General features: G+C 40.2%; 1 pseudogene across 1 annotated transcript; it reads left to right on the top strand.

Annotated features, from left to right (window-relative positions):
- Nucleotides 1-53,488: 53,488 nt before the first annotated feature.
- On the top strand, nt 53,489-183,197 carry LOC149227953 (uncharacterized; annotated as a pseudogene). The gene is made up of 3 exons (XR_016248337.1): nt 53,489-53,620; nt 112,316-112,451; nt 182,975-183,197. The product of XR_016248337.1 is annotated as an uncharacterized LOC149227953 (transcript).
- Nucleotides 183,198-280,826: the final 97,629 nt, after the last annotated feature.

The following is a 280,826-nucleotide window of genomic DNA, read 5'->3' as shown; positions in this document are numbered from 1 at the left end:
TAGTTTTTTCTTCATTTTATTGTATATGACATTATGACATGATGAGATACATTATCATATTTTTTGTTGATATTTTGAGGCTGAGTTGGGACTCAGGAGTCAGGACTTACTATTCAGGACATGATTCAATGTTATGTGCGATTTTAGCGCTAGAAATGATATTAAACATTTTATATATTAGTTTTTTAATCATATTTATGTGTCAATGTATTTATTTTATGTTGTAGATGGTTTAGATATTAAAAAAATTGAAAAAAATGAAAAAAATGAATATTTTTGTACCAAACGATTATTTCCCGATTTTTTTCCGATAATTTCCCGATAATTCCGATTTTTTCCGATTTTTTCCCTGCGCCGATTTAATCCCGATAATGATTAATGCAACATTGCTATTTGGGGTCCATTCCCCTGTCCTAGTATTGATATGCTATTCAAAGTTCATGGTAATGTTAAATTCTTAATCTTCATTTTCATCCTTTTACTTAAATTTTTAACATTACCATGAAATGACTCAGGATGTTTGAGAGTGGTTCTGGCCTCATTGGATTTCATATGGAGAAAGTATAATTTTAGATTTCATTCAAAATCCAGCAGACTTATCAGTTTTTCAGGATTTCAGGATTGGAGGATTGCAATGTTTCCATTGAATTTTGTCATGTATTAGGGTATGGAACTCGTATTTAATTAAGAACACCAATCCCTCTATGTACCTTGATGTTAGTGACATTGGTTATCGAACTCCTCTGGGATTCGCTCCCAAACCAGGAGATTCTGAAAATGTCGCTCCCGCTCCTGTTTTCACTCTTGCTCCCCACTTTCGCTCCCCCTCCCAAGTAACACTGAGCCAGATGATGTTGGCAACTCTAGCAGTAGCCAGTAGTACTGGTCACGGACTTTTGTTGTAGAGGCCATTTATAGCCTCTTTGGTTATGTGTTTTTGTTTTGATCTCTATATCATCATCGCGTATGTATTGGACAATGCACTGGGTGCCATTTTGATATAATGGATATATTCATGAGCCTACTTTGATCATATGTTGTCTACTATCTATATTCTAATGCTGTGTGTTTGGAAACATGAATGGAAATCTTAAAATTATGTGTTTTTATAAAAAATAAATATTTAATGTATTTTTTACAACGACCGAGTCATTGAAATCGAGCCGACCGAGTCGATACTGAGTCGGAGTTGACCCTCGGCCGAGTCAAAGTTTTAAAACATTGGTCCGAATAGAGTTAATTGTAGACCGAATTTTAACAATGACAATTTGAAGTCTGAGTTTAGAATCCAAATTTATGATGGGTCGAGTTCTCTATGTGGCAAGATCGAACATCCAAGTTTGGTTTATAGTTTTGAGCACTACTTAGTCCAAGGTCTATAACACATGTTTGAGGGCTGTGGAAGGGATCCAAAGGCTGAGCTTATGGAGAAGAAATGTAAACTCTATTATTTGAAATGTGACCAATAGTCTGAGCCAAATCAGAGTATGTAATTGATCCGTTCTGCAGTTCATCATCTTTGTAAATATGAAAAACTTCTTGGTGATCCGATATTCTGTGGCTTTGAAAGATGCTCTTTTGAAGGAGCTTGTTATGAGAAATAGCTTGAAATTTTGATCTTACTAGCCTGTTGCATCAAACTCTTCACTGTGATCAAGGTTCAGAATTGACACTCGAGCCTCTGTGATCAAGTTGGAACAACTCAAACTACATCTTTGAAATGTTGTTATACTTCATCCTTCCTAAACAGATTCTGTAATGATGTTCCATGTACATGATTACAATTATGGTTCCTACATAAGCAGGGCCGAGTCCCTGTGATAGACCAAAAGTCTGTTTGTTATACCTCAACGACTACAAATCATTAAGACATTCATACCATCCTCAGCCAAGATATAATGACTCTTGTGACAAGTATGACCAAAGACAGAAAGTTGAGATACATCCTGTATATATATCAAAAGGAAAGTTGGGAGACTCGACTTGAAGGAGTCAAGGATACATGAAAATTTTGTATGCCCTAAGAAAATGCCAAGCCCTACTTCAAGTTGAAGGCTAAACTTGGTGAGGACATCTTATTTGATATATTGCTAAATGGGATCTGGACATGTGTATCTAGAGCTTGGAAGGCTAAATGCTCTGACCAGATCCAAAGTTTTTGATATTGGAATATCTAGGGTTTGTGAAACCTTAGCAAAAGGGGTTTTGAAAGAAAACCCTATGGATTGTTAACCCTAGCAAAGGTTGGATAAAAAACAAGGCATAGGGTTTGTAGACAAAACCCTAGGATTGCATGTTTTCGCTGAAGAAAAAACCCTAGAAGGTATAACATCATGCTGAGGATGAGGATGATGAAGTTGTAAGAAGAATGCAAGAGGTCTAAGATCAAGAGGGAGCCAATATTTTTCTCAAAAGATAAGTATTTTATATCTCTCTTGTTTGATTACTACCACTGTTATTATTATTAGTTAGCCTTTTGTCTTTGAATTCTTTGCTTGGCTGTAATTGTTTCTCCATGGCCTCTTAGTGAGGATTGCAAGTACATAGAAGAAGCTGACAAGTCTTTGACAATAGTTAGAAGAAGTGGAAGAACGAAGCAAAGCAAGAAGACTTTCCAGAATTGCTACTTGAAGGATATTGTACTAGATGAGCTCCAAGTTCAGAGGGAGCAGACAATTTAAAGTATACCTTGATTGTCAAGATCTAGCATGCAACAAATGGCAGCGTGGAAGCAATATTTGAGAAGGTTCTCCCAGTAAGAGGGAGTGGATCATGTCAAAACGTTTGCCTCAGTTGCCTCAAATTTTTAAAGAGCATGAAGAAGCCTCATGATCAAAGATGATCATATGTAATTTGTCTGTGATAGAGGGAGCAACTGTGAAGAAAGTATTGTCTTTAGAAGGGAGCAGTAAATCTCGAATATATATCCACTGATGAACAAATAGACAATATGCCGATGAAGCCTCTTTCTAAAAAGAAGTTTGAGATGCCTCTTTGATTAAGAGGAAGTGATGATTATATCATGGATATGGTTTCTCCTTGTGTCTTGTACTTTGACTTGAATTAGGGAGGTTATCCTTGTGTCAAGTACATTGACTAGAATTAGGGAGAATGGTTTGAAAGATTGGATAGCATCATGGATTGACATTCTTCCTGTGTCATGTACTTTGACTTGATTAGGGAGGTTATCCCTGTGTCAAGTACATAGGTATGATTAGGAAGAATGGTCCAGTGGACTGACATTCTTCCTGTGTCATTGTATAGTGACCTGATTAGGGCTATAGTCCCTGTGTCACTTTGACTTGATTAGGAAGAATGGTCCTGTGGATAGACATTTTCTCGTGTCATTGTATAGTGACCTGATTAGGGCTATAGTCCCTGTATCACTTTGACTTGTATAGGAAAATCGTTTGGAAAAGGACAATCATTCTCTCTGTGTCATTGCATAGTGGCCTGATTAGGGAGGTTATCCCTATGTCACTTTGACTTAATCAAAGAGAATGGTCCTATAGGCTGTAGCCTCCTAGCATCATGCTCGGATCTCTTTCTAGAGTGAGCTCATTTTTCCATATGTTAGGGGTACTGATTGGGTTATGGTAGTGTGATTGATGCTGGTCATGATTTTGATGATGATGCTTATCCTAATCTTGATGATCCTTTCTTATAGAAGTCTTCAACTTGAGAATGTCCTGATAGTCATTATGAATACCTCCCTGGTTAAGAGGGAGTGTTGAAGTTTGTTAAATTGGAAACTAGGGCCGAACTCCATGTGGGTCAACTTATTTATGGCAGCTGATATTTTTATTGGATCCCTCTCATTGAGAGGTGTAGGATTGATCTAAAGATCATCCGATTCCGATAAGTATTTATGGAGATATGAATTTATTTTGATTATGTAATTATTATCAAGTCGACCAGCTCTTACGTAGGCTCAAGAAGCCCAAATGTCATGTTTATTCAACCTATACGTTTTAGTATAAATATAAGAGGATTTGATGTCATTTAGACACACTCTTAAGGTGATCTCCTCTCCACGTCTTGGGTTTTTGGAGAAGGCGAATCACTAAGTATACACTGGCCTAGAAGGATAGCCTACCTGAGAATGATGCCCTAATCCTACGTCAGGTAAAGAAGACATCTATCTGCTGGAAAATGATTCGTTGTTCATCTCTATACAGGAAATCTGACACATGATGAAACCCTAGCACAACAAGGAGACCTTACACAGTTAATACATGGAGATTCTATCAATGGATACATGTTGTTATGAATAACGCAATCATGGCAATGCATATATACGTTGTTATGAATTAACGCAGCTATGACAATGCATATATATGTTGTTATGAATAACGCAGCTATGGCAATGGATACACGTTGTATGGAACGCAGTGATATAGACAGTCATGGGACACAATGATGTATGGAACGCAGTCATCATACATTGTATGGAACGCAATCATATAGACACAGTGATATATACACGCAGGTGGAAACATATATGCTGTCATACGCAACAATTGTATGTGGTTGATAGAATTGCACAGTATTCATGGATATATATACACGCATGTTGAAACATGTAAACTGTCATACGCAACAACTTCATGATAAAGGGTCTATACGCACCTTGAAGAATCACACACACTGTTCATACGCTGTCATGGTAACAACATGATACACTGGTTCATGGAGAAATCCTATACATTGTAATAGAGACCAGTAAACGCTGTAATGGAAAACTGTTAACACATGGAGACCTGTTAACGCAGAAATAAGGATAGGTTAAGAAGTCTGCCGAATAGGATCTATAGCCTAGCTGCTTTGCTAGGCTACAAGCCATAGCAAGCAGCTAAGGCTGATATCAACAGAAGAAAATTGTTGCAGCATGATGAAGCAACGAGAAGGCAGAGGCAGTAGCATGATGGGCAGCACTATGAGATCATGTGCATGGGCAGTACAATGATACATGGAGCAGAGGTAGCAGCATGATGATAATGCACATTAGTTTGAGCAGCATTACGATGGATAAGATCATGGACATGGGCAGCATGATGATAATCATGATTAGTGCAGCATGGTGTAGCATGTAATGGTGCGGCTAGAGGACTAGATGCAACACGATGATAGGTGAAGGAGTCACCTTGGAGAATTAGTTGAAGCAGAATGTCTTCAACTGATCTCATCGTTATAGGAGATGATCTATGCTCAGATCTAGATAAGTCAAAGTGTTGACTTCTGTTGTAAATGTACTATCTCTCTCTCTCTCTTTCTCTGCTGAACTTTGAAGAACATAAAAGAAGAATTGATCAAGGGTTTCCCCACATTGTGGGGTTTGTCCCTGGCTAGCGCCACATCTTGTGTCCTCTTGTCTTGGCTTGTCTTCTGCGATTTATATTCATGTTCTATCTGCAGTTTACTTTAATGCTGATGTGATTGCTAAATGTGAAAATTTAAATAAATTGTTCTAGCATAGAACATACCTAAAATTAACATGGTATCAGAGCTGAGGTGAAGACAATGCCCAAGCAAGAGTGAAAGAGAAATCACCAAAGACAGTTGGGACAGGACAAAAGGATCAATGGGTTCCTCATCCCTCTTCTAATTCACCAAGGGTGAAGTCGAAGCAGAGTATATTATCAGAATGGCACACCGGAAGTTTCTGATCATCACATCATTAGGAAGTTCGGATCTAAGGGTAGAAGGAAGGGCGGATGCCTTGGTTGCAAGAAGTTTGGCCATTATGCGAAGGAGTGTCTAAATGGCAGAGACACATCTCTTGATGAAGATGACAATCATTCCAGGGACATCTTCAATGATCAAAGGAATGACAGGTATTATAGGTCATCAACGAAATGGTTGACTCTTCAAAGAAAGCAAGGAACCCCAAGTATGAAAAATCAAATGTTGTTTCTGATAAGATAAAGAAGCGTTATCTTGTATTGGCCCTCTCCTTCAGATTCTTTGGGAATCTGGCTTATTGATTGTAGTGCTTCAAGGCACTTCATCGGATAGATAGGTATAGAGATGGAAACATTTGTGGGATTATACTTGGAGCCGATGCCACCTATCTCAGAAGGGGTGTAGGGAATGTTATCCCTCAATTGAATGAGGGTAACTCAATTCATTTACAAAATCTCTTTTATGTACCTGATCGCAAGAAGAACTTGGTGTCCATTTCACCAATGGAAGTCAAAGATTTCAGGGTGGCACTCATCGATGGAAAGGTACGTGTTTGAAAATAGAATTTTCAAAGATGTTTTTGAGTTCAGAGTTGTATCAAGTTGCAGGAAGTCCATTGGGGACCATGTCCATTGACACATAGCATCGAAGATCTGTGAGTTAGATGGTGGCAGGGATGCCTGAATTCAAAAGGAACATGAAAGTACATGTCTGAAATGTACCGAAGGAAAATCTTACAAGGGGACCATGTAGCAGGTCCACAGGTTTGGAACAATCAGTGGAGTTTGAGATTCTTGAACGGGAATCTCATGTATACAGGTGGAAGAAAGCCCTCTATGGCTTGAAGCAAAACACCCCGTGTGTAGTATGAGAGGATTGATAGCTGTTTGATGAAGTTGAGATTCACTAGGAGTGAAATCGATCCAAACCATTCGAAGGTTGTGGATGACAGACCTCTCATATCGGCACCTATGTCTGACAGGTGCAGACCCTCTCATTTGTAGAAGATAGAGGGAGTTGGATTCTGGATGTGGAATGATAAACTACAAGCCTGTGACTACCTCGAGGATCGTTAGTTATATGGTAGTGATGTTAGACTAGATTTGGGAATGCCTCTGAGTTTCATAAACTCATTCGCGTTGATGTTCTTGGTGAACCTCTGTCTAGACATATGTTTTGCAGTTAGCATGGTGAGCTCATATTTGGTTGAGCCTCTTTGGATTGGTGCCAAGAATCTTCTGAGATATCTTCAGGGCACAATCTCTCATGGATTGAGATACACTGCTGGAAAGATGAAATTGCATTATTATTCGAATGCTGAATGGGCGGGTAGTGTGGAGGATCACTAGAGCATTTTTCAGTGTTGGTTCTCTTTGGATTCTGCTTCGATGCAGGAAGCAGAAGTCGATTGCTATAAGCACTGTCAAGACCGAATACATGGCTATGAGTATGATCTCGTATGAAGTTGCATGGTTGTGGAAGCTCTTAAGTGAGTTGTTTTTCTCTGTAACAACCAGAGGTGGGATTTGATTATTGAGGAATCTCGTGTTTGATGATTGCTCCAGCAGACAGACATCAGATACTGCCTTATCTGGGATATGGAAAGTCGATGAGCGAGGAGGCTCCATCGCATCGAGACTGATGTACAGGTCGCAGACATTTTGTCAAAGCCCTAGGGAAAGATCAAATTTGTGATTTTCCCAAACAACTTGAAGTCGTCGAGAGACCCTTGTAAAAGGGTCCTGCATGTTGCATACATTGAACTTTGGGAGCTCTGGGGGGCTTGCAGTTCTTATGGGAGCAACATACGACCATAGGGTGACTCACCCTCCCCTGGTGGTGCACATGTGGACAAGATGATTCACTCTCTTGTGGGACAGGATGATTTGCTCTCCTGTGGATAGGATGATTCGCTCTCCTGTGGACAAGATGATTCGCTCTCTTGTGTAGCAGGATGATTAGTTCTCCTGTGAGGTCTGGATGATCTGTTCTCCATGACAAATTGTAGTAGGATGATTAGTTCTCCTGTGAGGATGGGATTGATTAAGTTCTCTTGTCGACGCATCCTACCCATGCAGTTAGGGACTCATGGGAAGTACCTCTCATCTGATCAATGAGCATGGAAATGAAGTTAGGGAGCATAGTAGTACCGATGGATGCATCACTGTATCTACGTACTCCCTACGCTAGGATGACCTTCATTGATCTGGGATCAATGATACTAGTCTGGGACCAGTGGTAGGAGTTGTACCTACTATGACGCTGACTTCGGGTCGATTAAGACTGGTTTGGGACCAGTGGTACAGACTCTGAGACTGACTTCATGTCAGTGCAAGACTGGTCTGGGACCAGGGAGAGTGGTACATACTATGACGTTGACTTCGGGTTGGTTGAGACTGGTTTGGGACCAGTGGTACACTCTCTGAGACTGCAATACTAGTCTGGGACTAGTGGTAGGAGTTGTACCTACTATGACACTGACTTCGGGTCGGTTGAGACTGGTCTGGGACCAGTGGTACAGACTCTCAGACTGACTTCGTGTCAGTGCAGGACTTGTTTGGGACCAGGGAGAGTGGTACATACTATGACACTGACTTTGGGTTGGTTGAGACTGGTCTGGGACCAGTGGTACACTCTCTGAAACTGCGATACTGGTCTAGGACCAGTGGTAGGAGTGGTACTCACTATGACGCTGACTTTGGGTCGGTTGAGACTGGTCTGGGACTAGTGATACGCACTTTGAGACTGACTTCGGGTTAGTGGAGAATGGTATGAGATATTCTTGATCAATTCTTCTTCTTCATAGTTCAGCGGAGTAGAGTAGAGCTAGCAGAGCTAGTAGAGCTGAGCAAAGCATAGCAGAGCCAATAGAGCCAGCAGAGCCAGCAGAGTTGAGTAGAGCTAGCAGAGCAGAGTAGAGCCAACAGAGTTGAGCAGAGCTGAGTAGAGCTGAGCAGAGCTAGCAGAGCCGAGCAAAGCTGAGCAGAGCAGAGCAAAGCCAGCAAAGCTGAGTAGGGCTAGGCAGAGCAGTACATGCCACGGATGGCAGAGATAGTACAGTCGGACATATGGATCAGTGGATGGAGTTCTCCCTAGTTGAGAGGGAGTGTTAAATTGGCAACTAGGGCCAAACTCCATGTGGGTCAGCTTATTTATGGCAGCTGATATTTTTATTGGATCCCTCTCATTGATAGGTGTAGCATTGATCATCTGATTCCGATAAGTATTTATGGAGATATGAATTTATTTTGATTATGTAATTATTATTAAGCCGACCCACTCTTACGTAGGCTCAAGAAGCCCAAACGTCATGTCTATTAATCCTATACGTTTTAGTATAAATATAAGAGGATTTGATGTCATTTAGACACACTCTTAAGGTGATCTCCTCTCCACGTCTTGGGTTTTTGGAGAAGGAGAATCACTAAGTATAAGTTGGCCTAGAAGGATAGCCTAGCTGAAAATGATGCCCTAATCCTACGTCAGGTAAAGAAGACATCTATCTGCTAGAAAATGATTCGTTGTTCATCTCTATACAGGAAATATGATACATGATGAAACCCTAGCACAACAAGGAGGCCTTACGCAGTTAATACATGGAGATTCTATCAATGGATACACGCTGTTATGAATAACGCAATCATGGCAATGCATATATACGCTGTTATGAATTAACACAGCTATGACAATGCATATATATGCTGTTATGAATTACGCAGCTATGGCAATGGATACACGCTGTATGGAACGTAGTCATATAGACACAGTCATATATACATGCAAGTGGAAACATATACGCTGTCATACGCAGCAAATGTATGTGGTTGACAGAATTGCGCAATATTCATGGATATATATACATGCAGGTTGAAACATATAAACTGTCATACGCAGCAACTTGATGATAAAGGGTCTATACGCACCTTGAAGAATCACACTGTAACGCAGAAAGAAGGATAGGTTAAGAACAACATGATACACTGTTCATATGCTGTCATGGTAACAACATGATACACTGGTTCATGGAGAAACCCTATACACTATAATAGAGACCTGTAAACGTTGTAATGGAAAACTGTTAACACATGGAGACCTGTTAACGCAGAAAGAAGGATAGGTTAAGAAGTCTGCCGAATAGGATCTATAGCCTAGCTGCTTTGCTAGGCTACAAGCCATAGCAAGCAGCTAAGGCTGATATCAACAGAAGCAAATTGTTGCAGCATGATGAAGCAACGAGAAGGCAGAGGCAGTAGCATGATGGGCAGCACTATGAGATCATGTGCATGGGCAGCACAATGATACATGGAGCAGAGGCAGCAGCATGATGGGTAGCACTATGAGATCATGTGCATGGGCAGCACAATGATACATGGAGCAGAGGCAGCAGCATGATGATAATGCACATTAGTTTGAGCAGCATTACGATGGATAAGATCATGGACATGGACAACATGATGATAATCATGATTAGTGTAGCATGGTGCAGCATGCAGTGGTGCAGCTAGAGGACCAGATGCAGCACGATGATAGGTGAAGGAGTCACCTTGGAGAATCAGTTGAAGCAGAATGTCTTCAACTGATCTCATCGTTATAGGAGATGATCTATGCTCAGATCTAGATAAGTCAAAGTGTTGACTTCTGTTGTAAATGTACTATCTCTCTCTCTCTTTCTCTGCTGAACTTTGAAGAACATAAAAGAAGAATTGATCAAGGGTTCCCCACATTGTGGGGTTTGTCCCTGGCTAGCGCCACATCTTGTGTCCTCTTGTCTTGGCTTGTCTTCTGCGATTTATATTCATGTTCTATCTGCAGTTTACTTTAATGCTGATGTGATTGCTAAATGTGAAAATTTAAATAAATTGCTCTAGCATAGAACATACCTAAAATTAAAAAAGTTGTAACTAGGTCCGCTCTTCGTAATTTGTCTTTAAAGAAATAAAAAATAATTTATTTTATCATGTCCCATTTGGACATTTAAAAGAAAGAAAATTGAATTTTAAAATATATTTTTAGTGTCTCCAAGTTGACCAAGTTGGCCCACCCAAGGGATGTGTCCCTTCGTATGCGGAAACAACTATATATTGGCATCTTTCCTTCCCCATTTGGCAACCAATTCGGGTTCTTCTGTGGAAAGTAAATTTAGACATTTGAGGCAACTCGTGTGCAACATTAGAGGTAAATTTTTGATTCAAATTGTGTACAATATTTGAAGCATTTCTGAGCCAGGTCGAAGTTCAAGTTTGAAACTCCTATACAAAGTTCTAAGGCTTTTTTTTTTCCTTCTTTTCTGGTGGATAATGAAGTTTTGAAGGACAAGCATTATGACACCTTGAGAGGACTGACTTGGCACTTGGTATCTAGTTTACTGATTAGTTCATTTATGACTTGGATTTCTCTTGTTGACTAAAGATTCTATTAGAAAGGATTTATGGGTTTTCCCCTTGTGGGTTTTGCCTTGGCCTCTGGCCTAATTTTTGGTGTTCTTTGTTTTTTGTGCATTGTATTTGTATAATTGCTTGATGACCTAGTGAATTAAGTAAAATGTATAATGGAAAACTTAAATATACTGTCACAAGTAATTATCATGTTAATAAATTCGCTCTTGCAATCGAATTTCAACAAATGAAAGCTGAATTTTGTTGAGATTGAGGCTGAGTTTCTGTGGAAAGTGTGTGCCCTAGAAGGGCTTTGTTCTAGCTGAGTTCAGGAGGGAAGGACTACCAAAGTCTGAGGTAAGTCCGAGCGCTCGTAATGGTTTGGACAAGTCAAGATTAAGCATCTAACTCTCTGTGTAAGGGATGGTATTAGTTCTATGCATAGGGAGGGAGGGCCGAACCATGAAGGAGGCCTATTGTTCCTCAATGCGGTCTATTAAGGAGGGCTGCAAGGTATCTATAACAACACAGGGGTTCTGTGTCCTAGTTCAGCCCTAAATTAGGTCGAAATTATCCTCATACTTGGACAGTGGAGTAGTGTGTCACCTTGTGTAAAGAGAGGGGGTAGTGGGATGTTGAAGGGATGATATATTAAGGAGATTGAGTGTTGAGGTGTATGCGTGGAAGTTTGTCCAACAAAGAATTCTTGGATAGCATGTTTCAGGGCTGCATTGAACAATAAAACTCAAGGCAGATTTATTGGGTGTTGCAGGCCTTGTTTTGGAGGCTATATACAGTGGTATAGGAAGAGGTAACTAATTGTGAGTTGCTCGTATATTAGAGCTTATATACAGTGACCTTGACATAGCATAGTCATTGTGAGAAGGCAGATTTGTGAAGCCGATTGTGCAAGTGTTTTGGAGCAGGAGAACCCTTGTGAGCAACTGATGTGAAAAGGTGTTGAAGTAGCAATGTTCTCTGTGAGTAGAGGTGGCAAAGGACTTGCCATGTGTTCAAGAAAGTTGACTGAAAGGGTTGTGGTCAAACACTTCTTCAACAAGTAAGTCAAGTTTGTTCTTGTTCTTGTCCAAATTGAGGGTTGAACGTTGTTGACCTCGAGCCCTAATTTTCCTTGTATCAGTGCTAATTGTAAGGGCCATGATCCCTAGTAAGGGATCCCTATGATTGTTGTATTAAAGTTGTAATATAAACAAGTTTTGGGTCTGCAAATTCTTGTGTACTTTATTGGTTCATTGCTGTTACATTTCCACTATGAAAAGTGCCTAGAGTTGTGTGTATTTCAAAGTGTTTGTGATCATGTTTTAGACATAAACTTGATTATGAAGTCCTAGGAAAAATCAACACTTGTTCTCTCACTAGGGGGGTGAATTTTTTACCCTAATCCAGTGGGACCTCCTTTGAGGCCTTAGGTTTATAGGAGGGACACTAATTGGGAAACTTGGTTTGAAGTGGTGTGTCCATAACCATTCCATACTTAACACTTTTCATCATTCCCCTGATTTCAAATCCATCCTTCGGGTTTGTTGTCATTAGTTCATTGGGATTGGCACCCTATATACTCATCCTTCATTCCAAGCCGGAAACTTTTCCCCAGAGGTTGATGCAATTGCTGCCGCCTGAATCCACACCTGGGATATCGTGGAGAAAATCTTCAAATCCACTTGGTGTGATCTTGGGGAGCAAGTTTCGAGTTGAGCAACTACCATCAAATCTCAACTAGGCTAACTCCTAGCAAAGCCAAGTGGGGTGGACCCTATGAAACAAAATAAACTAAGGCTTGATTAATCTAAGTTAAGAAAGTTCTAGGAGTTAATTACAATTTACAACCACCATCAACAAAGATAAGTCACAACATATACTTCCAGGCATGTAAATGATAACCATAAGCATCACATTCATTGATAAACCATAGATATCATGATGTTAAGCAAAAGCTTGACAAGTAAAGATATGAAACAACAAACCAATGCCAAAAATGTGCTCAAGAGATGCTCAATTGAAGTACTTAAAATTGTAAATGTTGAAAGTAAAGTACTTGAAATAAAAGTGCCTTGAAATATAAATGTGCTTAAACTTAAAATGGAAGTGCCCAAACCACCAATTGACTTGAAAGTGAAGTTGAAATGCCCAAACCACCAATTGACTTGAAAGTGAAGTGCACAAAAGATACTACAAGATAAAGTGTCATGGAGCGTGTCTTGGTTCATTTTTATTAGTAATAGATTGTCAGTTGAGGTTAAGTTATTTCAAGGTGGGTGTGTGTGACATGCAAGTGTGATTGCAAAATTAGAACAAGTTACAAATGAGCTTCCCCTTCAGGCCTTATGCTCGAAGGGGCACCAATCTCAGAATATGAAGTCTTAGAAGGGGAAGGGTCCCTATTTAGACTACGTCAGCCAACAAACTATTGAGGCTTGCTGGAGGTTGATTACTCCTTGCAAAGGAAATATAATGATGCAAAAATAAGTCAAATCTGAAGCAAATATAAAATAAATGTAACAATGGAAATAGAGCTTCAAATGAAATAAGAGACTAAACTATATTGCATATGCGAATTGAATTAAAGAAAAGAGGCTTGCTCAAATGAAAGGAAAATGCTACTCTAAATTGCAATTAGAACAAGTTAATGAAGATAACTTGAAACTATATTAGATTGCATGAAATAAAAGGGAAAACTAGGCTAAATGCAAAATGTTATTACCTACTCTAAGTTAGTTTTAGATCCACTGGAAGAAAAGCAAATCACACAAGAGACAGCCACACATAACAATCCCCAAATGGGGAGAGGGATTCTTAGGGGAAAATCCCCTAACTCCCAAGAAGGAATATAATATTTTGTTAGATCCCTTATCAACCAAGGGATGGAGAGAAATCAAAAGAATGGTTACAACGAATCCCTTGTGAAATAAGGGATTGAACAGGAGCTTGAGAAAGTTACAATAAATCCCTCCCTCGGTAAGTCAAAAGGGGTAGTAAGGCCTCTTTACGAGGTTAGAAGAACAAGTATTGTTGGATTTTTACAAGGAATGGTTTCAGGGTAGCCTTTAAATGCTCCAATTCCTCCAAGTTGGGCAAAATCCACAAGCACTCCCTCTTGTGAATGTCAAGGTCTGTAAAAAATCAGCAGTTAAGGAAGTTGGAAAGTGGCAAAAAGGGGTTTGAAACAATTTGAAATCACTTGCATAAGCTAGGCGAAAATTCTAAGCAAGAAAAGCTAGTTTCCTATGATAATCAACCAAGGGAAAAACCAAGAAAACTTGGTTTTTCCTTATTCAATATACCGCTGTTAGAACAATAGTAGTTTAGCAGCTTTATATGCTTGATATTCAATGAAGAGCACAAGTGAAAATGAACAAGAAATATTTGAGATTTAAATGAAGGAAAGAAGGAGAGTCTTGGAGCTTCTTAAAGCCCTCTCAGTATCCTGTTTTGCAGATTCCTGGACAGCCCTTTGGAGATGCTTGGTGTGAAAATTTCTGAATCTAACACATCAAAAACCCCTACTACAATATTTGGTTTACTATCTCCTACTTGTTCTTTACATTAACAAGTTATTTAATAACATAAACATCGAAGTAAACACAATTGCAACCTTCACAAATATACAGATCAATAATTGAAATCAACTGAGACAACACAAGGGACACTGTTATTTTTGTACAATCGTCCCCGGAAAAACCCAATGTGGGAAAACCGGTGCATCATATATGAGGGTTTTATTATTGAGCATATTTTTGAATACAACTAGGGTGCCAGAAATGGTTCACCCTTCAGAGAATATCCTCAACAGTGGTACCTCTATTCGGAGACAGATATTCCGGCAAATTAGCAATCGGATGAACAATCCTTCAGTGACTCCAGCTGTTGCTTGTGCTGGACAGTGAAACCTGTGCTAAGTACTTCTCTAGAATTGCGTCACCCTCTTTGGAACTGCGTTACCCTCTCCTGACTGATCTGCTCTCAGTCTGCCCCACAGAACCTCCTCAACACAGCTTCTTTAGCCTAGCGTGAGCCTCTATAGCCCTCTGCGCTGTCCGCATCAGCCTCTGCGGCTTTCTGCATCAACCTCTCCGTCCTCTGCGTCTGCCTCTACGGCTTTTGCATCCTCCGCGCTGACCTCCTTAGCCTCTGCATCAACCCTCCTAGGCTCTACGCTGCCTCTTTTGGCACTTTGCTGCTTCTCTGATATGTGTTCTTCAGCCTTGCATCGAAATCCCTTGTTGAACTGCCCTCACTGCAACTGATCTCTAACTCGATTTCCTCAGGAAACCCAGCCCCAGAAAATCGAATTCTTGATCTCTCTTGGTGTATCTCGAATTGACCCTCAAGCCTCCTCTTATACTTTTTTCTGTTGACAATTCAACATACGAGATTAAGCCCCTAATCAATGGCTAAGATTAGATCTGGCTTGATCCTCGTCACTTAAAACTTTCTCACCCATTTTATATTAATACACATTAATGTTTTTATTTTCCTAAGTTTAGACTAAGGAACCCATTAAAAATATTAATTATTTTAATATCTCTTCATCCGTGTGGAGTTTCTCCAAACGATTTCTCGGTCTTGGAGATCTCATGTGCCTTAGCCTCTCCACCAATTTTCATGGCTAGAGCACATCCGATGCTACCAAAAATCAACACTCCCTCTTATCGAGGAATGTGCTCTAGTAATGCTTCACCATAGAAACATCACACTGATCCTCCGCATCGATACCTGTGCTAATACTTGGCCTGTTGCCTCACATCCACTGCACTATTGGCCATGACACTGCCACTGCCATTGCCTCTGCCTTCACAAATATACAAATCTTCCCTCTACCTTGGTTCAGTCTCCTTAGACACTGTTCTGTACTGACATAACTAACGTCCTACCAGCTCCTCAAATCACAATCTGCACAGCTCCCTTAGCCCTGACAACTGAAGAATCTGAGCTCTTCAAGCTCTACGTCATCATAGTGTAGGCTAAATATGCTCCTCCCAACCAACTGTGTCAATCCTTCCTGGCCGAGAAGGATGACGTGGCTCTGTGTGAGCCTGTTCTGCCCCCCTTTGCGTCTGCGTTGGCCCTTCTCCTGACTCAGAATGATGACGTGGGCTCTGCGTGAGCCTCTGCATCACCCTCTTTGCACTGCATCACTCCTCCTCTTGCCTCTTCAGCTCTGGAGTAGCGCTGTCTCTCAGGACAAGTTCTTTTTTGTTGCAAATTCTCAGATTTCTTCAGCTGGTGTCTTTAGTCCTCTTTGATCTGCAATCGCTCTGATACCATTTGAAAATTTTTGAATCTAACACATTAGAAACCCCTACTGCAGTATCTGGTTTACTATCTCCTATTTGTTCTTTACATTAACAAGTTATTTAATAGCGTAAACATCGAAGTAAACACAATTGCAGAGTTCACAAATATACAGCTCAACGATTGAAATCAACTTAGACAACACAAGGGACACCGTTATTTTTGGACAATCGTCCCCGAAAAAACCCAATGCGGGAAAACCGGTGCAGCATATATGAGGGTTTTATTATTAAGTAGATTTATGAATACAACTAGAGTGCCAGAAATGGCTCACCCTTTTAGAGAATATCCTTGGAAGTGGTACCTCTATTTGGAGACAGATATTTCGGCAAATCAGCAAACGGATGAACAATCCCACCGTGACTCTGACTGTTCCTTGTGCTGGACAGCGAAAGCTGCTCCAAGCACTCCTCTAGAAGTGCGTCACCCCCTCTCGAACTGCGTCACCCTCTCTTGGATGATTTGCTCTCAGTCTGCCCCACAGAACCTCCTCAGCGCAACTTCTTCAGCCCAGCGTCAGTGTCTACAACCCTCTGCGTTGTCTGCATCAGCCTCTGCGTCCTTTGCGTCTGACTCTACGACTTCTGTGTCCTCTGCGCTGGCCTCCTTAGCCTCTGCGTCAGCGCTCCTAGGCTCTACACTGCCTCTTCCAGCACTTTGTTGCCTCTTTGATATGTATTCTTTAGCCTTGGATCAAAATCCCTTGCTGAACTACTCCTCACTGCAACTGATCTCTAACTCGATTTCCTCAACAAACCCAGCCCTAGAAAATCGAATCCTTGATCTCTCTTGGTGTATCTCCAACTAACCCTCAAGCCTCCTCTTATGATTTTTCTGTTGACAATTCAACGACCGAGATTAAGTCCCTAATCAACGGCTAAGATTAGATCTGGCTTGATCATCGTCACTTAGAACTTTCTCACTCATTTTATATTAATACACATTAATATTTTTATTTTCCTAGGTTTAGACTTAGGAAGCCATTAAAAATATTAATTATTTTACTATCTATTCATCCGGGTGGAATTTCTCCAAATAATTTATGGGTCTTGGAGATGTCATGTGCCTTAGCCTCTCCACCAATTTTCATGGTTAGAGCACATCCGATGCTACCAAAAATCAACACTTGGATTGGTGAAAAAAGTGCTCCTTAGTGCCTTGAAGGTGGTTGATCCAGCCGAGGATATGGCCAACTTCAAGCTGGGAGATACCCTGTATAACATTATAAATCTTGCCCACACACCACTAGTAACATAGGTGTGACTTTACAAAAGGAAGAAGTTGAAGATGCTATTCGCAAGTACATGTAGTAACTAAATTATTTTGCAAAACCAGCAAGAGAAATATTAAGTACTTAGTACTTACTATCTTCTCCTTAGACAACACTGTCCCTTTAAATACCTATACTTACAAGATTTAAGGCAATTAAAACATGCACAAACACAGGGTTACCTCCATAATAATCAAGCCAAGAACACCATCGAGTGACCTCCAAAATCTTTTTATTTATGAAGAAAATATGACAGTACAAAATGGCAGAGTATCCCCAAGCTCAAGTCTTCCAACGCTCAACCAATGAGAGCTAGGGGTTTATTTATAGAAATTTGGTAGACAATCCCAAGAAAGAACTGAGCAACACATGGCCAAGAGGAGGAGATCACAAGGCAAGTCAGATCCTCCAAGTGTATGGATTGTTGTGCATGCATTTTGTAGGTGGCTGAGCGTGGATCTTCTTGCTGGCAGCATATTCTTCCTTGAGGACCAGTGCATGGGATGTTGAAAAATGCAGCTAGTGTCGGTCTTCATAATTGTACTTGAGTCATGATGTAATGTATTTATCAAAAGAAAGATAAAGAAATTTTATTATTAAAGAAAATGAGTTATTAAAACATGGGTTTCATGCTTGAGTCAATTGTTTTAAAGTCAAAGCCTCCATTGAAGGCTTCTAGGGTTTATGTCAAGTGTCCTTGTCCATGTCATAATGTAAAGAACCCTTCTTGGGATTTATTTGTCAAGAAAGAATTTATTTTCATGTAAATTAGGCCTTCTCCACCAAGTCGGCCTAAACAGAGGGCAAAAACTACTATATAAAGGCAATAACTCTACCTCATTTGGAGCAATCACTCACCAAGTTTGATATGCAATTGTTGGGGTAGTAAAAAGTGTGAAATTTAAGGAAGAAGGTGAAATAGGATGGTGAAGGAGAAGGAGGTTCATCTCAAGCAAAAGAAGTCAAAAATCTCTCTCTCTCTCTCTCACGTGTGACGTTGCTAAGCTGCTGGAAGGGTTGAAACTTCTATTCTATTGCTGGGCCGAAATTTTGCTGCTGGGGGTCAAAATTTTGAAGCTAGGAAGTCGAATTTCTAGATTGTTGTTGGGTTGAAGCTTTTGGACAAGAAGAGACTTTTAAACGTTGTTGAATCATTTTGGAAGTTTAGTGTCCAAAGCAAAGTTTAAGTTTCTAAATTCTACTAGAGTTTAACAACTGCAATTTAAACAAGAATTTAGCAATTTAATTCACAGATAGCTACCTGGTTTCCGAGTTTGAGGTCAATTCCAAGTTGTTGCAGCACCAAACTTGCTCCTGTTACCAAAACGACCAACACCTCCCTGCCAAACTGGGCACAATCTCGTTACCTAGCTCCAAAGTACTTCAAAATGGAAGCACTCTGGCCTCCGTGCCCAAAACTTCAAGAACAATTAAGGCCCACTCTTCCTCTTTGTCCTCTCTGTCTATGGATTCCTTGAATTTTCCTTCGCTATCTACGAAATATTCCCAAAACTGCCCCCCTTTCGAATTCGTCCATTGATAGCCTTATATTCCTGAGGTTCCTTCCTTCCTCGGCAACCTCTCCATTGCCTCTTGACACGGCAACATCATGGTTGGAGGTTGTTGCCTTCATTTATCGACAGGTCATAGAGTATAGCACATGTGTATATATATATAGTCCCTTTTGTATATACTATAATTTCTCTTTAGTTGTATATAATATGTTTCATATATACCATTCCTTTTAATTTGAATATATGTTTGATATATTATATTGAATTATGTTAATAATAAGAGAAATTAAGTATTCAATTTATAAACATTTAATTTATTCAAAATTAATAAAGAGATATTTACTATATATACATTTGGACTGTTATGTTTAGGGTAAGATTTCCCTTATTAATTGTTAGGATTTCAATCCAGTATTTTAAAAATTAATTCGTTTATCATTTCTTTAGATATCTTTTATAACCAATTAGTAAGTTTACTAATGCAATGCATGCGATGCATGCATATGTAGCTATCATATGCATGCTAATACTCGTTTTTTGCCCATAGTTTGTGGTGGGGTTGTTACAGGAAGTTTGACTTGGTGGAGGAGGAAGGCCTATTGGTCTAAGGTCTTGGTCCATCTCATTTTGAATTACTGAAGGAAGAGTTCTTTGACTGGGTTTTTCCCTATATAGGGGTTTTAGCCCTGGTTGAGTGCCTACATTTGGTGTCCTTGATCTTTGTGTTTTGGTTTTGGTAATTTCTTGATGAACAAAGATAAAAGAGAACATAAGAAAGTTAATAAGAATATAAAGACATCACAAGTAATTATCAACATAAAGAAAATCTTTCTGCCTTTTCAATTTTCTAACATGGTATCAGGGCTAAGGCGAAAGAAGGAAGAAAAAGATAGCCTGAAGATCTAGTGAAAGGAGAATAAGGAGTTTCAAGTTTAGGTCACAAGGAGCAAAATATATCAATATGACAAATTCAATGAAGGGAGAGAACAAGCTAGAAGGAGCCTCTAACTACAGGGCCTGAAAAAAGAGGATAGATCTTATTCTCGAAAAGAACAAAGTTTTGAATCTTGTTCAAGGAAAAATCAAGAAGCCTACAGATGAATCAAGTGAAGCAGAGAAAGCAAAGTTCAGAGAAACAAAAATATTGGCTATGAACCTAATAGTGGATGGAGTAAAGGACAACCTCATCCCATACATATCCAACATAGATTCCGCTCAAGAAATGTATGAGGCTCTTTCCAAATTATTCACAATCAAGAACATTGGTCAAATAGCAAGTCTCAAGAATGAATTAAGGACTATTAAGATGACAAAATACAACACTATATCATCCTATTTTATAAGGATATCTAGAATCAGAGATGAACTCCAAGCAATAGATGAAGTTGTCCTAGAAAAGGAGCTCGTAATTACTGCTCTTCTAAGACTACCAAAATCTTTGAGTGCCTTTGCATCAGGACTTAATAGTTGGAAGGATACTCCAACATTTGAACAAATGTGGAATGCATGTAGTCAAGAAGAAGCTCAAGTATCGTTAGTAAACAACAAGGAGGGATGAAGAGGAAAACATCTCTATTGCCTATTCTGCTCATCACAGGAAGAAGGGAACCTTCAAGAAGTTCAACGGACCAAAGAAGAAGGTTGACCTATCCAAGATCGAATTTTAGAATTGTCACAAGATGGGTCACTACAAAAATCAATGTCCAAAGATTCCAAGGAATAAAAAGAGAGATAGGGATTAAGCAAATTTTACTGATGAAGCTCCACCGAAGAAGAACAAGATTGAAGAATCACAAGTCAAGGACTTATACTACTAAGTCCTCTCTCTCACATATCCCTTGGTCTTCTATTTTAAGTTTTGAATTTTTTTCCTTTATGTTTTGATTTCTAGAGTTTGTAGGTCTAACATGTCTTGTTAGAACATTTTTGAATTTTTGATAAGGTTGTAGGTATCCCTCAAAAGGATTGGGTTAAGAGGGAGCCTCCACCATTTTACCAAAAGATAAGTATCCTATTCTTATTTTCATGTTTGGTTTCCTCCTCACATCAAGACTTGTTTGTATCGTATACTAATAACCTGTGTTGCACGAGTACCCGCACCCGGGGGTGGGGTTCTCAAACCCGTCCCGGGTTCCCGCACCCAAGTACCGGATTCGGGTACGGGTTCTTCCCAAACGAACCCAGAAGAACCGGGTTCTTCAAAAAAAAAAATTTGGGTTCTTTTCCTTTAACGGGTTCTTAGGTTCTTCGGGTTCTTCGTGTGCTTGGGTTCTTGGGTTCTTCGGGTTGGGTTCTTTGGGTTCTTCATAAAAAAACTATATTAAAAATTTAATTTTCAAATAATTTTTTTTTATTGAAATTTAAAAAATGATATGCCATAAACGAATGATATGCCATAGAATATAGAATATATGCCATAAACGAATGATATCATTTTTGGAGTCATTGATGGTCATTGGTCTGGATTGTCCTTCAGAGATGGTTGTAAGGTCTTCTGAATGTTTCTCAAGGAAATTTTCTGCCATCATTTCCAAAGATTACAGTTTCCAAAGACTGTCTTTGTTCACATGCCTTAGCATTGCTCTGTGGGCATGACGTGCTGCTCAAGGGTAATGAATCATTGTAGAAATTTATCAATAGTGATAAGTTTTTCAAAACTTATGAGCAACACAGTATTCTGAAATCATATATGATTATGATATCTCAATATTATAAAAGGAACATTATGGGTGTACAATCCCACAAGCAGAATATCATATCATATTGGCTGTAGCTTTGTGGAAATATTTAATAAGGTGATGACCATAGTTGGAAAAAAAAGGGTAGCTGTTTGCACATTCATGAGTCCCTTCCTACCGCAGGAGACTCTTATGATCAGTCTCTCCATTAGTCTTATGCTCTAAATTTATAAAAACAATTTCAAAACTTATGCCCAAGGTTTGTTAGAGTCTCAATATAAATTATGAATCTCCTGTATTTGTGGATTTTCAATGCCTTTAATATTATATGGCATCGAAACCAGAACTGGAAAAGAGACCTCTTACTCTGTAATTTGGCTTGTAGATTCTTGTAAATCAATTTGGAATGAATTTATGAAACATTCATTCCCGAGCCAAATAAGTTAATAACCATCAAATTATAAACTGTAAATTCACACATACAGGTTCAGACATTTTCGGTCAAATAGAAAGTAGGATTGAGACCAGCCATAAGCTGTAATCAGCTGATGCTGTTAAATGGCGAAGGGCTATTTTGGAAAATGGCTAAATTAAGTATCAAAATCTGCCAATTTCTCACAGCATTCTGATAACATCATGTTAAGATTAAAACTAGGAAAATATGCCTAAAAGAATAAGCGTGTTTTGTGGAAGGGTAAGGCTGCCACTGTTTTAACTTTTTGGGATTGCTTTACCATAGAGCACACCATGCATGGCGCAGGTGGATGATTAGACATCAAGAAAAGTCTAGACCACTATCAGGTTGAGAAGAATATCCTATGAAAAAATTGTGTTTTTATATGGGAGAGACTAAACATGTTTAAATGATTATCATTAAAGTTTTCTTGTTTAAAGTTGAAAAAATATACAAATTCAAATTTAATATATATTAATAATTATAGATTTATAATTTATAAAATATAATTATTAAAATTTAATATTATTATATTACCCGACGAACCCACGCACCCTGTTTCCAAAAATGCCGTCCCCGTCCCCGTCCCCGTCCCCGCACCCACGTTTCCTGGCAACATAGCTAATAACCTTTCTCTTTATATTTTCCTTGGTTAGGAAAGCTTATTGAATTCTCAAAGGTTATGGAGACGAATTCAAAGGATAAACTTGAAGAATGGAGGAAGTTATGATGCAAAGCAAGCTCTTCAAGAAGTAATGTTCTACAAGGTTTGTTAAGGAACAACTCAAAGGTATGCCTTAGACTATAAATCTTTTTATAAAGTTATCTTCATATAAAAGGTACGATTATTCTTATTGTGAAATTTTCTTTACATTACTGACATCGTTATATCTAGGGTTTTGAATCTCAAAGATTCTTGTTAGCGTGATTAATCATTAGATTGAATCTATCGTCATGATATTATTTGATCATTCTTGTGTAACCCTAACCTTTAGGGTTCACTACAAAACCCTAGCCTCCTGTTGCTAAGGGTATGTCAATATTATGAAACCCTAATCTACTTAGGGTTTTTGATGAAATCTAGAAATTCTATTCTTTTGATGTTTAGGGTTTTGGTATTGTTATGATAAAAACCCCAACCCTTTAGGGTTTGTTGTTAATGTCTAAGCCCTATATCTTTAGGGTTTATAAGCCAAAATCCTTGTGATAGTTGTAGTAAGAGCCTAGGAATGAAATCATAGGTGTATGTTCGTCTGTCTAGCTTGGTCAAAATTGTTGTATATCTAACTTTAATGTATTGATGTTTGTGTCCTGGGTTTACCTAGCAGATATTATTGTGATATGCTAGTGCATGATTATGAAATCCTACTCATGTATATGTGAGTATGCTTATTGATACTCATGTTTTAGTTTGTGAATTCTAGGGTTTGTAACAAAACCCTAGTAGAAATTGATATTCTATGACTTGATGATATTATTGATATGTTTTAGTTTTGATGACGAAAATCTAGGGTTTGGAACAAACCCTAGTAGAGTTTGTCATATAATATACAATTGAAACTGTGATTGGATTATTATTTGATTTGTTATCTAAGGCCTTGTATCTCAAAATGGAATCTAGGTTATATAACAAAACCCTAGTAAGAAGTTGAAGTTTAGTATGCAAATAGGTGTGTCTCTTATCAATTATGAATCTAACTAGGTTTAAGTATTTGATGTCTAATGTTGAATGCTTTAATGCTTCCATTATAAGAATTTGACATAACCTCATGTATTTGGTTGTACTTGCTATTAAAGTTTTGCAGGTACTTAATCTTCAAGATGTTGGAGAATATTCATAATTGAAAAATAATAATGAGCATGATAAAGGAAGCTATAAGGATATGATAATCAAGATGACCTTGATGGATTCATGAAAGGTTGAAGCTTCTTCGATCTTATAGAAGAAGAAAATTGTTGATCTCGCTATGTTAAGAGGGAGCATGGTTAGAAGAAAAGAGAACATCTCCCCAATTGAGAGGGAGGGCATATGATGATAGTCATGATGGATACCTTGTAGAAGAAATCAGAGAATGAATAGATCTGCAATGTATTGAGGATGTCTTGGTGTTGCTGAAGAAATGAAAGAAGAAAAGCTTCCGAATATTTGAATATGAATAACTAAGTGACATCAAGATGATTGAGAACCTCGAAGGTTTGTATTTGTTGGGCATTGGATAAACCAATGCTCCCCGTGTGTTTCGTGACATGGACTAACCACCTCTCGTGGATCCTTATATCTGGCGATGCGATCGTTGGCTAACACCTGCGGGTTTTGGTCTAATGACAATCGTGATTCCCGACAAGTGGTATCATAGCGTAGGTCACAAGTTCAATACACACCCAGCGCGCGTTGGGGGAGAGATTGTTGGACATTGGATAAACCAATGCTCCCTGTGTGTTTTGTGACATGGAATAACCCCCTCTTGTGGATCCTTATCTCCGGCGATGCGGTCGTTAACTAACACCTGTGGGTTTTTGTCTAATGGCAATCATGATTCCCAACAGTATTTACTTGTATATGTATATTTGAAAGTTTATTGTTGATTGGGGTTTGTGTTTGAATGGGTAAATCTCTCCATAAAGAATGATGAACACTTGGGAAGCATGCTTGGACAAATGGATATATCTAGTTTATTAGGGATAGATGAAGCATGTAATGGCAAATGCTTGGGAGGACATTTGGTCGGTCTTTGCAGAGGATCATAGTGGTATCCATCACATGTCCAAACAACTCACTGAAGAGCTTCCTCAACCAGACAACTTCACAGGAGGCCATGCTAGAAGCTATGTATTCGGCCTTGATGGTGCTCAAGGCAACCAATTTCTGCTTCCTTCTCATCCAAGATATCGAGGCAGAACCCAAAAAAAAACAACATCCAAAACTGCTTTTTGCAATCCACCACACTGCCAACCCAATCAACATCAGAATAACCATGCAGCCTCACATTTCCAACTGTGTATCTCAGTCCATGAGTGATTGTGCCCTGAAGATATCTCTGAAGATTCTTGGCACCAATCCAATGTATATGATGAGCCTCAACCATATATTCGCTCAGCGTGTTAACTGCAAAACATATGTTCGAACAGGAGTTCACCAAGAACATCAGTGCTCTTATGAGTTGATGATACTCAGAAGCATTCCCCAATTCAGGTCCAGCATCACTACCACATAACTTCTTAAAGTTAAGTTCCATCGGAGTAGTCATAGGCTTACAGTCCACCATCCCAAATCTTTCCAATATCTTCACAACATATTTTCCTTGAGAGAGGAGAATTTCACCTGGCTTTTGCCAGACCTCCAATCCTAGGAAATAGTGCATTGGTCCTAGGTCCTTCATCTCAAATTCAGAAGCCAACTCTCTCTTACATTTGTGAATGAGAGGGTTTGCACTTGTCAGAAAGAGATCATCCACATAACGTACCAGAATGAGAGGTGTTGTCGCGCAAACTGGCACGACAACGCTCAGACCGGGGGCTGTCACTCTGATCCTCGGTCTCTCCGTTTAAGCCTGTCTCCCACGGCTAAGGGGGGTAGACCCTGAGGAAAGATGAAGGCCAACTGCCAGACAGTTGGGCCAGGAGACGAAAAGCACTAAAATGACTTGACGAATTGAGCAGACCAGTGCCTTAAAAGATCTAAATGACTACTAGCTAGATGATCGAAGAACATGAACCACGACCAGCAATCATCAGGAAAAGAGAGCAATGCTTTAAATATTTGGTAAAACCACAACGCTCTTCAAATAACGATATCCAGCAAACTAAAAGAAATAAATTGCTTCAAACAACAGAGAAACCAGATATCAATTTCGTGCTCAGATCTCAGCGTGAAAGATACAGCATGAATAAAAAGACTGAAACTGGCAAAATAAATTTTCCAAATTTTTTTTTTAAAAAAAAAAAAAAAAAAAAAAAAAATCAAATCCTAAAAAATTAAAATCTCTAAAATCTAATTCCTAAAAAATTTAAAATCTAAATTTAAAAGGTAATCAAAATAAAAAATATATTTTTATATTTTTATATTTTTTATTTTTTTATGTCAAAAAAAATCCCTAAAAAAAAAAAACAAATCTAAAAGAAATACTATCTAAAACTAAACTATATAAAACTATGCCTAAAAAATATAAATGAATCCCTTTTTTGTTTTATTTTTTAGATTTTTATTATATAAAAAAAAAAAGAACAAAAATAAACCCAAACTTTTACACCTAACCTAAACTATGTGAAACCGAAAAGAATACAAAACTACGCCTGCGCCATTAAAATCACATCGAATTCATTTTTTAGTTTTTTTGTTTGAAGATTTATAAATGTAAATAGTAAATGACGGGTGAGCTGTGGCAGACGTAACCCTACGTTTGCTGGAGAATTAATCGAATGCCGCAGAGGAAAATGCAGAGGGCTCGAAGGCATACACCAGGCAAAACGCAGTGGAAGGTAACCCCTGCTGCCGGCGGATAACCAGAACCCCAGGCGGATACACACGACGGGATTAATGAGAGCCACGCATAACAAACAGCAAGAAAAAAAAAAAAAACGAAAACGACCAAATGAGGCTCAAAATCAAAACGCGAGACGACTTTGTGACAGGGCTCGGAGGCAGAACGAGGGCTTTCGGGCTGGAAACAGACAACGCTGCTACGTTCCCCTGGAAAATGTGACAGAAGAGAATAAATGAAAGTCGAAATGCTGAACGTGTGCCTCTTTTTATATGCGAGAATACAAAACCTTGACGGCAGGAAGACTTACGCTGAAAGAAAACGAAGCAATAAAATTATGAATCGACCGAATGTGTGAGCCTCGGCCTCAAAAGACACGAAAGTGACCTCTTGCTACAGGTTTTGCAAACTTATGAAGGGCGTGAACGCGGGTATGAATGAAAGCTGAGCAGAAATGCGGCCACGCGAAATCAGTAACCAGCCCAAGCTCTGAAAGGAATCACGGCAAAGAAAAAAAACAAAAGAAACAACACGTAACCCTGCTCTGCTGCCAAAGACTGAACGTAAATGAAAAGATCAAGCAAAGGCTTTCGAATGAGAGATTTAGCCCTATCTCTGAGAGGAGAAATCGATGCGTAAATGAGAGAAACCGACGGTTTTATGGAACAAAATCGATTTAAGCTTGCCTGGATTGATGAAAATACTCAATGCGTTTCACCAGAAATCAAATCACAAGTTACTCAAATCTAAAACCTGCATTGTGTATACATTCACGCTTCCCTTTTGTTTCAAAACTTTCTCTGTCGTTTTCAGTGTTGTGCTTGCAGTTTTAAAAGGACAGCAGGGGTTTTGTAAATACCTGGGATGACTTGAAGCATGCAGAACGCACCTTTTCAAGCTTGACTCTCACTTTGGCACAATGTGTTTTCAGCAGCAATCGGAAATAACACGCTTAACCCACGACCTGGTCACTAAAATTGAACTGCAACATCACCTGATGACAGATACCCTGCAGGAAAAGAACTCTGGCAGATATCCACAAAATTTTACAGTAAACCCTTCAAAATTTACCCAAAGTCAAAATTTTAAAGCTCTAGAACAGCCAGATTTAACCATGATAGCAGTAACATTTTCAAGATATTAAACATTTGAACTTTACTGTGAGAATAAAGAAAATCCCTCATGTAAAACAGGAAATAAACTCTAAAAGATTAACCCAGGGCACCAACAGCTGGGCTCTGCACAGAACAGCTTGTGGGAGTCGGCTGGTTCAGCCCAGAACTTCCCCAAACGCCCACAAATAATCTTCACCTAAAAGTTCCCTGCACACCTCAAGCAAGCATCAGCAAAAAAGGGCAAGAAATGCTGCTAGATTTCAAGAGAAAATGGAGATACCTGCCATTTTCCAGAAACCCTACAACATTCAGACCCAAACACGTGAGCAAGATACCTGTACTCACAATGCTCTAAAAAAAATCAGCTATTTTAACTGTTGAAAACTGAAATATGCAGAAATTCAAACACCTCACAGCAATTCCAGAGAGTAACACCAGCCAGTTTGAACCCCAAAGTCTTTTTATTAATCAGAAATCAGTTTACAAGAGAGCTTTCAGTACAGACTCACAGATCAGATAAACCTCTAAAATGACCCCCTAAGACCCTATAAGAAGGAAATGATCCCAACGGCTAGTTTTGGGTGATCCATGTAGAACTGATCTCGACCGTTGATGAAGATCAAGACATCTCTTGATCTCATCCGTCGATTTTATTTAAAAAAAGATATTTTGCATGTGTTCACAAAAATATTATTATTTTATTATTTAGGGTTTTTGCTTTGTTTTATGAATTTATTATTATTATTATTATTATTATTATTATTTTTTTTTTTAAATTTATTTTAATATTTCATTTATTTTCTAAATGGATCATTTGAACCAAACCGTTGGAAACATCCTCTAGGACCTAGGACCTAGGACTCACGAGGGGATTTAAACATTTCTCAACCCTCAAGACACATTACATCATGACTTTTACAATTTACATCTTAAGGGGACGAACCCACTTTAACATAGACCCTCATAGACCACCCAGATCTGCGACACAACTATAATCTAGCAGATTAACACGCTAGGATTCTCCTAAAGTCCTAATAACGAAATGCATCCCGGCTTTGGGGTTGGGTTTGAAGGAAAACTCTGCCGATCCATGGATCAGTGAGACTAAAAACCTCCCGGGACGCAGATCGTCATTAGCAAATTAGGTCCACCTAGGCAACTTTACATACATGACTCTGATCTGCTTAGATTATTTACAAATTCAAACATGCAGACTGGGTTTACAACAGGAAAGATCAAGGTGTCGATGACTGTAGGCTGGCACGGACATGTTGCTCAGGATCTACCCTTCTCTGCCAACAGAAAGGAGGTGTACTGCATGGGTAGTTGACCAGTAGTGGTCAACATCTGGCTCTACTTGGGGACACGTTGCTACACTGGGAGGAATGTGAGAATCCAGAATCTGCATCCATACAACACACAAATAAAAATAAGTAGCGCCCATTCCCAAATCATCATATGCATTAAGTACAGGAAAGATAAAAGCTCTTCATTTATTGACTAACTAGTAACGTGAAAAGTAGATCTAATCCTAAAAACAGAAATGAAATGCTGAAAAGACAAGGAGTAGGGATAGAAATACAATACAAAAGATGCCCCATGGCATCAGATATCATCTCTGAAGAACAGCTTGAGCATTTGGCCGTTCGCTGGTAGATGAAGTGGCTCACCATCCAATCTGCTCAAGTGGAATGAGTTTGGTCCAGCTATGTCTCTAATGATGTACGGTCCCAACCACAAGCTGTCAAACTTTTTATGCTTTCCTGGTTTTTCATTTTTGCGATCCCAAAGTAAAACCATATCTCCAACCTGCAAAGATCTAGATCTAGAGCATTTATCAAAGCTTTTCTTAATATTAGATTGATTTTTGCATATAGTTTCAAAAGCTGTCCGACGAGTCTCATCTAATTCCACAATCTGATCTATCCTATTCTGGACAACATCTTTATCAGTGGAAAAATTTTGGAGAAGCTGATAGGCTGGCAATTTTAGGTGCACAGGTAAGGTAACATCCAAGCCATAAACCAATTCAAAGGGAGATTTACCAGTAGATTTCTTCTTAGTAATTCTGTCTGCCCACAAAGCATACTTGATTTTGCTGTCCCAAGACTTCTTGTTATCTCCTACTATTTTCTTGATAATAGTTATGAGGTTTTTATTACTTGATTCCGCCAAACCATTACCCTGAGGATAGTAATTCGACGAATGAGATAAGACAATGCCATATTTGAAACAGAAAGATGTAAACTCTGAAGAACTAAAAGCCTTGGCATTGTCCGTAGTGATTTTAGCGGGGACACCAAATCTAGTAATGATGTTATTCTCAATGAAATCCATAATCACCTTTTCAGTGGCATTCTTAGCAGGAATGGCTTCTACCCATTTAGTGAAGTAGTCAGTAGCAGTCAAAATCCAAGAGTAGCCATTGCTAGAATTTTCATGGAACTTCCCTATGAAGTCCAGACCCCAATGCTGAAAAGGTGCCTCTACAATAACAGGTTGTAGAGGAAGGGCAGCAAGCTTCTGTTTCCCAGTGAACAGTTGACAGGCTTGACACGTTCTAACATACTTGTGCACATCAGAAAAAATCGAAGGCCAATAATAACCAGCTCTCAGGATTTTGTGGGCAGTAGTTCTAGCGGCATAATGACCACCACAAAATCCTGAATGAAATTCGGAGATTAATCTTTTGGACTCAACATCATCAACACACCTAAGCACTATGCCCTCTGGATTTCTCCATCCAAGGCCATCCTTCATAAGGCAGTACTTGGTGGCTTTTAGTCTAAGAGCCCTTCTCTTATGAGCGACTAAGTGATTAGGACATGCAAGATTTGTTAAGTAGTAGACTATGTCCTTATACCATTCATGCTCAGCTAACCTTCTTAATTCTGGTGAAGAAAGATCGTCAAGGCAGAACAAACCAAGAGTCTTTTCATTACTTTCAGCTAACATTTGAGCTAAACCTTGGCCTTTGATCAGCTTAGTGGGTCTAATTTCTAAATCATACTCCTGTATCTTAGTAACCCACCTAGCACGAGTCCCTAAGCAATCAGTTTGAGTTAATATGTCCTTAACAGCAGAATGTGGGACGAAAGCAATGATCTTAGAATAACCCACATAAGTTTTAAAATGCTTGAGAGACTTGACCAGGGCATAGGCCTGCTTCTCCATGGTATTGTACTTCAACTCAGAGTTTTGAAGTGCTCTACTCATGAAAGCAATAGGCTGCTCGTGACCCTCTCTATTCTTTTGAAGCAAAACACCGGCGATGGTATCTTCAGAAGCGAAAGAAAAAATCATGAAATCCTTGGAGTAATCAGGACTAACAAGGACAGGAGCCTTCGCGATAGCAGACTTGATTTCTTGGAAAGCCCTTTTGCCCTCTTCTTGCCAGACAAATTTCACATCCTTCTTCAGAAGACTTTGAATGGGCTTGGCTATTTCCACATAATTCGGGATAAATCTTCTGATAAAATTTATCTTTCCAAGGAAAGACTGAAGGGACTTGAGGTTATGCGGGAGAGGGATCTTTTGAATTGCTTCAACACGTTCAGGATCGACCTTGACTCCTTCCTTAGAAATGATATGACCCAGAAGTTTCCCTTCAGTTACCCCAAAGACAGATTTAGCCGGATTCAAAGAGATTCCATATTCTCTGCATCTATCGAAAACTTTCCTAAGATGATCTATATGGGTGATACCATCTTTAGAGAAAACAGTAAGATCATCTTGGTATATTTCGATAATTTTCCCGATTAACCCTTTGAAGGCATAGTCCATGGCCCTCTGGAAAGTAGCTCCAGCGTTTGTTAACCCAAATGGCATTCTGATGTATTCAAAAGTGCCCCACGGTGTTGTGAACGTGGTCTTGTGTCGATCTTCCCTTTTAACCCAAACTTGATTATACCCAGAAAAACCATCTAGCAATGACATCATTCCAGACCCAGTTACTCTTTGCAACAAAGTTTCCATTTTTGGCAAAGGGTAATTATCCTTTTTGCATGCTAGATTAAGGTTTCTAAAATCGACACAAAGTCTTATTGTACCATTCTTCTTCCTGACAATCACCAAATTCGAACACCATGTCGAATGCCTAGTTTGAGCGATGATTCCTGCTGCAAGCATCTTCGCAAGCTCTTTTTGGACCAGGGGGGCTAACTTAGGATTAATCTGCCTAAGTTTCTGCCGAAAAGGTTTAGCATTTTCGTCTTTTAAGGGAATAGTATGCTCCATAATATCTTCCCTATAGCCCTTCAACTCATCATAGGAAAAAGCCAAAACATCTCGATATTCACGAAGTAAATTTATTAACCTTTTCCTTTCCTCCAGACTAGTACCTTTACCGATTTTAACCATCTTCGGATTTTCGGAAGTACCAATATTAACTTCAAGGTACTCGCCTGGGTCCAACTTGTCTTCTTCTCTCAGCTTCGTGGCATCATGCCGATCAAAATGTTGCTCTAAGGCAACTACATTTCTGGGAGTAGGGTTTATGATATGTCCATGATCTAAAGAGCCATCCTCGCCAGAAACTATCCGAAAATCCTCAAACTCATCCAAATGATTGAGAAAACGAATGACTTGTTTTTCATCATTAAAAACCTGCCAATGCTCTGAGTTGTCTGGAACAGATGGTCTGAATATTACTTCCATTTTAATTTTATCGTTGATTAACTCGTCAGACAACTGGAAAGTGGTAGCAGCTACGGCAAGCTCATCTGCCGAACTATTTAGCTCTCTAGGAATTGCTTCCAGGTTAAGGGCATCGAAGTGCTCCATAGTATCCCACACAGCATTTCGATAGTTTCTTAATCTCTGATTTCTACACGTGAATTTGTTCTTAAGCTGCATGATAACCAAATCGGAATCCCCCTTTATGCTAAGCAACTTAATCTTCAGAGCTTTGGCCAATTCAAGGCCCAACAATATGGCTTCATACTCAGCGACATTGTTGGTTGCTTCAAATTCTAGACGATAGGCAAACTTGAATACGTGACCAAGGGGAGACTTAAGCACAATTCCAGCACCCTTACCATGACTAGAGAAAGCACCATCGAAATACATATACCAGACTTCATCTTTAAGACTTCTGACCTTTTCGTCGGGAGGAGCTATGAAGTTAGACAGGATAGCATAGTTCCCGATGTCAGATTGCTCTCTAATTATTTCGTTATGAGGCTTTTTAGGATTTTCAACATGAAATTTCCTCTCAGGCTCTCTATTTAGTCTAACGAAACCGTCACCGCCGGGAGAAGGAATCATAGCATATGACCAATTCATCTGAATGCTTCCCCCTAGATCAGAGGCCCACTTTCTAGATAACAGCATGCCCCAAGCATCAGGTACATCAACAACAACAATATCCATAACCACCATGATGTCTGGGTAGACCGAAAGATGAACTTGCAAATCCTTGATTAAACCATGTACTTCGATCTTCTTAGAATCCATGGCGCATATATTATAGTAGGGTCTGGAAACTCTTAAGTTGAGCTGTTCCATAACCCTTTTAGTCATAACACAAGCAGATGCACCTGAATCCAACATGCAGTTATTCAATTTATAACCATTGACTAACAAGGTGATAAAGAAAGGTTGATGATCCTTGTTATCAGCATCTACGCTTTGCAGATAAATAGGAGCATCCTGATAGTCAACCTCACGAATCTTCTGTTGAGAAGCGTTGACTTGAGGACCCTGAATTGCTTTTAGTAACTTGTCTCTTTGGGAAGGGATCTTAACAATCTCAGATACGGGAACCCAGATTTTAGCATTATTAAACCAACTCCCTAAATCGACATCTATTCCAGAGTGTATACCAGGGTTTAAAGTTCGAGGAGGAATTTGATTCCCGCTCTGATCTTTATCCCTTCTCTGGTATGTTAAACCCTTATCTCTCGCAATTTCCAGAATTTTCTCAGGAGAGGGTTTTTCACCATATAACCTGGCTAAAATGTCATCTTCGTTTTCAAGGTTATTTATACTAAAAGCAGATTTAGGATTCACAATATCATAGCTTCTCTCCTTAACCTCTATCCAATCATTCATGGGCAAAGGAAACTTGCTCCCTACCACGTTTATTTGCTCACCTGTCCCAAACATTCCATTGTCGAAAAGTCTTCTGATAATGGGACAAGAGGATTCTTCGTGAAAATCAGCACAGGCACGACAGTAAGGAGGAGCATCATCCACCAAATTGGTAAGCGGATTAGGGGGCCTCTGCTCACTGGATTGACCTTTTCTTTGCCAGTTACTATTTCTGTTATTATTATTTCGAGTTTGAAAATTTTGCGATTGCGCTCTTTCCATTTGAATCAACCTATTCTGCAAAGTGTTTATCTCCTTGTTATGATTGATTTCCATGGTTTCGATTTTTTGAAGCAACTTGAGAACAAGGTCATTTTCAGGCTCTTGCACTGCTTTTCCCTTAGGTTCCTTCAGTTTTGTAGCAGCCCTGTCATAACCTGGGATTTCAGACTTCCCCGAAGCTGCCTTGTCCTTTTCAAGTTCTATAGCTAAGGCTTGGCAATCTCGATAATCACCAAGTTTAGCACGCCTTAACTCATAAGATGGTTCAGGACCAAAGGCATCGATATAAAAATCTTGGAGAGTTTTATCTGAAGGTTTATAGTCTTGAGGTAATTCTCTAATAATACCATTAAACCTTCTATTAAATTCTTCAACAGTTTCGTCTTCTCTCTTTTTCATCAGAGTAAGAGCTCTTACAAGATGTCTTCCCTCTCTCTTATCTCCAAATTTTTCTCTAAACGAATTTATGATTGATTGTAAAGAGTCAAAAGAATTAGGAGGTTTTTCTGTAAACCAGTCATGAGCATCACCTCCTAGAGTCAAGATGAAAAGAGTCATCCTGACATCTTCATGGTCAAAATCAGGAGATCTAGCATACTTAGCCATCCATATGTTGAAATCTCGCAAATGGGAATTAACAGTAATGGCATTATCTCCATGAAAGCTAGGCAATTTGTCTATCCCAACAGATGGAATATCATTGGGGGCTCCAGGAATGTGAGAAAAATCACAAGGGGCAAACAGACTCATGGTGTTGCGCCTAACTTGACCCCTAAAGAGCAGATGAACGTCAGAAAGGGCTTCTTGTCCAAGACTTGTAAGGAGTGCACGAGAAGCGAGTTTGTGTGATCGCACCCTGTAAACCTTTTCAGGATCCGGAGTGGGGTTGCACAGACTGCCCGGATGTCTTCTAGTGTACACTCTTGCAGATAATATGGGAAGTGGAGTCGCCACTTGAACAAGAAGCTAAGCACGGAAAAGCTTGAAAAACAAGGACCAAGGACAGAAAAACTCTATCCCCGGCAACGGCGCCAAAAAATGTTGTCGCGCAAACTGGCACGACAACGCTCAGACCGGGGGCTGTCACTCTGATCCCCGGTCTCTCCGTTTAAGCCTGTCTCCCACGGCTAAGGGGGGTAGACCCTGAGGAAAGATGAAGGCCAACTGCCAGACAGTTGGGCCAGGAGACGAAAAGCACTAAAATGACTTGACGAATTGAGCAGACCAGTGCCTTAAAAGATCTAAATGATTACTAGCTAGATGATCGAAGAACATGAACCACGACCAGCAATCATCAGGAAAAGAGAGCAATGCTTTAAATATTTAGTAAAACCACAACGCTCTTCAAATAACGATATCCAGCAAACTAAAAGAAATAAATTGCTTCAAACAACAGAGAAACCAGATATCAATTTCGTGTTCAGATCTCAGCGTGAAAGATACAGCATGAATAAAAAGACTGAAACTGGCAAAATAAATTTTCCAAATATTTTTTTTTTTTTTTTTTTTTTTTTTTAATTTATTTTAATATTTCATTTATTTTCTAAATGGATCATTTGAACCAAACCGTTGGAAACATCCTCTAGGACCTAGGACCTAGGACTCACGAGGGGATTTAAACATTTCTCAACCCTCAAGACACATTACATCATGACTTTTACAATTTACATCTTAAGGGGACGAACCCACTTTAACATAGACCCTCATAGACCACCCAGATCTGCGACACAACTATAATCTAGCAGATTAACACGCTAGGATTCTCCTAAAGTCCTAATAACGAAATGCATCCCGGCTTTGGGGTTGGGTTTGAAGGAAAACTCTGCCGATCCATGGATCAGTGAGACTAAAAACCTCCCGGGACGCAGATCGTCATTAGCAAATTAGGTCCACCTAGGCAACTTTACATACATGACTCTGATCTGCTTAGATTATTTACAAATTCAAACATGCAGACTGGGTTTACAACAGGAAAGATCAAGGTGTCGATGACTGTAGGCTGGCACGGACATGTTGCTCAGGATCTACCCTTCTCTGCCAACAGAAAGGAGGTGTACTGCATGGGTAGTTGACCAGTAGTGGTCAACAAGAGGTATATCATTTTCAACCTTAAAGTAAAGGTTCGGATCGGCTTCACTTCTAGTCAATCCCAGCTTCATCAGATAACTATCGATCCTCTCATACCAAGCCTGAGTTGCTTGCTTCAATCCATAGAGAGCTTTCTTCAACCTGCATACATGAGATTCTCGATCATGAACCTCAAACCCCTCGGGTTGTTCCACATAAACTTCCTCTTTGATTGAACCATGCAAGAAAGCGGTCTTGACATCCATCTGATGTAGGTTCCATCCTTGCAAGGCAGCAAGGGCTATGATTGAGCGGATGGTGGTGTATCAGGCAACAGGTGCAAATATCTCATCATAATCTACACCTTCTTTTTGAGAGAAGCCTCGAACAACAAAGCGAGCCTTGAACTTTACTACACTTCTATCAGCACCATGCTTGATTTCGTAGAGCCACTTAGAGGTGACAACCAATTTTCCCTGAGGTCTAGGGACCACATCCCAGACATCATTAATCATAATTGTCTCGTATTCTTCATTCATATCATCCTTCCATACTTGATGCTTCATGGCTTCTTCGAATGATGAAGGCCCATTTTGAAGAATGATAGTGCTCATGGCGGTCAAATATCCTTGATACCTGTTCGGCTTCTTGCTTTCACGGAAAGTCCCCACTGGTGCAATGTGTATCTTGGCATTTTGGGGACTCTCCCTAAGCCATGAGGGTCTCCTTTTGGAGGAGGAGGGCCCCTAAGGAGGAGGATCAATAGGATCCATAGGTTCATCAACATCAGGCATCGTTTTGTCTTCTTTTGCACCCTGATTTTCGGTGTCAGCTTCTTTGCCCTTCCTTAGGATAGGAAGGTGGTTGATATTCCTGAGGGCCATATCTTCATCGAAGGTGACATCATGACTTATCTCAACTTCCTTTTGACCAGCGACATAAATTCTATATCCCTTAGAATTTTCACTATAGCCCAGAAAGATTCCTTTCTTCCTAGATGCACCCAATTTGCTTCTTTTCTCTTTCAGCACATGAAAATATACGGGACTTCCAAAAATTCTAAAATGAGAGACATCGGGTTTCTTACCAGTGAACATTTCTTCGGGAGTCTTGGAGTCCAATGCTTGATGAGGGCATCGGTTTTGAACATACACGATGGTATTTGCAGCTTCAGCCCATAGGAACTTTGGAAGGCCTTGATCATGAAGCATGGCACGAACTACTTCTACAATAGAGCGATTCTTCCTTTTAGCCACACCATTTTGCTCATGAGTGTATGGCATTGTAGTCTCCCTCTTAATGCTAGTTGCTCTGCAATAATCTTGGAATTCATTGTATTCGTACTCGGTCCCATTATCAGTCCTCAATATCTTGATTTTCTTCTCGGATTGGTTTTTGATCAAGGCTTTGAAGTGTCAGAACTAGGTGAACACTTCATCCTTCTTCTTCAAGAAGTAGCTCCAGGTCTTGCGAGAATAATCATCCATAGAGGTGAGAGAAGTATCCTCCCAAAGAGTTTATTGGCATCATACCAGATATGTCGGAGTGGATTAATTGCAATATCTCTGTGGTCTTGCTATTACTTGAGGGGAATGGTCCCCTTGTAAGTTTTCCTTCGGCACATCTCAGACATACACCTTCATGCTCCACTTTGAACTCGGGCATACCTGTCACCATCTGTCTCACATCGGGTATGGCCTTATAATGAAGATGGGCAAACCTTCGATGCCATAGTTCAGATTGTAGAGATGTGTCGCAAGACATGGCTCCTAATGGACTTCCTCCAACTTGATACAAAGTGTCAACCCTAAACTCAAGAGAAAGCATTTTTAAAATTTATTTTCCAAACATGTACCTTTCCATCAATGAATGCCACCTTGAATTTTTTGTTCTCCATGGTTGAAATGGACACCAGGTTCTTCTTGAGATCAAGTATATATAATACTTCTTGCAAATGAATAGTGTTACCTTGATTCAATTGAAGGGTAACATTCCCTACTCCCTTCACGGGATAGGTGGCATCGTATCCAAGGACGATCTCCAAGTTTGTCTCCTTTTCTATCAGATTAGAGAGGGCTTCCTTGTATCCAGTGAAGTGCCTTGAGGCACCCCTATCAATCAACCAATTGTTGGAAATAATATTGAGAGGGGGGGTGAATCAGTATTATCAAATCAAACACTATTTCATTTCCATACTCAGATTCATATATGCTACTTCAGTTAAGGGAACCTGCGTGTACACGCAACTGTCTAATGCAACCAGCGTATATCCAGTAAACTTATGATTTGGTTAATCCGTTAAATGTTGATCTTTAGTTAGTGCATCAGAACTTTATTAACCATATGAACAGTAAACAGGTGCAGTAAAACATAACAGATCATCACACACAAGAAGCACACATGAACACCATGATGTAAGGTGGAAACCCAATGCGGTTGAAAACCACCTGCTGCAATTCGTCTCTATCTTCTTTTAATAAGAAACTTCTTTTTACAATATTTCTATACTGGTGCAGCCTTATACCAGTATGCAGGCTTCTACCTGCAGAAGGTTACAACCTCCTCTCGTTCTCCAACTTCTCCTGGAAGGGAGCTACAACTCCCTTAGCTCTTGTACTAGCTGATGTACTAGTATGTAGGTGCTGGCCTACTGAATTCTCCAACCTTCACTTGTTTTCCAACTACTACTGAAAGGAGCTACAACCCCCTTTGCTCTTGTACTAGCTGATGTACTAGTACGTAGGTGTTGACCTACAAAAGGCTACAACCTTCTCTTTCATCCTCCAGGTACCACATTTCATAAATTTTCAGACTGGATACTCCTGAAGCACAACACCATAATCTGAAGGCCACATTTCATTCAATTTTCATACTGGACCCATCAATATCATTGAAGCACTCAATCAATCAACACTAGCATCATCAATCTCTGAATCACCCAATATTGAATCACTGAAACCCTGTCAACAAATTGCAATCACCAGAACATAGAGCAGAACACAAAACTCTGCAACAATGTTCAGATCTAACTGTATCATAAAAAATCATGCATCAGAGTGCATACGCTACTTGGAAGAGCCGAACCAGCGTGTATACGCAACTTCACCAAAGCGAACTAGCGTATATGTCATTAATTACTTACTTATGTCTTCGCTGCACTTCCTGACTTCAGACATAACCAGATCATTACATATACAAGGATAATATGTGTGTCAACAACCAGATCTAGTCCATCAGATCACATAAAGGTAAGTTATTATGATCCAGATCCATTATTAGATCTCATCCATCAATACTGAAGCTAAACACAATCAATCAATTTGAATATGCAGAATACTAACACCAAAACTTAGAACTTTGCATCAACAACCAGAACCACCTGTAACTTCAAACTTCATAGTTCATATGGTATACGCTACTTAGATGTATCTAACCTGCGTATGTACGCGCTTTTATCATAGTCAACCAGCGTATACATCTGTAAATATTCATTCATCATTTGCAGCTATTCCAAAACTTGAGTTATACCTAGATCATAATATTTACAGAACATTACATGCGTCAGAATACAGATCTAGAATAAGCGTGATCAAACCGTATAGAGATGATTCATTCCAAGCCATTAGATCCAGATCTATCCTTAGATCTTGTTCTCCATCAACCGCTAAGATTTCTCCTTAGCTCAGATCAAGCAAAGCATTATAAGCCCATAACCTGCATACTAGATCTCATACTTCATCAGATATTCAAGACTTTCTTCCTACCCTTGCCTAATGATCTTCTCCTCCTTTTATAGTCTTAGGCCTTACTCAATACCGTGGTCCAAAACCCCTTAGAACCTATGTTGCAGGAAACGTGGGGCAGAAGGGCGTTTCCGTACGGAACGGGTATGAAACGCTGAAACGCGTTTGGTACGGCCCTGAAACGCGTTTCAGGCCGTACTACCATGTTTCACGAAACTGAAACGTGGCCAGTACGGCCTGAAATGCATTTCAGGGCCGTACGACCCACGTTTCAGCATTTACTTGTGTTTTATTTTTTTATTTTATTTTTTATTTGTTTTCTAATCTATTCTTATGTTAGCCTAGTGACTTCTAGTTGCTTCCAAATGCCTGTCTAAAGTTATAAAAGTGAACTTTTGCCCTAGTGTTGATATGCAGTTCATGGTAATGTTAAATTCTTAAAGTAAAAGTGATATTCTCCTTTATTTTTCATTTTCATCCTTTTACTTAAATTTTTAACATTACCATGAAATGACTCAGGATGTTTGAGAGTGGTTTCGCCCTCATTGGATTTCATATGGAGAAAGTAGAATTTTAAATCTCACTCAAAATCCAGCAAACTTATCTGTTTTTCAGGATTTCAGGATTGGGGGGATTGCAATGTTTCCATTTGATTTTATCATGTACTAGGGTATGGAACTTGTATTTAATCAAAAGAACCAAGCCCTCTATGCAGGGGAGACTCCCAATAATCAAGAGAATGTAGGGTACTAGGGTATGAAACTTGTATTTAATCAAGAGCATTAAGGTCGTTCGACTATGTAGGAGGAGACTCCCAATCAAGCACGAGACAAGAAATTAGAAATTTCTCGTGGCTGATTTTGGATATTTCTATTTTCATTATGTGATTATTCATGAGTAAATGTGATGCAAATTTAGATACTTATAGTTTATGCATTGACAATTGACAGTTTTATCATAATGTAATAAATTAGAATGTATCATATATGCTTTATGATTGCACATATTTCTTAAATGTCCTAATATATATATATTCGCGTTTCCCCGTTTCCAAAATTTGGGGAGGTCGCGTTTTGTATCGCTTCCCGTTTCGGAAACTCGTACCCGTTTCCCCGTTTCGTGCAACCTTGCTTAGAACCAAAACCTTGGACCAAATACTTGGGATCAACATGTCGGACAAAATACCTTGGACCAATACCATGGATCACAATACCATGGTCCAAATACCACGGACCAAAACTCAATGTACGCGCCTTCCCTTGCATGAAAGTGCGTGTATACGTATATACACCTTTTGGTCAGCTAACCCATGTGTATACGCGACTTTATCAAGGGGAACCTGCGTGTATCCCCTTTTCTTCATTCTGTAAGACTGAACCGTGATCTATAATCTTAGTAAGTTGCCACAAGGACAACACCTATATCATAATGCCAACAATCTCCCCCTTTGGACTTGATGGCAAAACTAGCTTGCCATACTGAGAACTGTCATCTGATTCCTTTGAGCTGCCTTGCATCCCATGTATTCTGTCACATCTGATATCTCTTTTGTAGATTCATCTAGTTATATATATACGTGAGATGTTCTGCTCAGTGTGGAAAAAGTCCTGAAAAAATTGGGATTTATTCTTAAAATTGCGATTTTTTCAACAAACGGATTAAATTGGCCGATTTTTTGGCGATTTTTTCATAAACGAAAAAATCGCGATTTTATCGAAATACTCTCGATTAAATCGCGAGTCGATCGAAAAAATCAGCGTGAAATTTTTTTGGCTGATAAAAAGCCGCAAAGGGTTATTTGGCCTGTGTGTTTGTGGCTGCTGTGGAGAACCGAGAGAACGAGGGTTTGCAAGCGTGGCGAGGAGCCGGCGTAAATTCAAATTGTGAGCCGGATTGAGAGCATTTGCCAAGGTTGACCATTGAACAATCTGCCGTTGAATAACTGTTCCAGTTCAACATTGCCGGTAGATCCAATGTTAAATCCTTTCCTGTTTAATATATATTGCTTTTCATTTCCCTATAAATATTAAAAAGAAAAGTCCTGTTGCCTGCATGAATTGGTTCTATTGCTACACACGTTAAACTTTTAAAGGATTTTGGTGGTTGATTTCTCAATTTTGTGGGTTTGAAAATTTTCGTTGGAAACTTAACAAGTTAACAGTTTATTAACCAGTGGAAAACCATTCCAAGTGAAAGGGAATTGAATCATTCATCGTATCATAGGATCAACAGTTACAATGAAGGTCTATTTACTATTTACGACAACAAAAGCATGAATTTGATGAGTAAAATACTAAAATTCAACCACAAAAATATCAACTGCTGTAGAAAAGGACGGTGAAATAGTTGAATCAAACCATTGAATATATGCTATATCTCGAGTCCTCATTAGTAATTACTAATTACCATATCCACACATCCAATATTTTTGAAATTTCTTAACAAGATGTGGAAATGACAAGGGCTGAAAATTGAAATCACAGTGACAGTACCACTTTCATGCATTCTTGCCATTCAAAGAAAATGCGAAAACAGTGATCAAGGCATTTTCATGGACAATAACAATAAAGTTATAAACTTCATCAATTGTGAAAGATTCATGGAATCCAAATGGGGCTATTCCAAAATCTGGGAACATGTTGAATCCAAACGTTGGGATGAAGTTGAATTCATCAAAAGGAAACTTGCTGATGCCTGTTACATGGTAGCTTTCCTCACTTGCACTATGCTAATTTTTTAACAGATTCATGCCCATGGAGTCACATTCATGCCTATGAAATTTGAATCTGTTAGTGGGCAGTGTAGAGTAGAACAGTTGCATAAAGGGCATCAAATGAAAATCACTGTGACTGGTCACTGAACGACATTTAATATTTCCATAAATATTAATGTATCACCAGAGGATAACAAATTCATACCTGATAGTTCTTTTGCTTGTTCATCTTCATTCTGAAGTGATTCTGATTCACATATTCCCCAATCGATTCTCCCACTATCATAGTTCTTCTGAGATGTCTTCTTCTTCTTAGGCGCTTTCTTCTTAAGCTTCTTTCCCATTGTTCTACGGATCTCCTTCAAGCGATCAAGCTTCTAGCAAAGGACCTGCTCTGATACCAACTGTTGGAAATAATACTAAGGGGGGGGGTGAATCAGTATTATCAAATCAAACAATTTTTCATTTCCATACTCAGATTCATATATGCTACTTCAGTTAAGGGAACCTGCGTGTACAAGCAACCGTGTCTAATGCAACCAACGTATATCCAGTAAACTTACGATTCAGTTAATCCATTAAATGTTGATCTTTAGTTAGTGCATTAGAACTTTATTAACCATATGAACAGTAAACAGGTGCAGTAAAACAGAATAGATCATCACACACAAGAAGCACACATGAACACCATGATGTAAGGTGGAAACCCAATGTGGGTGAAAACCACCTGCTACAATTCGTCTCTATCTTCTTTTAATAAGAAACTTCTTTTTACAATATTTCTTTACTGGTGCAACCTTATACCAGTATGCAGGCTTCTACCTGCAGAAGGATACAACCTCCTCTCGTTCTCCAGCTTCTCTTGGAAGGGAGCTACAACCCCCTTAGCTCTTGTACTAGCTGATGTACTAGTACGTAGGTGCCGGCCTACTGAATTCTCCAACCTTCACTTGTTTTCCATCTACTATTGAAAGGAGCTACAATCCCCTTTGTTCTTGTACTAGCTGATGTACTAGTACGCAGGTGCTGACCTATAGAAGGCTACAACCTTCTCTTTCTTCCTCCAGGTACCATGTTTCATAAATTTTTAGACTGGATACTCCTGAAGCACAACACTATAATCTGAAGGCCACATTTCATCCAATTTTCATACTGGACCCATCAATATCATTAAAGCACACAATCAATCAACACTAGCATCATCAATCTCTGAATCACCCAATACTGAATCACTGAAACCCTGTCAACAAACTGCAATCACCAGAACACAGAGAAGAACACAAAACTCTGCAACAATGTTCAGATCTAACTGTATCATCAAAAATCATGCATCAGAGTGCATACGCTACTTGGAAGAGCCGAACCAGCGTGTATACGCAACTTCACCAAAGTGAACCAGCGTATATGTCATTAATTACTTACTTATGTCTTCGCTGCACTTCCTGACTTCAGACATAACCAGATCATTACATATACAAGGATAATATGTGTGTTAACAACCAGATCTAGTCCATTAGATCACATAAAGATAAGTCATTATGATCCAGATCCATTATTAGATCTCATCCATCAACACTGAAGCTAAACACAATCAATCAATCTGAATATGCAGAATACTGACACCAGAACTCAGAACTTTGCATCAACAACCAGAACCACCTGTAACTTCAAACTTCATAGTTCATATGGTATACGCTACTTAGATGTATCTAACCTGCTTATGTACGTGCTTTTATCATAGTCAACCAGTGTATACATCTGTAAAACTAAATATTCATTCATGATTTGCAGCTATTCCAAAACTTGAGTTATACCCAAATCAGAATATTTATAGAACATTACATGCGTCAGTATACAGATCTAGAATAAGCGTGATCAAACCGTAAAGAGATGATTCATTCCAAGCCATTAGATCCCGATCTATCCTTAGATCTTGTTCTCCATCAATCGCTGAGATTCCTCCTTAGCTCAGATCAAGCAAAGCATTATGAGCCCATAACTTGCATACTAGATCCCATACTTCATTAGATATTCAAGACTTTCTCCGTACCCTTGCCTAATGATCTTCTCCTCCTTTTATAGTCTTAGGCCTTACTCAATACCGTGGTCCAAAACCACTTAGAACCAAAACCTTGGACCAAATACCTGGGATCAACACGTCGGACAAGATACTTTGGACCAATACCATGGATCACAATACCATGGTCCAAATACCATGGACCAAAACCCAATGTACGCGCCTTCCCTTGCATGAAAGTGCGTGTATATGTATACGCACCTTTTGGTTGGCTAACCCACATGTATATGCGACTTTATCAAGAGGAACTTGCGTATATCCCTTTTTCTTCATTCTGTAAGACTAAACTGTGATCTATCATCTTAGTAAGTTGCCATCAAGGACAACACCTATATCATAATGCCAACAATCTCCCCCTTTGGACTTGATGGCAAAGCTAGCTTGCCATACTGAGAACTGTCATCTGATTCCTTTGAGCTGCCTTGCATCCCATGTATTCTGTCACATCTAACATCTCTTCTATAGATTCATCTAGTTATATATATAAGTGAGATGTTCTACTACAAGTGGGTTGCCATCAAGTACAACACATGCATCATAATGCCAACACCAATTTCCCAAAGTGTCCGGAGGAGAGGCAATGGAGAGATCCAATATAAGATAGTACTCTTTTTGCGCATTGTTAACAACATTTGATTCTTCATACCTGGAGTTCCTTGATTTCTTGGAGGGTCGACCATTTCCTTGATGTCCCACATTCCTTTTTCCTTTGCCATTGGACATACCATTCCTTTGATCGTTGTTGTTGAAGTTGCCCCTGGAATGATTGTGATCATCATCATGCGATGTGTCCCTTCTATTTAGATACTCCCTTGCATAGTGACCAAAATTTTGCAAATAAAGAACCTGCCCTTCCTTCCTCCCTTAGATCCAGGCTTTCCATGGAAATGACCTTTAGACCCTGCATTATTTCTCCTTTTGGCATGAGCAGAGAATGCAGTGGGGTTGCTTCTATTAGAAGGTATTTCTTGCTCCATCATTCTTGTTTCTTCTTGAATGCATCTTGACATCAATTCTTCAAACCTTGGAATTTGATCATTGTTGAGGACAGTGGTTCTAAATACATACCACTTAGGTGGGAGTCCTCCAAGGGTGGTGAGAGTAAGTTTCTTGTCAGGAATGACTTCTCCAATCGAGAGTAGATCACTCTTGATATTAGTAATCCTCAAGAAATAGGATTAAATATCCTCGTCCTTGCCCTTCTTAATATCCTTCAACTTATTCTTGAGAAATAGAATTTGATTAGCATTACTAACCTTGAACATGTCGAGCAACTTGTCGTAGATCTCCTTGGAGGTCTTCAATTCAAAGATGTAGGCCACCAGATGCTTGTCAGTGGAATCCTTGATAATCTTGTTTTCTTTGACTTCAAAGTTCAGCCCTATTGTACTTGGTCGTGACAGTAGCCGGTGCATTTGAAGGAGGTTTAGGGATTTTACCCTGCACATAGTCTATCACTTATTTTTCTTCCAAGGTCAAATCAAGAGACATCTTCCATCCATGATAGTCAGATTTATCATGGAGCTTGTCTTCAGCCGAGAAATAGGATGAGGAACCCATTGAACCTTTTGTCCTTGTTCAACTGTCTTTGGTGAATTCTTTTTCACTCTTGCTTGGGCTTTGTCTTCACCTCAGCTCTGTTACCATGTTAATTTTAGGCAACAATGGTTTGTTTTATGCTTTAGAGCAATTTTACTTCAATTTCTTTATTAGCCCAGTATCAATATTCAGATTAGCAATCACATCAACATGTTAGTAAAATGTAGATAGAACATAAACATAAAGAGTAGAAGACAAGCCAAGACAAGAGGACACAAGATGTGGCACCAACCAGGGACAAACCCCAATGTGGGGAAACCCTTGATCAAATCTTCTTTTAGTCTTCAATAGGTCAACAAAGAGAGATATTACAATTTACAAATCTGATAATTTATAACAGCAGCAAAAGAGCCCTAACCAGAAAAGTCAACACTGGTCAACAGGGTAGATTTGACCCTTAGCAAATTTGTCAACTTCAATTAACTTCAACCTCCAAACAACAAGATAAAACAACCCCAAAATAGTGAAATTTAGCCCAGTCAAAGTCTGGTCAAACAACCCACCTATAGTCAGCCCTAGCTGCAGTCAATGCTGGTCAAGAGTCAATGTTTAGCCTCGATTTTTGTGCCCAGAAATGTAGCCTACCCAAACAGAGATAACCCTCACAAAAACGCAGTCAAAGGAGGTCAACGCATGTTGGTCAACGCTTGGTCAAACTGTCCAGAAATTCGGTCTCCTGAAATTTCAACCTCCTGAAATTTCGCTCTCCTGAAATTTCGGCCTCCTGAAATTTTGCTCTCTTGAAATTTCGGACGTGTGGAGAGAGAGAGGCCCAGAAATCCGTACCCAATCAATGAGGAGAGAGAGAGAAGTGTGAAGATGAGTGTGTCCAAATGAGGCTAAGTCACCTTCTATTTATATGCAACGTTGAGGATGAATAGACGTGACTCTTGGGCTTCTGAGCCTACATAAGTTTGGTGGCCAACCTTGACAACTTGACCATAATCAAAATAAATTCATAACTTCATTTGTACATGTCAGAATCAGATGATCTTTAGATCAATCCTAGACCTCTCATATCATCTATCATAAATAAGATGACCCAGGTGGAGTTTGGCCCTAGTTGCCAATTTTAACATACTTCAACGCATCAACACAAAGACTCTTGTTGATTTGTTCACAACTCCGTTTGCGAACAACTCTCAATTGCCCACTGCTACTCTTCAGCTCCTTTGGGACTTCTTCCCTCTAATGCCTTCATGCGTTACTCCAATGAAGACAAAGTTCAGGCTGGAGGGCTGCCACCTATCATTGCAATATGTCCTTCTCCATCAATGATCTTGGGCTGATGTAATATGCTCCCTTAACCTCCTTCCTCTGTCCTTGAAGAATCAATCCCGAGCTTACAGTTTTCACCCTTCCTTCTAGCTATCAATGCCCTTCTTGGAAACTGATGTAGGGCTACTTTGAGAACCTACTTGTTGCCCTCCAACAACCTCAAGATGCCCAATACCAATATGTCCAAATTGGACCTATCCTCTATCAACAAATCAACCTCAAGCACATCATAAACATACCTCAAGTCTGATGTATCTCTACCATAGGTCTGCGGTCTAGTTAGGGCACAATAACAGTCCACGTCAGCCCTTCCAATCTGCCACACAAGTCTCTCTATAGCTCCGACCTTCCTCCCATAGCTTCTTACTCCCACACGGTACTATTTTAGGTGGAATCCAACCTTGGTTTAGGCCTTACAACCCCCTCCAACCTGAGGTACAGGGCTTGGCCCTTCTCCTAAACAATGTATAGGTTTGCGACTCCCTTGTAAATAGACCAAGCAATGCTTCGACCTCCTGCAATGGAACAGAAACCTGTAACCTACAAAACAAAGGAATATGCCACTCAAAGCAACACCAAAACAACCCAGATTTTACCCAAAACAATTCCGCCCCTGCTCCTAGTTTCTGTAGCCCTCATAGTCACAAAAGATGCCCAAACTAGCCTCCTCCTTCGCTGAGGTCTACCTTGATTAGCGACCCAAAACAAATGTGTTATCTTGTGATTTGACGCTTCTTGGATGTGTCTACTAGCCTATTTATATGCATCTTCTGAACTTGTTACCCACCACTTATGGATGACACCCATAGGAGAGTTTTCTCCTACATTGTCTTCAGCTGGCAGCCTGTGGCCCCTTGCAGCCAACATATAGCTCGATGTGCCACTATCTCCGCTACCCGAGCCTACCATTATGCACCCTTGCCCATCTGTCATGATCGTATGTTTGAAGGTGGGCCTTCCAACTCTAAAGGTATGGCTTTGATTATGTAATTGGGTATTTTTTCTTACTTATTATGGACACTTATGGGAATGGATTAGTGGGTGGATTCAGTGGAAAGAATGGGCTTGTTCTATACTCTTGTCCCCTCGTCCAACTTGGTGATTAACCTTGTATCCTAGTCCCATGGGAACTCCTCTATTGGCTATTAGCTTTAGGAGTGGAATTACATGGGAAACCATGATTTTGGTTGCGTGGTTTCGCTTCCCAACATCACATACATAACTCCCTTATTCTCATTATAACCCCTTTTCACATATTTCCCATCCGGGTCCACATTTTTCCATTGGATCCACAAGGATTTAGCGTCCCCGTCCCCTTGTCCACACTTTGGGTCGGACCTGGAACATTGCCCCAGAGGTTGATGCAACTAAAAAGAAAGTTAAAAGCATAATTTGGCCACTTACAACAGGACATGTACCATAAAATGCAGAAGATGGCTAGGACAAAAAAATAGCATGTGGGCAAAAGCCAAACATGAACCCTACCCCTTATCATGGCCATCATCCTACTTCCTAGAGCCCCTATGTGAGCCCCTTGCATCATTAAGAAACCCATGATTGTCCCAACCCCTGGTGGGCGATGAACTGCCCAACCTTAAGGGGGTATTCACTGCTATATCATTCACATCATGTTCTCATTCCTTGGAGCCCCGAACAGTTATGAAAAAGAAAAATCAATAAAAGGAAAAAGGCATATGAAAAAAGGTTGAAAATCAAAGGTCGATGTAACTCATATACCACGATTGCTCCCTCCTACATTCATATACCCAAGTGTGGGCTTCCCCTCTTATGGCTACTCTTGTACCATGGCATGTGGTTTGGAGCCTTCCCCTGATGCCCCACTCCATTCCATCATTATGTCATATGCCACCTCCACTTGCTGGGTGTACCATGGACATGTCACCCCCTTTAGAGGCTGAAACCACCTAATAGGGTCCTTGGTTAACCTCCTTATTGAGTTTGGAGACACCTGTAAATGCTAAAGCTCACTATCGAAGGGCATGCCTCTATGAAGTGTCCATTTGGTTCCATGGTTTGTAAGCTCTTTTACTCAATTACTCTAATGGTTTGTTGCACTGGAAGGTGAGGGGATACATTGGATCTTATACAAGATTGCAGGTGGATCTCCATTTGGGGTTTGGTCTCCCTATACGGGGTCCACACTCTCTAGAGGGTTATATTGGCACTTGTAGGGTGAGCGTTGAGAGCCATAGGCCTCCACCATAGCAGAGAGTAGATTACCACTTCATGAATCCCTCAACACCATTGATTGCTTGTGTTACACCTTTTGGATGAGGATGATGCACTTGTACCACCATGCCCAACTGGCTTCACATTTGCACCACACACTTGGCAGATTTTCCAGGGCCCAGATGAGGATGTGTCTCACCATGGGAGACAGAGGGATGGGTTATGTCATCATTCTCGATCGTATACAGGGATATCGATCCACTTGGAGACTCATGAGGATGTCATTGTGCCCCCACACCGACTTGGGGAGACCACATTTGATTTGCTTGGATATCAAGGGGCCACCCCCTTGATCACTATGTTTGGAGCCTATTCTCTCACCTTGGCATATTTGGACTCCACTATGCCTCTTCAATGGCCCAACGACTCAATGGATCTATTATTTTGCTCTCTTGAGAGGCTTATATTTGTATTATGGAGCTATCTTGGTGGGCTTGTCACCAAGTCATGTTACTATTGTACATTATTTTATTATTTGGGGCTTAATTAGGCCATTTAGGCTATTCGAACTCCCTTGTGGATTGTATAAATAGATGAGAGGCTCATTCATTCCTCTCATCATCACTTGGATTGGATTAGTATCTCTTGAGATTTTCGCACTTGCTTTCTGGGACAAAATTTGGAGTTTCTTGATGCACTATGATGTTTGGATTTTCGCTATTGTCTTTGGAGCTTCTTTCTATGCGAAGATGATGAATGGATATACTCTTGTCTCTCTTGTAAGTGAAATTTAATGCTATTTTGTCTTTCTTACTTGTCTAATGCATGGAAATTTTATCATTGTTCTTGTATGGGCCCTAAATAATGTGAAATTCTTCTTAAGTCTTGAATAATTGATATATTGCATGCGTTGCTCATAGAGAGAGAGAGAGCGAATGTTCCTAGAGGCACCCTAGAAGGTTAACAAGCCTTGAAACTTCGTCTCCTTTGCAAATCGAAGTATAAATCCATAAATGATCTAGTTGCTACAATTGGAAGGGCTAGCAAAAGTCATATAGGGATCCTGAGCATATGAAAATTCTCGATCTAGGTGTATCTTGATTCCATTACGCCCAAGAAGCAAGGCATTGATCCTTGCATCCCTTTGGTGGTCAAAATAACCTTTCTTTTCTTTCTCTTTTCTAACTCTAGACCTAACCCTAGAAGGCCTCCTAGGGCATCACAGGGAATTATTTGCAGCCATATAAAACCCTTGAAAATCGGTCTAGAATTGCACTGGGGTCTTCTTGAGAGTTCCTCCAATTTTGAGCTCAATTCGACAGTGGAATCCCAAGATATTGCAAGCCCTTCTCCCTAGGTTCCTTTGGGTTAGTGTCTTCATTTGGATCAATGCACTTAAATTCCAAGAGAAAATTTCTCCTTTGATCCTATTCTTCTCCCTAACTTGGTCAAGTCCATCTATTGTTGATCAACACCACACCCTTGACCTAGTTTGGGTCCACTTGGGTTCTTTGTGGTCCCACAATTTGTGACTCAAATTCCGCAAGGATTATATATAAACCATTTCTCCTTTAGGATTCTTAGGTCTAGGATACCTCTTGTTAGGAGATATTCTCCAAACCTAGGTCTAGGTATCCCCTTAGCCTTTCTTAGAGAGCTAATCACCTTGCTTCCAAAGCAAGTAAGCTAATTATCTAAGCCTCTCTTGTGAATAGGCTTTAGGAATCACTCCACATTCTATCATTTATCTATCTCTCCTCGTGATTCCTCTCATATCGGGATTCTTCCCATTGGTGAAAGTCCATAAAGAGCAAGGAGCTTTATTTGAGGTGATAGTGGGCTCTTGTTCCATTGTTGCCCCTTGACCTAGTAGTTCCTCTATAGGATCCCCTCCTAGGACCCTTGCTAGTTTGAGCGGTAAAAAGGCTCCAACGACCTATCCTTTAGGGCTCAAACTAACCCAACAAACTTGACTTTTCTTGTGAAAACCCAACCAACACATAAATAAATTCATATCTCCCAAACTACATGGCATCTCTTGGTCCTTCAAGTGTCCCCTTGCTCCTCTTAACCCTTCTTCCTCCAAGTGCCAAGTGTCAAACTATCCTTGTGGTTTCACACCCATAAGCTTGGGTGCAAAGGCCACACCTTGGGTTCTAAGCCCACAAAGCCATTTGTGGAGTTCATTCCACCAAAACCCTAAACCATAGGGCTTGGAGTACCTCCCAAGCTACCAATTTCAACATCAAGGATCTTTGGCCCAAAATGCTTTTGATCCAAATGTGGTTCTTTGGGAGGTATAATGGTCTTGGCCTTGCCAGTGGGCTTGGGAAAAGGGAATGGTTCTATGTCTTCAATATGCTCATGCATGTGTAACTCTCTTTACAAAATTGATGATTTCCCATCCATAGTGGCTATTGTAGCATATGATAGATCCATTTGTAATTGGCCACCTATAGAGGCCCAACATTTCTTGGAAAAGAGCATACCCCAAGCATGTGATGCATCAATTACTACAATATCCATTAACATCAATATATCATACCCCAAGCATGTGACACATCAATTACTACAATATCCATTAACATCAATATATCATTATTAGCGATCAATGACACTTTAACTTCTTTCATCAAACCATTCACAAGGATAGGCTTTTAGTCAAAGCCACACACATTCCTATATGGTCTAGTGATCTGCATTTCCAATTGATTCATAACTCTTAAAGGCATTACTTTTGCCGAGGCACCAAAGTCAAGCATACAATTGTGTAGATCAGATTGTTCACCGCTAGAGACATTAAGAAAGGTGAATGCCCTCCATTTCTTTGGTCATTATACATGTTCTGAAGTATCATAGGAGGATCTTCAGACTCTTTTTCAAGGTTGAGTGCTTTTTTGACTTGACACACACACACACACACACACAACACCAGATGTAACTTTGAAGTAGATTGATATAATACATATCTCTCTTTCCATCTCACTTGTCTCTTTACTTGTTTTCCATATTTTAGTTTAACAAAAAGGTGTTTAACTATTTCTATTTTTTCCAACATTAAAATTCCTCCATGGGATCCAACTTTCTGCTTTTGTATTTTGCGAGTTAGTGGTTTTTTATTTGTATGAAATTGTTTTCCAATAATATACAGTAGTCGATATTTTTTTGGATATGCTGAGTTAAGATTTCTAATGAATGACTTATCAAGATCTTTCATATTGATATCTGAAACTTTGCTATGTTTGTTGTGATATTGTTTGTCATTTTTTATCAAGGATGATGTTATTTTAACTTATCGCTAGTTCATTGTTGCTATGGTTGCTATGATATATCTGAAAAAGGGCATGAGATTTACATTTATAACATCAACATGATTAGCAGGATTATTTTAGGCAGTGATGGTTACTTTATGTTGTGGTTGTAGCTCTTTTATTTTTTCTTTGTTCAATTATGTTAGTAGCAATATGGAATCTTCTTCATCTTTAGACTTACTTACCTATCAAGCCAAGGATTAATTTTAAGCAGCAATGGTTACTTTATGTTGTGGTTGTATCTCTTTTCTTTTTTGTTTGTTCAATTATGTAAGTAGCCACATGAAATCTTCTTCATCTTCAGACTGACTTACCTATGAAGCCATTCAGGCCTGATCGTTATGTGCCACTTTTTGGCGATTTCTCATATGATCCTTCAAAGTGGAGGGAAAGTGTGCCAATTTTTGAGCAATTGAAGGCATTTCAAGATATTATTCAAGAAGGAAAGGTACTTTATTTTCATGTGTATGAATAATAATATATGTTGATGATGTTAAATAAAATGTACTTGGAATGCTAGGTTTCCAAGGTGTGCTTATAAGATTGTTAGATTGTTTGTATCTGATAGACTTGTATTAGATTTGGTGTTTATTTAGCACCTTTGTCTACATTTGCAACAAAGCCCAAACTGCAATGTCACTGTTCTATTTATTGAGCCTTCATTCTTGGTAAACGTGAATAATTATTATTTTTCTCATTTCTCAGTTTATCATTTTGTTCATTTATGTAGCTAAATTGCTATATGTCACAAGGATGCTTTTGTAAAAGCAATGCCAATCCTCTACTTTGAACATTGAAATATTGCACCAAACTTGTTCCTTGTTCAAGTGTAGTATCTTTTTTATTGACTGTACTGTACTTGTAATCGCTCTAGGCAAGTTCAGCTGCATCTTCTTTATTAACTGTACCTTACATGTAAGTGCTCTAGGCAAGTTCAGCGGCATTATGTGACAACTGGAATTAGACTTGGAGGACCAATGTGAATTGCAACAGATAAAAAATCAGGTAATTTTATGAATATCCAATGAATGGAAACAAAAGTAGGTCAATAGAACTAAAAGAGCACATCTAGTGGAGATACATAATAGAAGTGCGTAAGAAACTCTTGTAGCTATGCTATCAACAAGAGGGAAAGAACTAAGAACATGGCTAAAAGACTAGCTCAAAGAAAGAAAGTGATAGAGAAACAAAATGAATACGTAAGTGAAGTCTCATCAAGAACATGTCAAAATGTGTTGGAGTTAGATTCTGAGGCTAAAAGAGAAGGGAGGGAAGAAGTCTCCTCATTTTAGTCATCAATCACCATGAAGGGGCTGATACACTATCTGAAAATGTCATTTGGAGAGTACCTATTGTTGAGGGGGCAACTTTGCTATCCTAAGAGGTATCTTTGGGGAGATGCAGATCAAGAAGGCCCTTCACTCTTAATAATATAGGTTGGGGGGATGAAGCTCCAAATAGATGAATGGTTGCTCGATGGAGCCCGAAGAGTAGCACTCTATGTAGAGGGAGTTTGTCTTCGACTCGAGACACTCCTAGAATTGCTATGCCTATCAGTCTGGTGAACTCTATCTTGGAGTTTGGAATGAGAGCTCTTCATAAGTGTCTTGGAAGTAGGTCGACCTATTGGGGACATTATGTGTTGAAAAGAGTCTTAGCGATGTGATAACTAAAGAAGCTAGAACCTTTGTTTATCACTTACCACCTTGCACTAACTAGAAGGAGGAGGTGCGCCTCATGGAAGGCTCTAGATGGGGAGGACCACAGAATGATAGTATACATGAGAATATCTTTGTTGATTTTTCCTCAACACTTCAGAATCGGGTCTATGTTTAAAACATGATCACAAACACATTAAAATGCTACAACACAAGCACTTTGCACAACAAAAAATGTACAACAGTGAATCAATGTAGTACACAAGAAATTTTTGCGAACCCAAAATTTGTTATATCAGAACTTTAATACAACAAACATAGGGCTCCCGTACCAAGGATCATGGCCCTTACAATTAGCCTTGATGCAAGGAAACAACTAGGGCTTGATGTCAACAATGTATGACAATCAGTCTACCCTTAAACAAGAAACACTTGACTTGCTGAAGGAGATCTCACACTAGCCCTTTCAGTCCATGTACCATGAACACCTGGCATGTCCATTTCCACCTCTACTGCTGCTCACAAGTACTTCTGCTGCTCTAGAATTGTTTGGATCTTCAACTAACCAATTTGCCTCTATCAATGGCACCTCTGCTCCAATGACACTGAACATAGGCCACACAAGTCTGCCCTATAGCAACCCTCTTGCTGCTCCAAGAATGCCTGCTCTTAGGGTCTTCTATCAGCTGCCCTCACACCAATGAATCCCTTCCTGAGTTCACTGAATTTAGGGATTACATGAACTTATCTCACAACATCCATCTTGCTCAACCAAGATTACAGTACTTAGGGCTTACCTGGCAGCCCTTACAACTATGACTCAACACCTCATGAGTTATTTTACTTGGGGCATATCAGACCAACCCACACACAGTCCCTTAACACACTATACGAAGACTGATCTAGTGTTGGATAAATTTGTCATTGATGTCAGTGACCCTAACATTGTTGAAGAAGCGCTAAGTATTGTTGAAGACCTTGCACTATTGAAACCCTAGCAATATATGAATCCCTGTCAATATGATGTGAAGCCCTAGATGTTTGATGACTACATGATGCCCCAGCCCTAGAATTGGTGATGTCTATATAATTTTTTGTTGAAGCAAGCCCTAATGGCTGAAGATGCCCTAATCCTAACGGATGAAGAACATATGTGAAGGAGTCATTATGTTGACTATTCACCATGAACTTGAGGAGCTCAACTTGGTCTCCTATTTGTCAATAACAATGGAAAAAGTTTTCTGTTGTATAGCTCCTATTGTATGTACCTTTCTAGCATGTCCAATATTTGCATATAACGCTGCTTCTCTAGTAATGAAAATCATTAATTCTATATCCCACTCTGGAAGACTTAAATGGAACCACTTCCGTGCCATGTTAATGAAACCACTTCTGTGCCAAATTCAGTTTGTGAGACTGAGCAATGAAAGAATATCCTCCAGCATTTCGTTGAATACATTAATGAAAGGACAAGCAATGCACAAGAAGACATCATTCAAGGGATTACAAGAGATTACAAGTTGGCTCAAGCAACAACAAATTTTTAAATACAAAAATGTATTTTTTGTGGCCTAAGAAGTCAACTCAAATACTCATGTCGGCTCCTTGACCAAAGGTCGTGTCTCTCCACAACATACTCAAACAAGTATAAATACCAAACCAAACTCCTTCAATTGATCACCAATTTGGTCAAGTACAGAAAGAAAGAATATGGATTTGAAGTGAAGACAAAAAGAAGAAGAGCAAGAGATTTAGTGTTGATTTGGGGTAGCATCGGATGTGCTCTAGCCACGAAATTTGGTGGAGAGGCTAAGGCACATGAGATCTCCAATACCCAGAAAGGGTTTAGGCAGATTCTAAACAATTTGGGAGATATTAAAATAATTAATATTTATAATGGAGTCCCTAAGTCTAAACTTAGTGAAATTAAAATATTAATGTGAATTAATATAAAACTGTGTTAGAATGGTCCAAAAGTCATGGATCAAGTCAGATCTAATCTTAGCCATTGATTAGGGACTTAATCTCGGCCGTTGATTTGTCAACGAGAAAAATACAAGGGGAGGCTTGAGGGTCACTTGGAGAACACACCAAGAGATCAAGATTTCGACTTTTTGGGGCTGGGTTTGCTAAGAAAGTTGAGAGAGTGATCTGGAGTTGCAGCTGAGGGGTAGTGAATACAGTAACAGAGAGGTAGAGATAATGTCGAGAGGATCAGCGCAGCAGCCGGGAAAGCTGACGCAGAGGGCAGAAGCCAAAACTGCCGGAACAACCAGGAAAGTTGATGCAGAGGGCAAAAGCCGGAACTGCCGGGAATAGCCGGAATTGTTGGGAACTGTCGGAACAGCCAGAAAAGTTGATGCAGAGGGCAGAAGCCGGAACTGCTGAAACAACCAAGAACGCTGATGTAGAGGGCAGAAGCTGGAACAACCGAGAACAGCCGGAACTGCCGAGAACTGTCGAAATAGTTGGGAATGCTGACGCAGAGGGCAGAAGCTAGAACTGCTGGGATCAGTCAGAACTGTCGAGAACTGCCGGAACTGTCGGGAAAGTTGGCGCAGAGGGCAGAATCCGGAACTACTGGAACTGCTGGGAAAGCTGACGTAGAGGGCAGAAGAGGCTGACGCTAGGGTTTTTCGTGGGGCAGATTGGAGCTAAGGAGCTGCCAGAGTGTTTATCCGGGGTTTCAGCTGTAACATCTGTCTCAGATTGAGAGGTGCTACTGCTGAGATTTTCTCTGTTGGGTGAGCCGGATTTGGCACCCAGATTGTATTCTGAAACTGCTTAATAAATCAAACCCTTAGATAACTGCACCGATTTTCTCGTATTGGGTTTTTACGGGGACATCAGTTTAAAAATAACAATGTCATTTGTGTGCTTGTTTCTGTTTCTTTCAGTTGATGATTTGTAATGTGTTGAGCATGTACTTGTGTTTATTTTCAGTATTTACTTTGTAAATAACTTGTTAATTAATCAATACAAGTAGGAAGGAATAAATCATAAAGTACATGAAGGGTTTCTAACAGTTAGACTTAGAAATTCCAATATGGTATCAGAGGGTGGTTGCAGATCATAGGAGAACTGAGGACATCAGTAGAGCAAAACAACAATAGCAGAAAATCTTTGTCCCGAGTGACAAAAGCTGTTCCTAGTAGCAAAGCAGTAAGGGATGGGTGACGCAGTGCATGCGTCATCAAGTTTGAGCCAAGAAGAGGCTGCGTAGAGGCGGAGGGAGGCAAAGACTAGCTCACGCAGAGGCCAGGAGGGCTGACGCAGTTGGTTGAGGAAGCTAGTTTTCCGGTGTCGGGATTACGCAGAGCCTAGGAGCTCTCACCTTTGGGCTGTTGGGGTTTAGGAGGTTGTGGGTAAGTTGCAGAGTGTTGCTGGTGGGGTACTGTTGTCAGAACAATACCTAACAGGGCAAGGCCAAGGAGGAGGGAGTTGCTACCGAGGGTTTCTAGTCGAGAAATCCGGATCAGTGGTGCGACTGCACATACGATCAGAGTGGGGGGCATCTCGACATGGGCAGAAGGATTTCCAGGAGGGAAATTAGGACTCAGAGGGAGTCTAGAAGAGAACTTCCAGACAGGAAGTAGAGAGACTCAGCAGGAGTCGAACTAAGAACTTCCAGACGGGAAGTAGAGAGACTCAGCAAGAGTCGAACCGAGAACTTCCAGACAGGAAGTAGAGAGACTCAGCAGGAGTCGAACCGAAAACTTCCAGACGGGAAGTGGAGAGACTCAGCAGGAGTCGAACCGAGAACTTCCAGGCGGGAAGTAGAGAGACTCGGAGGAGTCGACAGAGGAGACAGATGATGACTGTGCCATGAGTGCTCACATGCCACTTGAGCGAAAGTGGGGAGACATCGAGCTGTAGTCAATAGGACTACAAAAGATGAGGGGCAGGATCCTCGAGGTACCCAACCTCTTGGATTATATCTGGTTACGGGAGCCCCAAAGAGGAGTAGCAGTACTGGCGAATGTCGGTAGAGACGGATGAGGATGGAGCAGCAGAGAGAGCTACAGTGCAGGATTCCCATGACAACGTGAGGCTAGCAGGCTGCAACAGTGCGCGAGGCACGGGAGTGTTGCACCAGTGCAAGATGGCACAAAGAGGTATGCAACAATGCGAGATGCAGGGAGTTGTTGCAGCAGCGCAGAGTTTAGAGAGGGAGCACTTGTCAGCGATAGAGGAAGCTTCAGCATCAGGAGTGTCTCTAGCCTAACAAAAATGTCAGAGTTGGGAGATCAGTTACTTACTTCTCAGTAACTGAGTTGCAGTGCAGTAGTTAGTAGTGGCAGTGCTATGGCAAGCACGATGCGGCATGATGAGAGGGGATGTAGTGCAGATGCAACAGTGGCAGTGGTAGGGCCATGGGCAACAACACGAATGTAGAGGAAGTTGTCGTACATACTATAGATGCAGCAGTGGTAGTGGCAGAGCCATGGGTGGTAGTACGAGATGCAGCAGTACAGATGATGGGCAGCAGGCCTAGCATCAGGGACCGATGCCGGATGATCAAAGTAATACTCAGTAAGGAGTATTGCTAGAGCACAGTCCTCGCTAAGAGGGAGTGTTGATTTGGGGTAGCATCGGATGTGCTCTAGCCACAAAATTTGGTGGAGAGGCTAAGGCACATGAGATCTCCAATACCCAGAAAGGGTTTGGGCAGATTCTAAACAGTTAGGAAATTAAAATACTAATGTGAATTAATATAAAACTGTATTAGAATAGTGCAAAGGTCATGGATCAAGCCGGATCTAATCTTAACAGTTGATTAGGGACTTAATCTCCGCCGTTGATTTGTCAACGAGAAAAGTATAAGAGGAGGCTTGAGGGTCACTTGGAGAACACACCAAGAGATCAAGATTTCGACTTTCTAGGGTTGGGTTTGCTGAGAAAGTTGAGAGAGTGATCTAGAGTTGCAGTTGAGGGGCAGTGAATACAGAAGCAGAGAGGCAGAGATAGTGTCGGGAGGATCAGCGCAGCAACTGGGAAAGCTGACGTAGAGGGCAGAAGCCAGAACTGCCGGAACAACCGGGAAAGATGATGCAGAGGGCAGAAGCCGGAACTGCCGAAACAGCCAGGAAAGCTGACGCAGAGGGTAGAAGCCGAAACAGCCAGGAAAGCTTACGTAGAGGGCAGAAGCTGGAACTCCCGGAACAACCAGGAAAGCTGATGTAGTGGGCAGAAGCCGGAACTGCCAGGAACAGTCGGAACTGCCGGGAACAACCGGAACTGTCGAGAACTGTCGAAACTGCCGGGAAAGCTAATGCAGAGGGTAAAAGTCGGAACTGCCAAGAAATCTGACACAGAGGGTAGAAGAGGCTGACGCTGGGGTTTTTCGTGGGGCAGATTGGAGCTGAGGAGCTATCAGAGTGTTTATGCAAGGTTTCAACCGTAACATCTGTCTCAGATTGAGAGGTGCTACTGCCGAAATTTTTCTCAGTTGGGTGAGCTAGATTTGGCACCCAAATTGTATTTTGAAACTGCTTCTTAAATCAAACCCTCAGATAGCTGCACCGATTTTCCCGGATTGGGTTTTTCCGGGGACATTAGTCCAAAAATAACAGTGTCATTTGTGTGCTTGTTTCTGTTTCCTTCAGTTGATGATCTGTAATGTGTTGAGCATGTACTTGTGTTTATTTTCAGTGTTTACTTTGTAAACAACTTGTTAATTAATCAGAACAAGTAGGAAGGAATAAATTAGAAAGTACATGAAGGGTTTCTAACAGTTAGACTTAGAAATTCCAACATTAAGAGAAGCTTGAAGAATTTTTTTGTGGTCACATTCTGAGATTTCAGCCTAGGGTTACTGTTATACTTATGTGGAGTCTTTACAACAAAATATTTCTCTGTGGATTTTTTGTGTTACTGTGGAGTAGTTATGTGAAATTTCGTGGAGCAATTTTTGTGTCTTAGCCTCTTATCAAGGACAGACCTTGACCTTGGAAGGAACTAAAACTGTAGCTTATATACTCTGACTTTCAGACCTGTAGCTTACCTACTGCATTCGGACCTTTGAGATGCATGAAAAAGTTCGGACCTGTGACATTTAAACCTCGGATCTGTGGCTTATTAACTATGCACTTGGATCTGTCTAAGTTTGCAATTTTGGCACTGTAGAAGTCTGTAACATTAAGGTCTATTACAGATCTCTGTAATTTCGACCCGTGGTCAGATTTCGGGCATCTATGACTTGGGCCTGTGACCAAATTTCGGCCATGTGTGGCTCAGCTAAAACAAACCTCACTCTACAAAACTCGGTCCTAAAATCAGTCATAAAGGTTTGTTCCTGTGACCCTTTTGAAGAGGATTCCTACTGGAGAAGAAAGTTTGGACATTTGGTTTTGTCACTGTTGAAGAAGATCGAAATTCTATGACTAGATCCTGTGGAAGAAGGATCAAAGGTGTGTAGTATTCTCTATAATAGAAGCCAATGTATCTCTGTAGTATGCCTCTGTGGTTATCGTAAATTGTAGATCTCAGATCCTCTACAGAATTTTGGTGCATTTGAAGCAACAGACCAAGGCCACTACAGGAGTTGACCTTGGCCTACTAGGACAAAGCAATCTTTGACTTGCATAGGAGTATATCTTGACCTATTGAATAGACCTTGGTTTGTAGAGCAACAAACTTTGACCTTGAAGAGTCTTGATTGATGCCATCATTGAAGTGTCTGTTGAAGAGCTGATTGTATCAAGAATAGGCCTAGAAACTTGTAGCGGACCCTGAATCAGCCTTGGAGCAAATCTAGAAGCAGTCATTGAAACATTGTTTGGAGCATTTTGGTAAAGTGTTGATTGAAGACTTATTGGAGTTGACCGGACCTTGAAGCCCTGATGAAATAGCTTCAAAGAAGACTGTTTGGGTGACATGAAGAGTCTTGGAGACACCTACTAGAGTTGCTGGTGTTGACTTTCATCTTTGGAGCTGAACTGAAGAATTGTTGAAGATCCCTTGCAACAACCATTGAAGATTTGTGATCTTGTTGAAGCAGTCCCCAGAGCATTGTTGAAGCCTATTGAAGACATTTGTTGAAGGATCATTGAAGACTCTGTCATTCCCTTGGTTAAAGACAACATTTATTACATCTTATATCAAAATTTACATAGAAAATCCGGTCCCGCGGGAAATTTTTAACAATTAAAAATTGACACTTAGACTTGTTGTCGCACAAAGTGTCTAGGGACCGCGACAATGCTCAGAGTAACGGCTGTCACTCTAATCATTACTCACTCCATTTAGACTCTCTCCTAGGCAAGTCAAGGGGGGTAGTCCCTAAGGTGAATGGATGAGGGTAGTCTGGGGAACACGGGCTCTAGGAGATTTTAATGATGAGCAACTTGATGAATTTAAAGCAAGTGTCTGTCAATTAAGATAGATGGATTAAAATAAGACAACTACAAGATACAAATGACTACAAACCAGTGCCTTTAATATCTGCATTAACCATAAACTAAATAAAACAAGTTATCCAAAACAATTTTCCAATATGTGACGAATGGTGACAATCAGGAATGATCAATGTAAATGCCCAAAACTGTATTATGCAAGAGATTCTAGATTTAATGATTTTCGTTAGGAATTCAGAACTTTTAATCACCAAATAACGCCAAGGAAATTTAAATTTGCATTTCAATTATTCCTTAGGCAATTTGCTTTAATGTGAAAAATAAAGAAGTAAAACAAATCAGCGGGTTAATAAATTGAATTTTTAATGGGCCACAGGCCACATTAAAAATTTTTGATGTTTAAGTACAAATCCATTAATTTATTGCATTCTTAATTCTCATGGCACCAAGAATTTAAAATTTTTAGATTTTTTAAATGTTTTTAGATTTTTTTAATCTTTAGGATTTTTTAGAATTTTTATGATTTTCTGAATGGATTTTTTTTTTTTTAAATGAAAACAAAACTAAAAAAAAATTAAAATCATAAATCAAAAATAAAAAGTGAAAAAAAAATCAAATAAAAAAATAAAAACGTTAAGATAAAAGGTGGAATAATAATTAAAAAAAGGAAAGAAATGAATCTAAGTAAAGCTAAAAAAAAAGAAATCGAATTATATAAACATAAGAAAAAAACTAACCGAAAACCTTAATGAAACATAAAAATAAAAATAAAATCAAACCCAAATCGTGAAAAGTTAAAGCCTAAACTAAAATTAAAAAAAATCGAAATGTTAAACTAGCTCATACAAAAAAATATCGAATGTTCCTTGCTATGCGTGTGTGCAGGTGTGGAGCTCGATGGGAGGGCGTGTTATTGGGAAATCTAGTGTCCACTCGAATCTGCTAGTCCCACTAAGACTGGTAACTATCTTAGAAACAAACAAACTAAAACTAATTTCGTTTTCCTTTATGAGAAGTAGATGAGAGTGGAATGAAGGACACCAACCTCAGTCTTGCGCTTGGTTCCTTGCTCGGTTCCTCTCCCTTCTGACAGATCCTTGCTGCTTCTCCTTTGTCTACCCAGCTTCAAAGAGCACCTGTGGAATCAAAGCAGCATAATACTATCGAAGAATAGAGATCTACAATCATAAACAATATAGGACCAGATGTATATTGACCACACAAATGCATATATCATCAAACATACAAGAATGTGGAGGAAAACTTGAATAGATTTATTAATAATCAAGAATAGCAAAGAGGATTACAACCAATTGTTTTGAGTCTTGACCCAGCGTCACCCTCCAGCATGAAAGCCCTTCTTTCACCTCATGAAAAGCTTAGATCACCCAACACTATGATATTCCAACAAGAAACCAACAACACTTCCTTACAAGATACAAAATTCCAGCCTCTGGATCTCTGGGATGAGGGATCCATATATAGATGATTGCAGGGGGTGAGTCAGCTTCTGGGATTTTGATTAGTGTCCTCTCTCTGATAGTTCTTGATTCCACTTGGAGATTGATGATCTCTTACTCATCCCTGGGTGAATTTAGAGAGGCAAGTGTCACAGGAGAAGTTTCTGGAAGATTCCATGATCATCCACCTCGCAAAATGCCTCTGCCATTTGTCCACTCTCGCCCATCGCACCCCATAGAAGGGCTTTTCAGTATGCATCGCACCTCCCATGTGCATTAGGTGGGATGCATCGCACTTTGACCATGGAGCAGGTGAGATGGTCCAGTTTTGACCAGTTCTGAGCAGTTTTTTATGGGGAACTTCTGGGAGATGATGTAATCAGCTGACCTTGTTATTTTAGGGTATGGAACAACACTTTTAGGGACTTAGGAGCCCTTGGTTTATGGACATGTCTGATTGGGATTGCAGTGCCCAAAAATGTCTATAACAGTTGCCCCCTAAAGCATGAGGTTGTTAATCTTTTGATGTCGGGTGAAATGCTTTATCACGAGGATCTGAAGTTTTTTCGAGCTGGAAGGCGACCTGTAATAAGATACAATACAATACATTATCTTCATAATATTTTTCATGATCTAGCTGAGGCGGGCATTCCCATGCTCAACTTTATAAATTCGTTTTCATGTACATAAGACAGACAACCGTCTGTGCAGGAGACTGATGATTCTAATAGAGTCATCATCCTTTGATTTGGATGATCATCTGTGCAGCAGCAATGTACATTTGATGTCTTTATTTTCCTGAATATATCACAGCCCGGATGGATGAAACTAGATCCGGGGTCTTCAAACTTGTTCAATCTTCACTCGGAGTACAAGTCGATCCATGTGAAAGATGTTCTAGAATCGAACATGGAAAGACATCGCCTGATTACCAACCAATGATGTAAGCTGTTAACAGGCACGAGAGGAATGACCGATAATGATGATGACCCTCAAGGTTCTACAGTACAATTTGCGTGGTGTGAATAAGGGACTTGGCGTCGAACACCACGCAAAATCTTTCGGTCGAAGGCCATTGATGTAAACCTATCGCCGGAAGTGAGAAACTTGCCATTGAGGCATGCAAGCTTCAAAGTACTGAAGGGGTTGTTCCTAAGTCGACTTCTTGGATAATGAGTTGATGTCGACAAGAAGCGACTCGCTGTAGGAGGGCCTTAATGAATCCCACATCTACGACACGGAACAGAGTAAATGATTTTGGAGGTGAAAACGATCTGATGATACAGGGTTCAGGGTGGCGGTCATGAAAGAATGGAGCGTGAATGTATTGCAGCGGATGAGACACAGGTGAATTCTCTGAGCGACTTCTCTTGAACATACCGGTGACACTGACATGATGGATTGGTAGCGTTAACCCCAAATGTGGATGGTGTGATGGACCAATGGTGATATGACCAGTGAATGGAACAACCCAACCCGACTCGGATGCGGAGTGAAAGTGTCATGTTCAAGAGCGACTTGCTACCAATAAAGTTTCTTCAAGTTTTCTTCCCAATTTTTCCCCAGTCATTGCTGACCAGTACCTCTTTATTTTTGTCAAGCTTGAGGAGGATAACGTATGCTTGTTCTATAATTTGCCCTTCGGGCAAACCCGTTGCTATATTTTAACGAGCCTAGCGACAGTGAAACTCGTTCTTGTATGTATGGACAAGTTTGTCGCTATTCGGTTTTAACGAGTTTAACCAAAGATAACTCGGTCCTTTTCAATTTTAGAGAGTCTGAAAGGGACGTAAAGGCAACTTCAATAATCCTTTTTCGTCATATAATCCCTTAAGTCCGAAAAAGTATAAAATAATACAAAAGGAATGAATTTTCAGTAATTTTAACGAGCTGAACAAGACAAGCGCTCGATCTTTTTGTGTAATAATCCCTCACGTCCAAAAAGATTAAAATCTAGAGGAGGGATAGCACTTTCGGTAATTGGAGAGGCCAATTGCTCGGCAATCTTTTCATATTTTACGAGTCAGTTGAAAAGAGCTTAAAGGAGACTCGTTTTTTAAGGAACGAGTGATAATTTCGGGTAGCAACTGATTCCAGGTAAGGTTTGGAATTTTCCAGTCACGACAGTGTCACAAGGATGGCTAACAGGATCATTTTTCGCAGTTGTTCCTCAAAAGGGGTAAACAATCAAATGGAGGTGAATGATCGGCTAAAACAGAGTGGAGGTGATGAAGAGAACACGACCAAGGCTCAAAAGCTGATGATAATGCATTCACAATGGTTATTTACCGGAAATTGGTTCATTTTTTAATGAGCTTAAACTCTGGGGGAACGTTTGCTCATTGCTTATGTTTAATTTTTAACGAGCTTGAACTCCACATAAAAACTGCTCGTGCCAGTCGTATAATAAGGATGTCTCATCTAAGATGCCATTTTTTATGGAGCTTGCACCTTACAAAGCTTTGCCCCGGATCCTTTCTTTATGCAAGTTAGGAACGACCAATCCTACGAGTTTAAAGGGTTGAGAAACTACAAACTAAGAAAATAAATGGTCGCTCTTCGCTTGTATGCCAAAAGGTTTGCATGCCCCTAGGTATAGCGAAAAATTCCCAGGTTACCATATGAAAGCTCTCCATCCGCGTTGCAGACAAAATGCTTCCTTGGCGATGTCTACCGAAATAGACAAAGGTGAGTGGCACAGTTGCCTCCACTCACATAACTTTGACGAGGGAATCTTATTCCAGTCTAATCCCATTTTCCTAAACGGACGGGTGTGTCAGAATAGTCATATATCCTCCGCAGAAACCTACCCTATACCCAAGGTTTTCCTGCCGAAACAGACCAGGGTGCATGCCCCCTGGGTTTCAGTCATGTCCTCCTGAATCACTCGCGCTCATCAGGGGGACGGACTGGAGATTGATGAGACTTTCCTTGTGTGAAAAGACCATCTAGGGATGGTATTTGACTATTTGCTATGTGTGAGCCAGGGAACGAAAGCTGGTCTACGAGCTTGACCACTCGTCCTTCATGCGGAAAACACATTACTCTAAAGAGTGAGGAGAAAATGGCTCCCATGCAATAAATATAGTCACGCCCAAGGAGTAGATTATAATCCAGAGGTCCTTGGACTACCATTACGTTCATGTGAACGGTTTTCCTTCTCAAGGTTATCGGCACATTGGGAAGGATCCCTAATGGTCGACTGGTTCCTTTGTTGAAGCCTGTCAGATTTCTCATCTCAGGCAGAAGCAATGGCGAGCCAAGCGCTTCCCAAGCAATTGAGGAAAGGATACTCACAGAAGCCCCTTCATCTATGATGGTACCGACCATGATCATTTTGTAAGCTTGTACAATGATTCGGAATGGTACATTGGCCGGTACCCGGGGTCTGCCTAGTAGATTCCAATCGAAAGAAACGACTAGGTTGCTTGGAGGTGGGACCGAATAGACGGCTGGATATGACTCTGACGAACTTCCTTCCTGCGGTAAAGGAACGGGTAGACTGCCCCCATGTTCATCGGAGTCTGTGTTTACGAAAAGAATTTGGATGGTGTCGTTCTCATTCTCTTCGGTGATTGTGTCATCTGAAGATGGACCTTCCGAAGACAAGACCGGGTTGACTGCCGCCTCAACCTTTTGACTTTCGTCTGGTATGGGTTCGGCGGGTTTATCTTCAATGATAGATGCTTCGACCGAACACAATGGCGTGTCAGTCGGATTTTCAACCAGTGATGGACTTGGCAAGAGTTTCTTATATCCAGGAGGAAGCCGTAACGGTGAAACCGGATGGTCATCCAAAACTCTTTTAGCTTCGTCCAGGAAGGGACAACGGTGGAGGGCATGATTGCCTTCACACAGTCTACAAGGAAATTTACATTTTCCTTTTTGTCCAGGTGCTTCGCTTTCACTAGTTGATGGTGTACTTTCAACATGGTCCTCAGAGGTTGATGACACTGGGTTGTGCAAACGAGGAGACCAGTCCCTTAAGATTTGAGGGATGCAGGGACAATCTCGGTGGTAGTGGTCTCCTTTGCAAATGACACATGGCGATTTAGGCCTGGACGATGCAGTGTGTGGATTTTCGCTAGATGATGCATGGTTGCCCCCTTTCGCCTTTGGCTCCTTCTTCTTCTTCTCCTTCTTCTTCTTAGTTACTTGGTTTTGGGCCTTACCGGCTTTATCAAGCGAAGAGGAAGGAGGAGAGGGAGAACCGAATGAAGTAGAAGGTTGGGGGGTAACTTTAGTATCATCTAGTTGCTGACTCGATTGTTCAGGAATCGCGGTATTCTGAACGACAGAGGTCGAGAAGAGCCATACGGGCAAGCCAATCGTCAATCTTGGAAGCGACAATGTGGCCATGTGAGGTGCACCAACATCTCCCCAAGAGGAGAAAGGACTAGGATTTCCTCCAAGGGGAACTCCTTGGTTGGTGGACTCCATTTTTCTCAACCTAAGACCAACGCGGGAATGGTGATATTATTCCGATTAAAATAAATTTTAGACGCTTTGACACAACTTGTTTTTTCAATTTTTAAGAGTCGAGAAAAAACAAAAGATGACTCTAGTCGCCTTCGATTTTTAATGAGCCTGAAGTGACAAGTGCTCAGATGGACCTTTTCCTTTAAGGAGTCTGAAAAGGAACGAAAGAGACTACTCTGGAAATCTAGATAGAGGGATTACCAAACCAATCGCAAAATTGCAGAATACTTTTTACGGTACGGCAGTCAATCTTCCCGAATGCTGTGTTCAGTGCATTTCGATCGATAGGGCGGTAGACACGGCTTCCTATGGATAAAGGATATAGCCTATTGTGGTCTCCCAATATATACTCGACGGTACGTGGGAGCACAAGTCCGTACTGGCACTTATCGTCTCAAAGAGGAGGAATCACCCAATCAACAGTGAAAGCGACAATTACCAGGTTTTACGACGTCGAAATACGTCTCTAGCCTAGACTTCTAGATGTTGTGCGTTAGGTTCCAAAGCGTTTTTAGGTTCATTAAATTTATTTTACAGTTGATCTTTCTTAAGAAATTTGCCTTTCAGGTTCACCGCGTGATGTAGATGTACAATTCCTAAAATGCAATCTAAGATGATAAACAATCGTTTAATCTTCTTTTGCAATGAAAATCCTAGCTACTAAAGAAAGAGAGACGGTATTCTTTCAACATAGAGCAGAGAGCACACACTAGATGCACTGTCCTAAATCAAACCAACAAGCAGTCTAAATGCAAATGCACATGCATGTATTTGTTTTCAGCTTTCTTAATGTGTGAATGACAAGAAGAATGCTAAGTACAAATCTGAATTATCTTTTCAAAGCGACAGTACTAACAAATTTCTCTTCAAAAACGAAAGGAAGATAATGACGACACTTTACTATTTTGAATTGAAAACTGCTTTCGACACTTGAAAAACTACTAATTCAAATCAAATACAAGAGTAACTGTATAATCGACCATCAAGAACAATAGAATTCTTTTCTTTGACTGAAAACGACACTTGCGACACTTTCAAATCAAAAGATGACAGTTCGACTATGCTACTACTTTGTAAAAGAGAACTGAAAATGGCGGAAAATACATAAAAACATTCACAATTCTTTGCACAATGGAGGCGGAATGATGGAAAGGAAGGGGGTTTCCACAGTGGTATACTGATCACAGACAGCAAAACTCCAGAATAGAGCTGAAAAGAGTGAAGAAAAACCAAAACCTGGAGGCAAAATTAGCCTTTTCTGATCATCGCACTTGTAACACAGGGAAACAGGGATGCATCCCACCTACTGCACATGGGAAATTGTTAAGTTATGGTATGTTCTATGCTTATAACAGTTTACTTCTTTTTCTTATTATATTCCACCGATTAGCAATCACATGTACATAAAGTAAAGTGCAGATAGAACATTAAACGATCGACAGAAAACAAGCCAAGACAAGAGACACAAGATGTGGCGACTAGCCAGGGACAAACCCCACAATGTGTGGGGAAACCCTTTGATCAAATCTTCTTTTATCTTTAATAATTCAGCAGAGAGAAATAGTACAATGAATCTGATTCATATCAGCAGTAGCAAACCGTAGATCAGTAGCATCAACATTAGCAGCTTCATTATCAAACTAGGGCAGACGATATCTCACAAACCGACCGTCGGATTGACTTCATTCCACCACCAAAAGTTTCGGCTTCCAGAGGAGGTTCAGATGAACCTACAACGCAGTTCAGATGAGGAGATCTTCTAGGCCAAGCAAGTCAATCTTTACTTCTGCAGTTGCAGCGTCAGTTTCAGCAGTTTCCGGCTTCAAACTAGGGCAGTTGATATCTTGCAAACCGTTCATTGGATTGACTTCATTCCACCACCAAAAGTTGCGGCTTTCAGAGGAGGTTCAGATGAACCTACAATGCAGTTCCAAAGAGGAGATCTTCAAGGCCACGCAAGTCAATCTTTACTTCTGCAGTTGCAGCTTCAAATTCAACAGCTTCCGGCTTCACATGTGTGAGAGAGAGAGACCCATTTCAGCGTAGTAGAGAAGAGACTCATATCTGCTCAGTATAGAGAGAGAGATGTGATGAGATGAGTGAGTCCAAATGAGGAAAAGTCCTCTTATATTTATACACAACGTTGGTGGGTGAATAGATGCGACTGTTGGGCTTCTGAGCCTACATGAGTTGTAGGTCGGCTTGATAATAATTCCATAATCAAAATAAATTCATATCTCCATGAATACTTATCGGAATTGGATGATATTTATATCAATCCTACACCTCTCGACGAGAGGAATCTAATAAAAATATTATTAGCCATGAATAAGATGACCCACATGAAGTTTTGCCCTGGTTGCCAATTTTAACACTCCCTCTCAACCATGGAGAACTTCATCTGCAATCTGTCTATCGGTCGTTACTATTCATCCATCAAATGCACTGCCTTGTACAGCTTGACCCTTGCCCTGCTCTGCTCTATTTTGCCTGTTCTGCTTTGTCTTGTTCTGCCCTGCACTGATCTGTACTGTTTTGTTCTGTTCTGCTCTGCTCTTGCATTGTTCTGTTCTACTCTGCTTTTGTCCGAATTATGAAGAAGAAGAAATGATCGAGGATGTATCATACTGACTCAAAGTCAGTCTCAGAGTATGTACCACTGGTCCCAGACCAGTCTCAACCAACCCATAGTCAGCGTCATAGTGAGTACAACTCCAATGGTCCCAGACCAATATCATCCTCCACTGACTCAAAGTCAGTTTCAGAGTATGTACCACTGATCCCAGACCAGTCTCAACCGACCCGAAGTCAGCGTCATAGTATGGTACAACTCCTACCACTGGTCCCAGACCAGTATCATTGATCCCAGATCAATGGAGGTCATCCTAGCGTAGGGAGTACGGTAGTTACAACGATGCGTCCATCGGTACTACTATGGTCCCTAACTTCATTTCCCTGCTCATTGATCATATGAGAGGTACTTCCCATGAGTCCCAGACTGCATGGGTAGGATGCCTCGACAGGAGAACTAATCAATCCTGTCCTCACAGGAGAACACATCAACCCTGCTACAATTGCCATGGAGAACACATCAATCCAGGCTGCCATGGAGAACACATCAATCCAGGCCTCACAGGAGAACTAATCATCCTACTACATAGGAGAGCGAATCATCCTGTTCCACAAGAGAGTGAATCATCTTGTCCCACAAGAGAGCGAATCATCTTGTTCCAGTGTGCACCACCAGGGGAGGGTGAGTTACCCTGTGGTCATATGTTGCTCCAGTAGGAACCGCAAGCCCTTAGAGCTCCAAGAGCTCAATGTATGCAACATGCAGGGCCCTTGTATAAGGGTTTCTTGCCGACTCCAAGTCGTTTGGGAAAATCATAGATTAGATCTTTCCTCGGGGCTTTGACAAGGTGTATCAACCTGTACATCATCTTAATGTGATGGAGCTTCCTTGCTCATCGACTACCATATCCCAGATGATGTCTATTTGCTGGAGCAATTGACGAATACGGGATTCCTCAATAATCGAATCCCACCTCTGGTTGTTACAGAGAATCACAGTGGTATCCAATGTAAATCCAAACAGCTCACTGAAGAGCTTTTCAAACTAGACTGCCTCACATGAGGTTATGCTAGCAACAATATATCCTGCTTCGGCGGTGCTCAAAGCCACCGACTTCTGCTTCCTGCTCATCCAGGATATCGAAGCAGATCCCAAGGAGAAACAACACTCGGAAGTGCTCTTACGGTCCTCCACATTGCCTGCCCAGTCAGCATCTGTGTATCCAAATAGTCTCACATCTCTGGCAATGTATCTTAACCCATAAGTGATAGTGCCACGAAGATATCTCAGCAGATTCTTGGCACCAATCCAGTGTATGTGGTGGGATTCAACCATATGCTCGCTCAACGTGTTGACTGCAAAGCATATATCTGGATGGGAGTTCACTAAGAACATGAATGCTCTGACGAGTTGCCGATACTCGGTAGCATTTCGTAAAACAGGTCCAGCAGCACTACCGCTTAACTTCTTGAAGTCAAGCTCCATCGGAGTAGTTACAGGCTTGCAGTCCACCATTCCGAATCTTTCCAATATCTTCACCACATATTTTCCTTGAGATAGGAAAATTTCTCCTGGCTTTTGCCACACTTCAAGCCCTAGGAAGTAGTGCATCAGTCCTAGGTCTTTCATTTCAAATTCAAAGGCCAGCTCCCTCTTACATTTGTGAATGACAGGGTTTGCACTTGTTAGAAAGAGGTCATCCACATACAACACCAGTATGAGAGGCTTGTCATCTTCAACCTTAAAGTAAAGGTTAGGATCGGCTTCACTCCTAGTGAATCCCAACTTCATCAAGTAGCTATCGATCCTCTCATACCATGCTCGGGGTGCTTGCTTCAGTCCATAGAGAGCTTTCTTCAACCTGCATACATGAGATTTTCGATCATAAATCTCAAATCCTTCAAGTTGCTCCACGTAGACCTTTTCTTTGATTGAGCCATGCAAGAACGCAATCTTGACATCCATCTGATGTAGGTTCCATCCTTGTGAAGCGGCAAGGGCTATGATCGAGCGGATGGTCGTATATCTGGCAACAGGTGCAAATATCTCATCATAGTCTATACCTTCCTTTTGGGAGAAACCTTGAGCAACAAAACGAGCCTTATACTTTTCCGTGCTTCCATCTGCTGCATGCTTTATCTTGTAAAGCCATTTGGAAGTAACAACAGTCTTGTCCTGGGGTCTGGGAACTACTTCCCAAACATCATTCTTTATGATAGACTCATATTCTTCGGTCATAGCATCCTTCCATACTTGATGCTTGACGGCATCTGAGAATGACGAAGGCTCATTTTGTATGATCGTGCTCATGATGGTCAGGTATCCTTGATACCTATTAGGTTTCTTACTTTCACGAAAGGTTCCTCGGGGTGCAGCATGTCCTTCAGCATCATCAAGTAACCCCTTAAGCCATGAAGGCCTCTTCCTAGAAGAGGAAGGTTCATATGGAGGAGGATCAATCGGATCCACAGGTTCTTCTACATCAGGCATTGATTCATCATCCTTTTCTTTCGGTTCCCTACTGTTGGCTTCTTGAGAGCTCCTCACAGTCAGAAGATTGTTCACCTTGCTGAGAGCCATATCTTCGTCAAAGGTGACATCATGACTAATTATGACTTCCATTTGACCGGCTACATAGATTCTATAGCCTTTAGTATTTTCACCATAGCCCACGAAAATTCCCTTCTTTCCAGATGCTCCTAATTTATCTCTTTTCTCTTTCGGCACATGAAAGTATACAAGGCTTCCAAAAATTTTAAAATGAGAAACATCAGGTTTCTTACCGGTGAATTTTTCTTCAGGAGTCTTGGAACCCAATGCTTGATGAGGGCATCGATTTTGTACATATACGGCAGTGTTTGCAGCTTCAGCCCATAGAAACTTAGGAAGACTTTGATCATGTAGCATGGCCCGGACAACTTCCATAATTGTGCGGTTCTTCCTTTCTGCCACACCATTTTGTTCAGGAGTATATGGTGTAGTAGTCTCCCTCTTGATGCCAGCCTCTTTACAAAAATCATAGAACTCATTAGATTCATATTCAGTCCCATTGTCAGTTCTTAAGATCTTGATCTTCTTTTCGGTTTGATTCTCAATTAGGGCTTTGAAGTGTCGGAACCAAGGGAACACTTCATCCTTCTTTTTCAAGAAGTATATCCAGGTCTTTCGAAAATGGTCATCTGTAAAAGTAAGATAATATGAGTATCCTCCCAAGGAGTTCACAGGCATCATACCTGATATGTCTGAGTGAACTGGTTGTAATATATCGGAGGTCTTGCTTTGACTTGAAGGGAATGGTCCCCTTTTGAGCTTTCCTTCGGCACATCCCGGACAAACACCTTCTTTCTCTACTTGGAATTCAGGCATCCCTGTTACCATCTGTCTTACATCGGGTAGAGCTTTGTAATGAAGGTGGGCAAACCTCCGATGCCAAAGTTCGGACTAAAGAGTTGTGTCACAAGACATGACACCTAGCGGACTTCCATCGACCTGATATAATGAATCAACACTAAACCCAAGAGTAAAGGCATCTTTAACATTATATACATACCTTGCCATTGCTGAAGGTTACCTTGTAGCCTTTGTCTTCCATTGCCAAGATGGACACCAGGTTCCTTTTGAGGTCAGGTGCATTTAATACATCCTGGACTTTCTAGCCTTCTTGAATGGTTGTCCTCTTCCTCGATCTCCAGCTCTCCTCTTACCTTTGCTGTTGAATTTGTCATTCCTTTGATTTGCCATCAAAGGGATTTTGATCATCGTCCCAGTGTGAGTCCTTTCTTCTCTTTGCATGAGAAGAAAAGGCAGCAGGGGGACCTTTAGGCATGAGCATTTCTTGCACTTCTTCCCTTGTTTCTTCTTGAATGCATCTAGCCATTAATTCCTCGAAACTAGGAATTCCATTATTGTTCAAAAGAGTAGTCCCGAACACATACCATTCAGATGGTAATCCTCCGAGAGTTGTGAGTGCCATTTCTCTGTCAGTAATGGTTTCCCCAATAGATAGGAGATCGTTCTTGATCTCGGTGATTCTTAAGAAGTATGCTTGCATACTTTCATCTTTACCCTTCTTGATTTCCCTCAACTTATTTATAAGAAACAAAGCTTGATTTGCATCATTAACTTTAAATACACTCACCAGTCTGTCGTAGATTTCCTTGGAGGTGTCTAGATCAGAGATGTAGGCCACCAAGTGCTTGTCGATAGAGTCCCGGATGATCTTCTTTGTTTTGACTTCTTCATTTTTCCATTTGTTCCAGGCAGCAACAGATGCATTTGATGAAGGCTCAACAATATTACCTCTTACATGGTCCAACACTCCTTGATCTTCAAGGGTTAGATCGATAGACATCTTCCATCCGTGATAGTCAGCTTTCTCACGGAGCTTGTCTTCGGCAAGAAAGCATGTTGAGGACCCCATAGTTCTTTTAGGATAGCCTTGCCAATCTTCTCTTCAATGATTGCTCTTGCTCTTGCTCGGGCTTTGTCTTCACCTCAGCTCTGATACCATGTTAAGTTATGGTATGTTCTATGCTTATAACAGTTTACTTCTTTTTCTTATTATATTCCACCGATTAGCAATCACATGTACATAAAGTAAAGTGCAGATAGAACATTAAACGATCGACAGAAAACAAGCCAAGACAAGAGACACAAGATGTGGCGACTAGCCAGGGACAAACCCCACAATGTGTGGGGAAACCCTTTGATCAAATCTTCTTTTATCTTCAATAATTCAGCAGAGAGAAATAGTACAATAAATCTGATTCATATTAGCAGTAGCAAACCGTAGATCAGTAGCATCAGCATTAGCGGCTTCATTATCAAACTAGGGCAGACGATATCTCACAAATCCACCGTCGGATTGACTTCATTCCACCACCAAAAGTTTCGGCTTCCAGAGGAGGTTCAGATGAACCTACAACGCAGTTCAGATGAGGAGATCTTCTAGGCCACGCAAGTCAATCTTTACTTCTGCAGTTGCAGCGTCAGTTTCAGCAGTTTCCGGCTTCAAACTAGGGCAGTCGATATCTTGCAAATCGTTCATCGGATTGACTTCATTCCACCACCAAAAGTTGCGGCTTTCAGAGGAGGTTCAGATGAACCTACAACGTAGTTCCAAAGAGGAGATATTCAAGGCCACGCAAGTCAATCTTTACTTCTGCAGTTGCAGCTTCAAATTCAACAGCTTCCGGCTTCACATGTGTGAGAGAGAGAGACCCATTTCAGCGTAGTAGAGAAGAGACTCATATCTGCGCAGTAGAGAGAGAGAGATGTGATGAGATGAGTGAGTCCAAATGAGGAAAAGTCCTCTTATATTTATACACAACATTGGTGGGTGAATAGATGCGATTGTTGGGCTTCTGAGCCTACATGAGTTGTAGGTCGGCTTGATAATAATTCCATAATCAAAATAAATTCATATCTCCATGAATACTTATCGGAATTGACTGATATTTATATCAATCCTACACCTCTCGACGAGAGGAATCTAATAAAAATATTATTAGCCATGAATACGATGACCCGCATGAAGTTTTGCCCTGGTTGCCAATTTTAACAGAAGTGCGATGCATCCAGATTTCCTTGAAGAGAGGGTGCGATGATACCAGGATGAGACTTTACTTGGCTCTTGGTCACAGTTTGCAGCTCAGTTCAGGGATTTAGGCCGAGCAAATGATGTACAGTAAATAGAAATCACAGGGGTTGATCTAATGAGGTTACTAGAGCCACCACTAGGGCAATTAGAAGGTTTGCAAATCAATTGTTCAGTTTATAAACAAAACCTGGAGATAGACTGAAGCAGCATTGATCTACTTTGCACTTGCATAGCAAATGCAGTTCGAAGGCTAGCTGGCTTGACTTCAGGCTCCATCTGTAAGTTTATAAAACAAACAAATATAGACAAACAAACAATCTATTCGCTCCCCAGCGGAGTCGCCATTTTGTTATCGGGAAATCTAGTGTCCACTCGGATCTGCTAGTCCCACTAAGACTGGTAGCTATCTTAGAAACAAACAAACTAAAACTACTTTCGTTTTCCTTTATGATAAGTGGATGAGACTGGAATGAAGGACACCAACCTCAGTCTTGCGCTTGGTTCCTTGCTCGGTTCCTCTCCCTTCTGACAGATCCTTGCCGCTTCTCCTTTGTCTACCCAGCTTCAAAGAGCACCTGTGGAATCAAAGCAGCATAATACTATCGAAGAATAGAGATCTACAATCATAAACAATATAGGACCAGATGTATATTGACCACACAAATGCATATATCATCAAACATACAAGAATGTGGAGGAAAACTTGAATAGCTTTATTAATAATTAAGAATATCAAAGAGGATTACAACCAATTGTTCTAACCCAGCATCACCCTCCAGCATGAAATCCCTTCTTTCACCTCATGAAAAGCTTAGATCACCCAACACTATGATATTCCAACAAGAAACCAACAACACTTCCTTACAAGATACAAAATTCCAGCCTCTGGATCTTTGGGATGAGGGATCCATATATAGATGATTGCAGGGGGGTGAATCAGCTTCTGGTATTCTGATTAGTGTCCTCTCTCTGATAATTCTTGATTCCACTTGGAGATTGATGATCTCTTACTCATCCCTGGGCGAATTCAGAGAGGCAAGTGTCACAGGAGAAGTTTCTAGAAGATTCCATGATCATCCACCTCGCAAAATGCCTCTGCCATTTGTCCACTCTCGCCCATTGCACCCCATAGAAGGGATTTTCACTAAGTTGCACGAAACGGGGAAACGGAAACGAGTTTCCGAAACGGGAAACGAAACGAAACGTGACCTCCCCAAATTTTGGAAACGGGGAAACGCTTAAAAATATTTAAAAATGATTATTATATATATGTGCAATCATAAAACATTAATGATACATTTACATTATATGATTATAATTCATTACATTTAAACATTAAGATTAAATTTACATCACATTTACTCATGAGTCATGAATGATCACATAATGAAAATAAAAATATAGGAAAATCCAAAATCAGCCTTTATTTATATTAGTATATGAGGCTGCAAGTACAATAAAGACTATAAGGCTGCAAGAACTATAGAGACAAGTCACAAAAGACTAATCCTCATTATAACAATCCTCATCAAAAATAGAAGCAGCACAATGCTCAACAGTGGATGGTAGTGCTGAAGAAGATGATGCACCAATTCCACTTCCAGATTCGCCCTCAATATTCAGGGCAGCAAGAGAGAGATCGAAATCAGGATTTTCTGCATCCACATCCCATTCTTTAGAAGGACCACTGTTTTATTCTGGACCCCTACGAGATGCAAGGCGAAGGTTGGAGTGCACATAAACAAGATCCTCTGCTTTCTGTGAGCCCAACCTATTGTGCTTCACAGAATGAATAAAACCATAAGTGCTCCAATTCCTTTCTGCTGATGAAGAGCTTGCCACTTGTGAAAGAATACGAATGGCAAGGTTTTTCAAATGTACACCATTTGCTTCATGACAAATCCACCACCTAACTGGATTCATGGTGCTTCTCTCCTCCAAAGCTGATATATCTGCATAATCATCTATTCCTGCAGCAAAACTGGCAAATTCCTCCTTTACCTCCCTATGTAGATGAGAAGGAAACATTCTCATGAGGGCTTTTTTCACCCCAGTAGCCACCTCTCTATCCTTATGGGGTGCCTTCCTCTTGCCATTGCTTTTAGCAATAAGCTCCTCATCATAAAATTTGGGGTTCAAAGCATGTGCTAAAGTGTGCAATGGTGTATTGAAATTGTTCCACCTATCAACAATGATTTTCTTGATCAAACCAGCAAAATGATCATCAACAAACAAAAGTTGTGGAGACTCCTGCGAAATGATTTCCATAGTTTTCTCAACCATGGAATCCATGCCATCATATACCTCTCCCAAGAAAGGTTGGTCAGTGTCAGCACTCCGGAGAAGCTCAAATGCAGGGGTTGTGAACTTTAGCAAGAAATCTACCTTGCTCCACCAATCCTCATCAAGGCAGAATCTACGCACCATAGATCCCTGCTCTGAATCTGCTTGTCTCCACTCAATCCAAAGTTGACTCACCACCATAGAAACTAATGTATGCTTAACCTCAACAAGGCGACGCAACATCACGAAGTTTGAGGCATATCTTGTCTCAGCAACTTTTAACAACTCCAATTTGGAGTACTCTCGAAATATGGCCTGAGACTGGTGGTGGTTGGTGATGAATTTGATAATCTCCCTTGCTTCCCCTGTGAGTTCCTTTGTCCAGGAAACTTTGTTGTCAATCTCCTCTAAGATCAGATTCAGATTATGGACAATGCATGGTGTCCAAAAGATGTGGTCATACCTCCCCTCAATAATTAAACCTGCAGCTTTACAAACCGGTGCATTATCCGTGATAACTTGCACCACCTTGTTAGGCCCTATTTGTTTAATAGCTTTTATAATAACATCAACAATGTACTGTGCATCTTTCACCTCTCCTGAGCAGTCTTCTGCCTTGATAAACATTGCTCCTTTGGGGCAAGTGGCAATGATATTTATCAATGGTCTGCGCCTCATATCTGTCCAACCATCTGAGACTATGGTAACCCCAGAGCTACTCCAGGAAGAACGAATTGGAGCTAAAATGTCCTCCACAAGGTCCTTCTCATTTTTGAGAAGCTGGGTTCTGACTTTCTCATAGTTGTGCCCCTTGTACCCTTGAGGAGCTTTGTTAACTGCCCTTATCATATCTTGCCAGTAAGGAGAGCGAACAACATTGAATGGGATACCACATGCATAAATGCACCTAGCCACTCTGGAATCAGTTTCTTCTCTTGCTTGCACATTCACCAATCTAGCAATTTTGCTATCCTGAACTGAAGGGGATGCCCCTGGGCCTCTGGTATTTTTGGGTGCTGGTTGTTCATGTTGTTGAGTGTGACCAGCTCTCCTCTTTCTTGCTTCAACTACAATCCTTGGCTCAATGTTAGATGGAGCTTGAGTAAGCTCATCATGCCTTCTCTTAGTACCATACGCCTCATCTTGCTCTCCTTGATATGCCTTCCTTGCCAACGGATCTGATGTTTTTGTGCAACCTGAAATCCCCTGTCCTCCCCCATGCAATAGATGCGCCTTCACTCTTGGGTAGGAGCCCTTGTACATATTATTGCAAAGATTGCATCGCCATTCCCATGAGCCACCACCTCCACATCTTTGAAGCTTCGTCACATGCCTCCAAAGAGGATAATATTCAGCCCTTGGGTTGGCCCTAGGGCTTGAACTTGCAGCTGCACTTTGGCTGGAAGCCATTGCTGCAAAAATAAATTAAAAAAACAAATCTGTAAATAAAAAAGTTAAATAATAAAAACGTTTTTCATATTTTTGGCTGTATAAACCCTAGAAAAATTGAAGAAATAGTAAGAAAAAACTAAGAAATGAATGTGGCTTACCCAAATTAATTTTCTGTGGCTGAAACTACCCTAAAATGCCAGAAAAGAGGAGAAATATGGCTGTAGCTGAGCCAAATCTGCTGCAAAAATAAATTTAAAAAACAAATCTATAAATAAAAAACGTTTTTCATATTTTTGGCTGCCTAAACCCTAGAAAAATTGAAGAAATAGTAAGAAGAAACTAAAAAAATGAATGTGGCTTACCCAAATTAATTTTCTGTGGCTGAAACTACCCCGAAATGCCAGAAAAGAGAAGAGAAATATGGCTGTAGCTGAGCCAAATCTGCTGCTACTGAAATCTCCTGCTGAAATCTCTTTCTCTTGCTGCTGAAATCTCTTTCTCCTGCTGCTGAAATCTACTTTGCTCACTGCTCAAAACACCCTAGCTGAAACAACTGCCAGTCTCCAAGAGAAACGACTTGCTGAATAGTGTGATGAGAGAATGAGACAAACTGCTCTTTTATAACTTTAGAATAGGCTTCTAGAATTTACCGGAAACCTAAAAAAAATTTAAAAACAAATAAAAAAAATAAAATTAAAAAACAACACATTACAACTGGGAAACGTGGCTTGTACGGCCTGGAAACGCGTTTCCGGCCGTACTGCCACGTTTCCGTTTCGGGAAACGTGGCAGTACGGCCGGAAACGCGTTTCCAGGCCGTACCGTACGCGTTTCCCAGTTTCGTTTCCGTTTCCTGCCTGAAACGACCCCTCCCCCCACGTTTCCTGCAACTTAGGATTTTCAGTATGCATCGCACCTCTCGTGTGCATTAGGTGGGATGCATCGCACTTTGACCATGGAGCAGGTGAGATGGTCCAGTTTTGACCAGTTCTGAGTAGTTTTTCATGGAGAACTTCTGGGAGATGATGTAATCAGCTGATCTTGTTCTTTTAGGGTATGGAACAACACTTTTAGGGACTTAGGAGCCCTTGGTTTATGGACATGTCTGATTGGGATTGCAGTGCCCAAAAATGTCTATAACAGGGCGATGAATAGCAAAATGGATGGCGGAGAGGTAATGAGCAGCGAGGGATACGAAGGTAGGTTGCATGGAAGGGAGAAAGGGATGTGGGCTGATGGTGAGGAAGGGAACCGAGCGAAGGGTGTGCGAGCTCTGTTCGACAGATTTGCTGCAGGTTGGAAAGGCAGCGTGGATGGACAATGAAGCTCCTCGACAGCTAGGGTGTTTGATGAACAAGCAACAAGAAGTATGATGATGCAGCGACAGAGGGGTTAATGGAATCGCAACAATGGAGTGATCACGCAAGGAGAAATGTTGGCTCGAGGGTTTGATGCAGCGAGAATGCTAGAGTTGCAGGCTTGTTTGTCATGCAGGTCGATGGCAAGGAGCTAGACGGAGAGGAGGGTGAGTTGGAGGATACAGGCTGCGAACAGAAAGCGTGGACAACAGATCGAAGGGAAAAAGGAGGGTGTGAGCAGATTGAGGGTTTGGTGAGGGAGAAGCGAGTAATGGACTGCGCAGAAGGAGATGAGATATGGGGAAATCGCAGGCAGAGAGATATGGCAGTGAGGGCTGTAAAAAAAAATTCAAAATTTGCATAGTAAACCCTAAAATCGAGCAGCAAATCAATCTGCAAAAATTGTGGCCCAGAACCTCTTTAAATCCACCAGAACCTCTTTAAAAATTTTCTAGAAATCTCAATTTAAAATTTTGAATCCACTTGCTTTAGATTTAACCCTAAAACCCTCACGAAATTTCCAGATCAAAAATAAAAAATTTAAATTTAAATCCTCGGACTCAAAATATGGATATAATCGCTGCAAAAATGATGTTGATGAACCTCAGAGATCCCAATCTTACCCTCCAGGGCCTAGATCTGGACTCTACACAAATTTCTTCTTCAGATCTTTAGCTGCACGACAACAAGAAAACACCCAAACAATATATATAATAATAAAAAATAAAAACTAGAAAACCCAAGTCAGAAAACTGAAAATAATTACAGATCTATGCACATGAATGAAAAATCTACCAGATCTAGGGAGTGTGAGTCCAACTCCGCTCCCAAATATGATAATCTAAGGCTCTTAACAACCAGATTCATCAATTTTGCACATAAAAAATTTTAATTTTTAAATTTTAAAGGAGGTGCTAAGCTCAAAACCCGTCATATATCACTAGTAAAAAATATCTTATGATAAGCCCGGGATCAAATTAAGCTGGGCTCTTCAGAAAACATGGATCGGGAGTTGGCTAGTCCAATTGAAAACTTCCCGAAAGCCCGATGATCTAAAAAATCAAGATTCTCTTGCAAAACTCAATCCAGCCATGAAAATAGAGCGAGAAAATGATAATAAAATTTAGATAAATAAAGATACATGCTATGACATTCAAAATTTAAATTATTACTTAAACCCCAACGACTGAGCAAGATACCTGTACTCAAATCATTCTTCAGAAGCTATCATCAATGGCTAATTTTTTTTTTTTTTTTACACATGAAAAATGACGCATCTTACAGTATTTCCATGAAGAGTAACACTAGCGAAAATTAACCCCAAAGTCTTTCTTTATTATTCGGAAAAAATATACAAGAGCTTTTCTCTTAGCACACGATTCAAAGGTTGGATCATTCAACTGACAAATGATTTCCTATTTAAAGATAAATTCTCCAACGGCTAGTTCGAGTGATTTTTGTCAAAGCAATCTTGACCGTTGATGAGGATCAAAATTTCTTTTAATTTCATTTGTAACGACCCATTAATAAAATCTTAAACTTTAAAACTTTATAATATATATATATATATATTAAATTTTATAAAGTATTTAATTAGACCTTATAAAATGAATTTATAAAAATATCACTTAAACTTTATAGCTTATATAATATAAATGTTACAAAATATGTTATTTAAACTTTATAACTTTTATAATGAAAATTTATAAAAGATATCACTTAAATTTTATAACGTATATACAACAAATATTATAAAACCATAAAGGGAAATGGTAAGCGTAAATCCCAGCTGTCCTAAAAGATCTATATATCTACCACAGTCCATTAATAAAGGGGATCCTACCTACTGAATACTTATTACAGAGCGCCGGGGACAGTAAGAAATATCGGAGAGCCATCAATGCGTGGGAGGCGGTGGCTGCAAGTGGGAGGGCGGCCACCGCCAGGCCAGTGAATAAATAGCAGAGGCCTGAACCGGGAGAAGGGGGGAAAAAAAACCAGAGAAGCATAGATTCATCAGCAGGAAACCAGGAGAAGGGACTTATCAGTGGAAGAGCTTTAAGTGATCTGAGTTCTGGGCACGGAGGGACAGAGAGCCTCTGTGGAGAGCTTTCTGGATTGAGCAACCAGGTTGCTCTGTCTGGTTGGGTGGTATTGGCCATCTCGAAATTGGGTCAAAACAGCCACGGCATCACCAGCAGCGGGATCGCCAGTTCAGTAGCAGAATCGGAAATCAGCTAGCAGTTCAGGTATGTGCAGATTACAGTTTTATGCATTATTGTTTTCCAAATTTTATGAGTATTTATATGTTTGCTGTAATTCGAAACATGGGTACTACACATGGTATCGGAGCGCATTTTCAAACCCTGGGATCTTACAGGCCCTAGAAGTAACTAATACTTTGTAGCCGTAAATTCTCTTAAGTTTTCATTAACAGTGAGCTTTAGCTGGACAAAATAGTAAGCGAATTCAAGTGATTTTGCAATAGCAATCTCAAGATCTGTCCATACAAGTCCTTTAAGTCAATTATGGTCTACTGCAGAGAAGGAAGAAGCTAATCAAGTCGCGGATTATGGGGCCAAGAATCTTTAGATGGTGCCCAGTGGCTTCAGGAATTTAGAAGGAAACCTATTCTTGTTACTTCTTCGAACAGTAATCAATTAGCCTCCACCATCCACCAGATCCTCCGCGCATTCCACCTCATCCTTCTGTCCGCTTACAGCATCTGTTACTAAATAACAATCGCAGCCCCTTATAAGGACAGGCGCTCAGATAATAATAACAATTACAATAATAATAATCCAATCTCTGTCCTTTTAGATCACGGTTCGAATTGCAGCACTCTGAATGACCACGACATGCCAAACCGGAACAACGCTTTCTTTCAAACAACGAGAGCGCAAAACCCCTCCGGGGATTCGACAACGAATTCGTGGCCCAGGTTTCGAAGCGAACGACGGCACAAAAAAAAATAAAAATAAAAATTGATGCATTTAAAGATAGGGCAACAAATCAAATAACGGAAACCACCACTGGTTCTCTGATTGACTGGAGTCGCAAGGATATCGTCGCAAAGCTTGCGATCTCAAAACCCTCCCTCACTGTGTCGAAATAATACAGTATTGGTATACCCGCGGAATATATATCACCATTCTGGTATTAATCTTCGGCGGTCTCGATTTACGGTGACCTGCCCTCCTGTGGTTACGACAAACCACCTGACGTTTAGGTTCGTGGCATTATAATAGTGGGGAGGTGGCAAACAAATAGCCATATGGTTTTCATGCGGTTCAACACATCCCTCCTCGCTCAACCCTATGCATGAAATATCGATGTGGCTTCACGCCTGTGGATATCTAGATGTAGGCTTATTTTATTTTCAATTGGATTGTCAATTTATAAATTGCAATGATCTGTTCAGTTGTGGTTTTCGATTATTAGCCATTTTAATTGGCTTTCGGTTTGGTATCGGAAATATGGTTACAAAAGTCCTGTTGCTATGTATCCTTGAATAGTTGAGTTGATCATATGATGCTATTGTTCTAGCTGTCGCTAAATTTTGCATTTATATTGAAACAAGAGAGTCAGATAGAACTTAAATGAAGATGTCTGTTGTTTACAACATACGTCTTGATTGAAGATATATTAAGCATTCCTAATTACTGCGGTGACTAGTCATCTGTTGATTTTTCTGGAATCTGTCCCAGTCATTGTTACAGGACTTGGTGAGTACTTGAAATGTTCACTTACTCTACCCGGCTTTCTCTGAAATGAACTGAATACACGTACTTGGTTACTATCTTTTAAGCTGTGCGCTATTTCGAAATTCTTTTTGTCTTGGTGTTGGTTTATGTGGACACCTAATATATCTAATGGACAAAGGATTCTCCCACAGTTGTCTTAGCCATCTTATCTACAGATTACGTCTGACAACATGGAAATGTTGAAAATTGAATCCATTCGAGGCGAGGGTTTTGGATAAGTTTTTAGACAACCTGCCTTGATATCAGTTGTAGATAGAGATTCGAAGCCCTATACTTATTGTCCTCTTATTTGTAAATTTTTTTTATTATAGCATGATGCTTTGTTGTTATTATTTGGGGACCTTTGGAACATTTGTTGATTCCCTTATTTTAAATCTAGAATTAGCGGCAGAAACAGTTGCCAACTTTCAATTCAAGCTAGATCGGTTATTCATGGTCAACTTGTCTCAAGCTGTTTTCTGGAATCTTTATTTCAGGCTTAATGCCCTCTTTTAATGCTAAAAACGCTTAAATATCAGGGTATTTACTTTTTATTTTTTTATTATTTGGATTGCAGACTTTAAAAATATCTCAATATCTTAAAAAGCAATAAAGCTCCAGTAGTTGTTTAACTTCACTACTATCTATATATTTTAAAATATACCTCTTACATAGAAAACGTACTAATTAAACAATGCTATAAACCAAAATGTTAAAAGTATATGACCAAAACTTATTGATAATAATCCATTCTTAAAATGGTTGATAATATGCTAGTATTAATCAGTGGTAAATGGCCGTCCTCAAGCAGGAGGGAGGCAACGATAAGAATAAAGACAATAACAACGGTAAAATAAATACTAATGGTATTCAGCATTTCATTTGATAGCTGGTTCTAAAGCACCAACAGCAGATTTCTCCAGTGGTATTTGTAAAAAATATACAGTACATTAAGATTCAAGACTGAGATTTTTCAAAATGTGTGGATGCCAACTCAGGCCAATTTTGGCCAAAATAGTCTTTGAAAAACTAAATTTCATCTCTAAGCCTGCTTTTAGCCAATTTAAATTTAGAGGAATCTTAAAATAGACGGTTATTATTCTGGATGAATGCCATATACTTAATTAATTTAAGTTTTGCAATTAATTTGAGTATGCATAATGGTAGCCATTAATGTAAGCATGCATCAGTAATATTTTATTCTCAGAAAAGATAAAAAAAAACTATATGTGGTTCATGCTTTTAATCCATGGCCAGCTCATATCACACATTAGGTGTTCAATATTTAATATATCAACTGTTGTGAAATAATATATATTTTAATGTGCTATAATAGTGCCTCAAATTCCTCTGTCCCAGAGCAACTGTAGTGTTGATCTGTGCAAACATTAAAATCAGTGCTCATCTGTATAAAGGGTTTGACATTCTGCCCATATGTTTTTGTCATGGCAGGAAACCAATAAGTTAGCACACTTCCATCACCTGAAGGAAGAACTACTTTTGAGTTGATTACTTCTGACTTTTGGAATTTCAAATTAGCTAATACATGCTCCAATCAGTGGAGGCACCAATATGTTTGAACCAATGGCAAACTGCTTGCAATTTATTGCCAAAGTTGTCAATGCTGGTAAACATACAAGTCAAAGATTTAATCCATATCCTTGTAATATATTCGGGGTATGGATACATATGACCCCCTTAAATGTAATAGTCAGGTTGAGGTATGACAGTTATGTTACCGATGTACATTGTAAACGAAAAAGCTAACATTTTCGTTTTGGGGATGTTATTAGGTAAATAAACTTTAGATGTCTTACCTTAGGGGCTAATAACCATACACTTCTGCATTATTCATTTTTAGAATACCCTGCATTAGGACAAGGAGGTCGCGAGACCACCCTCCTTGACCTCGGTACCAGTAAGATCCGCCTAGCGGGTAAAAATAGCAAAACTATACCCGTTTATAAATGTGAAGTTGCAAAGAAAATTGTGATAAAATTCGGATATCCGCCTCATTTTTATTTATATAGAATATTATTTTTTCAGGGACCATTACTATGGTAAGGACGTATGAGCGACGACGACGTGATCAGGCAGCATCATCACCATTAATGCCGCCACCGTCGCCATCGCCATCCCCATCACCCTCGTCACCACCAAGGCAGCCGTCAACATCAAACGCCCCAACGCCAGAGTTGACTGTGATAATGAACTCTTTGGAGGCCTTATTGGAGACATTAAAGGAATCAGCTAAGGCTAAAAACAAAGAGGAATTTTAGCATGTAGCCACCAGTTCAGCGGAACCACATAATTTGGAGCCCAGAGGATCGAGAGAAGACATCTCTAGAGAGCTTCAGAAAATTAGACTCCCAGAATTTTCGGGAGGTCGAGCTGGTGAACGCGCTGAGGCATGTTTGGAAGGGATGAACCGGTGCTTTAGGTTAAGAGAATATTCGCCTTCAGCAAAAACAAAAATTGCCGTGTTTCAACTAAAGGAAAGTGCCTTGATTTGGTGGGGAAACCTGGAAAAGCAGCTACACCTTACATCAGATAACGTTCCTTGGGATCTGTTTGAGGAGAGGTTCCGCGCGAAGTATTTACCTCCATACTTTCAACAACAGCAAGCCAGAGCCTTTCATACACTAATCCAGGGAAGTAAAACGGTGGAAGAGTACGAAATAAGGTTTATGGAGCTGGTAAAATACATTCCCTACTTAGACTCTGATGAACGTCAAGTTGAACGCTTCATATTTGGGTTAAACCCTCGCATCAGAGCCTTGGTAAGTATGTGGAAACCATCATCCGTAGCCGAGGCAGTCGAATGTAGCCGTTATGCAGAAGAGCACCTTGGAATCAAAAAGGATATGGGGCCAGCAGGGCCTTTTCAATCAGGGTTTCCAGGGAAGGCTCCCCGGAACGTTTTCAGAGGAGGTAGCTCGAGGCCACCTTACGGTAGCAGGTTTACCCCAAGTGTGGGGACAAGAGTTCCCATGGCAGTAAACACTATAGCCGCAGAATCGTCCAACACCAGACCTTGGGCATCGCGAGGGACTACCGGCAGAGGAAGGAGCGCGAGAGGAATCAACATGGGAGGACGCGGCTCGTTCTCTAGAAATTCACACCTTGACTCAAGAGGATCAGCGCAGCTCAATTGTTGGGGGTGCGGGGGGCCGCATTTCCAGCGTAACTGCCCAGAAGCGTCATCGGATATATTGCAAAGGACTGGGAAGGAGCCGGTATCAGCCAACCGAAGTAATCATAGAATTCATGCAGTAGTCAACCACGACCAAGCAGCCCATCAATCCACTGTAGTGGAATCTTCAGGTATTATCAATGGTGTAAAACTCAAAATCTTATTTGATACTGGTGCCACAGATAGTTTCATTTCGTCATATGCATTAAACAAATGTGGGTTGGCAGCTCGTAGACAAAATGATTTCCACCAAGTGGAAATGGCCTCAGGAGAACTCCAAACCGTGGGCTTGAGTGTGGATCAATGCAAAATTGACCTAGGGGTCTGTTCGACTAAACTAAGAGTCTATGTCACAGCCTTAGGGACGTATGACCTTATCATCGGTATGGATTGGCTGGAAGCTCACCAAGCTTGGGTGGACTGTTATGGAAAAAGGATTTTAGGCGTAAATGATGAAGGAGAAGTAATCCAAATTCAAGGAATCAAGAGGGAAGTTTCCTTACGCTACATTTCGGCAATGCAAGTGAAGCGTTGTTTAAGAAAGGGTTGTCAGGCTTATGCAATTCACGAAGTAAGCCAGGAAAAGGGGCCATCCTTAGAACAATATCCGGTGTTAGCCGAGTTCCCGGATGTATTTCCAAAGGAACTGCCTGGATTACCCCCGGTAAGAGAATTGGATCTCACTATTGAATTAAAGCCAGGTACCCAACCGATCTCAAAAACACCTTATAGAATGACAGCTCCAGAACTTCAGGAATTGCAAATCCAGTTGAAGGAACTACTCGATATAGGGCTTATCCGGCCCAGTACCTCACCTTGGGGCGCTCCGGTAATTTTTGTGAAGAAGAAAGATGGATCCTTAAGATTATGCATAGACTATCGAGACTTAAATCGAGCTACAGTAAAGAATCAATACCCTATGCCGCGAATCGATGATCTTTTCGATCAAATGAAAGGAGCTGCCGTCTTTTCAAAAATTGACCTTCGATCAGGGTATCATCAGCTAAGGATTTCTGAAAATGATATCTCTAAGACTGCATTCCGGACACGTTTTGGGCATTATGAATTTACTGTGGTACCATTTGGGTTAACAAATGCGCCAGCCGTATTTATGAATCTTATGAACAGTGTTTTCCGTCAGTATCTTGATAAATTTGTACAAGTCTTTTTAGATGATATTCTCATCTATTCCAAGAATGAAGAAGAGCATAAAGAGCATTTACGGCTAGTATTGTCCTGCCTTAGAGAACGTCAGTTATATGGAAAACTGTCCAAGTGTTCTTTCTTTCAGGAAAAGATTCATTATTTGGGTCACATCATATCAGGTGAAGGGATTTCAGTAGATCCTGAGAAGGTAAAGGCGATCATGGAATGGCCAATACCGAAAAATGCACATGAGATACGAAGCTTTATGGGCTTAGCTGGTTATTACCGGAGATTTGTGGAGGGATTCTCCAAAATCGCAAAGCCAATCACAACCCTCCAGCGTAAAGGTGTTAAGTATGAGTGGACCGAGGAATGTAATAATGCATTCTCTGAACTCAAAAGACTACTCACCAGTGCACCAATCCTAAGAGTCCCTGATATGGGCAAAGACTTTACGGTATGTACTGATGCATCCAAGCAAGGGCTGGGTGCAGTATTGATGCAGGATAAGGGAGTGATAGCTTATGCTTCCAGAAAGCTAAAGCCTCATGAAGAACTCTATGCTACTCACGATTTAGAGTTGGCCGTTGTAATGCTAGCTTTAAAGATCTGGAGACACTATTTGGTGGGACGAAATTTTACACTTAAAAGCAACCATCAAAGTCTACAATATTTGTTCACCCAAAGAGACTTAAATGCCAGGGAAAGGCGATGGAGTGAATTCCTAAGTGAATATGACTTCGGAATATCATATATTAAGGGAAAGGAAAATGTGGTAGCCGATGCCTTAAGCAGGAGACCCCGGATATTTTCTCTCATACCCATTAAAGTGGACTTAAGACAGCGAGTACTGGATCGTCTTATAAAAGACAGCTGGTATTTAAAAGTGAAGGCGAGTCTTGAAGGAATTAAGGCAAAAGACTCAAAATTTGCGGGCTATGAATTAGAAAACGATGGGATCCTGCGATTCCATGGAAGGATGTACATCCCTGATGATAAAGATCTTCGAGATACCATCCTTAAGGAAGCTCACAAAGCAGTATATTGTGCTCATCCTGGAGTAGGGAAAATGTATGCAGATACCAAGAAACTCTTCTTTTGGGCAGGCATGAAGTGTGATATCACTCAATTTGTTGCAAAATGTATGGAATGTCAGCAAGTAAAGGCAGATCATTGTCACCCAGCGGGCCTCTTACAACCCCACGACATACCTATGTCTAAATGGGAGACCATCTCTATGGATTTCATCACTGGACTACCTCTTACTTCTCAAAGACACAATGCCATTCTGGTAGTGGTGGATAAATTAACAAAAAGCGCCCATTTTATTCCGGTAAGAGATACTTATGATGTTGCTGACGTGGCTCGAGTATTCATAAATGAAATTATCAGATTTCATGGAGTACCTAAGAAGATTATATCCGATAGAGATTCGCGATTCACTTCCAGATTCTGGACGTGCATGCAGACAGCCTTAGGTACTCAGCTAAATTTAAGCACTGCTTACCATCCTGAGACTGATGGGCAAACTGAAAGAGTAAATCAAGTACTTGAAGACATGTTGCGAATGTATGTAATGGATCAGCAATCACACTGGGAAAAGTATTTACCCTTGGTTGAATTCGCATACAACAACAGTTACCACAGTTCAATTGGGATGCCTCCATTTGAAGCTTTATATGGCAGACCTTGCAGAACACCGTTAAGTTGGGACAGGTTAGAAGATCGAGTGATAATAGGACCAGAATTAATCCATGAAATGGAAGTGCAGGTCAGACAGATTAGACATCGATTAAAGGAAGCACAAGATAGACAAAAGAGTCATGCTGATGCTCACCGAACTGATAGGAGGTATGAAGTAGGGGACCAGGTCTTCGTCCGCATCAAACCAAATAAAAGTACTATTCGATTCGGAAAAGGGACAAAGCTGTCACCCCGATTTATAGGACCGTTTAAAGTCATGGAAAGAGTTGGACCTGTTGCCTATCGTCTTGCCCTGCCACCTCACCTGCATAGAATTCATAATGTATTTCATGTTTCTGTGTTAAGACATTATGTCGCTGATCTATCTCATAACATCCAGTGGGAAGAATTGCAGGTATCGGACGAGGTAGTCATCACGGTCGAACCGTTACGTATACTGGAACGTAGAGTTCGACAGTTGAGGAACCGTCTGGTGGACCAAGTTAAGGTCCAATGGGACAAGTATAGTCCTGGATCAGCAACTTGGGAAAATACAGAGGACATATGTCAGAGATACCCTAATTTATGTCCATTTTGAAGAACTTTACAATATGTTTTGTATATATTTACTTCACTACAGTCAGAGACTCAGAAACATTTTGAATGATTAGTGATAAACATGAAACTTTGTGGCATAATATATGTTTAAATTCCTGCTGGTACATGGATACCAAAATAATATGTGTTTAATTCCTGCTGGTACATGGATACCAAAACAATATATGTGATTATTTTACTAAATTATAAATGTTGAAGTAAAGTTAAGGCCGTTAAATGATTTTACTTCTGGTAGAAATTGAAACAATATAAATCTGTTTTATTTTTATGCATGTCAAAGATGAGCAACTGAAATAGAAGACAGGAAGTGAATACATCCTAAAGAAAAGTCAGAATACATGCATAGAAAATGACAAAATTCTGTTATGCTGTAGTATCATATGTAGATAATACATAAGTTATTTCGAATATGCTGATGCACATTTTACAAATGCTGGGTAAGTGTAAGATTGCAGATAAACTATGATTGCAGATAATTGATCCAATTTTCGAGATGACCACGTGATGACAGAACCTCAGATCAGTTAAAGCTCAAAGTGATTCTATGATAAGGTGATTAGCCCAAATTTTACTGGGAAGGGTGGAGGTGTTACCCACCGTTTATACTTCGAACCCTGGAGTCATGGGAGGACTGTGCGAGTCACGCTCCCCTAGACGTGTGATGATGACTGCCGGATGCCTACTGAGAATCAGGTCGGTATAACCGACGCTGTCACCTTAGAGTTATGAATGGTTAGGTCAGTGAAACTGACGCCACGGCATACTCCAGTAGAGGACGGATAGGATGGGAGCGGAAGAGATTAGGAAGGATAGGATGATTTTGATTAGCTTGGGGACCTGGATAGAAAAGGTCATGTCCATTAAAACCTTGACCCTAAAACGCTAACTTCGGGACGAAGTTTTCAGAAGGGGGGATGTATGTAACGACCCATTAATAAAATCTTAAACTTTAAAACTTTATAATATATATATATATATTAAATTTTATAAAGTATTTAATTAGACCTTATAAAATGAATTTATAAAAAATATCACTTAAACTTTATAGCTTATATAATATAAATGTTACAAAATATGTTATTTAAACTTTATAACTTTTATAATGAAAATTTATAAAGGATATCACTTAAATTTTATAACGTATATACAACAAATATTATAAAACCATAAAGGGAAATGGTAAGCGTAAATCCCAGCTGTCCTAAAAGATCTATATATCTACCACAGTCCATTAATAAAGGGGATCCTACCTACTGAATACTTATTACAGAGCGCCGGGGACAGTAAGAAATATCGGAGAGCCATCAATGCGTGAGAGGTGGTGGCTGCAAGTGGGAGGGCGGCCACCGCCAGGCCAGTGAATAAATAGCAGAGGCCTGAACCGGGAGATGGGGGGAAAAAAAAACCAGAGAAGCATAGATTCATCAGCAGGAAACCAGGAGAAGGGACTTATCAGTGGAAGAGCTTTAAGTGATCTGAGTTCTGGGCACGGAGGGACAGAGAGCCTCTATGGAGAGCTTTCTGGATTGAGCAACCAGGTTGCTCTGTCTGGTTGGGTGGTATTGGCCATCTCGAAATTGGGTCAAAACAGCCACAGCATCACCAGCAGCGGGATCGCCAGTTCAGTAGCAGAATCGGAAATCAGCTAGCAGTTCAGGTATGTGCAGATTACAGTTTTATGCATTATTGTTTTCCAAATTTAATGAGTATTTATATGTTGCTGTAATTCGAAACATGGGTACTACATCATTCGTCGAAATTTTAAATTCTTGAGGAAATTCGAAATTTTCAATTAAATGCATTTTAATTAACTCAAAAATAGAATTTTTGGGTTAATTTTCTAAAAAATATGACTTTGATATAACCCCCAAGGACCAAAGGCTTAAAATTTAGCAAAATAATTAATTTACCTTAGTCCCAGGACCTTTTAAAATTTGGTTTTTAAGGACCCATGAATTTTGTCTTTAGAGAATTTAAATTTACCTAGGAACTAGAGTTAATTAAATTTCTGGCTTAGTATTTTAATTAATTTTTTGCCAGAAAATATAATTAATTAACCTATGAGGGGATAATTTATTTTTCCAACCCTCAAGACACTTTACATCATAACTTTCATATCTTTTACATCTCAAGGGGGAAAATCCATTTGTAAAAGACCCTCACAGATTACCCATTTCTGCGACACAAATATAATCCAGCATACCAAGCAATTTGTAATAAAATAACTTAACCAAATAGTTATGATTATTCCAAAATTACTTTTACATAGACTCGATTTAGAACACTAGGACTCCCCTAAGATCTTAGCGACAAAATACATTCTGGCTTTGGGGTAACACTGAAGGAAAACTCTGTCGACCATTCGAGAATGGATTGGTGAGACAAAAAACCTCCCAAAATGTAGATCGTCACCAGAAAAGTAGGTTTATCTAGGGAATTACATACATGACACAGATTTGCTGAGGTTATTTACATCATATATATGCAGAATGGGTTTACATTATAACATGATCCTCAGGCTAATGATGATAGTTGAACGGCATAGATACATTGATCAGGCACTACCCTTTTTGCGAAAAAAAGGGGGTGTACTACTATGGGTCATTGACACGTAGTGGTCAACATCTTGCGCTACTTGTGGACACATTGTTGCACTGGAGGAATGTGAGAATCCAGAATCTGCATCCATGCAACACACAACATAACATAAGTAGCGTCCATCCAAAAATCATCATATAACGTTAAGCACAGGAAAGATATAAGCTCTTCATTTATTAACTATCCTAATAACATGAAAAACACAAATCTAACTACAAAATGAAATACTGAAATAATAGGGTATAAGGTTAGAAATACAATACAAAGATGCCCCATGGCATTAGATGTGTTCAATATAGTGCATACTGAGCATTTGCCTGCTTTCAGGCAAATTTGTCGGCTGTTTCTTAGATGTGCCATGTCCAATCCTACACACAGTAGGACTTTTTTCTAGCCAAAAATCAAGCTGCTCGCGGCCATTCTCTTTCTCTTGCGCTTTTTCTTTGTGGGAGGCTGTGTCACTGATGATGTGGAACATTCTTCTTCAAAACTCTCAGATGAAGTATGTAAGATATACACGGCATGTCTTTCTTCATTCTCTATCTGATTCTTATTAATTTCTGTTTTATCGCGGTCACCTTCAATTAACCACTTTTCAATGGAACAAACGACCTCTTCATAATAAGATGGAGCTTCCTGCAGCAGACAAGGAGGCTTCTGATCTGTTGACATTTCCTTGTTTCTTTCATCCTCTGACCGTTGTTGAAATTTCTGTACCTATATTGTTATGGCATCCATCTGGTTAGAGTGTTCAACCTTCATAGCACTGACTTTGTTGGCATGGTTTTCCTCCATGGTCAATAACTTATTCTGAAAACATATATGACCAACTTCCATTTCTTTTATTACTTTGTCATTATTTGTTTTTATGGTCATCAAACAATTTTGCATAGAGCTCATTTCTCTATCATGATTAGCTTTCATGGTTTCCATTTCCTTAGCATGTTGGCTTTGCATGTCGGTCCTCATAGCCTCCATATTTTGAGCACACTTTTCTACTACGGTGGCTACGTGATCGGAGTTTTAAGTTTTCATGATTTCCATTTCCTTATCACGTTTTTCCAGCTGGGTGTATAAAGTTCTCATATCCTTGGCGTAATCAGCTATAAATTTTTCTTGATTAAGCTCCATATTTTTTACTAGCTGTGTTTGACTGAACTGCATGTCTTTAACCAACTGCTTTAGTTCTTTCTAGAAGATGCTTATCATTTTCCCTTTCATTGTCGACATTGATTTGACAACTTGTTCCTGTTTTTCCACTATCATCGATTCACCTTGCAACGGTACAAGTGGATGGCACATTCTCATATGGAGAATTGTCTTGAAATTTTTTGTTGACAGTTGGATCCTTTACAGGATCACTTTCATCCTGTTGCATAGTATTAGGGGCACAAGGCGAGCCAACTTGATCACCATATCTATCTTTAAAAGCATTGATGATGTCTTGTAAAGAAGCGAAAGAATCTTCATGACAATTATAAAACCAATTCAACGCATCACCCTCTAAAGAAAAGGCAAATAAACACATCTTGACATCTTCATGTTTATATTGGGAAGAACTACAATATCTGATTATCGTATGAGTAACCCTGGATAGATGCTTTCTAGCAATGGCTGAATCACCACTTGAGAACAAAGGTAATTTATGAATGGCATTTTTCTGCATATCATGGAGAAAATGATCAAAATGACACGGGGTTAAACAAATCATCCATGATGACTTAGACCAAATGGATGCTAGAGAGAGACCCCTGTTCAAGAAAATCAAGAGATCCACAATAAGTGAGCTTCTAGTAGAAATTCTTGTAAGAAATGGAAGAAGTGGAGTCGCCACTTGAACATGAATCTAGTTCTAGGATCCAAAAGGGAAAAACAATTGGATATAAGCGAGGGCTTATTGTCTGAGAAATAATGGATGAATAAGTGGAGTCTCCCCCCAAACAAGAAACAAACCGAAATGTCTAGGTGCTAAAAGTGCAGATGAAACGAGTAATGAGATGACGAAGGATAAGGAGATGAAAAGATCAAATGATGCCAGGAAATGTTGTGCTAATGGGATAAGAAATGATGAAAGATTAGATGATTAGAAAAATGTTGTAAGAACCAAGGACCAATAAAGTGGTCAGCTCTTCGACACCAAAAAATGTTGGCGTTGCCGGCTAAAATGAGTGATAAAAAGATGAAAGATGAATGTCGTAAAGCCAAGGCCCAATAAGCTGGTCCCCGACAACGATGCCAAAAAATGTTGGCGTTGCTGGATAAAATGAATGATAGAAAGATGAAAGATGAATGTCATAGAGCCAAGGCCCAATAAATTGGTCCCTGTCAACGCCGCCAAAAAATGTGGTGCCACTTGACGGGATAATGAAAGGCGGAAAATATGAGATGATTAAAACAATGTCGAGGAAACCAAGGACATAAAAACTTTATCTCCGGCAACAATGCCAAAAAATGTTGTCACACAAAGTGTCTAGGCACCGCGACAATGCTCAGAGTAAGGGTTGTCACTCTAATCCTTACTCACTCCGTTTAGATACTCTCCTAAGCAAGTCAAGGGGGGTAGTCGCTAAGGTGAATGGATAATTTTAATGATGAACAACTTGATGAATTTAAAGAAAGTCTCAGTCAATTAAGATAGATGGATTAAAATAAGACACAATTACAAGATACAAATGACTACAGACCAATGCCTTTAATATCTGCGTTAACCATAGACTAAATAAAACAAGTTATCTAGAACAATTTTTCAATATGTGATGAATGGTGACCATGAGGAATGATCAATGTAAACGCCAAAAACTGTATTATGCAAGAGATGCCAGATTTAATGATTTTCGTTAGGAATTCAGAACTTTTAATCACCAAATGACACCAAGGAAATTTAAAATTGGATTTCAATTATTCCTTCGGCAATTTGTTTTAATGTGAAAAATAAATAAGTAAAACAAATCAAGTTACATGCTACATTAAAATTTTTTAATGTTTAAGCACAAACCCCTTAATTTATTTCATTCTTAATTCTCATGGCACCAAGAATTTACAATTTTTAGATTCTTTTAAATGTTTTTAGTTTTTTTTTTTTTTTTTTTCTTTTAATGATTTTTTAGAATTTTTATGATTTTCTAAATGATTTTTTTAAAAATGAAAACAAAACTAAAAAAAAAATTAAAATCATAAATAAAAAATAAAAAAGTGAAAAAAATAAAATCAAATAAAAAAATTAAAAAATAAAAAAGTCAAGATAAAAGATGGAATAATAATAAAAAAAGGAAAGAAATGAATCTAAGTAAAGCTTAAAAAAAAGAAATCAAATTATATAAACAAAAGAAAAAAAAAACCGAAAACGTTAATGAAACATAAAAATAAAAATAAAATCGAACCCAAATCATGAAAAGTTAAAGCCTAAACTAAAATAAAAAAAATTGAAATGTTAAAATAACTCATACAAAAAAAATATTGAATGTTCCTTGCTATGTGTGTGTGCAGGTGTGGAGCTTGACGGGAGGGCGATGAATAACATAACGGATGACAAAGAGGTAATGAGCAGTGAGGGGATACGAAGGCAGGTTGCGTGGAAGGGAGAAAGGGATGTGGGCAGACAGAGAGGGCTGACGGTGATGAAGGAACCGCGCGAAGGGTCAGCGAGGTCTGTTCGACGGATCTGCTGCAGGGTGGAAAGGCAGCATGGATGGACAATGAGGCTGCTCGACGGCTGGGGTGTTTGATGAACGAGCAACAAGAATTATGATGATGCAACAATGGAGGGATTAATGGAACCGCAACAATGGAGTGATCATGTAGGGAGAAATGCTGGCCCAAGGGTTTGATGCAGTGGGAATGCTAGAGCTACGGGCTTGTTTGTCATGCAAGTCGATGGCAAGGAGCTGGACGGAGAGGAGGGCGAGCTGGAGGATACACGCTGTGAACAGAAAGCGTGGACAACAGATCGAAGGGGAAAAGGAGGGTGTGAGCAGATTGAGGGTTTGGTGAGGGAGAAGCGAGTAATGGACTGTGCAAAAGGAGAGGAGATATGGGGAAATCGTAGGCAGAGAGATATGGCAACGAGGGTTGTAATTTTTTTCTTCGAAATTTGCACAGTAAACCCTAAAACCAGGCAGCAAATCAATCTGCAAAAATGGTGGCCCAAAACCTCTTTAAATCCATCAGAAGCTCTTTAAAATTTTTCAGAAATCTTAATTTAAAATTTTGAATCCACTTGCTTTAGATTTAACCCTGAAACCCTCACAAAATTTCCAAATGAAAAATAAAAAATTTAAATTTAAATCCTTGGACTACAAAAAATCTGGATATAATCCCTGCAAAAATGATGTTGATGAACCCTAGAGATCCAAATCTTACCCTCCAGGGCCTAGATCTAGTCCCTACACAGATTTCTTCTTCAAATCTGTAGCTGCACGACAACAAGAAAACTACGCTATATACAATGATAAAAACTAAAACCCAGAAAACCAAGTTAGAAAACCGAAAATAATTATAGATATATGCACATGAATGACATATCTATCAAATCTAGGGAGTGTGAGTCCAACTCCGCTCCCAGATCTGATAATCTAAGGCTCTTAACAGCCAGATTCATCAATTTCGCACGTAAAAAATTTAAATTTTTAAAGTTTAAAGGAGGTGCTAAGCTCAAAACCCTTCATGCATCACTAGTAAAAAATATCTTATGATAAGCCTGGGATCAAATTAAGTTGGGCTCTTCAGAAAACATGGATCAGGAGTTGGCTGGTCCAATTGAAACCTTCCCCGAACACCCAATGATCTAAAAAATCAAGATTTTCCTGCAAAACTCAATCCAACCATCAAAATAGAGCAAGAAAATGATAATAAAATTCAGATAAATAGAGATACTTGTAGATCACTATTACATTCAAAATTTAAATTATCACTTAAACCCCAGCGACTTAGAAAAATAACTTTACTCAAATCACTTTTCAGAAGTTATCATCAATGGCTAAAAAAAAATTTTACACATGAAAAACAACACATCTTACAGTGTTTCTATGAAGAGTAACACCGGCGAAAATTAACTCCAAAGTCTTTCTTTATTATCCGAAAAAAATATACATGAGCTTTTCGCTAAGCACACGACTCAAAGGTCAGATCATTCGACTGACAAATGATTTTCTATTTAAAGATAAATCCTCCAACAGCTAGTTCGAGTGATCCTTGTCAAAGCAATCTCGACCGTTGATGAGGATCAAAATTTCTTTTAATCTCATCCATCGAAATTTTAAATTCTTGAGGAAATTCGAAATTTTCAATTAATGCATTTTAAGTAACTCAAAAATAAAAATTTTGGGTTAATTTCCTAAAAAATTTGACTTCGACGTTAGCCCCAGGGACCAAAGGCTTAAAATTTAGTAAAATAATTAATTTACTTTAGTCCCGAGACCTTTTAAAATTTGATTTTTAAGGTCCCATGAATTTTGCCTTTGGAGAATTTAAATTTATCGAGGACTTAGAATTAATTAAATTTCTGGCTTAGGATTGTAATTAATTTTTGGCCAGAAAATATAATTAATTAACCTGTGAGGGGATAATTTATTTTTCCAACCCTCAAGGCACTTTACGTCATAATTTTCATATTTTTACATCTCAAAGGGGAAACCCATTTGTAAAAGACCCTCACAAAATACCCATTTCTGCGACACAAATATAATCTAGCAGACTAAGCAATTTGTAATAAAATAACTTAACCAAATAGTTAGGATTATTCCCAAATTACTTTTACATAGACTCGATCTAGAACACTAGGACTCCCCTAAGATCCTAGCGACAAAATACATTTCGGCGTTGGGGTAAGACTGAAGGAAAACTCTGTCGATCATCCAAGAATGGATCTGTGAGACAAAAAACCTTCTAGTGTCACCAGAAAAGTAGGTTTACCTAGGCAATTACATACATGACACAGATCCGCTGAGATTATTTACATCATATACATGCAGAATGGGTTTACATTATGTATATTTGTGGTAGCACCGGATGTGCTCCAGCCACGAAATTTGGTGGAGAGGTTGGGGCACATGAGATCTCCAATACCCAGAAAGGGTTTGGGTAGATTCTAAACATATCAGGAGATATTAAAATAAATAATATTTTTAATGGAGTCCCTAAGTCTAAACTTATGGAAAATAAAATATTAATGTGTATTAATATGAATCTGTGTTAGAATGGTCTAGGAGACATGGATCAAGCCAAATTTAATCTTAGCCGTTGATTGGAGACTTAATCTCGGCCGTTGAGATGTCAACAGGAAAAGTATAAGAGGAGGCTTGAGGGTCACTTGGAGAGCACACTAGATGATCAGTCATTCTATTCTCTACAGCGAGCTTTGCTAAGAGAAATAGAATCAGTGATCGAGAGAGCAGCTGAGGGGCATTGAGTATAGAAAAACAGAGAAGGCAGAGATTGTGCCGGGAGAGCAGCGCAACAACCAAGGAGGGTGACGCAGAGCCAGCAAGGGTTCACGCAGAGGTAGCCAAGTGTTGCGCAGAGCACCAGAGGGGTCAGCGCAGTTGATGCAGAGGCTCCCAGAGCTGATGCGGGGCCTCCTGGGGCTGACGCAGGCCTAGAAAGGTTGATGCAGGGCCATCGTGAGACAGAGAGGGGTTGACGAAATCCAGTTTGGGTAGACGTTGGGGTTGCAGAGCAGTGTTGTGCTGAGGAGCTGTCGGAAGGTTTTCTGGGGTTTCAGTCATGACATTTCTCTCAAACTGTGAGGTATAGCTGCTAAGAAATTTGTCTGTTGGGTAGGCCAGTTTCGACACCCAGATTGTACTTTGATATTGCTTAATAGGAAAACCCTCAGATAGCTGCACCCGTTTTCCCGCATTGGGTTTTTCCAGGGATATTGGTCCAAAAATAATGGTGTCATGTGTTGTGTTTGTTCTTGTTTCTTTTAGTTGCTGATCTGTAATATGTTGAGCATGCACTGGTGTTTATTTTCAGTATTTACTTTGTAAATAACTTGTTAAAGAAAAAATAACAAGTAGGTAGGAATAAATCAGAAAAAGTGCATGAAGGGTTTCTAAACTAAGTAAACTTAGAAACTTCAACACTTTATAACATGATTCTCAGGCTGATGATGATAGTTGAATGGCACAGACACATCGATCAGGGGCTATCCCTTTTGCAAAAAAAGAGGGTGTATTGCTATGGGTCGTTGACATGTAGTGGTCAATAAGACTCAACCAAATTCCGTGAAACTTTAGAGATGATCTGGTATGGTAATATACATTAACTCTAGACTTTAGGATTCAACTATGATTCTACCATCAAGCCGCACTCTAGGTTTGGGTATATCTGAGAGAAAAACTTAACTAATTATAAGTGTTAAAAAACACAAATAATTAGCCAAGGGAAAAAAAATCTCCCTAAAGTGAACTCACTTGTTAGAAAAGTCCTAAGCTACCTAGGCCTTGTTGTTGCATAGAGTGTCTAAGGATGGCGACAACGCTCAGACTGGGCGCTGTCACCCTGATCCCTAATCTCTCTGCTTAAGCCGTCTCCCTATAGCAAGCTAAGGGGGATAGACCCGATGGGACAGAAGAGAACCAACTGTGAATCAGCGGGTTCGGGGGACACAACGAAGAAAATCAAATACTTGATTAAGGCTTAGCGAGACTTAGAATTTGATTAAATTTTAAATGATTACAACCAGTGCCTTATGGAGCTAATGATCTTACTAAAATGAAAACCAAGTAATTGATTAGCTGCTGCTGCCTATGAAACAAAGATATAAAAAACTCATTAACAATCGCTTGTAAATATTTGCAAGATGTCTAACATGTAACAAGCATTAAATAATCTAAGTAATGACAAAAGATAGATGCAAGAGATTCAACAGATGCACAATGCCTTAACAATGTTCCAACAATTAAATTTTTAAAGTTTAAATATTTGAAACAATCACGAAATTTAAATGCTTACTAATTTCAATCCTAGAAATAAAATATTTATGCTTGAGAGCCCAAATCTAGGAAAAATTCACCACTTTCAATAGTTAATTTTCAAATATAAGAGTTCAAGCACATTTAACTATGACGAATACCACAAAAATTCTCCTTTAGATTTCTTACTTTAGCACAAAAGAAGCTTTAAACCCACAAATTTAGAAAATCCTTTTCTCAATATGCTAAGCAAGACGAAAGATTTTCAATTTTAAAATATGATCAAAGATATCCAATTCGCTCAAAAATTTAAATGTTTTTGGACTTTTTTGAAATTATATATATATATCTATATATATTTAATTAAAAATCAAAATGAAACAAATAAATCTAACCTTTTTTAATTTTTTATTATTTTAGATTTATTTTAAAATCAAAATCAAAATAGAACAAAACTAAAATTAAATATGTCCAAAGCTAAAACCAAAGCCTAACTCAAAAATCAAACAAGATAAATAAAATAAATCCAACTCTAAACCTAAAACCTAATCGTATCAAATATATGACAATGAAGAAAGAAGAAAATCGAAAAGCTTTGGGTTTTTATTGTGCAGGCTTGGATGTTCGATGGCAGAAGGAGGAGCAGGTGAGATGAAATGGCTGTAGTGTAAGGCAGTGGGTTTGGTTGTAGGTTGAGGGGATGCAAGTAGCCGCAGTGACGAGGAAGCAACGTGTAGAAATAGGGAGCGAGCTTTGCATGGGTAGGGATGCGTAGCAGCGAGGATAGGAAGGGAAACGTAACGTGAGGAAATAGAGACTGCAGGTTGGACGTGGAGGAGGCAGCGTGAAGGAGTTTGAAGCAGAAGGGTATGGAGGGCTGTGTGGAGGAGTGAGGGTGAGCCACAGGAGCTGGGTAGCGAATGGTGGCAGGATGGTCAGTGAGCAGCGTGAAGAGGGTTCGACGGAAGGGAGGAGATTGCGTGGATGAGCAAACTGCGGATATGAGCTGCGTGAGGAATATGCAGGAGAAGAGAGGAGCTGAACATAACTGTGGCAGCGTTGATGAAAGGATGGAGCTAGGATATGCGTGGTTAAGGGTTTCTGAGGATTGAATGCAACAAAAGGAGAATATGATGGATGGGCAGGATTTGTTTGCAGGTTGAGGGATACGTAGAGGAATGGGCAGCAGGTGAAAGTTTGATGGACATAGAATGAGATATAGCTGCTCGGTCGGAGCAGCAAAAGCTTTGACGGAATGAGCAATGCGTTTGCAGCGTTTGAGGATGAGGCTGCGTGGGTATTTCTAGCAGAGATCACTGAGGATGATGTATGGCAGCGATGGGATGCAATGGGACGATAGATGCCTGTGATAACAGTTTTTGAAGGCAGAGATGAGAGATGGCTGCGTGGAGGAGCTTTACACAGACTGCTTGAAAAAATTTTGAAAATTCTTCCTGCAACAAAAATGAATCCTCGAGCAGCAGAACTGTACACCTGCAAAAAAAATTGGTTCTGAGGCCAGATCTTACCCTCCAGGGCCTAGATCTGGCTTCAAAATTGAACCTTGCCTTCAGATCTGGAACCTGCAATGGCAAAACAAAATGCCCAGAAAATTCAGATCTAATGGAGATACCTGCCATTAAATTCAGAAATTAAACTATCATTCAAACCCTAGTGATCAAACAAGATACCTGTGTTTAAATCACTCTTTAATAAGCTAACATCAAAGGCTGAAAGTGAATCTATGCAAGATAATAAATCATCTTACAACTTTTTCCTGAAGAGTAACACCAGCAGAGATTAACCCCAAAGTCTTTCTTTATTTGCACATAAAAAAAACGATTGCAAGAGAGCTTTCACTTAGCACACGACTCCAAGATCGAATGATCTCAACTGACCACTGACCTCCTATTTAAAGAAAAATTTCCCAACGGCTAGTTCGAGTGATCCTTGTCAAAGCAATCTCGATCGTTGATGAGGATCAAAAAATCTTTTAATCTCATCCGTTGAAATTAAAATAATGAGGAAATTCGAAATTATCATTTAAATGCATTTTAATTAATTTCCTCAAAATTTTGATTTTGACTTAACCCTAGGGACCAAGGGCATAAAATTTAGCAAAATAATCATTTAACCTTAGTCCCTGGACCTCTTAAAATTTAATTTTTTTTAAAGGACCCTTGAATTTAGCCTTTGGAAAATTTAAAATTACCTAGGACCTAGGACTTAGGACTTATGAGGGGATAAATTATTTTTCTAACCCTCAAGACATTTTACATCATGATTTTTACATTTTTACATCTCAAGGGGGAAAACCCATTTGACATAGACCCTCATAGACTACCCAGTTCTACAATACAAACATAATCTAGCAGATCAAGCAATTTGTAATAAAATAACCTAACCAAATAGTTAGGATTATTACCAAATCACTTTTACATAGACTCGATTTAACATACTAGGACTCCCCTAAGATTCTAATGACAAAATCCCTTCCGGCTTTGGGGTAAGGCTGAAGGAAAACTCTGTCGATCATGGATCGGTGAGACAAAAAACCTTCTGGAATGTAGATCATCACTAGAAAATTAGGCTTACCTAGGCAATTACATGCATGACACAGATCTGCTAAGATTATTTACAATTTACACATGCAGACTGGGTTTACAAAATAACATGATTAGGCTGATGATGATAGTCGGACGACACAGACACATTGATCAAGCGCTATCCCTTTTGCAAAAAAAGGGGGTGTACTGCTATGGGTTGTTGACACGTAGTGGTCAATAGGCCTTTTACATGACTCTTTATCATCATACTAGAATCATTTTTACAATGTCCTCGTAGAGCTACAGAATTTGAACAACAGACTGATGAAGAGAAGAATATGAATTCTGGAGTTCTTGCATGATCTGATGGTGTTGGAATGCTTCAAGTGTAGCTTGTTCACGAAGTCTTTGACAAATCTTCAAGTACAACTTTGGTGGTCAACATGGCCAAAGTCCACTAGAGGATCATATTGACACTCCCAAGGGAAGTGTTGAGAGCCATGGGCACCTTTAGCGTTGTCAGTAGTCTACGCATTGCCGCATACTATTCGCGAGATGATGCACTTGGATCAGTGTGCATTGGCTGGCTTAGCATATTATGGCAACTGATCCAAGGCCCAGAGGAGGTTTGTCTCACCCCTTGAGACATGGAGGGCAAGCACCATCGTCCGATCCCTCAATATTGGAGCATTACAGGCATTTGTATTATTTGGAGACCCATAAGACTAGTTCTTATGCCCCAAACCCAATTTGAGCCCCACAGGATGACTTGCATGGAAACTAAAGGGCCATCCTGTCATTCGAGATTTATAGAGCCCTCTCTCACATTTTGGCACAAAAAGGACTCAACATGGCCCTCCAATGGCCCTACACCAGCATGACGTCATCAATTTGGCTAGCATTTGTGTGGGCAATTCATAATTTATGAAAGCTACTTGGTCGGCTTGTGACCAAGACTTGCATTTTGCACTTTTTCTATAATGTTAGGGGCCCTTAGGCTAATAATTTGACTTACTGAGACACATAAATAAAACTAAGTCTCATTTGTATTGGATCATCATCACACTTGGGATTTTCGGCCTCTTTGGCTAATTCACACTCTTTCTTTGGAGAGGTTGTGGAGTATCTTAGGTGCACTTTGATGTTTAGAGTTGATTTTCAATCTTCTCTTGGAGCTGCTTCTTCAATAGGGATGGATATATTGCATGATTATCTTGTAAGTTCTCATGTTTATGGAATCTTTCTTCGAAAATGTCTAATGTATGTAATTGCTACAACTAAAGTAAATGCTCATGTGCCCTAATTTTGTTGAAGAAATTTTTGGAAGCTATTTGGTTGCTTCTTGCATATATTTTTCATGGTATAACATGCAATGCATGTTCCTAGTGTTGAAATGCTATTTTTCTTCATGAAACTCCATATTCTAATAGTAGGTAATTGTTGAAGGTTGTTAGCTAGGGCATCAACTTTTAACCTCCTTGAAGACAAATTTGGCCAAACCAAAGCATCTAGGACTCCATTAGCCTAAGGGAGAAGGCATTGGATCAAGCTATTTGGTGATTACGCTCTCCTTTCTCCATAATTTCTCCTCTTAAAATTTTGATCCCCTCTTCTTGGATACCTAGAGTAGGGCATAGAAACGAAATTCATTAGAGAGGGAGTTGGTGGATTCCAAGAGCATAGTCCTTGAGCAAAGGGTCTTATCTATGAGACCTCAAAGTTTGGGAATCATCTGTTGAGTTTTCATCGATAAAAACTCTGGCCTTGGGTGTGCCCTTGAAGGGAAACCTTAGCTTGTATTCCTTTGACTTGGGGACTTCTTTGAGGTTTGTATGCGCTTAGTATTTGTTGGAATAAATTACATGAAGTCATTTCCTCGCCTCGCCTTTATCTCGGGAGTACCTTTAGCCACACCAATTCATAAAAGCCTAGGTCTTGTGCGACTTCTTTTTAGGTCTCATAAAGGGAGTGAAAGCCCTTTGAGTTGCTATATTATCATATAGAGCTTACCTTGAGAGGTCCTATCCCATCACTTAGTACCATTAACCCTAGAACATTATCAAAGGTAATCATATATCTTACTGGGACTCCTCCCATCGGTGAATGTCCGTAAAGAGTAGGGGACACTGGTAGTGGTGATAGTGGGCCATTGTCCTGTTGTTATCACCTAGTTTGGCTCATTGTCCTATAGGTTTCCTTTCCTTAGGGCCTACTAGATTGTGTGGTAACAAGTCCATTCAAGGACACCATGAAGTTGATGAGTGGATGGCTTATTGCATCTGCCCCTCCATAAAAAACAATACTAACCCCAGATGTTGGCCATGCTGATTTAATAGGCTCAAGCATTTTATCCACCTCTTTCTTTGCCTTAACCAACAATGTGGTTCTAAGCTTCTCTGAACTAGGAGGCACATACCCCAATGGAGCCCCTTGAGCTAGAGCTCGACACATCTCAATAAATAAAGGTGATCGTGCAACATTAAATGATATGAAGTTGAGATAGAAAAAAAAGGCAATGGTAAGATCAATCTCTTCTCGCCTCTCTTGTTGAAATATCTTGTCCATTGGACCAAGTGCCCTCCTTTTTGTTGCTTGACCTGCACCCCCACTAGAACTCCCAAATGGATAATTGCTTTTCCTCAAGAATGCAAGGGGATCCTCATTCTTGTTTTTCTTAGATGTTGCAGCCACCATTGCCACACCAACATTGGCCTCTCTTTCTAGTTCTTTCCTCTAGATGCACTCACTCCTACACAATGTAGAAAAAGTCAATTCGGGATTAATTCGGCAAGGGTCCAAAAGTTGAAAAACTCGTCAAAGTCGAGAGTTTTTTCAAAAAGTCGGCAAAAAGTCATCAAAATTAAAAAAACACAAATTTATTCATTTTATTTTTATTTGTTTAACATCTAGAGTATCCACAACATCAAATAAATGCATTTCCACATAAAGATGTAAAGAAAGTTAATATATAATCTGTATATGAAGTCTAGTGCTACATCACATATCAAAATAGTGAATCAACTCCTGAATTTTGAGTCCCGTCTGAGTCTCAACTCTCAAGAGTCAAAATATCAACAAAAAATATAATAAATGTATATCATGAGTCATCTAAAAGTCATCAAGTAATCAATCATTGAGATCCTCTTCCCCTTTTAATTTTTGTTTCCGCTAATTGTATTAAGAAATAAGTCATGCATTTATTCAGCAGATTGTATTCTGCTTGGGTAATAAGGTGTCAGGTGGTAGGTCTGATGAAAATTAACAGTGAATATCACATTAGATGTGAAAATCAACGCTTGGTGACTCCAAGCTGCTTATTTTCTAAGAAAACAGTAGATGTCAGATTATTAACCTAGCCTTGGCATCTATTATTCAAAAACTCTTGGAGGTAAAATCAACTTCTGATACATAACCTTTCCCCACATTTACAGGGAGTTCACTTCTAAAGAAGATTCCCTTTCAAAACGTGCTCTCATTGCAGGAAGGATCTTTGTTGTCACAAGATTTCACAGGTACTTTGTTCTTGTCTCAAAAATGGGTTCTTTTTTGAGGCATTGGTTTTGTTTTTTTGGGACAGGTTTTTTCTGTTTGATCTTCATGACCTCCTCTTTGTTGTTTCTTTTGGAAGCATTCAACAACTGTAACAATGTTTTTGATGGTGTGTGGGGTTCTTTGTACGGAAGACTGTTGTATGCTTGTCCTTTTGGTACTTTTGTAATCTTTTGAAGGGGCAGTGGCTATTAGAGTCTGTATCACTGAAAGTCTGGAGGCTTAGCCAATGTATACTTTGCTATCTAACTAGAAATATGAAGTATAAAGATTTGTTTTTGCTTGGAAAACAAAAACATATCTTAACCTCAAAACTAACATATTACAAATGAGATTGCTATGCTTGCAAGAAGTATGACAAACAATACAATGCAATAACTTGAAAATGCATGGATGGAAGCTTCAATTTACAATTTTTTCACCTTTCTGGCCTCTTTAATCACGACCTGGGAAGGGAGGCTGACTTTTTGGGTCGACTCCTGATTAAATCGGGAGTATAACAAAAAAATCGTGATTTTTTCCTTTGTGAAAAAGTCGCCAAAAAATCAGGGGATTAAATCGTTTAGTTCAAAAAATCGTGTTTTTAGGATTAAATCGCGATTTTTTGCAGACTTTTTCCACACTGCTCCCACACATGTTCCAATTCCACAAGATGTGCCCTTTCACACAGAAATAGGTGATCTTGAATTGGTGGTTGCAAAAGTTTCATGTCCAAACGACATTGCTGCCTCCCTTTAAGTTGCTTCTTGGCCCTTGATGTCTTCTAGCATACTTCCACAAGGGATATTTCAGTTCTTGAGTCTGCTATCTTGCTAAAATGATGTTTCTATCAACTTTTGAAGCTACCGTTGCAACCCCACTTCCAATAGATGGAATATTGGCAGACCCTGATGAAATTGAAAGAGGGGGGCATTCCTCCCCTTATTTTACCCCTTAACTGCTACCCTTGGTTGAGCCATGATTGATGTGAATATAAAGAAAAACGGACTACTGTAAGGCTGTGCATGTAAACAAAACCAGAATGCCAGAGTGTTGTAGCAAAACTAAAGAAAATGGAAGTGAAATTCACTTACCGACACCTTGAATCTCCTCCAAAACACATCTTCCTCCTTTGTTGGTTGCTCAAACACTCCTATAGCTCCAAAACAACAAATAACAATGAGGGAAATCAACCCAAAACCAACTTTTAGTTGCGTGTGGGTTGCTTTTCGATGGACACATGTCACAAAATCAAGACATGATTTTGGCACGTGCCCGACATGAGTCAAACTCTTGTTGGGTGCTTGTCATCATCGTGTTGTGCCCGACACGAAGGATTCAAGACACAGAAAGGAGGGGGTGTGTCATGTGACTTAGCTTATCTTTATTCTCCTAAGGTTTCACTTGTGTTTTAGCACTGTACTTAAAGTGCAGATGGGGAGGTAACACTGATCTCAGATTTTATCCAAAAGAAATCCATAAGGACATAGGGAATTTGTAATATTCCTAATGTTAATTAACAACAAATACCAAGCAATGAACTAGGAAGAACAAAATGAATCTCGACCATGAACAAAAATTAAACACATAATGAAACCATTAAATTAATCTGAGCCATTTTATTAAATTTCCGGGAAAGAGTACATATAATGAGCTGAAATGTTAGAACCTAGGCTTTCTAGGCATGTTGAGCAAAACCCAGGAAGGATAGCTTGAACCCAAGTGTGGAAGTGTCCCTGGAGTGATCTGTGCACTACCTAGAAACAATCTATTGTTGGTTGGAAAGCTGATCTCAATGTCGAATACTCCTCGAAATGCTCTGAAATTTTAGTGACAAACTTCTCTCACCAAATCCACAAAAACCTAGAAATGGTTTGTGCAGAAGCCAGATGATGAAGAAGCCCCCCAAAAGGGTGCAAATGGCTCTTGGGCTCGCTGTATGCCCGACTGGAATTCTTCCTTGTATATTTCTTAGAAAATTATGAAACTTTAGCTATGCCTCTCCTCCAAATACCCACAAAAACCCAGAAAAATATTGGGTTGATCCCAGTGGAGCCGAAGCCCCAAATAGTATGAACTGTTTGCTCACATGGTTGTGCGCTCTACAGGAAAATCTCTACTATGCTGTACCCAAATCCTTTGTTGAAGTGCCATGGAAATCCCACACAAAATCCCCTCTAGAAACTACCTTTTTCTCCAGTCCAATCTCCTCCAGAAACTAGCCTCCCTTTGTCCTTGCGTAAGCTTTCACTAGTGAGCTTTGCACACCTTTAGAAATAAGGAATTTGGCCACAAAAATAATGCTAATCTCCAGCCCTGCTAATCCACTGCAAAGTCACCTGCATCAAAAGAGCATACCACCTGCAAAACCCACAATAATTGATCCTCCAATGTGTAAATCAAACTGCTTCTGCGCCCAAGGATTGCGCAAAACTGGGTGAACATCTGCAATAAGCTTCGTGGAAATCCTGAATTGGACTCCCCAAATTCCTCACTAGGGAGACACTCGAATTTCTTCGAAATGATGGTGGAATTCTGCTTGGACTTCCTGGTGCTAAACAACACACTAGCCCTTGTGCTAAACAACTCCAGGAGAAGATGAAATGTGAAGTGTAATAGTCAAAGATGATCAACAAAATGAATCCATGCTCCTTTTATATTTTCTCTACGTCTTTTTAGACTCCTTTTAGTATTATTTGATTGGTGGGGGCTATTTTCTACTTGGTGACTTTTGCCGTCATTTTAATAAAATAATAATTTGCCTCCCCTTGCCAATAAAATAATGTTTTGCCACCATCCTTCAATAAAATATTATTTTTCCGCCATTCTTCAATAAAATACTATTTTGCCGCCATTCCCCAATAAAATATTATTTTGCCGCACTTTCTAATCAAAATAATATTTGCCCCCTTTATACCAAAATTGTGCAAACCCCTTAGCAATTTTTTTTGCACTCACCAAATGGGGAATATTACAGAATTCCTCATTTTTCTTCTCTAGAGGACCTCCAATTGCTTTGTGAGAAGAATTTACATATGCGGCAGGGGGAGGGGGGGTAAGGTTGTTTTTCTGAGCTTCTTTTTGAGAAGGCTTTAGAGTGAGTTTTCCTTTGCCACATTTTTGAGGATTTGTTTGTTTTGTGAGTTGTGCCATGTGGAGCTATTCACTTGGTGGATTTAGAAGTGTTTCTTGAATCTTCTTTTTTCTCCATATTGAACAATCTCTCATTTTTCCTCTAATTTCTGCGAAACCTAATGGCTTCTTCCAGTTCACATGAAATGAGTGTTGTGAATTTGGGATGATTCATGAAGTCTTGTCCATGAACTTTGATACACTTATGATTCTCTCTCTCTGTGTACATATAAATATATGGACATATGCACACACAGACATTTCTATATATGTATATGCATGAATTTATAATACTCCAGCTTCCTTGTTTCTCAAAATTTCTAATTTCTAAAATCTATACCTGTTTTGTATACCATACTGTTTCCTATGTCAGGCAACTTAGCTTAAAAGCCTAGTTCAATACACTTTGATGGAGACATACATAAGTGTAAATATTTTCTATGAATTTTGGTAATATTCCTTTTATTATTTCAGGTATGAAGGGCATATGTGGTTTATTCTAATATCATGGGACCTGTTGGTAGGCTTTAGGAGTTCAACTAGTTACTCCTCTAATATAACCTGTTTCTGGTTTCTTGATCTAAAGAATCTGAGCTTGTGCTTCTGTCTTCTTGTTAGGGCCCTACAAATGTGAAACATCTATCTAATATAATCAACAATCTCCATGGAAAGAAAGAAAAGATGCATGGACTGATCTAAACTGTTTTGAATGTACAGACTTTAGACATTGGATCAGTATGACTTTCTATTTTTTTATCTCAGTTAGCATTTCTTGTCCCGTATAATGCAGGTGTGATTACAAAAATTAATTTTAAAGAGTCCATTTCAATTAAAGATTTTCTTGTAGCACTTGACATTGATGGACAGATTTTGCGTTAACCTTTTAGGTACGGTATATAGGTGTTTCTAATGAAACATCTTATGGAGTTATGGAGTTTGTTAACGCTGCAAAACTGGAAGGCTTACCAAAGATCATCAGTATTCAAAACAGTTACAGTTTGCTAGTACGGTGTCATTTTGAAGGTCAGTAATTACAGAGTTGGTTAAATTGTTTTTCATTCTCTTAACCTAAAAAATAGTAAATTGATTATTTAGAATGAGAACTCTTACGTGAAATAATTGCTTGAATTGCCATTCATTATTGATCGATTATTGTTGGTGCCCTAGATTGACATTGAAGACAAGCATATTGATATGAGTTAACGAGCATAGGCATATTGATAAAGTCAATTATTGACTTGATAGACATAGGCATATCAACAAAATCATTTATTGACTTAGCCTTGCCAATATTTACAAGCTTGGGACTCTCATCTGTACTATCATTGACTTCAATATAACCATTGTGAACACTAGAGAGTGTTTCCCTTCAGTTGTACCTCATTTTCTTCACAAGATATGTTCCAGCATATGAGAAGATCTTGTACCTATCTTGACTATGTTAGAGCTATATTGCAGGAAAGTTGGCCCCCCCTGCTTATCAGCTGCGTTTCAGTTTGAATGAAATGCATTTCAGATGTCAGAATGTGTTTTATACAAACTGAAATGCATCTCAGTGTCTGTACAATGCATTTACAAATGAAATGTCTGATTTCTCCTTGATTTAATTGTTGGGACCTATATTTTTGGTTTTATTGCCTAATCAGAGGTCAATTAATGAGACATCTAGAAATCTCTAAGACTGGAAAATTTTCTTTAAAAAGTGTTTCACTCTCAGTATGCAACTTTGCACCAATGTAATCAGAACTGGACCAGTCATTGAACCGATAGAACCCCTGGACTGGGAACTGGTCAGAACCGAACGAAAACTAGTAAAAAAACCAGTCAACCAAAAACACATGAAATATTCACATTTTAAAGAAAACAATATATATTCATGTACGTCCATATGAATCCAAACCATTTATATACAAATAAGAAAAAGTTCTCATGTATATAGCATGTAAGGGTGCACATAACCAAAATAGTACTGAGTGCAATACATATCTAAACTGAAAATGCATCAACAAACAAGCTCTAGATGGCCTCTAGTATCCAAAAAAAATCATGCTACAACAAAGGCCTACATATTATCAAAATCATTGCCTATATTGGGATCTTTGCCATCAATATCACCCTCTAAGCATTAAAATAAGATAGAAAAAACGTAGCATGTCAAGTCAAGATTTTGTTTAAGTGATGGGTACTTTTTTAGTAGGCTTATGACAATAGAGTTCGACACCCAATGCCACTAACATCAAGGTACATAGAAGGGTTGGTGCTCTTGATTAAATACTAATTCCATACTCTCCTACATGACAAAATCCAGTGGAACTGGAGCAACCACCCCCCACCCATCCTGAAATCCTGGAAAATTGTTAAGTCTGCTAGATTTTGAGCGAGATCTAAAATTCTACTTTTTGTTGAAATTTGGGGCAGCTATGGGATGAATTTCCCATGAGAAACCTATCTACCCCAAAAGAAGCCCATGTTGCCCCAAAGATGAATTCAAATTGGACAAAAGAAATATTATTATTATTATTGATGTGTTTGGCACTCCTATTATCATTTGAGGTGACAAATTTACTTGGGCTAATAATCATCAAGGCAATTGTGGTAAATATATTTAAAAGAATTTTTATTAATTTATAGTGGGCTAAATGGTGAAGATATCAAGCTGGCTCTACTAATTGAAGGGTCACATTGGCACTTAAAGAAACCCCTTGACTCCTATATTGATTAATATAAATAAACGACCTTGGAGCTCATTCATACACACAAGTTCACCAAATCTCTGATCTGAGGTAACCACAAGTATTGAGAGCCTAGCCAAAATGAAGAAGAGGTCTATGCTTTGTGATTGGTTCATGCCGAGTTAACTAGAAGAGATGGTCAAATGTAGGAGCAACATTCCAGGTAAGCTCGTGCTTTGTATTGTGTTGAATCTCTCTATGATAGCATTGCCTCTGTTTCTGAGCTATAGTAGGAGGGCCGAGCCCTAGTTTGAAGTTGGAATAGGGTCACATAATGCTAGAACAACCCAAACTTAGAAGGCCAAAGATAAACTATTTCTTAGCTAAATTTATATGACAAGTTCTGTGCAGTTTTTTTGGAGTGTTTTTTCTATTAGAAACTGTTAGTTTTTGGTTATAATGGTAGCAATAGACAAATGTTCTAGTCTCAGATAGTGCTAAGAGGTTAAGGAACACAAAATTTCCAATACCCAGAAATGGTTTCGTGAGATATGGCTCTGAAACACCTTAATTAAATTAATTAGCCAATAATTAAATTATTTCCTAAGTTTAACTTAGGAAAGTTGGTTAATTAAAGTTAATTAATTAAGGATGTTCAAGATTTCTCTAGAGACTTCTATTGATGAAGTCTAATTGATCTTAGTCATTGATGGATATTTAATCTTGGCCATTGAAGTCTCAATGAGAGATTATAAGAGCAACTCAAAGGGATGGAGAGAGACACAGTTGTGAGAGCATCAATCATCTAGGCAGATCAAGCTACCTAGTTCACAACTTCAGTGAGGGTGCAGTTCGAGCCAAAGGGAGAGCATCAGAGAGAGGGAGTAGCATAAATTCAGAGAGAAGGAGTTTAGAGAATTTCCTAGCAGTTTTTCCAGTGCCGGAGAGGCAGGAAATGGGAGGGCGACTTCTTCTGCAGAGACAGTTGTCCAAGTAGTGTGAGTTAGCCAGTCCAACAGAGCAAGTTGCCAGAAAGGGTCCGTTTTAGTTGCTGGAGGTCAGATCCGAGTCTGGAAGGCAGAAAAATATTTTTCTAGAAGAAGAGGGAGGCTAGACACCTAGTTCAAGGCAGATTTGGGGTTGTGCATATTGCCCAGAGCTATTAGTGTGAATTCTAGTAAAGTGCCAGTAGTGCGAATTCTAGTAAACTGCGAGTTTGCTAGTGTGGGGTTCGAGCAAGCCAGAGGAGGCTAGATTGATTGCAGAGGGAGAAAATATTCTCCATATTATTTTTCTAATATATGCCCAACGATTGCCAATTAGGCATCTAGATGATTGTACTCTCAAAATTTGCTACATAATAATAAAATAAACCCAAATCTGCTGCACTAGTTTTCCCTTCAGGGTCTTTCTGGGGACTTTTTAGTCCAAAATATTTGTGTCAATTTTTATGTGTGTGCATCTATTTCTCAGTTCTCGAGTTTTACTTCTGCAGTGTATTTTTTATTGGGAAGAATTGCGGTGTGATTTATTCGTTATTTGTCATAAACAAAAAATGTGAATCAATTAGAAGAATAAACTCCATTTGCTGCAATTTAAGGAAATTTCTCATGGTTTCAGAGCATTGTTGATCAAATCGGAGGCTTAGAGGCGAAATATCAATAGATAATGCAGTTCCAAAGGGAGATCTGAAGCAAAGAGTTCAGATTTGCGCAGGCCAGGCCATGGGTGCAAATTGTAGAGGCAGAGGGTTCAATTTCCATATCCAGTCAGGACAAAAATTTGAATAGCCTCAAAAGTAGAGTTTGTAGGTAGTTTGGTTGTCGGAAAGAGCTTCCGAAAAGTAGACCAGTTGATTCACAGAGTAGATCTCGGTGCAAAAGATTTGCAACAAGGGTTGCAGTCACAGATCTGTGCAGGGCAGGAAGAGAAAAGCACACAAGGGGATTTCGAGAATTTCTCAGAGGGTTTCCAGTCCTAGCTTCAGGGAGGAGATTCGCGATTTCTAGGGGCAGTAGACCGTAGCGGTTTTTTTAGTCAGTTGGTGCAAGCTTTAGGAGCAGCAGATCGTGTACCGGATTCTGGAGAAGGACTTCTAGAAGGTTGAGCGAGTTGCCTAGTTGAGGTGTAGCAAACAGTGCGAGTGCCAGAGAAGGACTTCCGGAGGAAAGTAGGAGTAGATCTGCGTATTCCTAAGGGAGTGCGAGTAGCAGAAGGAAGGCCGAGTAGGGAAGAGAAGGAGATTTCCAGATCTAGTCTCCAGTTTATTTGAGTTCCACAGAGATGGCCATAACAAGTCTCAGGGATCAAGGCAGAGTTGACAAAGCTTTGAACTTTGGCGTCTGGAAGGCTAGAATGCAGTTCTTATTGGATGAGAATGGTTTGAAGGAGTTTGTGACAAATTTCATGGCAGAGCGGACAGATCCATAATAGCTGGCTACCTTCAAGAAAGAGATGGCCAAAGCTAAGAGAATGGTCCTGGATGGTGTTCGGGATCATGTCGTTGTACATATTGCATAAAAGAATACGACAAAGGACATGTGGTATGCCTTCAAAAAGCTGTACTAGGATCTGTTAAGGAATCGCAAAATGGTTCTCAAGAAGAAGCTTAGGACTACTAGGATGCGAAAGGGTGAAGGCGTTACTTCTTATCTCACTAGACTTCAAAATGTCCGAGATGAATTCGCAACTATTGGAGAGAAACCATTTGATGATGAGCTGGTGTGTACAACTCTAAATGGGTTTTCCAAAGAGTGTCGTACTTTCGTCCAAGTTATTTATGGGGGAGATACACTATTAGGTTGGGATTGCTTATGGAGTGACTTCACTCAGGAGGAACTGAGACTCAACCTCGCAGAAGGTACTACCAGTGGCAATAACAAAGAACTGAAAGTGGAGAAGGAGGAAGAGGAGAACATGGTCCTTTTAATTAAAGGGAAGGCAAAGAAGGGTCTCAGTCAGGGACATAACTCAAGGGGAGGCAAGAAGAAAAAAAAGGACCTTCCAAAAGACAAATGTTTTTGATGTGGTGAATTTGGTCACTATGTCACCTAGTGTCTCAAGTGAAAGAAGGACAAGAAGGGGCAGGAGCAGATGGTAGCTTCAACATAGATAGATGAGTTGATCTCCACGTTGGAGGAGTTTGCATTGATAGTAACTCTACCTCCATATGGAAGAGGAGCATGATGCTTCTAGGTTGCAGGATCAGGCAGGATCTATGGGAAGAACGATATTCTTCACATGGATCAATTCTTTTACTACGGGAGCCCATAGTACAGAGTAGCAAGATCAATGTTAGCAGGATGCAGTCAGATAGACAGTAGTAGAGCTAGTAGCAGTCAGTACTCAAGAGACATTTGCAGAACTAGTTATCGTGACATAAGCAATGCGAATTTGCTATTTGTAGAGAGAAAGGCGTAGTTCCAGCCAAAGAGGTTTCTAGTTTTCTGGAGGGGGAAAGGAGGTCGAGTTAATTCCGACAAATGAAGCCGAGGGAGGCACAACGAATTGGCCAGTATCAGAGCGCAAGTCACGGTTATAGCCAAACACAGTTAGCCAATCCATGTTGCAGAGGCTACAAATTGTGTACCAATGCCGAGAGGTGATCTGAAGGAAGAGCGAGTAGCTTCAGTAAGAAGCAGGAGGCAAAGTTACTACTAGAAAGGACTTTTGGAGACAAGATTGAATCTCCCGCAGCAGAACTATGTAGTCTTGTTCGACATGCAGTCAGGAGTGTGAGTTGCAGAGGAGAGGCTTTGCTGGAAGGAGGAGATATTTCCTAGTTCTGTTTCAGAGGAAGATCAAATGAGATTAGACTCACTATTGTAGTAGTTGCAATAGTAGTGCAGGAATAACAACAGAGCAGTAGCAGCAACACTGTGAGGTGGATCAAAGTATGCACAGTGGGTTGTTGGACAGTGAGAGCTAGTTGTATCACAAATGTCAGACACCAGCAGCGTGATCAGTCCAGCTACAGATTGTAGAGGAGAGAGATGATGTGGAGAGAACACCTTCCTCGTTAAGAGAGAGTGTTAGTTTTTGGTTATGATGGTAGCATTAGACATATGTTCTAGTCTCAGATGGTGCTAAGAGGCTAAGGAACACAGGATCTCCAATACCTAGAAATGGTTTCGCGAGATATGGCTTTGAAACACCTTAATTAAATTAATTAGATAATAATTAAATTATTTCCTAAGTTTAACTTATGAAAGTTGGTTAATTAAAGTTAATTAATTAAGGATGTTTGAGATTGCTCTAGAGACTTCTATTGATGAAGTCTAATTGATCTTAGCTATTGATGGAGATTTAATTTTGGTTGTTGAAGTCTGAACGAGAGATTATAAGAGCAAATTGAAGGGATGGAGAGAGACACAGTTATGAGAGCATCAATCTTCTAGGCAAATCGATCTACCTAGTTCACAACTTCAGTGAGGGCATAGTTCGAGCCAGAGGGAGAGCATCGGAGAGAGGGAGCAGCAAAAATTCAAAGAGCAAGATTCTGGAAAATTTCCCAAAAGTTTTTCCAGTGCTGGAGAGGTAGGAAAAGGGAGGTCTGTAAATTTTCTCATGTTCTATGCTTAACGCAGTCACTTTTCCAATTCTTCTTTAATTAGCAATCTATTATCCAATAAATTCAATCTTCCAGTAATAATATAAGTAATTGTAGATTGAACAGTAAATTAAATTCACAATAGAAGATATCTAAGAGCAATAACAAGAGACACAAGATTTGGTCAAAGACTAGGGAAAAGCCCCACAAGGGGGAAACCCTTTCAAAATTCTTCTCCTATTAGATTGTCATCAAATGTTAAATAGAGAGATACAATGTTCCAATTCATCAATAAAGAGTGAAAGTCAAATTTTTAACTTATCTAGCAATCCACTAACCAATATCCTAAGATGTTCCCAAAAGTCAAATTTGGTCAACAAGTCAAATCTGCAAATTTTTTGAATGTCAACAACAATAAATGATGCCCTAACCAATCCAAAAGTCAACGGTTGAAGGTCCTCCAAATGAGCTCGATCAACAGTCAAGCAACTCAGCCTTCTTTGTTGGTTCAAACTCAGTCAAAACAGTCCTCAAAAGTTTGGGCAAAGGAGCAAGAAGACTTGTGGTCAAACCCATGGTCAAACCCATGGTCAAACTTCAGTCAAAGGTCTGCGGTAAACTCAAGTCAAATTGCCTAGAAAAGTTCGGTCGTTTGTCCAACAAATTCGACCTCTAGGAATTGAAATTTTCCAAATCAAAGCAAGTCAAAACATCATGTCAAAGTTGGTCAATGGCTTGGTCAAACTATCCCAATGAGAAAGTCAATGAAAAAATATTAAACTGACTCCTTTCCTTCGCATGTGTGCTCTCGGACCTTCAATTGCAAACCTATACGGACCAATCAAGAGAAGAGAGAGAAGATGCGATGATGCTCCGAAGTGATGTGACATGAGGTCTACTTATATGAGACTTAGGAGGTCCTATTAACTTGCCTAAGCTGACTTGTACTTTTGTGCACATGTGGGTTTCACCTTAAAATTTAAAATTTTCCTTGACCAAATTAAATTTTTCCAAGGGCTAGGAGGGGTCTTTCTTGACAAGGAAGGTTGTCCAAAGGAGGGAATTTGTCCCTAAGCTGCCAAATGAACACGACCACCTTCTTCTGCAGAGACAGTCGTCCAAGTAGTGTGAGTTAGCCAGTCCAGCAGATCAAGTTGCCAGAAAGGGTTCGTTCCAGAGGTTAGATCTGAGTCTGGAAGGTAGAGCGAAAATTTTCCAGAGGCAGAGGGAGGTTAGACGACCAAGTTTGAGGCAAATCCAGGGTTGTGCGTATTGCCCAAAGCCAACAATGCGAATTCTAGTAGAGTGCGAGTTTTCCAGTGTGGGGTTCGAGCAAGCCAGAGGAGGTCAGTTTGATTGCAGAGGGAGAAAATCTTCTCCATATTATTTTGTCGGTATATTTGTTGGAGGATTGCCAGTTAGGCATCCAGATTATTGTACTCTCAAAATTTGCTGCATAATAATAAAAAAAACCCTCATCTGCCGCACCGGTTTTCCCTTCGGGGTTTTTTTAGGCACTTTTCAATCCAAAATTATTGTGTCAATTTTTATGTGTGTGCATCTATTTCTCAGCTCCTAAGTTTTACTTCCGTAACATATTTTTATTGTGAAGAATTGAGGTGTGATTTATTCATTATTTTTTGTAAACAAATAAACTTCTAATTAGTTAGAAGAATAAACTTCAGTTGTTGCAATTAAAGAAAATTTCACAGAAACAAGGCTGAAATTTCTGAGTAGGCTACAGGAGGGTTGAGCCCAATGTTGTGAAAATTGCGATCGGGATTAAATTGGCGCGGGGAACGAATCGGAAAAATCGGGAAAAAATCGGAAAAAATCGGGAAAAAATCGTTTGGTACAAAAATATTCATTTTTTTTCATTTTTTTTTCAATTTTTTTAATATCTAAACCATCTACAACATAAAATAAATACATTGACACATAAATATGATAAAAAACTAATATATAAGATGTTTAATATCATTTCTAGCGCTAAAAGCACACATAACATTGAATCATGTCCTGAATAGCAAGTCCTGACTCCTGAGTCCCAACTCAGCCTCAAAATATCAACAAAAAATATGATAATGTATCTCATCATGTCATAATGTCATATACAATAAAATAAAAGTCTAATCGTATTGATTTCCTCTGCCCCTCTTGCGAGAAAATGCCACAACTTTCCCTTTCCCTCTAGATGTAGATGCTGGTGCCCATGCTGGTGGAAATGGCAGTGGAGTCTGATGTGCTCTAGAAGCTGAAGAACTAGAAGTAGGAGCTATAGGAGGTAGACCACGTCCTCTACTGGTGGCAGTGGTAGCCCGGGCAGGCGGTGTCACCTCCTCCTCCTGTTCCTCCTCCTCCTCCTCCTCCTCCACCTGCTCCTCCTCCTGCTCCTGCTCCTCCTCCCCCTCCACTACATCCTGCACTAACCAATCATCAGCAGAATCCATGAGAGGCCTCTCGGCCTCAACCCTCCATGCAGCAGTGGTGTCAATCCCATCCAATGAGATGGCATCCACATCAGGTGTCCTCTCAAGTTGCCTCACCCACAATCGAAGATTGTAGTAGACGTAGACCATGTCATTAAGTCGCTAGGACTCCAACCTATACAAATATCATGAAATAATAATTAATAATTATAAAAAAAATATTGTTTAATGAATTCAAAAATTTATTTGGAAATTTGCAATATTTTAAATGTTTAAGTGTTAACCTATTGCGCTTCTTGTTGTGTATTTTTTCAAATACTCCAGTTGCACTCACATCCTGAGGAGTTGCATGTTTGGCTAAGGATGCGAATGGCAAGCTTTTGCAGAAGGGGTACCCTAGCACCATACATTTTCCACCATGCATCTACAACAAAATTACAAATAAAATTTTAAATAAACATAAGAAAAAAATGGAATTTGAAGAGACAATGAAATTTGAAACAAAGTTACAAACTAAAAAATACCTGGCATTTTAATCATCCTATCAGTGATAGCCATCTCAAAGCCAAATGTGCCACCTACCATCTTATATGTCTCAATTTGTTTAGAGATCTCTATTCGTTGTTCTAGAGATCGCACCATCTTCTGGACACAGGATAAGAATCCATCCATGATCTCAGCATCAAAATCAAACCCACATGCATAAGAAAATGCAGGGTTCAGGAAAAGCCCAACTGCATGAATGGGACGATGGAGTGTGTTGTTGCATCGCTCATCAATCACTCCCCATAGAAGTTGTTTCTGAAACCCATCATCTCCCTTATCATCATAGTAGGCCCGAATGGCTTCTTTGGCCCTGTCCATGGCTTCATACAAATAGCCCATTGCGGGCTTCTTACCATCAACCAACCGAAGAACCTTTACCAAAGGTTCAGTAACGGCGCACACCTCCTGCACTCCCGCCCAGAAGTCTTCCTGGTATGAAACTAGTCTACATACAGCCTCTCCTTCTGGTTTGCGGCTCATTGACAAAGCATGCCACTCCTTTGAAAAAAACATTCTCTTCACATCCCACATAGAATTCAAGAGGGATTGAAGATATATGAAACTCGTGGCAAACGTGTAATGGCGGGGCACACCAACTCTTTGTTGTTGGTGAATCTTCTCATCAAGCTAAGCACAGATGTATGATTATATATAAATTTTGTAATGCTTTTTGATGAGTCAACAATATCTTTGACAAAGGGAATTTTCCCTATGTCCTCTAACATCAAATCAATACAATGGGCAGCACAAGGTGTCCAAAATAAAGTAGGATGCCTCTCCATAAGCATTCTACCAGCAGCAACAAAATTTGCAGCATTGTCTGTTATGACTTGGACAACATGTTGTTCACCCACCTCCAAAATAAACACATCCAACAAATCACATAAAGTTCTTGCTTTGATTTGTGCAGATGCATCAACAGATTTGATAAACATAGTCCTCTTGGGACAACTAACCAAGAAGTTTATAAGGGTTCTCCCCTTTTGGTCAGTCCAACCATCTGACATAACAATGCATCCTGTTTGTGCCCATGATGCCCTAAAATCCTCCAATCTTTGGGTGCAGTCACACTTTTCATTTTGAAGAGTCCGGCCTCTGAAATCATGACAAGAAGGGATTTTGTACCCTGGGCCAACACTGGCAATAGCATCAAAAACAGGTTGGAAAAATGGATTATTCCTTACAATGCTGAAAGGAATATCACTCCAGAGGAGAAATTTTGCCATCAACCTGTCAGCTTGTTCTTTATCAGTTCTTTTTAGCATTGAACCGATATATGGCTGTGAACCAGGTGTGGTTCGAGGAACAAAAAATGATGATGCAGCTACTGGATTGACTGATGCTGCAGTAGAACGAGTGCCTCTTGGCCCACTTCCTTTAGCTGACCTTTTTAATTGCCTTTTGAGTTCTTCTTTGGCCTCTCTAGTTTGCTCTAATTCTTTCAATGCTCTCATGGCTTTTTGGATAAGTTCAACATTTGTATTTATACAGGGCCCCACATCATGTCCAGGGATTTGTGCAAGGTGAAACTTCAACCTGTACACCCCCCTGTACATCTCCTTTCCACACAACTTGCAACTCAAGTTTTGTCTATCATTCGGAGCACGAGGTATAGCATATTCCCAGAAAGGATCCAATTTCCTTGGCATGTTTGTTTTTGAACTTTGAAGTTGCAAACTTGAAGTCTTGAATGGTGTTTTGGTGTAGTTGTGAACCTATGGGAAAATAACTTAATAAGGATTAGGATTACAATTTAGCATTTACAAAATTACAAGTTACAAATTTACAAATTACAATTTAGTATTTTAATTTTTAATTTTTACATTGATGATTGAATGAAAATTCAAGTTACCCATAACCCAACCTAAAACAACCATTCCAAAGTTCAAAGTTTCAAACACAAATTACCCAACCATTCCAAACCCAAGTTACCCAACCAAATGGCAAAAACAATGAAAAATTAAAAAACATAAACAATGTTTAAAAAAAATGAAAACAAAAAAAAAATTGGTTCCCATAGTCATACCAAGTTACCCAACCCAAAACAATGAAGAAATACAAAAAATTCTTTAAAAACAATGAAAACAAAAGAAAAATGGTGCCCATACCAAGTTTCCCAACCAAAAACAATGAAAAACATACAAAAACAATGTTTTTAAACAATGAAAACAAAAAAAAATTAATCCTCATACTGTTTCTATGGAGAAATCGGTGGTCTCCTCTTGATTTTCTCCTCTAAGCACTTAGATTTGGCTGAAAACCCTCTTCAGCTTGGTCTGAAATCGGTGGTATCCTCTTGATTTTCTCCTCTAAGCACTTAGATTTGGCTGAAAACCCTCTTCAGCTTGGTCTCCAATAGCTCCTCCTCCCTCCGCGCGCGACTGTGCAAATGAGCGCATTAAAACCCAAAAAAATGTTATAAAAACCCGTTGCCGCGACCTCCCACGATTTTTTCGTTTTTATCGTGATTTTTTCAGAAAAAATTGGCAAAAAGAAATTACCGCGATTTTTTCATATAAAAATCATGATTTGATCGGCAAAAAATAAAAATTGCGATTTTTTCATTAAATCGCGATTTTCACAATGCTGGTTGAGCCCTAATCAAGTTCAGATATGAGGTCACATAATCTTAAGATTTAGGGCCAAGAATCCTTATAGAATAGCGTAGAATTTAGGTCTCAATGAAGATGGATTAGCGCAACAATTAAACGTACTTGAGGCTGTGTTGGAGTAGATCCTTAGCATTACAGGTTGCCCTAACTAGAGGACCGAATACCTCTATGTTGTGCTCATAACCAAGGTAACTTAGGAACGCATCTTGGGCGTCCTATAAGGTATTCAATTTCTCATTCTATATTGATGAATACTAAAAGGTAGTGGATTAGTTTGGTCAAACTTATTTGGTAGTGCTCTTATAACTGTGATGTATGGTAGTGCTCCTATGATATATGATAGAATTTGTATGACAATGATTTATGATAATGCTCCGATGATGAGTGATGCATGACAATGTCCAGTATCCTTATGACAATAGTGTCCCTATGATAGTAAAGTATGTGACCTTGATGTATGGCATATGGCAATAACCTTGATATAGCAGTGACCTTGATGTATGGGATATGGTAATGACCTTGATATATGGCATATGACAATGACCTTAATATGGCAGTGACCTTGATGTATGGCATATGACAGTGACCTTAATATAGCAATGACCTTGATGTATGGTTTATAACAGTGACCTTGATATGGCAGTGATCTGGATGTATGGCATATGACAGTGACCTTGATGTATATGGCAGTGCACTTGTAACAAATATGTGTGGCAATTTTCTTATGGCAATGTCCTTATGACAGTGTCCTTGCATGGAAAAACCTCTATGATAACGACAATGATGTATACTTTGCTCTTATGATAGTGTGATATGGAGTACCTCTTTAATATGCTTGTTTGCTACTGGGTTAGCCCTATGAGGCCTAATGTGATTGATGATGAAAGACATGTCTCTTTCTTACTGTTCTTTGTATCTCAGTTGAGCATTGATGAATATCTACTAGAAGAAGAAGAATTGAATTATGGGTTTCCCCCTTGTGGGGTTTTTGCCCTGGTCTTTGACCAAAATCCAGATGTCTCTATTGTGTATGCCTTTCTTCTATTGTTCCTTACTTTTCCGCTTCATTGTTGATGCTATTGTTCTCTTTACATAATTGCTAATGATGATATGATGTTATGGGGTGAATGTAATGTGAAAATGTTGAAGAAGATTAAAATTGCAATTATCCATAGTAGAGAACAGTGTCACCTTAAAATTAACACTTTCTCCATATGAAATCCAATGAGGTCAGAACTACTCTCAAACATCTTGAGTCAATTCATGTAATGCTAAAAATTCAAGTAAAATAATGAAAATGAAAGATAAAGGAAAATGTCACTTTTATTTTAAGTATTTCACATTACCATGAATTGCATAACATTAGTAGGGAAATATGGTCAAGTACTAGGTTTTGCTTGTCATAAATCATTTTTTTGGAAAAAAATTGTGTTCAAAGTGTCCTTGGCAACATTGTACAAAACCGACCGATTCTGTACCGAACCGGTTTTTCCCTCCAATAGGCCGGACTGATGGTTCGATCCAATTCTGATAACATTGGTTTGCACCAAATGTTGTTAATTAATGGTAATGTTAAATTCTTAAAGTAAAAGAAATGTCACTTTTACTTAAATTTCTAAGATCACCATTAATTGTTTCAGGATGTTTAAGAGTGTTTCCAACCACATTTGTCTTCATATGGAGAAAGTAAAATTTGCATATCCTATTCAAAATTTAGTAGACATTAGAGGAAATTTCAGCCTAAAAGCGCCCATGAAAGTTTCATGTAATTTCCATGTCATAATATGTAAACCAATCAAAATCCTCTAAATTTAAAAAGTGGTACATATCCTAAATAATTTTAAATTGGTTAATTTGGGTATCCGTGAATTATTTTATTATTAATTTGGGTATCAGTGAAATATTTTATTATTAACTTGTGTATTCATGAAATATTTTATTAATGTTATTTATTTACCTTACTCATATGAATTAGAATATCGAAAAAGTTATTAGTCCAATGCAAATCTTGATATTATTGAAAAAATATAAATTAAAAATGCATGCCCATTTGTCATTAATAACCATGCCCAAAAAACACCAAAAAAATAGTTAAATATAAAATATAAATATAGACAATTATAGTTAAATATAAAACAGTTAAATAATTAAAAAGTAGTTAAATATATATTATAAAATATAAAATAGTTAAAAATAAAATATAGTTATAGTTAATATAAATGTAACAACCCATCTAATTGACCCATTAATAAAAATGTTAAACTTTATAATATATGAAGATATTTATATATATACATTAACCTTTATGACATATAGTTAGACTTTACAATTATAATTTAAAAAGATATATATATATCATTAAATGATTATAACATATTTTGAAATGTTATAAGTATATATATAACATTAAATATTTATAACATATATTTGATAAAATGATCATTTAATATTTATAAAATATATTAAATAAAGGTTATAAGAAATATCAGTAAAGTCATACCATGTATTAAAGGAAGGTCACGAATATATATAAGAAAGTTATGAACTTATGCAAAATAGCGTGCCAGCATGGATATCGATCAACTATATATATATCACATATAATATCTAAACTCATAAAGACTACCCATCTACTGAAAATTTATTGCAAGAAATATCGCAGAGAGACTTCAATGCTGAGAGGCGGTGGCTGCAAGTGGGAGGGCGGCCACCGCCAGGCGAGGGGGATATATAGCAGAAGCCTGACCCGGGAGGAGGGGGGAGAAAGCAGAGAAGGAAAGACTCATTAGCAGGAAACCCGGAGAAGAGATTTTACAGTAGAAGAGCTTTGACTGATCTGAGATCTGGGCACGGAGGGACAGAGAGCCTCGGTGGAGAGCTTCTCTGGATTGAGCAACCAGTTGCTCTGTCTGGTCGGGTGGAATTGGCCGTCTCGAAATTGAATCAAATCAGCCAGCAGTTCAGGATTACCAGTTCTGCAGTGGAATCGGGAGTCTTCCAGCAGCTCAGGTAGGTACAGATTATAATTTATGCATTACTGTTTTCAAATTCATATAAGAGTTTATCTGGTTACTGTAAATTCATAATTAGGGCACTACACATGGTATCAGAGCCCGGTTCAAACCCTTTCGACCTCATAGGCCCTTGTAGTTCTCAAACCCTTGTAATTTTCTGTTGAAATGCTACGTGAAAACTTTAGGTAACCCTCATCTCGGTAAAAATAAATTTATGCAGGTCAACATAAACTTCTGCCTGCGGTTAGCGGGTTCGGCCCTCTAAAAAAAAATATACGGTTAATTGTTTTGCTGCTGTAGCATTAGGTCCCAAAACTGTTAAATGCAATTTTAATATAAATGTCAGTATTAAGCCCTGGCTTGGTGAAAAAAAACCACGTAAAGTTTAGTTGCAGGTGGAGAGCTGGAGCGCCGGTTCCACTATAGTACTTATGCATGCATTAAATCGGGCAGAGATACGCTCTAATTTCGTCGCGTAAACCTAAAATTCGACGGGTCAAAACCCCGCCCAACTCTTCCGGCCCTTTATATGGTTATTATCTGTTTAAAAAAAAAAAAAAAATCGCATACGCATCATACCCTTCGCTCCTGTGCAATGCAGAGATTTCTATGTACCGATACGCCACATACCCGCGTCGGCTTTTTGGGCGTGAATATATGTGCATATAAAATTTAATTTTTTTTTTTATTTTTACGGGATAATAGTGTTCAGGGTTTATATTAAGAAGAATGCAGTGCGGGCGGATAAATACTGGGGGATTATAATAATTGCATAACGCCAACTCTTCCAAAATAGCTCGTAATTCCAATAAGAAATTATTCTGAAAAAAATTATAATCTTAAATTTGCCAAATCGTGTTGTGTAACTTCCTTAAAAGACAAGAAATTATAGGAATAAAAAAGTAAAAAAAAAAACAGCAGCATGTTTTAGCAATCCAAACATATTTTTATGGGTGATTTCTAGCGTTAAAGGCATCAGTAAATCTAGAATTAATAGAACGTGTACTTTTAGAAACTTTAGGAATAGAACAAAACTAATACAATCCAAATGTAAGATAGATTTTACAAGCAAAATGATTTTCCAAGTCAAAACCCATCCAGACCACCAAGAAGTCAAGGTTTACATGGCGGAAACTCAAATGAAACCTACAAAAACTCATATTTATCCTACAGAATCCTCCTAGATCTAACCTAGAAAAATTACAAGTCAAGATAGCCAAGATACCAAGTCTCTGCATAACAACCAGTTCATTGAAGTGACACTCTAATGCCATCTGCTGCTCATAGTCTACTCTGTTCTTTAAAGGTCAATATTTATCAGTGTGCAACAGTATTACCGCAAGTCATTGTCTTTAAATGATCACCGAGTCAATTTTATTAGATGAGTCCATAGAATCTGTTTGTATTGTCGATTGTCAATGAAATATCATCAGGCTTTTACTAGATCACAGCTGGATTCAACATGTTCACTTTATCAGACTAGATTAACTCAATCAATATGTTGTCAACAATTATGTTCCCAAACCAGACTTATTGCCATAACCAGATTATTGGTCAAGGTTATTGTCAAATCTGCATTTAAGTCACCGGGTTACAATTTTATTCACTTATGTTTACGCTCAGCTTCTCATATCATGACAGCAGGCTACAAAATTTGAACTTCTCGTGCTACCGCAAACAAAGGTCACCTTCAATTATGCCTTTGAGTGTGACTGTGTATGGATAGTATCAAAATCCTTGTCTTGCAGAACAAAATTGTCAATACATCACACCCTGAATTCAGAACTCCACTCACCTGAGTGCGTATACTTCTTAATTTTGTTGTAGGTTCTCTGCCAAAAGGAAAGCAGACCCTTGCTTGCCTTAAATACCACAAGGCTGAAGCCAAAACATAATATCCACAGAAGCTTTAGATCCGCAAGGGAGAAATATTTTCACAAGTATTTATGTGTGTCCACTGTAGGCAAAGCTTCTCCTTTTCGCTGGACAAAATCCATAGATAATTGAGCCACAGGGATGTAGGTTCTTTGATGTCCTTCATTGGTCCTTGAAACAATTATATTAAGAACTGCAAGCTGGAACTGATGAAGGCTGTCCGCGGAGATATGATTAATTTAGGCCGCAAACTGTTGCATCAACCTCTGTTTACTGCAGATGGCCGAAGAATAGAATCAATTGTGTTTAGTGCATATAGCTGAAGAATAAAATGTATAGCTGTGAGGTCACAATCATGCCGAGATTGTGACTGTGTAATGCTAAGAGTGCCATATACTTGAATAAATTAAGTTTAACAATTAAATTGAGTATGCATAATGGTAGCCATTAAAAAAACTACATGTTATAATAGTGGCCCATGTTTTAATCCATAGCCAGCTCATATCACTCATTAGGCGTTTAATATTAAAAATATCAAACTGTTGGGAAATAATATATATTGTAAATATGCTATAAAAGTGCCTCAAATTCCTCTGCCCAGAGCAACTGTAGTGTTGGTCTGTGCAGGCATTAAAATCAGTGCTCACCTGTATAAGGGTGTGACATTCTGCCCTTAGGTTTTTGTCATGGCAGGAAACCATAAATTGGCACACTTCCATCACCCGAAGGAAGAATTACTTCTGGGTTGATTACTTCTGACTTTTGGAAATTCAATTAGCTAATTCATGCGCCAATCAGTGGAGGCACCAGCATGTTAGAACCTATAGCAAACTGCTTGCAATTTATTACCAAGTTGTTAATGCTGGTAATCATACAAGCTAAAGATTTAATCCATACCCTTGTAATTTATTCGGGGTATGGATACAGATGACCCCCTTAAATGTTATAGTCAGGTTGAGGTATGACAGTTATGTTACCGATGTACATTGTAAACGAAAAGCTAACGTTTTCGTTCTGGGGATGTTATTAGGTAAATAAACTTTGGATGTCTTACCTTAGGGGCTAATAACCATACACTTCTGCATTATTCATTTTTAGAAAACCCTGCATTAGGACAAGGAGGTCGCGTGGCCACCCTCCTTGACCTCGGTACCAGTAAGATCTGCCTAGCGGGTAAAATAGCAAAACTATACCCGTTTGAAATGTGAAGTTGCAAGGAAAGTGGTGTGTTAAAATTCGGTTATCCGCCTCATTTTTTTATATATATATACATTTTATTTTTGTACAGGGACCATTACGATGGTAAAGACGTATGAGCGACGACGACGTGACCAGGCAGCATCATCACCATTAATGCCGCCACCGTCACCATCGCCATCCCCCTCACCCTCGTCACCACCAAGGCAGCCGTCAACATCAAACGCTCAAGCGCCAGAGTTGGCTGTGATAATGAACTCTTTGGAGGCCTTGTTGGAAACATTAAAGGAATCAACTAAGGCTAAAAACAAAGAGGAATCTCAGCATGTAGCCACCAGTTCAGCGGAACCACATAATTCGGAGCCCAGAGGATCGAGAGAAGACATCTCTAGAGAGCTTCAGAAAATTAGACTCCCAGAATTTTCGGGAGGTCGAGCTGGTGAACGCGCTGAGGCATGGCTGGAAGGGATGAACCGGTGCTTTAGGTTAAGAGAATATTCGCCTTCAGCAAAGACAAAAATTGCCGTGTTTCAACTAAAGGAAAGTGCCCTGATTTGGTGGGGAAACCTGGAAAAGCAGCTACACCTTACATCAGACAACGTTCCTTGGGATCTGTTCGAGGAAAGGTTCCGCGCGAAGTATTTACCTCCATATTTTCAACAGCAGCAAGCCAGAGCCTTTCATACACTAATTCAGGGAAGTAAAACGGTGGAAGAGTACGAAATAAGGTTTATGGAGCTGGTAAAATACATTCCCTACTTAGACTCTGATGAACGTCAAGCTGAACGTTTCATATTTGGGTTAAACCCTCGCATCAGAGCCTTGGTAAGTATGTGGAAACCATCTTCGGTAGCCGAGGCAGTCGAATGTAGCCGTTATGCAGAAGAACACCTTGGAATCAAAAAGGATACAGGGCCAGCAGGGCCTTTACAATCTGGACTTCCAGGGAAGGCTCCCCGGAACTTTTTCAGAGGAGGTAGCTCGAGGCCACCTTACGGTAACAGGTTTACCCCAAGTATAGGGACAAGAGTTCCCATGGCTGTAAACACTATAGCTGCGGAATCATCCAGCACCAGACCTTGGGCATCGCGAGGGACTACCAGCAGAGGAAGGGGTGCGAGAGGAACCAACATGGGAGGACGCGGCTCGTTCTCTAGGAACTCTCACCTTAATTCAAGAGGATCAGTGCAGCTCAATTGTTGGGGATGTGGGGGGCCGCATTTCCAGCGTAACTGCCCAGAAGCGTCATCGGACATATTGCAAAGCACTGGGAGGGAGCCGATATCAGCCAAGCGAAGTAATCATAGAATTCATGCAGTAGTCAACCACGACCAAGCAGCGCATCAATCCACTGTAGTGGAATCTTCAGGTATTATCAATGGTGTAAAACTCAAAATCTTATTTGATACTGGTGCCACAGATAGTTTCATTTCGTCATATGCATTAAACAAATGTGGGCTGGCAGCTCGTAGACAAAATGATTTCCACCAAGTGGAAATGGCCTCAGGAGAACTCCAAACCGTGGGCTTGAGTGTGGATCAATGCAAAATTGACCTAGGGGTCTGTTCGACTAAACTAAAAGTGTACGTTACCGCCCTAGGGACGTATGATCTTATCATAGGTATGGATTGGCTGGAAGCTCACCAAGCGTGGGTAGATTGTTATGGAAAAAGGATTTTGGGCTTAAATGATGAGGGAGAAGTAATCCAAATTCAAGGAATCAAGAGAGAAATTTCCTTACGCTACATTTCGGCAATGCAGGTGAAGCGTTGTTTAAGAAAGGGTTGTCAGGCTTATGCAATTCACGAAGTAAGCCAGGAAAAGGGACCGTCCTTAGAACAATATCCGGTGTTAGCCGAGTTCCCGGATGTATTTCCAAAGGAACTACCAGGATTACCCCCGGTAAGAGAAGTGGATCTCACTATTGAATTAAAGCCAGGTACCCAGCCGATTTCTAAAATGCCTTATAGAATGACAGCTCCAGAACTTCAGGAATTGCAAATCCAGTTGAAGGAACTACTCGATATAGGGCTTATTCGGCCCAGTACCTCACCTTGGGGCGCTCCTGTAATTTTTGTGAAGAAGAAAGATGGATCCTTAAGATTATGCATAGACTATCGGGACTTGAATCAAGCTACAGTAAAGAATCAATACCCTATGCCGCGAATCGATGACCTTTTCGATCAAATGAAAGGAGCTTCTGTCTTTTCAAAAATTGATCTTCGATCAGGGTATCATCAGCTAAGGATTTCTGAAAATGATATCTCTAAAACAGCATTCCGGACACGTTTTGGGCACTATGAATTTACTGTGGTACCATTTGGGTTAACAAATGCGCCAGCCGTATTCATGAATCTTATGAACAGTGTTTTCCGTCAGTATCTTGATAAATTTGTACAAGTCTTTTTAGATGATATTCTCATCTATTCCAAGAATGAAGAAGAGCATAAGGAGCATTTGCGGTTAGTGTTGTCCTGCCTTAGAGAACGTCAGTTATACGGAAAACTGTCCAAGTGTTCCTTCTTTCAGGAAAAGATTCATTATTTGGGTCACATCATATCAGGTGAAGGAATCTCAGTAGATCCTGAGAAGGTAAAAGCGATCATGGATTGGCCAATACCGAGAAATGCACATGAGATACAAAGCTTTATGGGCTTAGCAGGTTATTACCGGAGATTTGTGGAAGGATTCTCCAAAATCGCGAAGCCAATCACAACCCTCCAGCGTAAAGGTGTTAAGTATGAGTGGACCGAGGAATGTAATAATGCATTCTCTGAACTCAAAAGACTACTCACCAGCGCACCAATCCTAAGAGTCCCTGATATGGGCAAAGACTTTACAGTATGTACTGATGCATCCAAGCAAGGGCTGGGTGCAGTATTGATGCAGGATAGGGGAGTGATAGCTTATGCTTCCAGAAAGCTAAAACCTCATGAAGAACTCTATGCTACTCACGATCTAGAATTGGCCGCTGTAATGCTAGCTTTAAAGATCTGGAGACACTATTTGGTGGGACGAAAGTTCACACTTAAAAGCGACCATCAAAGTCTACAATATTTGTTCACCCAAAGAGACTTAAATGCCAGGCAAAGGCGATGGAGTGAATTCCTAAGTGAGTATGACTTCGGAATATCATATATTAAGGGAAAGGAAAATGTGGTAGCCGATGCCTTAAGCAGGAGACCCCGGATATTTTCTCTCATACCCATTAAGGTGGACTTAAGACAGCGAGTGCTGGATCGCCTTATAAAAGACAGCTGGTATTTAAAAGTGAGGGCAAGTCTTGAGGGGATTAAGGCAAAAGAATCTAAGTTCGAGGGTTATGAATTAGAAAGCGATGGGATTTTGCGATTCCATGGAAGGATGTACATTCCTGATGATAAAGATCTTCGAGAGACCATCCTCAGGGAAGCTCACAAAGCCGTATATTGTGCTCATCCTGGAGTAGGGAAAATGTATGCGGATACCAAGAAACTCTTCTTTTGGGCAGGCATGAAGCGTGATATCGCTCAATTTGTTGCAAAATGTATGGAATGTCAGCAAGTAAAGGCAGATCATTGTCACCCAGCGGGTCTCTTACAACCCCACGACATACCTATGTCCAAATGGGAGACCATCTCTATGGATTTTATCACTGGACTACCTCTTACTTCTCAGAGACACAATGCCATTCTGGTAGTGGTGGATAAATTAACAAAAAGCGCCCATTTTATTCCGATAAAAGATACTTATGATGTTGCTGACGTGGCTCGAGTATTCATAAACGAAATTATCAGATATCATGGAGTACCTAAGAAGATTATATCCGATAGAGATTCGCGATTCACTTCCAGATTCTGGACGTGCATGCAGACAGCCTTAGGTACTCAGCTAAATTTAAGCACTGCCTACCACCCTGAGACTGATGGGCAAACTGAAAGAGTAAATCAAGTACTTGAAGACATGTTGCGAATGTATGTAATGGATCAGCAATCACTCTAGGAAAAGTATTTACCCTTGGTTGAATTCGCATACAACAACAGTTACCACAGTTCAATTGGGATGCCTCCATTTGAAGCTTTATATGGCAGACCGTGCAGAACACCGTTAAGTTGGGACAGGTTAGAAGATCGAGTGATAATAGGACCAGAATTAATCCATGAAATGGAAGCGCAGGTCAGGCAGATTAGACAGCGATTAAAGGAAGCACAGGATAGACAAAAGAGTTATGCTGATGCTCACCGATCTGATAGGAGGTATGAAGTAGGGGACCAGGTCTTCGTCCGCATCAAGCCAAATAAAAGTACTATTCGATTCGGAAAAGGGACAAAGCTGTCACCCCGATTTATAGGACCGTTTAAAGTCATGGAAAGAGTTGGACCTGTGGCCTATCGTCTTGCCCTGCCATCCCACCTGCATAGAATTCATAATGTATTTCATGTTTCTGTATTAAGACATTATGTAGCTGATCTATCTCATAACATCCAGTGGAAAGAATTGCAGGTTTCGGACGAGGGAGTCATAACGGTCGAACCGTCACGTATTCTGGAACGTAGAGTTCGACAGTTGAGGAACCGCCTGGTGGACCAAGTTAAGGTCCAGTGGGACAAGTATAGTCCTGGATCAGCGACTTGGGAGGATACAGAGGACATATGTCAGAGATACCCTAGCTTATGTCCATTTTGAAGAACTTTACACTATGTTTAGTATATATATTTACTTCACCTCTGTCAGAGAACCAAAAACATTTGAATGATTAGTGATAAACATGAAACTTTGCGGCATAATATATGTTAAATTCCTGCTGGTACGTGGATACCAAAATAATATGTGTTTAATTCCTACTGGTACATGGATACCAAAACAATATATGTGATTATATTACTCAATTATAAATGTTGAAGTAAAGATTAAGACTGTCAAGTGAATTTACTTCTGGTAGAAATTGAACAATATAAATCTATTTTATTTTATGCATGACAAAACGAGCAACTGAAATAAAAGACAGGAAGTGAATACACCCTATAGAAAAGTCAGAATACATGCATGAGAAAATAAACAAAATTCTGTTATATGTAGATAATACATAAGTTATTTCGAATATGCTGATGCACATCTTACAAATGCTGGGTAAGTATAAGATTGCAGGTAAAACTGCAGATAAACTACGATTGCAGATAATTGATCCAATTTTCGAGATGACCACGTGATGACAGAACTCAGATCAGTTAAAGCTCAAAGTGATTCTATGATAGGGTAGTAGCCCTGATACTACTGGAGGGGTGGAGGTGTTACCCACCGTTTATCCTCCGAAACCTGGAGTCATGGGAGGACTGTGCGAGTCACGCTCCCCTAGACGTGTGATGATGACTGCCGGATGCCTACTGGGAATCAGGTCGGTATAGCCGACGCTGTTACCTTCGTGTTATGAATGGTTAGGTCAGTAAGATTGACGCCATGGCATACTCTAGTAGAGGTCGGATAGGATGGGAGCAGAAGAGATTAGGAAGGATAGGATGAGTTTGAATAGCTTGGGGACCTGGATAGAAAGGTCGTGTCCATTAAATCCTTGAACCTAAAAGCTCTAACTTCGGGACGAAGTTTTCAGAAGGGGGAATGTATGTAACAACCCATCTAATTGACCCATTAATAAAAATGTTAAACTTTATAATATATGAAGATATTTATATATATACATTAACCTTTATGACATATAGTTAGACTTTACAATTATAATTTAAAAAGATATATATATATCATTAAATGATTATAACATATTTTGAAATGTTATAAGTATATATATAACATTAAATATTTATAACATATATTTGATAAAATGATCATTTAATATTTATAAAATATATTAAATAAAGGTTATAAGAAATATCAGTAAAGTCATACCATGTATTAAAAGAAGGTCACGAATATATATAAGAAAGTTATGAACTTATGCAAAATAGCGTGCCAGCATGGATATCGATCAACTATATATATATCACATATAATATCTAAACTCATAAAGACTACCCATCTACTGAAAATTTATTGCAAGAAATATCGCAGAGAGACTTCAATGTTGAGAGGCGGTGGCTGCAAGTGGGAGGGCGGCCACCGCCAGGCGAGGGGGATATATAGCAGAAGCCTGACCCGGGAGGAGGGGGGAGAAAGCAGAGAAGGAAAGACTCATTAGCAGGAAACCCGGAGAAGAGATTTTACAGTAGAAAAGCTTTGACTGATCTGAGATCTGGGCACGGAGGGACAGAGAGCCTCGGTGGAGAGTTTCTCTGGATTGAGCAACCAGTTGCTCTGTCTGGTCGGGTGGAATTGGCCGTCTCGAAATTGAATCAAATCAGCCAGCAGTTCAGGATTACCAGTTCTGCAGTGGAATCGGGAGTCTTCCAGCAGCTCAGGTAGGTACAGATTATAATTTATGCATTACTGTTTTCAAATTCATATAAGAGTTTATCTGGTTACTGTAAATTCATAATTAGGGCACTACAATAAAATAGTTAAATAGTTAAAAAATATATTCCAAAAAGGACAAATTACCAGATTTTGGCCAAAAATATCAAATATATAGTTAAATATAAATAGTTAAATATAATTAAATAGTTAAAAAAAATTAAATATAAAATAGTTAAAAAACATATTCCAAAAAAGACAAATTATCAGATTTCATCCAAAAATATAGAATATATAATTAAATATAAAATAGTTAAAAAACATATTCTAAAAAGGACAAATTACCGGATTTTGGCCAAGAAAAATATTTCAGGTGAAATTGTGGCTTCAGCAAACAACGTCGTTTAAAAAAACCAAAAAAAATAGTTAAATATAAAAAATGAAAATAGAAAGTTAATTTAAATAAAAAATATATAAAGACAATAATATTAAAAAATTGTCTACATGGCATTTTTTTATTAATTCCTTGGTTTTTCCTAAGGCCAATTTTACGCTGAAATTGCCTCTAATGCTTAACAATTTTCAAGATTCCAGGACCATTTTCATTAGATTCTATCATGTATGAAGGTATGGAATTATTCGTTACTCAAGAGCACCAAGCCCTTTATGTACCTCGTTGTTAGTGATATTGCTTGTTGGACTCCTCTATCATGGCCTTAATAAAAAATTACCCTTCATTCAAACAAAAATCATTGATCATGCATGGTAGGCTTTTCGTAGCATATTTTAAAGCTTGGATTCAGTGGTTTCAACAAAATTGGGTGGTGTTGACTAATGTCCATAGAGAATTGAGGTTGAGGCAAAGGGTGATACTAATGATGAGGATCCCAATATAAGTGATGGTGGAACATTGCTTGTCTTTTAGATGTTCTTTCTCATTTATTCATAATGATTTGTTTCCAGTTTTCAATATAATGTTCTATATGTGTGTGTGTGTGTGTGTGTGTATATTACACATTTCCCCCTTTCCAAAATTTTTGGGGGTCATCTTTCTAGTATGTTTCCATTTTAGAAATGCATACTTGTTTCCCCTTATCATGCAACTTAGTGTTAGAGCCTAGACTATTGTGATTAGATGTGCCATCGTGTCGTTTAAAAAAAACCAAAAAAAATAGTTAAATATAAAATATATATAGATAGTTAAATATAAAAAATGAAAATAGAAAGCTAAATTTAAATATAAAATATATATAAACAATTATTTTAATAAAAGTGCCATATATTGAGGGATTTCTAAAAAATTAGAAATAATGTATTATAATTTTTATTAAATCTTGTGCTAATAAATATTGTGGAACAAAGATAAAAATAAAATAATATTAAAAAAATTGTCTACATGGCATTTTTTTATTAATTTCTTGGTTTTTCTTGAGGCCAATTTTATGTTGAAATTTCCTCTAATGCTTAACAATTTTCAGAATTCCAGAATCATTTTCATTAGATTCTATCATGTATGAAGGTCTGGAATTGGTAGTTAATCAAGAGCACCAAGCCCTTTATGTACCTCGATGTTAGTGATATTGCTTGTTGAACTCCTCTGTCATGGCCTTAATAAAAATTTACCCTTCATTCAAACCAAAATCATTGATCATGCATGCTGGGCTTTTCATAGCATATTTTTAAGCTTGGATTCAGTAGTTTCAACAAAATTGGGTGGTGTTGACTAATGTCCGTAGAGAATTGAGGTTGAGGCAAAGGGTGATACTAACGATGAGGATCCCAATATAAGTGATGGTGGAACATTGCTTTTCATTTAAAGGTTCTTTCTCATTTATTCTTAATGATTTCATTCCAATTTTCAATATAATGTTCTATATATATGTGTGTGTGTATATTACACATTTCCCCCTTTCCAAATTTCTTGGGGGTCATTTAAAGGTTCTTTCTCATTTATTCATAATGATTTCTTTTCAATTTTCAATATAATGTTCTATATATATGTGTATATATTACACATTTCCCCCTTTCCAAATTTTTTGGGGGTCATCTTTATAGTGTGTTTCCATTTTAGAAATGCATACTTGTTTCCCCTTATCATGCAACTTAGTGTTAGAGCCTATACTGTTGTGATTAGATGTGCCATTGTGATGATTCTTATCACTGTATCATGATCAACTAAAAGTGTGACCATTGTATCTTATGTATGGTACTGGAACATTCTTAGTGATCTATGTAAAGTGTTTTTTTTGGTTAACCTAGGTGTTTGCTCTAGAGTCTAGACCCTTTGTTCTTTGTCATAGCCCATCGTCTTAGTCCTCGTTTCAAGATTTTCCTTTCCATTATGGATGATATTAATCATCTCATGAAGGTGGGTATAAGGGAGTCTTGTAATGGATCTTACTAGGGCACATGACATGGCGAATACCTAGGTTTGTTTGCTTACCCTTAGGTAAAAGTATTGCTCATGTATTTGAAATGTTGTTATGCCTAGAGGCACACTTATTTTATGCCTAATCATGGATCTCTTTATGTATTTGCCACAAGTTGGCCCAACTGATCATCTTCTTCATGTTACCCCTCATATTGCATGAGAGGTAAAATTGTGTTTTTCATCGCATGATAGGGTTTTTGTAGGTTGGTTTGATGATTCTAGCCTTCCAAAGGTTGGAATGTTCGTAGAAGTTGTCTCACTTGTGAATCAAGCTTTTCATGGACCAATTTTATGGTGGTGACTTAGTTATGTTCTAATCAATTTCAGTTTGTGTTGCATGGTTAGTTTGTTGAAATTTAGTAGTGGGCAAGTGCTTCTACATAGACTAGGTGTGAAGCATGCAATGTCGATGTTTTTGCAGCATCGGGCAAACATTTTTCCATGGGGTCATGCTAATTTGACTAGGGGAGAATGACACATTCACCCATGGGGCCATGTTGATTTGGCTAGGGAACATTGGCCCACGATGTTGACATTTCTTACTCCAGAAAGGAGCGATCTATTTTTTATAGAGTGAGTTTGATTTGTTTATCTAATGGGGTTCTTACCCATTAGTGGAATAAGCAATTCTAGTCCAATGTTGAGTTTTAATGTAGGCTTCACAAGTGAAGGGATTTCTTGTGATAAGGTGACCCTTTATGGGTCTCCACTCAACATTAAAGCTCTATATAAATAGCCAAGCATGTGAGGAAACAAATAATCGACATAGCAAGCTCATTCAATCCTTTCCAGTGGAGGAGAAATTTAGCCAACGAGAAATATGTTCATCTTAATCTTTTTTCATCATTCCATCTCTCTCTTGGAGGCTGCATGTGTGATTGAGCTTGACCAACTTTGACTAGTAGCTTGACCAACCACACATGTGAAAGAAGTTGACGAAGTTGACCATAGGTTTGACCACAAAGTTGACCATAGTATGTACAACTGCATGTGTGAGTTGACTACAGGGCCACACATGCAAGTTGATTGTAGAGTTGATCGACTTGACCATAGGACTGAGTTTGATTGTAGGGTTGAGTTTGACTATATGGTTGAGTTTGACCACAAGTTGAGTTTGACTATAAGCCATTGACCAACGTTGACTTCTATTTTTTGGACTAGTTTGACTAGAGTTGGCCAACACCTGTTTGACCAGATTTGATTAGTATTTTGACTTGTAAAGTTGGCTCAAATTTCTAGAGAAATTTCTGATTTGTAAACCTTGTTGGAAAGATGATTTCTCTTTAGGAAAAGATTGCTAGGTTTTCTCTCAAGGTTGGGTTTCCCAGGGTAGAAATATTGTGCATACTGTGCATGGTTGTATTTCTATGATCTTTATTGTTTCCGCTGCATTTACAGTTGAGATTTTTGGTGTGTAATTATTCAATGATATTAGTGGCATGAGAATATTGTTTGAAAATCATAGGAAGTAATTATCACATCATAAAATTGTATTCTACTGCACTTGCCATAGAATTTCAACATGCAGGAGTCGAGGAAACTTGCTTAATTAACTTAAGTTTTTTATATTTTCCTAACTCAGGGAAAGTATGTTAATTATAGTTAGCTAATTAATGCTGGCTATTGAGCTAGGAAAGTCTAAGGAAATATAAGTTAATTACTTTACTGAATTAGATTTAGTATTAACTATTGATCTCAAGTGAGGTGAGATCTAATCTCAATTGTCAATCACTTTGGAGATTAGGGTTATTAGGGGTTTAGGTCAATAAAAAATTATAAAGGAAGCTTAAGGAGAGAAGAAGACACAGTCTTGAGAAAATCATTTCTTAGTGTGTGAGACACAGTAACTGTGAAAACACAGGGTAAGGAAAAGAGGAAAAGGAGCAGCAATAAAAGAAAAGACGAGGCTAGCAGTTGGAGATAGATCTAGCCTTATCTTTTAGTGGAGACCGAGTGAATTTTCAAGTAGCAAAATTGCAAAGGTAGAGGAAACAAGTAGGGCACAACTTGAGGATTGTATAGTTTATATGATTGAGTCCAGGGTTGTGGGGGAGTGCCCCCCTGTTGAATCCGCTCTCGGAGCGCGCTACGGGTGGGAGCGTGCTCCCAAAATTCGTTCCTTGCCTATTAAGGAGCTATTGAAGATTGGAAACAATTTTTTTCGAGTGGGGTAGTCTAATGTTCAAGCCTATGGCCTTAGCATTGACATTCTCCTTTATCTTTCATTTATATCCTTTTACTTAAATTTTTAACATTACCATGAAATGACTCAGGATGTTTGAGAGTGGTTTCGACCTCAATGGATTTCATATGGAGAAAGTAGAATATTAGATCTCACTCAAAATCCAACAGACTTGTCACTTTTTCAGGATTTCAAGATTGTGGGGTATTGCAATGTTTCTATTGGATTTTGTCATGTACTAGGGTACGAAACTTGTATCTAATCAAGAGCACCAAGCCCTCTTTGCGGGGGAGACTCCCAATAATCAAGAGCACCTATGGTACTAGGGTATGGAACTTGTACTTAATCAAGAGCGCCAAGGTTGTTCAATTATGCAGGAGGAGACTCCCAATAAAGCACAAGACATGAAATTAGAAATTTCTCATAGCAAGAGGGTCAATCAATAGATAATATATTTACTTGTCTTTTCTAGTTTCTAGTACTTTTTATAACTATTAACTCTTTCATATTTATTATGGTATTTTTTGTAAACAATATATGACAATTTAAGTTTGAAGTTTGAAGTTGGCATTTATAACTCATTGGTAATGAATTATGAATATGATGCTTCGTGAAAGTTTAAAGTTGAAACATTTCGTTTCATTTTAGATAGTCTTTGTTATCATTTGGTTACTTGGTAATGGTAATGATTACAAGTACAAGTTACAACTTTAGTGATCAATGATGATAAATGTTATATATTGAATTTTGAAAGCTTGAAACTTTAAGATTGATGAATCATGAGACTCAATATGTTGTATGTTACTAACTTGTGGACGTGGTTGATGAAGATTATAACTTCTAGATGATTGATGTTATATGGCTCAATCCATGTTTTTATGTTTTTTATATCTAATTCATCATTCTACATGCTTTTATTGACATATATGCATCAAAATATATAAAATTTATATATTATAAAAAAATTCGTTCCCGAACTGGGAGCTTTTGACATTGTCGCTCCCCGCTCCCGCTCCTTGCTTTCGCTCCTGTTCCCAAGTAACCTTAACTGTGTCCATCTTTTACCCAAAATTCGTACAACAATGTGCAGGTGAGATTTTCTGTAGTTTCAGTTTTCTTTTTTTTGCTGGGGACTGAGTTCAATCAAGGTTAATTGATGTAAATTACTAAATTCCATAGTTTAATTGCTGTAAATTCCATATTTTCTTTGTGGGCCTTATTACCCACCAAAATGTGGGTAACTCATAGGAGAAAGTTTTTCTCCTCTATGGACAACCAGCTAGCCAACACCCCTATATGATCAACACAAAATTACGCCAAGATCCTCCACTTCTTGCTCTTGTCAGACTTCTCTCCCATCTGGCATTTTCTTGAAGGAAGGTGGGTCAACCAATGGAAGGTACTTTAACTATTTTTGTGTTGAAGAATCTAATATGGTAGCTATTTAAAAAATTCTCGTTATCCTCAATAATTGCTTGTGAACTTTAGTTGTCTATTTATTATTCTTTATTAGATCCTTTCGTCAAACAATTATCAAGAGCATAAACAATGAAGACAATAGACACAAGAAGTAGGCTCCAAGCTAGGGAAGAACTCCTCCAAGGGAAAAACCCAGAAATAATCTCTTCTCTTCTTGATCAAATGAGAAATCCAATACCCAAAGACCAAAGTCAAGACCTCCTCCAACCAGCAAGTCAACTCTCCACAAACTCCTTCTTCAAACAAGCTCTAGTCAACAATGTCAACGAAAGTCAAACTTCAAGATCCTTGGTCAAAGTAGAGCCCTCTATTTCAGACCTGCAGTTCGGACCTACAATTTTCAGCCTCCTAGTAGCTGCAAAAACCCTAAATTTTGAGTGTGTGAGAGAATCCAAGCTCAAAATCAATTTTCTTCTTTTTCTTTGACTTCTTCTCGTTTCCTTGACCTTCGCCTTTGCTTCCTTGTCCTTCATTATTGTTTCTTCTTCTTCCTTGTTTTAGATTGAACTTGTGTGCTAATGAGGTCAAAGCTCCTTCTATATATATGCTTTTCATGAGGTGAAATAGCCTCTTCCAGGCTGACTTCTCACAGTTAAGGCCGACTTGGTCTTGGAGGTCTTTTTGACTTCCTAGACACAAAAATAAATTCTTTTTCATGTTACAACTTGCCCAAATGGGTCTTATACAAATGATATTGACACTCTTGACTCATGGCAAATATTCTCATCACATGACAATCCCTAGAAGCATGAAGAACATGCTTAACCTATTGACCAATCAAAAGAAGCATGAAACCCATGCTTGAAAATAATAATTTGTCTTTCTTCTTTTTCTTGTTACATAAGATATACATTATGACATGAGTACAATAACAATTATGAAGACTGAAACTAGTTACATTTTCCATCACTCCCTCTTAACTAGGGAGTTATTCATAATTATACAACCGGTACAAGGATTCTCTCAAACTAAAGAGTTCTCATAAGAAGAATTGGATTGATAAGCCATATTTAAAGCATCAACATTATAACCAACATTGTCAACATAGTAAGGCATTGACTAACAAGCTCTATCTATATAAAAGTATAATGTTGGAAGGCTTTACATGAGACACTGCACTACCTCTTAAGGCACATACCCCATCCGGATATTCACTAGGTATGTCCTTTTAGGGCTATTCTTATCTTGGATTCTCAATCCTCAAAGAATATTGGTCCTCTTCGACCACTCTTGTCTTGGATACCTGTCATATCCTCCAAGAGTGTTAGTCTACTTCCTATCTTGGATTCTTGATCCTCAAGGAATATCAATCACAGATGCTTATTCAATCCTCCATTCTCCCTCTAGTGCCTTCACTAAGGCTTATGACTGTTAGTTCTGGTCTAGTGCATGACACATAGAGAATATGATGTCTAACGTCACTCCCTCTCAACCATAGAGGAAATCCTCATTCCCTCTTCATTAGGGAATAGATTCTTGCTCCTTTTTAAACATTCAAGGAGACTTTTTACTCCCTCTCAAACATAGAGGAGATGCCTAACTTCCTCTTATTTGGGAAGTCATAACCACAAGTCATAACCACAAGTCATAACCACAAGCTCTTTAGCTTGTCTTCATAACTAATCAACTACTAGTTCTTCATGGAGATCTTCAAGTAGTAGTTGCATGGCTCCTCCTTTCTTTTGCACCTCATCATATTGAGCTTCTACCTTCCTTGATGTTATGCAACCACCTCTTACTTTAATCTTGTGATAAGGTCCAGGCCATCAACCTTTTATATCACTTTCCCTCTAGCCATTATCAACAAAGGCATTATATTGAGCCTATCAAAGTATAGTTAATCATAGCTTCCTCTAAACATGAAATTGATCTTCATTGTTATACAAATATCAAGGTATCTTCCTATACTGGTACCTTTCAATTCCAAGGTGATGATGTAAACATCTTTGTTGGAATTTCTAAGTCTAACTGTTAGAAATCTTTCATGTACTTTCTGATTTATTTCTGCCTACTTGTTTTGTTTAATTAACAAGTTTTTACCAGGTAAATACTGAAAATAAATACAAGTACATGCTCAACACATTACAGTTCATCAACTGAAGGAAAAGTAAGAACACAAGTGACACCGTTGTTTTTGGACCAATGTCCCTAGAAAAACCCAATGCGAGAAAACCAGTGTAGCTATCTGAGGTTTTATTATTAAGCAGTTTCAGAATACAATCTGGGTGCCAAACCGGCTCATCCAACAGAGAATGATCTTGGCAGTGGTACCTCTCAGTCGGAAACAGATATTCCGGCTAAAACCCCAGATGAACAATCCCACAGCTCTCAGCTCCAATCTGCCCTATGAATTCTCCAGCGTCTGCTCTAGGGATTGTGTCAGCCTCTCTGGCCCAGCGTCAGCCCAACTAGCCCTGCGTCAGCCTCTAGAGGCTCTTCGTCAGCCTCTGGAGCCTCTGCATCACCCACACTGGCTCTCCTCAGGCACTGCATAGCTCCTGGCTGCCTCTGTGTGGCTTCTGGCTGCCTCTGGGTGGCTTCTGGCTGGCTCTGCTTCCCTCTCTCCCGGCTTCTGCGTTGATGCTCCTGGTACTATTTTTGCCTCTCTACTTCTGTATTCATTGCCCCTCGGATGCAACTTTGATCACTCCTTTGATTTCCTCAGCAAGCCCTGCCCCAGAAAATCGAATTCTTGGTCAACTCGGTGTGTTCTCCAAGTGATCCTCAAGCCTCCTCTTATACTTTTCTTGTTGACAATTCAACGGCCAAGATTAAGTCCCTAATCAACGGCTAAGATTAACTCTGGCTTGATCCATGACTTTTGGACCCTTCTAACACAATTTTATATTAATTCACATTAATATTTTTTCCCTAAGTTTAGACTTAGGGCCTCTATTAAGAATATTAATTATTTTAATATCTCCCAAACTGTTTAGAATCTGCTCAAACCATTTCTGGGTATTGGAGATCTCATGTGCTTTAGCCTCTCCACCAATTTTCATGGCTAGAGCACATCCGATGCTACCCCAAATCAACACTCCATCTTAGTGAGGACTGTGCTCTAGTAATACTCCTTACTAAGCATCGCATTGATCATCCGACATCAGTCCTGATGCTGATGCTAGGCCTACTGCCCAACTTCACTGTTGCATCATGTACTGCTACCCATGGCCCTGCCACTACCACTGCTGCATCCGTATGACAACCCCTCTCATCATGTTGCATCGTGCTGCCCATAGCACTGCCACTGCTAACTGCTGCACTGCAACTCATTTACTGAGAAGTAACTGATCTCCTAACTCTGACATATCTATCAGGCTAAAGATACCCTCGATGCTGAAACTCCCTTTGACGCTGACAAGTGCCCCTTCTTTGACCTCTGTGCTGTTGTAACAATTCCATGAATTTCGCGCTGCTGCCTCAAACTGTCCTGGGAATCCTGCACTGTAGCTCCCTCTGTCCCTCCATCCACATCTGTCTTTACTGACATCCGCCAGTATCACTACTCCTCTTCGGGGCTCCTGTAGCAAGGTATGATCCAAGAGGCTAGGTACCTCGAGGATCCTGCCCCTCATCGCAAATAGTCCATCTGGCTACAGCTCGATGTCTCCCCACTTCCTCTCAAGTGGCGTGTGAGCATTCATGGCACAATCATCATCTGTCTCCACTTCCTTCTCCGCCCTTGTTGGCGCAGAAGGAAGTGGAGACAGATGATGATTGTGCCATGAGTGCATAGTGACCCAGTTCCCCACATAGTGACCCAGTTTCCCACAGTGGAAGCATTTGACCTTGGAGAGGTCCTCCTTCCGATTCTCATGCTTTCCTCAGATGCTAGGGCAACATCCTCCTCTTCCTCCTCCTTGATTCTGACCCCCTTGCCATTGCTTCCCGCCTTGGTTAGCCTTGTGATCTCTTCTTGGCGAAGAGCCGCCCACAGTTCCTCCCAATTTGGAAGGGTCGATCTGCCTAGTATGCTCTGGACAAACACCTCCAAGTTTTCTGAAACTGCGTTCAGCGCTGTCCTCACCATCAATTCTTGATCTAGTGTGGCCCCTATGGAAGTCAGCTGATCCCGGATCTCCTTCAATTGTCCGAGGAAGGTGTCGATCTATTCCCCCTTCTGCATTTGGTATGACTGCAGCTGATTTTCTAGTAGCATCTTCCTCTACACGGAAGTATGCTGATACAATTTTGTCAAGGCCTCCCACATCACATTTGTCGTTTCCTTTTCGGCAATATGTCCTTGACCTTGTCAAGGATGATTCTCTTGGCCCTTGCCATTGCCTCGTACTTATCATTCTCAACCAGGTTAATTGGGATCTCTATCGTCTTCAAGGCGAAGTGCTTGAAATGATTTTTGTCTAGAACAGACAAGATTCTAGCCTTCCAGACTACGAAGTTTGAGGCTTTGTCCAGTCTATCCTGGTCTCTTACCCCGTTCACTGCCATTTCGTTGCTCCTCTACTTCCCTTCTAGAAGTTCTTAGCGTCACTCCCTCTGAGCCTCGATTTCCCTCCTAGAAACCCCTCTGCTAATGTTGAGATGCCCCCACTCCAATCATTAGTGCAACTGCATCACTGATCCGGATTTCTTGGCTAGAAATCCTTGGCAGTAGCTCCCTCCTCCTTGGTCTTGCCCTGTTAGGTACTGTTCTAACCACAGTATCCCACCAACTTCACTCTACAACTTACCCACAACCTCATATGCCTCAACAAATTGAAGGTTAGAGTTTCTAGGTTCTGCGCAATCCTGGCACCAGCAAAATCCGCACCTCCTGGCCACGGGCGTCAATCCTTCCTGACTGAGAAAGATGACCAGGCACTGCGTAGGTCAGGTCTGCTCCCTTTTGCCACTGCGCTGGTCCTGCTCCCGACTCAAACTTGATGATGCAAGCACTGCATCACCCCTTCCTTGCTGCTTCTTCGCTAGGAACAACCACTGTCACTCAGGACAACTATTTCTGTTGCTGCTACTCTGCTCGGCTGATACCCTCAGTTCTCTTGTGATCTGCAACCATGCTCTGATACCATGTTGGAATTTCTATGTCTAATTGTTAGAAATCCTTCATGTACTTTCTGATTTATTTCTGCCTACTTGTTTTGTTTAATTAACAAGTTATTTACTAGGTAAATACTGAAATTAAATACAAGTACATGCTCAACACATTACAGATCATCAACTGAAGGAAAAACAAGCACACAAGTGACACCGTTGTTTTTGGACCAATGTCCGTGGAAAAACCCAAAGTGGGAAAACTAGTGCAGCTATCTGAGGGTTTTATTATTAAGCAATTTCAGAATACAATCTGGGTGCCAAACCGGCTCACCCAACAAAGAATGATCTCGACAGTAGTACCTCTTAGTCAGAGACAAATATTTCGCCTAAAATCCTGGATGAACAATCCCACAACGCTCAGCTCTAATCTGCCCCACGAATTCTCCAGCGTCTACCTCTAGGGACTGCGTTAGCCTCTTTGGCCCAATGTCAGCCCAACTAGCCCAGTGTTAGCCTCTAAAGCCTCTGCGTCACCCACGCCGACTCTCCTTAGGCACTGCGCAGCTCTTGGCTGCCTGTGCGTGGCTTCTCGCTGCCTTTGTGTGGCTTTTAGCTGGCTCTGCGTCCCTCTTTCCCGTCTTCTGTGCTGAAGTTCCTGGTACTATCTCTGTCTCTCTGCTTCTGTATTCACTGCCCCTCAGCTACAACTCTGATCTCTCCTTCAATTTCCTCAACGAGCCCTGCCCTAGAAAATCGAATTCTTGATCAACTCGTTGTGTTCTCCAAGTGACCCTCAAGCCTCCGCTTCTACGTTTCTCATTGACAATTCAACGACTAAGATTAAGTCCCTAATCAATGGCTAAGATTAACTCTGGCTTGATCCATGACTTTTGGACCCTTCTAAAGCAGTTTTATTTTAATTCATATTAATATTTTATTTTCCCTAAGTTTAGACTTAGGGACTCCATTAAAAATATTGGGACTCTATTAAAAATATTAATTATTTTAATATCTCCCAAACTGTTTAGAATCTTCCCAAACCATTTCTGGGTATTGGAGATCTCATGTGCTTTAGTCTCTCCACCAATTTTCGTGGCTAGAGCACATCCAATGCTACCCCAAATCAACAATCTTGACCACATAATCCTTTAAGGATTACCAAAACCATTCACTCAATCCATATGTTCTTTGAATTGAGTTCAAAACCAAAAGTTGAACTATAATACCCATATTGTGTAAATTTAATCATTAAGTCTTAACTATGAATTTTAACCAGATAGTGGCTGAAATTTAAAATTCAAGTTTGCGGAGGAATACCTGGAATCAGTTGAAGGTGTCCTAGACTGTGGTTGTTCCCATTGCTCCAATTACCAAACTGCCATTTTTTTACCTCCCAGCCTATCTAGGGTCTACCTGTACGGTCCCCAAATCCAGGAGGCAAATCTTTTGGACCTCATGCCCAGAATTCTAAGAACAATCAGGCTCAATGTTTCCCTCTGACTCTATTGGAAGTTTCTGCCCTCTCTCTGTCTTTGTTTTTGCCTCCCCCGTCTTTGTGCATTACCCTTCGCCTTATACCTTCCATACCACTGTCTCTATCTTTCCTCGGGTCTACTGTCTCCTTTACCTTCCAGCATGTAGAGGAGCATATCGGTCATCCGTCTCCCACGTCACTCTAGAGGAAGTCTCATATTGATTATAAACAACCTTCATAATGTATCCTGAGATTCATATTTATAATATTTTGATTTAATTCTTATTCATAGTTTATCAAAGTTTATACTTTAACTTAAAATGTTTTAAGCCTTGGATCGGCTACCTTGTAAGATACAAGGACCATATGTCGAAAATACCCCAACTTGTGTTGATTTTGAGGAACTTAAAACCTTATTTTGTATATGGCTACTTTCTTTTGAGTTGGATACTTAAAACTATTATTTTGGAATTATCACATGTAAAAATAAATTTTTATGTTGTTGGAACATGGCATATGTTATCTGCTTAAATCACGTATATCAATATGAAATAAGTAATTTGATTAACATTGCTAGAATATGGATAGCAATATGAAGTTTAGTATGTGATTAACTTTACTATGAAATCCAAATTATGAATTATGTTATGGATGAGATATCTATAAATTTATTTCATTTTGCATATCAACATGATTGACGAGATGGAAATACAAGAATGACTACATTTAATATGAAAGCTAACTTACAGATATATAGGCTGGACATGTTGTTAAGTTATGGTATGTTCTATGCTTATAACAGTTTACTTCTTTCTCTTATTATATTCCACTGATTAGCAATCACATGTACATAAAGTAAAGTGCAGATAGAACATTAAATGATCGACAGAAAACAAGCCAAGACAAGAGACACAAGATGTGGCGGCTAGCCAGGGACAAACCCCACAATGTGTGGGGAAACCCTTTGATCAAATCTTCTTTTATCTTCAATAATTCAGCAGAGAGAAATAGTACAATAAATCTGATTCATATCAGCAGTAGCAAACCCTAGATCAGTAGCATCAGCATTAGCGGCTTCATTATCAAACTAGGGCAGACCATATCTCACAAACCGACAATCGGATTGACTTCATTCCACCACCAAAAGTTTCGGCTTCCAGACGAGGTTCAGATGAACCTACAGCGCAGTTCAGATGAAGAGATCTTCTAGGCCATGCAAGTCAATCTTTACTTCTGCAGTTGCAGCTTCAGTTTCAGCAGTTTCCGGCTTCAAACTAGGGCAGTCGATATCTTGCAAACCGTTCGTCGGATTGACTTCATTCCACCACCAAAAGTTGCGGCTTTCAAAGGAGGTTCAGATGAACCTACAGCGCAGTTCTAGAGAGGAGATCTTCTAGGCCACGCAAGTCAATCTTTACTTCTGCAGTTGCAGCTTCAGTTTCAGCAATTTCCGGCTTCAAACTAGGGCAGTCGATATCTTGCAAACCGTTCGTCGGATTGACTTCATTCCACCACCAAAAGTTGTGGCTTTCAGAGGAGGTTCAGATGAACCTACAGCGCAGTTCCAAAGAGGAGATCTTCTAGGCCACACAAGTCAATCTTTACTTCTGCAGTTGCAGCTTCAAATTCAACAGCTTCCGGCTTCACATGTGTGAGAGAGAGAGACCCATTTCAGCGCAGTAGAGAAGAGACTCATATCTGCGCAGTAGAGAGAGAGAGATGTGATGAGATTAGTGAGTCCAAATGAGGAAAAGTCCTCTTATATTTATACACAATGTTGGTGGGTGAATAGATGTGACTGTTGGGCTTCTGAGCCTACATGAGTTGTAGGTCAGCTTGATAATAATTCCATAATCAAAATAAATTCATATCTCCATGAATACTTATCGGAATCGGATGATCTTTATATCAATCCTACACCTCTCGACGAGAGGAATCTAATAAAAATATTATCAGCCATGAATAAGATGACCCACTTGAAGTTTTGCCCTGGTTTCCAATTTTAACACATGTCCAAGTATGTTATGAGAACACAAAGTTCAATCTTGTAGATAGCAACATATGCGAAATACACAGAAAATGTTATTCAAATGCAATTTATTTTGAATATATTGATGCATATGTCATAATGTGTGGACAAGTGTCTACATTGCAGATAACATCGCTACCAAACCGACCATGTGATGACATAATTCCATGAACAATTAAGGCTTAATGAGATTCCATGATAAGGTGTTGACCCTAGTCCTACAGGGAGGGGTGGAGGTGTTGCCCACTGTTTATCCTCCAAAGCCTGGAGTAATGGGAGGATTGTGCGAGTAATGCTCCCCTAGACGTGTGATGATGACTGTTGGATGCTTACTAGGAAATCAGTTCTATATAATTGACGCTGTCATCCTTAGGGTCTATCAATGGTTAGGTCAGTGTAACTGACGCCATGGCATATTCTAGTAGAGGACGAATAGGATGGGAACGGAAGAGATTAGGAATGATAGGATGATTATAGAATAGTGTAATGTTCCAAACTAGGGAAAATAGTGTTATGCAAGTGGACAATAAAAATAACACCCATAAAATTAAATCAGACCATCAGACCACAAAATTGGCAACCAAACTGTGTTGTATACTCATTTTATTAAATGAGAAGAGGTGTACAACAAGGTGCTGGAATGTGTGCACCTGGGCTTGCTCTAGGCAAGCTAGCAAAAACCCAAAATGAACAATGAAACACCCTCCTCAAATCTGCTAGTAATCTGGCCCAAGAGCTGCGTTGTTACTGCCCAGAAAGGTTTTGCTGCCTGAAATGATCTGCTGTTAGAGCCTTCCCTGTTGCTTAGAAAATTATGGGAAATTATTCCTAGCCTCTAAGCAAGAAACCTAGAATAACCCACGAAGGAATTGGCCAAATGTTGCCCTCGGAATTTTGGCCCAAATTCCCCTTAGCTTCTCTAGCTGCTGGCTCAGTCGAGACCCCTGTTTGATCCCTTATATCTGCCCCTATAAAATTATGAGTGTGATCCTTGCCCAAAACCCATAAAAACTCCTGAATGGCCCACTCTATCTCGTCCCGATAGGCCTTGGGATGCCTATAAGGGGTAGTAATCACTGCCTGTATGCCCTGCTCAAGCTCAATAGTGTGCTCAAACCCCCTGTCCGGTGGTTGACCCGGCGGAATCTCCCCAAATACTATGGCATACCGGTCAAGGATGGATTGTATCTCCGAGTGCACTGTCTTCCCTGTAGTCCCTGCTTCCGATGCACACAACTCTACTGCCCACTCTATGTCTCCCTTCCGGAAGACTGCCTCCATCCGATGAGCCGAAACAGTCTGAGGCGGATACGTATGCTGTTCCCGTATCTTCTCATGCCTCCCTATCTTCTCATCATCCCACTCCATCTCTAGGGGCTTCTAATCCGTCGTGACCTTCCCTAGAGTGATGAGCCATTGAACACCCAGTATCATGTTGGCATCTGGAATATTGACCACGAAAAAGTGGTCAGTCAATGTGTAGGTGCCCATCGTCACTGAAAGCTCTGGAACATATCGAGCACATGTCATGGTCTGACCCCCTGGGACCAAGACTGAAAACCCATCGAAGCTCTCTGTCTGTATGCCTCTCCGCTCAACCATCTGTGCATCGATGAAGTTGTGGGTCACTCCATTGTCAACCAAAACTGACACTTGCTGACCACGTACCGTCCCTCGTGTGCGTAGCGTCAAATACTTGGGAACTCCTTGCAATGCGGCAAGGGCCCCTCCGGTGGGTGCAAAAGATGCACCATTTGCTGCTGGCGGTGGAGGTGTCAAAGGTCCCTGTCCATCATGGCTATCTCCTGCCTCCACACCATCCTCGTCATCCTCTTCTCCACTGCTCTCAGAGAAAACCTCAATGAAATGTGCCTTGCCAGCAGCACATCTATGTCCTGGTGCCCATGGCTCCTGACATGTGAAGCACAACCGCTTCTTCTTCAGCTCCCTCTTGACATCATCGTCAATCTGCACTCGTCCTGGATTCCCCTTTGGAGGTGGAATCCTCACATCCTTCCCCTTAGACTGGAAAGTCTGTCTCTGGGGGTAAGGTGTTCGGGTCTTGGGTAAGACATCTTGTAGGTCCTGGGTCCTGCTGATAGCATCCTGAAGGGTGGTCAGTCTAGCGGATCTGACTAGACCCCGAAGTGGCTCTGCTAACCCCTCAACATACATATAGATCCTCCGTGCCGTGGATAGATCTGGCACCATCACTGAGACCCTCAAGAAATCTGCAATGTAGGTCTCTGGGCTCCCTGTCTGTTTGAGCCTTGTCAGCTCAACAAAATGCTGCTTTGGATCCCTCCGATCAAATCGCTCCATCAATCTCCTGGTGAACTCGGCATATGTCGTCACCATGGAGTGTCCTAGTGTAACCATCCCATGAAACCACCAATCTTGGGCCTCACCATCCAAATGCAATGTCGCCACCTTGATGGCCTCTGTCTCTGACATCTGGTTAAGCTGGAAATAAATGTCCAGCTTCTCCACCCAAGACCTTGCCGAACTGTTTGATGAGCCATCAAACGTAGGCAAGTGGAATCTACTCGCTGCATGGTGGGTGTCACCATCATGATAATGTCGGTACCCTCTGTGATGGTTGCAGGGCCTACTATCCCGCTAGAGCTAAACAAAATCACGGAATGAGAGGGCTTCCCTGAACTCCTGCCCATAGGCCTAGTACTCTGCAAAATAATCACCCATGTGTCCAGGCTCTGCCTCCTACTGGGCTACGGCCCCCTTGTCTGCTCCTAAGAAAGTGGGCATGGTAGAGTGTGTAGGGGCATGTGAGGCCACCTGCTGCGCAGTATCACACTGCTCTGGCAAATGATGGGATGCACCTGATCCCTCACCAACTTGGAAAACCCGTGGGCTCTCACGCTGTTTGGCCTCTATTGCTGTGAATCTCTGCCCCATCACCTCATTCTGCCTCGACAGATCCTGCACCGATTTGAGGAGCATATCCGCAAATCTCTTCCCGTCATCATCTGCCATTGGAGCCCTCTGTTCTACGTCCACCACTGGCTCCCTCTGTTCTGCGTCCACCACAGGCTCCTCCTATTTTGCGTCCACAATTGAAACACAGTCTCCCTCTCTGGAGGTATTCTCCAACCTATGCCCAGCGTCTCTGTATCTCCGACCTCTATAACAAATATAGGGTTTCTCGCTCGGTGTCATAGATTGCTAGCTCCATAGGCTGAGCCAGATCTATGCTCTGATATCGCTGTAATATCCCATATTAGGAATATACCCCAAACACAAGCAAACTCCAACTAGAGATGGACTGGGAGGGCATTTACCAGATATGTCGCCTCTAAAAAGAGGACGAGATCCGGAGGCTACTTGGCCCTTTCCAGACTCTATCTAAGAGTATAATAGAAACACACAAGTGGTATAATAGCCGAGAATGCTCACATAGATACACGTAATAATGATACTATAAATATCAAATAAACCATAAATAGATACACAAGAAATGCAGAGAGAATGCTAAGCCATTTTATTATACTGAGTAATAAAATGAGTACAGGAGGTGATTAGGAAGATGGCACCTCTACTCGCACAAGGCAAGTGAAGAAATACACTCAAAAAGCAAAGGAATGGCCCCTCTCTGATCTGCGTCCAAGCTGTTGGGAAAACTGCTGCGCTGCTGTTGCTGGTAGAAATCAAACGAGGATTTGGGACTGCTCACCTTCTTAGAAAAAGTTGAAACTCTAGAATCAGACTCTACTCAAGAAACCCAGAAAAACCCAGAAAGCTTTCCTGGAATGGTCGACCCCCGAAAATCACCCCCTTGGGGTTCTGCGCAGTTCCTCACTGCTCTGCGCTGCCACTGAATAGAACCCTCCGAAACTCAGCCCAGAACTCTGCCAAACTCCTCCAATATGCAAGAGCTGATCTCTTGCTCAATCCCTCGGTAAAAATCCTCCACAAACCCTCAATCCAGACTGCTCCCAAGAAGAACTGCGTCCCTCTCCCAGTGCTACGCAGTCCTCTAGAACACTGATAAAACCACTGCTGAAATGTTGAAGATACTGCTGTTGAAATGCCAATGAAAATACCTTGCCCGAGCAGGCACTTGAAGTCCCCCGGGGCTAAGGGTGAGATCTTCGAACGGAAACACTCAATCCACTAAACAGTGCTGCAGACTAGCTAAACAACTAGCGTGCTCTAAGCCAAAACGACTATAAAAAATGCACATAACTGAATGATCAAAATGAGGGGGTTCCTCTCTTTTATAGCTTCTGCCTCTGTCAATCCCAATGCTCACCTTCTCCTGCATGATTCCCATTTTGCCACGTGTTCCTTCCCTCCTGCGCAGTCCCTCCATGTGTCTGCGTGGGCTCCATTTCTGTGTCCCCCTTTTGGCCCCCTTGGCTCTCCCTTTAAATCACAACGTTGTGCTACTAAGAAGTGACTTTTATTCTAAAAGTGAGTTATGTTCCCCTTTCTCACTTTTTTTATTTACAAAATAACTATAGAAGGCAAAATTTGGCAAAATCAAATATTCCAATTAGCTGGGACTAATTAGGAATATTACACTCTTTCACTAAAACCCACGACAAGCGGAGAGAAATCAAGATAGAAGTGTGTGAAAAATGACTCTCAAGTGATCTCCTTTTATACTAAAACATTGAGCACATGTGGGGTTTATTTGGTTGTTGGCCGACCTTGACTAATTGTCTTATAACACAAATAAATTCATAACTCCATGAATACCTATCGGAATCAGATGATCTTTAGATCAATCCTACACCTCTTGATGAGAGGGATCTAAGAAAAATATCAGCTGCCATAAATAAGATGACCTGCATGGAGTTTGGCCCTAGTTTCCAATTTTAACACTCCCTCTCAACTAGGGAGAACTTCATCTGCTGATCCATATGTCTGACTGTACTATCTCTGCCATTAGTGCCTTGCACTGCACTGCTCTGCTCTATTCTGCTGAGCTCTGCTCTGCTGAACCATGAAGAAGAAGAATTGATCGAGAATGCTTCATACCATTCTCTACTGACCCAAAGTCAGTTTTATTGATCCCAGATCAATATCACAAGAGAGTGTCTCAAACCACTCATACTGATCCCAGATCATTTTCATTGATCCTAGATCAATGGAGGTCGTCCTAGCATAGGGGGTACAGTAGATACAACGGTGCGTCCATCGATAATACTACTATAGTCCCTAATGCCATTTCCCTACTCATTGGCCAGATGAAAGGTACTTCCCATGAGTCCTAGATTGCATGGGTAGGATGCCTCGATAGGAGAACCATTCATCCTGTCCCTAAGTCGCCTCACGGCATCACAGGGGAAGGTTGAGCCATTCACCCTGTACACAACGCACCATTAGGGGAGGGTGAGTCACCCTATGGTCGCTGGTTGCTCCAATAAGTACCACAAGCCCCCCGGAGCTCCCAAAGTTCAATGCATGCAACATGCAGGACCCTCATAAGAAGGTCTCTCAATGAGTCCAAGTCGTTTGGGAAAGTCACAAATTTGACCTTTCCCCAGGGCTTTGACAAAATGTCTGCGACCAGTACATCAGTCTCAATGTGATGGAGCCTCCTTGCTCATTAACGTACCATATCCTAGATAAGGTAGTATCTGATGTCTATCTGCTGGAGCAATCATAGAATACGAGATTCCTCAACAATCAAATCCCCCCTTGGTTGACATAGAGTATCACGGTGGTATCCATCATGTGTACAAACAACTCACTGAAGAGCTTCCGCAACTAGGCAGCTTCACACGAGGTCATACTCGTAGTTATGTATTCGGTCTTAGCGGTGCTCAAAGAAACCGTTATCTGCTTCCTGCTCATCCAGGATATCGAGCAAAACCCAAAGAGAATCAATACTCAAAAGTGCTCTTGAGATCCTCCACACTGCCTGCCCTGTCAGCATTCGAATAATCATGCAACTTCACGTTTTCGGCAGTTTATCTCAATCCATGAGAGATTGTGCCTCAAAGATATCTCAGTAGATTCATGGCACCAATCTAGTGACGCTTTTTTATGATTTCTATTTTTCTTTGTGATGTTTTTCCTATCTTTCTTTGTGCTATTTTTGAAATTAGTAGTGTGACCTTTCTTTCCATCTTTCTGTGTTATTTTTCCTATCGATTTCTGATGCTTTTTTGCCCAGGAACTACTGCAAAAAAACTGCGTCTTCACCTAAAGACTGCTCTGTGTTGATCTTTTGCTACGCTGCTCCCTCTGCCGCGGACAAATCTTGATCTGGAAACCTTACCTCTGTCGACTCACTCAGAGAGAGATCTTCCACGAAAATCGTGCCCTTTTGGCTTGGACTGTGCAATCCCTCTGGGGATTCGATTTGCTGCTTACGCAACACTTCGACTTCCCTCCTCTTCAACGCTGACTCTTCCAGTTTGCACTCCTGTTTAACTCAACTCCAAGACCATGTGAAAATTTCTAAATAGAAATCCAATTGCAGTGACTGATATTATTTCTTCTACTTATTAATTCAAAAATAAGTTATTCACAGTGATTCTACAACAAATTTTGAAATAAATTTCATTGTAGCCTTCACAATTAAAATATTGTAGAAAGTAAATGCAAGGAAAAATATTAGCACAAGTATAATCACAATGACATAGTTATTTTTGGACAATTGTCCCTGGAAAAACCCAATGTGGGAAAATCGATGCAGTAGATGAGGGTTCCTTTATTAATCTTCAGCAAAATTTTCATGTACAAGATACAACTAACAGAATAGAAGAGGAATTTATGTGAGAAATTTTACAGACAATATTACCATGCTTCTTAGCAAGATTTTGTTAAGATTAGGTATGTTCTATGCTAGAGCAATTTATTTAAATTTTCATAGTTAGCAATCACATCAGCATTATGATAAACTGCAGATAGAACATAAATATAAAATGCAGAAGACAAGCCAAGACAAGAGGACACAAGATATGGCGCGAGCCAGGGACAAACCCCACAATGTGTGGGGAAACCCTTTGATCAAATCTTCTTTTATCTTAAAAGTTCAGCAGAGAAAGAGAGAGAGAGAGAGAGAGAGAGATAATACATTTACACCAGAAGTCAACACTTTGACTTATCCGGATCTGAGCATAGATCATTTCCTATTATGATGAGATCAGTTGAAGACATTCTGCTTCAACTGAATCTCCTAGGTGACGACTTCACCTATCCATTTCGTTCATCTGCTGCACCTTACAATGTAGCATCATCATTATGCATCCTGCATATTCATGTTGCTCATGATCACTGCTGCCCATACATCAAGTTGTCCATGACTTCATACTTCAGCTGCTCATGCATCATCATGCTTCATGCTGCCCATGATCTCACCAAGCTTCATGCTGCCTATGCTGCATCACACTGTTCTATTGCTGAGTTGTTGTACACAACTTTACTGCCCTCCATCATTATGTTGTACATACTTTGCTGCTGTCATCATGATGACGATTAGGGTACCAAGCACTATTGAAAACAGTCCTTCAAACAAACTAGGACACTTCTCTGGATGTGCGTATTAGTCCTCTCTTATCTATGGTTAGGGCCTCCTTAGACCAGCGATCTTCATAGTCATGTTGGACAGCAGTTATAACAGAAGTAGATATCTCTGTGCATATGAACAGCGTATAGATATGTCATATTATGAACAGTGTTGAACAACGTGTATATATATATATATATATATATATATATGAACTGCGTGTAGTGATGGCAACGGATCCAGGGTTAAGGCATCACGCTGACTGTCTTCATGAAGACAACGTATTCTCCATGCTGTGTGTTATGCTATGTCTCATTATAGCATATGATGCATATCATTACAGCGTGCGTATATATCTATTTCAGCTGCATATTGCCTGCACGTATTCTCCATGATCTGCGTATACCTCACAAGTAACAAGAACTACAGTTGCACCAGAACACAGCCTGTTCTTGTGGAAAACGGTTGCGAAGACGAGCATCTGTTGTTAATATGAATTCTACTGGCAGTTTCTCCACATAAACAAGATTACGGGCTTTGTTGTTAAGACAAGCTTTCCGAAAGGGCACACGAGCCTCAAATCCATCTTTGACTGTAGGCCATAGATCGTTTACATCTTCAATGGCAACGATGAGCCGCTCAGATGTGCTCTTAATGTTCTGAAACTGAGTGAGGAAATTCGCCATTGTTGTGCATTGCTTGCCAGGCAAATTCTTTGAATCTCTTCCACTACCGATCTCGCAAACAAATCGCCTGAGATGTCCCCGGTTTTACGACTTCAGCCAGCTAGGGGCTTTGATGAGCTGAGCTGCAATGTGGGTTCAGCTTCACCGCTAACTGATATAACTTAGCGTATTAGTACTTCGAAGTGAGACCTACCCTTGCTTGTCTAAACACCGAGGCTTAAGGCCTTTAAAATGTTTCTTCATCAACTGCCAGAACAACTGTGATTCTAATGCCTGCGGCTTTACTTCATGCTGCGGCCAACTGTGCTTCACGTGGCTACCATGACTGCGTCTTCATGCCTTAATACATGACTGCGACTTCATACCTTAACAACACTTTCATTTGCTGCGAGAACATATCTTCTTGCTGCGTATTAGGATATATTGCAGCGTTGTATCATAGCCAGCGTATAGATGTTTCCATAGACACGAATTTAGGGCATCACTTTGAGGGCAACACGTTGACTGTGATTAGGGCTTTATCTGCAGCTAGGGCTTCTTCTAGACCAGCGTATCCTTTTGGTTCTCCTCCTTCTCCAAAAACCCAAGACGTGGAGAGGAGGAGTTCCCATGGAGAATGACATCAAATCCTCTCTTATTTATACTAAAAATGTAGAGGTTGAATAGACACATCGGTTGGGCTTCTAGAGCCTACATAAGTGCTGGTCGGCTTGATAATAATTACATAAACAAAAATAAATTCATATCTCCATAAATACTTATCGGAATCGGATGATCTTTGGATCAATCCTACACCTCTCGACGAGAGGGATCCAATAAAAATATCAGCTGCCAGAAATAAGCTAACCCACATGGAGTTTGGCCCTAGTTGCCAATTTAACACTCCCTCTTAACTAGGGGGAACTCCATCCGCTGATCCATATGTACGACTGTACTATCTCTGCCATTAGTGCCTTGCACTACTCTGCCTAGCTCTGTTGGCTCTGCTCAGCTCTGCTGGCTTTGCTCTGCTCAGCTCAGCTCTGCTAGCTTTGCTCTGCTGGCTCTGCTCTGCTCTGCTCATCTCCGCTGAACTATGAAGAAGAAGAATTGATCGAGAATGAGTCATATCATTCTCCACTGACCTGAAGTCAGTCTCAGAGTGCATACCACTGGTCCCAGACCAGTCTCAACTGACCCGAAGTCAGCTTCATAGTAAGTACCACTCCTACCACTGGTTCCAGACCAGTATCGCAGTCTCAGAGAGTGTACCACTGGTCCCAGACCAGTCTCAACCGACCCGAAGTCAGCGTCATAGTATGTACCACTCTCACTGGTCCCAGACCAGTACTGCACTGACATGAAGTCAGTCTCGGAGTATGTACCACTGGTCCCAGACCAGTCTCAGCCGACCCGAAGTCAGCGTCATAGCATGTACAACTCCTACCATTGGTCCCAGACCAGTATCATTGATCCCAGATCAATGGAGGACATCCTAGCGTAGGGAGTACGGTAGATACAACAATGCGTCCATCGGTACTACTATGGTCCCTAACTTCATTTCCCTGCTCATTGATCTGATGAGAGGTACTTCCCATGAGTCCCAGACTGCATGGGTAGGATGCCTCGACAGGAGAACTTAATCAATCCTGTCCTCACAAGAGAACACATCAATCCTGCTACAATCGCCATGGAGAACACATCAATCTAGGCTGATATGGAGAACACATCAATCCAGGCCTCACAGGAGAACACATCAATCCTGCTACAATCGCCATGGAGAACACATCAATCCAGGCTGCACAGGAGAACTAATCATCCTGCTACACAAGAGAGCGAATCATCTTGTCCCACAAGAGAGCGAATCATCTTGTTTCAGTGCGCACCACCAGGGGAGGGTGAGTCACCCTGTGGTTGTATGTTGCTCCAATAGAACTGCAAGCCCCCCAAAGCTCCTAGAGCTCAATGTATGCAACATGCAGGACCCTTTTACAAAGGTCTCTCGACAACTCCAAGTCGTTCGGGAAAATCACAAATTTGATCTTTCCTCAGGGCTCTGTCCTGTACATCATCTCAGTGTGATGGAGCCTCCTTGATCATCGACTTACCATATCCCAGATAAGCCAGTAATTGATGTCTATCTGCTGGAGCAATTGTCAAATACAGGATTCCTCAATAATCGAATCCCATCTCTGGTTGTCACAGAGAATCACAGTGGTATTCATCATGTGTACAAACAGCTCACTGAAGAGCTTCAGCAACCAGACTGCCTCACAGAAGGCCATACTATCAGCAATGTATTCTGCCTTGGTGGTGCTCAGAGTCACCGACTTCTGCTTCCTGCTCATCCAGGATATCGAGGCAGATTCCAAACAGCACTGAGAAATGCTCTAGTGATCCTCCATACTTCCTGCCCACTCATCATTCGAATAATCATGTGGTTTCATATTTCCGGCAGTGTATCTCAATTCATGAGAGATTGTGCCCTGAAGATATCTTAGAAGATTCTTGGCACCAATCTAGTGAGGCTCAACCAAATATGAACTCACCATGCTAACTGCAACACAGATGTCCGAACGGAGGTTCTCCAAGAACATCAACGCGAATGAGTTTATGAAACTTAGAGGCATTTCCCAAATCTGGTCCAACATCATTACCATATAACTTCTGAAAGTTAAGATCCTCAAGGCAGTCACAAGCTTGCAGCTTATCTTCCCACATTCAGAATCCAACTCCCTCTGTCTCCTATAAATGAGAGGGTCTGCACCTGTCAGACATAGGTGTCAGTTGAGAGGTTTATCATCCACAACCTTCGAGTAATGGTTTGGATCGGTTTCACTCCTAGTGAATCTCAGCTGCATTAGACAGCTATCAATCCTCTCATATTATGCCTGAGGTGTTTTTCTTCAAGCCATAGAGGGCTTTCTTCCACCTGTATACATGAGATTCCTTGATCATGATTCTCAAACTCCTCAGGTTGTTCCAAACCTGTGAACCTGCTGCATGAGGGGAATGGTACCCTTATAATATTTTCCTTTGGTACATTTCAGACATGTACCTTCATGCTTCCTTTTGAATTCAGGCATCCTAGTCACCATCTGACTCACAGACCTTTAGAGCTGAGTCAATGGACATGGTCCCCAGTGGACTTCCTGCAACTTGATACAACCTTGAACTCAAAAACATCTTTAAAAGATCTATTTTCAAACACGTACCTTTCCATCGATAATTGCCACCCTGCAACCTTTGACTTACATTTCCGAGATGGACATCAGGTTCGATCAGGTACATAAAAGAGATTTTGGGGTTCCTTGCTTTCGTGGAAGAGTTGACCATTCCCTTGATGACCTGCATGGAAGAGTCGACCATTTCCTTGATGACCTGCATTACCAGTCATTCTTTTGATCATTGAAGATGTCCCAGGAATGATTGTTATCTTCATCAAGAGATGTGTCTCTGCCATTCGGACACTTCTTCGCATAACGGCCAAACTTATTTCAACAAGGCATCAGCCTTTCCTTCCACCCTTAGATCCGAACTTCCCAATGAAGTGATCTTAAGATGGACCATCAAAATCTTCCGCTGCGCCATTCTGATAACATTCTTTGCTTTGAATTCACCCTAGGTGAATTATGAGGAACCCATTGATCCTTCTGTCTTGTCCCAACTGTCTTCGGTGATTGCTATTTCACTCTTGCTTGGGCATTGTCTTCACCTCAGCTCCAATACCATGTTAAGATTAGGTATGTTCTATGCTAGAGCAATTTATTTAAATTTTCACAGTTAGCAATCACATCAGCATTATGATAAACTGCAGATAGAACATAAATATAAAATGCAGAAGACAAGCCAAGACAAGAGGACACAAGATATGGTGCGAGCCAGGGACAAACCCCACAATGTGTGGGGAAACCCTTTGATCAAATCTTCTTTTATCTTCAAAGTTCAGCAGAGAAAGAGAGAGAGAGAGAGAGACAATACATTTACAACAGAAGTCAACACTTTGACTTATCCGGATCTGAGCATAGATCATTTCCTATTATGATGAGATCAGTTGAAGACATTCTGCTTCAACTGAATCTCCTAGGTGACGACTTCACCTATCCATTTCGTTCATCTGCTGCACCTTACAGTGTAGCATCATCATTATGCATCCTGCATATTCATGTTGCTCATGATCACTGCTGCCCATACATCAAGTTGTCCATGACTTCATACTTCAGCTGCTCATGCATCATCATGCTTCATGCTGCCCATGCTGCCCATGATCTCACCAAGCTTCATGCTGCCCATGCTGCATCACACTGTTCTATTGCTGAGTTGTTGTACACAACTTTACTGCCCTCCATCATTATGTTGTACATACTTTGCTGCTGTCATCATGATGACGATTAGGGTACCAAGCACTATTGAAAACAGTCCTTCAAACAAACTAGGACACTTCTCTGGATGTGCGTATTAGTCCTCTCTTATCTATGGTTAGGGCCTCCTTAGACCAGCGATCTTCATAGTCATGTTGGACAGCAGTTATAACAGAAGTAGATATCTCTGTGCATATGAACAGCGTATAGATATGTCATATTATGAACAGTGTTGAACAACGTGTATATATATATATATATATATATATATATATATATATATATATGAACTGCGTGTAGTGATGGCAACGGATCCAGGGTTAAGGCATCATGCTGACTGTCTTCATGAAGACAACGTATTCTCCATGCTGTGTGTTATGCTATGTCTCATTATAGCATATGATGCATATCATTACAACGTGCGTATATATCTATTTCAGCTGCATATTGCCTGCACGTATTCTCCATGATCTGCGTATACCTCACAAGTAACAAGAACTACAGTTGCACCAGAACACAGCCTGTTCTTGTGGAAAACGGTTGCGAAGACGAGCATCTGTTGTTAATATGAATTCTACTGGCAGTTTCTCCACATAAACAGGATTACGGGCTTTGTTGTTAAGACAAGCTTTCCGAAAGGGCACACGAGCCTCAAATCCATCTTTGACTGTAGGCCATAGATCGTTTACATCTTCAATGGCAACGATGAGCCGCTCAGATGTGCTCTTGATGTTCTGAAACTGAGTGAGGAAATTCGCCATTGTTGTGCATCGCCTGCCAGGCAAATTCTTTGAATCTCTTCCACTACCGATCTCGCAAACAAATCGCCTGAGATGTCCCCGGTTTTACGACTTCAGCCAGCCAGGGGCTTTGATGAGCTGAGCTGCAATGCGGGTTCAGCTTCACCGCTAACTGATATAACTTAGCGTATTAGTACTTCGAAGTGAGACCTACCCTTGCTTGTCTAAACACCGAGGCTTAAGGCCTTTAAAATGTTTCTTCATCAACTGCCAGAACAACTGTGATTCTAATGCCTACGGCTTTACTTCATGCTGCGGCCAACTGTGCTTCACGTGGCTACCATGACTGCGACTTCATACCTTGACAACACTTTCATTTGCTGCGAGAACATATCTTCTTGCTGCGTATTAGGATATATTGCAGCGTTGTATCATAGCTAGCGTATAGATGTTTCCATAGACACGAATTTAGGGCATCACTTTGAGGGCAACATGTTGACTGTGATTAGGGCTTTATCTGCAGCTAGGGCTTCTTCTAGACCAGCGTATCCTTTTGGTTCTCCTCCTCTCCAAAAACCCAAGACGTGGAGAGGAGGAGTTCCCATGGAGAATGACATCAAATCCTCTCTTATTTATACTAAAAATGTAGAGGTTGAATAGACACGTCGGTTGGGCTTCTAGAGCCTACATAAGTGCTGGTCGGCTTGATAATAATTACATAAACAAAAATAAATTCATATCTCCATAAATACTTATCGGAATCAGATGATCTTTGGATCAATCCTACACCTCTCGACGAAAGGGATCCAATAAAAATATCAGCTGCCAGAAATAAGCTAACCCACATGGAGTTTGGCCCTAGTTGCCAATTTAACAGATTCTAACTCTGGAAAGAACCTATTGCCCCCTCTGGATCTCACTCGTCGACTTCTGCGTGTGGACTATGCAGTCACAGCCTCTGCATTGTCCCTCCTTTGCTCTGCGTCTACTTTCTGCTAGCGCACTCTTGGCTGATGCTGATGCCCTCTCTCCTTCTCACCTACAACTCTCCCTCTGATTTGATATCCTCTTGCCGAATTTCGATCCATGAGAAAATCAATCTTACTTGGGTAACTGAGTATCTTCCTGGTGTGATTTCCAAATGCCCATCGAAGTCCTTCTTATAATCCTCCAATTGAGTAATCAACGATCCAAATTAGATTCTAATCAATGGCTCAGATCATATTGACTTGATCTTCGTTTTCTTCTAGAAGTTTCACCCTTAGTTTAATTAATACCCTTTAATTATTTTAATTTCCTAAGTTTAGACTTAGGCACCATTAAAAATAATTAATTATTTTAATAAAACTGTGTCTGGGTGGAATTTCCCAAAACGATTTCTGGGTATTGTGGAATACATGTGTCCTAGCTTCCTTGCAAACTTTGAGGCTTAGAGCAGATCCGATGCTACTATAAATCAACACCCCAAGCTCTTGCAATTGGTCCCTCAATTCTGAGATCTTTATATGATATGTGGCCATATCTTCATTCTTTGATATCCTTGTTCTATATAGTTGATTCCTCAAGGATATTTTCTGATCTGATGTACTTATAGAGTATAATTTCACCAACTTATCATACATAGCTTTAGAGGTACTTAGATTAGCAACAAAGGGAATGAGATGATCCTTTATAGATTCAATAATAATCCTTGTGCCCTCACTTCTCCCTTCTTGTATTTTGTTAGCTTTTGAGTCTTATCTTTGTTTGGTACAATAACTTCACCAAGAACATATTCCATGACTTCATTTTCCGTTGGTACCAAATCAATCCTCTTCTTCTATGCTAGGAAGTTTTGATGATCCAACGAGCTTATTGATTTCCTTGCAAAATGTAGCCATTTGATTTGTAGATTGAGACATGAAAGTCAATATGGTACTTACTTTTCAACCAAGTGTTCTTCTTCTTGATGTCTTGAATTATCTTGATCCTTTCAAGAACTTCTAAGAGATTTCAAAGATGTCTTTCAACAAAGATCCTTCAAGAGAGATAGTATCCTTCCTTCCTTCAATGAGAGCTTGATCCTTCTTAAAATGATGAGGTCTTCAATGAGACCTTGATGTAGTAACCTTCCTTCTAGGTTAATAGGTCTTCTTCTTCTTTCCTTGTGTTGTTTTGTCAACAAGATGATCTTCAAACTACCTTCTCTTTATTCACCTTTGCTCTGATACCATGTTGGAGAATCTAATAAGGTAGTTATTTAAACAATTCTCCTTATCCTTAATAATTGCTTGTGAAATTTAGTTGTCTTTTTATTGTTCTTTATTAGACCCTTTCATCAAACAATTATCAAGAGCATAAACAATAAAGACAAGAGACAAGAAGTAGGCTCCGGGCCAGGGAAAAACCCCTCCAAGGGGATAACACAGAAAGAATCTCTTCTCTTCTTGATCAAATGAGAAATCCAAAACCCAAAGACCAAAGTCAAGACCTTATCCAAGCACCAAGTCAACCCTCCACAGATTCCTTCTACAAACAAGCTCTAATCAATAAAGTCAACAAAATTCAAACTTCAAGATCCCTAGTCAAAGTAGAGCTTCGGCTCTCTATTTCAGACCTGCAATTTTTGGTCTCCTAAGAGCTGCAAAAACTGTAAGTTTCGCACGTATGAGAGAATCCAAGCTCAAAATAAGATTTTCTTCTTTTTCTTTGACTTCTTCTTGCTTCCTTGCCTCTGCCTTTGCTTCCTTGTACTTCATTCTTGTTACTTCTTCTTCCTTGCTTCAAACCGAACTTGTGTGTTAATGAGGTCGAAGCTCCTTCTATATGTATGCTTTTCATGAGGTTGAATAATGTCTTCTAGGCCAACTTCTCATAGTTAGGGCCGACTTGGTCTTGGAGGTCTTTTTGTCTTTCTAGACACAAAAATAAATTCTTTTTCATGTTACAACTTGCCCAATGGGTCTTATACAAACGATATTGATTCTCTTGACTCATGAAAAATATTCTTATGACATGAAAAATACTAGAAGCATGAAGAACATGCTTGTGAAAATATTGTGACCCAAATTTCTACTGCAACAACTGATTAAGTTTCTTCTATTTGTTAAATGACTGAACAAATTATTTACTGTGTTCTACGGTAAATGTCGAAACCAATACACTACAACCTTCACTAATTAAATTATATGCGCAAACAAGAAATGAGTAAGAAGAAATACACAACACAAGTGACACCGTTGTTTATGGACAAATTTCCCCAGAAAAAACCAACGTGGGAAAACCAGTGCAACAACTAAGGGTTTGTATTATTAAGTAGTTTTCTGAATACAATTCTTCTGATGCCCAAACTGGAAATCCTATACAGAGATATAACTAGGCAAAAGGTAGTGAGATGATCTCACCCTGTCACTGGAAGATCTGGCACTGATTTGTGCTGGAGATGAGCTTTTGCATTGCCTCTGTGCAGTATTGCGTCACACCCACGCAGTCAATGCTGCTGGGATTGTGCTGCACCTCCTATCGATCCTCTACTAGCTGGAAACTTCGACCCTCTGGCCTCCCGGTCTCACACCTTGGCTTCGACACTAGATCCTGATTGTTCCTCAGCAGAACCTTGATCTCCCTCGGAAGCTCTGCACTGCTACAACGTAGCTGTGCGTGGCCCCGCGTCAACCTTTTCTGATGTCTTTTTGTCCTCTTTGCCTTGTACTCTTCGGATCAGGAAAAAATCCTCCGGAAACTATCCCTGCCCCTCACTGTAAGAAATCACCTTGATCACTTCTCTAGAAACTACTTTGCTACTCTCTTGAGAAGATCGATCTTTGATCTATCACTCGATGTGTTTTCCAAATGCCCATCGAAGGCCTTCTTATAATCTTCTCGTTGAGTAATCAACGACCCAAATTAGATCCTTGTCTTCTTCTAGAAGTTTCACCCCCAGTTTAATTAATACCCCTTAATTATTTTAATTTCCTAAGTTTAGACTTAGGCACCCATTAAAAATAATCAATTAGTTTAATAAAACTGTCTCCGAGTGGAATTTCCCAAAACGTTTTTCGGGTATTATGGAATACATGTGTCATAGCCTCTCTGCAAATTTTGAGGCTTAGGGAACATCCAATGCTACCAAAAATCAACACTCCCTCTTAGCGAGGAATGTGCTCTAGTAATACAATCTATTGAAGCATCACCCTGACTTTCTAACATCTCCCTCTGCGTTGTTGATGTTTGACATTACTGCCCATCAACTATTGCGCAAATGTTGCATCTGTGCTGTCGCTAGCCCTGCCACTGCCAAAATTGCATCTAGACTGCAACCCTCTCAAATGTTGCATCTGCACTGCTGCTGGCCCTGCCACTGCCAACACTGCATTTGCACTACAACCCTCTCTAGCTGTTGTTGCTGCTACAATAACAACTGAAAAGCATCCAAAATATTGAACATGTGTTCAGCGTGATGCATATTTTGCTGGAGTTTTGACTGCTGCTAGTCTCTGCAATGACCCTCTGAAGCCTCTATGTTGCTACTAACTCTGCACTGTGCCCACTGAACTGTTGCCAACTCTGCTCTCCGCTGCTCAATCTCTGGTACTCCTAGCCACTGCAACTGTCACTCCGGCACTCCTCTGCACCAACTGGCAATGGTCCATCCTGCTACTTCTGATATGGGATCTGGGCAACCATGGCAAACTCCTCCTTGATCTTTGTGGTTGCAGCCTTTGGATCATGTTTCTCGTCTTTGTCCTTCTTATTGAGAGGACACTATGTAGCGTAGTGACCAAATTCACCACACCGGAAACATTTGATCTTCGAGACATCCTTCTTTTGCTTTTGTTGCTCCTGCTGCCCCTTTGATGCAAGGGTTGCAGTCTCTTCCTCCTCCTTGGGCTTGTAATATTCCTAATTAGCTATGGCTAATTGAAATATTCGATTTTGTTCAATTTTTTCCTTTTATAGTTATTTGTAAGTAAAAAGTGAGGAAGGGGGACATAACTCACTTTAGAATAAAAAGTCACTTCCTAAGTAGCACAACGTTGTGACTTAAAGGGGAGCCAAGGGGGCCAAAGGGGGACATAGAAATGGAGCCCACGTAGACACATGGAGGGACTGCGCAGGAGGGAAGAACATGTGGCAAGAGGAGAAGCACGCAGGAGGAGGTGAGCCTAGGGATTGTGAGAGGTAGAGGCTATAAAATAGAGAGGAGCCCCCTCATTTTGGATCATTCAGTTATGTGCATTTTGAGCTAGTCATTTCGACTTCTGGGCACGCTGGCTGTTTAGCTATTCTGCAGCACTGTTTAGTGCATTGAGTGTCTCCGTTCGGAGATCTCACCCTTAGCCCTGGGGGACTTCGAGTGCCTGCTCGGGCAAGGTATTTCCATTGGTATTCCAGTAGTAGTTTTATTAGCATTTCAGCAGCAGTTTCATGAACGTTTTGGAGGACTGTGTAGCACTTGGAGAGGGACGCAGTTCTTTTTGGTTGTAGTGCTAGATTGGGGTTTTGCAGGTGGATTTATGCTGGGAGATTGAGTAGGGGTCCAGCTTTTGTCTCATTGGAGGATTTTTGGCAGGGTTTCAGGCAGAGTTTAGAGGGGTTTTCTTCAGTGGCAGCGCAAGGCATTGAGGAACTGCGCAGAACCCCAAAAGGGTGTTTTTCGGGGGTCGGCCATTCCAGGAAAGCTTTCTGGGTTTCTTGAGTAGAGCCCGAATCCAGAATTTCAGCTTTTTCCGAGGGGAGCAGCCCTAAATCATCATTTGTTTCCTAGCAACAGCAGTAGCACAACAGCATCATCCACGCAGAGAGGCCATTCTTGTCATTTTGAGAGTATTTCTTCACTTGCCTTGTGCAAGTCGAGGTGCCATCTATCTAATCACCTCTTGTACTCATTTTATTGCTTAGTATAATAAAATGGCTTAGCATTTCTCGCTGCATTTCTTGTGTATCTACTTATATTTCCGATTTACATTATTATATGCTGTTCCACTGTTATTTTATCACTTCTGGGTTATTATATCATTTGCATATATTTGGTTGGAGTTTTTGCTGGGGTTTGAGGAATATTCTAGGTTAGGAATATTACAGTGGTATCAGAGCATAGATCTGGCTCAGCTTGTGGAGCTAGCAATTTATGACACCAGGGGAAAAACCCTACATTTGTTACAGAGGTAGGAGGTACAGAGACACTGGACGTAGGTTGGAGAATACCTACGGGGAAGGACACTGTGTTCCTGTGGTGGATGTAGAACAGGAGGAGCCTGTGGTAGACACAGAACAGAGAGAACCAATAGTGGACGCAAAACAGATGGCCGACGAGGATGGGAAGAGATTTGCGGATATGCTCCTCAAATCAGTGCGGGACCTATCGAGGCAGATTGAGGTGATGGGGCAGAGATTCACGTTAGTAGAGGCCAGACAACGTTAGAGCCCACGAGTTTTTAAGATTGGTGAGGGATTAGGTGCATCCCATCACTTGCTAGAGCAGCGTGATACTGCGCAGCAAGTGGCTTCACACGCCCCTACACGCTCTACCATGCCCACTTTCTTAGGAGCAAACACGAGGGCCGTAGCACAACAAGAGGCAGAGCCCGGACATATGGGCGATTATTTTGCAGAGTACTAGGCCTATGGGCAGGAATTCAGGGAAGCCCTCTCATTCAAAGATTTTGTTTAGCTCCAGCGGGATAGTGGACCCCGAGACCATCACAGAGGGTACTGGCATTACCATGATGGCGACACCCAACATGCAACGAGTAGATTCCACTTGCCTACGTTTGATGGCTCATCAAACAGTTCGACAAAGTCTTGGGTGGAGAAGCTGAACATTTATTTCCAGCTTAACCAGATGTCAGAGGCATAGGCCATCAAGGTGGCAACATTGCTTTTGGATGGCGAGGCCCAGGATTGGTGGTTTCATGGGATGGTTACACTGGGGCACTCCAGAGTGATGACATATGCCGAGTTTACCAGGAGATTGATGGAGCGATTTGATCGGAGGGATCCAGAGCAGCATTTTGTTGAGCTGATGAGGCTCAAACAGACAGGGAACCTAGAGAACTACATTGTAGATTTCTTGAGGGTCTCCGTGGTGGTGCCAAACCTATCCACGACATGGAGGGTCTATATGTATGTTGAGGGGTTAGCAGAGCCACTTCGAGGTTTAGTCCAATCCACTAAACCAGCCACACTCCAGGATGCTATCTGCAGGACCCGGGACTTACAGGATGTCATACCCAGGACTCGAACACCTTACCCCTAGAGACAGACTTTCCAGTTTAAGGGAAGGATGTGAGGATTCCACCTCCAAAGGGAAATCTAGGATGAGTGCAGATTGACGATGATGTCAAGAGGGAGCTGAAGAAGAAGCAGTTGTGCTTCACATGTCAGGAGCCATGGGCATCAGGGCATAGATGTGCTGCTGGCAAGGCACATTTCATTGAGGTCTTCTCCGAGAGCAGTGGAGAAGAGGATGACGAGGAGGATGTGGAGGTTGGAGATAGCCATGCCATACAGGGACCTTTGCCACCCCCACCACCAGTAGCAGGCGGTGCATCTTTTGCACCCACCGCAGGGGCCCTTGCAACGTTGCAAGGAGTTCCCAAGTATCTGATGCTATGCGTACGAGGGACAGTACATGGCCAACGCGTATCAGTTTTGGTTGACAGTGGGGCAACCCACAACTTCATCGATGCACAGATGGTTGAGCAGAGAGGTATTCAGACAGAGAGCTTCGATGGGTTTTTAGTATTGGTCCCAGGGGATCAGACCATGACGTGTGCTCGTTATGTTCCAGAGCTTTCAGTGATGATGGGCACCTACATATTGACTAACCACTTTTTCGTGGTTGATATTCCAGACACCAACATGATACTGGGTGTTCAGTGGCTTATTACTCTAGGGAAGGTCACGATGGATTGGAAGACCCTAGAGATGGAGTGGGATGATGAGAAGACAGGGAGGCATGAGAAGATACGAGGACAGCACACATATCCGCCTCAGACTGTGTCGGCTCATCGGATGTAGGCAGTCTTTCGGAAGGGAGACATAGAGTGGGCAGTGGAGCTGCGTGCATTAGAGGCAGGGACTACAAGCAGACGGTACATCCAGAGATCCCGTCCATCCTTGATCGGTATGCCATAGTGTTTGGAGAGATTCCACCAGGACAACCATCGGATCAGGAGTTTGAGCACACTATCGAGCTTGAGCAGGGCATCCAGGCAGTGATCACCACCCCTTATAGGCATCCCAAGGCCTATTGGGACGAGATAGAGCGGGCCATTCAGGAGTTGGTGGCTCTTGGGCACATCCGACAGAGCACGAGTCCTTTTGCTTCTTCTGTGGTGTTGGTGAAGAAGAAGGACGACACATTGAGGATGTGCATTGACTACAGGGCCCTGAACAAGAGGACACTGAAGAACAGGTACCCCATACCCAAGATCAATGAGTTGATGGATGAGTTGAGAGGAGCACGGTTCTTCTCAAAGATTGATTTGAGATCAGGGTACTATCAGATTTGCGTGAGGGAGCAGGACATTCCCAAGACTGCCTTCAGATGTCATTATGGGCACTTTGAGTTTTTGGTGATGCCCTTTGGGCTAACCAACGCCCCAGCTACATTCCAGTCTTGCATGAATCACATCTTCCGTAGTCACCTGAGGAAGTTTGTGTTGGTGTTCTTTGATGATATACTCATTTACAGCAGGACGTGGGAGGAGCATCTCCAGCATATTGAGACAGTATTACGCATCTTGGAGGAGCAGCAGTTCTATGCCAAGCTCTCCAAATGTGAGTTCGGGTTGACGGAGATGTTATACTTGGGACACATCATTGGAGTGGACGGAGAGAGGGTCCACGAGGAGAAGATTAGGGCCATCAGAGATTGGTCAGAGTCGAGAAATGTGACGGAACTTTGAGGATTCATTGGCATTTGTACTTACTACCGGAAGTTCGTCAAAGGTTTCTTGAAGCTTGTTGCACCCCTAACGGATTTGACGAGGAAGGGGGCATTCGGTTGGTCAGATACGACGCAGTGAGCCTTTGACAGGTTCAAGGAGGTTATGAGCAGCTGCCCAGTGCTTGCGTTGCCGGATTTTACGCAGCGATTTATTTTAGAGTGTGATGCGTCGGGAGAGGGGATCGGCGCAATGTTGATGCAGGGAGGTCACCCTATAGCCTTTGAGCGCTGGAAGCTCCTTCCGCACGAGAGGTTGTATTCTATATACGACAAGGAGATGCTGGCCATCATGCATGCATTGGCTAAGTACCAGCAGTACTTGGTGGGTAACAGGTTCAGGGTGAGAACTGATCACAACAGCCTCAAGTTCTTTTTGGAGCAGAAGTAGCTACAGGAGAGGCAGCAGAAGTGGATCAGCAAGATCCAAGCATATGACTTTGACATTGAGTATGTTAAGGGTAAGAACAACGTGGTAACAAATGCCCTTTCACGTAGACCAGCCATGTTGTCTCTTATGAGCTTGGATACAGATTGGAGGGCTCGACTCTTAGTAGAGTACTCCAAGGACATGTTTGCATGTGAGGTTCTGGATGGGCAGGTGGCAGATGACAGGTACAAGGTGGTCGTTGAAACTTGAGATCATCTATTATAGGGATCAGATCTTCTTGACTTGGGGGTCTCATCTTAAGAAGAAGATACTTCAGGCATCACATGATTCACCATTGGCAGGACATTAGGGGTTTACCAAAACCTACAGGGCCATTAGGGAGAGGTTCTCATGGAAGGGCCTCAAGGAGGACGTACTCCAGCACATCCGAGAGTGCGATGTTTGCCAGAGGAACAAGAGAGAGATGAGCCATCCCGCGGGATTATTGCAGCCTCTTCCCATTTCGGAGGAGAAATGGGAGAGTATTTCGATGGACTTCATCATAGGGTTGCCCACGATACAGCGCAAGGATTGCATCTTTGTCGTCGTTGATCGACTGACGAAGTATGCACATTTTTTTGCCATATCCACACACTATACAGCAGCACAGTTGACCGAGTTGTTCTTTAGAGAGATCTTCAGGCTACATGGTCTTCCTAAGATCATCGTCAGTGATAGGGACAGTCGTTTCATGGGCAGATTTTGGCAGGAGCTTTCCGGCTGGTGGGGATGGAGTTGACACCGAGTACCAGTTATCATCCACAGATGGATGGGCAGACAGAGATAGTTAACAAGTGGCTAGAGGGCTACTTGCATAACTATGTCAGTGAGCAGCAGCAAGCGAGCATGGTTGAGGTGGCTACATCTAGGGGAGTACTGCTACAATACTTCACATCACATGTCCATTGGTATGTCACCATTCTACGCCTTATATGGGTATCATCCTTTATCTTTTTCTAACGTGATGTTTGGTGATAGCAAGGATCCCAGAGCCAAGATTTGGATCCAAGAGAGTCAGGATATTCTCCGAGCTCTCAAGGATAACATGGCTACAACACAGAATCAACAGAACCTGTATGCCGACAGGGGTCGGGTGGAGAGACAGTTCGAGGTAGGGGACATGGTCTACCTACGATTACAACCATACCGACAGTCGTCACTAAAGCAGAAGGGGGCTGAGAAGCTCAAGCCCCGCTTTTATGGGCCATACAGGGTGATACGCAGGGTTGGACAGGTTGCATATGAGCTGGAGCTGCCCCAAGGCAGCAAGATTCATAATGTTTTTCATGTATCATGCCTGAAAAAGGCATTGGGGCAGCAGGTGACAGTGACAGATGAGCTACCACCCATGGATGACGAGGGGCATTTGGTATTGCAGCCGGAGGCTATCATTGATACCAGGGAGAGGCAGCTGCAAAGCAGGACAGTCCGGGAATTCTTGGTGAGGTGGAAGAATTTGCCGGATGAGGATGCCACTTGGGAGAGTGAGAGGATCTTGCAACATCCATCACTTCAGTTGCTTGAGGACAAGCAACATTTTGCTGGGGGTGACTGTAATATTCCTAATTAGCTATGGCTTATTGAAATATTCGATTTTGTTCAATTTTTGCCTTCTATAGTTATTTGTAAATAAAAAGTGAGGAAGGGGGACATAACTCACTTTAGAATAAAAAGTCACTTCCTAAGTAGCACAACGTTATGACTTAAAGGGGAGCCAAGGGGGCCAAAGGGGGACGCAGAAATGGAGCCCACGCAGACACATGGAGAGACTGCGCAGGAGGGAAGAACACATGGCAAGAGGAGAAGCACGTAGGAGGAGGTGAGCCTAGGGATTGTGAGAGGCAGAGGCTATGAAATAGAGAGGAGCCCCCTCATTTTGGATCATTCAGTTATGTGCATTTTCAGCTAGTCGTTTCGACTTCTAAGCATGCTGGCTGTTTAGCTAGTCTGCAGCACTGTTTAGTGCATTGAGTGTCTCCGTTCGGAGATCTCACCCTTAGCCCCGGGGGACTTCGAGTGTCTGCTTGGGAAAGGTATTTCCATCGGTATTTCAGCAGTAGTTTTATCAGTGTTTCAGCAGGAGTTTAATCAGCATTTTTGAGGATTGCGCAGCACTTGGAGAGGGACGCAGTTCTTTTTGGTTGTAGTGCTGGATTGGGGTTTTGCAGGTGGATTTATGCTGGGAGATTGAGTAGGGGTCCAGATCGTCTCATTAGAGGATTTTTGTCAGGGTTTCGGGCAGAGTTTGGAGGGGTTTTCTTCAGTGGTAGCGCAGGGCATTGAGGAACTGCGAAGAACCCCAAGAGGGTGTTTTTCGAGGGTCGGCCATTCCAGGAAAGATTTCTGGGTTTTTTTGGGTTTCTTGAGTAGAGCTTGAATCCAAAATTTCAGCTTTTTCCGAGGAGGGGAGCACCCCCAAATCATCATTTGTTTCCTAGCAGCAGCAGTAGCACAATAGCAACATCCACGCAGAGAGGCCATTCTTGTCATTCTGAGAGTATTTCTTCACTTGCCTTGTGCAAGTCGAGGTGCCATCTGTCTAATCACCTCTTGTACTCATTTTATTGCTCAGTATAATAAAATGGCTTAGCATTTCTCATTGCATTTCTTGTTTATCTGCTTATATTTCCGGTTTACATTATTATATGTTGTTCCATTGTTATTTTATCACTTCTAGGTTATTATATCATTTGCATATATTTGGTTGGAGTTTTTGCTGGGGTTTGAGGAATATTTTGGGTTAGGAATATTACAGGGCTTCGTTCCACCGCTGATGCTGCTATCAAGTTTGCACTTGACTAAGTCTCAACTCATCTCTTTCCGCTGAAGAGCGGCCCACATCCCTTCCCAAACTGACAATATCTCTCTACCCAGGATACTCTAGACAAACACTTTCCATTCTTCTGAAATTGAATTCAAGGCCAACCTCACCATCTCTGTAGGCTGAGGCGCTGATCCTACAACTTCCATTGAGTCTCGGACCTTTTGAAGCTTCAATAGGAATGGATCAATGCATTCCCCCTTCTACATTCTCATGGATCTTATCTTCTCCTCCAAGTACATCTTCTGCTACACGGAAGATCCCTAATACAACGTAGCTAAGGCATCCCACATCTCTTTGGCAGTCCCTTTGCCAGCAATGTGACATACAATGTGATCCCTCACTCCATTGAGGATCCACCGCTTGGCCTTCGCCATTTCAACCTTGTACTTCTTGAGTGGATCCGCATCTGCAGGTTCAGCTACCACATTGTCAACACAGGCTTTGAGATTATGCTCATCCAAAAGGCAAGAGATCCTAGCCTTCCAGATCACATAGTTGGATGCTCTGTCCAACCGATCTTGATCTCTTAGCCCATTAGCTGCCATCTCTACCAACAAAATGTCGAATTTCCTCCTCTCTCCTCTGTGTAGCTGCTAGGATGGCCTACGCACTCCCTGCTGGAGTTAGTAGATCTACTCCTCTCTACTGCTGCTCAGCACTTGAGAAATCGAATTCCTTGGCTAGGAATTTTCTGAGGAAGAAATTCCCTCAAAAGTGTCTCCTTCCTTCTTCTAATGTTTTTTTGCCGCAGCGGCTGTTGCAGAAAATTGCGTGTCACCTGAAGACTTCTTTGCAGTGAAGTTTATGCTGTGCTGCTCGCTCTGTTGTTGACAAACCTCGATTTGGAAATATTAACTCTCTGTTAACTCACTCAGAGAGAGATTTTCCTTGAGAATCTTGCCCTCATGGCTTCGACTGCGTAATCCTTATTGGGATTTGATTTGCTGCCAACACAACACTTCGATCTCCCTCCTTCTCTTCAACGCTTGGCTCTTCCGGTCTACTCTCTTGCTTCACTTGCGCTCTGATACCATGTGAAAATATGGTGACGCAAATTTCCCACTGCAACAACTAATTAATTTTCTTCTATTTGTTAAATAACTGAACAAATTATTTACTGTGTTCTATGGTAAATATTGAAACCAATACACTACAACCTTCACTAATTAAATTATATGCGGAAACAAGAATTGAGCAAGAAGAAATACACAACAAAAGTCACACCGTTGTGTTTGGACAAATGCCCCCGGAATAACCCACTGTGGGAAAACTAGTGTAGCAGCTGAGGGTTTGTATTATCAAGCAACAGTTTTCTGAATATAGTTCTTTGGATGCCCAAACTAACAATCCTATATAGAGATCTAACTGGGCAAAAGGTGTTGAAGAATCTAGGGCAAAGTGGTGTAGTGTGATTCTTCGTTACTTGATAGCAATTTGTGGAGTCTTTTTACTTTTCTTGTTAGCTTAATCTTCTTCTTCTTATTATTAATGCATATATGTGTACTTCATCAAACTGCTACCAAAACATAAAACCAAGAACACAAGATGTTGGTTTTCTACAGGGCCAGAACCTCTCTTCTCTTGAGAGGAAAACCCTTTAGTGAATTTCTCTTATTGAAGCTTCTATTGATCAATGCCAAACCCTAGACCCTTGACAAGAATATCCTCAAAGCACAAGTCAAGTCCTTCCTTCTTTATGCACCTTATTTCCTGGCACTTCTTCCGGCACTTTGTTCTTCAACACTTCGTCCTCCTTCTTCCGGCACTTCGTTCTCTTACTATGATTCTTGTCTAGAGATAGACCTTCCTTGAGTGAGTCGTCTAGATGAGGTGTTCCTCTTCTACCCTTGCTCAAGTATACTTCAACTTTGACCAACCGAGATCCTTCTTGAGTGTATGATTGTTCTGCTGTTCTACTAGTAAATTAGGTCTTTCTTCCTTCGCTAGAGAGAGGGACTTCTTCGCTTGACTTGGGAGGCCTTGTAGGCCTAGTGACTAGCCCAAATACCAACGAATCTTGCACTGAAATCTTGTTGCTTCTAAAACCGTAGTTTGTCTTCCTTATCCTCACACATGTTACTGTTTCTAGCCCTGGAAACAATCCTTCACCTTCGCAGTCCTTCCTTCTTACTTTGCTGCACCTAGGAGACCCTTATATACTTGATTCCCTTTACTTTATCTCGGCTACTTCCTTCACAGTCCTTCCTTCTTACTTTGCTGCACCTTGGAGACCCTTATATACTTGCTTCCCTTTACTTTATCTCGGCTACTTCCTTCGCAGATTTCAGAGATGATTGATTGCATTATAGAGGAGTGGACAACCTCTATATATAGAGGTTTGTCCCTCCATTTAGGCAGATTAGAAGGCTGACTCGTCACCTTGTTTGTAGGCCAACTTGAGGACTGCTAGGAGGTTGATTTGTTGAGCAGACTTCGGATAGTTTCCATGGTGGCATAGCATGCTTGTAGGAGCTTCTTGATGGTGCCATTGCACAGGAGTAGACTTGAATTTGCTTGGAGGTTTTCCGTTTGAATTTAATATATATTTATACATGGTGTAACATGCCCTTAAGGTCTTCAACATAATTCTTTTGACTATTTGACTCAGCTTTAGCACTTTAAATAGCGCTAGACCTATTTCAATGAGAAAGAAACTCATTGACATATATTATAAAAATAATATTTTTTTTCTTGAATAAGTACAAATATCAAAAGTACATTTATGAAGATTGAACCTAGCTACATTTCCTTCAACAAAAGGTAGTGGGATGAACTCACCCTATCACTGGAAGATATGGCATTGATCTGCGCTAGGGATGAGCTTTTGCGCTGCCTCTACGTAGTAATGCGTCACACCCACGCAGTGACTGTGTCACTACTGCTGGCACTGCATTGCACCTCCTATCGATTCTCTACTAGCTAGAAACTTCAGCCCTCTGGCCTCCCGGTCTGACATCGAGGTTCTGGCATTAGATCCCAACTATTCCTCACTAGAATTTTGATCTCCCTTTGAAGCTCTGCACTGCCACAGCGTAGCTCTTCATGGCCTTACGTCAACTTCTCTGGACGTCTTTCTGCCTTCCCTGCCTTGTACTCTCTGGATTAGGAAAACTTCCTCCGGAAACTATCCTTGCCCCTCACTGCAAGAAATTACCTCGATCACTTCTCTGGCAACTGTTGCATCGCTCTCTTGAGAAAATCGATCTCTGATCTCTCACTTGATGTGTTTTCCAAACGCCTATCGAAGTCCTTCTTATTATCTTCTTGTTGAGTAATCAACGACCCAGATTAGATTCTAATCAATGGCTCAGATCATTTCGACTTGCTCCTCATCTTCTTCTAGAAGTTTCACCCCTAGTTTAATTAATACCCCTTGATTATTTTAATTTCCTAAGTTTAGACTTAGGCACCCATTAAAAATAATTAATTATTTTAATAAAACTGTTTCCATGTGGAATTTCCCAAAACGATTTATGGGTATTATGGAATACATGTGTCGTAGCCTCTCTGCAAATTTTGAGGCTTAGAAAACATCCTATGCTACTAGAAATCAACAATGATTAACCTAGTTGACCAATTAAAAGAAGCATGAAACCCATGCTTGAAAACAATAAATTTTCTTTCTTCTTTTGCTTGTTACATACGATATACATAATGACATGAGTACAATGACAATTATGAAGACCGAAACTAGTTACATTTTCCAACATTTCGCAATCATGTGGTTTCACATAATGTTATGGGAATACTAATGCAGATAACGGGGAAAATATGGATAATTGACTGATCTTGATTGTATTCTTGTTCTCTTACTTCACCTGGGAGGTTAATCTTTGACTCTAGTTAAGTGGAACCTTCTTTGTGGCCTTAGGGTTTTATGAAGGGCGCTATTGGGGAAGCATTAATTGATATAGTGTGCCCAAGGTAATCCATACCCACTGCTCTCCATCTCTTCCTATTATTCATCTCCATTCTTTGGGTTGTTGGTCATTGGGATTGGACCATTCATTCTCATCCTTGAGTCTAGGCCCGATAACATAGCCTAGGAGGTTGAAACTTGATGCAACTAAAAGAAAGACAAAAGCATAGGAAGTGACAATGAAAGAAAAATGTAAAATGCAAAAGATGACAGGGATGTTTATTTAACATATGGGCAAAAGCCTAACATGAGTTCTACCCCCTCATTAGCCATCATTGAGTCCCTCATGTATTTAATACTTTATCTGAAGAAAGGAACTCTTGTATGTCCCAACCCTAATGAGCAATAAATTTCTTCATCTTAAAGGGTGTTAAAGTTTTATGGGTTAAATAGTTCTCTGCTATAGATGATTGCATATTTAAACTTGTCCATCAATTTTCACATTACATTCACTCCATATCATTATAAGCAATTATAGAGAGAGAACATTAACATTAACAATGAAGCGGAACAGTAAGGAACATTAGAAGAAAAGCATACACAATAAACACAACAGGATTTTTGGTCAGAGACCAGGACAAAACCCCATAAGGGGAAGAACCTAGAATCAATTCTTCTTCTTCTTAGATACATCAAATGTTTAGTTGAGAACTTGAGATACAAAGTATAATTATAATGAGACACAAATCTTTCAACATCAATCACATGAGGCCTCCTAGTGCCAACCTTGGATCTTGCAAGATCCTTATGAGATGGCAACAAACAAGTATATCTGAGAGGCATTCACAAGGCCTTCCACAAAACCTCTGATAGGTTTCCTAGTGACCAACAAATGAAACCATAAGGTTGCCTCCATATCACTGTCACAAGTAGCACATTTCTCTGTCAAGTATTTATGACATCACAATCATAAGTATTACTACCATACATCACTGTACATCACAATCATAAGTATTACTACCATACATTACTGTCATTGCCATACATAACTGTCATAAGGACACTGTCATACATCATTCTCATAAGAACATTGCCATACATCATTGTCATAAGGACACTGCCATACATCACTGTCATAAGGACACTGCCATACATCATTGTCATTACCATACATTACTATCATAAGGACACTGTCATACATCATTGTCATAAGAACACTGCTAGACATCATTGTCATAAGAACACTGGCATACATCACTGCCATAAGGACACTGTGATATACATCACTGAAAATGACTCCAACTCAATAAACTAGGGCTTGATAACTAGCCCTCTTGACTGCCCCTTAGATTAACCCTTAGGACTTCTCAGGTCTGCTCACTAACTGCCCTTTATTGTCTATCAGATTAGGGCTCTCCTAACAAATTTCATACAACCCCCCATACTGTATACAAACTACCATAGACCTGTCCAACCTAGACCTAAACTACCTGGAAAATCATCAACTTGAGAATACAATTACATACCTTTGACGACATTAATTTCTGCTCATAAAAACTCAGCCTTGTGCACGCTTTGTCTCTAAAGCTTCGGGCTTGGTTAGGGCTTCCTATAGCTGATGTGTCAGCCCTAATTCTATCCTCCAAACCACCTCAAATCCTGCGCTTTTCCTAGCAAATTGTCCTTATCTCCTATGCTGCTTCACAAGCAAATTTGACCCTTAGACATAGGTCTGTTCCAGTGCTATATGACCTCAAGCCAACTCCAATTTAGGGCTCGACTATCCTGCAATATCATAGATATGATGAGGTCCTATCATAGAGGTATGAGAGCACTTATAAGGGTCTCGACCCTCCCTTTCTCCACACAGAATTTTAGCATAGATTCAGAGGACATAGAGACAGATACTTTGGTGATATAGAGCTTGGATTTAAGCCCTAACTTGGACAAGAATAGTCTCCTATAGCCAGCACAGTATTCTACACAAACTCGGCCCCTCTCCCTTCACAAAAAGACCATAAACCCTTGTTCCTGTGGCTTCTTGAGACCATTCACACTTTAGACCAGAAGATGATATAATTGTTGTGTGTTGAATGAGCTCCAAGGCTTGTTTATTTATACTAGACAGTGGAGGAGCCAAGGGGTGCCATATGTGCCAGGGGGAGCAAGTTTGTCAGCTTAGAAGTTTCTATTTATTGAATAGACATGTCTTTTATCCATTATAAATGGCTAAATGTTTTTCGTACGCTGTGTGTATATTTGCTAGGATACTCACCCTCTATAAAAGCATATAAAACATCCAACAAGGTTTCTGATTTGTAAATATGTATGCCTTATTTTTAATCAGGATAATTTTATTTCTTTTCCTGACTTAAGATAATCTGTCAATCCAGTTGATCTGGTGGAGGTGTGCATGCCTCAACATTGCAATGTTGGTCTTTTGGCATATTCTCCATTGGCTGGTGGGGCTTTGACTGGGAAGTATACAAATCCTGATTCTGTGGCATCGAAGAAAGGGCGGTTTAATCTCTTTCCAGGATACATGAGTCGCTATAATAATTCTTTGGCTAAGGTCTCTTTCTTTCTCTCTCTCTCTCTCTGACACACACACACACAAACAAATACGTATGCATGAACATATGGTTAAGATTGGAAGCTGACTGATATAATTTGTTAATTTGTCAATTTTTGTTTTGGAAATGCGTCATATATTTAGATTATTGAATGATAAAAGATACATCTAGTCCTGCATCACTGGGTCAGGTTGCAATTATATTTTCTTTCCCTCCTTAGGTCAAAAAGGAATTCTTGGATATCCACCCGATATTAGAAGAGTCTACAGCCTAATGGAATTTGATAAAAATGTGGGCTGCCAGCTCTGTATTAAAGGCTCTTATCCCACCTAAATCAAAAGAGAAAGCATTCCCGTCAAATGTTGCATGACATTGCCTTTTCCATAGAAAATATATACCTGTAAACCTTATGATGTTCGATATTCTTCTACCATTTATAGTTGTCCATTTTCCCCAGAAATGATCCCTTTTACTGAAAAGGGCTAGAATGGAAGTTGATATTCATTGGTAACCTATTCCTACAATGCTTTGGCAAGTCTGCAATTCCAAAATACATGGTTGGCAGTCTCTGTTTTATGACAAATCAGACAGCAGCTATCTATTAACCTGAGTCATGAAGTCTGTTTTAAGTTGGTCAACTCTAATTATGCACCAACTGTCTAAACATACTAGTCCTAAAAGGTGAGTTAAAATGTCTAGATATCTTGACACCTCTTAATCCATTTGGTTTCATGATCTTGAATAGCTCATGCTTTATTAATTTGAGGTATGTTACCTCCCCAACTTGCACATAATGATAAAAACCCTTATCCACAAGGTGCAACCTGAGAGGGAACTACTTAGTACTAGGATGGTCATCACTGTCACAATGTAACCTATCCTATTCATTTTAGGCTGGATCTTCTCCAGCTCAAGGGGGTTACCCCTAATAGGATTACTAAAGCTAAGAAATGAGGCATGTTTCAATTAAATCCCTCACTTCTCGAGATAAAGATCAAAATCTCAAGTGCAATATCTTTTGTACTCGAGAGTGTTAGCTGTCACCTCACCAACCCTCTTCTCAGTTCTGGCCAATTCTCCTCCAGCTCAAAGGGGGTTCTCCCTAGTAGATCTTAGGGATCTAATGCCCCTGTTAAGCCAAGTGAAGAGTGCTCTAAGGCTTCTACTTCAAATACCACCAATCAGAGGATTGAATCATTAGGGTTTATGGTGGATAGGATTGCTATGGTTCTTTTGGACAGTTTCTTGGTTTGAGTTGAAAAGGAAGGGTCCCAAAACACACACAACCAAGGAATCACCAATAGAGTAAAATCCCAACAAAACAATTTAAATGATTGCAAGAAAAAAGGGTGATGGGGGATAGAAGATTAGTGCCTTAGCTTGCCAATATATTTTTGGGGCATATGGGGTCAATGAACAACACAATTGGAGAGAAATGGAGTTGATTTATGCTCAAAGACTAGAGCAAACTAATTTGTGTGCCCTAATGTTTTGACCTATGCGTCCTTCAATCTTCAAAGATGGGATAAGTGTTAATTTTTCTTAGGGATGTTTGTTCTTTGCTCTAGATAATTGCATTCCACCATTTATATTATCTCACCCCATAGCATTTAAGCATTATTAGCAACTATATAGAAAGAAGAATATTGTCAACAATGCAATGGAACAATAAAAGGAACATTAGAAGAAAAGCATGCACAAATAGGGACACCATGTTTTGGTCAGGGACTAGGGAAAATCCCCACAAGGGGGAAAACCCTCTCCAGCACAATTGAAGCTCAGCGCTGGCCCTTCTGGCCTCTACGTCAGCCTCCTACTGACCTGCGTCAGCCCCAGGATTCTCTGTGCAGCCCTTTGAGGCACTACGTAGCCTTTGGGAGCCTCTGTGTTACTCCCTCTTCCCTCTGTGTGGATGACACAGTCTCTCTAGGCTCTGCGCTGCCTCTGCTGGGCTCTGCGTAGCCTAGACTGATTGCTGCTCTAGCTCTCTCCGCTTCTGTGCTGGTCTCCCAGTATTGTCCCTGCCTCGTTGCCTTGTACTCACTACCCCTCGTTGCTAATCACTGATTCACTTTTGCTTAGCAACCCCGCTCCAGCAAAATGAATGATTGATCACTCTGGTGTGTTCTCTAACTGACCCTCAAGCCTCCTCTTATACTTTTCTCATTGGTCCATCAACAGCCGAGATTAAATCTCTAATCAATGACTAAGATTAGATTTGGCTTGATCCATGACTTTTGGAACATTCTAACCTAGTTTTATATTAATACCCATTAATATTTTATTTTTCCTAACTTTAGACTTAGGAACTCCATTAAAAATATTAATTGTTTTAATATCTTCCAAACCGGTTAGAATTTGCCCAAACCATTTCTGGGTCTTGGAGATCTCATGTGCTTTAGCTTGTCCACCAATTTTCAAGGCTGGAGCACATCCGATGCTACCCCAAATCAACACTCCCTCTTAGCGAGGACTGTGCTCTAGTAATACTCCACACTGAGTATCACCCTGATTATCCAGCACCAGTCTCTGTGCTGATGCTAGGCCTCCATGCCCAACATCCTTTGCATTGTTGCATCATGTACTACTGCCCATGGCCCTGCCATTGCCACTGCTGCATCGATACGACAGCTCGCTCTGCATCCGTGCTGCTGCTAGTCCATCCTCCTAGCACAGCATCCCCTCTCATCATGCTGCATCGTGCTACTGCATACTGCTACTGCACTGCAAATCAGTTACTGAGAAGGAATAACTGATCCACCCAGCTTTTGACATTCCTGTCAGGCTAGAAACACTCCTGATGTTGAAGCTCCCTCTGTCGCTAACAAGTGCTCCCTCTACTGACCTCTGCGATACTGCAACACCTCCCTTCATCTCGCACCATTGCACACCTCTTTGTGCTATCCTGCACTGGTGCAACACTCCCATGCCTCTCGCATTGTTGCCTCCTGCTACCCTTGCACTGTCCCAGGACTCCTGCACTGTAGCACTTTCTGCTGCTCCATCCGCATCCGTTTCTACCAACATCTGCCAGTCCTACTACTCCTCTTCAGGGCTCCCATAGCAAGGTATAATCCAAGAGGTTGGGTACCTCAAGGATCCTGCCCCTCATCACTTGTAGTCCTCCTGACTACAGCTCGATGTCTCCCCACTTCTTCTCAAGTGGCACATGAGCACTCATGGCACAATCATCCTCCTCCTCAACTTCTTTCTCCGCCTTTGCAGGCACTGCCTTCGAGTCCGAAGCCTCTCCCTTGCTCTTCTTCCTAGGACACTGGTTCGCAAAATGACCCAGTTCCCCACAATGGAAGCACTTGACCTTGGAGAGGTCCTTCTTCTTCCTCTTCTCCTGCTTTCCTGCAGATGCTAGAGCCGCATTCTCTTCTTCCTCCTTCTTGATCCTGATTCCTTTTCCGCTACTCCCCCCTTGGTCAACCGTCTAATCTCTTCTTGACAAAGAGCTGCCCACAGTTCTTCCTAATCTGGAAGACTCGTCCTACCCAATATGCTTTGGACAAATACCTCCCAATCCTCGGAAACTGCGTTCAGTGTAGTCTTCACCATCAATTCCTCATCTAGCGTGGCCCCTAGTGAAGTTAGCTGGTCACGGATCTCCTTTAAGCAACTAAGGAAGACATCTATATTCTCTCCCTTCTGCATTTGGTATGCTCTTAGTTGATTCTCTAGCAACATCTTCCTCTACACAGAAGTATGTTGGTATAATGTCTTCAAGGCATCCCACATCTCCTTTGTCGTTTCCTTCTCGGCAATATGTGGTACCACATGATTCTTGACCCCATCAAGGATGATGCATTTAGCCTTCGCCATTGCCTCCTCGTACCTTTCATTAGCTACTGAGTTAACTAGAACAGCTATCACTCTCGTGACGAAGCCCTTGAGGCGATGTCTGTCTAGAATGGACAAGATCCTGGCCTTCCAGACCACAAAGTTGGATGCTCTGTCCAGCCTATCCTGATCTCTCAGCCCATTCACAGCCATCTCGTTGCTCTTCTTTCGACTCTTCCGAGTCTCTCTACTTCCCTCCCGGAAGTCCTCTGTTCGACTCCTACTAAGTCTCTGTACTTCCCGTCTGGAATTTCTCGATTCGACTCCTGTTGAGTCTCTCTACTTCCCGTCTGGAAGTTCTCTTCTGGACTCCCTCTAAGTCTTGATTTCCCTCCTAGAAATCCTTCTGTCAATGTCAGGTTGCCCCACTCTGATCGTCTGTGCAATTGCAACACTGATCCAGATTCCTTGGCTAGAAATCTGCCTCTGCAGCAACTCCCTCCACCTTGGTCTTGCCCTGTTAGGTACTGTTCTGACCACAATACCTGACCAACTTCACTCCCAAACTACCCATAGCCTCCTATGCCCCAACAACTGAAGGATTGAGCCTCTTGGCTCTGCGCAATCTCAACACTGGAAAAACAACTCCCTCAACCAACTACGTCAGCCCACTTGGCCTCTGTGTGGCTTTGCATGAGCATGTTTCTGCCCTCTTCAGCCTCTACGCTGCCTCTCTCTGTCCCAGACTGATGATGCAGTCCCTTTGCGTCACTCCTTCCTCTGTCGCTTTCTACAAGGATCAACTCTGTCACTCGGGACAACTGAATCTACTGCAAATGCTCTGCTAAGTTGATGCATTTAGTTTTCCTGTGATTTACAACTATGCTCTGATGCCATGTTGGAATTTCTAAGTCTAACCCATTAGAAATTCTTCCTGTACTATTTGGTTTATTTCACCTACTTGTTTAATTACTTAACAAGTTATTTACCATGTAAATACTAATAATTAACACAAGTACAGTATCAACATCTGCAGATCATCAATTGAAAGAAAACAAGCACACAAGTGACACCGTTATTTTTGGACCAATGTCCTCGGAAAACCCAATGCGGGAAAACTGATGCAGCAATTCGGAGGGTTATATTATTATGCAGTTTATCTAAGTACAACTAGGTGCCTAAATCGGCTCACCCAATAGAGAAAAATATACGACAACAATACCTCTATATTCGGAAACAGGTATTTAGAAAACCTGTCCTGCGAAACCCTCTCCAAAACAATTGAAGCTCAGCGCTAGCCTTTTGGCCTCTGTGTCAGCCTCTTGTTGACCTGTGTCGCCCCTTGCTGACCTATGTTAGCCCCTTGCTGACCTATGTCAGCCCCAAGACTCTTTGCGTCAGCCTTCTGAGGCACTGCGCAACCTCTGGGAGCCTCTGTGTCACTCCCTCTGCCCTTTACGTGGATGACACAGTCTTTGTAGCCTCTGCGCTTCCTCTACTGGGCTTTGCGTAGCCTGGGCTGATTGTTGCTTTGGTTCTCTTTGCTTCTGTGCCAGTCTCCCAATATTGTCATTGCCTCTCTGCCTTGTACTCACTGCCCCTTACTGTTGATCACTGATTCACGTTTTCTTAGCAACCCCGCTCTAGAAAAATGAATGACTGATCACTCTGGTGTGTTCTCCAACTGACCCTCAAGCCCTGTCTTATACTTTTCTCGTTTGTCCATCAATGGTCGAGATTAAATCTCTAATCAACGGCTAAGATTAGATTTGGCTTGATCCATGACTTTTGGAACACTCTAACCCAGTTTTATATTAATACCCATTAATATTTTATTTTTCCTAAGTTTAGACTTAGGAACTCCATTAGAAATATTAATTATTTTAATATCTTCGAAATCGGTTAGAATCTGCCCAAACCATTTCTGGGTCTTAGAGATCTCATGTGCTTTAGCCTTTCCACCAATTTTCAAGGCTAGAGCACATTCGATGCTACCCCAAATCAACAAAAAGGGGTAATCTTTACACCCTAAACCTCTCTAAACCTCATTCTGAAAAAGCACAAAATGGAGCCTAATTCGAAAATAAAAGAAGGAAGTTCTCTTGTAAAGGTATTCCAATTGTAAATTTTAAATTATTTACATTAAAAGGGTGTATCCAAAGGAAAGAGGTTAGCATCACTATTAATGCAAACATTGGGGATAATTACATTAATATTAAGTTGGCCAATCAGCCATTAATTCTAGAGCCGAATATAGGCGAACGAGAAGATTTTTTTGGCAGAAAAAATATGAAAATAATGATTTGCAAGTGACAATTGATCATTATGAGTACATATCCCAATTCTATGTCGTAACTATGCTTGAGAAAGAGGTTGACATAATTTTTGGTCGACCTTGGTTCAAGGAATTAGGTACATTCATTCTAAACACAATTTTTTTTTCTTGATGTTCCCTTACAAGAAGAAGATGGTAACGTTCCAAGACATGACAAAAAAATCAGAACTGATAATGCCTTCAACAAAAGATCTTAAGGATATTTCGAAACTAATGTTTCAAGAAAATCCAGAAACAGTATCAAAGAAGAACAAAGAGCTTGAAGAAGTCATATCCAACAAAAATAAGGAAAATTCATGTTTGAAGGAGCATAATTAGAAGTTACTTACACAAGTAAGAAAATGTAAAGCTAAGAAACACTAGTTAGAACAAGAAAAGGAAATTTCTGAAAAGAAATTCAACGAAAGTTTATCAGGAAAAGAAGAGGAAAGTTTATGCTTAAAGAACCTTAACCAAAGGTTATTAGAACAAATCAAGTGTTTAAAAGATGAGAAGCTTGAATACCAAAATAAAATTGACTTAGAAAATGAGGAACTTTTTCGTCTCAAAAACCATAATCAAAGTCTACTCACTCAAATTAAGAAACTTAAGGATGGTAAGAAATCATTGAAAAACAAATTACAAGAACTTATCATGGAAAAAGTGTCGAAATCTTCAGTCCAAGTGGAAGAAAGAGAAATTAATATTGAACCAGTCAATAACAAAACTCAAGAAGATCAAATAGTGGAAGAAAAAACACATTCACATGTTACAATCCAGAGGATGAAAATTCCAAACAAAGATTATGTACCTAACTCAAAAACCGTAGCACCAGAAGGAAATCAAAAAATTTCCACACACCTAATAAGGCAAAGTCAAACCCAAAAGGTTCCCTATCGACATCTGAATCACGAGAGTAGACAACTCAACCAAGCTACGTATCGGGAGTATTCAGACCAGAAACAACAAACTGATGTTCCAGAGAATAGTGATGTAACCTCAATCCAGTCATGCCAAGTCGTTACAAAATTCCAATGATCAGAATATTCCACAGTAGATTAATTTAGGATGGTTTGATCCCTTCTGAGTGTGACAATTTTGTTTGTCACTTAGAAGATCATATCAATTGTATCGACAAAGATGATCGTTCCAAGATGAGAAGACATTCGAAATCGAAAAAGAGATCAAGCCTTTTTCATCGACAAGCTTTGAGGACAAAACTTTTTGAAGAGGAAGGCAATGTTAGGAATAAATATATAGGAAATAATGTAAAATATTTTAAATGATAATAATCATATATAATGATTAGTTAATTAGTAATTAGGTTGAAGAGTCATGTCTAAATGTGACATGACTCTCCATGAAGAGACAATTGCTTGGTATATAAGCAAGCCTCTCACTCTCATTTGTATCAATCTTATTCGTACATTTTTAATATATATTAGTATCCTCAATGGATATCTTTATATTCCAAGTCTTTTGGAGTAATTAATCTGAAGAAGGTACTTTGTTTGCTTCACTCTGAGCTGCAAGGCTGCCATATATGAGTGAACCGAGATGTCAGATATACCATACAAAATAACTGAACTGAGGTCCAAGAATGCCATACATATCATTGGACTCACGCACCAATACTGCCATATATATCACGTGACTGAGATGCCAATACTGTTGTACATATCACTAGATTGAAATGCCAATGAAACTCTATAGAAAACAGAACTGAGATGACAGTGCTAAACTGTGATCTCATATATATATATATATATATATATATATATTGCATTGCCAAATGATCCTTAACTAAGGTGACAAACCAACCATAACTGAGAGGTCGATAGAGTTATCCATACAGCATACATATATCATTGTTGAGTCATACTAAATAGGGAAGTGGAGATACAAAAATAATCCAAGAGTTACAACATGATAATTGGACACACATTAAACAATGAGAATTATGCAATGAGATTGGAATGATTGCAAGACTGTAGCCACACAAAAGTGTAATTATATGTGAAATTGTAATCATGCCAAAGTATTAAGTGGGAAACCACAGAGAGTGTGAACTTATTTACTCAGAGTAAGACTAAACATTAATACAACTGTAAGACAAGAAATAGGGACATCATACACTGTAAGCAAGACGCAGAGGAGTCAAATGTCTGAACTGTGTTACGAGACCAAGCCACGATAAGAAAGTGTGATCACGGAGATATGGTGCAACGTTACAACACATAAATTCAAAGACGCCATACCAAAATTGTAATATCCCTTATCAGAGATATCCTTCAAACACAAGCAACTCCAACCAGAGAAATAACAGTAGTGCAACATACAATAATGTATACATGGAATATAAGCAGATACTCAAGAAATGCAGAGAGAAATGCTAAGCCATTTTATCATACTGAGTAATGGAAAGAGTATGAGAGGTGATCAGAAAGATGGCACCTCGACTTGCATAAGGCAAGTGAAGAAATACACTCAGAATGGTAAGGAAATGGCCTCTCTTTGAAGTTTGAACTGCGTCCAAACGGCCGGAGAACTGCTGTGCTGCTGCTACTGCTGGAATCAAATGAGGATTCGGGGCTGTTCCCCTCCTTAGAAAATGCTGAAACTCTGGAATCAGCCTCTGCCCAATAAACCTAGAAAAGCCCAGAAAGCTTTTCTAAAATAGCTGACCCCTAAAAATCACCCCCTTGGGGATCTACACAATTCCTCAAGGCTCTGAGCTGCCCCTGAAGAGAATCCTCCAAAACTCTACCTGAAACTCTGCCAAAATCCTCCAATATGCAAGGGTTGATCCCTTGCTCAATCTCCAAGCTCAAATCCTCCACACAAACCTAGTCCGAAGCTCCTACCAAAAGAGACCGCGTCCTCCCCTCTCAAGACTGCGTAGTCATCAAAATGCTCAGTTCCTCCTCAGCTCTAGAAATCGCTCGTCCTGCAAAATACTGTTGAAGCTACTTTGCCCGAGCAGGCACTCGAAGTCCCCCGGGGCTAAGGGTGAGATCTCCGAACAGAGACACTCGATGCACTAAACAGGTCTGTAGACAGGCTAAATAGCCAGTGTGCTCTAAGTCGGAGTGACTAGCTCAAATGCAACATAATCGAATGATCAAAATGAGGAGGCTCCTCTCTCCTTTATAGCGTTGGCCTCTCTCAAAACCGTAAGGCCCACCTCCTCCAACATAGGCTTTCTCTTGCCACGTGTTCCTTCTCCATCTGCGCAGTCCCTCCAAGTGTCTACGTGGGCCCCTTCTCTACGTGGTCCTTGGGCCCCCTTGGCTCCCCTTTTAAGTTGCAACGTTGTGCTACTTGGGAGTGACTTTATTCATAAAGTGAGTTATGTCCCCCTTTCCTCACCTTTTTATTCATAAATAACTATAGAAGGCAAAATTGAGCAAAATCGAATATTCCAATTAGCCATGGATAATTAGGAATATTACAGTCTCCCCTGGCAAAATGTTGCTTGTCCTCAAGCAACTGAAGTGATGGATGCTGCAAAATTTCCTCACTCTCCCAAGTGGTATCCTCATCCGATAAATTCTTCCACCTCACCAAGAATTCCCGGACCATCCTGCTCCATAGTTGCCTCTCCCTGGTATCAATAATAGCCTCTGGCTGCAACACCAAATGCCCCTCATCATCCGCGGGTGGTAGCTCATCTATCACTGTCACCTGCTGCCCCAATGCCTTCTTTAGGGATGATACATGAAAAATGTTATGAATCTTGCTGCCTTGGGGCAGCTCCAACTCATACGCAACCTGTCCAATCCTACGTATCACTCTGTATGGTCCATAAAAGTGGGGCTTGAGCTTATCAGCTCCCTTCTGCTCCAGTGACGACTGTCGGTATGGCTGTAATCGTAGGTAGACCAAGTCCCCTACCTCAAACTGTCTCTCCACCCGACCCCTGTTAGCATACAGCTTTTGCTGGTTTTGCGTTGTAGCCATATTATCCTTGAGAGCTCAGAGGATATCCTGACTCTCTTGGATCCAAATCTTGGCTCTTGGAGCCTTGCTAGCACCAAACATCACGTCAGCAAAAGATAAAGGATGATATCCATACAAAGCATAGAATGGTGACATACCAATGGACATGTGATGTGTAGTGTTGTAGCAGTACTCCCCCAGATGCAGCCACTCCAGCCATACTCGCTGCTGCCCACTGACATAGTTACGCAAGTAGCCCTCCAGCCACTTGTTAACTATCTCCGTCTGCCTGTCTGTCTGTGGGTGATAACTGGTACTCAGTGTCAACTCCGTCCCCACCAATCGGAAAAGCTCCTGCCAAAACCCGCCCATGAAAAGGCTGTCCCTGTCACTGATGATGGTCTTAGGAAGACCATGTAGCCTGAAGACCTCTTTGAAGAACAACTCGACCACCTGCGCTGCTGTGTAGTGTTCGGATATGGCGAAAAAGTGTGCGTACTTTTTCAGTCGATCAACGACAACAAAGATACAATCCTTTTCCTGCACCATGGGCAACCCTGTGATGAAGTCCATCGAAATACTCTCCCATTTCCCCTCCGGAATGGGAAGAGGCTGCAATAATCTTGCGGGATGGCTCATCTTCCCCTTGTTCCTCTGGCAAATATCACGCTCTCGGATATGCTGGAGTAGGTCCTCCTTGAAGCCCTTCCATGAGAACCTCTCTCTTATGGCCCTGTAGGTTTTGGTAAACCCTTGATGGCCGACCAATGGTGAATCATGTGATGCCTGAAGTATCTTCTTCTTGAGCTGAGATGCCTTAGTCAAGAAGATCCAGTCCCTATAGTAGATGATCTCATCGATAACCCTGTACCTGTCATTTGCCACCTACCCATCCAGAACCTCACATGCAAATCTGTCCTTGGAGTATTCTACTAAGAGTCGAGCCCTCCAGTCTGTGTCCAAGCTCATAAGAGACAACGTGGCTGGTCTACGTGAAAGGGCATCTGCTACCACGTTGTTCTTACCCTTGACATACTAAATGTCAAAGTCATACGCTTGGATCTTACTGATCCACTTCTCTTGCCTCTCCTAGAGCTGTTTCTGCTCCAAAAAGAACCTGAGGCTGTTGTGATCAGTCCTCACCCTGAACTTGTTACCCACTAAATACTGCCAGAATTTGGCTAGTGCATGCATAATGGCTAGCATCTCCTTGTCGTATATAGAATACAACCTCTCATGTAGAAGGAGCTTCTAGCTCTCAAAGGCTATAGGGTGACCTCCCTGCATCAACACTGCGTCGATCCCCTCTCCCGACACATCACACTCCAAAACAAATGGCTGCGAAAAATCCGGCAATGCAAGCACTGGGCAGCTGCTCATAACCTCCTTGAGCCTGTCAAAGGCTCCCTGCGCTGTATCTAACCAATTGAATGCCCCCTTCCTCGTCAGTTCTGTCAGGGGTGCAACAAGCTGTGAGAAACTCTTGACGAACTTTTGGTAGTAAGTACAAATGCCAATGAATCCCCGAAGTTCTGTCACGTTCCTCGGCTCCGGCCAATCTCTGATGGCCTTGATCTTCTCCTCGTGGACTCTCACTCTGTCCACTCCTATGATGTGTCCCAAGTACAACATCTCTGTAAACCCAAACTCACACTTGGAGAGCTTGGCATAGAACTGCTGCTCCTCCAAGATGCGCAACACTGTCTCAATGTGCTGGAGATGCTCCTCCCAAGTCCTGCTGTAAATGAGAATATCATCAAAGAACACCAACACAAACTTCCTCAAGTGACTGCGGAAGATGTGATTCATGTAGGATTGGAATGTAGCTAGGGCGTTGGTTAGCCCGAAGGGCATCACCAAAAACTCAAAGTGCCCATAATGACACCTGAAGGCGGTCTTGGGAATGTCCTACTCCCTCACGCGAATCTGATGGTACCTAGATCTCAAATCAATCTTTGCGAAGAACTGTGCTCCTCTCAACTCATCCATCAACTCATCGATCTCGGGTATGGGGTACCTATTCTTCAAGGTCTTCTTGTTCAGGGCCCTATAGTCAATGCACATCCTCAATGTGCCGTCCTTCTTCTTCACCAACACCACGGAAGAAGCAAAAGGACTCGTGCTCGGCCGAATGTGCCCAAGAGCCAGCAACTCCTAAATGGCCCGCTCAATCTCATCTCGATAGGCCTTGGGATGCCTATAGAGAGTAGTAATCACTGCTTGTATGCCCTGCTCAAGCTCAACGGTGTGCTCAAACCCCCGGTCCGGTGGCTATCCCAGCGGAATCTCCCTAACATTGTGGCATATTGGTCGAGGATGGACTGTATCTCTGGGTGCACCGTTTGCCCTGTAGTCCCTGCCTCTGATGCACGCAACTCCACTGCCCACTCTACGTCCCCCTTCCGGAAGACTGCCTCCATCCGATGAGCCGAAACAGTCTGAGGCAGATATGTGTGCTGTCCCTGTATCTTCTCATGCCTCCCTGTCTTCTCATCATCCCACTCCATCTCTAGGGTCTTCCAATCTGTTGTGACCTTCCCTAGAGTGATAAGCCATTGAACACTGAGTATCATGTTGAGTAACGAAAAAGTGGTCAGTTTGTGTGTAGGTGCCCATCGTCACTTATAACTCTGGAACATAACGAGCACACACCACGGTCTGATCTCCTGGGACCAAAATTGAAAACCATCGAAGCTCTCTGTCTGTATACATCTCTGCTCAACCATCTATGCATCGATGAAATTGTGGCTTGCCCCACTGTCAACCAAAACTGATACTCGCTGGCCACGTACTGTCCGTCGTACGCGCAACATCAAATACTTGGGAACTCCTCACAATGCTGCAATGGCCCCTCTGGTAGGTGCAAAAGCCGCACCACCTGGTGGTGGTGGTGGAGGTGGCAAAGGATCCTGCACAGCATGACTATCTCCTACCTCCACATCATCCTCCTCATCCTCCTCCCCGCTGCTTTTGGAGAAGACCTCAATAAAATGTGCTTTGCCAGCAGCACATCTATGTCTCAGTGGCCACGACCCCTAACAGGTAAAGCACAATTGCTTCTTCTTCAGCTCCCTCCTAGCATCATCATCAATCTGTGCTCGTCTTGGATTCCCCTTTGGAGGTGGAATCCTCACATCCTTCCCCTTAGGCTGGAAAGCTTGTCTCTGGGGGTAAGGTGTCCAGGTCTTGGGTAAGGCATCCTGTAAGTCCCGGGTCCTGCTAATAGCATCCTGGGGTGTGGTTGGTCTAGTGGATCTGAGTAGCTCCCGAAGTGGCTCTGCTAACCCCTCAACAAACATGTAGATCCTCCGTGTCATGGATAGATCTGGCACCATCACTAAAACCCTCAAAAAGTCTGCAATGTAGGTCTCTGGGTTCCTGGTCTGTTTGAGCTTCGTTAGCTCAACCAAGTGCTGTTCCAGATCCCTTTGGTCAAACCTCTCTATTAGTCTCCTGGTGAACTCGGCATATGTTGTCACTGTGGAGTGTCCAAGTGTAACCAACCCATGGAACCACCAGTCCTGGGCCTCACCATCCAAATGTAATGTCGCCACCTTGATGGCCTCTGTCTCCGACATCTGGTTAAGCTGGAAATAAATGTCCAGCTTCTCCACCCAAGACTTTGCCGAACTATTTGATGAGCCATCAAAAGTAGGCAAGTGGAATCTACTAGTTATGCGGTGGGTGTCTCCATCATGATAATGCCGGTACCCTCTGTGATGGTCGCGGGGTCTACTATCCCGCTGGAGGTGAACAAAGTCTCTGAATGAGAGAGCATCCCTGAACTCCTGCCCATAGGCCTGATTCTTTGCAAAATAATCGCCCATATGTCCGGGCTCTGCCTCCTGTTGGGCTCTGTCCCCCGTGTCTGCTCCTAGGAAAGTGGGCATGGTAGAGCATGTAGGGGCATGTGAAGCCATCTACTGAGTAGTATCATGCTGAGTGGCACCCTGCTCTAGCAAATGGTGGGATGTACCCGATCCCTCACCAACCTGGAAAACCCGTGGGTTCTCACGTTGTCTAGCCTCCACCGCCGTGAATCTCTGCCCCATCACCTAGATCCGCCTCGACAGATCCTGCATTGATTTGAGGAGCATGTCCGCAAATCTCTTCCCGTCCTCATTTGCCATCAGATCCTCTTGCTCTGCGTCCACCACAGGCTCCTCCTGTTCTGTGTCCACCACCCGAACACAGTCTCCCTCTCCGTAGGTGTTCTCCAACCTACGCCCAATATCTCTGTACTTCCTACCTCTGTAACAGATGTAGGGCTTCTCCTTTGGTGTCATAGACTGCTAGCTCCATAGGCTGAGCCAGATCTATGCTCTGATACCATTGTAATATCCCTTATCAGAGATATCCTTCAAACACAAGCAACTCCAACCAGAGAAATAACAATAATGCACCATACAATAATGTATACATGGAATATAAGCAGATACTCAAGAAATGCAGAGAGATGCTAAGCCATTTTATTATACTGAGTAATGGAAAGAGTACGAGAGGTGATGAGAAAGATGGCACCTCGTCTTGCATAAGGCAAGTGAAGAAATACACTCAGAATGGTAAGGAAATGGCCTCTCTCTGAACTGCGTCCAAACTATCGGAGAATTGTTGTGCTGCTACTACTGCTGGAATCAAATGAGGGTTCGGGGCTGTTCCCGTCCTCAGAAAATGCTAAAACTCTAGAATCAACCTCTGCTCAATAAACCCAGAAAAGCCCAGAAAGCTTTTCTAAAATAGCTGACCCCCGAAAATCACCCCCTTCGGGATCTACGCAATCCCTCAAGGCTTTGCACTGCCCCTGAAGAGAATCCTCCAAAACTCTACCCGAAACTCTGCCAAAATCCTCCAATATGCAAGGGTTGATCCCTTGCTCAATCTCCAAGCTCAAATCCTCCACACAAACCCAGTCTGGAGCTCCTACCAAAAGAGACTGCGTCCTCCCCTCTCAAGACTGCGCAGTCATCAAAATGCTCAGTTCCTCCTCAACTCCAGAAATCGCTCCTCCTACAAAATATCGCTGAAACTACCTTGCCCGAGCAGGCACTCGAAGTCCCCCGGGGCTAAGGGTGAGATCTCCGAATGGAGACACTCAATGCACTAAACAGTGCTGCAGACAGGCTAAACAACCAACGTGCTCTAAGTCGAAGTGTCTAGCTCAAATGCAACATAATCAAATGATCAAAATGAGGAGGCTCCTCTCTCCTTTATAGCGTTGGCCTCTCTCAAAACTGTAAGGCCCACCTCCTCCAACGTAGCCTTTCTCTTGCCATGTGTTCGTTCTCCATCTGCACAGTCCCTTCAAGTGTCTATGTGGGCCCCTTCTCTACATGGTCCTTGGGCCCCCTTGGCTCCCCTTTTAAGTTACAACGTTGTGCTACTAGGGAGTGACTTTATTTATAAAGTGAATTATGTCCCCCTTTCCTCACCTTTTCATTTATAAATAACTATAGAAGGCAAAATTGAGCAAAATCGAATATTCCAATTAGCCATGGCTAATTAGGAATATTACAAGAATGCAATTACAAAGTCGTCAAGTGTCGAGCAATAATAGTGCCATCAAATATGATGTAAGAGCAATATAACTTTACCATCAAGGGATGCGAGACCATAAGAAAAATCAAAAGCAAGAGAGCATACACCATTATGGATAGAAGGGTTGTGAGTGACTGTGCCATAACTTTGACAACAAATGCAAGAGCCCTTACAAATATTATGTGAGCCATTACAGACAGTGCATGAGACTTACAGTGCGAGAGTTATGCGATAAAGAGAGACTAAGTCTTGAAGCATAGTCTTGAACAAAGTTCCACAGAGCGAGAGAATACATATAGAGCTAAGTTGCAGGAAACACAGGCAGGGGAGGAGTTTCCATATGGAAATGGAAACGAAACTCAGAAACGCGTATGGTACGACCCAGAAACGCATTTCTTGCCGTACTGGCATGTTTCTCGAGGCAGAAACGTGGCCAGTACGGCCGGAAACGTGTTTCTGGGCCGTACAACGCCGTTTCCACGTGTAGTTTGACTTTTATTATTATTATTATTATTTTGTCTTCTAATTTTTAATTAGGTCATTAAAATGCCTTCTAGTTGCTTCTAGATGCCTGTCTAAAGTTATAAAAGTGAACTTTGTCTCATTCACTCATCACACAATTCAACAAGTCTTTTCTCTTGGAGATTGGTGATTTTATCAAAGGAGAAGAGAGGAAGAGAGCAGTGGTTTCAGCTAGGGTGTTTTGAACAGTGAGCAAAGTAGATTTTAGCAGCAAGAGCAAGAGATTTCAGCAACAAGAGAAAGAGATTTCAGCAGCAGATTTGGAGTGCAGAGTTTCCGGCTATGACATTCTTGGCTTTTTGGCTCAGCTACAACCATATTTCTCTTCTCTTTTTGGGCATTTTGGGGTAGCTTCAGCTATAGAAAATTAATTTTGGGTAAGCAACATTCATTTTGTTAGTTTTTTCCTACTATTTCTTTAATTTTTCTAGGGTTTATGCTGCCAAAAGTATGAAAAATGTTTTTTATTTACAAATTTGTTTTTTTAATTTATTTTTGCAGCAATGGCTTCCAACCAAAGTGCAGCTGCAAGTTCAAGCCCTAGGGCCAACCCAAGGGCTGAATATTATCCTCTTTGGAGGCATGTGACAAAGCTTAAAAAATGTGCAGGTGGCGGCTCATGGGAATGACGATGTAATCTTTGCAATAATTCGTACAAGGGCTCCTACCCAAGAGTGAAGGCACATCTTTTGCATGGAGGAGGACATGGGATTGCAGGTTGCACAAAAACAATAGATCCATTGGCAAGGAGGATATATCAAAGAGAGCAAGGTGAGGCGGATGGTACTAAGAGAAGGCATGATGAGCTTACTCAAGCTACTCCTCAAGCTCCATCTAACATTGAGCCAAGGATTCTAGTTGAAGCAAGAAAGAGGAGAGCCAGTGCCACTCAACAACATGAACAACCAGCACCCAAAAATACCAAAGGGGCATCCCCTTCAGTTTAGGATAGTAGAATTGCTAAATTGGTGAATGTGCAAGCAAGAGAAGGAACTGATTCCAGAGTGGCTAGGTGCATTTATGCATGTGGTATCCCATTCAATGTTGTTCGCTCTCCTCACTGGAAAGATATGATAAGGGCAATTAACAAAGCTCCTTAAGGGTACAAGGGGCCCAACTATGAGAAAGTCAGAACTCAGCTTCTCAAAAATGAGAAGGAGCTTGTGCAGGATATTTTATCACCAATTCGTTCTTCCTGGAGTAGCTCTGGGGTTACCATAGTCTTAGATGGATGGACAGATACAAGGCGCAAACCATTGATAAATATCATTGCCACTTCCCCCAGAGGAGCAATGTTTATCAAGGCGGAAGACTGCTCAGGAGAGGTGAAAGATGCACAGTTCATTGCTGATGTTATTATAAAAGCTATTGAACAAATAGGGCCTAACAGGGTGGTGCAAGTTATCACAGATAATGCACTAGTTTTCAAAGCTGCAGGTTTAATTATTGAAGGGAGGTATGACCACATCTTTTGGACACCATGCATTGTCCATAATCTGAATCTGATCTTAGAGGAGATCGACAACAAAGTTTCCTGGATAAAGGAACTCACAAGGGAAGCAAGGGAGATTGTCAAATTCATCACCAACCACCACCAATCTCAGGCCATATTTCGAGAGTACTCCAAATTGGAGTTGTTAAAAGTTGCTGAGACAAGATATGCCTCAAACTTCCTGATGTTGTGCCGCCTTGTTGAGGTTAAGCATGCATTAGTTTCTATGGTGGTGAGTCAACTTTGGATTGAGTGGAGACAAGCAGATTCAGAGTGGGGATCTATGGTGCGTAGATTGTGCCTTGATGAGGATTGGTGGAGCAAGGTAGATTTCTTGCTAAAGTTCACAACTCCTGCATTTGAGCTTCTCCGAAGCGCTGACACTGACCGACCTTTCTTACGAGAGGTATATGATGGCATGGATTCCATGGTTGAGAAAACTATGGAAATCATTTCGCAAGAGTCTCCACAACTTTTGTTTGTTGATGATCATTTTGTTGGTTTAGTCAAGAAAATCATTGTTGATAGGTGGAACAATTTCAACACTCCATTGCACACTTTAGCACATGCTTTGAACCCCAAATTTTATGATGAGGAGCTTATTGCTCAAAGCAATGGGAAGAGGAAGGCACCCCATAAGGATAGAGAGGTGGCTAATGGGGTGAAAAAGGCCCTTATGAGAATGTTTCCTTCTCATCTACACAGGGAGGTAAAGGAGGAATTTGCTAGTTTTGCTACAGGAATAGATGATTATGCAGATATATCAACGTTGGAGGAGAGAAGCACCATGAATCCAGTTAGGTGGTGGATTTGTCATGGAGCAAATGGTGTACATTTGCAAAACCTTGCCATTCGTATTCTTTCACAAGTGGCAAGCTCTTCATCAATAGAAAGGAATTGGAGCACTTATGGTTTTATTCATTCTGTGAAGCGCAATAGGTTGGGCTCATAGAAGGCAGAGGATCTTGTTTATGTGCACTCCAACCTTCACCTTGCATCTGGTAGGGGTCTAGAATACAACAGTGGTCCTACTAAAGAATGGGAAGTGGATGCAGAAAATCCTGATTTGGATCTCTCTCTTGTTGCCCTGAATATTGAGGTTGAGTCTGGAAGTGGAATTGGCGCATCATCTTCTTCAGCACCACCATCCACTGTTGAGCATTGTACTGCTTCTATTTTTGATGAGGATTGTTATGATGAGGATTAGTCTTTTGTCTCTATAGTTCTTGCAGCCTTATAGTCTTTATTGTACTTGCAGCCTCATATATTAATATAAATAAAGGCTGATTTTGAGATCTGGATATATAATAAAGGTTTCTTTTGGATATTCCGATATTTTTATTTTCATTATGTGATCATTCATGAGTAAATGTGATGTAAATTTAATCATAATGTTTAAATGTAATAAATTATAATGTATCATTTATGCTTTATGATTGCACATATATATATTTAAATATTTTTAATATATATATATTTGCGTTTCCCCATTTCCAAAATTTGGGGAGGTCGCGTTTCGTACTCGTGTCCGTTTCAGAAACTCGTACCCGTTTCCCCGTTTCGTGCAACCTTGATATAGAGAATTTTCCTGTAATGAATCTGAGCCAGAATCAAACTTAAGAAGAAAGAGTGAAGTCCAGATCATAAGCCCTGTGAAGTATTCGAAGTCTCACAGATGTAAGTGCCATGCAAAAAAGTTCATAGTAGCATACCATGCGAAGAAATATTGCCATCGAAATTTCAGAGTAAATTTACACACTCACTTGAGGATCACCCCAATGGGGTTTATATAGTTGATTTCCATCATGAAGGGTCACAACCCTTGAGCGAAGCCAACATGAACTGTTGGAGGTTGACCTTAAGTTGAATTCAATTTTTTTAATCTTTTCCCTCCAAAAATATATTGAAGCCGACCTAATAAATCCCTTGAGCTTAAATAAAAATTCCTTAAAATGGAGGGAAAGGGAATTTTTCCGTAGTTGCCAAAATTAACACTCCCTCTCAACTAGGGAGAAATTTCCATCAGAATCATAAGCCACATCCATCATAGCTGCATCATGACGAATCTCGAGTGAACATATCTCAATCATAAGAAAGACAGACAGTTGTATCATCGATAAGACCCATCTCATATCGTCTCATAAAAGAAGAGGCATCCATAACCAATGGTAGGGGAGATCAACCCTCCAAACCCTACTAGTCTCAAAGACATATTCCATAGCTAAATCAATAAGACATCCATCTCATCATATCTCAACATAACTCGATCATCTGCTGAACAAGAAGAACAATCATCATGGGGGAACTCAACTCGGACATCATCATAGGGGAGCATCCGGCTTCAACCCTATTCTAATAATCAATTTGTTCATTCATCATCGACATTAAGTGATATGTCGTCTCGACTCACATCCATATGTTGAAAAATCTCAAATCTAAAGAAGAAGAAGAATAATCTGGCATCATAGGGGAGCCCAACTTATCCCATAACATTAGAGAGCTTAGCTCAATTTGGAATAACATCAGGGAACCTTGCTCAACCTAGAACCATACCGGGGAGCCCAGCTCAACTTGTAATATTTGCCAGTAAGGAGCCAATTCTACAACCTGAGAAACTCATCATCGGGGAGCCAATGTTACCACCTGGAATCCAATGACATTGAGGAAGGTCCTATGGGACACTCTCACCTCATGTCAATGACAATGGGGAAGGTCCTATGGGACACTTTCACCCCAAGTTATCTCATATAGGGAAGCATCTAGCTACCACATGTTGTAAAATGCATAGTGGCAGCTGTTAATCTTATTTTAATAACCTTGATAAGTGTTTGTGAATCTTATTTATCTTCTTTAGTTAGATCTTTTCATCAAACAATATCAAGAATAGTAATAGCAAGAATAGAGGACACAGATATTAGGCTCTTAGCCGGGGAAAAACCCCTCCAAGGGGAAAACATGAAAACTCTTCTCTTCTTAGAATCTGCTTCAAATGAGATGCAAAGACCCAAACCCTATACCAAGTCCTATACCAAGTCAACCCTTCAAGTCCTTCCTTGATTTTGCATCAACCAACTTCAATGCTGCAACTCTGACTTGTCGGCTTCAATACTGCAACTCGTCCTGCAACTTCAACCCCACAATTTCGGCCTTGCATCTTCTTTGGAAACCCTAATACAACCTCCTCTTGAAGCCTTCCTAGAGCAAGACAACTCTCCCAAGGTCAATGAGGTTAATATAGGGTTTTCTCCCTTCTGGCTACAAGATTCTGCACTTCGTCCTATTGCAACTTGGACGTACAATTTCAAGCTCCTTCTGTAGCACCGAAAACCCTAGATATTCGCATGTGTGAGGGGGATAGAACCCAGAAACAAGATATTTCGTCCCTCTTCCTTCTCCTAGACCTTCACTCTTCTTTCTGCTTCCTAGCTTCAGATCGAACTCTTTCTTGATAGATTGAACTTGTGAAGTGAGTGTGTCCAATTGAAGTCAAATTGCTCCTTTATATAGCCTTTCCAAGTCGTCGAATTCCCTCCTTTAGGCCGATTTTTAACTGCCAGGGCCGACTTGTACTTTTGGAGTTTCCAGGACATTCTAGACTCCAAATAAATTCTTTTCCCAATTATATTTTGCCTGGAAGGGTCTTATAAACATGATGTTGACTCTTTTGACTCATGACAATAAATCCTAAGACCTAAAAAACCCTAGAAGCATGATGAGCATGCGTTTACCTAGTGTTGTCGCACAGATTGTCACGACAACGCTTAGACCGGGGGCTGTCAACTTGATCCTCGATCTCTCCGTTTAAGCCTATCTCCAGCGGCTGAGGGGGGTAGACCCTATGGGATAATGAATGACCAACTGTGGACCAACTGGGTTGGGAGACATGAGGGAAAACAAGCACTTATTTGATTTTATTCAGTTAATAGACCAGTGCCTTATGGAGTTAATGACTGAATGATTATTTATCAAATGCTTGCAGAAATATGAGCTCATTAACAATCATTTACCATCAAATAACTCAAACAAAGGTTAACTTTTTCCAGATTCGAGACAAACAATAAATGCTCAATGGCTTAAATGATACTCCAACAATTAAAATTTCGAAAGATAAAGTACTTTAAACACCCACATAAAATGCTAACCAGAGATCACATTCATGTAGTTAATCTTCAAATGAACATTAAAACGTGTTAAACATTAATTCCCACATCAAAATTTTAGCCTCAGCAGAAAAGATAAAACATAAGAAATTCCTGAGCCAAGACTGAAATTGGCAAAAGATTTCCCAAAATATTTTTATATTTTTCAGATAAAACAAGATTTAAAACTAAACGAAACCTTTAAATAAAAAATCTAAATAATATTAAAATCTAAAATTTTCCCTTCCTTTTTTTCTTTTTTTTAAAAGGGAAACTAAGCAAAATAACTTAAAATCTAAATCTAAAACAAAGTCTAAAAAAAAAGAGGATTTTTTTTTTTTTTGATCTTTTAATCTTTTATATTTTATATTTGATTTTTAATTTATAAAATAAAACTAAACTCTTTTCATTTAAATTCTAAATGCCACAACTAAAACTTATGATAGGAAAAATCAAACTAAAGCAAAATAAGAATAAATTCTAAAATCTAAACATACAAATCAAAAAAAAGTTAAAAATGTCTAACTCGGAAATTTAAAATCCTAAATTTACATTTTACATATGACAAAACTAAAATTTATATTATTTAATCGTAAAACTAAACTTCAATTTTGAAACTAAAACCTAACAATAAAATAAAAAAACGATAATCGTATCCAAGCCTAAGATCAAAATGAAACCAAAAAAAATTGCGTGACCTTAGTAGCTTACCCACGCGTATGGTTCACCGTTTTTGTGTGCGCAGATGAGAACCCAGCTAGCCGAGCGTGGAATCAACGCATGGATAGCAGCGTGAGGAGCTTACGTTGGAGGCGGAGAGGGTTCTTGGTGGGACGCTGCAAGGTTGGCCAGCTATAAAGAATGCTGCGGGTGAGGTTTGAGATTGCAGGTGCCTGGAGATCTTGACGGCAGATGAGGGATGGCAGTGGGCTATTGCTGTTGTGAAGAGCTGCGTGATGAACTGTTTGGTATGTGTTAGTGAGCCCGGTGGTAGCAGAAAGGAGGCTGAAACAAAGTGTGACTATGTGAGGGCACAGTTGCTTGGACGCTGTAGATTTTGACGTGGTGAATGCAGCGTGGAACAGAAAGGCGTGTTGCAGCTATGTGAAACGCTGCATATGGAGCGGAACGCTGGCTGATCTGCGTGGATTTGAATGCCCAGCGCTGCAGCTTGAAGGACGTGGATCTGAGGAGGGCAGCTACAGCAGAAACTTGAAAGGAGATGTAATAACGTGCATGTAGGTGGATTGAGCTATGTGTATAACGGCCAACAGATGAGCAGCGACGATAATACGCTATAATTTTTTTATTTTTATTTTTTTTTTTTTTAATTTTTAATTTTTTTCTTTTAAAACTGGGCAGCGATAGGATTAATGAAACGATGAAGATGGCTGTACGTAAGTGCGGAGAAACCCACTTCACAATAAAAAAATTTTCCTGCAACGCAAATGAAACTCCAAACAACAGAACTATGTCCCTGCAGAAAACTGATTCTGAGGCCAGTTCTTACCCTCCAGGGCCTATATCTGGCTTCAAGATTTAAGCTCACCTTCAGATATGCAACCTGCAATGGCAAAACAAATACCTAGAGATAATATGCAAAAAATAAAACCCTAAAAACCAGCTACAAGATTTACAGATTATTGGCTCAACAACAGCCAGATTTGTCAGTAACCCTCAATAACATTTTCAGAATTTCAGATTTACTATGAGATACTTTGGAAAAACTCTCATGCATTCATAAAATAAACTTAAATGATAAAACCAGGATTGAAACTGGCTGGGCTCTGCAAGAAAATGCTTTGTGGGAGTTGGCTGGTTCAGCCGAGAACTTCCCCAAACGCCCACTGATTTCTTCAATAAGGGTTTCCTGCACAGCTCATTTCAACCATTAATAAAGAGGGAAATAATAGTATTAGATTCCAGATGCAATGGAGATACCTGCCATGATTTTAGAAATACTACTACCATTCAAACCCTAGTAAGTGAACAAGATACCTGTGTTCAACAATACTCTAAATCAAGCTATTACTAATGGCTGAAAAATAAAAATATGCAGAAAATAAAACAGCTCACAGCACTTCAGGAGAGTAACACCAGCAAGATTTCAACCCCAAAGGCTTTCTTTATTTGCACCAGAAAAAGTTTACAAGAGAGCTTTCTTCAGCACAAGACTCACAGATCGGATGACCTCAAATGACCCCTAGCACCCTATTTAAAGGAAAAATTCCCAACGGCTAGTTCGAGTGATCCATGTCAAAATGATCTCGACCGTCGATGAGGATCAAGATATCTCTTAATCTCATCCGTTGAATTTTTAATGCATTAAAAAATTGAAATTCTGCTTTTATTTACTCAAAAATATTATTATTTTATTATTTTTAGGTTTTTATTTTATTTTATTATTATTTTTTTTTATTTATTTATTTATTTTAACTTTTTAATTTTTAATTTTTAATTTATTTTTAAATGGATCCTCGAACTTAGCCTTTGGAAAAATCACCTAGGACCTAGGACTTAGGACTTATGAGGGGATTAAAACATTTTCTAACCCTCAAGACACTTTACGTCATGACTTTTACAATTTTACATCTCAAGGGGGAAAACCCATTTGACATAGACCCTCATAAACCACCCAGTTCTGCGACACAACTATAATCTAGCAGATTAACACACGAGGATTCCTCTAAGGTTCTAATGACAAAATTCATTCCAGCTTTGGGGTTACGCTGAAGGAAAACTCTGCCGATCATGGATTGGTGAGATAAAAAACCTTCCGGAACGTAGATTATCACTAGAAAATTAGGTCCACCTAGGCAATTTACATACATGACTCATATCTGCTAAGATTATTTACAATTCACACATGCATACTGGGTTTACAACATAATATGATCAAGTCGACGATGACTGTCGAATGTCACGGACATGTCAATCAAGCGCTATCCCTTTTGCGAAAAAAAGGGAGTGTACTGCTATGGGAAGTTGACACGTAGTGGTCAACATCTGGCTCTACTTGGGGATACGTTGCTGCACTGCAGGAATGTGAGAATCCAAAATCTGCATCCACGCAACACACAACAGAAATAAGTAGCGTCCATTCAAAAATCATCATATAACATTTAAGCACATGAAAGATAGAAGCTCTTCATTTATTAACAAGGAAAGTAAATTTAATCTTAAATCAGAACTAAAATGCTGAAATAACAAGGAGTAGGGTTAGAAATACAATACAAAGGATGCCCTATGGCATCAGATATCATCTTTGAAGAACAACTTGAGCATTTGGCGATTCGCAAGTAGATCAAGTGGTTCGCCATCCAATCTGCTCAAGTGGAATGAGTTTGGTCCAGTTATATCTCGAATGATATACGATCCCAGCCACAAACTGTCGAACTTCTTATGTTTTCCTGGTTTCTCATTCTTGCGATCCCAAAGAAGTACCATATCTCCCACCTGCAAAGATCTAGATTGAGAGAATTTATCAAAGCTTTTCTTAATGTTAGATTGATTTTTACGTATAGCATCAAAAGTTGTCCTACGAGCTTCATCTAACTCCACAATCTGATCTATTCTATTCTGAACAACCTCTTTATTAGTAGAAAAATTCTGAAGGAGTTGATAAGTTGGAAATTTCAGGTGCACAAGTAAGGTTACATCCAAGCCATAAACTAATTCAAAGGGAGATTTACCTGTAGCTTTCTTCTTAGTGATTCTATCTGCCCATAAAGCATACTTGATTTTGCTATCCCATGATCTCTGATTATCTCCTACTATCTTCTTGATAATGGTTATGAGATTCTTGTTACTTGATTTAGCCAGACCATTACCTTGAGGATAGTAATTTGACGAATGAGATAAGACAATGCCATACTTGAAACAAAAAGATGAAAACTCTGAGGAACTAAAAGCTTTGGCATTGTCAGTAGTGATCTTAGCAGGGACACCAAATCTAGTAATGATATTATTTTCAATGAAATCCATAATAACCTTTTCAGTGGCATTCTTAGCAGGAATGGCTTCAACCCATTTAGTGAAATAATCCGTAGCAGTCAAAATCCATGAGTAGCCATTGCTAGAATTTTCATGGAACTTCCCTATGAAGTCCAGACCCCAATGCTGAAATGGTGCCTCTACAATGACAGGTTGTAGAGGCAGGGCAACAAGCTTCTGTTTCCCAGTGAATAGTTGACAGGCTTGACAAGCTCTAACAAACTTGTGCACATCAGAAAAAATTGAAGGCCAATAATAACCAACTCTCAGGATTTTGTGGGCAGTAGTTCTAGCAGCATAATGACCACCACAAAATCCTGAATGAAACTTAGAGATTAATTTCTTGGACTCAACGTCATCAACACACCTAAGCACTATGCCCTCAGGATTTCTCCATCCAAGGCCATCCTTCATAAGGCAATACTTAGTGGCTTTTAGTCTAAGAGCCCTTCTCTTATGAGCAGCTAAATGGTTAGGACATGCAAGATTCATCAAGTAATAAGCTATGCCCGGGTACCACTCATGCTCTCCTAATCTTTGTAACTCAGGCGAAGATAGATTGCTAAGACAAAACAAACCAAGAGTCTTTTCGTTACTTTCAGTCAACATTTGAGCCAAACCTTGGCCTTTGACTAGCTTGGTGGGTCTGATCTCTAAATCATATTCTTGTATTTTAGTAACCCACCTAGCACGAGTCCCTAAGCAATCGGTTTGAGTTAATATATCTTTAACAGCAGAATGTGGGACAAAAGCAAGGATTTTAGAATAACCCACATAAGTTTTGAAGTACTTAAGGGACTTGACCAGGGCATAAGCTTGCTTTTCCATGGTATTGTACATCAATTCGGAATTTTGAAGTGCTCTACTCATGAAAGCAATAGGCTGCTCGTGACCATCTTTATTCTTTTGTAGCAAGACACCAGCAATGGTATCTTCGGAAGCAAAAGAAAAAATCATGAAATCCTTGGAATAATCGGGACTAACTAAGACAGGAGCTCTTGCAATAGCACATTTGATTTCTTGAAAAGCCTTGTTGCCGTCTTCTTGCCAAACAAATTTTGCATCTTTCTTTAGAAGACTTTGAATAGGCTTAGCTATTTCTTCGTAATTTTCTAATAAAATTTGTCTTTCCAAGGAAAGACTGAAGGGATTTAAGATTATGAGGAAGACTAATCTTCTGGTTTGCTTCAATTCTTTCAGGATCAATCTTGATTCTATCCTTAGAAATGATATGGCCAAGTAATTTCCCCTCTGTTACTCCAAAAACAGACTTAGCTGGATTCAAAGAAATCCTGTATTCTCTACATCTATCGAAAACCTGCCTAAGATGATTTACATGACTGATACCATCTTTAGAAAAAACAGTAAGATCATCTTGGTAAAACTCAATAAATTTCCTGATTAACCCCTTGAAGGCATAATCCATAGCCCTTTGGAATGTAGCCGCAGCGTTTGTTAATCCAAACGGCATTCTAATGTATTCAAAGGTACCCCATGGTGTGGTGAATGTGGTTTTATGACGATCTTCCTTTTTAACCCATACCTGATTGTATCCAGAAAAACCATCTAGCAGTGACATCATTCCAGAACCGGTTACTCTTTGCAACAAAGTCTCCATGTTTGGCAAAGGGTAATTATCTTTCTTGCATGCTAGTTTAAGGTTTCGAAAATTGACACAAAGCCTTACGTACCATTCTTTTTCCTAACAATCACCAAATTTGAACACCATGTCGAATGCCTGGTTTGAGCGATAATTCCTGCTGCAAGCATTTTCGCAAGCTCTTTCTGAACCAAAGGGGCTAATTTAGGATTAATTTGCCTAAGTTTCTGGCGAAAGGGTTTAGCATTTTCATCTTTTAAGGGGATAGTATGTTCCATGACATCTTCCCTATAGCCCTTTAATTCATCATAAGAAAAAGCTAAAACATCTCGATATTCACGAAGTAAATTAGTTAACCTTTTTCTTTCCTCCACACTAGTACCTTACCAATTTTAACAATCTTTGGGTTTTCAGAAGTACCAATGTTTATCTCAAGATATTTGCCCGGGTCCATCTTATTTTCTTCTCTCAACTTCGTGGCATCATGCCGATCAAAATGTTGCTCTAAGGCAACTACATTCCTAGGAGTTGGATTTATGATATGCTCATAATTTAAAGATACATCCTCCTAAGAATCTATCCGGAAATCTTCAAACTCATCCAGACTATTAAGAAAATGAATGACTTGCTTTTCATCATTAAAGACTTGCCAATGCTCTGAGTTATCTGGAACAGATGGTCTAAATATTACTTCCATTTTGATCTTATCCTTAATTAGCTCATCAGATAACTGGAAAGTAGTAGCAGCTACGGCAAGTTCATCTGCCAAACTATTTTGCTCTCTTGGGATAGATTTGAGGCTAAGGGCATCAAAGTGTTCCATAGTATCCCACACAACATTTCGATAATTCCTTAGTCTTTGATTTTTACATGTGAATTTATTTTTAAGTTGCATGATAATTAAATCAGAATCTCCCTTAATGCTAAGCAACTTAATCTTCAAAGATTTTGCCAATTCAAGACCCAACAATATAGCCTCATATTCAGCGACATTGTTGGTTGCTTCAAATTCTAATCGATAGGCAAACTTGAAAATGTGATCAAGGGGAGATTTAAGCACTATTCCAGCACCCTTACCATGCCTAGACGATGCACCATCGAAGTACATGTACCAAACTCTATCATTGAGATCCTTAATCTTATCATTGGGAGGAACTATGAAATTAGACATGATGGCATAGTTCCCAATGTCAGATTGCTCTTTGATTATCTCGTTGTGAGGTCTCTTAGGATCTTCGACATGAAATTTTCTTTCGGGCTCTCTATTTAGTCTTACAAAACCATCACCCCTAGGAGAAGGAATCATAGCATATGACCAATTCATTTAAATACTTCCTCCTAAATCAGAGGCCCACTTTCTGGATAAAAGCATACCCCAGGCATCAGGCACATCCACAACAACAATATCCATGACAATCATGATGTCTGGGTAAACTGATAGATGAACTTGCAAATCTTTGATCAAACCATGCACTTCAATTTTCTTAGAATCCATGGCACATATGTTATAGTAAGGTCTAGAAACTCTTAAGTTAAGTTGTTCCATGACACTTTTAGTCATTACACAAGCTGATGCACCAGAATCCAACATGCAATTATTCAATTTATATCCATTAACTAACAAGGTGATAAAGAAAGGCTGGTGATCTTTGTTATCTGCATCTAAGCTTTGCAAATATATGGGAGCATCGTGATAGTCAACTTCCCGAATCTTCTGTTGAGAAGTATTTATTTGAGGACCTTGGATAGCTTTTAATAACTTATCTCTTTGGGAAGGGATTTTAGCAATCTCGGAGACAGGAACCCAGATTTTTGCATTGTTAAACCAACTTCCCAAATCGACATCTAATCCAGAGTTTAAACCAGGGTTAAAAGTTCGAGGGGGAATTTGATTCCCGCTTTGATCTTTATCCCTTCTCTGATAGGTCAAACCTTTATCACTAGCAATTTCCAAGATTTGCTTGGGAGAGGGCTTTTCACCATATAACCTAGCCAAAATGTCATCTTCATTTTCAAGGTTATTTATACTAAAAGCTGATGAAGGATTCATAACATCACAACTATTTTCCTTGACCTCTATCCAATCATCCATAGACAAAGGAAACTTGTTACCTACTACATTTATTTGATCGCCTGTCCCAAACATTCCATTATCCAAGATTCTTCTAACGATAGGGCAAGTGGCCTCTTCATGAAGAGCATCGCAAACCCGACAATAAGGAGGAGCATTATCAACCAAATTAGTTATCGGATTAGGATGTCTCTGCTCACTAGACTGACCCTTCTTTTGCCAATTGTTATTTCTGTTATTATTATTTCGAGGTTGGAAGTTTTGCGTTTGTGTTCTTTCCATTTGAATCAACCTATTCTGCAAAGTGGCTATCTTCTTGTTATGATTAATTTCCATGGTTTCAATCTTTTGGAGCAATTTGAGAACAAGTTCGCTTTCAGGCTCTTGAACTGCTTTTCCTTTAGGTTCTTTTAGTTTCGTAGCAGCCCTATCAAAACCTGGGATCTCAGACTTCCCAGATGCCGCCTTGTCCTTTTCAAGCTCGATAGCTAAAACCTGGCACTCCCTATAATCATTAAGTCTAGCACGCCTCAATTCATAAGATGGCTCAGGACTAAAGGCATCAATGTAAAAATCTCGAAGAGATTTGTTGGTAGGTTTATAGTCTTGAGGTAATTCTTTAATAATATCATTAAACCTTTTATTAAATTCTTCAACGGTTTCATTTTCTCTCTTTTTGATTATACTGATAGCTTTGACAAGGTGTCTTCCTTCTCTCTTATCTCCATACTTTTCCTTAAAGGCATTAACAATCGATTGTAAGGAATCAAATGAATTTTAAGGCTTTTCAGTAAACCAATCTAAAGCATCACCCTCCAAGGTTAGAACAAAAAGGGTCATTTTAACATCTTCATGATTAAAATCAGCGGCCCTTGCGTACTTCCCCAGCCATGAACTAAAAGCTTTCAGATGTGAATTAGCACTGATTGCGTTATCTCCCTGAAAGATAGGCAATTTATCCATTCCATGCTTTGGAGTATCATTAGGATAACCCTGAATATTAGCAAAGTTACACGGGGTGAATATGTCCATGATGTCGTGCTCAACTGGACTAGTAAAAATTAAATGGATATCAGAGAGGGCTTCTTGTCCGAGGTTAACAAGAAGTGTACGAGAAGAGAGTTTGTGTAATCTTACTCTGAGAGCCCTTTCAGGATCAGGAGCAGGATTGAACAGACTGCTTGGATGTCTTCTAGTATACACTCTTGTAGATAATATGTGAAGTGGAGTCGCCACCCGGACAGGAAGTGGAACACGGAAAAGCTCAAAAGGAAAGGACCAAGGATAGAAAAACTCTGTCCCCGACAACAGTGCCAAAAAATGTTGTCGCACAGATTGTCACGGCAACGCTCAGACCGGGGGTTGTCACCTTGATCCCGATCTCTCCGTTTAAGCCTGTCTCCCGCGGCTAACGGGGGTAGACCCTATGGGATAATGAATGACCAACTGTGGACCAGTTGGGTCGGGAGACACGAGGGAAAACAAGCACTTATTTGATTTTATTCAGTTAATAGACCAGTGCCTTATGGAGTTAATGACTGAATGATTATTTATCAAATGCTTGTAGAAATATGAGCTCATTAACAATCATTTACCATCAAATAACTCAAACAAAGGTTAACTTTTTCCAGATGCGAGACAAACAACAAATGCTCAATGGCTTAAATGATACTCCAACAATTAAAATTTCGAAAGATAAAGTACTTTAAACACCCACATAAAATGCTAACCAGAGATCACATTCATGTAGTTAATCTTCAAATGAACATTAAAACGTGTTAAACATTAATTCCCACATCAAAATTTTAGCCTCAGCAGAAAAGATAAAACATAAGAAATTCCTGAGCCAAGACTGAAATTGGTAGTGTCGTAAGTCTAGAAGGTACTTATCTTTTAAGAAGTGATCAACTCCCTCTTGAACCTGCCTCCGAGCATCAACGGAATTGCTATATCAAGTTCTTTCTTTCTTAATCATGAAGTACCACAGATCATCAACCATATATCACAGGTATCATGAAAAGAGATACCTCAATTGCCAACAACGAAATCTAACATATTGACTTCTAGGGTTACATTGAACTTATCACAGATGCTAGTACACCTTTTCACTAATCATGGTTTCAAGACTTTAAAACTTTATCATATCTAGGTCCATCAAGTGACTTCAGGGATGAAACCCTAATCTCATGTTCTCTACCAAACCCTAACAGTACCTAGGGTTTCCTTTAAACCCTAATATTCTTTTTAGGTCTCTTCCATCCCTTTCACTTATATACAGGTGTCCTCATTGGGGTGATCTCAATGATTTTCTTCAGCCCAACTCTAATACCATGTTAATTTTTCTTAGGGCTATTTGTTCTTTCTATATAATTGCTAATAATGCTTAAATGTTGTGGGGTTAAAATAATATAAATGATGGAATGCAATTATCTAAAGCAAAGAACAAATAGACCTAAGAAAAGTTAGCATTAAGGGAGTGAGCTTAGCTTAGGTCATCTCGAAAGAGCTTGATGAGAGGTTCAAAGGGGAATGAAGCATATTTGGCTTTAAGGACTAGGGAAGACTAACTTGTGTACCATAGAGGTTTAGGTTAGATGCCTTACAATTTTCAAGGATAAATAAGAGATGGAGCTTCACTTAGTTCAACTCAAAAGAACTTGATGAAAATCTTGCCCAAGGAAGATAATGAGATAAAAATCCCAACAAAACTATGGTGAATATTTAATAAACCTTATTCATCAATGTGAACAACATGAAGAAAGATAGTTTACTCAATTTATCTCGCATCCATCAAAATTCATCATTAGTCATCCATGAAAAGAAGTTTGTCCACATCAACAAGTCTTTCCTTATCAAGATCTAGCAATATACATCAAGAAGAGAGAACTATCCACATGAACACAAACTCCTGGAGAAGTTGCTCAGCTCATCCATCCATAGTAATAATTAAGAAAAAAGAGAAAATTTCAGAAATTTTAGATTTGCTAAGGGATTTCTCCCCCAACCCAACCATGAGAAAATAAGAGGAAGTGCACCTTTTTTTATAGAGGGTATTCTCAACTTCTTTTACATTAAAATAATATTTTCTTAGGTTAAAATTCCCTTACCCGGCCTATCGAGGGGCAACAAGACCCTCTTCTATAATTAATTAATAAAAAATACAAAATCAAATGGTTTTTCACAGTGTTGCCAAAAAATCGTGCAAAAAATCCTTTCCAAAATGAAAAAATCGTAAAAATCGTGATAAAATCGCAAAAATCGCCAAAAAATTATAAAAAGCGTCAAAATATCGTGGATGCTTTAGATGCTTAAAAAATTGAAAAAAATGTTTTTTAATATTTTTTTAATGTTGCCGATGTTTTGCCGATTTTTACCCTTTTTTTTCCCGATTTTTGCCCCTCGCCGATTTAATCCCGATCTTGATGTTCGCAACACTGGTTTTTCATGCCACATGTACAATAATTAAGGGACCCAAACCCCTAAAAGCAAGATGTCTCCTCAAAAGAGGCAAAACTAAATCAATTTTTCCTCTATGGGACCTTCAATTTTGAACACAAGAGCTTCAATGATAAGAAAACTCCATTAGTGGGGGTTGGTCGTGTTACCCACCCAAGTGCGTAATGTATATGAGAATTCTTTTCTCCCCTTTTGTTTGCCAACCAGCCAACAACCCTATGATGATCCACATATAGATTTTCTTCAATGTCGTCTAACTATGCTTCGATCAGTTCTCTCTCCCATCTAGCATACTTCTTAAAGGAAGGTGGGTCATCTATTAGAAGGCACAACAACCATTTCTATAATCATGTGCTTTCATTCAATGTTAAGAGACATTCTAATATGGATCATAGGCTAAGTTAGATGATTGAATGCTCTTGATTGTGTTGAAGTATATAGTTATGGTTGGTCTTCATAATAATAAAATCATTGATGTATTTGATTTAAAAAGATTATTATTTATTAAGCATGTTCTTCATGTTTTTTATTTGTCAAAAGAAAAGTCATGAAAGGCTTGTTAGTTATGGCCTTTGCAAAGGAATAAAATTGAATTTTTATAGTCTATCTATGTGTCCTCCAAATTTCCAAGTCGACTCTCCAAGTGTAAGGTGTTAATTTTAGGCAACAATGGTATGTTCTATGCTTTAGAGAAATTTTACTTCAATTTCTTTATTAGCCCAGTGTCAATATTCAAATTAGCAATCACATCAACACGATAGTAAAATGCAGATAGAACATAAACATAAACAATAGAAGACAAGCCAAGACAAGAGGACACAGGATTTGGCACCAGCCAGGGACAAACCCCAATGTGGGGAAACCATTGATCAATTCTTCTTTTAGTCTTCAATAGTTTAGCAGAGAGAGATAGTACAATTTACAAATCTGATAATTTATAACAGCAACAAAAGAGCCCTAACCAGAAAAGTCAACACTGGTCAACAGGGCAGATTTGACCCCAACAAATTGGTCAACTTAAGTCAACTTCGGCCTCCAAACAGAAAGATAAAATAACCCTCAAAACAGTCAAATTCGACCCAGTCAAAGTCTGGTCAAACAACCCACCTGCGATCAGCCCTAGCTGTAGTCAACACTGGTCAACAGTCAATGTTTAGCCTTGATTTCTATGCCCAGAAACGCGGCTTGCCCAAATAGAGATAGCCCTTGCAAAAACGCAGTCAAAGGAGGTCAACACATGCTGATCAACGCTTGGTCAAACTGTCCAAAAATTCGGTCTCCTGAAATTTCGTCCTCCTGAAATTTCGACCTTCTGAAATTTCACTTTCTTGAAATTTCGAATGTGTGGAGAGAGAGGGGCCCAGAAATCCATACCCAATCAATAAGGGGGGAGAGAGAGAGAGAGAAGTGTGAAGATGAGTGTGTTCAAATGAGGCTAAGGCATCATGTATTTATAGCAAACGTTGAGGATGAATAGACGTGACTGTTGGGCTTATAAACCTACATAAGTTTGTTGACGGACCTTGATAATTTGTCCATAATCAAAATAAATTCATAACTTCATTTGTACATGTCAGAATCGGATGATCTTTAGATCAATCCTACACCTCTCGGAGAGACTCGGAGAGAGTAATCCAAGAAAAATATCAACTGTCATAAATGAGATGACCCATGTGGAGTTTGGCCCTAGTTGCCAATTTTAACACTCCCTCTCAACTAGGGAGAACTCCATCTGCTAATCCATTTGCCAATTTGTACTATCTCTGCCATCAATGCACTGCTCTGTTCTACTTTGCTATGCTTTGTTGAACTATGAAGAAGAAGAAGTGATCGAGAATGTATCATACCATTCTCTACTGACTTGAAGTCACTCCCAAATAAAAGAGTGTCTCATACCACTCTCGCTGACCCAAAGTCAATTCCAATCAAAAAAGAGTGTCTCATACCACTCTTACTTACCCGAAGTCAGTTCCCATTGATCCCAGATCAATATCAGTCATCCTAGCATAGGGAGTATGATAGTACACGATGCATCCATCGGTAGTACTATGGTCCCTATCCTCATTTCCCTACTCATTAGCCAGATGAAAGGTAATTCCCATGAGTCCTAGACTGCATGGGTAGAATGTCTCAGTAGGAGAAGGATGAATCACTCATCTTGCCTACATGTTGCCAAGGGGTATCACAAGGGAAGGTTGAACCACTCACCCTGTACACAACAAACCACTAGGGGAAGGCTGAACCACTCACCCTATGGTTGCTCATTGCTCCAAGAAGTACCCCAAGCCCCTGGAGCTCCCAGAGCTCAATGTCCATCTCATACAGGACCCTTTTAAGAGGGTCTCTTCACGACTCCAAGTCATTCTCAGAAGGCTAAGAACTTGACCTTCCCTAGGGGCTTTGTTAGAATATCGACGACCTGCTCATCAGTCCCAATGTGATGGAGCCTTATTGCTCCTCGTTGTACCATATCCCGGATAAAGTGGTACCTAATATCTATATGCTTGGAGCGATCATGAAACACGGGATTCTCTGATAATCAGATCCCACTTTGGTTGTTGCAGAGGATCACAGTGGTATTCCGCACATGTCCAAATAGCTCACTGAAGAGCTTGCTCAAACAGACAACTTCACAGGAGGCCATATTAGCAGCTACGAATTCGGTGTTGGAATTTCTAATTCTAACCCGTTAGAAATTCTTTCTGTACTATCTTGGTTATTTCATCTGCTTGTTTAATTACTTAACAAGTTATTTAACCATATAAATATTGAAAATAAACAAAAGTATAGTTACAACATCTACAGACCATTGACTGAAAGCAAACAAGCACACAAGTGACACCATTATTTTTGGACAAATGTCCCCAGAAAAACCCAATGTGGGAAAACCGGTGTAGCTATTATGAGGGTTATATTATTATGAAGTCTATTTGAGTACAAATGGGTGCCTAACTGGCTCACCCGACAGAGAAAAAAATACACGACAACAAAACCTCCATATCTGGAAACAGATATTCAGAAAACCTGTCCCACGAAACCTCTTCGGCACAACTAAAGCTCAGCACTGGCCCTTCTGGCCTCTACGTTAGCCGCCTGCTGACCTGCGTCAGCCCCAGGAGGCTCTGCATCAGCCCTCTGAGGCACTGCGCAGCCTCTAGGAGCCTATGCGTCACTCCCTCTACCTTCTGCGTGGATGGCGCAGTCTCTTTAGGCTTTACGTTGCCTCTACTGGACTCTGCGTAGCCTGGACTGACTGTTGTTGTCGTTCTCTCTGCTTCTGTGTTGGTCTCCCAATATTGTCCCTACCTCGCTGCCTCGTACTCACTGCCCCTCGCTGGTGATCACTGATTCAACTTTGCTTAGCAACCACGCTCTAGCAAAATGAATGACTGATCACTCTGGTGTATTCTCCAACTGACCCTCAAGCCTCTTCTTATATTTTTCTCGTTGGTCCTTCAACGGTTGAGATTAAATCTCTAATCAATGGTTAAGATTAGATTTGGCTTGATCCATGACTTTTGGAACCTTCTAACCCAATTTTATATTAATACCCATTAATATTTTATTTTTCCTAAGTTTAGACTTAGGAACTCCATTAAAAATATTAATTATTTTAATATCTCCCAAACCAGTTAGAATCTGTTGAAACCATTTTTGGGTCTTGGAGATCTCATGTGCTTTAGTCTCTCCACCAATTATCATGGCTAGAGCACATACGATGCTACCCGAAATCAACACTCCCTCTTAGTGAGGATTGTGCTCTAGTAATACTCCACACTGAGCATCACCCTGATTATCTGGCACTGGTCCCTATGCTGATGCTAGGCCTCCCCGCCCAACATCCTCTCCACTGTTGCATCCTGTACTGCTACCCATGGCCCTGCCACTACCACTACTACGTCCGTACGATAGCTCCCTCTGCATTCGTGCTGCTGCTGGTCCATCCTCCCAGCACTGCATTTTCACTGCATCCCCCTCTCATCATGCTGCATCGTGCTATTGCATATTGCTACTGCACTACAACTTAGTTACTGAGAAGTAAGTAACTGATCCACCCAACTCTGACATCCTTGTCAGGCTAGAAACACTCCCAATGTTGAAGCTCCCTCTATTGCTAACTGTTAAACACACATGGGAACGAGAGAAAATATGAAAGATAAATCATGCAATACAATTTTTATTGACAAATGATTTACATTTATAGTACATTATGTGACTCTTGGGTTTCAGATCCCAAGGTCTCTTGGACTGCTTTTGTCCATTCGCCTTCCACACTAACCCATTTAGGATTAGGTGTCCAACATTCCCCCCCTTAATCCGAAGGGTTATGTATGAGTCCAAGAAGAGAGCTGTAATACAAAATGTGCAAAAAATGCATGGCAGCACTAGGCTGAATGTGCTCTATGAAATGTTGGTATAAAGGGCAGTGGTTTAAGGATGACCACCAACACTGGAACGCTTAGTGCAGTTCCCGGAACTCTTCCAAAACTGGCAAGAAACTAAAGTTTTCTGCTAGAGGAAGTGATCCTATTGTTTTAAAGAGGGAAACCTTCAACCATAAAAGGGAGGTCTCACCCCGCATAAAAGGTAAAACTTCAACCTGAAAAGGGAAGTCTCAACCTGTGATGGTTTAAAGATGACCAACAACTCTGGAATGCTTAATGCAATTCCTGGAACTCTTCCAAAACTGGCAAGAAGCTGGAGTCTTCTGCTAGAGGAAGTGTTCTTAATCTGTGATGGTTTAAGGATGACCAACAACTCTGCGATTCCTGGAACTCTTCCAAAACTGGCAAGAAGCTGGAGTCTTCTGCTAGAGGAAGTGTCCCAGATTGCCAACTGAAGGCATGTTCAGGCGCATCTTTGTCTCTGGCTACAACTCTGAAACTGGTGTGGCAGGTTGTGGCTCAGGCTCGCTTGATGTGACTTTGAAGCTTGTAGATGACCATCATTTCCCCCCCTGTCAGATACAAGGTGAGAAGATGGAGAAAACTCAACTGCAAGACTATTCAATACTCTGGAACAAGTTCTGATATGTGTTTGGAATATCTTCTTGGCTGTTGATGCCCATTGCCAAGAAGCGATCCATCCAAGATGAATCTTTGTTCTTGCAGGACGTTTGTTTCTGAAGCATCTGTTTGAAGAATGACTGGTTTTATGACAGTGCTTACATGGATGAAGACCAAAACAGTGATCTTTCAAATGGCCAACTCGGTCACAGTGTTGGCATTTCACGATCTGTTGTTTTTGTTGTTGTTGTTGCTGTGGAAGAGAGGAAGAATCTGGAACAGCTGAAGGTGAACTGTCATGAGGAGCAAGTGAACTGTTATGAATGAATCCAACACTCTGAAATTGAATGGGGTTGGCATAGTCTGGAATATGAAAGGACAAGTCCTTGTCATATCCAAGACCAGTTCTGTGCTTGTTGTGAACAAGCTGTTCCCAAGGTCTGATGATGGGCTTGGGAAGTGCAGACTGAGTTTCTGCATCTGCATATACAACTGCTGCTTTATTTGAATGAACTGTACCATTATTAACATGCTGCTGATGGGTGGTTGTCTCAATGTTCTGAACAAAAATAGGTTCAGAATGGTGTCTATTTTGATGTAGCTCTTCTTGCTGTAGCTGTGATTCAAGCTGCCAAAAATCGATCTTTTCCTGTGCATTTTGTAGACATGTCTGAATTTCTGAGAGAGATCCTTTGCTGATTTGTAATGTGTCATCAACGGTAGATAATATCAGAGTTTTAAGGAACTGTAATACTTCACTGGTTCTGGCCATTTTTTCTTCAATGTCTGATTTACACCTTAAAAAACTGATCACAACTACTACTCAATGCAGAAAAGTAATATCTACTCACAGTACACAGTAATATCTTTATAAATGTCAGCAAATGATCAGTGTGCAATATAAAGGATTACAATCAGCTCACCAAAATCTTTATGCAGCAGTGGAATCAAGGAATCAATGCACTATAATGAGTTTTAACTACAATGCCACAATTGGGGCAGCAGCAACTGCAAACTTATTTAAAACAACAGCTTCAACGTATTTCAGGCAGCATCATAATGTATTCAGGCAGCTTTAATCACAGTTTTTGATGCATTCAATACAGCTCCAGGTCAACACACAAATAAATCAATGAGCGATATACAAAACTGATTTCTTTCTCTGCAATACTTACTGAACTTGTGGTAACTTAGAAGAAGAGCATCGATATTATACTACACAGAGAAGCTTTTCAAAATATCAAATCTGAAAGTCTGTCCGCAGTACCGTTGCAGATAGAAACATGAACTTTGTCATTCCCTTGGACTTGAATAATAAAATGCCAAATGTTGTAGAAGTGTTAATCAATAGTGGAAGATAAATCAAGACATTCAACTTTGCTTTTGCATAGATTGTTTTCCAGCTTGCAGATAATGTTGAGATCCCCTAGTATGGTCGATTCTCTTCAATAGCCATTGTAATACCAACGAACTTGATAACAATCCAATATTGTCCCGGGCAACGAATCAGATTTCTTATTATTTGTTTTCACCATATTTATGAAATTTGGTTCCCTCTAAGAAGAATGGATGACTCAAATCTTCTGAAGCTTCAAACGTTCTGAATGCTCAAACTTGAGAAGTCCTTGTAGCAAGTCTATAAGTAGTACATATGAATGGTCCACAGTCAGGCTGTTGTGATGAGGGCGAGAATGTTTAAATGCCCAAAAATCAAATGCCAATGATAATTTTGTAATAAACTTCCAACTTCAATACTATATAATGAACCACCGAGACCTTAGACTCAAACTGTTCGAGTGAACCATCACCGTGTAGAAAATCTACATCGCATTATGCCGCCTTCCAACTCCCAAACATGCATTCAGAATCATGGTTATATCCATACTATTCCAGTGAAGCCATAAAAGAAGAAAACCAGGAGACATAGTTCGAATCATGGTTAGCTACCGAAAGATTTCATTCAAGTCGTGAGTTTGAAACAAGTTTCTGGGTATTGGGTCCAGAATCAATGGGCGATGTTCAATGACCAACGTTCAAACAACAGCGTTTAAATATTACAACAGGCAGCGTTTAAATACCATGAATGATGCGCATAAGCTTTGCTAACTCCCACTGCTCCAGGAATTGTTCTGCATCTAAACCGGCTGATTATCCTTTGAAATCTGTGGGAGGGCCCATTTCAGCTCCTTATGGGCATCCCCAGTCATCCATATATATGGGTCCTCCAGTTGGTGCACCGTCTATGTATATTGGCGGTCAAAGCATGGCACCAAACAACACTCGTACTTTGCTTCATTCGAAGCTTTGTTCTGCTCCATCCATTTTTCTCAAACATATTATCAGCAAGGCGAAAGATCGCTGAGGATCCCTTACTTTTCGTCTCCCAGCCCTATTTTACTTTTCATTGTCTCGGCTTGTTCCCATTACTGGGTTCACGATGGTGCAGGGAGATAGTCGAAACTCTGGACCAAAACGCCCGCGAACGGACGGTCCTCGAAATGAGGTGAGCAGCACAGGAGCAATGGACAGAAGCTGAAACGTTCAACTCAAAACATTTTATGTGCTATCAGGCTTAGCCAGAGTCCAATTGACTATTATTTCGACTCCTCATGCAGCAAAAACGTACACAGTGACAGAGGTTATAATTAATGAAATGGCCAAGCGAACAGTGGACGTTGTAAAGAAAGAGCGCTGACAATGGCAGAGAATGCCCAAAAATGAGAAAACGCCTTTCTGACAGAGCCCAAATTAGTGGAGCGTTAAGATTCTTACGGACAGGTGTACAATGAATAGAACGCTCAGTTATGATAATCAGATAGGGCAGCGCTGCATGCAACAGAGACCATCGCTATTACAGAGAATCGACAACGCTGAGTAAATGTCAGGGTTGGCAGGGAATTTCATGGTAGAAGACCTAATGCATAAATGGTGAGATAGAAAACTACGGAATTAGAGGTTGAGAAACCCATGCAAAAGGCCACACATCATGGCTCTGATACCATGTTAAACACACATGGGAACGAGAGAAAATATGAAAGATAAATCATGCAATACAATTTTTATTGACAAATGATTTACATTTATAGTACATTATGTGACTCTTGGGTTTTAGATCCCAAGGTCTCTTGGACTGCTTTTGTCCATTCGACTTCCACACTAACCCATTTAGGACAGTAATAAATATGAAAGATAAAACATGTGAGTACATTTTTTATTAACATCAGATATACATTTATAGTACAATATGTGACTCTTGTGTTTCAGATCCCAAGGTCTCTTGGACTGCTTTTGTCTATTCGACTTCCACACTAACCCATTTAGGATTAGGTGTCCAACACTAACAAGTGCTCCCTCTAGTGACCTTTGTGTTGCTGCAACAACTCCCTGCATCTCACACCATTGCACACCTCTCTGTGCCATCCTGCACTGGTGCAACACTCCCGTGCCTCTCGCACTGTTGCAGCCTGCTAGCCTCGCGCTGTCTCGAGACTCCTAAATTGTAGCACTCTCTGCCGCTTCATCCGCATCCGTCTTTACCGAAATCCGTCAGTCCTACTACTTCTCTTTGGGGCTCCCATAGCAAGGTATAATCCAAGAGGTTGGGTACCTTGAGGATCTTGCCCCTCATCACCTGTAGTCCTCCTGACTACAGCTCGATGTCTTCCCACTTCTTCTTAAGTGGCAGATGAACACTCATGGCACACAAAACAGACAGGATCTTGGCCTTCCAGATGACAAAGTTGGATGCCCCATCCAACCTGTCTTGATCCCTCAGCCCATTCATGGCCATCTCTCTGCTCTTCTTGTCGACTCCTCCAAGTCTCTCTACTTCCCGCCTAGAAGTTCTCTGTTCGACTCCTGCTGAGTCTACTTCCTGTCTATAAGTTCTCTATTGGACTCCTATTGAGTCTACTTCCTGTATGGAAGTTCTCTGTTCGACTCCTATTGAGTCTACTTCTTGTCTGGAAGTTCTCTGTTCGACTCTCGCTGAGTCTACTACCTGTCTAGAAGTTCTCTGTTCAAATTCTTCTAAGTTTCTCTACTTCTCGCCTAGAAGTTCTCTGTTCGACTCCTGCTGAGTCTACTTCCCTTCTGGAAGTTCTTGTTTCGACTCCTGCTGAGATTCTCTACTTCTTGTTTGGAAGTTCTCGGTTCGACTCCTTCGAGTCTCTCTACTTCCCATCTGGAAGATCTCTTCTAGACTCCCTCTGAGTTCCAATTTCCCTCTTGGAAATCTTTCTGCCAACGTCAAGTTGCCCCACTCCGATTGTCTGTGCAATTGCAGCACTAATCTGGATTCCTTGGCTAGAAATCTGCCTCGGAACAACTCCCTCTACCTTGGTCTTGCCCTGTTAGGCACTGTTTTAACCACAGTACCCTACCAACTTCGCTCCCGCAAACTGCCCACAGCCTCCTATGCCCCAGCAACTGAAGGATTGAGCCTCTTGGCTCTCTGCAATCCCGACACCGACAAAACAACTCCCTCAGCCAACTACGTTAGCCCACCTGGCCTCTGCCTGAGCCTGTTTTTGCCCTCCTCGGCCTTGTTGAAGTTTCTAAGTCTACTTTGTTAGAAACCCTCCATGCAGTTTATTTGATTTATTCCTACCTACTTGTTATGTTACTTAACAAATTATTTACAATGTAAATACTGAAAATAAACACTAGTGCATCTCAACATATTACAGATCAACAACTGAAGGAAATAGAAACAATCACACCATATGACACCATTATTTTTGGACCAATGTCCCGGGAAAAACTCAATGTGGGAAAACTGGTGCAGCTATCTGAGGGTTTTCTTATTAACCAATATCAGAGTACAATTTGGGTGTTGAAACTGGCCTACCCAACAGAGAATTTCCTTGGTAGTAATACCTCTCAGTTTGAGACAAATATCTCGGCTGAAACCCCAGATAATTCTTCTAGTAGCTCCTTAGCACCAATCTGCCCCAAAAACCCCAGCATCTGCCCTTTCTAGACTGCGTCAGCCCCTCTCTGCCCAGCGCTGGCCATGCGTCACCCTGAATGGGTCTGTGTCAGCCTTAGGAGGCCTAGCGTCAGCCTTCTGGTCCTCTGCGTCAGCAACGTTGGCTTCTCTGAGGCTCTGCGCAGCTCCCAGCTGCCTCTGCATGGCCCTGCGTGAGCCCTGGCTAGCTCTGTGTCCCTCTGCCTGGCTACTACGCTGCTCCTAGCACTATCTCTGCCTCTCTGTTTTTCTGTACTCAATTCCCCTCAGCTGCAACTCCCGATCACTAATTCTATCTCTCTTAGCAAACCCCGCTCTAGAGAGTAGAATGACTGATCACTTTGGTGTGTTCTTCAAGTGACCCTCAAGCCTTCTCTTATACTTTTCTTGTTGACATATCAACAGTTGAGATTAAGTCCCTAATCAACGGCTAAGATTAGATCTGGCTTGATCCATATCTTTTGGACCATTCTAACACAATTTCATATTAATCCACATTAATATTTTATTTTCCCTAAGTTTAGACTTAGGGACTCCATTAAAAATATTAATTATTTTAATATTTCCTGAACTGTTTAGAATTTGCCCAAACTCTTTCTGGGTATTGGAGATCTCATGTGCCCAACCTCTCCACCAAATTTCGTGGCTAGAGCACATCCGATGCTACCCCAAATCAACACTCCTTCTTAGAGAGGACTGTGCTCTAGCAATACTCCTCACTGAGTATTACTCTGATCATCCGGCATCGGTCCCTGTGCTGATGCTAAGCCTGCTGCCCACCATCCTCTGCATTGTTGTATCCTATACTGCTGCCCGTGGTTTTGCCACTGCCATTGTTGCATCTGTACGGCAGCTCCCTCTGCATCCGTGCTGTTGCTGGTCCTTTCTCCCAGCACTGCATCCGCACTGCACCTCCTCTCATCATGTTGCATCATGCTGCCCACTGCTGCACTGCAACTCAGTTACTGAGAAGTAAGTAACTGATCTCCCAACTTGACCTCCCTGTTGGGCTAGAGACACCCATTGATGCTGAAGGTCCCTGCCACTGACAAGTGCTCCCTCTCCGACCTCTACACTGCTGCAACAACTCCCTGCATCTCGCACCGTTGCACACCTCTCTGTGCCATCCTGCACTAGTGCAACACTCCTGTGCCTCTCACACTGCTGTAACTTGCTAGCCTTGTGCTGTCTCGGGACTCCTGTAGTGTAGCTCTCTCTGCTGCTCCATCCGCATCTGTCTCTACCCACATCAGCCAGTCCTGCTTCTCCTCTTCGGGGTTTCCGTAGCAAGGTCTAATCCAAGAGGTTGGGTACCTCGAGGTTCCTACCCCTCATCGCCTGTAGTCCGCTTGACTACAACTCAATGTCTCCCCACTTCTGCTCAAGTGGCGCGTGTGCACTCATGGCACAATCATCGGCTATCTCCACTTCCTTCTCTGCCCTTGCTGGCACTGCCTTAGTCTCGAAATACTCTCCCTTACTCTTCTTCCTTGGACACTAGGTCGCATAATGACCCAACTCCCCATAGTGAAAGCACTTGATCATGGAGAGATCCTTCTTCTTTCACTTTTCCTACTTTCCCTCAGATGCTAGAACAACATCTTCCTCCTCCTCCTTGACTTTGATCCCTTTGCTGCTGCTACCCGTCTTCGACTGCCGTCTGATCTCTTCTTGGCGAAGAGCAGCCCACATCTCATCCCACGGTGAAAGTATCCCTTTGCCTAGTATACTTTGGACAAATACCTCCCAGTCTTCTAAGATTGCATTCAGGGCCATCTTCACCATCAATTCTTGATCTGGTGTGGCTTCTATAGCAATCAACTGATCTCGGATCTCGTTCAGTCCTCCGAGGAAGGTGTCAATCGGTTCTCCTTTCTTCATCCGATACGACCTCAACTGATTCTCAAGTAACATTCTTCTCTACACAAAAGTATGTTGGTACAATTTCTTGAGGGCCTCCCACATCTCATATGCTGTTTCCTTCTCAACAATGTGTGGTACTACATGGTCCTTGACCCCATCAAGGATGATGATCTTGGCCCTCGCCATTGCCTCCTCATACTTGTCGTTATCATTGGGGTTGACTGGGATAGCTATAACCTTCAAGGCGATGTTCTTGACATGATTTCTATCAAATACGGATAAGATTTTGGCCTTCCAAACTACAAAGTTCAACACTCCGTCGAGTCTATCTTGGTCTCTTACTCCGTGCAGTGCCATGATGCTCTTCTACTTCCCTCCTGGAAGTTATTTGTTCGACTCCAAGTCTCTATTTCCCATCTGTAAGTTCTCTTCTTGACTCCCTCTGAGTCCCGATTTCCCTCCTGGAAATCCTTCTGTCGCTGTTGAGATGCCCCCTACTCTGATCGTCTTGTGCAACCGCACCACTGATCCGAGTTCCTTGGCTAGAAACCTTCGGTAGCAACTCCCTCCTCTTGGCCTTGCTCTATCAGGTACTGTTCTAACTACAGTACCTCACCAGCTCCACTCTGCAATATTCCCACAGCCTTCTAAACCCCAAGAACCTAAAGGTGAGAGCTCCTAGGCTCTGCGCAATCCTGGCACCAGCAACCCGACCTCCTCAGCCAACTGTGTCAACCCTACTAGTGTCTGTGTGGCTCTGCGTGAGGCTCCCTTTGTCTTCCTTAGCCTCTGCGATGCCTCTTCCCGACTCACCCTTGATGTCGCAGGCACTGCGTCACCCTTCCCTTGTCGCTGCTCTGCTAGAAACAACTTCTGTCACCTCGGGACAACTGTTTTCTGCTGTTATTGCTCCGCTCGGTTGATGTCCTCAGTCCTCCTGTGATCTGCAATCACGCTCTGATACCATGTTGAAGTTTCTAAGTCTACTTAGTTAGAAACCCTCCATGCAGTTTATCTGATTTATTCCTACCTACTTGTTATGTTACTTAACAAGTTATTTACAATGTAAATACTGAAAATAAACACTAGCGCATGCTCAACATATTACAGATCAACAACTGAAGGAAGCAGAAACAATCACACCATATGACACCATTATTTTTGGACCAATGTCCCCGGAAAAACTCAATGTGAGAAAACTGGTGCAACTATCTGAGGGTTTTCTTATTAAGCAATATCAAAGTACAATTTGGGTGCTGAAATTGGCCTACCCAACAGATAATTTCCTTGGTAGTAATACCTCTCAGTTTGAGACAAATATCCCGGCTGAGAGCCCGAATAATTCTTCCGGTAGCTCCTCAGCACCAATCTACCCCAAAAACCCCAGCGTTTGCCCTTTCTCAATTGCGTCAGTGCCTCTTTGCCCAGAGTTGGTCTACGTCACCCTGAATGGGTCTGCGTCAGCCTTAGGAGGCCCTGCGTCAGCCTTCTGGCCCTCTGTGTCAGCGACGCTAGCCTCTCTGAGGCTCTGCACAACTCCCAGTTGCCTCTGCTTGAGCCCTGGCTGGCTCTATGTCCCTCTCCCCGGCTATTGCGCTACTCTCCCGACACTATCTCTGCCTCTCTGTTCTTCTGTACTCAATGCCCCTCAGCTACAACTCCCGATCACTAATTCTATCTCTCTTAGTAAACCCCGCTCTAGAGAATAGAATCACTGATCACTCTGGTGTGTTCTCCAAGTGACGTCAAGCCTCCTCTTATACTTTTCCTGTTGACATATCAATTGTCGAGATTAAGTCCCTAATCAACGGCTAAGATTAGATCTGGCTTGATCCATGTCTTTTGAACCATTCTAACACAGTTTCATATTAATCCATATTAATATTTTATTTTACCTAAGTTTAGACTTAGGGGCTCCATTAAAAATATTAATTATTTTAATATCTCCTGAACTGTTTAGAAAATGCCCAAACTCTTTCTGGGTATTGGAGATCTCATGTGCCCCAACCTCTCCACCTAATTTCGTGGCTAGAGCACATCTGATGCTACTCCAAATCAACAAGCCTCTGCGCTGCCTCTCTCTGGCCCAGATTGACGACACAGTCCCTCTGCATTACTCCTTCCTTTGTCACTTTTTGCAAGGATCAACTTTGTTACTCAGGACAACAGAATCTGTTGCAAATGCTCTACTAAGATGATGCCTTCAGTTTTCCTGTGATCTGCAACCACGCTCTGATAGCATGTTGGAATTTCTAATTCTAACCATTATAATTTTTTCCTGTACTATCTGGTTTATTTCATCTACTTGTTTACTTACTTAACAAGTTATTTAACCATATAAATACTGAAAATAAACACAAGTACAGTCACAACATCTACAGATCATCAACTGAAAGAAAACAACCCCACAAGTGACACCGTTATTTTTGGACAAATGTCCCCGAAAAAACCCAATGCGGGAGATCTGATGCAACTATTCTAAGGGTTATATTATTATGCAGACTATCTAAGTACAACTGAGTGCCTAACCAGCTCACCTGACAAAGAAAAAAATACACGACAACAATACCTCTATATTTGGAAGCAGGTATTTAGAAAACCTGTCCCACGAAAACTTGTCCGACAAAACTGAAGCTCAATGCTGGCCCTTCTAGCCTCTGTGTCAGCCTCTCACTGACCTGCGTCAGCCCCAGGACCTTCTGCATCGGCCCTTTGAGGCACTGCGCAGCCTTTGGGAGCTTCTGCGTCACTCCCTCTACCCTCTGCGTGGATGACGTAGTCTTTCTGGGCTTTGCGCTGCCTCTGCTGGGCTCTGCATAACTTGGACTGACTGCTGCTCTCGCTCTCTTTGCTTCTGTGCTAGTCTCCCAATATTTTCCCTGCCTCTCTACCTTGTACTCACCGCCCCTTGCTATTGATCACTAATTCAACTTTGCTTAGCAACCCCGCTCTAACAAAATGAATGATTGATCACTCTAGTGTATTCTCTAACTGACCCTCAATCCTCTTCTTATACTTTTCTTGTTGGTCTTTCAATGGCCGATATTAAATATCTAATGAACGACTATGATTAGATTTGGCTTGATCCATGACTTTTGGAACTTTCTAACCCAGTTTTATATTAATACCCATTAGTATTTTATTTTTCCCAAGTTTAGACTTAGGAACTTCATTAAAAATATTAATTATTTTAATATCTCCCAAACCGGTTAGAATCTGCCCAAACCATTTCTGTGTCTTGGAGGTCTCATTTGCTTTAGCCTCTCCTCCAATTTTCATGGTTAGAACACATACGATGCTACCCCAAATCAACATTCGGCTTCGGCGGTGCTCAAAGCAACCGATTTCTGCTTCCTGCTCATCTAGGATATCAAAGTAGAACCCAAAGAAAAACAACATCCAGAAATGCTTTTGCGATCCACCACACTGCCAGCCCAATCAGCATCAAAATAACCATGTAGCCTCACATCTCCGGCAGTGTATCTCAGTCCATGAGTGATTGGCCCCGAAGATATCTCAGAAGATTCTTGGCACCAATCCAATGTATATGATGAGGCTCAACCATATATATTCTCAATGTGTTAACTGCAAAACATATGTCCGGACGAGAGTTCACCGAGAACATCAGTGCTCTATGAGTTGACGATACTCAGAAGCATTTCCCAATTTAAAACCATCAGCACTACCACATAACTTCTTAAAGTTAAGTTCCATCGAAGTAGTCACAGGCTTGCAGTCCACCATCCCAAATCTTTCCAATATCTTCACAACATATTTTTCTTAAGAGAGGAAAATTTCACCTAGCTTTTACCAAACCTCCAACCCTGGGAAATAGTGCATTGGTCCTAGGTGCTTTGTCTCAAATTCAAAAGCCAACTCCCTCTTACATTTGTGAATGAGAGGGTCTGCCCTTCCATCAGCTCCATGCTTGATTTTGTAGAGCCACTTAGAGGTGACAACCGATTTGTCCTGGGGTCTAGGGACCACATCCCAGACATCATTCTTCATAATTGACTCATATTCTTCATTCATAGCATCCTTCCATACTTGTTGCTTCATGGATTCTTCGAATGATGAAGGCTCGTTTTGAATGATAGTGCTAATGACGATCAAGTATCCTTGATACTTGTTCAACTTCTTGGTTTCACGGAAGGTCCCCCTTGGTGCAATATGTCTCTCGGCATCTTCGAGAGTCTCCCTAAGCCATGAGGGTCTCCTCTTGGAGGAGGAAGGCTCATGAGGAGGAGGATCTATAGGATCCATAGGTTCATCAACATCAGGCATTGTTTCGTCCTCTTTTTCACCCTAATTTCCGGTGTTAGCTTCTTTGTCCTTCCTTAGGATATGAAGGTTGTTGATCTTCCTGAGGGCCATATTTTCGCCTAAGGTGACATTATGACTTATCTCAACTTCCTTTTGACCAACCACATAAATTCTATATCCCTTAGAATTTTCACTATAGCCCACAAAGATTCCTTTCTTCCCAGATGCACCCAATTTGCTTCTTTTCTCTTTCGGCACATGAAAATATACGAGACTTCCAAAAATTCTAAAATGAGAGACATCGGGTTTCTTACCAGTGAACATTTCTTCGGGAGTCTTGGAGTCCAATGCTTGATGAGGGCATTGGTTTTGAACATACACGGTGGTATTTGCAGCGTTAGCCCATAGGAACTTCGGAAGGCCTTGATCAAAAAGCATGGCACGAACTGCTTCTACAATGGTGCGATTCTTCCTTTCAGCCATACCATTCTGCTCGGGAGTGTATGGTGTTGTAGTCTCCCTCTTAATGCCAGCTTATTTGCACTAATCTTGGAACTCATTGGATTCGTACTCTGTCCCATTATCAGTTCTCAATAACTTGATTTTCTTCTTGGATTGGTTTTTGATCAAGGCTTTGAAGTTTCAGAAGTAGTTGAACACTTTATCCTTCTTCTTCAAGAAGTAGATCTAGGTCTTGCGAGAATAATCATTTGTAAAGGTGAGATAATATAAGTATCCTCCCAAAGAGTTTACGGGCATCATACCAAATATGTCAGAGTGGATCAATTGCAATATATTTGTGGTCTTGCAATTACTTGAAGGGAATAGTCCCCTTGTAGGTTTTCCTTCGGCACATCTCGGACATACACCTTCATGCTCTACTTTGAACTTGGGCATACTTGTTACCCTCTGTCTCACATCGGGTAGGGCCTTATAATGAAGATGGGCAAACCTATAGTGCTATAGTTTAGACGGTAGAGATGTGTCGCAAGATATGGCTCCCAATGGACTTCCTCCAACTTGATACAAAGTGTCAACCCTAAACCCAAGAGTAAAAGCATCATTAAAATTTCTTTTTCAAACACCTACCTTTCCATCGATGAATGCCACCTTGAATCCTTTGTCCTCCATGGCTGAAATGGACACCAGGTTCTTCTTGAATCTTGAGATTAGGTACGTATATTACTTCTTGCAAATGAATAGTGTTACCTTGATTCAATTGAAGGGTAACATTCCCTACTCCCTTCATGGGATAGGTGGCATCGTCTCCAAGGATGATCTCCAAGTTTGTCTCCTTTTCTATCAGATTAGAGAGGGCTTCCTTGTATCCAGTGAAGTGCCTTGAGGCACCATTATCAATCAACCAATTTCCCAAAGTGTCCGGAGGAGAGGCAGTGGAGAGGGCCGATATAAGATAGTACTCTTTTTGCTTATTGTCAACAACATTTGATTCTTCATACCTAGAGTTCCTTGATTTCTTAGAGGGTCGACCATTTCCTTGATGTCCCGCATTCCTTTTTCCTTTGCCATTGGACCTGCCATTCCTTTGATTGTTGTTGTTGAAGTTGCCCCTAGAATGATTGTGATCATCATCATGCGACGTGTCCCTTCTATTTGGACACTCCCTTGCATAGTGGCCAAACTTATTGCAAACAAAGCACCTACCCTTCCTTCCTCCCTTAGATCCAGGCTTTCCATGGAAATGACCTTTAGACCCTGCATTATTTGTCCTTTTGGCATGAGCAGAGAATGCAGTGGGGTTGCTTCTATTAGAAGGCATTTCTTGCTCCACCATTCTTGTTTCTTCTTGAATGCATCTCGACATCAATTCTTCAAACCCTGGAATTCTATCATTGTGGAGTATAGTGGTTCTTAATACATACCACTTAGATGGCAGTCCTCCAAGGGTGGTGAGAGTAAGTTCCTTGTCAGGTGGCAGTCCTCCAAGGGTGGTGAGAGTAAGTTCCTTGTCAGGAATGACTTCTCCAATCGAGAGTAGATCATTCTTAATCTCAGTTATCCTCAAGAAGTAGGATTGAATGTCCTCGTCCTTGCCCTTCTTAATATCCTTCAACTTATTCTTGAGAAATAGAATTTGATTAGCATTACTAACCTTGAACATGCCGACCAACCTGTCGTAGATCTCCTTGGAGGTCTTCAATTCAGAGATATAGGCCACTAGATGCTTGTCAATGGAATCCCTGATAATCTTCTTTGCTTTGACTTCAACCCTATTGTACTTGGTCTTTGCAGCAGGTGGTGCATTTGAAGGAGGTTCAGGGATTTTACCTTGCACATAGTCCATCAGTTTTCTTTTTCTTCCAAGGTCAAATCAAGAGACATCTTCCATCCATGATAGTTAGATTTATCATGGAGCTTGTCTTCATCCGGGGAGTAGGATGAGGAACCCATTGAGCCTTTTGTCCTTGTCCAATTGTCTTTGGTGATTGCTATTTCACTCTTGCTTGGGCTTTGTCTTCACCTCATCTCTGATACCATGTTAATTTTAGGCAACAATGGTATCTTCTATGTTTTAGAGCAATTTTACTTCAATTTCTTTATTAGCCCAACATCAATATTCAGATTCGCAATCACATCAAGATGATAGTAAAATGCAGATAGAACATAAACAGAAACAGTAGAAGACAAGCCAAGACAAGAGGACACAAGATGTTGCGGCACCAGCGAGGGACAAACCCCAATGTGGGGAAATCCTTGATCAACTCTTCTTTTAGTCTTCAATAGTTCAACAAAGAGATGGTATAATTTACAAATCTGATAATTTATAACAGCAGTGAAAGAGCCCTAACCAGAAAAGTCAACATTGGTCAACAGGGAAGATTTGACCCTCAGCAAATCGGTCAACTTCAGTCAACTTCAGCCTCCAAACAACAAGATAAAACAACCCTCAAAACAGTAAAATTCATCCGAGTCAAACTCTGGGCAAACAACACACTTGTGGTCAACCCTAGTTACAGTCAACGTTTAGCCTTGATTTCTGTGCCCAAAAATGTGGCCTACCCAAACAGAGATAGCCCTCACAAAAACGCAGTCAAAGGAGGTCAACGCATGCTGGTCAACGCTTGGTCAAGCTGTCTAGAAATTTGGTCTCTTGAAATTTCAGCGTCCTGAAATTTTGGCCCCCTGAAATTTCAGACGTGTTGAGAGAGAGAGGCCTAGAAATCCATACCCAATCAATGAAGAGAGAGAGAGAGAGAGAGAGAAGTGTGAAGATGAGTGTGTTCAAATGAGGCTAAGGCATCATGTATTTATAGCAAACATTGAGGATGAATAGACGTGACTGTTGGGCTTCTGAGCCTACATAAGTTTGTTGGCCGACCTGGACAATTTGTCCATAATCAAAATAAATTCATAACTTCATTTGTACATGTCAGAATCGATTGATCTTTAGATCAATCCTAAAACTCTCGGAGATAGGAATCCAAGAAAAATATCAACTGTCATAAATAAGATGACCCATGTGGAGTTTGGCCCTTGTTGCTAATTTTAACAAAGGTTGGCTCAACTTCATGTGGCATCCATTCGCATGACTAGAAGGCTATAAATAGCCCATACGTATCCTTCCAAAAGGGCACTTTGGTTTAGCTCATATATCTTTGAAATGTAAAGTCTATCTGTGGCTATATACCTCTGTGGAAGGCGAAGATATGAGACATAACATCTCTATGGTTATGCAAGTTTCTGAGGCACTCTTTCTCTATGTGATGTGGCATCTAAGGACAGGAATACGGCATCTTGTGAACATACTTATTGACAGAGTTGTGGCAAAGTTTGGAGGGTTGACTCGGCATTTGGACTATTGGTTAGGTTAGATGTTGTGACTTGGATTTCTCTTGTTGACAAAGATTCTATAAGGATTGTTGGGTTTTCCCCTTGTGGGTTTTTCCCTAGCCACTGGCCTAATCTTCAATGTGTTGTCTCTTGTGCATTGTGATCTCTACTTTCTTTATGTTTTTGAATGTGTAATTGCTTGATGACATTAATGAATAATGCAATTGCAAAAAAAGGAAACATATATATCAGTCACAAGTAATTATCATGATTAGAAATTATAGTTCGCAAACAAATTTCAACATGGTTTCTAAGCTAAGGTGAAGCAAGAAAAGTGATGATCACAAGCCTGCTAATTCTCTCCCTCATTGAAGCAAACCTCTCCCTCTTTACTTTTTCCCTACGTTACCGGATCCGCTGAGGGCAAAAGGTGGAACCGCGGATCCCCGAACCCGAAACTGGTACGGATACGGATACGCTAGGATCCGCTTACGGTCAGGTAGTGATTTAGTTAGTGACCATCTGCCGGCGTATATATATATAAATTTAAATAAAATTAGGCGTAGTTTTTTAGTACCATCTGCCCGCTTATATATATATAAATATTTAAATAAAATTATGCGTTATGTTTTATAATACCATCTGGCATATAAGATTAAGCGTGAAGTTTTTAAGATTAAGCGTGAAGTTTTTTAATACATCTTCCATCTTCCCGCATAGATTTCAATGAGGTTAATATATATATATAATAAATTTATTTTAAATCAATTTGTTTTTTTAATAAGCTTTCAATATAAAAATTTCCGATTTAATTAAAAAGTCTATTTTAATGTTAATATATATATAATAAAGTTATTTTAATTTATTTACGGGTCATATTTTTTAATATCATCTGGTATATATATAAGCTTTTTAATATCGCATATATATAAAATGATTTTATTAAGATTACGCGTGAAGTTTCTTAATACCATCTTCCTGCATATATATATATATATATAAATAAAGATTTCAATAAAATTATGCGTCTAAGTTTTTTTAATAACCTTTCAATATAAAAATTTTCTGATTTAATTAAAAAATTTATTTTGAAGTTAATATATATGTATAATAAAGTTATTTTAATTTATTATTTATTTTAAATCAATATGTTTTTTAAATAAGCTTTCAATATAAAGATTTTTGATTTAATTAAAAAGTTTATTTTGATGTTAATATATATAATAAAGTTATTTTAATTTATTTATTTTAAATCAATATATTTATGTTTAATAACCGTATGTTTTATATTTCATTTTAAATTTTTTATTTTTATAAGTCATAATTTATATAACTTTATGTTTGGTTGTTAAAAATTAAAATATTTTTTAATTTTTATAAATAAAAAAATATATATTTTATGTTATAACTTTAGTTTAACAATTATATCAATATGTTGGTATTAATATTTATATGTTTATTTGTTTGTTAGTTTTTAAATTTCATCATTTCATCATTTCAGTGTTCAGATTCATAAATTATCTAATAATTTTAGTTCTAATGTTGTGATTCATGAATGGTTTTGATTTTAAACATCAAATGTATTTTCTAAAATTTTTAAAAATATTATTATATATATGGTTTTGATTTTAAACATCAAATGTATTTTCTAAAATTTTTAAAAATATTATTATATATTTTTGTACTTGCTATATCCTCGCCGTATCTGGATCCTGGCTTTTCAAAAATCCAACGGATCCGTATCCGGATCCGGATCCGAATCCAGATCCGTATCCGTATCCTGGTAACTTAGCTTTTTCCCAAGCACTTCGAAACACATGAAAGATATTACTGGTAAGGGATGTCTTGATCGTAACTGTTGCATGATTCAAAGTCTTAATACCTTAGATATATTGATCCAATTATCCATTCTTGTTCTAATGTTATATATCTGAAGTTACTGTCTATTATCTATCAAGATCAAGGGTATAAGTTGTTGAAATTTGGGCAGCTTCGGGATGAATTTCCCCAAAGGGAAACCATATTGCCCCAAAGGAAACCCTAAAACCCCAAGAGGAACCTATCTTGCCCAAGGAAGAAATTTAATTGGATAAAAGGAATTTATTATTGATATATGATGGGACAAATTCATGTGGGAAAGCAATTTGGTCAATATATTTAAAAAGGGTTTGTGTTAATATTATTGTGAGAAAAATTTGAATTCAAGAAATTCCCTCCAAAATTAATAAGTTGGCCTCAAATAAAGGGCCTCATTGAGCACCCCATCAATTACTATAAATATGGATACATTGAAGCTCATTCAATACATGCATCGAATGGAAAAGATCCTATGGTTCATTTTGGTTCAACACAACATTAAGGAATGATTTCTATTGGCTCAATTTATCCGTTACATCACTTTTCTATTGGCTTGGTCACTCAATGGCATTGCTTCTCTATTGTTTTTTTTTCTGTGCAAATACTAATTCTATTAACTGGAAAACAAAATATTTTTACATATGGACGAGGCAGAACATCCCTCGTCAGAAACAAGCTGCCCCATTACAGACAAGAGCTGGGGATACTAGTTACACTGTGCGAGAGAACAGACATTAAACATATAGATAGACATTCGTAGCCATGAAGAAGGCCCGAGCCGAGACAATGATACAAAAATTTTCCAACCCAGTATATGAAAAGTCATCAGATTCCGCCTGGGAGCCAAAGGAAAAAAAACTGTAGGAAGATTTCATAGAAACCTGACCATAAGCTTGAGACCGGAGCAGAAGCAAAAATAGATAGTCCCCCAATGCGTTACTTCTCCTCTGTTGGTTCATTGTCCTTCTTCTCAGGCTGAGCAGTATCGCCTTTCTTCAAACTTTCACTTCCGCTTGGAGTACTGTCAGGGATGACAATTACGTGCGCTGCTGCCTCGTGAGTCTTGTTCTCAGCTTCAGGCTCTCGGTCTTCGTGTAGAGGAGGAATTTTGAGAAAAACTTCCTGATCCTCTTTTCCTTTTTCCCCATTTTCCATGCTGTCATCGCCCAAGGAGTTCTCATTGCCTGGAGACGGGTCAGGGGGAATACAGGCTAAGGGGGGGACCAGATTTTCCTCTTCCGATATAATGAGGGTGATGTGGGTAGTAATCAGGGGTTTGTGCAGATTGCTTTGGAACTTGAAGTGCATCGTTTGAAACGCACTGTTTGGTTTAGGCTTCTTGCCAGAGTCAACCGAGGGACCAGCTTCATGGACAGGGGAGGGTGCAGTTTCCATAGCCAGAGCAACAGGAGGGTGCAGACTGGTATCACGACGCTCCCCAGAGTGATGTCGCTTTCCGGAACGCACCATGATGAGAGAGTGGAAGAAGAAATCAAAGGGGTTATGGGCAGAGAGATCAGCAGGACCGAATTGGGAGAAGCAAGAGGGTTGCCCACCAGAGCTATCGACCGAGACAACAGAATGACAGAGCGTATACCCAGCAACAGAAATATCCAACAAAGACAGTGAATGCGAATTCAGAACTGGGAAGAGATTACCCTTGGGACGGAATGGTTCAAACTTGCCGCAATGCGCCCGATCTACACCATCAACCGCAGCTCCCGCAGACCAAGTTCTGTCACCATAATGCAATGCACTAGGCGTGGAGAATAAACCATGAATCGACATGATTATAACCAGAGACATATTGCGTCGATCAATGTAGACATTAATTGCCAAACCTTCACCCGAGGTTGTATTAATGCGCAGTAGCTGCTCGCATGAGGTATTATCCCGGGAGGCCACGCTGCTCTGCAGCTGGCAGTACTGGGTAATAAATTCATGCATGGGAAGTTGTATACAGCGTATTGCCACCCAGATCCGGGACCCACAGATTGCTTCTCTATTGTTAGATTTATCTATGACAACACTTTTTTATTGGCTCGATTTATTAGGCAAAGTCCAAACTCTAGTGTTATGCAGAGGGATGCGACTTGATGCATACAAACCCAATTTTAGACCCTAGCATCCAGCGTTGTATAGTGGTATACAGTGATGAGCAGTGGTCTGTAGAGGAGTATGGATATGCATGGTTGTTTGTTGTAGCATGTTGGTTTGTGTTGCAGACTAGGAGCGACTCACATCACATTGAGTACATGCGAGGAGTGGCAGGTATAGTGACATAGGAAGGATACGAGACAGTACAGGATGGTATAACAATAACACGGGGTATCCAGTGGTGTACAGGGATAGGTTGCAGGATAGAGTGGCACGTTGAGGAGTACAAGGATACTCGGTGGTATGCAGGGGCATATGGTGATGCACAACAGGGTCTTGGAGTGTTGCCTCCAAGGAGACTTATGGACGGGGACACTAGGCACACCTTTGGGTGTAGTTCACCCAGGATCGATGAGGATGTAGATGAGCGACATTTGATGGTATCCATGGGGACTCACATGCCTATCCATCTTCTACATCGCTTGTAGGCACAAATGATTTGGTTGTTGTCCTTTGACACTCTGGGCATGAACAATAGGGCACAAGGAGCTCACTTGAGATATTTGGATGCAACTCAACGCACCAGGGGAGAGACTTCTCAGCGGTGGCATTAGGTCAGGGCACGAGCTGACAGGTATAAGTTTGGGGAGTGCATGGTTTGTTGCAGGTAGCATATGTTCCACCCTTGAGTTCACACTTAAGGGGATGCATGACACATTTTGGGCGAGGCACTCCGAGGTGTCACAAGAGCATATACAGTAGGTGGTTGACCTTTCTTATGAGCAGATGTTTAGTCTCCGAGAAGTATCGGGCTGCACTTCCAAGAGACAAGATAGCAGATCCCACGGTGTGGTATGGTGGGCGTGTTGTCGCACAGATTGTCACAACAACGCTCAGACTGGGGGCTGTCACTCTGATCCCCGATCTCTCCGTTTAAGCCTGTCTCCCGCGGCTAAGGGGGGTAGACCCTATGGGAAAATGAATGACCAACTGCGGATCAGTTGGGTTGGGAGACACGAGGGAAAACAAGCACTTAATTGATTTAGAAGTTAATGGACCAGTGCCTTATGGAGTTAATGATTAAATGATTAGATGTTGCAGAAATATATACCATGTAAAACAAACATTTATCATCAAATAACCCAAGCAATGCAAGATATCCAGTAAATTCACAATGCTTTAACGATGATCTAGCGATTAAACTTAAAGAAAAATTAAATGGTTTAAAAGATCACATAATTTAACTGCTGATCAGTTGCCACTTTCACATAGCTAACTTTAACTAAACCTTTAAGTGCATTTAGCCATAGAGAAATGGAACATAAACACTGCAAAATTTGCCCAAAATGAAATTTCCAAGATTTTGTTAAGCCTTGTCAAAATATTTTAAATTTTTGAATAAAACAAAACTGAAGACTAAGTAAATGGAACTTTAAATCCAAAATTTGAACTAAACTAAAAGGAAAATATTTACTTCTAACAAAATTAAATAATTCAAAACCTAAACTATAAGAAAAGAAAATTTTTATGTCTTTTTCAAAGTTTTATAATTTTTAGGAATTTTTTTATTGTTATATTTTAAAATAAAACTTAAAATTAAAATTTAAACTAAAATTAAAGCGTTAAATCTAAAAAAAAAATAAACAAAAACTAAAACCCTAACTAAAGTCTAATTTTTTTTTTTTTTATGAATTTTTTATTTTTAAATTTAAAATGAAACAAAAATAATATCTAATTTAAAACTATCCTAAGATTAAAAATCTAAACAAAAACTAACATCTAACATGTAAGAAACCAACGCATATTATAATTACAACATATACAAAGTTTAAAATCGAAATTTGAAGCTTAAACTCTAAAGTAATTAAATCTAATCTAACAAAATCTAATTTTAAAACTAACCACACTAACTATATCAAAACATTAAAAATCGATTTTTTATTTTTTATGTCAAAAACACAGTTCATAACAAATGAAACGCTAAGCAACAGAAATCGAATGAAAACTAACTAAAACTTATCCTAACTCTAAACAAAATAAACCAGATGAAAATCGAATATGCCTAAAACCCTAGCCGCATAGACTGGAATTTTTTTTGAACGCTTTGGTTATCATTTGTGCAGGTCGAACGGCATGAGGAGACTGAGAAACCAGACGGCGGAGGTTGCTGAGGCAGCGGGGCTATGGAAGGAACAAGTATGCAGAGGTTTGCAAGTTTAGCGTGGAGGGGAAGTATGGTGACACCCAGAAGAAGAAAAAAAAACGCAAGAGGAATCGATTTGCAGGTGGCTCGTCGATCCAAAGAAACTGCGTGGAATGGGAGGCGCTGCGTGGAACGCTGCTCGTGGACAGGCTGCAGGCTTCACGTGAGGGATAAGAGGACGCAGGGTGGAGAGGGTTCAACGCAAATATGCCAGGATCTGCAGAACGCAGGTTTGAAAGGGTGGATGAGGGGTAGCGTTTTTGGACAGTTCGATCGAAGTGATGGCAAAATACAACAGAGAATAAGGTTGCGTGAATGGCACTGTGTAAAAAAAATTGAGGTTGTATGCAACGGTGCGAGATAGACAAGCCTACATAGGGAGGTGCGTGGATGAATTCGGTGGGATTTTCGGACAGTGTGAGGAATAAAGGTTCTGGGCAGAGCTTGGAAATGGATTGATGGCTGCAATGCGGGAATTGGAGTGAGAAAATGGCGATCTGAAGCCTGGCAACAATCTAGGAGCTCCACACAGCCTCCTTTTAAAGAAAAAAAATTTCGAAATATTTTTCCTGGAAATGAAATCCCTGTAATTTCTTCTTCAGATAAAATTTGAGAACCTTGGATTGCAGAAATAGTTTAGACAGACCCTCGGAAATCTTCAGAAAACCCTGCAACCTGTAATGGAAGACAAGCACCTGGAGAGTATATGCAAATATTAAAACTAAAACCCTGCAAACTGGTCAAAAATTACAGAATTATAGCTCTACAACAGCCAGATTTGTCAGTTATCATCAATAATATTTTCAGAACTTCAGATTTGCTATGAAATGCTTTAGAAAAACTCTCATGCAACTCAGAAATAAATTCTAAATGATAAACCCAGAATCAAAACTGGCTGGGCTTTACAAGAGAGTGCTTTGCGGGAGTTGGCTGGTTCAGCCGAGAACTTCCCCAAATGCCCATTGATTTTCTCAATAAGGGTTTCCTGCACAGCTCACTTCAACCATCAATAAAGAGAGAAAAACAATACTAGATCTCAGATGCAATGGAGATACCTGCCATTATTTCAAAAATTCTAATACCATTCAAACCCTAGCAAGTGAACAAGATACCTGTGTTCAACAATACTCTACATCAAGCTATTACTAATGGCTGAAAATAAAACTATGCAGAAAATAAAATAGCTCACAACATTTCAGGAGAGTAACACCAGCAAGATTTCAACCCCAAAGTCTTTCTTTATTTGCACCAGAAAAAGTTTACAAGAGAGCTTTCTTCAGCACAAGACTCCCAGATCGAATGATCTCAAATGACCCTTAGCACCCTATTTAAAGGAAAAATTCCCAACAGCTAGTTCGAGTGATCCATGTCAAAATGATCTCGACCGTCGATGAGGATCAAGATATCTCTTAATCTCATCCGTCAGATTTTTTAATGCATTAAAAATTGAAAATCTGCATTTATTTATTCAAAAATATTATTATTTTATTATTTCTAAGTTTTTATTATTTTATTATTTATTTTATTGTTTTTTATTTTTATTTATTTATTTTTTATTTTTTTAATTATTTATATCTTTAATTTTTTATTGTTTTCTATTTTTTCAATTTTTTAATTTTTGATTTATTTTTAAATGGATCCTCGAACTTAGCCTTTGGAAAAATCACCTAGGACCTAGGACTTAGGACTTATGAGTGGATTAAAACATTTTCTAACCCTCAAGACACTTTACATCATGACTTTTACAACTTTACATCCCAAGGGGGAAAACCCATTTGACATAGACCCTCATAAACCACCCAGTTCTGCGACACAACTATAATCTAGCAGATTAACACACTAGGATTCCTCCAAGATTCTAATGACAAAACTCATTCCGGCTTTGGGGTTAGGCTGAAGGAAAACTCTGCCGATCATGGATCGGTGAGACAAAAAACCTTCCGGAACGTAGATTATCACTAGAAAATTAGGTCCACCTAGGCAATTTACATACATGACTCATATTTGCTAAGATTATTTACTATTCACACATGCAGACTGGGTTTACAACATAGTGAGATCAAGTCGACGATGACTGTCGAATGACACGGACATGTCAATCAAGCGCTATCCCTTTTGTGAAGAAAAGGGGGTGTACTTGCTATGGGGAGTTGACACGTAGTGGTCAACATCTAGCTCTACTTGGGGACACGTTGCTGCACTGTAGGAATGTGAGAATCCAGAATCTGCACCCACGTAACACACAGTAGAAATAAGTAGCGTCCATTCAAAAATCATCATATAACATTTAAGCACATGAAAGATAGAAGCTCTTCATTTATTAACAAGGAAAGTAAATCTAATCCTAAAACAGAAATAAAATGCTGAAATAACAAGGAGTAGGGTTAGAAATACAATACAAAGGATGCCCTATGGCATCAGATATCATCTTTGAAGAACAACTTGAGCATTTGGCCATTCGCAGGTAGATCAAGTGGTTCGCCATCCAATCTGCTCAAGTGGAATGAGTTTGGTCCAGCTATGTCTCGAATGATGTACGGTCCCAGCCACAAACTGTCAAACTTCTTATGTTTTCCTGGTTTTTCATTCTTGCAGTCCCAAAGCAGTACCATATCTCCCACCTGCAAAGATCTAGATCGAGAGAATTTATCAAAGCTTTTCTTAATGTTAGATTGATTTTTACATATAGCATCAAAAGCTGTCCTACGAGCTTCATCTAACTCCACAATCTGATCTATTCTATTATGAACAACATCTTTATTAGTAGAAAAATTCTGAAGGAGCTGATAAGCTGGCAATTTAAGGTGCACAAGTAAGGTTACATCCAAGCCATAAACTAATTCAAAGGGAGATTTACCAGTAGCTTTCTTCTTAGTGATTCTATTTGCCCATAAAGCATACTTGATTTTGCTATCCCATGATCTCTTATTATCTCCTACTATCTTCTTGATAATGGTTATGAGATTCTTGTTACTTGATTCAGCCAGACCATTACCCTGAGGATAGTAATTTGACGAATGAGATAAGACAATGCCATACTTGAAACAAAAAGATGAAAACTCTAAAGAACTAAAAGCTTTAGCATTGTCAATAGTGATTTTAGCAGGGACACCAAATCTAGTAATGATATTATTTTCAATGAAATCCATAATAACCTTTTCAGTGGCATTCTTAGCAGGAATGGCTTCAACCCATTTAGTGAAATAATCCGTAGCAGTCAAAATCCATGAGTAGCCATTGCTAGAATTTTCATGGAACTTCCCTATGAAGTCCAGACCCCAATGTTGAAAAGGTGCCTCTACAATGACAGGTTGTAGAGGCAGGGCAGCAAGCTTCTGTTTCCCAGTGAATAGTTGACAGGCTTGACAATTTCTAACAAACTTATGCACATCATAAAAAATTAAAGGCCAATAATAACCAGCTCTCAGGGTTTTGTGGGCGGTAGTTCTAGCAGCATAATGTCCACCACAAAATCCTGGATGAAACTCAGAGATTAATTTCTTGGACTCAACGTCATCAACACACCTAAGCACTATGCCCTCAGGATTTCTCCATCCAAGGCCATCCTTCATAAGGGAATACTTAGTGGCTTTAGTCTAAGAGCCCTTCTCTTATGAGCAACTAAATGGTTAGGACATGCAAGATTCATCAAGTAATAAACTATGTCCTTGTACCACGCATGCTCTCCTAATCTTTGCAACTCCGGTGAAGATAGATCGCTAAGACAAAAGAAACCAAGAGTCTTTTCGTTACCTTCAGTCAACATCTGAGCCAAACCTTGGCCTTTGACTAGCTTGGTGGGTCTGATCTCTAAATCATATTCTTGTAACCCACCTAGTGCGAGTCCCTAAGCAATCGGTTTGAGTTAATATATCTTTAACAACGGAATGTGCGACGAAAACAATGATTTTAGAATAGCCCACATAAGTTTTGAAGTGCTTAAGAGACTTGACCAAGGCATAAGCCTGCTTTTCCATGGTATTGTACTTCAATTCAGAATTTTGAGGTGCTCTACTCATGAAAGCAATAGGCTGCTCGTGACCATCTTTATTCTTTTGTAGCAGGACACCAGCGATGGTATCTTCAGAAGCGAAAGAAAAAATCATGAAATCCTTGGAATAATCGGGACTAACTAAGACAGGAGCTCTTGCAATAGCACATTTGATTTCTTGAAAAGCCCTTTTGCCGTCTTCTTGCCAAACAAATTTTGCATCTTTCTTTAGAAGACTTTGAATAGGCTTAACTATTTCTGCGTAATTTAGAATAAACCTTCTAATAAAATTTGTCTTTCCAAGGAAAGACTGAAGGGATTTATGATTTTGAGGAAGAGGAATCTTTTGGATTGCCTCAATTCTTTCAAGATCAATCTTGATTCCGTCTTTAGAAATGATATGGCCAAGTAACTTCCCTTCTGTTACTCCAAAAACAGACTTAGCTGGATTCAAAGAAATCCCGTATTCTCTACATCTATCGAAAACCTGCCTAAGATGATTTACATGACTGATACCATCTTTAGAAAAAACAGTAAGATCATCTTGGTAAATTTCAATAAATTTCCCGATTAACCCTTTGAAGGCATAATCCATAGCCCTTTGGAACGTAGCCCCAGCGTTGGTTAATCCAAACGACATTCTGATGTATTCAAAGGTACCCCATGGCGTTGTGAATGTGGTTTTATGACGATCTTCCTTTTTAACCCATACCTGATTGTACCCAGAAAAACCATCTAGCAACGACATCATTCCAGAACCGGTTACTCTTTGCAACAAAGTCTCCATGTTTGGCAAAGGGTAATTATCTTTCTTGCATGCTAGATTAAGGTTTCGAAAATCGACACAAAGCCTTATCGTACCATTCTTTTTCCTAACAATCACCAGATTTGAACACCATGTTGAATGCCTTGTTTGAGTGATAATTCCTGCTGCAAGCATTTTCACAAGCTCTTTCTGAACCAAGGGGGCTAATTTAGGATTAATTTGCCTAAGTTTCTGGCGAAAGGGTTTAGCATTTTCATCTTTTAAGGGGATAGTATGTTCCATGACATCTTCCCTATAGCCCTTTAATTCATCATAAGGAAAAGCTAAAACATCTCGATACTCGCAAAGTAAATTAGTTAACTTTCTTCTTTCCTCCACACTAGTACCTCTACCAATTTTAACCATCTTTGGATTTTCAAAAGTACCAATGTTTATCTCGAGATATTCGCCTGGGTCCATCTTATTGTCTTCTCTCAACTTCGTGGCATCATGTCGATCAAAATGTTGCTCTAAGGCAACCACATTCCTAGGAGTAGGATTTATGATATGCTCATAATTTAAAGATCCATCCTCCTGAGAATCTATCCGGAAATCTTCAAACTCATCCAGACTATTAAGAAAACGAATGACCTGTTTTTCATCATTAAAGACCTGCCAATGCTCTGAGTTATCTGGAACAGATGGTCTAAATATTACTTCCATTTTGATCTTATCATTAATTAGCTCATCAGATAACTGGAAAGTAGTAGCAGCTACGGCAAGTTCATCTGCCAAACTATTTTGCTCTCCTGGGATAGCTTTGAGGTCAAGGGCATCAAAATGCTCCATAGTATCCCACACAGCATTTCGATAATTCCTTAGTCTTTGATTTTTGCATGTGAATTTATTTTTAAGCTGCATGATAACTAAATCAGAATCCCCCTTAATGCTAAGCAACTTAATCTTCAAAGGTTTTGCCAATTCAAGCCCCAACAATATAGCCTCATATTCAATGACATTTTTGGTTGCTTCAAATTCTAATCGATAGGCAAACTTAATAATGTGATCAAGGGGAGATTTAAGCACTATTCCAGCACCTTTACCATGCCTAGACGATGCACAATCGAAGTACATATACCAAACTTTATCCTTGAGATCCTTAATCTTATCATCGGGAGGAATCATGAAATTAGACATGATGGCATAGTTCCCAATGTCAGATTGCTCTTTGATTATCTCGTTGTGAGGTCTCTTAGGATCTTCGACATGAAATTTTCTTTCAGGCTCTCTATTTAGTCTTACAAAACCATCACCCCAAGGAGAAGGAATCATAGCATATGACCAATTCATTTGAATACTTCCTCCTAGATCAGAGGCTCACTTTCTGGATAACAGCATACCCCAGGCATCAGGCACATCCACAACAACAATATCCATGACAATCATGATGTCTGGGTAAACTGATAGATGAACTTGCAAATCTTTGATCAAACCATGCACTTCAATTTTCTTAGAATCCATGGCACATATGTTATAGTAGGGTCTAGAAACTCTTAAGTTAAGCTGTTCCATGACCCTTTTAGTCATTACACAAGCTGATGCACCAGAATCCAACATGTAATTATTCAATTTATATCCATTAACTAACAAGGTGATAAAGAAAGGCTGGTGATCTTTGTTATCTGCATCTAAGCTTTGCAAATATATGGGAGCATCATGATAGTCAACTTCCCGATTCTTCTGTTGAGAAATATTTACTTGAGGACCTTGGATAGCTTTTAGTAACTTATCTCTTTGGGAAGGGATTTTAGCAATCTCGGAGACAGGAACCCAGATTTTTGCATTGTTAAACCAACTTCCCAAATCGACATCTAATCCAGAGTTTAAACCAGGGTTAAAAGTTCGAGGGGGAATTTGATTCCCGCTTTGATCTTTATCCCTTCTCTGGTAGGTCAAACCTTTATCTCTAGCAATTTCCAAGATTTGCTCGGAAGAGGGTTTTTCACCATATAACCTAGCCAAAATGTCATCTTCATTTTCAAGGTTATTTATACTAAAAGCTGATGAAGGATTCATAACATCACGACTATCTTCCTTGACCTCTATCCAATCATCCATAGAAAAAGGAAACTTGCTACCTACCACATTTATTTGATCACCTGTCCCAAACATTCCATTATCCAAGATTCTTCTAACGATAGGGCAAGTGGTCTTCATGAAGAGCATCACAAACCCGACAATAAGGAGGAGCATTATCAACCAAATTAGTTATCGGATTAGTAGGTCTCTGCTCACTAGATTGACCCTTCTTTTGCCAATTGTTATTTTTGTTATTATTATTTCGAGGTTGGAAGTTTTGCATTTGTGTTCTTTCCATTTGAATCAACCTATTCTACAAAGTGGCTATCTCCTTGTTATGATTAATTTCCATGGTTTCAATATTTTGGAGCAATTTGAGAACAAGTTCACTTTCAGGCTCTTGAACTGCTTTTCCTTTAGGTTGTTTTAGTTTCTTAGCAGCCCTATCAAAACGTGGGATTTCAGACTTCCCAGATGCCGCCTTGTCCTTTTCAAGCTCGATAGCTAAAACCTGGCACTCCCTATAATCATTAAGTCTAGCACGCCTCAATTCATAAGATGGCTCAGGACTAAAGGCATCAATGTAAAAATCTCGAAGAGATTTGTCAGTAGGTTTATAGTCTTGAGGTAATTCTTTAATAATATCATTAAACCTATTATTAAATTCTTCAACAGTTTCATTTTCTTTCTTTTTGATTATGTTGATAGCTTTTACCAGGTGTCTTCCTTCTCTCTTATCTCCATACTTTTCCTTAAAGGCATTAACAATCGATTGTAAGGAATCAAATGAATTTTGAGGCTTTTCAGTAAACCAATCTAAAGCATCACCCTCCAAGGTCAGAACAAAAAGGGTCATTTTAACATCTTCATGATTAAAATCAGCGGCCCTTGCGTACTTCCCCAGCCATGAACTAAAAGCTTTCAGATGTGAATTAGCACTGATTGCGTTATCTCCCTGAAAGATAGGCAATTTATCCATTCCATGCTTTGGAGTATCATTAGGATAACCCTGAATATTAGCAAAGTTACACGGGGCGAATATGTCCATGATGTCGTGCTCAACTGGACTAGTAAAAAGTAAATGGATATCAGAGAGGGCTTCTTGTCCGAGGTTAACAAGAAGTGTACAAGAAGAGAGTTTGTGTAATCGTACCCTGAGAGCCCTTTCAGGATCAGGAGCAGGATTGCACAGACTGCTTGGATGTCTTCTAGTATACACTCTTGTAGATAATATGTGAAGTGGAGTTGCCACCTGGACAGGAAGTGAAACACAGAAAAGCTCGAAAGGAAAGGACCAAGGATAGAAAAAAAAACTCTATCCCCGGCAACGGCGCCAAAAAATGTTGTCGCACAGATTGTCATGACAACGCTCAGACCGGGGGCTGTCACTCTAATCCTCGATCTCTCCGTTTAAGCCTGTCTCCCGCGGCTAAGGCGGGTAGACCCTATGGGAAAATGAATGACCAACTGCGAACCAGTTGGGTTGGGAGACACGAGGGAAGGCAAGCACTTAATTGATTTAGAAGTTAATGGACCAGTGCCTTATGGAGTTAATGATTAAATGATTAGATGTTGCAGAAATATATACCATGTAAAACAAACATTTATCATCAAATAACCCAAGCAATGCAAGATATCCAGTAAATTCACAATGCTTTAACGATGATCCAGCAATTAAACTTAAAGAAACATTAAATGGTTTAAAAGATCACAGAATTTAAATGTTGATCAGTTGCCACTTTCACATAGCTAACTTTAACTAAACCTTTAAGTGCATTTAGCCATAGAGAAATGGAACATAAACACTGCAAAATTCGCCCAAAATGAAATTTCCAAGATTTTGTTAAGCCTTGTCAAAATATTTTAAATTTTTGAATAAAACAAAACTGAAGACTAAGTAAATGGAACTTTAAATCCAAAATTTGAACTAGACTAAAAGGAAAATATTTACTTCTAACAAAATTAAATAATTCAAAACCTAAACTATAAGAAAAGAAAATTTTACGTCTTTTTCAAAGTTTTATAATTTTTAGGATTTTTTTATTGTTATATTTTAAAATAAAACTTAAAATTAAAATTTAAACTAAAATTAAAGCGTTAAATCTAAAAAAAAATTAAACAAAAACTAAAACCCTAACTAAAGTCTAAATTTTTTTTTTTTATGAATTTTTTATTTTTAAGTTTAAAATGAAACAGAAATAATATCTAAGTTAAAACTATCCTAAGATTAAAAATCTAAAAAAAAAGAAAAAAAGAAAATCTAACATCTAACATGTAAGAAACTAACGCATATTATAATTACAACATATACAAAGTTTAAAATCGAAATTTGAAGCTTAAACTCTAAAGTACTTAAATCTAATCTAACAAAATCTAATTTTAAAACTAACCACACTAACTATATCAAAAAATTAAAAATCGATTTTTTATTTTTTATGTCAAAAACATAGTTCATAACAAATGATACGCTAAGCAACAGAAATCGAATGAAAACTAACTAAAACTTATCCTAACTCTAAACAAAATAAACCAGATGAAAATCGAATATGCCTAAAACCCTAGCCACATAGACTAGAAAATTTTTCGAATGCTTTGGTTATTATTCGTGCAGGTCGGACAGCATGAGGAGACTGAGAAACCAGACGGCGGAGGTTGCTGAGGCAGCGGGGCTATGGAAGGAACGAGTATGCAGAGGTTTGCAGGTTTGGCATGGAGGGGAAGTATGGTGACGCCCAGAAGAAAAAAAACGCAAGAGGAATCGATTTGCAGGTGGCCCGTCGATCCAAAGAAACTGCGTGGAACGGGAGGGGCTGCGTGGAACACTGCTCGTGGACAGGCTGCAGGCTTCACGTGAGGGATAAGAGGACGCAGGGTGGAGAGGGTTCAACGCAAATATGCCAGGATCCGCAGAACGCAGGTTTGAAAGGGTGGATGAGGGGTAGCGTTTTTGGACAGTTCGACCGAAGTGATGGCAAAATACAACAGAGAATAAGGCTACGTGAACGACACTATGTAAAAAAAATTCAGGTTGTATGCAGCAGTGCGAGATGAAGCCTACGTAGGGAGGTGCGTGGATGAATTTGGTGGGATTTTTGGACAGTGTGAGGAATAAAGGTTCTGGGCAGAGCTTGGAAATGGATTGATGGCTGCAATGCGGGAATTGGAGTGGGAAAATGGCGATCTGAAGCCTGGCAACAATCTAGGAGCTCCACACAGCCTCCTTTTAAAGAAAAAAAATTTCGAAATATTTTTCCTGGAAATGAAATCCCTGTAATTTCTTCTTCAGATAAAATTTGAAAACCTTGGATTGCAGAAATAGTTTAGACAGACCCTCGGAAATCCTCAGAAAACCCTGCAACCTATAATGGAAGACAAGCACCTGGAGAGTATATGCAAATATTAAAACTAAAACTCTGCAAACTGGTCAAAAATTACAGAATTATAGCTCTACAACGGCCAGATTTGTCAGTTATCATCAATAATATTTTCAGAACTTCAGATTTGCTATGAAATGCTTTAGAAAAACTCTCATGCAACTCAGAAATAAACTCTAAATGATAAACCCAGAATCAAAACTGGCTGGGCTCTACAAGAGAGTGCTTTGCGGGAGTTGGCTGGTTCAGCCGAGAACTTCCCCAAACGCCCACTGATTTTCTCAATAAGGGTTTCCTGCACAGCTCACTTCAACCATCAATAAAGAGAGAAAAACAGTACTAGATCCCAGATGCAATGGAGATACCTGCCATTATTTCAGAAATTCTAATACCATTCAAACCCTAGCAAGTGAACAAGATACCTGTGTTCAACAATACTCTACATCAAGCTATTACTAATGGCTGAAAATAAAATTATGCAGAAAATAAAATAGCTCACAGCACTTCAGGAGAGTAACACCAGCAAGATTTCAACCCCAAAGTCTTTCTTTATTTGCACCAGAAAAAGTTTACAAGAGAGCTTTCTTCAGCACAAGACTCACAGATCGAATGATCTCAAATGACCCCTAGCACCCTATTTAAAGGAAAAATTCCCAACAGCTAGTTCGAGTGATCCACGTCAAAATGATCTCGACCGTCGATGAGGATCAAGATATCTCTTAATCTCATCCGTCGAATTTTTTAATGCATTAAAAATTGAAAATTGCATTTACTTATTCAAAAATATTATTATTTTATTATTTCTAAGTTTTTATTATTTTATTATTTCTTTTATTTTTTATTTTTATTTTTATTTTTATTTATTTACTTTATTTAATTATTTATATCTTTAATTTTTTATTGTTTTTTATTTTTTCAATTTTTTAATTTTTTTAATTTTTAAATGGATCCTCAAACTTAGCCTTTGGAAAAATCACCTAGGACCTAGGACTTAGGACTTATGAGGGGATTAAAACATTTTCTAACCCTCAAGACACTTTACATCATGACTTTTACAACTTTACATCCCAAGGGGGAAAACCCATTTGACATAGACCCTCATAAACCACCCAGTTCTGCGACACAACTATAATCTAGCAGATTAACACACTAGGATTCCTCTAAGATTCTAATGACAAAATTCATTCCGGCTTTGGGGTTAGGTTGAAGGAAAACTCTGCCGATCATGGATCGGTGAGACAAAAAACCTTCCGGAACGTAGATTATCACTAGAAAATTAGGTCCACCTAGGAAATTTACATACATGACTCATATTTGCTAAGATTATTTACAATTCACACATGCAGACTGGGTTTACAACATAGTGAGATCAAGTCGACGATGACTGTCGAATGGCACGGACATGTCTCAAGCGCTATCCCTTTTGCAAAGAAAAGAGGGTGTACTTGCTATGGGGAGTTGACACGTAGTGGTCAACAGGGCGCATGGCAACTTTGTATGCACTTGGTTGATTCATGACATATGGAATCTATATATCGATTACATGCAGGGAACAAAGATGTGGGACAAATGGATTCCAGTGTTCATCAAGACTATGCCACAACAGATCTGGTTATGGGATCCAGGGATTCAGTTGGCTGACAGGACACTCCATTTTGTGAGGTGCAGGACCATAGCAGAGGGTGATCTAGCTCACTTTGGGGTTGACACATGGGGGATCATTGAGGCCTCCATTGTATGGTGAGGCAGGTTTTTCTAGTTGCAGCTCAGGATCGGGATTAGCCATGGATGGGTAGATATTGACATCATAGAGATACCTGGGCAGGATGAGCTTGGCCTTCATCGATATTTTGCCATCAAGTTTTAGGGGAGAAGGATACATTTTGCACAAGATGGGTAGTCTGTTAGAGTCAGAGTGGTGCAACGACAACATGGTGGCACCTTTTTGAGACTAGCATGGGACCCGGGCATCACAACACTTGATAACCCAGTGACCTTTAGGGATGAGCTGGTTGCTATAGGGGGTGATCACTTAGATCTTCCAATGGGCTTCAGTGACTCGCTGATGCCATGGGGGACTTCATCAACATGGCAGGTTCGTTAGTAGGAGGATATCAAGAGGAGATCATGCGAGAGAGACTTTGTCACCACAGGGATTGGGTTGTATCTTCAAGAGTTTACTCTCTGTGCATGAAGTGGGCTACTTGGTAGGGTAGCTTCATGGGGAGTTTGACGAAGTCCTACATTACCATGATGCTCTACTTATTGATAGTATTTGGAGGGCTTTTGGAGCTTATACTTGGTTGGACAGAGGGTGGAGCAAGGGGTGCTTCACATTGATCAGGATGGCTTGGGATCCTAGTATCAAGGGATTCTTTAATGACAGAATAGTGCATGGGACAGGGATGACTCAGTGGCACATTTGGCATCATGGTATTGTTTGCAGTGACTGTTTGGACCAATAGATAGTGGAGGTACTTGTTTAGGCATTGCTTGAGGACAAGCAATTTTTGGTGGGGAGGATTGTAATATCCCCAATTTTGTGAGCTTGGGAATTTTTCTCAATTTTGGTAATATTAATTCAAAGGGGCGAATAATATTTTGGAGAAAGGTGACAAGCATTATTTTATTGGAGGATATTGGCGGCAATTATTAATTTATTAAAATGAAGGAAAAAGTCACTCAATGGAAAATGGCCCCCATCATTAAAATAATAATTAAAAGGGGAGTCTAGAATCATGGGGAGAAATTATGAAAGGAGGGACTCATTTGTTGATCATTTGTTTGACTATTACACTTCACATTGCATCTTCTCTTGGAGTTGTTTAGCACAAGAAGAGAAGTGTTGTTTACCACAGGAATTTCAAGTGGACATCCACTCTCATTTCGGAGAATTTCGAGTGTCTCCCTAGTGAGGAAAATTTGGGGAGCTCAATTCAGAGTTTCCATTGGGCATATTTGCAAGTTATTACAGCTAGTGTGTGTTTCTTCCAGGGCCCAGAAGTGGTTCAAATTACTTGTGGGGAGATCAGTTACAGAGAAACGGAACATCGAAGTATCTGCAGGTGTTTTCCATTATTTTATCTGGATATTTTGTGGTGATTAGTAAGGCTAGTTTGAGGGAATTTTGGCGGACAAAATTCTACAATTTTGGAAGTCTACAAGGGTTTCCAAGCAAGCTTGTGTAGGTGCTGGAGGAATAGAGGTTCAGGAGAGATTAGGGTCGAAGATTGGAAGCATACGTCAAGGGAGAATTTAGCCAAAGTTGGGAGAGATTTCTAGTGGTGTATTTGGGCTTAAATCAACGGTATCAAGACTGTGGGGCGTTTTCTGGCCAAATTGGGCAATTTGCACTTGTTGGGGGTCACCGGGGGTCGGTAGATTTAGCGCAAACACTTTATGGGTTTTTCTGGGTTTATTGAGGGGAGTCTCCAACTAATTTTAGAGAATTTTTCAAGCGATATTTGGGCTTGAAATCCTATAGCAGAGCGAATTGCTAGTGGGTTCGATTTTGGCCTGGAGATAGGCCAAACGTTTTTTGGGTATTTTCGGGTTTGAGGAGAGGAGGTCATGGCTGCAATTTCAGAGCATTGAAGGCATTATTTGAGCAGAACTTCTAGTTCCATTTGGCAGCCTATAGCAGATTTTCTAAGCACTTTGCATTATTAGTTTGGAGCCATTTCAGTAGTTTGGTCAGCAAGATTTCACTTGGGGCTTGCATAGCAAGCCCATGTTGCATTGTTCTTACTAATTATGTACTCAGATTCCCATTGATCAATAAAATGGTTCAGTTATTTTGCTTATTTTCTATGGTGTTTTGATTTGGGTGCTTGGACTTTAATTTTAATTGTTGTTCCTAGTTCACGTTTTTTGCATTTACTATTATTTTCCAATTATGAATATTATAAGGAAATGAGAAAGCTTTAGGGATGGTTTGTCAAAATGATTCATTAGGGTCGACAATGTCTTCAGAAATTTAGAGGTTAGAATAGTTGGATTGAAATGGGGACATTATTTTCTACTTGGAGAACCTCACTTGCCCAAGCCACTTAGTGAGTCACAAAATAAGGGCACTAAGGTTAAAGGCGTCCAAATATTTCATAATTCAAGATGGATTGGGTTGGAGGAATCTAGAGGGCCTTATACTCAAATGTGTTGATGAGGATGAACCCAAAAGGTTTATGACGAAGTTCCATGTGGGATTTTGTGGTGGCCACTATGCAGCAAAAACTATAGCATTCAAAATCCTTTGAGTTGGTTATTACAGGTCCACTATTTTCATACATCTGCACGAATTTGTCAAGGGTTTGTTAGCCATGTCAGTTGTTCACTAGGAAACAAAAGTTAGCTACTTTACCTTTACAGCCAATGGTAGTGGAAGCACCTTTTCAACATTGGGGTCTTGACTTCATAGGGCATCTTAAGGAGAACTTAAGTAATGGTTACACTTGGATAGGCTAGCATTGGATGTGCTCTAGCCGCAAGATTTTGCAGGGAGGCTAGGACACATGCATTCCACAATACCCATAAATCGTTTTGGGAAATTCCACCCGGAGGAGGTTTAATTAAAATTATTAATTATTTTTAATGGATGCTTAAGTCTAAACCTAGGAAATTAAAATAATTAAAGTGTATTAATTAAAATTGGTGTGAATCTTCTAAAGAAAGACGAGGATCTGAGCCATTGATTAGAATTTAATCTAGGCCATTGATTGATCAACGAGAAGATTATAAGAAAAGGCTTGATGGGCATTTGGAAAGACAAGTCGAGCGAGATCAAGAGATTGATTTCTCAAGAGAGAAGCGCAGCAGTTGCAGGAGAAGTCATCAAGGAGATTTCTTGCAGTGAGGGGCAGGGATAATTTTTCCGGTTGGAGAGTTTCTTGATCCAGGGATACATTGCAGAGGAGGCAGAGAGAGATCCAGAAGAGGCAGCATAGAGCCATGTTGGGTAGTGTAAAGCCGCGTTGATGCAACATAGAGCAGATCAGATCCAGTGCCAGGAACCAGGTTGTGAGACCAAATGGCCAGAGGATCGAGCATCTAGCTAGCATATATCAGCCAGAGGGAGTGATGCAGTCCCTATCAATTGTGACGCAGAGTGGCGTAGTGATTGCGCAGAGGTAGCTTGGGGCTAGCGATTCAGTGGCTGGATCAGTGTTGAATCGCTAATGATAGTGTGAGGTATTTATCACTAATTTCTCTGCCAGTCAGATTCTCTATATCAGATAGCCAGTAAGACATCCAAAGATTGTATTCAAAAACTATTGCTTAATAATTAAAACACTCAGCTGCTGCATTGGTTTTCCCACATTGGGTTTTTTCGGGGACATTGTCCAAAAACAATGGTGTCAATTGTGTGTGTTATTTCCTTCTTGCTCAGTACTTGTTTCCGCAGTATTTTATGTTTTGAATGCTGCAATAGATTTGATTTCGATGTTTACTGTGTAACACTGTAAATCACTTGATTTAAAAATTAACAAGTAGGAGAAATTTAATCAGTTGCTACAGTAAGGAATCGAGTAACCGATTATTCACATGGTATCAGAGCGCAGGTGAAGCAGGAAATTAGAGTCATAGAGCCCAGTGTTGAGCTGAAGAGGGAGATTGAAGAGTTGCGTAAGCAGCAGAGAAAATCCCCAGAATGATTGCGCAGTCCAGTGCTAGGAGGGAAAGATTCTCAAGGAAAAATCTTTCTCTAAGTGAGTCGACAGAGAGAGATTTTCCAAATCAAGATTTGTCAGTAGCAGAGGGAGCAGCGCAACAACATCTTTAGTGTAGAGCAGTCTTTAGGTGGGATGCAGTCTTTCTGCAGCAGTTGCTGGCGCAGAAAAGCGTCAAAAAAAGAAGAAGGCACATATTGAGGGAATTTCTTCCTCAGAGAACTTCTAGCCAAGAAGTTCGAATTTTTCCAAGCAGAGCAGCAGTAGTTATGTGTGGGATTTCTCACTCCAGAAGGGAGTGCGAATAGCTGGGCAATGATTGCACAGAGGAGAAGAGGGAGCAGTTCGACTTTTCTTAGAGAGATGGCTGTTGAGAGATCAAGATCGGTTGGACGAAGCCTCCAACTATGTGATCTGGAAGGCTAGGATCTCCTACCTTCTAGATGAGCATGATCTCAAGATGTATGTCAATAGTGTGGTAGTTGAGCCCCCCCGATGCAGATCCACTCAAGAAGTACAAGGCTGAGATGGCAAAGACTAAGAGGATCATTCTCGATGGGGTTCGAGATCATGTAGTATCCCATATAGCCGGCAAGATATTGCCCGACAGATGTGGGAAGCCTTAGCTACGTTGTAGGAAGGATCTTCCGAGTAGCGGAAGATGTACTTAAAAGAGAAATTGAGATGCACGAGGATGCAAAAAAGGGAGCGAATAGACCCCCTTCCTTAAGAGGCTTCCGCAAGTCCGGGATCAGCTGACTTCAGTAGGCTCAGGGCCCCAACCTACAGAGTTTGTTCGATTGGCATTGAATAATGTTTTTGAAGATTGGCAAGTGTTTGTCTAGAGCATCCTGGGCAAAGAAAACCTACCAGATTGGGAACGTGTATGGGCTGATTTGCAACAAGAGGAAATGAGGCATGATCTGGTGAAGGCCATAATTAGTGGTAGTAGCAGCAGTGGGATGAAGGCTGTGAGGAAAAGGAGGATGCGGCCCTTGCATCAAAGGGGTAGCAGGAGTAGTGCAGGAGGAAAAAGGACGTTTCAAAGATCAAGTGCTTTAGGTGTGGTGAGATAGGCCACTACAACACTTAGCGTCCTCTCAAAAAGAGGGACAAGGAGGAGAAGTAGGATCAACAAGCCGCATTTGCTAATATTGACAGGCTTTCCTCTAGGCTAGAGGAAGAGTTTGCCATGATTGTCGAGATGCCTCCAATTCGGAGGTGGGGTGATCTAGAGTTGTAGCCTTATAGAGCTACAAGATGGGTAGGATCCTTGAGGAATCCACCTCTTGGATCAAGACCTTGCTATGGGAGCCCATAGTCAGCAGTAGTAGGATGGACCAGTGTCAGGTGGTGCAGTCAGGTGCCAGAGTGACAGATGCAGTAGCTAGTAACAGTTAGATACTGAGCAGCGCAGAGCAGAGTTGGCAGCAGTGCAGAGGCTTCAGTGACAGCGCAGAATCTAGCAGCGGTCAAAACTCGAACAACGAATGCATGATACTGAACACAGTTAGTTTAGTATTTTGGATGTTTTTTCGTTGCAGATGTTGCAGTGGCAGCAGCAACAAAGTTGCAGTAGTTGACAACAGTTCAACAGAGTCAGCAGTAGCATGGATGCAACGCAAATCAGAGTTGCGAGGTAGTTGGTGGGAAATGAGGCCAGACATTAGTAGCGTAGCAGGAGATGATGCAGAGATAGAGTGATGTTTCAGTTGGTTGTAGCACTAGAGCACATTCCTCGCTAAGAGGAAGTGTTGATTTCTAGTATCATCATATGTGCTCTAGCCTCAATATTTTGCAGGGAGGCTAGGACACATGCATTCCACAATACCCGGATTTGTTTTTTTGGGAAATTCCACCCAGAGGAGGTTTAATTAAAATTATTAATTATTTTTAATGGATGCCTAAGTCTAAACTTAAGAAATTAAAATAATTAAAGTGTATTGATTAAACCGGGTGTGAATCTTCTAGAGAAAGATGAGGATCAAGTCAAGATGATCTGAGCCATTGATTACAATCTAATCTGGGTCGTTGATTGATCAACGAGAAGATTATAAGAAGAGGCTTGATGGGCATTTGGAAAGACACATCGAGTGAGATCAAGATATCGATTTCTCAAGAGAGCAGCACAGTAGTTGCAGAGAAGTCATTGAGGAGATTTCTTGCAGCGAGGGGTAGAGATAGTTTTTCCAATTGGAGAGTTACCTGATCCGGGGACACATTGCAGAGGAGGCAGAGAGATCTAGAAGAGGCATTGTAGAGCCACGTTGGGTAGTGTAGAGAAGATCAGATCTAGTGCCAGGAACCGAGGTGTGAGATTAGAGGGCCAAAGGATCGAGCATGTAGCCAGTAGATCGATCAACCAGAGGGAGTGATGTAGCCCCTATCAGTTGTGACGGAGAGCAGCGTAGTGACTATGCAGAGGCAGCTTGGGGCTAGCCATTCAGTGGTTGGATCAGTGTTGAATCGCCAATGATAGTGTGAGGTATTTCTCACTAATTTCTTTGCCAGTTAGATTCTCTATATCGGATAGCTAGTAAGGCATCCAAAGATTGTATTCATAAACTACTGCATAATAATTAAAACCCTCAGCTGCTGCACCGGTTTTCCCACATTGGGTTTTTCCAGGGACATTGTCCAAAAACAACGGTGTCAATTGTGTGTGTGCTATTTCATTCTTACTCAGTACTTGTTTCCGCAATATTTTATGTTGTGAAGGATGCAATGAATTTTATTTTGATGTTTTCTGTGTAACACTGTAAATAAATTGATTTAGAAATTAACAAGTAGGAGAAATTTAATTAGTTATTGTAGTAGGGAATCGGGTAACCGATTCTTCACAATTCTTTCTTTCAGATTTGGGTAAACTTGTAATAAAATCCATTAAAACTTCTTCCCAATGTTGACTTGGTATAGCTAATGGTTGTAGGAAACCCGGGGTCTTAATTGTATCTCCCTTATTCTGTTAGAAGACCACACATTCAACCACAAACTTTTGAACCTCTGTTTTGAGACCTTCCCAGAAAAATCCTTATATTGATCCTATGGTAGGTTTTCCAGATCCATTATTGTACTCTTATAGGAGAAGTGTGCAATTACAAAAGGACCTTTTGTTTGAATTGGGAATTCTTACATAAATATAGGTAATCTTGATACCGCAACATATCATTCTTCCACAATAAATTATCTAATGCACTTGGGTCCTCGTGTAGTTGTTGAATGATTTTGCATACCTTTTGATCTTTCTTCCATATTGTCCTTGCTTCTTCAACCCAATCAAATTGTGGAATAGAAATAACACATACTAAATCCTCAATTTCTTTTTATTATCTACCACCATATTATGTTTTATTTTTTTTATACATAATTTCAAAATTATAACCTAACATTTTTGTAAACCATTTTTTGTTGCTCTTCTAAAGATAATGGTTGCTCCAAGTACTTCAAACTGTCATGATTTGTTTCTACTTTGAAGTGTCTTCCTATTAGGTAATGACACCATTTTTTAATTGCATGTAGTATGATCAACTTATTTTTCTTTCAAAAATGGGTTTGGGTAAGTTCTTTCCTTTAAGTTGGTCACATCCAAAGGAAAGGGGCCTTCATTCTTCCATTAAAATTGCACCAATTCCATGGCCGAAGGCATCGTGCTCCACAATAAAGGTTTATGTGAATTCAGGCATGGTCAAAACAAGAGCCATACACGTAGTCTCCAAATTTTCAAAGGCTTTGGTTATTTCTTGAGTTCAAGAAAATGTTTTCTTTAATAATAGTGTTTGAGGTTTTGCTATTTGACGATAGTTCTTGACAAACTTGACGTGATAGCCTATAGATCCTAATAATCCTCTCATTTTTTTCAAGGTTTTAGGGATTGGTCATTCTGTCATAATTTTAATTTTGTTAGGGTCCACTTTGATACCTTCATGAGATACAGTTTGACCCAAAATTCCACTTCATAAACCCTAAAAGCATATTTGGAAGGCTTTGCGTATGGTTGTTGATCTTTCAATAGTTTCAAGACCTTGTCAACATGTTGTATGTGCTCTTCCTAAGACTTTCTATACATTAGTATGTCATCAAAAAATACTACCACAAGTTTTCTAGGTAAGGGTTTGACAATAGAATTCATCAAGTTTTGAAATGTTGAAGGTGCATTAGTAGGTCACGCTACTGCAAAATCTAGTAGGCCTAGTGCAAAGCTTCAATAGGCAACCTAGGTCTGATGGCAACAAGAGATTAGCCACCACTGCCACCTTAGTGGCTTCTCTTCAGTTGATTAGTGGTGGAATTTATCCCCACAAAGGAGGCTTGCCTACAAAAGATCACCAACAAGATATTCAACTAAGGGTTCAACGGTAATGCAAGGTCTAATAATTGAAGGAAAAGGTATCGACAAAACCTTCAAAGGCTGAGATGAGAGTTGCCTAAAGTTCAAGTACACTTCCCTAAGACCTTTATAATTTAGGAGAAGGTTGCTATAAGTTAGGATTTGTATAATAAGCAGATTTAGGGTAGACAATGGCATATAGAACCTCAAGATTAGGATCAAGAAAGGACCAAACACTATGAAGGAGGTAAGCTAGGTTTAAGTAAACAATGGTTTTAAATGGATGAGAATGCATATGATAACAATAAATACCAATATAGTGATATGGGGTTTAACGGTAAGTTTCACTGGGTGAAACCCACGAGATGAGGGTTCAAATCTCATTGAGTATATATATGACCTGTTGTTTCTTAGCTAAAAGAGTAGGCGACCCCATAGCGGACGTCTCGGCTCTTGTTGAGGCATAAGTTTCCTGCTATTGTGCGGCTTGCAGGCTGTTGCACGTAGCCTAGGTTTATAGTGGCAGCTAGTTATATTTGATCCTGTGTCTGTTTAGGGTAACTCTCACTAATTACCGATTATTCTAGATTAAAAAATAAAAATAAATAAATAAATACCAAGACATCAGCCCTAATTTTAGGGTTAAAATATGAAATTAATGCTAGATTTTTCCTTTTTGTTATTTATTAAAATGCAATCCCTTCTAGTAAGGCAATAACATATGGATATAAAGGTTCTATAAATACAGATTTAAGCTAACCTAAGCCCTAGTTATTAAGAAACTAAAGAAAGAAAGAGAAACTTTGGATTATCAACACCTACTAGACTAGTAGCTTTATCTAATTGGGCAATGGAGTCAAATGGGACAAGGTCAATGATAGAGGGTGGAAGATTGAATTTCTTCTCTTAGAAGCCTTAGCGACTTCCTTTTGTGGAAAATTTTTAGGTCAAAGGATGCATGAACCAAGTTCCTTCGATGGATTCTTGCAAGTCAAATTTTACATCCCACAAAGGATCAAGATTTCAAGAAAAGACATTGCAACTTTTAATATGTCACACATAGAAACCCTAATTTTAGAAATATAGCATGCAAAATGCAAGAAAATGGCAATAAACTTGCACATTTCCAACAAGAATCACTTCAGCCAATCCCAAAAGTCTCTTCATGCAAACATCTCCATCCCATGACAATTTACTCCACGAAAGATCACATTACATCCAAGAAGAAACACAAGAGCTAGTGCACACTCCTTTAGAGAAGAAGTGAGTGAATGATGATGATGAAAAATGAAAAGTGACTCCCCTCTATTTATAGGAGGGTAACCAAGTCAAAATTTCATAACATTACAACAAAATCCCTAAAATTTTTCCATGAAGCATCCTCTTGGTGGTCAAATTTATCTTTCTTTTCTTCACCCTTCCAAATTTTAGGCCTAACCCTAGAGTATCACCTAGGGCATCATGCAAATTACATTATAGCCATCCAAACCCTTCAATTTTTGGTCCAATATTGCGTTGGGCCTTTCTCTAGAGGTCCTCCAAGTTTGAAGCAAATCCAATGGTGGAATTTCGAGATATAGCAAGCCCTAGCCACGGGACCAATTCTTGCCCTAGGTTGATTTCGGTTAGTGTCCTCATTTGGATCATTGCATTCAAATCTAAAAAGAAATTAGCCCTTTGATCATATTCTCCTCCCCAATTAGGTCAATCCCCTCCTTGAGTGATCAACTCCATACCCTTGACCTAGTTTGGGTCTGCTTGGCTTCTCTATGATCCTACAAATCTACAACTCAAATTCCACAAGGATTACTTAGAAGCCATTTCTTCATTAGGATCCTTGAGTCTAGGAGCCCTCTTGTCAAGGCATATCCCCTAAACCTGAACTCAAGTATCCTCTTAGCCCTTCCTAGAGAGCCTATCACCTTGCTTCTCAAGCAAGTAAGCCATTTGTCTGAGTCTCTCTTGAGAATAGGCTTTGGGAATCACTCCTTATCTTAATTGTTGCTCATCTCGTGATTCCCCTTATACCTAGTCTCCTCCCATCGGTGAAAGTGCAAAGAGCATGTTAGGTCCCTATAATACTAGTGTATTCCCTCATTGTTATTGTCAATGTAGCCCCCTTATTGTTATTGTTGTGCCCATGTAGTCCCCATATTGTTATTATTATGCCCCATAGAAGCCCACTATTGTTATTGTTGTGCCCTTACATTATTATTGTTATGTCGACTATGATTATATTGTGACCCCTTAGACTCCTATATATAGAAAGGAGGTTTTGTCATTTGAATCATCCAAGAATTGTTCATTTGTGTAATGTAAAGGAGGTTTCCCCCTCGAAGAGGCTAATTTTGAAGTTGTTGATTTACCTCTTCTTCTATTTTGTGAGCAGGTTGCATAACAGAGCAAGGAGCTTTAGTTGAGGTGACAATGGGCTATTGCTCCATTGTTGCTCCTTGACCAAGTAGTAACTCCATAGGATCCCCTCCTAGGACCCTTGCTAGTTTGAGCGATAACATTTTGGCGTCGTTGCCGGGGACACGAGATGTGTGTCTTGTTTCCTTTACGACATCATTGATATATCACTCTTGGCGACTCCATTGGAAGAACGAAGCCCTAGTTCTTCATTGAACTTTAAGGTCAATGCTTGTAGGGTGGAGCAAGCGTTTCTCTAGGAATCTTTGTGTTCACCCTAGTGATTCCTATGTAATTTACATGCACATCCCAATAGGATGTCTTTCTTTGATGATTTTCCCGCTTTTGACATCACTAGCATCCGGTGACACCCTAATCATGTCACAGGAAAGATGGTACGTGGGGTTCCAATGTTTGATGGTGATCCACTCTCCGCAATTGATCATTTCGAAAGATTTAATGCACATGCTTCAAAGGAGAAAGTGGTCCACTAGGACGTCCTTATGTTGTTATTCATGAGATCTCTTTGTGGTCATAACTCATTGTTGCATAATCACAAACCTAATAGCATCTCATCTATTGAGGAGTTCTTTGATGGATTTCTTAGACATTTTCAAGTATGCCCTGCATTAAGAATTCAAAAGGAAGCCTTCATTGAGCATCATCATGACCTTGATGATGAGCTGGAAAGGGGGTCCTCCCTAGGTCCGCATGATGAAAGAGGGGATGATGATAATTCTGAAAACATGTGTGATAGGGAGGGTGAGTTTGTAGAGAGTGAAGTTAGGGTTAACCCTACCTTTTCCAAGGATACTATCTCTGATGATCTACCCTTTGAAAACCTTGGAGAAGGTGATCCCATAGCCCCTTCAAACATTGATATCAATGATTACTTACGTATTAAAGAAGGAAAATGGGAGGTCCATAGGAATTGTTTTGATGAAGACCCTATCTATGACACTGGTGACAATGATGTCAATAGGACCTTTGTCTTTCCTCACAATCTTGGGGTTGTAGTTGAGTCTCATGTGGACCCTTTCCTCAACCCTTCTTGCATTATCACTAATAATGAGGAATCCTCCATCCCTCCTAAGTGTGATCATCTTGGGCAACTTACTTGTTGTGTTTCTCCATTTCATTAGTCTCCCTTTCCTACCAAGCATCACCCTATGGCGACCATAAAGAATGACATAAGTGATAAGGACCAAGATGGAAGTAATATGCCTAACATTTTCATCCATCAAACGTTTATGAGCATAATTATTGACATTTCTATATTTTGGTTAGAGGAGAGGATCTCATGGAGTAGATTACACCCCTTTGTCCCCTCCTCTTCCATGATCCTCCATTTTCCCACCTCCCGCCCTGGTAACCCTCCATATGATTGTTCCTATCCTTGGTTTTGGATTTGCTACATAAGTAATCATTGTGAAAAATGTTTTTATATTGACCTAGTGATGTCTTCATTGCATTGGCTCTATGATTACACTTAGTACTTGCATAATGTAATATGCATGTTAGTTAGAACTTAGGATGCATTGCATGCTAACTTGTCTCAATAGAACTAACATCATATGATATTATCATGATAGATTAGCTACATTTAGATGGAAATTGCATTTGAAATTTTATTTATTAGTTGATTTTTAGTGGCCTAATGTAAGGTGTTCTCATGACCTCCTGTTTGAGTACCTTTGTGCGCACTTCCGAGAGCTCATGTCCTAGTTGGAGCCAGATGTTACCCACCACTAGTGGGTAGTATGCATAGGAGAAATTTTTCTCCCAAATGGTCCTCAACCAACAGCCCCTTGCAGCCACCAGATAACTCGATGTGCCACTATCTCCACCACCCTAGCTAGCCATGTGGTCCCTCGCCCATTTGTTATGATTGTATGTTTGAAGGTGGGCCTCCCAACCCCAAAGGTATGACTTTTCATTGGTTTAGTTGAGTAATTGTGTTTACTTATCATGGATACTTTTGAGCATGGATTCGTGGGGACATTCAGTGAAAAGAGTGGGCTTGGTCTATACTCTTGTCTCCTATTTTGAAAATTTTATCATTGCAACAACTGATTTACTTTTCCTACTTATTTCATCATAAGTTATTCATGAAATTACTTCAACAAACATTAAAATAAATACTGCTGCAGATATCACACCATAATACAGAAACAAACATATGCACACATTGACACAGTTATTTTGGACTAATGTCCCCCGGAAAAACCCAATGTGGGAAAATCGGTGCAGCAAGGGAGGATTTTATTATTCAACAATTTTCTTGTACAACAGGGTGCCAAACTGGCTTACCCACAGATAGACAAACTTCTAGCACTTTTCTAAACCCAGCATAGGCCCTTCTGACCTCTGCTACAACCTGAAACCCTCTGCATCAACCTGAAACCCTCTGTGTCAACCTGAAAACCCTCTGCGTCAGCCTACTGAAGCTCTACGCAACCTCTCTGGGATTCTACGTCACTTTTGCAGCCTCTACGTGGATGACGCAGGCCGTTCTGGCTCGGCGTGGCTTCCTTTGGCTCTGTGTCTGCCTCTTCTATGCTGATCTGCCGTCTCTCTGTTCCGTACTTGCTGCCTCTTGACTGCTCTCCAGACCATTGGTTCAATTTCTCAGCAAACCCCGCTCCAGAAATTGAACTGACTGGTCTCCCTTAGTGTGTTCTCCAAGTGCCCCTCAAGCCTCCTCTTATACTTTTTCTGTTGACATCTCAACGACCGAGATTAAGTCCCTAATCAACGGCTAAGATTAGATCTGGCTTGATCCATGTCTTTTGGACCATTCTAACACAGATTCATATTAATCCACATTAATATTTTATTTTCCCTAAGTTTAGACTTAGGGACTCCATTAAAAAAATTAATTATTTTAATATCTCCTGATCTGTTTAGAATCTTCCCAAACCCTTTTTGGGTATTGGAGATCTTATGTGCCCCAACCTCTCCACCAAATCTAGTGGTTAGAGCACATCTGATGCTACCCCAAATCAACACTCCCTCTTAGCGAGGACTGTGCTCTAGCAATACTCCTCGCTGAGTATTACTCTGATCATCCGGCACTGGTACCTGTGCTGATGCTAGGCCTTCCTACCCAACATCCTCTGCACTATTGCCTCCTGTACCGCTTCACATGACTCTGTTAATGCCACTACTGCATCTTAACGACAACTCCCTCTGCAGCCATGCTGCTGCTGGTCTTTTCTCCCAACACTGTATCCACACTACAACTCCCTCTGCATCTGTGCTACTGTTGGTCCTTTCTCCCAACACTGCATCTGCACTGCAACTCCCTCTTCATTCATGTTGCTAACACACTACTTCTGAAAGGGGTTCTTTACCATCCCCATCTTTTCCCTGAAGTAGTCAAATTTTGACTTTCCAAGGTCCTTGGTGAGGATATCTGCCACTTGTTCCCCTGTAGGAGTGTAGCTCAACTGTACAGCTCCTCATTGGACACAATCTTTGACAAAGTGACATCAGATATCAATATGCTTTGACCTATCATGAAATATTGGATTCTCAAAGAGTTTGATGCAACTCTGATTATTAGACATGATCTTGGTCGCCTCCATATTTCTTCTGAATAGGTTTACCAACAGTTTTCTAAGCCATATGGCCTCACACGAAGCTGTGCTTGCTGCCATATAATCTGTCTCAGACAAACTCAGAGCCATGGACTTCTGTTTCCTACTGCACCAGGGGGCTATTCCTGATCCAATGTTGAAACAATACCCAGAGGTACTTTTCCAATCCACTAAACTTCCTGCCCAATCTACATTAGTAAATCCACTCAACCTGATATCCTACCCCTTGTTGTACAAGAGCCCATAATCAACTGTTTCCTGTAAATACCTGAGAACGTGCTTGGTTGCTGCCCAGTGAGCCCTCTTTGGTTCCACCATGAACTGACTGAGGGTGTTGACAGCGTAGAAAATAACTCACCTGGTATTGACTAGATACATCAGGGACCCTATGAGTTGTCAGTATAGGGTGGGATCAACATCCCTGTCTTCTGATGCATCAATCTTCTTCGAGTCGGTGATCATTGGCATAGCCATAGGTCTATAGTCTCCTATCCCAAACCTTTTCAGGATTTATGTAGCATACCTTCCTTGCCCAAGGAATATTTCTCCTTTTTGCTGCCAAATTTCCAACCCCGGGAAATAGTGCATTCGTCCCAGATCCTTCATATCAAACTCTATGGCTAGATTCTTCTTGTAGTCTTCAATGAGTCTGGATGATCCTGTCAAAAACAGATCATCCACATATAATACTAAGATAAGTGGCTCACTCTCTATGTCCAGATAGTAGAGATTCGGATCTGCTTCACTCTTGACAAACCCCATCTTCTGCAAGTAGCCATCTATCCGACCATACCACGCTCTTGGTGCCTGCTTCAGCCCATACAAAGCTTTCTAAGTCTACATACTTGAGACTTCTTCTCATGAGTTTCAAAGACCTTTGGTTGTTCAAGGTATACTTCTTCTTCTATTACCCCAGTCAGAAATGCCGTCTTGACATCCATCTGATGGATCTCCCATCCCATCTGGGTCCTAATAGGTGTATACTTAGCTACTGGGGCGAAGGTTTCCTCAGAGTCAATCCCTTCCTTTTGAGCATACCCCTTAGCCACAAATTTGGTCTTGTATTTTTTCAATACTACCGTCCGCAACATATTTGATCTTGTAGATCCATCTTGAACCTACCACAGATCTGTCTTGAGGCCTTGACACCACCTCCCAGACATTGTTTACCATTATGGAGTTATACTCCTCCACCATCGCATCTAGCCAGACCTGATGCTGAGCTGCCTCCTTGAAGCTGGCAAGCTCTTCGTCCTGAGCTACTAACGCCTAATACCTGTCTGCCTGTTTTCGCTCCCTTTTACTGTTCCTTGGCTCTCCGATGAAGTTCTCTGCATCACGCAAAATCTGACGAAGTTTCTTGCTGGTTCTTCCACTGCCAACAAGTGCTTTTGTTCACTCCTCTTCCTCATCCTTAGAATCTTCCTGATCTGAGGAAGGATTCTTCACTTTCGTTGTTTGAAGAGGCATGACCAACGGATCTTCTTTCGACTGCTCCTTGGAAGGCATTTTGCAAGATCTTCTGAAAGCTTTGTCCTCCATGAACTTTACATCTCATCGTACTACTACCTTCTTTCTCCTTGGAAGATAGATCCTGTATGCCTTAGCGTTCTCACTATATCCTGCCAAATACCCCTTTTCTGCAGTCTGATCCAGCTTCTTCCTCTTTTCTTTAGGTATGCGACAATATGCCAAACTCCCAAATATCCTGAAATGACTGACTTCAGGTGTCTTCTCAGTGAAGACTTTCTCTGGAGTAATCTTGCCCAATGCCCGATGAGGAGTCTTGTTCTAAATGTAGACAGCTATGTTGCATGCCTCTGCCCATGGGAATCTTGGCATATCCTGATCATACAGCATGGCCATAGCTGCTTCTACAATAGTCTTGTTTTTCCTTTTTGCCACCCCATTCTGCTCCGGATTGTAGGGAGTTCTCCACTCTCTTCTGATACCCTCCTTAGCACAATAATCAATGAAGTCCTTATCGACATATTCTCCACCATTATCTGAGCGCAAGACTTTTATTTTCTTACGTGTTAGATTCTCCACTAGAGCCTTGAACTCCTTGAATCGACAGAAAACCTCATCCTTGGTTTTCAAAAAATAGATCCAAGTTTTCCTCGAGTGGTCATCAATGAAGGTAAGGAAATACTCTGCACCGCTAAGAGCTTTGACAAACATAGGTTCGCAGATATCTGAGTGTATCAATCCTAGCACACTCTTGGCCCTGTGGTTGCTCCTAGGAAATGCCGCCTTGGCATACTTTCCTAGAGCGCATCCCCTGCATACATCATCTCGTTCCGTACTCAGGTCCGGAACTCTTGCTACAGTGCTTCTGAGAATTCTTAGAGCTCCATGGTGCAAGTGACCCATCCTTCTGTGCCATAGTTCGTTCAAGTCTTTGCCCCCATGACTTCCTATTAGTGCCATTGGAGATTCTAGTTGTAATCTATAGAACCGATTTGCAGTAACATAGAGAGTTAAGTCGAAATAGTGCCATGACTTCCTATTAGTGCCATTGGAGATTCTAGTTGTAATCTATACAACTAAGCTCAATCTTTGCAGTAACCCAAGTCGAAATCCTCGATAGAGAGTTGAAAGGTTATATGCATGTGGGAGAATAAAACATTACCCAGAAAGTAGGGAGTCCTCGAAATAGTGCCATGACTTCCTATTAGTGCCATTGGAGATTCTAGTTGTAATCTATACAACTAAGCTCAATCTTTGCAGTAACCCAAGTCGAAATCCTCAATAGAGAGTTGAAAGGTTATATATGTTTAATATAATGTTGTAGGGAAAATTTTAACTAATTAATTTAAGTTAGTTTCAATAATTGAGAGTGTTCCTTTGTGTATATTTATTTTGTGTACTTGATAAAACCGATTTGCAGTAACATAGAGAGTTAAGTCGAAATAGTGCCATGACTTCCTATTAGTGCCATTGGAGATTCTAGTTGTAATCTATACAACTAGAATCAATCTTTGCAGTAACCCAAGTCGAAATCCTCGATAGAGAGTTGAAAGGTTATATGCATGTGGGATATAATGTTGTAGGGAAAATTTTAACTAATTAATTTAAGTTAGTTTCAATAATTGAGAGTGTTCCTTTGTGTATATTTATTTTGTGTACTTGATAAAACCGATTTGCAGTAACATAGAGAGTTAAGTCGAAATAGTGCCATGACTTCCTATTAGTGCCATTGGAGATTCTAGTTGTAATCTATACAACTAGAATCAATCTTTGCAGTAACCCAAGTCGAAATCCTCGATAGAGAGTTGAAAGGTTATATGCATGTGGGATATAATGTTGTAGGGAAAATTTTAACTAATTAATTTAAGTTAGTTTCAATAATTGAGAGTGTTCCTTTGTGTATATTTATTTTGTGTACTTGATAAAACCGATTTGCAGTAACATAGAGAGTTAAGTCGAAATAGTGCCATGACTTCCTATTAGTGCCATTGGAGATTCTAGTTAATATAAGAGTGTTCCTTTGTGTATATTTATTTTGTGTACTTGATAAAACCGATTTGCAGTAACATAGAGAGTTAAGTCGAAATAGTGCCATGACTTCCTATTAGTGCCATTGGAGATTCTAGTTGTAATCTATACAACTAAGCTCAATCTTTGCAGTAACCCAAGTCGAAATCCTCGATAGAGAGTTGAAAGGTTATATATGTTTAATATAATGTTGTAGGGAAAATTTTAACTAATTAATTTAAGTTAGTTTCAATAATTGAGAGTGTTCCTTTGTGTATATTTATTTTGTGTACTTGATAAATGACTCACTTTACCATGAGACTAACTTAAATTAATTAGTTAAGAGTGTTATCCCTCTTCCTATTATTAATTAGTTAAGAGTGTTATCCCTCTTGAAAGGTTATGTATGTTTAATATAATGTTGTAGGGAAAATTTTAACTAATTAATTTGAGTTAGTTTCAATAATTGAGAGTGTTCCTTTGTGTATATTTATTTTGTGTACTTGATAAATGACTCACTTTACCATGAGACTAACTTAAATTAATTAGTTAAGAGTGTTATCCCTCTTACTTGGAACACTCTTTATTATGTATGATAATATAAGAGTGTTCCTTTGTGTATATTTATTTTGTGTACTTGATAAAACCGATTTGCAATAACATAGAGAGTTAAGTCGAAATAGTGCCATGACTTCCTATTAGTGCCATTGGAGATTCTAGTTGTAATCTATACAACTAAGCTCAATCTTTGCAGTAACCCAAGTCGAAATCCTCGATAGAGAGTTGAAAGGTTATATATGTTTAATATAATGTTGTAGGGAAAATTTTAACTAATTAATTTAAGTTAGTTTCAATAATTGAGAGTGTTCCTTTGTGTATATTTATTTTGTGTACTTGATAAAACCGATTTGCAGTAACATAGAGAGTTAAGTCGAAATAGTGCCATGACTTCCTATTAGTGCCATTGGATATTCTAGTTGTAATCTAATTAGGGATATAATGTTGTAGGGAAAATTTTAACTAATTAATTTAAGTTAGTTTCAATAATTGAGAGTGTTCCTTTGTGTATATTTATTTTGTGCCATGACTTCCTATTGTGCCATGACTTCCTATTAGTGCCATTGGATATTCTAGTTGTAATCTAATTAGGGATATAATGTTGTAGGGAAAATTTTAACTAATTAATTTAAGTTAGTTTCAATAATTGAGAGTGTTCCTTTGTGTATATTTATTTTGTGTACTTGATAAAACCGATTTGCAGTAACATAGAGAGTTAAGTCGAAATAGTGCCATGACTTCCTATTAGTGCCATTGGAGATTCTAGTTGTAATCTATACAACTAAGCTCAATCTTTGCAGTAACCCAAGTCGAAATCCTCGATAGAGAGTTGAAAGGTTATATGCATGTGGGAGAATAAAACATTACCCAGAAAGTAGGGAATCCTCGAAATAGTGCCATGACTTCCTATTAGTGCCATTGGAGATTCTAGTTGTAATCTATACAACTAAGCTCAATCTTTGCAGTAACCCAAGTCGAAATCCTCGATAGAGAGTTGAAAGGTTATATATGTTTAATATAATGTTGTAGGGAAAATTTTAACTAATTAATTTAAGTTAGTTTCAATAATTGAGAGTGTTCCTTTGTGTATATTTATTTTGTGTACTTGATAAATGACTCACTTTACCATGAGACTAACTTAAATTAATTAGTTAAATTTTTTAATACAACATTTTTGTATTATTTTCTATGAAATAAACATTTACAAGAATCTTTTCAAAACCATATCTTTTTGGGACCTGCGCATTTAAATATAGGTTTGCTAATGTATTTCTTAGATTTTGCAACCTTCACCTAGAAGTTTTCCTAAGTAACATTAAGTTGTATTATTTTATACTAAATGTATATTTAATTTATGTAATTACGTCGTATAATTTTATACTAAATGTATATTTATTTTTGTAATTGACAAAAATTCATTTTACAATGAGACTAACTTAAATTATTTGGTTAAATTTTATTTTATTTTTCCATACAACATTATATTAAATATACATTTATTTTATATAATAATAAAATACATATTTTATAATTATTGACTAACCTAAATTAATATATCTATTATAATGTAATTTTTCTTTAGTGATATGTTTTTAATTTTGTGTTATGTTTTTAATTTTGTGTTATGTTTTTCCCCTTTTTAAATATTTTAAGTTAGTTTTAATAGTTACAATTTTCTTTTGCAACATTAAATTGTATTATTTTATATTAAATGTATATTTATTTTGTGTACTTGATAAATGACTCATTTTACAATGACTAACTTAAATTAATTGGTTAAATTTTTTAATATAACATTTTTGTATTATTTTCTATGAAATGTACATTTATTATACATGCTCATATGCATGTTATATTGTAATAATTTATAGTTAAAATGTTTTGACTTTCAATTAGTTTTGAATATTTTAAAAAGATTTTATAAAGTTTACTAAAGTTTTGAAAAAATAATTATTAAACTGAATATTTTGAAAATTAAAAATAATTTTAAATTTGTTTGAAAATTTGAATTTTTATTTTCTTATTGGCTATGAAATGACTAATTTCATGGGGTTATAAATATATTTTGAAATAAAAATTATTTTAAAAATAAAAAATAAAAAAATTTATATATGCCACCAAGTGTCATAATAGTACACAAATCAAATATCAATATTTATGTAAAATAATACACATATCAAATCTCAATATTAATGAAAATTTCATTATTTAAAAAAACAAAAATAAAAATAAAAATTATATTTGCCACCAAGTGTCATAATAGTACACATCAAATCTCAATATTTACGAAAATTTCATTATTTATGAAAATTTCATTTCTAAGTGAGTGTGTCAAACTCATATTTGACTTTTAGTTAATGTCATATACACACTAACCATAACATTGAATTACTAGGTGAATTACTAGGCACTAGGGAAAACAATGTTGTTTTCTTACTCTGTAGAAATTTCATATGGTACAAAATTAGGTAATTCACATTTGTTTACGCTATGCCATTATATTTTTTTGTAAATATATATGAAATATTTCTGATTTTAAATCTTGTTTGCCATACTTTATAAAGTTTAAGGTTTTGGAGTCTTGTTCCAACACAACCTCACTAATCGATCATACCTCACCCTAGTTACTGGCATGGTTAGGGTTTGGAAACTTCGAGAGACTTACATCTTCCCTCCACTTGGCACGTCCTTGACTCGAGATGGGGTCTGCATCTATGGTCCAAGGTTTAGCTCACCTATCAGATGGTGGAGATCTCAACGAGGGTTTTCTTGGCAACTACCCATTCCTATTGTGGTCGTGACACAATTGTTTCGATGGTTCGAAGGGTTTTAGGACTATCCTATTGCAGGGTGTTTTTCCTTTGAACCCCAGGTAAATTTACATCGACTGCCACTGTTGCATAATGATTTTGTAATGCGTATTATTGTTGATTAAGAGTGGAAGTTTTATTACTGGAATTTGAGAACTTAATTCCATTCTTTTATGTTACGTTGAGCCTCAATGGTTTTTCCTCCATTCAGAGGCATAGGTATAGTTTGGGAAGCAACCATGGTTATTACGCAGGGTTTGCAGGTAAAACCCTAACGCCTGATCTATTACACACAGGTATGCATTGTTTATTTTTGGGAACATATTTCATACTCCTTACAGTGATCGTTCTATCTTCCTTTGGCTACAGGTGAGATTTGTAACTCATTCTCAACTAATAAATTGGCTGAGCATTCTTCCCTTTCGGGCACTCCTTAACAAAATTCCTTCTTCAAGTTGCTTCCAGATGTTGTCCAAGTTAAACTTTTTACTTTAGTCTAGGTCCTTCTTTCTGGGTAATGTTTTATTCTCCCACATGCATATAACCTTTCAACTCTCTATCGAGGATTTCGACTTGGGTTACTGCAAAGATTGAGCTTAGTTGTATAGATTACAACTAGAATCTCCAATGGCACTAATAGGAAGTCATGGCACTATGGTTATTTCGACTTTTTACTTTTGATCCCGATCTGCACTTTCTTTTTCCAGCTCGGGTGTTTGACATATACCTTTTCCTTGATGAAGTAGACACCATAGCCCTTGCCTTGTAGTTGTGACACGGAAAGTAAGTTCATCCCCAATCTTGGCACATGCAGCACATTTGTGGCACGGAACCGCTCTCTCGATTCTGTCAGAAAAATTATGGTACGCTTTCCTACTGGAGTACATTTTTCCTTGCTCCCCATGGTGATCTGAAAGTTCATCTTCTCTTCTCGATATTTTGAAAAACACTCCCTGATTCCCATCATATGCCACGAGGCTTCACTGTCTATATGCCATACTTTTTATGATGCAGTGCTAGTCATGCATGCCACTTCTTCTTCCAACCTGGAAGCCAACATAGAGAAATCAAAATCTCTCTCTCTTGTGCAATCTTCTGAAAAATCTGCGTGAGTCCCCTGAGGTGGATGCCTCTGCATCATGGTCTCGACCCATAACTGATTTTCCCTTTCTATCTCTGATTACTTGCTCTGATACCGTGTGAAAATTTTATCACTGCAGCAACTGATTTACTTTTCCTACTTATTTCATCATAAGTTATTCATGAAATTACTTAAACTAACATTAAAATAAATATTGCTGCAGATATCACACCGTAATACAGAAACAAACATATGCACACATTGACACAGTGATTTTGGACTAATGTCCCTGGAAAAACCCAAAGTGGGAAAACCGGTGCAGCAAGGGAGGATTTTATTATTCAGCAATTTTATTGTACAACAAGGTGTCAAACTGGCTTACCCACAGATAGACAAACTTCTAGCACATTTCTAAACCTAGTGTAGGCCCTTCTGACCTCTGCTATAGCTTGAAACCATCTGCGTCAGTCTGAACAGTGAAAACCCTCTGCATCAGCCTGAAACCCTCTTCGTCAGCCTGAAAACCCTCTGCGTACGGTGCAACAAGGGAGGATTTTATTATTCAGCAATTTTCTTGTACAACACGGTGCCAAACTGGCTTACCCACAGATAGACAAACTTCCAACACTTTTCTAAACCCAGTGTAGGCCCTTCTAACCTCTGCTACAACCTAAAACCCTCTGCGTCAGCCTGAAAACCCTCTGCGTCAACCTGAAACCCTTTGCGTCAGCCTAAAACCCTCTGTGTCAGCCTACTGAAGCTCTGCACAGCCTCTCTGGGCTTCTGTGTCACTCCTGCAGCGTCTGTATGGATGACGTAGGCCCTTCTGGCTCTGCACAATCTCTACTGCCTCTGCGTGGCTTCATCTGGCTCTGTGTCTGCCTCTTCTGTGTTGATCTTCCGTCTCTCTTTTCTGTGCTTGCTGCCTCCTGACTGCTCTCCAAACCACTGGTTCAATTTCTCAGCAAACTCTGCTCCAGAAATTGAACTGATTGGTCTCCCTTAGTGTGTTCTGCAAGTGCCCCTCAAGCTCCCTCTTATACTTTCTCTGTTGACATCTCAGTTGCCGAGATTAAGTCCCTAATCAATGGCTAAGATTAGATCTGGCTTGATCCATGTCTTTTGGACCATTCTAACACAGATTCATATTAATACACATGAATATTTTAGTTTCCCTAAGTTTAGACTTAGGGACTCCATTAAATATATTAATTATTTTAATATCTCCTGATCTGTTTAGAATCTGCCCAAACCCTTTTTGGGTATTGGAGATCTTATGTGCCCCAACCTCTCCATCAAATTTCGTGGCTAGAGCACATCCGATGCTACCCCAAGTCAACACCTATGCCTGATTCGATGGTTAACCTTGTACCCTAGTCCCATGGGATCACCTTTGCTGGCCATTAGCTTTAGGATGGCACTACATGGGAAATCCCAATTTTGGTTTCATGGTCCCGCTTTCTGACACCATATACATCACTCACCTTTGCTCATTTTAACCCCATTCATCACTTTGCCCATCCAAATCCACATGTGTCCACTAAGTCTATTGTCGCCCAAAGTGTACACCAAGGGCCACAATGCTCAAGAAAAGGGTTGTCACTCTAATCCTTTCCCACTCCATTCTCAGTGAATCTCCTAGAACTTGTTATCTCCCCTACTTTGAGCATTGCGCCTTAAGTGTACACTTTAAGTGACAACAGGGTCCATAGAGGGTTAGCCTCCCCCTCCCCTTTTCCACAATTTGGGTTGGGCTTGGAACTATGCCTGGAGGTTGATGGAGCTAAAAAGAAAAGTAAAAGCATAATTTGGCCACTCTTAACAAAAAATGTACAACAAATGCAAAAGATGGCCAGGACATACAAATTTAGCGTGTGGGAAAAAGTGAAACATAAGCTCTACCCCTCATTCATGGCCATCACATTGGTTCCTATGGGTCGTAGATGAGCCCCCTTCACACTAAGGAACTCATGATTGTCCCAACCCTTGGTGGGTGATGAGTTGCCTCACCTTAGAAGGGTGTATCTACTGCTATATCCTACACTTCATGCTCTCATCCCCTAGAGCCCCGAGCAGTTATAAAGAAAAGTCAGTCCAATGCAAAAGGCATATGAAGAAGGGTGGAAAAAAAAAGGCTGAGGTAACTCATGTACCTCGATTTGCTTCCTCCTAAACTCATATACTCAGGTGTGGGTTTCCCTCATCATAGCTACACATGTACCTTGATCTGTGGCCTAGGGCCTTCCCTTGATCCCTACTTCGTTCCATCACTATATCACATGCCACCTACCCTTTGACGAATGTACCATAGACATGTCACCCCCTTTAAACACTGAAACCACCTAATAAGATCCTCAATTAACCCCTTATTGAGATTGGAGACACCAGTACATGCCAAAGTCCACTATGGAAGGGCATGCCACCATGAAGTGCCCAATTGATTCCATGATTTGTAAGCTCTTTTACTTGATTATTCTAACGATTTGTTGTACTGGAGGGCAAGGAGACGCATTGGAACTTATGCAGGATTGCAAGTGGGTCTCCATTTGGGGTTTGGTCTCCCTATACAGGTACAAGCCCTCAAGAGGGCCACATTGGCACTTGTAGGGTGATCGTAGAGAGCCATGGGACTCCACCATAACAGACAACACTTCAAGGATACCAGCACCATTCAATGATTGCTCGTGTTCCACCTTTTGCATGAGGATGATGCACCTGGTTCACCATGCCCAATCGACTCCACACTTGCACCATACACTTGGTAGACGTTCCAGGGTCCAGATGAGGATATGTCTCACTGCAGGAGACAAAGGGAGGGCTTATGTCATCATCCTAGCCCTTACAGATGGTTTACAGGCATTATCGATCCACTTGGAGACCCATGAGGATGTCCTTGTGCCCCCACACCCACTTGGGAGCACCACATGTGACTTGCTTGGAAAACAAGGGGCCAACCCCTTGTCCACTATGTTTGGAGCCTTTTCACTCAACTTGGCACATTTGGACTCCATTAGGCCTCCTCAATGGCCCAACGACTCATCATATTCATTATTTTGCCCTCTTGAGAGGTTATTCTTTGTATTATTGAGCTATCTTGGTGGGCTTGTCACCAAGTCATGTCATTATTATGTATTATTTTATTATTTGGGGCTAAATTAGGCCAATTAGGCAAATCGAATCCCCTTTAGAGTTGTATAAATATGAGAGAGGCTCATTCTAAACTCTCATCATCACTTGGATTGGATTAGTATCTCTTGAAAGATTTTCGCACTTTTTGCTGGGGTGAATTTTTTGGAGTTTCTTAATGCACTATGATGTTTGGATTTTCGCTATTGTCTTTGGAGCTTCTTTCTAATGCAAAGTTGATGAATGGATATACTCTCTCTCTCTCTCATGTAAGTAAATTTTTAATGCTACTCGTGTTATCTTACCTGTCAAATGCATGTATATTGTTATCATTATTCTTGTATGGGTTAATGTAATGTAAAATTCTTCTGGGACCTTGAAGAAGTAATTTAATGCATGCGTTGCTCTTTGAGGGATTGGGTGAATGTTCCTAGAGGCACCTTTTAGGTTGAAAGACCTTGAAACTTCATCTCTTTGGAAAATTTGAAGTATAAATCTCTAATTACCTAGTTGTTGCCTTTGAATATGCTAGTGAAGGTTAATTAGGGCTCCTTAACTCACGGAATTCCTTGATCTAGGTGTATCTTGACTCCATTAAGCCCCCTAAGCAAGGCACTAATCCTCGCATCCTCTTGGTGGTCAAATTTATCTTTCATTTCTTCACTTTTCCAAATTCTAGGCCTAACCCTAGAGGGTCACCTAGGGCATCACACGAATTGTATTGTAGCCATACAAACCCTTCAATTTTTGGTCCACTATTGTGCTAGGCGTTTCTCTATTGGTCCTCCAAGTTTGAGGCAAATTTGACGGTGGAATCCCGAGATATAGCAAGCCCTAGCCACAAGACCAATTCTTGCCTTAAGTTGATTTGGGTTAGTGTCCTCATTTGGATCATTGCATTCAAATCTAAAAGTAAAACTAGCCCTTTGATCCTATTCTCCTCCCCAATTAGGTCAATCCCCTCCTTAAGTGATCAACTCCATACCCTTAACCTAGTTTGCGTCCACTTGGATTCTCTGTGGTCCCCACAAATCTACAACTCAAATTCCACAAGGATTACTTAGAAATCATTTCTTCATTAGGATCCTTGAGTCTAGGAGCCCTCTTGTCAAGGCATATCGCCTAAACCTAAACTCAAGTATCCTCTTAGCCCTTCCTAGAGAGCCTCACCTTGCTTCTCAAGCAAGTAAGCCATTTGTATGAGCCTCTTTTGAGAATAGGCTTTGGGAATCACTTCTTATCTTAAGTATTGCTCCATTCATCTCGTGATTCCCCTTATACTAGGTCTCCTCCCATCGGTGAGTGTCCGTAAAGAGCAAAGAGCTTTAGTTGAGGTGATAGTGGGTTGTTGCTCCTTAACCTAGTAGTTGTTCCATAGAATCCCCTCCTAGGACCCCTGCTAGTTTGAGCGATAAGAAGACCCATGCACAATAGAGACAACAAATTTTCCCCAGGAAACCCAAACTTGGGGAAAACCCAACAATTTTTCTGCTAGGAGAATTTTTTCTTCTTCAAGGTTCACAATTACATAAA

This window comes from Pinus tabuliformis, chromosome J, assembly GCF_031772625.1.
Source record: "Pinus tabuliformis cultivar Carrire ecotype Pingquan chromosome J, CPIR1, whole genome shotgun sequence".
NCBI classification, from domain to species: Eukaryota; Viridiplantae; Streptophyta; class Pinopsida; order Pinales; family Pinaceae; genus Pinus; species Pinus tabuliformis.
This window is presented reverse-complemented; position numbering and strand designations above follow the sequence as displayed.